This window comes from Falco peregrinus, chromosome W (assembly GCF_023634155.1).
Source record: "Falco peregrinus isolate bFalPer1 chromosome W, bFalPer1.pri, whole genome shotgun sequence".
Taxonomy (NCBI): domain Eukaryota; kingdom Metazoa; phylum Chordata; class Aves; order Falconiformes; family Falconidae; genus Falco; species Falco peregrinus.
This window is the reverse complement of record NC_073743.1, coordinates 24,592,098-24,860,957: the sequence shown is the minus strand read 5'-3', so window position 1 is coordinate 24,860,957 and position 268,860 is coordinate 24,592,098. Positions and strand designations below refer to the sequence as shown.

At 43.9% G+C, this 268,860-nt stretch overlaps 2 protein-coding genes across 2 annotated transcripts; one reads left to right on the top strand and one right to left on the bottom strand.

Annotated features, from left to right (window-relative positions):
• The first annotated feature begins 82,523 nt into the window (after positions 1-82,523).
• On the top strand, positions 82,524-187,559 carry LOC129783134 (zinc finger protein 462-like). The gene is given in 14 exon segments (XM_055792882.1): positions 82,524-82,811; positions 128,723-128,974; positions 129,465-134,026; positions 134,028-134,930; positions 136,415-136,579; positions 138,031-138,134; positions 141,355-141,473; positions 153,441-153,632; positions 160,523-160,781; positions 163,018-163,154; positions 170,077-170,300; positions 174,370-174,496; positions 184,125-184,239; positions 185,391-187,559. Coding segments are annotated over 13 exon segments (7,332 nt in total). The 5' UTR covers positions 82,524-82,811; positions 128,723-128,754; the 3' UTR covers positions 185,596-187,559.
• A 764-nt stretch (positions 187,560-188,323) lies between these two features.
• On the bottom strand, positions 188,324-206,026 carry LOC129783135 (zinc finger protein 462-like). Its single transcript, XM_055792883.1, has 4 exons — positions 205,426-206,026; positions 203,053-203,189; positions 195,909-196,132; positions 188,324-191,839 (listed from the first exon to the last, which is right to left on the bottom strand). The coding sequence occupies exons 2-4, from the start codon at positions 203,174-203,176 to the stop codon at positions 191,708-191,710; spliced, it is 480 nt and encodes a 159-aa protein (XP_055648858.1). The 5' UTR covers positions 203,177-203,189; positions 205,426-206,026; the 3' UTR covers positions 188,324-191,707.
• Between the last annotated feature and the right edge of the window lie 62,834 nt (positions 206,027-268,860).

The window sequence follows — 268,860 nt, the reverse complement described above, 5'->3', positions numbered from 1 at the left end:
CTGCCTGCCTGGGCGAGTACACGTCTCCAAACTGTGGCAGCTGCACGCCTGCCTGACTGCCTTCCTGGGTGAGTGCACCTCTCCAAACCGTGGCGGCTGCTCACCTGCCTGCCAGGGTGAGTGCACCTCTTTAAAGCATGGCGGCTGCTCGTCTGCCTGCCTGCCTGCCTGCCTGGGCGAGTACACATCTCCAAACCATCGCGGCTGCTGGCCTGCCTTCCTGCCTGCCTATGTGGGCGAGTACACATCTCCAAACCGTCCTGCCTGCTCACCTGCCTGCCTGCCTGCCTCGGCAAGTACACCTCTGAAACCGTGGCAGCTGCTCGCCTGCCTGCCTGCCTGCCTAGGCAAGTATACGTCTCCAAACCGTTTCGGCTGCTCGCCTGCCTGCCTGCCTGCCTGGGCGAGTATACGTCTCCAAACCGTGGCGCCTGCTCAAATGCCTGCCTGCCTGCCTGCCTGGGCGAGTACACATCTCCAAACTGTCCTGCCTGCTCGCCTGCCTTCCTGCCTGCCTGCCTGCCTGGGCGAGTACACCTCCAAACCATTGCGGCTGCTCGCCTGCCTGCCTTCCTGCCTGCCTGACTGGGTGAGCACACGTCTCCAAAGCGTGGCGGATGCTCGCCTGCCTGCCTGCCTGGGCGAGTACAGGTCTCCAAACCGTGGTGCCTGCTCGCCTGCCTGCCTGCCTGCCTAGGCTAGTACAGGTCTCCAAACGGTCTCACCTTTTCGCCTTCCAGCCTGTCTACCTGGGTGAGTACAACTTTCCAAAGCGTGGCGGCTCGTCGCCTTCCTGCCTGCCTACCTGCCTGCCTGCCTGAGTGAGTATACGTCTCTAAACCTTGGCAGCTATTCACCTGCCTGCATAGGCGAGTACACATCTCCAAACCATCCTGCCTGCTCGCCTGCCTGCCTGCCTGCCTGCCTGGGTGATTACACGTCTCCAAAGGATGGCAGCTTCTCTCCTGCCTGCCTGGGCAAGTACACGTCTCCAAACCGTGGCAGCTGCTCGCCTGCCTGCCTGCCTGCCTGGGCGAGTACACGTCTCCAAACCGTCGCAGATGCTCGCCTGCCTGCCTGCCTGCCTAGGCGAGTACACGTCTCTAAACCGTGGCGGGTGCTCGCCTCCCTGCCTTCATGCCTAGGCAAGTACACCTCTGCAAGCCGTGGTGGCTGCTCGCCTGCCTGCCTGCCTGCCTGCCTGGGCAAGTACACGTCTCCAAACCGTGGCAGCTGCTCGCCTGCCTGCCTGCCTGCCTGCGCAGGTACAGATCTCCAAACCATCCTGCCTGCTCACCTGCCTGCCTGCTTGACTGGGCGAGTACACTTCTCCAAACCGTGGCGGCTGCTCGCCTGCCTGCCTGCCTGCCTGCCTGGGTGAGTACACGTCTCCAAACAGTCGCACCTTTTCACCTGCCTTCCTGTCTACCTGGGCGAGTACACCTTTCCGAAGCGTGGCAGCTCCTCGCCTGCCTGCCTGCCTACCTGCCTGCCGGCCTGGGCGAGTACACATCTCCAAACCGTCGCGGCTGCTCGCCTGCCTGCCTGCCTGCCTGCCTAGGCGAGTACATGTCTCCAAACGGTCGCACCTTTTCTCCTGCCTGCCTGCCTGCCTGGGCGAGCACACATCTCCAAACCGTGGCAGCGACTCGCCCACCTGCCTGCCTTCCTAGGCAAGTACACCTCTGCAAACCTTGGCGGCTGCTCGCCTACCTGCCCGCCTGCCTGGGCGAGTACACATCTCCAAACCATCCTGCCTGCTCGCCTTCCTACCTGCCTACCTGGGCAAATACACATCTCCAAACCATCACGGCTGCTCGCCTGCCTGCCTGACTGCCTTCCTGGGTGAGTACAAGTCTCCAAAGCGTGGCAACTGCTCGCCTGCCTGCCTGCCTGGGCGAGTACACCTCTCCAAAGCGTGGCGGCTTCTCGCCTCCCTGCCTGCCTGGGTGAGTACAAGTCTCCAAAGCGTGGCAACTGCTCGCCTGCCTCCCTGCCTGCATGCCTGGGCGAGTACACGTGTCCAAAGTGTGGCGGCTGCTCGCCTTCCTGCCTGCCTAGGCGAGTACACGTTGCCAAACCGTCGCAGATGCTTGCCTGCCTGCCTGCCTGCCTGGGCGAGTACACCTCTCTAAACTGTTGCGGCTGCTCGCCTGCCTGCCAGCCTACCTGCCTGGGTGAGTACACGTCTCCATAGCATGGCGGCTGCTCGCCTGCCTGCCTGCCTGTCTCCCTGGGCGAGTACACCTCTGCAAACCGTGGTGGCTGCTCGCCTGCCTGCCTGCCTGCCTGGGTGAGTACAACTCACCAAACCGTCGTGGCTGCTCACGTGCCTGCCTGCCTGCCTGCCTGGGCGAGTACACCTCTCCAAACCATCGCAGCTGCTCCCCTGCCTGCCTTCCTGCCTGCCTAGGCGAGTACACGTCTCCAAACCGTGGCGGCTCCTCGCCTGCCTGCCTGCCTGCCTAGGCAAGTACACCTCTGCAAACCGTGGCAGCTGCTCGCCTGCCTGCCTGCCTGTCTGCCTGCCTGGGCGAGTCTATGTCTTTAAACCGTGGCGGCTGCTCGCCTGCCTGCCTGCATGCCTAGGCAAGTACACCTCTGCAAATCTTGGCTGCTGCTCGCCTGCCTACCTCCTTGCCTAGGCAAGTACACATCTCCAAACCATGGCAGCTGCTCGCCTTCCTGCCTGCCTGCCTGCCTGGGCGAGTACACGTCTCAAAAGTGTTGCGGCTGCTCGCCTGCTTGCTTGCCTGGGCGAGTACACGTCTCAAAACCATTGCAGCTGCTCGCCTGCCTACCGGCCTGCCTGACTGGGCAAATACACATCTCCAAACCGTCCTACCTGCTCGCCTGCCTGCCTGCCTGCCTGAGCGAGTCCACGTTCCCAAACCGTGGCAGCTGCTCGCCTGCCTGCCTGCCTGCCTGCCTGCCTGGGTGAGTACACCTCTGTAAACCGTGGTGGCTGCTCACCTTCCTGCCTTCCTGCCCAGTCGAGTACACGTCTCCAAACCGTGGTGGCTGCTCGCCTGCCTGCCTGCCTGGCTAGGCGAGTACACGTCTCCAAATGGTCGTACATTTTAGCCGGCCGGCCTGCCTACCAGGGTGCGTAAACCTCTCCAAAGCGTGGCGGATGCTCACCTGCCTGCCTGCCTACCTGCCTGCTTAGGCTAGTACACCTCTGCAAACCATTGCGGTTTCCCGCCTGCCTGCTTCCTGCCTGCCTGCCTGGGCGAGTACACGTCTTCAAATCCGTGGCAGCTGCTCGCCTGCCTGCCTGCCTGCCTGGGCGTGTACACGTCTTTAAAGCATGGCGGCTGCTCGTCTGCCTGCCTGCCTGCCTGCCTGCCTGCCTGCCTGGGAGAGTACACATCTCCAAACCGTCCTGCCTGCTCGACTGCCTGCCTGCCTGCCTGGGCGAGTACACCTCTCCAAACAGTCGTGTCTGATCGCAAGCCTTCGTCCCTGACTGCCTGGGTGAGTACACCTCTCCAAAGCGTGGCGGCTGCTCGTCTGCCTGCCTGACTTCCTGCCTAGGCGAGTACACCTTTTCAAACCGTGGCGGATACTCGCCTGCCTGCCTGGGTGAGTACACATCTCCAAACCGTGGGAGACTGCTCGCCTGCCTCCTGCCTGCCTGGGCGAGTACACCTTTTCAAACCGTGGCGGCTGCTCGACTGCTTTCCTGCCTGCCTGGGTGAGTACACCTTTTCAAACTGTGGCGGCTGCTCGACTGCCTGCCTGCCTGCCTGGGTGAGTACACATCTCCAAACCGTGGCGGCTGCTCGCCTGCCTGCCTGTCTGCCTGGGCGAGTACACCTTTTCAAACCGTGGCGGCTGCTCGCCTGCCTGCCTACCTGCCTGGGCGAGTACACGTTTCCAAACCGTGGCGGCTGCTCACCTGCCTGCCCGCCTGGGCGAGTACACGTTTCCAAACCGTGGCGGCTGCTCGCCTGCCTGCCTTCCTGCCTGCCTGGGCGAGTACACGTCTCCAAACTGTGGCGGCTGTTCACCTGCCTACCTGGGCGAGTACAAGCCTCCAAAGCATGGCAGATGCTCGCCTGCCTGCCTGCCTGCCTGCCTGGGTGAGTACAGGTCTCCAAACCATGGCAGCTGCTTGCCTGCCTGCCTGCCTACCTGGGCGAGTACACCTCTCCAAAGCGTGGCAGATGCTCGCCTGCCTGCCTGCCTGACTGGGCTTGTACATGTCTCCAAACAATAGCGGCTGCTCACCTGCCTGCCTGTTTGCCTGGGCGAGTACACATCTCCAAACCGTCCTGCCTGCTCGCCTGCCTGCCTGCCTGCCTGGGCGAGTACAGCTCTCCATACCATCGCGACTGCTCGCCTGCCTGCCTGCCTGCCTTTCTGGGTGAGTACATGTCTCCAAAGCGTGACGGCTGCTTGCCTGCCTGCTTGCCTGCCTGCCTGGTATAGTAAATCTCTCCAAATAATAGCGGCTGCTATCCTTCCTGCCTGACTGCCTGGGTGAGTACACGTCTCCAAACCGTGGTGGTTGCTTGCCTGCCTCCCTGCTTCTTGCCTGGATGAGCACACGTTTCCAAACCGTGGTGGCTGCTCGCCTGCCTGCCTACATGCCTTGGCGATTACACGTCTCCAAACCATGGCTGCTGCTCGCCTGCCTTCCTGCCTGCCTGCCTGCCTGGGCTAGTACATGTCTCCAAAACGTGGTGGCTGCTCGCCTGCCTTCCTGCCTGCCTGGGCGAGTACACGTCTCCTAACCGTTGCGGCTGCTCGCCTGCCTGCCTGCCTGCCTGGGCGAGTACACGTCTCCAAAGCGTGGCGGCTGCTCGCCTGCCTCCCTAGGAAAGTATATTTCTGCAAACAGTGGCGGCTGCTCTCCTGCCTGCCTGCCTGCCTGGGAGAGTACACCTCTCCGAACCGTGGCGGCTGCTCGCCTTCCTGCCTGCCTTCCTGTCTGCCTGCCTGGGCGAGTACAAGTCTCCAAAGCATGGCAGATGCTTGCCTGCCTGCCTGCCTGGTCTTGTACATCTCTCCAAACAATAGCAGCTGCTTGCCTGCCTGCCTGTTTGCCTGGGTGAGTACACGTCTACAAACCATCGCGGCTGCTCACCTGCCTGCCTGCCTGCCTGCCTGGGCAAGTACACATCTCCAAACCGTCCTGCCTGCTCGCCTGCCTGCCTGCCTGCCTTTCTGGGTGAGTACAATTCTCCAAACCATCGCGGCTGCTCGCCTGCCTGCCTGCCTGCCTGCCTGGGCGAGTACACATCTCCAAACCGTCCTGCCTGCTCGCCTGCCTGCCTGCCTGCCTGCCTGGGTGAGTACACGTCTCCAAACCGTGGCGGCTGCTTGCCTGCCTGCCTGTTTGCCTGGGTGAGTACACGTCTACAAACCATCGCGGCTGCTCACCTGCCTGCCTGCCTGCCTGCCTGGGCAAGTACACATCTCCAAACCGTCCTGCCTGCTCGCCTGCCTGCCTGCCTGCCTTTCTGGGTGAGTACAACTCTCCAAACCATCGTGGCTGCTCACCTGCCTGCCTTCCTGCCTGCCTGGGTGAGTACACGTCTCCAAACCGTTGCGTCTGCTCGCCTGCCTACTGGCCTGCCCAGTCGAGTACACGTCTCCGAACGGTCGCACCTTTTTGCCTGCATGCCTGCCTACCTGGGCGAGTACACCTCTCCAAAGCGTGGCGGCTGCTTGCCTGTCTGCCTGGTATAGTAAATCTCTCCAAACAATAGAGGCTGCTATCCTTCCTGCCTGCCTGCCTGGGCGAGTACACGTCTCCAAACCATGGCGGTTGCTTGCCTGCCTCCCTGCTTCTTGCCTGAACGAGCACACGTCTCAAAACCGTGGCAGCTGCTCGCCTGCCTGCCTGCCTGGGTGAGTACACGTTTCAAAACCATGGCTGCTGCTCGCCTGCCTTCCTGCCTGCCTGCCTGCCTGGGCTAGTACACGTCTCCAAAACGTGGTGGCTGCTCGCCTGCCTGCCTGCTTCCTGGGCGAGTACTCGTCTCCAAAGCGTGGCGGCTGCTCGCCTGCCTCCCTAGGAAAGTACATTTCTGCAAACAGTGGCGGCTGCTCGCCTGCCTGCCTGCCTGCCTGCCTGGGCGAGTACACGTCTCCAAACCGTGTCGGCTGCTCGCCTGCCTGCCTGCCTGCCATCCTGCCTTCCTGGGCGAGTACAATACTCCTAACCGTCGCGCTGCTCGCCTGCCTGCCTGCCTGCCTGGGCGAGTACAGGTCTCCAAACCGTGGCGTCTGCTCGCCTGCCTGCCTGCCTGCCTGCCTTCCTAACTGCCTGCCTGCCTGCCTGCCTGGGCGAGTACACCTCTCTCAAATGTGGCGGCTGCTTGCTTGCCTGCCTGCCTGCCTAGGCGACTACATCTCTCCAAAGCGGGGTGGCTGTTAGCCTGCCTGCCTGCCTGCCTGGGCGAGAACACGTCTCCAAACCGTGGCGGCTGCTCGCCTGCCTGCCTTCCTGCCTGCGTTCCTGGGCGAGTACACCTCTGCAAACTGTCGCGGCTGCTCACCTGCCTGCCTGCCTGCCTGCCTGCCTGGACGAGTACACGTCTTCAAAGCGTGGCGGCTGCTCGCCTGCCTGCGTTCCTGCCTGCCTGCCTGGGCGAGTACACGTCTCCAAACCTTGGCAGCTGTTCTCCTGCCTGCCTGCCTGCCTAGGCGAGTACAAGTCTCCAAACCGTGGCGGCGGCTCACCTTCCTGCTTGCCTACCTGGGCGAGTACACCTCTCCAAAGCTTGGCGGCTGCTTGCCTGCCTGTCTGCCTGCCTGCCTGGTCTAGTACATCTCTCCAAACAATGGCAGCTCCTTGCCTGCCTGCCTGCCTTCCGGCCTGCCTGGGCGATTGCACATCTCCAAACCATCCCGGCTGCTTGCCTACCTGCCTACCTCCCTGGGTGCGTACACCTCTCTAAGCGTGGCAGCTGCTCGCCTATCTGCCTGCCTGTCTGGGCAAGTACAAGTTTCCAAAGCGTGGCGGCTGCTCGCCTGCCTGCCTGCCTTCCTGGGCGAGTACACATCTCCAAAGCGTGGCGCCTGCTCACATGCCTGCCTGCCTGCCTGCCTGTCTGCCTTGGCGAGTACACATTTCCAAACGGTCGCACCTGCTCGCCTGCCTGCCTGCCTGCCTGCCTGCCTGGGCGAGTACACGTCTCCTAACCGTTGCGGTTGCTCGCCTGCCTGCCTGCCTGCCTGGGCGAGTACACGTCTCCAATCCTTCGCAGCTATTCGCCTGACTGCCTGGGTGAGTACACATCTCCAAACCGTGGCGTCTGCTCGCCTGCCTGCCTGCCTGCCTGCCTGCTTGGGCGAGTACACTTCTGCAAACCATTGCGGCTTCTCTCCTGCCTGCTTCCTGCCTGCCTGCCTGGGCGAGTACACCTCTCCAAAGCGTGGCGGCTGCTCGCCTGCCTGCCTGCCTGCCTGCCTGCCTGCCTGCCTGCGCGAGTACACCTCTCCCAAACATGGCGGCTGCTCGCTTGCCTGCCTGCCTGCCTGCCTGCCTGCCTGCCTGGGCAAGTACAGGTCTCCAAACCGTCCCGGCGGCTCGCCCTTGTGCCTGCCTGGACATCAAGCACATAGGGACAGGTTGTTGCTGTCTGGCCCTCAAGGTTTTGAGCACCCTTTCTGCTGGCCTGAGATTCCCAAGCATTGTCACACTGCGCTTTCCCTCCGAGCAGGTTGTATGTCTATTTATTTCATTTTCTTGTAGCTTACTATGTTTTAATCAACTCTGTAGTCTATCTTTTTACCTTTCTGTGTGTTCTTTTTATATAATACTATCGAGGGTGATCAGCATATGATCACTGCCTCCATTATATTAATAGGGATAGTGGTTTGCTTGCAGGCATTGATTTATGGTGTTAAAGTAATCATATTAATTGCACTGTGAGTCCTTGTGTTGGTCTGCACCGCCCAGGCCCACAACTGGTGAAGTGGATTCCCCACTCTAAGTAGCAGGCAGGAAGTCTCTCAGGTCATGACAGATTGGGGGTGTTTCGGGGAAGGATTTTAGGAACAGACATGGGGGGACTGAGGAAGGTTTTTAGGGATGGACTGGAGGTTTGGGGGAAAGGACTTTGGGAATGGATGGACGAGAAGCAAGGGGAAGGATTTTAAGTAAGGATGAGGGGCAGGAGGAAACATTTTAGGGCTGGACACAGGGCAGTGGGAAGAAGGATTTTCAGGACGACCTAGGGGTTTTGAGTGGAAGGACTTTATGGATGTAATGTCAGAGACAGAAAGGATTTTAGGAATGGACAGGGGACAGGCCAAGGAGATGGATGCTAGTGGGGAAAGCCCATCACTGAGGTGCTTGTATGATGGGGCAGTTTTGCAGAACATGGGTGGCAGCTGTGCGTGGGGACATAGGCCCTTTGTCAAGGGAGGGAGGGTCAGCTTCTGGGCTACAAAGAAACATCTGAATTACTGCCAGGAGAAAATGATGTTGGGGCAGCATGGTCCTTGGACAGTTCTAGGGTGGGCACAGACCCCTGGGCTTCTGGGAGTGGCTGCCCAGAGGGTACCCATAGGACCTGGTGGTGGGACACTGTGAGACTCTTTGCAGAAGAGAAAGGATTTTAGGGGTGGACAGGGGACAAGGGAAGGATTTTTATGGGACTGGCACCGGGTGTAGGGGGGGAAGATTTTGGGAAAGACACAGGGGAGTCAATGAAGGTTTTTAGTGACAGAGTGGGGATTTGGGGGGAAGGAATTTAGAGACAGACTATGGGCAAAGGGAAGGATTTTAGGGGAGGAGACAGGAGGTGGGAGGAGGTTTGGGGGGGTAGGAGCAAAGATTTTAGGGATGGACTGGGGGTTGAGGGGAATGACTATGGGCAAGGGAAAGGATTTTAGAGACAGACTGGGTGCAAGGGAAGGATTTTAGGCATGGACTGCAGAGAAGGGGAAGGATTTTAGGAGCAGACTAGCCGGGTTGGGGGGAAGGAATTTAGGGAAGGACCAGGGGGATGGGGTGAAGGGTTCTATAGACAGACTGGGGAGGCGGGGGTAAAGAATTTAGGGACAGACCGAGGGGACAGGGAGAAAGATTTTAGGGACGGATGGGGGTGGGGGGGTGGGGGGGTTGGTCAGAAGGAATTTAGGGATAGAGCAGGAGGAAGGGGACAGATTTTAGGACAGATTTATGTTTGGGGGGAAGGATTTTAGGGATGAACAGGGGGGTTGAGGAAGGTTTTTAGGGACACACGAGGGGTGGGGGACAAGAGTTTAGAGACAGATGAGGGGCAAGTGAAATCATTATAGGGATGACCGGGAGAGCAGGGGGAAGGATTCTAGGGGCTAACATGGGAGGGCAGGGGGAAAGAATTTAGGAACAGAAAGGGGGGGGGTGATGGAGGGGGAAGGTTTTAGGGATGGACTGGGGATGGGAGCAAAGATTTTATGGACAGGCTGGAGGGGTTGGGGAGAAGGACTGTGGGCAAGTGAAATGATTATAAGGACAGACACGGGGGGGGTTGAGGAAAGTAGGAATGCAGCGGGGGTCTGGTGGAAGGGATTTTAGGGATGGGCCTCGGGGCAAGGGGAAGGATTTTAGGGACTGACTGGTGGCTTTGGAAACATTAAGGATGCACCAAGGGCAAGGGGAAGTATTTTAGGAAAGAACAGGGGCATTTGAGGGGAAGGATTTTAGGGACGGACTGTAGTAGGGGGAGGATTTTAGGTAATGAAAGGGGGGGGGGAGGGTCAAGGAAGGTTTTTAAGGATGGACAAGGCAGGCAGGGGGAATGATTTTAGGGATGGCCCAGGGACAAGGGGAAGGATTTAAGGGATGGATTGGGATGGGAGCAAAGATTTTAGGGATGGGCTGGGGGGGTTGGGGGAAGGACTATGGGCAAGGGGAAGGATTTTAAGCACGGAGAAGGGGGAGCAAGGGAAACGATTTTCAGGATGAACTATGGGGTTTAGGGGGAAGGAAGTTTGGGACAGATGGGCAGAGTCTGGGGGAAGGATTTTCGGGACGGACTGGGGGCTTGCGGGGAAGGACTATGGGGATGGCATGTGGGCAAGAGGTAGAATTCTAGGGACGGACCAAGGGGGCAGGGAGAAAGATTGTAGGCACAGACTGGAGAGTTTTAGGGATGAAGCCTGGGGTCTGGGGTGAAGGCAGTTCGGGACAGATGGGTGGAGTCTGGGGAAACAATTTTATGGCTAGACTGGGGGGTTGTGGGGGAAAGATTTGAGCATGGACTGGGGAAGTTGGTGGGAAGGACTTTAGGGACGGAGCAGGGGTTTTGGAGGGAAGGACTATAGGGAAGGAGCGTGGGAAAAAAGGAAAAAAAAAGGATTTTCAGGATTACTGGGAGACTGAGGGGAAAGGACTTGGGGATGGACCCCCAGGGTCAAGGAATGTTTTTAGGTTTGGATTGGGGGTGCGGAGCAAAGATTAGTGGCACAGACAGGGGCATTGGGGGGAAGGATTTTAGGGACAGACTGGAGGCTTTGGATTGAAGGAGTTTAGGGGAGGGAACAGGAAAAAGGCGAAGGGCTTTAGGGATGGACAGTGGTCAAGGTGAAGGATATTAGTGATGGAAGATTAGAGCGGGGGGCAGGCTTTTGGGGATGGAGTGGTGAGGCAGGGGGAAAGAATTTAGGGACAGCCTGGGAACAAGGGGAAGGATTTTTGAGATGGACTGGGAACAGGAGCAAAGATTTTAGGGGTGGAGTGGCGGTGTTGGGATAAGAACCAAGGGCAAACGGAAGGATTTTCGGGATGGACCGGGGGGCAAGGGGAAGGATTTTCAGGACTGACTGGGGGATTTCATTGGAAGGACTATAGGGGTGGACCAAGGGAGCAGGAGGGACAGGTTTTAGGGATGGAATGGAGGCTTTGGAAAAATTACTTTAGGGATGGAGCAGGGGAGCAGGCGAATGATTTTAGGAACGGACTGAGGACAAGGGGAAGGATTATAAGGCTGGGCTGGGGGTGGGAGCAAAGATTTTAGGGGGGGTCCTGGGGGGGCTGAGAGAAGGGACCTTGCAGATGGACTAGGGGCCTGGGGGAAGAATTTCAGGGACAGAGTGTCAGGTTTGCAGGGAAGGACTACAAGTACATACCATAGGCAAAGGAAAAGATTCTAAAGATGGACATTGGGGGGGAGGAGAAAGAATTTGGGATGGTCCAGGTGGAAGGGGGAAGAATTTTAGGGATGAAACTGGTGGCAGGGGGAAAGATTTGCTCGACCAACTGGGCGGTGCCTTGCCTTGCCTTGCCTTGCCTTGCCCTGCCCTGCCCTGCCCTGCCTTTCCCTGCCTTGCCTTGCCTTGCCCTGCCCTGCCCTGCCCTGCTTTGCCTTGCTTTGCCTTGCCTTGCCTTGCCTTGCCTCTGGAGGAAGGAGAAACAGTATGGATAGTAGATTCTGACTGACTGTAAAGCCTTGTTGCAGCCTGATAGCTTGCTTGTGTTGCGACAGCTGCCTGCTTTCTGTGGTGAGAAGTCACTCCTCACTTTTGTACTCTCACGGAGCCCAAAAGCACGTTGGAGCTGTCCAGGCACTGCTCCCCTGGAGAAGGTTCCAGGAAGGAATTCTCTCAGTGGCTATCACTGTCCCCTACTAACCATGTTAGTAACAGAACCAAACCTTGGCCTCCCTTTTTTCTGAGCCAAGAATAGGTCAACTCACTCTTTCCTTTCTTACAAAGCCCCGTTTGCGCATTGGGATAGTCTAGGCACTGTTCCCCTGGAGAATGTACCAGGAAGGAATTCTCTTGCTGGTTCTCACCCTGCCCTAGCAGCCATGTGAGGGATAGCACAAAAGTTCTGCTACCTGCTTTCTGTGGTGAGGAAAAGTCACCCCTCACTTTTGCACTCTCATGGAGCCCGAAAGCACATTGGAACTGTCCAGGCACTGCCCCCCCTGGAGAAGGTGTCAGAAAGGAACTCTCTTGCTGTTTCTCACCCTGCCCTGGTAGCCATGTGATTTGAAGAAAAGTTCTGCTTTCTGATGCAAGAAAATAGACACCTCCTTTTTGTACTCTAAAGGAGCCCAAACGCTCAATGCGACTGTCCAGGCACTGCTCCCCTGGAGAAGGTGCCAGGAATGAATTCTCTCACTGGATCTCACTGTCCCCTAGTAGCCATGTTGCTAACACAGCCAAACCTTGGGCTCCCTGTTTTCTGAGCCAGGAATAGGTTGACTCACTTTCCCGCTCTTACAGAGCCCAGTTGGCACATTGGGAAAGACCAGGCACTGCTCCCATACAGAATGTGCCATGAAGGAATTCTCTCTCTGGTTCTCACCCTGCCCTGGTATCCATGTGAAGGACACCACAAAAGTTCTGCTGCCTGTTTTCTGTGGTGAGAAGAGTGACCCCTTGCTTTAGCACTCAAAAGGGGCCCAAATGCTCAATGCAAACGTCAAGGCACTGCTCCCCTGGAGAATGTGCCGGGAAGGAATTCTCTCGCTGGACTTCACTGTCCCCTAATAACCATGTTATTAACAGAATGAAACCTTGGGCTCCCTGTTTTCTGAGCCAAGAATAGGTCAACTCACTTTTTCCTTTCTTACAGAGCCTAGTTGGCACATTGGGAAAGTCCAGGTCTGCTCCCCTGGAGAAGGTTCCTGGAAGGAATTCTCTTGCTGCTTCTCACCCTGCCCTGGTAGCTTCTTTATGTTGTGGTCTCTATTCTCCTGCATCTCTATATTTTGCCTAGTTTCTGCCTGCGTGTGTTTCCTGTTCCAACCATGGACTTCAAAGCACTTCAAATCATGTTAATTTATATGAACCTCCTCATTCGCTTCACTCCTGCTTATCAGTACTTTGTGGTACTTCATGTTATAGCATTGACATAAAAGCAATTCTTAACCTTAATGATATTCAAGCAACTATTATGCCCCTCTCTCTGCTAGTGACCCAAAGACTAAATCCACGATATCTCCCTCCAGCTCACCTGCTGCAAGAAATCTAGCTGCTCAAGCAAATGAAAGTAGTAACAGTTCTCTGCCCCAAGATGGTTGCTGCGGCTTGGGGAGTGATTCCAGGAAATGAGATTGCAGTAGGATATAACTGAGGTTGAGGAAAACACACAGTGGGCAGAAGGGTAGTCAATGGGAGAGAAACAGACAGTGGGTCTAGTCCCTTTGGTGGTCAAAAATAGTTGGGGTTAAAAAAATAAGATATATCTGATTATAAAAACATTTAGATTAGCAAGATCTACAGCTGTTTGCAGATAAACATATACCCTCTCTTCCTCTACCACCTTAGTATATCCAACTCCTCTAGAAAGTTTCAGACACTGGAAGCGACTCTATAGAGATATTAGAATCATAGAATGGTTTGGGTTGGAAGAGATCTTTAAAGGTCATCTAGTCTAACCCTCTGCAATGAGCAGGGACATCTTCAACCAGATCAGGTTGCTCAGAGCCCTGCCCAACCTGACCTTGAACACTTCCAGGGATGGGGCTTCTGCCACCTCTCTAAGCAACTTGCTCCAGTGTTTCACCACCCTCATTGTAAAAAATTTCTTCCTTATATCTAGTCTGAAGCTACCCTCCTTTAGTTTGAAAACCATTATCCCTTGTCCTACCACTACAGGCCCTACAAAAAAGTTTGTCCCCATGTTTCTTATAAGCCCCCTTTAAGTATTGAAAGGCCACAATAAGGTCTCCTTGGGGCCTTCTCTTATCCAGGCTGAAGAACCCCAACTCTCTCAGCCTTTCTTCATAGGAGAGGTGCTCCAGCCCTCTGAGCATTTTTCTGGCCCTCCTCGGGACCCACTCCAACAGGTCCATGTCTTTCCTGTACTGAGGACTCCAGAGTTGGACTCTAGGTGGGGTCTCACCAGAGCAGATTGGCAGAATCGCCTCCCTCGACCTGCTGGCCACGCTTCTTTTTATGCAGCCCAGGGTACGGTTGGCTTCCAGTGCTGTGAGCGCACAATGTCCACTCATGTCCAGCTTTTCATCTACCAACACCCCCAAGTCCTTCCCCGCAGGGATGCTCTCCATCTCTTCATTCCCCAGTCTGTATCAATTCCAGGGGTTGCCCCAAGCCACGTGCAGGACCTTGCATTCTGCCTTGTTGAACCTGATGAGGTTCACATGAGCTCACTTCCCTAGCTTGTCCAGATCCCTCTGGATGGCATCCCGTCCTTCAGGTGTGTCAACCGCACCACTCAGCTTGGTGTGGTCTGGAAATTTGCTGAGGGTGCACTTGATCCCACTATGTTGTTGATGAAGATGTTAAACAGTGCTGGTCCCATTACAGACCCCTGAGGGACACCACTCATCACTGATCTCCATGCAGACATTGAGCTGTTGAACACTACTCTCTGGATGCAACCATCCAGCCAATTCCTTTTCCAAGAGATAGGATATACAATTATGAATCTACTTGTGAACAAATATTTTGTTCTCTTCCCTTTGTACTGTAATTTAGGTGTGGTGGGTTGACCTTGGCAGGCCCACCTAGCCGCTCTCTCGTTCCCCCTCCTTAACAGGACAGGGACAGAAAATAAGATGAAAAAGCCCATAGGTTGGGATAAAGACAGGGAGATCACTTAGGAATTACCGTCATGGGAAAAACAGACTCAGCTTGGGGAAAATTATTTTATTGGTGATGAAAATGGAATTGGATGGTGAGAAACAGACAAACTAAAACACCTTCATTCTACCTCCTCCCCTGCCCCCAGCGGTGCAGGAGGAATGGGGAATGAGGAGGGCTGCAGTCAGTTCGTAGCAGTTGCTCTCTGCTGCTGCTTCCTCCTTGCACTTTTCCCCTGCTCTTGTGTGAGTTGTCTCCATGGGCTGTGGTTCCTGTCAGGAGAATCTGTTCGTGTGTGGACTTTCCACAGGCCACAGTTCTTTCAGGGAATATCCACCTGCTCCGCAATAGTCTTTTCCATGGGTGTGGATACCTGCTCCTCCCCCTCATTCTTTTACCTTAGTGATTGTAGGATTGTTTCTCACACTTTTTTCCCCTCACTTCCCCCACTGCTGTACTATGTTTTTCCCTTTCTTAAATATGTTTTCACAGAGGTGCCACTAGCTTTCCTGATTTGCTCAGCTGTGGTCTGCAGCGGGTCTGTTGCAGAGCTGGCTGGAACCAGCAGTGTCTGGCATGGGGCAGCCCCTGCCGCCTTCTCACAGAGGCCACCCCTCTGTAAGAACTATTCTCACAACACTTTCTTTAAATCTGAACTAGTTTTGGCAAACATAAAAGCACAAACTTTTTTGTTCCTCATACTTGGAGCCTTCCTACCAAAGAATATTCCAATGTGAATTAGGAAATGTATACCTTCCACACTATATTGATTTTGGCATATCTTCTGGTAGTAGTAAATACCTTTAAGTGAAATGGTAAAATATTATATTTTAATGTTGAAGTTGGTTCTAATTGTTGTTCTGCTACATTTTTCTTTCTTGAGCATTGTTGTGGTGCAGGAATTCAAAACTTAACCTTACCACTCTTAACCAGTGTGCTGTATAGTATTGGAAGAGCTCTGATTTTTGGCAAAATCATTACAATAGGTCAAGTCGAGAATTTATACTATTCCCTGAGGAAGTATTTCCTCATTCACCTGGTTAACTTGATTTAAACTTTTAGGAAACCTGTATTTCAGTCCAGTAACCATCCTTTTCTACTATTTATGTAGAACTTATCCTTAATACAGATGACTAAATGATGAAAAGTGCTGAAAGGTTATGGAGAGAGCTGAGCATACTATTTAAGTGATCACTAAATCACCCCTTAGAGGTATACGTGTGTGGTTCCCATTACAGCTGAGAATAACTGTAGTCTTTGGCCCCTCTTCTCTTTTAGGCACCATTGACATCTATGTCCTTATGTAGGGAATCAGTCTGACTAGTTGGACATCTGAGAGATAGTGATTTTTTTCATGATAGAGGAATTTTAAATTTTTCTCCATGAGCCATCTCACTGCTTGATTGCCAAAGTACCAGTACCAATGCAAAGGCAGATGAAGGACTTGAGGGTGGAAGGGGAGAAGGGTGTAATGGAGATGCTCACTTAGTTGGTTTAAGCTGCAGCCTCTTGCTCAGGAAGTGCCTAAACCACAGATTGTTGAAGGCTGGAAGACAGAATAGCCTGGGAAAGACACACAGGCATATAAGGAATAGTATAAAATCATCAGCATCTATTTTTTATTACTGCTATAAAGAGGATATTGAGCTGGATTAGGCCTCAGTCAGATGTGATATACTTTTTTCCTGCTTTGAAATTGCAACTTTAGACTTTGTAGAATCTAATGTGCTGCTAGCTAAGGGTGTTTCTATAGAGTTCGTTTTTCAGCTGGATTACAGAATTGCTTGGTTTCTCCTTTGAAGCTGAGCACAAAAGGCTCCCTGGGAGCACTACCAGTATCATAGAATCATAGAATGATTTAGCTTGGAAAAGACATTTAAGATCGAGTCCACCCTTAAACATAACACTGCCAAGTCCACCATTAAGCCATGTCCCTAAGTGCCACATCTACACAGCTTTTAAATACCTCCAGGGATGGTGACTCAACCACTTCCCTGGGCAGCCTGTTCCAATGCTTGGCAACCTTTTTGATGAAGAATATTTTCCTAATATTCAACCTCCCCTGGTGCAATTTGAGGCCATTTCCTCTCATCCTATTGCTTGTTACTTCAGAGAAGAGACTAACACCCACCTCACTACAACCTCCTTTCAGGTATTTGTAGAGAGCAATAAGGTCCCGCCTGAGTTTCCTTTCCTCCAGACTAAACAATCCCACTTCCCTCAGCTGCTCCTCATAAGACTTGTTCTCTAAACACTTCACCAGCTTCATTGCCCTTCTTTGGGTGCTCCAGCACCTCAATGTCTGTCTTGTAGCGAGAGGTCCAAACCTGAACACAGTATTTGAAGTGTGGCCTCACCGGTGCCAAGTACAGGGGGACAATGACTTGCCTAGTCCTGCTGGCCACACTATTTCTGATACAAGCCAGGATGCTATTGGCCTTCTTGGCCACCTGGGCACACTGCTGGCACATATTCAGCCATCTCTTGACCAACATCCCCAGCTTTCCAGCCACTCTTCCCCAAGCCTGTAGCGTTGTGTGGGGTTGCTGTGACCCAAGTGCAGGACCCGGCACTTCTCCTTGTTGAACCTCATACAATTGGCCTTGTCCCATCAATCCAGCCTTTCCAGATCCCTCTGCAGAGCCTTCCTACCCTCAAACAGATCAACACTTCCCGCCAACTTGGTGTCATCTGCAAACTTACTGAGGGTGCACTTGATCCCCTCTTCCAGATCATTGATAAAGATATTAAACAGAACTGGCCCCAATACTGAGCCCTGGGGAATCCCACCTGTGACCAGTTGCCAGCCAGATGTAAGTCCATTCACCACCACTCCTTGGACACGGCTGTCCAGCCAGCTTTTTACCCAGCAAAGAGTACGCCCATCTAAGCCATGAGCAGCCAGTTTCTCCAGGAGGGTGCTGTGGGAGACGGTGTCAAAGGCTTTAGTAAAGTCCAGGTAGACAACATCCACAGTGTTTTCCTCATCCACTAAACAGGTTACCTTGTCAGCAAAGGAGATCAGGTCAGTCAAGCAGGACCTGCCTTTCATAAACCCATGCTGGCTGGGCCCGATCAGAAGGTGAAACAGCATGGAAAGTAGAATCTGACCGACTGTAAAGCCTTGTTGCAGCCTGATAGCTTGCTTGTGTTGCAACAATTGGTGCTCTGTGAGTGAGGCTAACTGACTTGGACTCAGACTGCAACAACTGGTGCCCAAAGTAGCTGAGGCAAGTGGGAGAACCTGTGACCCATAACAGACACCGTGAGAGGTGAGTTGTTGACAACTAATTGATAAGGGTGTATTGCAATATTTGTTGTCCATCTTAACTCAAATTGCAACTTTTGGCACCCAATGTGGATGGGGACTAATCGATATGGGTGCGCAGATTTCAGAAGAAGAAAATTCTATGTTAACAATGCTTATAGATATATTTGAAAAAAGAAGCCTAAAATATAACAAGAAGGCAATAAGAACTTTGCTAGGATGTTGTAAAGTAAATGATGTGCTAGTTACGCTGAAAAATGTCTCCAGTGTTCAGACACAGCAAAATGCTGGAAAATTACTTTTTGAGGCTGCCTTGAGGGGGAAATAAAATTGCCACAGCCTCGTTAATGATGTGGAGATTAGTCTTAGACTTACTAGAACAATTAAAAGTGGACAAGGAGACAAATTCTATATTTGCAATGCTTATGGATATATTTGAAAAAAGAGGTTGTAAAGTATGATAAAACGGCAATAAGAATTCTGCTAGTGTGGTGTAAAAAGTATGATTTGCTAGTTACAACGAAAAAGGTTTTCAGCATTCAGACATGGCAGAGTGTTGGAAAGTTACTTTTTGAGGCTGCCTCGAGGGGAGACAAAATTACCACAGCCTCGTTAACGATGTGGAGATTGATCATAGATTTGCTAGAACAATCAGAAGTGGACAGAGAGACAAACCCTATATTAACAATGCTAACAGACATATTTGAAAGTAGAGGCATAAAATATGATGAGACGGCAATAAGAACTCTGCTGGGGTGGTGTAAAAGGAGTGATTTGCCAGTTATGGTGAAAAACGTCTCCAGCATTCAGATATGGAAAAGCGCTGGAATGTTACTTTTTGGGGCTGCCACAAAGAAGGGACAAAATTGATACAGCATCATTGACAACGTGGAGATTGGTCCTAGATTCAATAGAACAATTAAAAGCAGACAGGGAGACAAAGGCTGCAGTTGAAGCAGCCACATCCCCATTTGCAGGGATGATGCCCGATAAGGTACCTTCGGTGCCGCCAGATTCTCCGCCATTGCCTGATTCACGGGGTGAGCAGGAGGAGCGGAGCGGCGCCGGGTTGAGCGGGCGGAGTCTGTTCCCTTCTGGGTGACAGGGGAATCTGGTCATTGTCCCGTTGCCTGTCTGTGATCCCGAGCCACCTGTGATAGATTTATTGGAGGAGACCTCAGGTCATGTTCAACAACCAGCCCAAGTTACAGCATCGGGACCAGATCCTGCCAAATTCTGGAAAAAGATGCAGGAGCAAGCACTCGCGGAAGGGGATATCGGTGCCACAACTGCCGTGGGGGGTGGCTTCAGCTTCTTGCAGCCCATGATCTGGTGCCTGATGTCACACAGGAAGATATAGAGGCTGTCAAAAGTGACTTCAAAACAAGTCTTAGAAAGTTCATTTTAGCACCCCAGATGGGACATCACTGCTAACGATCAGTGGCTTGGGGAATTGTGGACCCTCCAGCCAGCACTGAGAAGCTTTCTTGAGGAGACTCCCTGATTCCCGAGCCAATGGTCTTGGAGCCAAGAGTATTGGTAAGGTTTAAAGCATTCTTTTCTGGTTTGGTTTTTTATGGGGGTTTTTTTGTTTGTTTTGGTTTTTTGTTTTTTGGTTGGGGGTTTTTTTTGGTTCTGCCTGCCTGTAAAACAGTGGCGAAAGCCCTGCAACGTTGGGCTAAGGGGTACCCCAGGGGTTGGACCCCTCCTGGTTGAATCACATGGCAAAAGCCAGAGATTCCTGGTCTGGTTTGAGGACTTTCAGGTGATTTTTCTGGTTTTAAACTTTTGGCTCTGTTATTCTGACTAAAGATTGTGTCAAAGAATTTGGTAACATCGGGATGGGCTCGTCTCAAGGGAATATTATGAAGACTGTAGACTACAACATTAGGAAGAAATTGGCGGGCCCCCAGGAGGGCCAGTAGATTGAGGAAGAAATTGGTTGGCCCCCAGGAGGGCCAGTAGATTGAGGAACATTAAGTATTGTCATCGATGGCGGCCTCTTTGTAAACTGGGTGATGGGGAGAAATGGCCCATTAATGGACCTTTAAATGATAATACTTTGTTGCAATTAATGATGTTTTGAAGACAGGAAGGAAAGCAGGATAAGATGATGTATGTTTGAAGAATCAATGTGCATTTTGCAAAAGGGAAGGATGTTGGCAGGGAATATGGACAGGGAGAGTTGAAGTCAACTGAAAGAGGAGAGGTTTGACGTGTCAGGTGCAGAGGGCCTGTAGGACTAGATCCTTAGTCAAAGGCTTCATCCTGGAAGCTGATTTCTTCAGCAGTCTATTGGCATGAGCTTGTGCAAGGTTGGGTTACATTTCTTGAGTAATATTTTTGGGAGGACTGTCCACTCTAGAGTCTGAGTTTTGCTGAGGGCCAGTGAGATGGAGATTCTTGAGCCATTTTATCCATTATTTTAAAATGCTTTCGCTTGCCATCAGGGTAATCTTCCGTGGTGTTTAAATGCTGCCTAGGAAAGTTTCGTGACATATGACTCTATCTGCTGTGTGGACACAGCCTCAATGGGGACATCTCTACATGCATGGACAGACTGGCAAGATTCCTTGTGTGTACAAACCCTTCACTGCTTGTCTTTCAAAGGGCCATCTCTACATGCATACTTGATGAAGCACTGAAGGTGATAATCTTGATATTTAGCTTGTCACTGGCAATTAGCGCTAACATGCAATCCATCAATCTGCAAATGAGACACTAAGAGCCTCGGATGATACTGCGTTGGTAATACTTGATTTCACAATCCTATAATTTCTTTGTTTTCTATGTTCAGCACCTAGAGCACAATAGGATGGCTGCAGATTAAAGATCTTGAGTTACAGAAACTTAATCTAAGCTGATGTACAAACTTGGTGCTGGGAAGGCAGTTTCCCTATAGAAGGAGTCTTTTTCTGCAAATCAAATACTAAGGATTATTTTATCTGTTAGAGGGAGCTTGATTTTATTTCTCAACAAAAAAATGTACGTGCTTGCCTTTCTTGTCATGTGTGTAATTCAGCAAGAATGTAGGGTAAGCATCAAAATAAAGACCAGTCATGGTAGCTGGTTTGTTCTTGCCCGGTTCAAGAGGAGCATAACTCCCTGCACAACAGTTTCCTGAATAATGAACTGAAATTTCCGAAGGTACATATTGAGGTAGTGTAAGAGTCGGTCTAAAGAGAACAATATTGTCTCAACATTGCCAACAGAGACCTGAAGATGGAATGTGGTCCTCATGGACACCAAGACACAAAGACCCTGGGAAAGAGAAATGCACGGTACGAGGAGTACTATGCCGCTCCCTGAAACCTGGGACTGAAAGGAACAGCTACACCCTGGGAAGGAGAACTGCACGGTACGAGGAGTACTATGTACCCGGAGAAGATAGGGCTCGAGATAATTGGGCAAACTCGCAGAATGTAGTGGACCAAGCGATGTCCTTACAGGCTGAAGCTAAGGTTAGATCAGGTAAGGGCAAATCTATAGTCTGTGCAATTTTAGGAGCCAGCCTGGTCGCAGCAATTGAAGATTGCCTTAGAAAATGTAGCAATGAAAACAAAATTATAGAATCCTGTTGGAAGAAGGGATCGCCGGAGTCAAGAAGACGCTCAATATGAGTTATGAATCTTGCTCCACTTTATTAGTTTTTAACACTACTTATATAGAATCAATACACATGCATATTCGTGAAGCAGAAATATGATTGGTTATTAGTCTCTAAGCGCGCGGGGTTCTCACACCCCTAATTATCATGACTAAAATAAGCATTCTATCCATGTAGCTAATTGTGTTGCTATGCTTCCGCCTTGTAGTTTGTTACTCCATATATTCCCATACCGCTCCCTATCTTTCTTGGCCCTGCACCTGCTTTCCCAGCAGCTGTAGCTTGTTACAGCCACAGCCTGTTGGCACAACATAATTACTTGGTCTCAGGATTCAAGAATAGCTCAAGGCTACCTTCCTTGTTATCTTCAGCACAGCAACTTCAGCACAATTCTAATTACAGGACTATTCAAATACCAGGCCTGGATTGTGCAGATCTTCAGAGATTCCAAAGCCACGCTTCTGCAGCCATTCTTCTACAATTCCCCCTTTTTTCTTTTGCACAAGCCAGGCCTGATTGGTTACGTTAAAAACTACTCTCTTTAAACAAGAAAAAGCACAGCTAAAAACTAAAAGCATTACAACAATGATTATAACAAAGCGTATTCCTTCCATCAATAATGTCTTTAACCAACCTGTTATCCCCAGTCCTCTCAACCATTCATCAAAGGGATTATCATCAACAAGAATATGCTTCATGTTTCCCTGCAGTTGTGACAACTTCTTGTGGATAGATATGGAATGATCGGAAAGGTTCACACAACACATCCCTTCAAAATCCTCACAACCGTGTCCATGTGCTAGTAACAAAAAATCTACTGCAGCTCTATTTTGTAATGTAGCATGCCTAACACTATCTACGTCAAGCGATAACGAACTTAAAATCTGCAATGTAAGATTAAATTGTTTCTCTCCCCAACACGCTAACCTTTGTATATTCTTAGTGTTTAATGCAGTCATTGCTCCTGGCATAAATATGGAGGCTAAGACATTTGCTGTTACAGACTGTAGATTGACTCGGTCATTACATGTTTCATCAAAGGTGCGCAGTGCCCTCCGTGATCTATGAGACTGTGGAGTCATTTTCAATAAGTCTTTCATATGTGGAGCAAACAAAGTCAAACACCCTATAATAGCATGGTCCACTGACAGGATGTATCGGTATTCCTGGCCACGTTCTGTCCCCACATATCAAAAAGACTCCCGATGGCAACTGATAGCCCCCTGATACATATACATGGAAACTCCCAGATTTCAATTCACCCCAAATAGGTGAACCGGTTAGATTTTGAAACCCTGTATAAAACCCCCGTTCACCTTGATGTGTTAGCCATAACTGCCACGGTTCACCAAACCAAATTACTCTAGTGCTATTCTCACGGGTTGAAGTGGTGGTGACATGTGGGTACAGTCTGCCATACCAGTTGCAGTTACATTAACATATTCAACAGGTACAATGCTACCCAATAGGTCTAACTCCTGCAAAGGTAAATGATGTGGCTGATTTAAATTCTCAATAACTGTCTTCTGCCATGCTGCATCATGCATAGAAGGCCAAACATATTGCCCATTCGGACTCATACATGTACCATTCTGATTGGAAGTCAGATCCACTGTTTTAACATTCCAAAAACCATTCAAAATCTGTTTCATTCTCTTGCAGGGGAATACCAATTAAACAAGTTCTAAAGGGGATGTCAGCTTGTTGCAGACTCAAACAAATGTCTGTTACCCCCGTGATATTTGCCCATGTCACCCATATGTTTGTTCTAGGCAGGATGTCAAAAATACTTTGGCCAATGGGTAAAAAATTCATCAGGACCGTAAACCAAGTCCACCACTTAAACATGTTTAGTCCTACAATTTCCACTTTTTTTCTTTTTTCACCCTTTTTTTTTTTTTTACATTCCACCCCACAAATCTGTGCTTCCACAGATTCTGATGATGTATACTGTCTGCATGGTATTACACTAGTTGTATGCTTTCTCTTGCTTCATGCCCAGTTACTAATCAAACACATACATTCTTTACACCATTTACATTTAAGCTTTGGCTTACAGAACCGTTTTACCCCACATAGCATACATTGGCACAATACCCGCGGGTTACATCCCTTACAACATAGACAGTTTATTCCATCTGCTCGCTCTGAGTCTTCTTTTCTGTCTTCTGATCTTGACATACAGGTTGCACAAACTTGCTAGGGACCCATATAGGTCCTTTATCTGTGGAGATACAAAAATAACCTCTACCGATAAATAACACCGGATTAGGTCCTTCCCATATGCCTGAAGCCATATTTTTATACAGAACATTCAAAACAGGAACTGTAGTTGTTTGGTTCCCTTGCGCTGTTTGGTGATGTATAACAACAGGTGGTCCCTCTCTACCCTCCCTAAGGGAGAGATAGTTTAAGGTAAACAACACCTCAGTCAACTGTTTAGTTACATCTATGTCCTGCAATACTTTCTGTCTCTGAAGATAATCCTTCAGGGTATGGTTTGCCCTTTCAACAAGTGCTTGGCCGTTGGGGTGTGAGGAATCCCTTTAACGTGTTTAATTCCCCAAGTTGTCACAAACCTAGCAACTCGTTGACTACTATACGCTGGACCATTGCCTGTCTTTATTTCTACAGGTACTCCCATGACAGCCAAAAAAGACATTAAGTGTCTCTCCACATGTAATGCCTTTTCACCGGTTTGTACAGTGTCCCATATAACATGAGAATAGGTGTCAATTGTGACATTAGGGACAGGAGCGAACAATACCCTTTGCATCTGCTACGGGTATTTGATACTGTCGATGTAAAGACTGCATTCTGATGAAACATCTCGTGGCTGTTACGAGCTTCTTCAAACTTATTTGTTGGAGGAGTTATTGCCAGAGAGCTGACTGCTGCATCAGCTCTAGCATTACCTTTGCCAACCCAATGGTCCACTGATGCCTTCTAATATGCATAATACAAAATTCATGTTTTCTCTGTCGAAGAATACTACGCAGTTGTATAAACATTTCACCAAGATGTTGGTTCTTTGTGTCTCTCAGCAAGGCATCTTCAATGCGCTGTACTACACCAACTACGTACAATGAGTCTGATACTATGTTTACAGGTGTATTGTTCCAGCTTCCCAATGCCCAACACACTGCTTTCAGATCTAAGGTTTGAAGGTTGTCCCCTGGTTCACCGGTGATCACTTGTTTCTGCCACTGATTATCGGATTGCCAAACACACGCAGCCTTCTTCATCTTTCGTACTGCATCTGTAAACACCGTTGGCCCTTCAACTGGTCTTTTTGAGCATAACGGTCTCACAATCCACTGATAATGTTCTAACATCTTCCAGAGAGGTCCTTTTGGCCGGTTGTTGTGTACAACACCTGTATAGCCCATCAAGGCTTCCTGTATGGCTGTTGAATGTCTCAGGAGCCACTCATAATCATCACCACGGACTGGAATACTGATATCTGCCGGTTCAGTCCCATCAATTTCAACAATCCTGTCTCTTCCTTTTCTCACCAAGGCCTCTACTGCTTCAGGATGACTTAAAATATGATGTCTGGGTTGCGATGGCAAAAACAACCACTCTGAAATGATCGCCGTATTTTCCCCCTTTTTCTTTTGCCATTGCAAAATAAGGGCAAAATGTGAAGTGGCAACATTACAAACCAACACCAGCTAGTCTGAATCTTGCGCGACACAACTTCTAGGGCAGCCCGCTGTTCTGGTGAACAAGTTCGAGGACTGTTGGCTTTGATGCCATGCAACCAGGATCGGAACGGTTGCAAATCATCGTTAGTGAGTCTATTTGTGTGTCATCAGGCTATAAGGGAATCGTGAAAAAAACAGTCTTTCAAGTCTATCACAACAATTTGCCAAATCTGAGGGATCATCATAAAAGGTGGAAGAGCAGGTTGCAACACTCCCATCGCTAAAATATGATCATTAACCTTCCATAGATCATGTCCCAGTTATGTGCATCACGATTATTAATCAGTACTGGACAAGCTAACAAGCTGGTCACCTGCCAATCACCCTCCAAAATAGCATCACGAATAACACCAGACCAACGCTGTAGAATTGGATCTTTTCTCGAGTTCAGCATCGGTGGGGTAGTTGGGCTAACTGGAGGAATTACAGGTATTGAAGTAATAGGCAGGTTCATTTTAACTCGCTTTACCAGGTTTCTTAATTTATCTATTACCTCCCGTAAGGATTTCTCTGTAATGTTATCACAAAGTTTCTCCCCGCCTTCTTCCTCAAATTCGTCAGATGATGTTTCAGGACGAGGAGGGTACGACGTCGGACGGCGCTTTTGCCCGCCCTGACGTGATTGGTGCAGCAGGACTCGCTGCCCCGCCCTCCTGGGGAGGCTCAGCCGCCTCTTCCGGGTTCGGCTCAGTTACCGCAGGCTTCCGAGGAGTAACTTTCGGTTTGTCCGCTGTCTTATCTAAAAGCTCCTGCACTGTTGAACACGCAGGGGCGGACATACCCTTCCTAGGACGAGTATGCCCAACTCCGAAAAGTGTAGCCAAGAGAGAAGGCTTAGGTGAATCACCCTTCTGCTCCACCGGCTTTTCTACCACATCTCTCCCCAACGCTTCTATGGCTGCTGCCGCTACTTTTTTTTTTTTTTTTTTTTCGCTTTCATAGTTTCCAGAGTGTTAACTATCGACAGGCACATCGCTCCTAACGCTTTAGCTTCTTTTCCTTCTTTGCCTCCCTCGGTCGTAGTATCCCAGAGGCAATTTCCCACTTCATTCCGCAATACTAAACAGTAACGCGGGCTCGGGGATCTTATTCTTTTTTCGTGCCCAGCGAACTAAGGTCTCCACTTCTGTCTCTTTAACGCCCTCCCCTCTCTTAAGGAGAATGCCAGTTAACAGTTTAATTGCCGCGTCTAATTCCATCGCGGTCTTCTCAGAGCTTCCCCCTCTCACAGAAAGGATATCAGCGGAGAAGCCCCGCCGCACTCGTTGCGGTCTTCCGTAGTGCCCCCCGCCCCCCCCCCTCCTCTCACAGAGAGGAATTTACCGTAGAGTCCTGCCGCGATTTACTCTACGCGGTCTTACCACCGGCGGGGGTGCGATCTGCAGCTCTACACCGAACTCTGGACTCCGCTTTTCGCCAGCAGCTGGGGGGATCCGTGGCGGTGGGTGGGCGGGCGAGCGGGGGGAGCCGCGGGGCATTGCACGGCACGGCACGCTGGCGGGGCGCGGGGAACTGTGCTGGTGTAAGAAGCAATCTGGCTAGCAAAGTACAGTCACTGTGACGTACGGAATTAAACTCTATAACTCGAAAGTTATAAAGTAGGTATGTTTATTGCGCGCAGATGCACGGGGGATCGTTCCTCCACAAGCGTGCATGCCCGAAGTGACGAACCATCTCACATTTATACAATAAAACAAATGAATATTCAATTAACGCCTATACATATTCGTTACCTAAACCCGCTTACTCTCGCTTCGTATGTTAATTAGCTTATCAGTCCTTTGCCTGGAATGTGGTGGTCTTGCAGGTTTGTAGGTGATTCATGTCCTTGTGACCATCTGACCTTCTCCAGCAAGAAGACTTAGCACTCCCTCCCTCTAGATAACATTGGAATGTCTCTCATCCTTTTCTCATCCTTTTTATAAATAGCCCCTTTGTTAGAGGAAGAAGGGCAGGCGTCTCCTCAAAGCTGTGTGGCTATGTGACCAGACACCACACCCATGACCAGTCACCATACCCACATTCCTTGAGCAGACCTATACAATCACAATCGATGTCCATTGTCCCCATTTCACACTATTTCTCCATATCAAAGGTACTCCCCAGGTGGGAACAAATAAACATGGAAGATCATAAACTTATCACTAAGGCGTTAGGTGGTTTACAGGACGATGTCGCCCTGGCTCTAAGTTGTATCCAAGCCCAAATGTGGATGCAATCAATAGCTGCATCCATAATAAGAGAAGGAGAGGAAGGCATATTTCCTACGGTAATTCGAAAGTCTAAACTGGCCTCAGGCGCTTCCATTGGCATTATTATGAATCAGGGTACAGCCAAAGAGTGGAACCTCAGTCAGTCCTTATGAATTATTACATGGAAAAACATATGAGTCTCCAGAACCAAATCTAAACATACATGTAAAAGGAAAACAAGATGTGTATAACTATTTGCTTTCTCTAAGGAAAACTTTGGCTGCAATTCGGAGTGCAGTAATTTGGAATAGACCTTTATTCCAGGAAAATTCAGTGCATGATTTCCAACCGGGAGACTATGTTTATGTGAAGTTCACCATACTCCACCATGACTGAAGTTTTCTTTCTACCTCCGTAGCATTGTCCCAAAAGATCTTTCGAATTACCGTAGGAAATATGCCTTCCTCTCCTTCTCTTATTATGGATGCAGCTATTGATTGCATCCACATTTGGGCTTGGATACAACTTAGAGCCAGGGCGACATCGTCCTGTAAACCACCTAACGCCTTAGTGATAAGTTTATGATCTTCCATGTTTATTTGTTCCCACCTGGGGAGTACCTTTGATATGGAGAAATAGTGTGAAATGGGGACAATGGACATCGATTGTGATTGTATAGGTCTGCTCAAGGAATGTGGGTATGGTGACTGGTCATGGGTGTGGTGTCTGGTCACATAGCCACACAGCTTTGAGGAGACGCCTGCCCTTCTTCCTCTAACAAAGGGGCTATTTATAAAAAGGATGAGAAAAGGATGAGAGACATTCCAATGTTATCTAGAGGGAGGGAGTGCTAAGTCTTCTTGCTGGAGAAGGTCAGATGGTCACAAGGACATGAATCACCTACAAACCTGCAAGACCACCACATTCCAGGCAAAGGGCTGATAAGCTAATTAACATACGAAGCGAGAGTAAGCGGGTTTAGGTAACGAATATGTATAGGCGTTAATTGAATATTCATTTGTTTTATTGTATAAATGTGAGATGGTTCGTCACTTCGGGCATGCACGCTTGTGGAGGAACGATCCCCCGTGCATCTGCGCGCAATAAACATACCTACTTTATAACTTTCGAGTTATAGAGTTTAATTCCGTACGTCACAGTGACTGTACTTTGCTAGCCAGATTGCTTCTTACACCAGCACAGTTCCCCGCGCCCCGCCAGCGTGCCGTGCCGTGCAATGCCCCGCGGCTCCCCCCGCTCGCCCGCCCACCCACCGCCACGGATCCCCCCAGCTGCTGGCGAAAAGCGGAGTCCAGAGTTCGGTGTAGAGCTGCAGATCGCACCCCCGCCGGTGGTAAGACCGCGTAGAGTAAATCGCGGCAGGACTCTACGGTAAATTCCTCTCTGTGAGAGGAGGGGGGGGGCGGGGGGCACTACGGAAGACCGCAACGAGTGCGGCGGGGCTTCTCCGCTGATATCCTTTCTGTGAGAGGGGGAAGCTCTGAGAAGACCGCGATGGAATTAGACGCGGCAATTAAACTGTTAACTGGCATTCTCCTTAAGAGAGGGGAGGGCGTTAAAGAGACAGAAGTGGAGACCTTAGTTCGCTGGGCACGAAAAAAGAATAAGATCCCCGAGCCCGCGTTACTGTTTAGTATTGCGGAATGAAGTGGGAAATTGCCTCTGGGATACTACGACCGAGGGAGGCAAAGAAGGAAAAGAAGCTAAAGCGTTAGGAGCGATGTGCCTGTCGATAGTTAACACTCTGGAAACTATGAAAGCGAAAAAAAAAAAAAAAAAAAGTAGCGGCGGCAGCCATAGAAGCGTTGGGGAGAGATGTGGTAGAAAAGCCGGTGGAGCAGAAGGGTGATTCACCTAAGCCTTCTCTCTTGGCTACACTTTTCGGAGTTGGGCATACTCGTCCTAGGAAGGGTATGTCCGCCCCTGCGTGTTCAACAGTGCAGGAGCTTTTAGATAAGACAGCGGACAAACCGAAAGTTACTCCTCGGAAGCCTGCGGTAACTGAGCCGAACCCGGAAGAGGCGGCTGAGCCTCCCCAGGAGGGCGGGGCAGCGAGTCCTGCTGCACCAATCACGTCAGGGCGGGCAAAAGCGCCGTCCGACGTCGTACCCTCCTCGTCCTGAAACATCATCTGACGAATTTGAGGAAGAAGGCGGGGAGAAACTTTGTGATAACATTACAGAGAAATCCTTACGGGAGGTAATAGATAAATTAAGAAACCTGGTAAAGCGAGTTAAAATGAACCTGCCTATTACTTCAATACCTGTAATTCCTCCAGTTAGCCCAACTACCCCACCGATGCTGAACTCGAGAAAAGATCCAATTCTACAGCGTTGGTCTGGTGTTATTCGTGATGCTATTTTGGAGGGTGATTGGCAGGTGACCAGCTTGTTAGCTTGTCCAGTACTGATTAATAATCGTGATGCACATAACTGGGACATGATCTATGGAAGGTTAATGATCATATTTTAGCGATGGGAGTGTTGCAACCTGCTCTTCCACCTTTTATGATGATCCCTCAGATTTGGCAAATTGTTGTGATAGACTTGAAAGACTGTTTTTTTCACGATTCCCTTATAGCCTGATGACACACAAATAGACTCACTAACGATGATTTGCAACCGTTCCGATCCTGGTTGCATGGCATCAAAGCCAACAGTCCTCGAACTTGTTCACCAGAACAGCGGGCTGCCCTAGAAGTTGTGTCGCGCAAGATTCAGACTAGCTGGTGTTGGTTTGTAATGTTGCCACTTCACATTTTGCCCTTATTTTGCAATGGCAAAAGAAAAAGGGGGAAAATACGGCGATCATTTCAGAGTGGTTGTTTTTGCCATCGCAACCCAGACATCATATTTTAAGTCATCCTGAAGCAGTAGCGGCCTTGGTGAGAAAAGGAAGAGACAGTTATAACTTTCGAGTTATAGAGTTTAATTCCGTACGTCACCTTCGATATCAAACATTGGTGTGCCCCTAATGCTAATAATGAAGATTTTAGTGGTTGTTTTAGCTTTGATAGATCGGCCGTGGTGGTGGCTAGTTTATTCATTATCACCTCTGAGTATATGGAATTTAATACTCCAAGTCCTGTTCCCAACATTCCAGTTACATCTCTCACTATTCTGTTTCGATAAATATTTCCCCTTTTTCTTAACCAAGTTGTCCATCCCTCATAAGAGGTTCGTTAGAAGGGGATCAAGATGGCTTAACATCAGAAACATTGACTTGTATCTGTAACTCTATTCTTTTAAGAGACCGTTCTTAGTTAAACAACATTTGTTGCTGACCTGTATTTCTGATTACATATGGTCCAATTGTATAAATTTTTGGATTTGGTTTAGTTAATTTTAGATCAAGCGTTAATGGGATTGTTGTAACTGTGGTGGTGGTAGGAACAGTGGTTAGCATGATTGTTATTTTAATCTTATAAGTCAGAGCTGTTCTTGGGGATTCCTTTCCTAGGCATATCATAAAGATGGGCTTGGTTAAGGTAAAATTGTGCCAACATTCCCGTGAATTAAAGCACATGGTTGTATTTAGAAGGGTAAATTCCTTATCTACCTTTCTGACATTAATCAGGGTGCCTCCCGAAATCTTGGTGTTATCCTTTTCATTATATGTTTGACACCCTACTTTTATCCTATGTCCTAATTTTCCCCATAATCGGTCGACTTTGTCCACATCCTCCCGGTCCCACTGATTCCTTTGGTATACCTCATTTTCAGAAAAAAACACCATATCTAGATTTGTCTTTGAGTCCACCTTTCCCATTATACCAGTGTGTTTTTTCTGGGCATGATTCCAAGGCCAGTTATCAGGCTCTTGGTTGTAAGCAAGAGAGAGGGTACAAAAAACCACAAATGGTCTAAACCCACTATTTATCATTTTAAGAATCTAAACGTTCCTCATATATACATATAAAATCTGTTTTGATCAAAATATCTTTGTTTGAGTTGGGGCTTACCGATAACAAGTCGGGCAAGACTGGCCACTGGCTCAGTCCCAGACTCTTTTGTTCTATATTGTTTGTTGTGGTGCCCTTCCCATATGGTGGATCCACAACCACTCAGGTTCACTTACTTGTCACCCACATTGTTCCCATTTGTCCGAGTAAATTTGAGTTTCAGTTCTTTTTAACATATACATAGTCCCCTGGTTGTATATCGTGAATGGGTCCATCCAGACCCCTACTACGTGTTCCCATCACATGCTTCTCAATTCTTATTAATTGTTTGTTTAGTGCCACCATATAGGAAGTCATTGTTTCTTCACCAATCTGTGAAGACGTCCCCTTTTGCACCCCATAGGGTCGTCCATATAAAATTTCAAATGGGCTAAGCCCTTCTTTTGCTCTTGGTCTAGTTCATATTCGTGTAAGAGCTAATGGCAAAGACTGGGGCCAAGTTAGATTTGTTTCTTGACCTAACTTGACAATCTGTTGTTTGATTAGATGATTCATCTTTTCCACCTGGCCACTCGATTGTGGTTGGTATGGGGTATGTAATTGCCAATCTATTCCTAGATGGTGGCTGATCTGTTGTACTATTCTGGACACAAAATGTGGTCCTCTATTCGAGGACATTACCGCTGGGACTCCAAACCTAGGTATTATTTCTTGGAGTAGTATTTTGGTCACTTCCCGGGCTTTAGCAGTTCTGCACGGGAAGGCTTCTGGCCAACCTGAAAAGGTATCTGTTAGCACCAATAAATATCGATACCCCCCTTTTCTAGGAAGTTCCGAGAAATTGATCTGCCAATGTTGCCCCGGAACATTTCCTCTCCCTATTTTTCCCAACTTTGGCCCCTTGGTAATCTTAGGATTAGTCTGGAGACAAAGGTCACATTGTTGGGTTACTTGTCTAATAGTAGTATACAAATTTTGTGCTATTATGTTTTTAGTGAGATCCTTATATAGAGCTTCTGCCCCCCAGTGCCTTTTTCTATGTTCTTCCCAGACTACTGACCATACCATGTAGGAAGGAATCACTATTCTCCCATGTGAGATTATAGCCCACCCTTCCTTATTATATGATCCCTCTAGGTCAGAAATCAGTTTGCGATCTTCTTTTGTATAGTCTGGTTTACCTTCTAGAGATATTTGTCCATCGGGTATTAGCGCACCCTCTACCTTGATTGCTTTTCTGGCTGCCTGTTTTGCTTCCCTGTCCGCCAGTTCATTTCCTCTTTCCAATTCTGGCCTCACTTTCTGGTGTGCCTTAATGTGCATAATTGCCACCCTTTCAGGAAGCTGGACTGCATTTAGGAGTTTCAAAATTTCTTCCGCATGTTTGATGATTTTTCCTTGGGAGTTTAACAGTCCCCTTTCTTTCCATATTGCTCCATGATCATGTACCACTCCAAAGGCATATTTAGAATCAGTCCAAATATTTATAGGTTTTCCCCGAGCTTTCTCCAGAGCTCGAGTAAGGGCTATGATTTCAGCCTTTTGTACCGAAGTGTCAGCTGGTAGCGGCCCCGATTCTATAACTTCTTCAGAGGTTGTAACAGCATATCCGGAATGTCACTTTCCGTTCAGCATATAGCTGTTCCCATCCGTGAACCAATGTTCAGCTCCATTAATAGGAACATCCTTGAGATCTGTCCGACTAGAATAAGTGGCTTCGATTGTTTCTAGACAGTCATGATCAACTGATATTCCCATTAAGAAATGAGGCCGGATTGACGATGTTTGTAGTCACGATCTCAACATCATCTTGTTCTACCATTATGTCTTGGTATTTCAGGAATCTCTGTGGGGAGAGCCAATGCCCCCCTTTTGTTTCAAGGACTGCAGACACTGTGTGGGATACCAAGACAGTCATTTTCTGGCCCAGGGTAAACTTCTGGGCCTCCTGGATGTTTAGGATGACGGCTGCTACTGCTCTCAGGCAACCAGGCCATCCTTTTGCAGTGGCATCCAGCTGTTTAGAGAAGTATGCCACTGCCCGTCTGTATGGTCCCAAATCTTGTGCCAATATTCCTAATGCCATTCCCTGTTTCTCATGGGAAAATAGGAAAAATGGCTTGCTCACATCAGGAAGTCCTAGTGCTGGTGCCGACATCAAGGCTTTCTTCAGTTCATGGAAAGCTCTGTCTGATTCAGCATCCCACTGAAGATCCTTCTGATTAGCTGCTATCAGGGAATATAATGGTTTAACAAGCAAGCCATAATCACATATCCAAAGCCGGCACCATCCTGTCATTCCCAGAAATGTCTGTAGTTCCTTTACAGTTCGTGGTCGGGGGGGTTGGCATATGGCTTCTTTTCGGGCCTTCCCTAGGACCCGTTGTCTGGCACTGATCTCGTACCCTAGGTATGTGACCTGTTGTAACACCACCTGTGCCTTCTTCTTAGAAACCTGATATCCTTGTAGTCCCAGAAAGTTCAACAGACTCACAGTCCAAATAATACAAGATTCTTCGGTTCTGGTTGCAATAAGAAGATCGTCTACATATTGTAACACTTTCCCTTCTCCTGACAGTGGTTCCCATAGCTCCAAATCCTTTGCTAGTTGGTTTCCAAAAATTGTGGGGCTATTTTTAAACCCCTGCAGCAACACCATCCATGTGAGCTGGGTCTTTCGACTGCTTTTGGGATTTTCCCATTCAAAAGCAAAAATTCTTTGGCTGGCTTCGTGGAGAGGGAGGCAAAAGAAGGCATCTTTTAAATCTAAAACTGTGAACCAAGCTAGGTCAGGTGTCAGGGTGGTTAGTAAGGTATAGGGGTTAGCTACTACAGGATACAGATCCTCTGTTATTTTGTTAATGGCCCTTAAGTCTTGAACTATCCTATAGGACCTATCAGGTTTTTTAACTGGGAGGATAGGTGTGTTAAATTCTGACTCACATTCTTTTAGTAGTTTCAGTTTTATGAATCGCTCTATGTTTGGACAAATTCCCTCCCTATCTTCCCTTTTCAGTGGGTATTGTTTAATTCTTACCGCACTCTGCCCTTCCTTTAGTTTTACTATTACGGGTGATGCATTCTTGGCGCGTCCAGGTATGTCAATTGCCCATACTCCGGGATATACCTGATCAATAATTCTGGTATCAATTTCCCTTTTTATAGGAGTACTGGCCAAAGATAGGCTCATAACCTGTATGTATTGATGACCATTTACCTCCAGAGTAACTTCCCCTTTTTTAAATTTGATTGTTGCCTCTAATTGTTCTAATAAGTCCCTACCAAGAAGGGCCTTTGGGGAATTTGGCATATATAGGAATTTATGGATCCCTATCTGTTTTCCCAACTTATATTTTAAAGGTTTACAAAAATAAGCCTTTTCAGTTTGGCCAGTTGCACCTTTTACTGAAACATAATCATTTCCCAAAGGCATTAAAGCTTGGTTCAAAACCGAATAGGTAGCTCCTGTGTCTATTAAAAATTCCACCTCCTCCTGTTTTTCTCCTAATTTTATTTTTACTAATGGGTCGGCTAGTCAATTTTCTTCTTCTATGTGAGCTATTGCTTTCCCTTGATCATTGCGCCTTTTAGTGTTTTCTTGATGTCGGCGTTCAGGGCATTTGTTTTTCCAGTGTCCTGTCCTTTTGCATATTGCACGTTGATTCCTACCCAGGGGTGTCAGCCCACGCCTTGATTTAACTTTAGATTTCCGATTCTCATTCTCTCTTACTACTGCTAATATTTTCTTTTGGTCCTGCTTGTAACCTTCTTCTCGATTACTAAATATTCTCCATGCTTCCTCTACTCATTTTTCCAAGTCTCTATTCTCAGGAGGTCTCAATTTTTGCAACTTGCGCCTAATATCCCCCTGTGATTGTCCCAAAAAGAGGGATATTAGTTGCTGTGCGCCTACCTCCGAATTTGGGTCCAGAGACGTGTGCCGGTGCATCGCATCTCTTATTCTGTCTAAGAATTCTGAAGGTGTTTCAGAGGGACCCTGTCTAACCTCGTATAACGCTGCCCAATTTATTGTTCTAGGAATCGCTTTCTCCATTCCTCTGAATATCCATTCCTGGTATGCCTGTAATCTTTCCATTTCAGCGGCGCGGTTTGGGTCCCATTCCGGGTCCAACAAAGGAAACCATTCTCTATAATTATCTCCCTTTATATTATAGTGTTCCTTTGCGAGATCCCCCGCTGTTTTTATGACTAGTTGCTTTTCAGTTTCAGTCAAACAATCTAATAATAATTGTACATCACTCCAGTCAGGATTGTGCTGTTTTATTAGAAATTTAAAATTTTGTGCTGTCTTTATCGGATCATTACGGTATTCTCAGGCAACCTCTTTCCATTCTCTCAGATCAGCGCCCGTGAATGGAACTTTTATTTTCATTGTTCCTCCGTCCGGATTTACGGCTTCTCGGAGGGGTGCCTATAAGACAGACTTCTGTCTGGTGCGTGAAGACACTGGACTATTTGGAGCCGTAATGGCGGGTTTTGTGTTTCCTTGTGTGGCAGCGGGTGTTTGGCTTTCTTTAGAAATAACTTGTGGGATTTCTTCTTCTTGTTCGCCTGGGGGTGGACTGGGAGCCCCAGCCAAACCTTGTCTCTCCACTCTATAAGGTGGATTGAATAAATCATTTAATTCGGGCTCTTGTTCTCCATTTAATTCGATACACCTTTGTCCAATACTACATGCTGAGCAACATCTTTTCAACCTTCCTTTATGCTCCCTCCTATCCTCTCTTTCTAGTGCTAGTACCATAGGATCCCGAGGGGGTACTAATCCACAGTCCTTTTGCCACTCAGGTTTGTCCTGGAGGACGAAGAACATGTCTGCATATGATACTTCGTCCCATTTTCCCTCTCTCTCAGAAACAACATTAATTGCAGGAGAGTGTTATAATCTAACGTTCCTCCCTCCTGAGGCCATTTCGCATCACTCCCCAATTTATACAAAGGCCACCACTGATTATAATATTTAACCAATTTCCTTCTATTTTCGGTACCACCCTGTCCTACGATATCCCTCCAATGTTTTAATATACAACCCAAGGGCGATTTTTCACAGGGCTTATTTCTTCCATTTCCCATTTCGCATGATAATGCCTCTCAAACTGCCAGCATTTCACCCCAGATTTTCCCCAAATTGGGGTGGAGGTTGTTTTTCTGGGCTTTTATTGCTTTTCCACAACCTAAAAATTGGTGATTTTTCTTTTGTGCATCAAAATGGGTTTTTTTTTTGCTTTCTGGCTGCACAAATCCAGGTGGATTTTGCTTTCCCGGGAACCCCAATTTTTTTTTCTCCCCATCACAGACCCAGAATCAGGGGGGGTGGAGTATTTTTGTACCATGGCAGCAGGTCCTGCTCTGTGTGTGTGGCCCCACAAGGAAAAGCCCCTGTTCGAGGGATTTGGCCCCAAATGGGCACAGGAAAAGGGGAAAGAAGGAGAAGGGGGAGGGGAAGCTTCTGAAACCACTTTTACATCTTTCAGAGAGAGATATTGGGGGGGAGTGGGGTTGTTTTTAAATCCTTCCCATAAACAGCAGTTCATTGCATTTTTAAAACCTTCTATAGCATAGACATTTACACTTATGTATCTATTTACACATATATATTTAGGAAATATATATTTCATATATATTACCTATTTCCACTTATACTATACAATATCTACTTAGACATATACCTATTTACCTATGTATCTATTTAATCTTATTTACACTATTTAGACTGTCTATTTACATTTATATCTATTTAGACTTATATTAACACATATTGAAGAGAATATTTATTTAGACTAGACATCTGGTTAGACTTAGATTTTTACACTTACATCTATTTACACATAGATCTAGTTAGACTTAGAAGTCTATTTACACTTATATATCATCTCCATTTAGATTACATCTACTTAGACTTATGATGTAACACGTTGCGTTATGAATCTGATGAGTGGCGGGGGGGGGAAGACCCCCCCATTGAGTCATGAGTCATGAGGTTCAGAAAGGATCCCCTTGCTTTCTAAACTCCTTCTCAGAGAGGATTCTAGGTGCAGCTAGATCTAATCCTAGTCTCAGAATTGGTCAGTGGTTTTAGGTCTAAAGGACTGTATGTACAGCCATTCATCAGAGTCAATGTTTGTCTGTCCCGAGCCCAGTTTAAGGACTTTCACTGAAACAGTTTCACAAAGCTGAAAAAAACAGATTTATTAAGGCAACAGGTATAACACATTCAGAATTGCCATTGATAAATGCACTTACTGCAACAATTGAATTTTGAGTTAGGTGTTCAGCATTTTTGTTAACACTACTGTCCCAGGTAACAACCAGCATAGGCAGAGGTACAAGTCTTACCAAAGACGTGTCCCTGCTTGGGAAGGAGAGAGCTCCAGGCCTGATGACTCACCCAGTGGTTGAAGTTCTTATCCTCCAAATAGAGGATTCTAAATGCCAGATTTATACATATGGCAAAGTGAGACTAAGTCAAATATTGTATGCTGATTGGCCCTTAGAGATCAGTAGGGCCCAATGGTTCAGCATGGGGCAGAGGATTTGGTACAGATGTATGGGTGGTCTTCCTGGCCTTTACTGAAGCAACACCAGGCTGTGAGGCCCCTGCCACACCCCAGAGTGTCACTAAGTCCTGGATTGTTAGACCACATGCATTATCTGTTTTGTGAGATAAGCATGTTGCTCAAGTCAAACCCCCAAAGCCACTTTGAGTAGAATACAGCCATCAGGACCAGATGAATTCATTCACTATCACTGCAATCAATCGGTGGTTCATTGTTACGGAAATAAAGGTCAGGATTGGGGGGGGGAGTACACCTCCACAGTGACCAAAACAGTGTTGATAACATTAGGGGTGGTTTAGTTTTTGCTGAACAGTGCTTTATACAGCATCAAGGCCTTCTCTGTTTCTCACACTGCCCCACCAGCGGGTAGGCTGGGGGTGCGCAAGAAGTTGGGAAGGGACACAGCCAGGGCAGCTGAACCCAACTGACCAAAGGGATATTCCATGCTGTATAATGTCATGCTCAGCAATAAAAGCTGCAGGGAAGCACGAGGAAGGGAGGACATTTGGAGTTGTGATGTTTGTAATCCAAAAGTAACTGTTACGTGTGATAAAGCTTTGCTTTCCTGGGGATGGCTAAACATCTGCCTGCCAATGGGAAGAATTACATTTATTGCTTTACCTATTAAACTGTCTTTATCTCAACCTACAAGTCACTTTTACCCTTCTGATTCTCTCTCCCATCCTACTGAGAGGAAGTGAACAAGCAGTTGTGTGGGGTTTAGCTGCCTACTGGGGTTAACCTACAACAAATATTTTAACATTATAATGTTTTACAGAAGGTCACTATTACTTTATAAAAGGGAAATTGAGGCACAGAGAGATGAAGTTATATGACTCAGGTAACGTAGCAGCCAATAAGTAGAGCCAGTAAGAGATTTTAAATATCCCAGTAGTCCAGTGCTCTATCTACTTACTGGTTACGCTGCTTCTGAGAACAAATATAAAAATATGAAAACAGGGCATATGCAACACTATGTTGCAATCTGTATTTAAACAGGAGTACGTGAAAAAGTAACTATTAAATTGCATTATATAATCACTAGACAGGGAAGCCTTCTTCCAAGCATTCTGTTTTTCCATTACTACAAAGGGTTCAAAATAGTCCACAAGGAGTATAAGGACAATGCTGATTTAAGATAAGCCCATAAGTGTTGGGGAAATTGGGCTGAATGGGAATATATATACATGTACAATGTGGAGCTCTCTAGCAGCTGGGCTCAGACACTCAGTCTGCCCAACAGCTTCCCCCCGGATCCCTGGTCTCCCTAGTTGCTGGTACCTGGACATACAAGCCCCTGAGGCCCACAGCCCCACTCCAGTTGCTTGTACAGGCTGTCTCTCACAGACACCAACCCCCACCACATCACACACACGGGGCTGGACAGAACTCCCTTACACCCTCCAATATCTAAGCCCCCATGGTCTCATCCTTAGAGACCCTAAGACCCTACAGTCTCTCCAAGAGCTGACCAGCATTCCCCTGGTCTCTCTGGCAGCCAGCATCTCCTATGATCTCATCCTTGAAGACATACAAACACACCCCAACTGGCTCCCTGGCTTATTTCTCCAGCCTGTAAGGACTGCATTCCTGAGTAAGGGAATTTTACTGTCAGTAATAGAATTGGGACCATGGGTTATAGGGCATGCGTGTCTGTGATGCCAGCAATCCGAGTGAGTGTGTGCTTATTGTTGACGTGTGTGTGTGTGTGTATTCGCTGGAGAACATCAAGCTGGACAAGCAAGTAGGCTTGGGATCCGGGCTTCAAAACAACCATAAGTCTGGGCTGGATACTGGAAAGAGATACTGGATACTGGGTCTGAGAGCCAGCTACTGGAGACACCAGTGGGTCCAAGCCAAATACTGAAGGGACTGTGGGGTCTGGCAGTCAGCTATTGGTAAGGCCATAACTCTGGACCACCTAGCCATTACTGTCTGGCTCCACATTGTACATAGGTATATATTTTCCACTAACGGGCTTTCATCCTAATCAGCCAGAGAGAGGAACAGGATGAGGCCCTTAGTACTTTCTGTATTTATGTGAGTGCTGTGATTTCTGTGTTGGTCACTGTCAGTGCCCATGTATATATGTATTGTGGATAACTGGCTAGCTGAAAAAGGTCTCATAGACATAGTCCAGCTGGCTGGACAAAAATGCACATCGCTCTCAGCTTATCTGAAGTAAAGCAAAAGTTACACAATAACAGGAAGATTGCAGTGGGAAAAGAATGTTGCAGGTGGGAACAGATAACTACAGAAGAGAAACTAGGGGCGGGCTTGGTATTTAGGCAACTAACCAATAATGAGCTTAACTTTTGTAATATGTATGAGCTAATTATAACAAGGCATAAAAGGTGACTGTAAGGGACAATAAACGAAGTCTGCTGATCACTCATATTGAGTGACTGTGTCTTCCCTCCGTCGCGACAAATGGCGCCCGAACAGGGACCCTAGAGAGGGCTGAACCTGCGAGCCACGGTTCGACGGAGATTCGGGTACCGGTCCTGAAAGCAGCGCAGGAGGCGGAAGGGCACAGTCCCCGCGCCCGGGAGCACCTACAGAGGGTCCCGCCGGCCACGCGTCGCCGGAGTCTCGCAAAGGCTGCAACAGCGCTGACGAAGGTATGGAGGGACAAGCGACGTACGATTCGCTCATATGCTTTTTAGAAAAGCGGAGCGTTCAGGACATAGATTGTAAAAAGGAATTACTCGGGTTATTAGCGTATGGGATAGCATCCGGGTCCCCCGCGGCAGCGGCGAGCGGCGGCGCGCAGCCCGGCAGGCCCCTTCCCGGCCGCGGTTTCTCTCCGAGGCGGCACCCCCCCACACCCCCCCCCTCCGATCGGCGCCATGGCGATGCAAGCGGCCAAGCGAGCTGACATCTGGCTGCCCCCAGAGGTCAATCGGGTCCTTTATATTCGGAACCTGCCGTATAAAATCACAGCGGAGGAAATGTATGATATTTTTGGGAAATACGGACCTATTCGACACATCAGAGTTGGAGACACTCCTGAAACAAGAGGAACAGCTTAAGCTTCTCAAGGAAAAATACGGAATTGATTACAAACCCACCAAAAAAAGTGCTTCAGATGTCCCCTACAAGAAATGGGTTTCTGCCTTGAACTAGCAAACATCTCTGTGCTTAAAGAGAAGCCTTTTTGCCTTGATGGAGATAATTTATTCTGTATTCTGTATTTATGCTGTATTCTGAATGTGGAAATTGGTTGGGGCTAGGAGGCTGTCTTAAAGGCATTTTGCAAACGGGATTATTATTTTTGATCATTATTGTAATAATAGTTTCTTGATCAAAACCAGCCAAAATTATTTGTAAGCATTAGGCATATCTGAAGAGAATGCCTTTATTTGAATCAGCAGTTAAGGTGTAGTTTAGTCTGATGCTGTGGTTTTATCTGCTTCTGGTGAATTTTTGAAGTGATGAAATCAGAGATACAAGGTATACTAAGAGTTATGAGGTAATAAGGTAATAATCTAAGTAAGGGTGCTGTCTTTTATATCTACAAGTGCAACATGCTTTTATGTAGCAGAGAGAAACTTTAACAATAATGTTGCTTGAGCGAGATGTGCATGTGACAACTTGGGAAAAGGGATATCACAACTGGAGTGCAACAGTGTTTCTACGTCTGGCAGAGTGAAATCTTTCAAGACCTGAGTTTAGACAGTCTAAAATAAATTGTTAGTATTCAGAAAACCCATCTTAAGCCTCTTTTGCTTACATAGTGTTATGGAAGTCAACTGCTATTGTAGAGAATTAATGATTTTTTAATACATATTAACAAATACTACTATTTTAACTTGAGGCAGTTGAGTGAGAAATACTCACGTGTAGCATTTGAGGGAATGTCAGCATAAATCGCACTTACAGTAAGACTGCATTTTTAATTACAGTACTCGTTAAGATTCGATGATGCCATAAGGCTAAGGCCTTTTATCACAGATTGGTTCTGAACTAAAAGGTGTGTGCACATGTAGATATGCACATTTGTGTTATTTTCCTTAATTGGCTACAAAGTAATATAATTAGGTTGGGGACTAGATCTTGGGAATTTGTCTATTATACTTCTGTTTTTAAGGAACGTGCATAACACACAGCACCCATGTAGGCTTGGCTTGTGGCACAGTTGTCAAATTTAGCATAGACATTCAGACAGATAAGCAACGTACTCTTCTTGTGTGTATCACCTACAAGCCATTATGGCTTAGTGTGTAAATCTGTATGTAACTATTAAAAATCCCCTTATGAATGTATATAGCTTAGAACTAATTTTTTCCCTTTGTTAATTCTTTGATATCAATGAGGTATTCTTTAGAAAATGTATGGACTGGTTGGTTGCATAAGGGCAGTTGTTATTTGGACAGAAAATTGTTAATGGTCAGGGATTTTCCACTAAAATATTTGCAAATATTCCTAGTCAAACATCAGTTTGGTTTCTTTTTGGGTTTTGAGCTTGCATTAGTCCATGTTCAGAACTTTAAAATTACCTTTGAATTTTTTAAACTTTTTATATCACTGGAACAGAAAGAGCATCTAAATTAAAGCTTCAAGCTAACTTTATTTTTCAAGTATTTCAGGAATTATACTTCTGAACTGAGATTTTATAAGTTGGCTGTGTATTTTCCTGTGTTAAAACGCTGTTATTGAAAATGGTCAACCAGGCCTATGTCGCCCAAAATAAAAATGGGGGAATTGTGGATAACTGGCTAGCTGAAAAAGGTCTCATAGACATAGTCCAGCTGGCTGGACAAAAATGCACATCGCTCTCAGCTTATCTGAAGTAAAGCAAAAGTTACACAATAACAGGAAGATTGCAGTGGGAAAAGAATGTTGCAGGTGGGAACAGATAACTACAGAAGAGAAACTAGGGGCGGGCTTGGTATTTAGGCAACTAACCAATAATGAGCTTAACTTTTGTAATATGTATGAGCTAATTATAACAAGGCATAAAAGGTGACTGTAAGGGACAATAAACGAAGTCTGCTGATCACTCATATTGAGTGACTGTGTCTTCCCTCCGTCGCGACAATGTACTGTGTTTATGTTTGCCTATTAGGAATACATGCTCAGCTTTGCTATTGGCTGAACTTGGGTGGGATGTGTCACAATGCAGCACATAATGCATCAACATGATGTATGTAAGAGACGTTTCTATAACCTGATTTATTAAGAAAACCCCACACTTTTTCAGAAAATCAAACTGTCAGCCCAAACTAGCATTAAGAGAGAGAACTGAAATGGGGCCTGATGCTTATCTGCATGGAAAATAATCACAGAATCAAAGAATTACAGAATCGTTGATGTTGGAAGGAACCTCTTGAGACCTCTAGTCACACACCCCTGCTCAAGCAGGGTCCCCTAGATCAGGTTACCTAGGATCATGTTAAATTGGGTTCTTGATGTCTCCATGGATGGAGTTTCCACAACTTCTCTGGGAAACTTTTTCCAGTGCTCATTCACCTTCACAGTAAGAAAATGGTTTCCTTCTGTTCAGCTGCAGTTTCATGTTTTTTAATTTGCGTTCATTACCTCTAGTCCCATCACTGGGCACTATTAAGAAGAGTCTGGCTCCCTCTGCATTCCTTCCCATTGTTATCCCAAATCTGGGTTCTTTACCCAGTGTGCAAGAGCCAATCCGCACACAGAGTAGAGAGATTTGTTTATTGCTGTCTGTGCAGAGATGGGTGCTAGGTGGTAAATCCACAAAGCTGGCACACCTCATAACACATAGCAGAACTTTTTATACACTTTGAACAATTGTTTACAATTACGTTTAGTCACACTTAATTCTCATTGGTAATGTAAGAACAAGGTTCGTCTCCATTTAAAGGTACAGTGTTCTGTTTTTTCACCACATGTGTTCTGTGGGGAGGGGGCTTTGTTAGTAGGGGGCTTTCTTTGCTCGAGGGTGGATCTTTTAGTATGCTAATTAGGAGAATTCACACATAGTACCAGTAATTTTCTGTTTAGTCTCATTATCAATTCGGTTCTCCTTGAGCTTATCTTGTTGTGCTCCAGCTTGACATACTTATGGTGTCTATTCCTTCTCCCAAGGCCATGTTTTGTTAACTATTTGCAAGGGTTTAACTAACATCCTCTGGTTTTCAAATTCTTTCTTGTTTTTCACTATAGATATTTACTTTTTTGGTTTTCCTTCTCTTTTTTAAAGTAAATAATTCTTATATCACCATCGAGTATTTATACACATTGATAAGATCTCCCCCTGAACCTTCTCTTCTGGAGGCTAAACAGTCCCAGTTCTCTGAGCATCTCCTTATATGAGAGATGCTCCAGCCCTTTAAGCATCTTTGTGGCCCTTTGCTGGATGTGCTAAAGTAAGCCCATATCTTTCCTGTACTGGGGAGCCCAGAACTGGACACAGTACTCCATCCAGATGTGGCCTAACCAGTGCTGGGTACAGAGGAAGACTTGTCTCCCTTAACCTGTTAGCAATGCTCTTCCTAATGCAGCCCAGGATTCTGTTGACCTTCTTTGCTGTGAGGGTGGTGTTGCTATCACAGTCATGTTGTTGCCCACCAGGACCCCCAGGTCCTCCCCTGCACAGCTGCTTCCAGTCATTCAGCCCCCAAGATATGTTGGTGCCTGGGGTTATTCCTCTCCAGGTGCCAGACTTTGCACCTCCCTTTGCTGAACTTCATGAGGTTTCTCCCTGATTATTTCTTGAGCCTGTCAAGCATACTCTGAATGGCAGCACAACCCTCTGCTATATCAGCCACTCCCAGTTTTGTATCATCTCCAAACTTGCTGAGGGTGCACACTGTCCAGTCATGAACAAGTCTTCAACTAACTACCTATTTCTGCTTATGGAGCTAGTTCCATGCCCTGTTCCTCTCTGAGGCTCCTCCCAGGCAGCTCTGGAGTGCTTAGGCCTCCCCTGGAAACAGCTGAATTTTACAGGTAGCAGCCCTAGTCTCCTCCAAGGAAACTACCCTAGGAGGTTTGCATATGTTGGAGGCAGGTCTATGCCCTGTAGCTCTCTGGAATTCCTCCCAGGTAGCTCTGAAGTGGTTTAGCCTTCCCCAGAGAAAGCTGAAGTCTCAGGTATCAGTCCCAGACTCCTCCTAAGTAGTTACTGGAAAAATTTTCTTCATGTTGGAGGCTGGTCCATGCCCAGTAGCTCTCTGGGGTTTCCTTCCAAGCAGCTCTGGAATGTTTTGGCCTCCCCTGGAGACAGCTGAATTTCACAGGTAGCAGCTGCAGTGTACTCCAAGGTAGCAAACCAAGGTGGGTATTTTTCATGCTGGAGGCAGTACCATGCCCAGTAACTCTCTTGGACTCCTCCTAGGCAGCTACAGAATGTTTTGGTCTATGCTGGAGACAAGTAAATTTTGCAGGTAGCAGCCCCAGTGTACTCCAAGGAAGCCACCCAAGGCATTTTGTGTATGTTGGAGGCAGGTCTATGCCCTGTAGCTCTCTGGAATTCCTCCCAGGCATCTCCAGGAGCATTTTGGTTTCTTCTGGAGACAGGTGAATTACCAGGTAGCAGCCCTAGACTCTTCTAAGGAAGCTACCTGAAAACCATTATGTATGTTGAGGGGAGGTCCATGCCTAGTATCTCCCCAGGAAACCTCTGAGGCATCTCCAAGAGTGTTTTGGTGTCTTCTGGAGGAAGCCGAATTTCGCAGGTAGCACCCCCAGACTCTTCTAATGCAGCTACCCTAGGAGCTTTGTCCATGTTGGAGGCAGGTCCATTCCCAGTATCGCTCTGGGATTCCTTCCAAGCAGCTATGGAGTTTTTTGGCATTCCCCAGAGATAGCTGAAGTCTCAGGTGGTGGCAGCCCCAGACTCCTCCTAGGTAGTTGAAGAGTTTTCTTTTTGTTGGAGGCAGGTCCATGCCTGGTAGCACCCTAGGACTCCTCCCAGGCATATTCAAGAGTGTTTTGGCTTTCTCTGGAGGCAGCTGAAGTCCTGGGGAGCAGCCCCAGTCTACTCTTAGGTAGTTTAAGAGTTTTCTTATTGTCCTTAGTGTTCTTATTGTAATCTTCTTGCTCATGTTCCACTTGGTGAACTCTTGGCAAACTGCAAGATGACAGGAAGAAGATGTAGCCAATTCAGCTGGGAAAGAGCCCTTCTGAGAAGCACACCCCATCATGCCAACTCCATCACATGGTAAGGGTAATAGATACATAATAGACTGAGCCCCAAGCTGTTGCAACCATATTCTGGGCACTTTCACAAGTGGCAGTGAAGAGTCCACAGTCCCCCAAAACAAGAGGGAAACCACAGCCAAGTTACCTGAAATGCAACTTCAGACAGCTAAACCACTGAAGACTGAATTAACAGCCCTTTGGTTTTAGCTACCTTCAAGTTAAGTGTCCGGTTTCAAGCTGGGTGTCCAGCTTTCACCTGTCACTGACCCTGAGGTATCACAGAGTCCTCAAACATCAAGAAGAGCAACAGGGCTTAACTGGGCTGTGAAGCCTGGGCTGCTTCGATCCCATCCAGGGGATGCCTGCATCCCAGGCAAAGTCTGCCAGTCTCAGTAACTCCAAGCTGCCTGCACATCCTCTCCACCACCCAAGGGTCTTCTCCCCTCTGGCAATTGGCAGGGTGCTGACACTCTTATGGCTCATCAGGCATCAGCTTCTCTGCAAGTCCCTCATGCACTCAAGGTGTGAGCACCACCACTTCCTGCCAGCCAGATAGCAATGTCTGCACAGAACAGCTGTGACTGGTGTATAATTGGGGTAGCATCTGTCCCTGGGGCTCAGCTTGAACTACAACTGGCAGCAGAGACTCTGGACCATCTCTGCAACTTGCCAGTGCCTTCAACACCTGAAATCAAGTGTCACTGCAGCAAGGCTTTGATCAATCCCTTCCTGCTGTATAGGCTACAGCTTGTCCATACATGTAACTAAAACCTCAGCTTCTCAACTCTTATGGTTAAGAGTGATATATACCCACCATGTGCTGCTTTCTCCAATTCCTTCAGGATTTTCTTTAGGACATCTGATGACCTCTGGGAAGATTTTCTTATTACAGCTTTATACTTTGCTCTTTGAGGACCTTAACAGAAAGTATTAAGTTAAATTTCTCATGAATAAAATATTGAAAATTAGGTTTTAGTCTGTGAAGTCAGTCAAGACAGACTACTCACCCCTGGGATGCCAGGTGAGCTCCAGCACAGGATCCAGCCAAGAAGCTGGAAAAGCTCTTTTTATGGCCACATCTGCAACCAAATACCCATGAGAAGTTTCCATCATATATTGTGATACACATGGTCCTAAATGAATAGCAGAACATATAAGGGGAATCATGTAAGGACATGGCACATACATGCAGGCCTATATACTCACACCTGCAAGAGATGCCTCGCTTACATTTGGGCTTTGAGCTGGCAGCTCTCCCTTTGTGAGGGAAGACCCAGGGAACTACAGACCTGTTAATCTAATCTCAGTTCCTTGAAAAATTGTGGAGAAGATTATGCTGGGTACTATTGAAAGGCATTTAAAGGACAATGCAATCATCAGGCACAATCAACATGGGTTCACAAAGAGAAAGTCCTGTATAACTAATTTGCTATCCTTCCGTGATAAGGTCACCCACCTAGTGGATGAAGGGAAGGCAGTGGATGTAGTTTTTCTGGATTTTAGTAAGGCTTTTGATACTGTCCCTCACAGCATCCTTCTGGACAAGTTGTCCAACTGTGGGATAAGCAGGTTCATGGTGCACTAGGTGAAGAACTGGCTGAAGGGCAGGGCTCAAAGTGCTGTAGTGAATGGGGCTACACCTGGCTGGCAACCAGTCACCAGCAGTGTTCCTCAGGGTTAAATTCTAGGGCCAGTCCTGTTCAATATATTTATCAACAATCTGGATGCAGGAGTTGAATGCACCATTAGCAAGTTTGCTGATGATACCAAGTTGGGAGGTGCTGTTGACTCTCTTGAGGGACAGAAGGCTTTGCAGAGGGATCTAGATAGACTGGGGCATTAGGCCATGATTAATGGGATGAAATTTGACAAGTCAGAATGCTGAATCCTGCACCTGGGATGGAGTAATGCTGGGCACAAGTATAGAATTGGGAGAAGAGTGGCTGGAGAACAGCCCTGCAGAAAGGGATCTGGGGGTGCTGGTTGGCAGCAGTCTGAGTCAGCAGTGTGCCCTGGCAGCCAAGAGGCCAAACTGCATTCTAGGGTGCATTAAGCACAGCATAATCAGCCAGTCAAAAGAGGTGATTATCCCACTGTTTTCAGCATTGCTGCAGCCTCACCTTGAGTACTGTGTGCAGTTCTGGGCCCCAGAATTTAAGAAGTGCGTTGAATGTGTCCAGAGGAGGGCAACAAAGCTGGTGACAGGGCTGGAAGGCATGTCCTGTGAGGAGCTGCTAAGGAATCTGGGCTTGTATAGTTTGGAGAAAAGGAGGCTGAGGAGAGACCTGATTGCTCTCTACAGCTTCCTGAGGAGAGGAAGTGAAGAGGGAGGTGCTGATCTCTTCTCCCTGGTATCCAGTGATAGGACGCATGGAACAATTCAAAGGGGAGGTTTAGACTGGACATTAGGAAGCATTTCCTTGCCAAGAGGATGGTCAAACCCTAGAACAGGCTTCCTAGAGAGGTGGTTGATGCCCCAAGCCTGTCTAGTGTTTAAGAGGCATATGGATAATGCCCTTAATATACTTTATCTTTTGGTCAGCCCTGAATTGGGTGGGTAGTTGGATTGTCTCTTCCAACTGAAATAATTTATTCTCTTCTAAAAAGCCATGACATACTTATGCAATCTCCCTGCAGATCATGGTTGCATCCAGAGAGCAGTGGTCAACGGCACGTCTGGATGGAGATCAGTGACAAGTGGTGCCCCTCAGGGATCTGTATTGGGACCAGTACTGTTTAATATCTTCATCAACAACACAGTGGGATCGAGTGAACCCTCAGCAAATTTTCAGATGATGCCAAGCTGAGTGGTGAGGTTCATATACCTGAATGACAGGGTGCCATCCAGAGGGATCTGGACAAACTCAAGAACTGGGCCCATGGGAACCTCATGAAGTTCAACAAGGCCAAGTGCAAGGTCCTGTACCTGGGTCGGGGCAACCCGCGGTATCAATACAGGCTGGGGGATGAAGGGATTGAGAGAAGCCCTGTGGAGAAGGACTTAGGGATACTGTGGGAAAATCACCTTGAGGGGGGGAATTAGAGAAAAATTGGGTCCTAATAGAAGCGTAGTATTACAGAAAGCTTTTTAGGGTAAAATACAGTTGCCACTCTCAGGAAAGTTGGCATGCACGGAATCTACTCCATCATGGTTCCCTAGGCAACACAACCTGCTATCCTAGAGGAGCAGTGGAGGGTGGAGTGGAGTGGAGACACTGCAACTAGGCTCTGCTGTACTCCCTGCAGGATTGGGAATGTGATGGTACCATACAGCCGATAAGCTGCATAGTGGCTGTAAAATATATGAGATGTCCATTGCTGGGCCAACAACTGTGGCGAAGACCAAGCAAGAGCCTCATTATCTGCAAGAGAAGATCGGGAACTAGGCCCCCTCAGCACTTCAAAGCCTTCTGACAAGGACATGCTAACTGCTAAAAGAAAACAAACTGCTGAGGAGATAAAACTCAAGGATGCTAGGGTAAAATAATTGTGGTAGTGGGAGATCATGACCTCCTACTCAAATGGCCCCCCCAAAGAGAGTGAATCCCCCACTGGGGGAGCATGCACAGTAAATTTAAAATAAATCGTATCTTTCAATGAAAGCAAGAGAACTTTACACCAATCATAATAAAGGAATGTATGACTAGAGTCACTCAAGCTCCACCTGAGAGTAAAGAGAAGTATAAAAAGTGAATGAATGAGGGGACAAGTGGGGAAGACAACACCAAGAACAAGTTAAGGGAAGACACCACCGAGACTGACTCCTGGGATCGGCCAACGGGCTGAGCCTTTCTTCTCCCCCCCTTGGGATGCCTTGGGTGAGACTTAAACTAAATGCTTCTTCGGGAGAGTTAGAAATATCTCTAGAGAGTTACTTTTTAATGTTTGTAGCCAGGCTTTATTGCTTGTAACTTTTCCATGCATTTTATACTTTATAACATTTTATTTGCATGTGGCTTTTTGCAGTCACTATCACTGGCAATCAAAAAAAACCTGTATATCTGTTGCACAAATAAAACTGCACTGTTAAGTAGCTAGTCGTCACAGTTTCTCATTGAACATGACCAAACCCTGGACTGTGGCCGTGCTAGTTCATGAGTACGACTGGATTGGCAGTGCAGACTGCTATCAGTGTATCCAGACCCGTGGTAGTTTATATATACATATTAAATGTGACTGGACTGATAGTGGTAAATTCCATCCCCTTTAATGCAACAGATACTGATGGATGAAAAATTAGACATGAGCCAGCAATGTGTACTTACAGCCCAGAAGGCCAACCGCATCCTGGGCTGCATCAAATGAAGCATGGCCAGCAAGTTGAGGGAGGGGATTCTGCCCCTCCACTCTGGTGAGACCCCACCAGAGTACTGCATCCAGCTCTGGGGTCCTCAGAACAGGAAAGACATGGACCTGTTGGAGAGGGTCCAGAGGAGGGCCAGAAAAATGATCAGATGGATGGAACATCTCTCCTATGAAGAAAGGCAGAAAGTTGGAGTTGTTCAGCCTGGAGAAGTGAAGGCTCCAGGAAGACTTTATTGTGGCATTTCAATACATAAAGGGGGCTTATAAGAAAGACAGAGAGAGAGTTTTTAATAGGGCCTGTAGCAATAGGACAAGGAGTGATGTTTTTAAACTAAAAGTGGTCAGATTCAGACTAGATATAAGGAAGACTTATTACGAGGGTGGTGAGATGCTGGAACAGGTTGCCCAGAGAAGTTGTAGATGCCCCATTCCTGGAAACATTCAAGGTCAGGTTTGATGGGGCTCTGAGCAACCTGATCTAGTTGAAGATGTCCCTGCTCATTGCAGGAGGGTCAGACTAAATGACCTTTAAAGGTCCTTTCCAACCTAAACCATTCTATGACTCTATGATCAGCCCCAGAACCCAGCCAGGAAGCTGGATAACCAGCACTTACAGCCACTTCTGTAAGCCAACAGAACAGAGCAGCTCCTGTGAAATATTTCACAATACATCTTCAGATCTGAACAGCAGTGAATGCAATTCAAGTACAGGATTGCGTCATGGCATTCATCTTTCCCTTCCACTCAGGAGCATCATGCAGACTAGGTACCTGGACTATGCTGGTCCAAAACAAACCATGCATGGAGCTGTCAGGAGATAGGAGTCCCTGGACCTCATACCAGCTCTAAACTCAACTCCAACAAGCCTGCTGGCATTGCAGCAGGCACTGAAGCAGCACAGAGTCAGAGTGGCTGGCAAAGATAGCTTTGCAAGACAGAGTGCCTCAGGGCACATCACTGAGCCCAACCCATTCCCTCGCTGAGCATCAGCCAAGAAAATATTAAATTTCATATGAACAGAATATTAAAACCTAAATGCTCACTCATTCAAGTGATATACCTGTGGTATCGCCCTGAGGCTCATGGACAAGATCAAGCCAAGAAGTTGGATACTCATTGCCTATAGGCACAGCTGTAATCAAGCACGTTTCCATTACATGTTGTGATCTACTTCTTTCCCAGTGACCTGCAGTGACTGGGGGAGGGGCCAGGTAACAACATGGGACCCAGACGTGGGTGGACATTTCCAAAGCTGCAGAGGGGCCTGGGTGACCTATTGGCTGGCACCTGGAAGCTCACAAAATACTATTTCCAGGCCATGTGCAACACCCCTCATGGACCAGATGGACAAACATACATCCCCTGGGGATTTCTTACTGGGAGATCTCCACTATACACAGAGGAAAGCCACACTAAACCACTGGAGGAAAAAAAAAAAGATCATTGATAAATCTAGTGGAGAAGAGCCCACTGGCCAGTGAGAGGCTGCACCCGTGCTATCCGGTCTGTTCCCCAAGACTGTCAGCTGTGCATTCGGGACCTGGGCTCGTCGGAGAGCTAGAGCAGAAATGCTCCTGTTTTCCCTAACGGACATCTCCCGAGGATGGATGTCTCCGAGGCTGAAAGCCAAGACCCAGCCGGGGAGCAGCAGAGTCACGGCCCCAGGCACGACTGCAACCAGCCTGGGGGAGAAGCCCTTCCACGGGCTATTGCCTAACCCCTGCGGGGTCACTTCGACCCTGGCCCCGATGCGCTTGTGGAGGGAGGAGGCTGCACCGGGGCAGCGCGGCACAGGGCCGAATCCTAGGAATGGTTTCTCATCCTGCAGTGCCACTCCCAGCCCAACCATTCGCCCAGAAAACACCGCCGCGGCGGCCGCATCGCTCAGCACCTCCCGATGAAGCTTCTGTCTCCCGCTTGCCCGCGGAGCTCGCCTGCCCCGGCCCTGCCCCGCCCCGCTGCTTGCCCGGCCCCAGCCCCCCTATGCCTCGGCCCCGCTGCTGCCTCACCCGCCTACCTCCTCTCCATGCTCGACACGAAGCAGACTCGGGCTCGCAGGGCCACCAGGAGGTGGAGGCGGATGAGGGCCACAGCTCCCAGCTGCTACGGCACAGCACAGCACAGCAGGGCTCAGTAACCTCACGGCCTGGCCTCCCCAAAGCGACCGACACCGCGGCCACGCCTCCGGGGTGCTGCCACGCCCCCAAGCACTCCCCCGGGCACGCCTCTCCCCAGCGTGTCACCTCGAGAGAGCAAGACTGAGACCACCCCATCCCGCCCCCCTCGCGTAGCGGAGGCGCCTTTCCCCCAGGGTCCTGTGCCCTTCGCCTCGCGGGTCCTGTCAGGGTGTCGCAGCCGGCTCTCAGCGCCAGGGCGGGCAGCTGGCATGGCTGGGAGCAGCATTCTGCTATACCGGTTCTGTGTTTCCTGGTGAGGAATGCTGGTCCTGCACCCCGGGGCTTCTCTTCGGAGCTCCTGTGGCGCAGGAGTGCCGTGGCGGTGCGCTGTCTGCCAGGGACTTACACAGGGTGTGGAGTGGTTGTTGATCTCTAGCTATGCATTCCATCCCCATTATCTTATTGTTGTCAACGTGAAATTATTAACTTCTAGTCATATTAGTCGTATATCTGTAACTTTGTATTAATGACTGTGCCCTTGAAGAAGAACTACAAGCCTGGTAAGGGGGAATATCCTGCCCCAGGAGGTGCCAACAGCCTGTTCATTGCAACAAAGACAAGTTGTCAGCAGAATGAGACTGTAACTGGGGGAAAGGTAAAGGCTGAAGGGGGAGATTGCCACCACCGACTCAATTCAGGACTAAGACTCACACACTCCCACACCTCCCACGGACATGTGTAGTAAATTAAAAATACAATGTAACTTTAAATCGAAGTGAGAGATTTATAGACCAATAGAAAACTACCGTGCATAGCTAATTACCAAGAGTATCTTTTAGGTAGAGTTTGGAAAATGTATAACTGGACTGTAAACATGATTCTTGATCTTCTCAGTTTTGGGCTTGCTTTGTGGAATACCACCTAGCCCCCAGCTTTGTGCAAATCTGTAATAAAGAAATACCTCAACTCTGTGTGTCGATTGGCTCTTGCACACTGGGTGAATGATTCCACTTTTTGGACAACACTGTGACACCCACCTAGTCAGAGTGCTGTGCCTCCAGGGTCATGGGCACGTGCACCAGCAGCACTCCCTCTATTGGGGCCCTTGGGTCATGTGCTGCCCTGGACAGCTCACCCAGCTCTCCACCTGCTGTGCCATATATGAGTCATTCACTTCCCTGAAGTCCAGGCCATGAGATTTTTTTTTTTTTACCTATTCAGTTATTTCATATATGAAATAGAGATTATATTATACAACCATCTCTTAAAACCACATTCAGAAGCATATAAAAAGGTTTTATGCTACCACCATGTCAGGACTGTTAAAGTAGTATTTAAAATTACCTAGTAGTGTCTTCAGCATATGTGGAAATTTACATTTGTCTGTTAGTCACCTCTTCAGCTTGAGGCATATCACTATTATCAGTGATTTCTCAGGACAACCTCTTGCTCAGAGAAGGTAGTTGCTACTTTGGTCTTCAGTGGTTTAAGGAAAACCTTGAGAGTGTAGACTTCTGGTTTTAGGCAGTAGTTTCCTAATTCATCATTTTTCATTGTCTCTTCATATTTAGAAACCCAAATCAACAAGCCACACAAAGATGAATATTTTACAAGAGATCATGCAATAGTTCACTTTTCTGTGAATCACATTTTAAAGAGGGTCTTTCTGTGTCATCAAGTATTACAATATGCACCTCATAAAATTTCTGATAAGTATCTGTCTTCTGCACCGAGTTTTCACAGAAAGTATCCAGCTAGCCATTCAGTGACTGGAGAAAAGGGTTAGCCTCTGTGTTTGCCACCAAGAAGAATCTTGAGCTCCGCCATTGGCTGCAACCCAGTAGACGTTGAGCGGTGGGAACATATGCCATGCCAGACCTTGATGTGAGGAATGGCCCCCTCTGTTATAAGAGGGTCATCCAAGGAAGGAAGAACATAATAAGACCCGTTGGGGCACTGACTCATAGTATAAATATTTAGACTGACAAAATTGTAGGGAGAACATGAATCAAACTGGGACAATTGGAAAAGGAAATTATCCAGGGCAACAGTGACAAACTGATTTCTCAGAACTCCCAAGAAAAGGGGGGTTTCGATACCTGCTGGTCATGATGGATGCCTTTTCAGGGTGGCCAGAAGCATTCCCTTGCCGAACCAATAAAGCTAAAGAAGTAACCAAAGTACTATTACAAGAAATAGTACTGAAATTTGGGGTTCCAGCAGTAATCTCATTAGATCGGGGGCAACACTTCATTGCAAAAGTCGTTCAGCAAGTTATTGAGTTTTTGGGAATAGATTGGCAGTTACACCCCCCATATAATCCACAAACGAGTGGTCAAGTGGAAAATAAACCATCTAATTAAGCTGCAAATTGTAAAACCAAGACAGGAGGCTGGTTTATCTTGGCTGCAATCATTGCCTCTGACATGCCTGAAAATTAGGAACAAGGCCAGAACTAAGGAAGGGCTAAGTTCTTTTGAGATATTGTATAGGAGACCTTATATTATACAAGCAGGAGTGTCAGCTGATGTCGGGAATGTAGTACTTACTGATTATGTAATAAGTATGCAAAAATAGCTTCGAGACATAGGAAAACTAGTTTTAGAAACTAGAGCTCGAGGTCTTGATGGACCTGTGCATAACATTGAGCCAGGAGATTATGTATATGTCAGATCTCTTTCAGGTTCACCTCTGGAAAAAAAGTGGGAAGGTCCTTTCCAAGTACTGCTTTCATCCCATACAGCAGTCAGAATTAAGGAACAAGAATCCTGGATCCATCACACCAGAGTGAAGAAGGCCCCTAAGTCACAATGGAAATCAACACCTACCAGACCTCTGCGGCTTTGGATCCAAAAAAACAACTGTTGATCATTTTTATATTAACAATGTTCTGTATAGTATGATCTCATTCTTAGGACCAGAATCTGTTTGTACAATTAACCCGTAATGTAATGAATGCTTTGAATTTGACAGATTGCTGGGTATGTTCAGCATTTCCCAGAGGTAGTACAGAATTTCCGTTATATGGTGTAATGATATCACAGGCAAATTGGAGCTGGCCATTTAATCATAAAGGATTTGGTTGTTATGAATTTCCAGATAGTACGGCAGGAGCCTGATATGAAGTACAGAAATTAGAGAATTCTACAATAATTAGATGGAATGATGCGAATGCTCCACAGATGCGATGGTGCAGTTTAAACTACACTGCTCTGAACTGGAGTGTGTGTGGCCTGCCAATTCTAACACCAACTAATACAAAAGGAAAATATAGCATTACCTCGGAATGTAGAAAAGTGCATCTAGATATGCTCATTAATCAGACCTATAGCTGCTTACCTAAAGGATTATGGTGGTTATGTGGAGATGGCTGGGCCAAACAATGACAATGTGAATGTGGGGTAGGATATCTAGTTCCCCAAGACAGAATATTTATTCATTCACATTCTCCACCAGGTGTTTTGAGATCTTAATGGAAATTGGTTAAATGAGGAACTAATAACCCCCTGATGACCAAAAAAAAACCCCAGGATTCCATAGTTTTGCCAGATGGCTTCTTCCTTCATTAGGGGTAAGTGAGTTAGAAAAAGCAATAGTAAATATTTCTGCCACGATAGAACAAATGGAAAAACTCACCATGACGGAAGAGGTTAAGGAAATTTTAGTAGATCTAATTGCTTGATGATTACCTAGATTGTTGTTGATAAATAATGATTTGTTTTACTAACTATTGTGTAAATTAACTGAAGCAAGGAGTCTACAGTTCCTCCTGAAAGACAGTTCGTGATGAGAACTAGCTAAAACCAACTCTATAGTTTGGACAAAGACCAAGGAACAACTGAGTCTGCATGAAGAGAGAAGGTAAAAAGTTCAGAGTGAGGGAGACTACCAAGCCTTCATCCCCACAACCCCCACAACCACCACCAAGAGGCACTACGCAAGCACAGTTGGGAGGGACTTATGGAAATGACTTCTTGGAACTAATTTTAATATGAAGCAGGGCTAGGTTCTGAATATGTATAGGAGTATTTGGAAATCTTATGTATATGCATCATTTGATTGTATAAATTGAGGCAAGTTGTTGCCTCAGATGCACAAGGCTTTAATGGGACTACCCTCCCTGCTGCCCAGAGCTGAATAAACATACCTACTTTACAATCTGATAAGATTGCGGAGTCTAATTCCGCAAGTCAACCATAGATACTATACAGGGAATCCAACAAGAAATTTCTTCATTAAGAAATGTAGTACTTCAAAATTGAATGGGTCTGAACATACTTTTAGCAAAAGAAAGAGGATTGTGTATGGTTATTAATCAAACTTGCTGTGTCTATGTTAAGCAAGAAAAATGAATTGAAACAGACAAAATGAATTGAAACAGACTTGCAACAAATTTGGATAAAAACCAAAATATTACATCAAGTGTCCCTAGATGATACTTCCTTTGGATGTTCTGACTTCTGGGAAAAGCTTACTTCCTGGTTACCTAACTTTGCTTGGTTAACACAACTCTTTATGATCTGTATTATGCTAATTGCATTTTTTATTGATCTGCTGCATGAAAAAAGCACTAATTAAGACAAAAAGTAGAAAATGGCAAATACTTTACTAAAACGTTCCAAGGAAATGGCATTATTTAGCAAAAGAATTTGCAAAAGGGAAAAAGAAAAGGGGGGAATTGATATAGATTAAAACCAGCCCAGTGGGCATGTATTAGTTTGACATGTTTAGAGTGGGCAATAAGGAAGGGCTAATCGTTAGCTAGCAGATGTTTTACACTTGAACAAAAGGTTAGATAATGGATAACATGTAAAGAACTCTAGTAGATAACAGAAACTAAACAACAATAGACTGCTAATGTATGCAAAGATAAGCAGGAACTTTAGGTAACTGCCCAAGACAGTGAAAAGTATATATTAAAAAGGTGCTAGAGGGAGCAGATTATGATAATGAGTTTTTGGAAACCTTATGTATATGCATGACTTTCTATAATAAATATCCGTCAGGTTGTTGAAATAGTGTGCAAGTTAGGAGGAACAATCCCCCTTGCATCTGGTGCTGCAATAAACATACCTGCTTTATAACACTCCTCCAGTTGTAGAGTTCGATTCTGCATGTCAAGTACCATTTCTCATTACAAGAAAATTGATATTTTTCGGGATGAACAATATTGCTACTACTTTTTACTTCCTCTTGCTACTATTAGCATGTAATAATACATTATTAATTCTTAAATACAATCTAAATCAAGATATGGTTTTGCAGAATCCTTTGTACAGTTCATCAAACTTCAGTAAATTTTAATTTATAGTCCCCGATTTTTTCAGTGGTCCACTGTTTTTTTATAGGTGATTTCTTCACCTGGATATAATGTATCTAGGAGTCAACTCCTAATTTTGCTGCTGTGTGAGTAGTCAGTAAAACAGTATATGGTCCTGTCCATTTTTCTTTTAGTAGTTTGTGATAAACACGGTCATGATTCATGTCAAAAATAGAATATAGTGTGATAAGTGTAATTGTTGTACCCTGTGTAAATCTGGGACCTGTATCACAGTTGTGGTGAGTGGGTGCGTGTGGTTCTCCTTTGAGACAATGTGATGGCTTCCCCTTCCCCTGAGGCAATCGCTGCTTGGAAAAGCCTGCCAAAGGAGATAAGGAAAGCACGCCAGGGTGTTGGGAGAGGGGTCTGCTGGAGTCAAGAAATTACTCAATATGAGTTATGCATCTTGCTCATCTTTATTAGCTTCTAACACTTCTTATATAGACTCGATACACAAGCATGTTCCCAAAGCAAAAATATAATTGGTTATTAGCCCCTAAGCGCGCGCTGCTCTCACACCACTAATTATCATGATTAGAACAAGCATCCTATCCATGCACTATTTGCGTTAGCTATGTTTTAGCCTTGCGGTTTGCTACTCCCTTTATTACCATTCCGCTCCCTATCTCCCTTGGCCATGAACCTGTCTTCCCTAACAGCTGCAGCTTGTTACAGCCACGGCCTGTTAGTACAACAAAGTTACTTGGTCTCAGGATTCAAGAATAGAACAAGGCTACTTTCTTGTTAACTTCAGCACAACAACTTCAGCACAATTCTAATTCCAGGCTTATTCTAATCCCAGGCCTGGATTGTGCAGATCTTTAGGGATTCTGTGGCCACGCTTCTGCAACCATTCTTCTACAATTCCCCCTTTTTTCTTTTGCACAAGCCAGGCCTGACTGGTTATGTTAAAAACTACTCTCTTTAAACAAGAAAAAGCACAGCTAAAAACTAAAAGCATTACAACAATGATTATAACAAAGCGTATTCCTTCCAACAATAACGTCTTTAACCAACCTGTTTTCCCCAATCCTCTCAACCATTCATCAAAGGGATTATCATCAGCAAGAATATGCTTCATGTTTCCCTGCAGTTGTGACAACTTCTTGTGCATAGATATGGAATAATCAGAAAGGTTCATACAACACATCCCTTCAAAATCATCAAAACCATGTCCATGTGCTAATAACAAAAAATCTATTGCAGCTCTATTTTGTAATGTAGCATGCCTAACACTATCTACATCAAGCAATAATGAACTTAAAATCTGTGATGTAAGATTAAATTGTTTCTCTCCCCAACACGCTAACCTTCATATATTCTTAGCATTTAATGCTGTCATTGCTCCCAGCATAAATATGGAGGCTAAGACATTTGCTGTTACAGACTGTAGATTGACTCAATCATTACATGTTTCATCAAAGGTGCGCAGTGCCCTCCGTGATCTATGAGACTGTGGAGTCATTTTCAATAAGTCTTTCATACGTGGAGCAAAGTCAAACGCCCTAAATAGCATGGTCCACTGACAGGATGTATAGGTATTCCTGGCCACGTTCTGTCCCCACATATAAAAAAGACTCCCGGTGGCAACTGATAACCCAGTTTTCAATTTACCCCAAATAGGTGAACCAGTTACATTTTGAAACCCTGTATAAAACCCCCGTTCACCTTGATGTGTTAGCCATAACTGCCACGGTTCACCAAACCAAATTACTCCAGTGCCATTCACGGGTTGAAGTGGTGATGACATGTGGGTACAGTCTGCCATACCAGTTGCAGTTACATTAACATATTCAACAGGTACAATGCTACCCAATAGGTCTGATTCCTGCAAAGGTAAATGATGTGGCTGATTTAAATTCTCAATAACTGTCTTCTGCCACGCTGCATTACGCATAGAAGACCAAACATATTGCCCATTCGGACTCAGACATGTTTCCCTTTCATTGGAAGTCAGATCCACTGTTTTAACATTCCAAAAACCATCAAAATCTGTTTCATTCTCCCGCAAGGGAATACCAATTAAACAAGTTCTAAAGGGGTTGTCTGCTTGTTGCAGACTCAAACAAAAGTCTGTTACCCCCGTGATATTTGCCCATGTCACCCATATGTTTGTTCTAGGCAGGATGTCAAAAATACTTTGGCTAATGGGTAAAAAATTCATCAAGACCGTAAACCAAGTCCACCACACAAACATGTTTACTCCTACAATTTCCACCCATTTTTTTTTTTCTTTTTTCTCCACATTCCACCCCACAAATCTGTGCCTTCACAGATTCTGATGATGTATGCTATCTCCAATCAGCATGGTATTACACTAGTCGTATGCTTTCTCTTGCTTCATGCCTGGTTACTAATGAAACACATACATTCTTTACACCATTTACATTTCAGCTTTGGCTTACAGAACCGTTTTACCCCACATAGCATACATTGGCACAATACCCGTGGGTTACATCCCTTACAACATAGACAGTTCATTCCGTCTGCTCGCTCTGAGTCTTCTCTTCCGTCTTCTGATCTTGACATACAGGTCGCACAAACTTGCTAGGGACTCATATAGGTCCTTTATCAGTGGAGATACAAAAATAACTTCTACCGATAAATAACACCGGATTAGGTCCTTCCCATATGCCTGAAGCCATATTTTTATACAGAACATTCAAAACAGGAACTGTAGTGGTTTGGTTCCCTCGTGCTGTTTGGTGATGTATAACAACAGGTGGTCCCTCTCTACCCTCTGTAAGGGAGAGATAGTTTAAGGTAAACAACACCTCAGTCAACCATTTAGTTACATCTATGTCCTGCGATACTTTCTGTCTCTGAAGATAATTCTTCAGGGTACGGTTTGCCCTTTCAACAACTGCTTGCCCCGTTGGGGAGTGAGGAATCCCTTTAACGTGTTTAATTCCCCAAGTTGTCATAAACCTAGCGACTCATTGACTACTATACGCTGGACCATTGTCTGTCTGTATTTCTACAGGTACTCCCATGACAGCCAAACAAGACATTAAGTGTCTCTCTCCACATGTAATGCCTTTTCACTGGTTTGTGCAGTGGCCCATATAAAATGAGAATAGGTGTCAATTGTGACATGCCCATACTTAAGCTTCCCAAAGTCAGGTACATGTGTTACATCCATTTGCCAAACCTGAAGTGCCTTCAGACCTTTTGGGTTAGTACCCACCCCTAAACCAGGTCCATGATGACTACATTAGGGACAGGAGCGGACAATACCCTTTGCATCTGCTACGGGTATTTGATACTGTCGATGTAAAGACTGCATTCTGATGAAACATCTCGTGGCTGTTACGAGCTTCTTCAAACTTATTTGTTGGCGAAGTTATTGCCAGAGAGCTGACTGCTGCATCAGCTCTAGCATTACCTTCGCCCAAACCAATGGTCCACTGATGACTTCTAATATGCATAATGCAAAATTCATGTTTTCTCTGTCGAAGAGTACTACGCAGTTGTATAAACATTTCACCAAGATGTTGGTTCTTTGTCTCTCTCAACAAGGCATCTTCAATGCGCTGTACTACACCAACTACATACAATGAGTCTGATACTATGTTTACAGGTGTATTGTTCCAGCTTCCCAATGCCCAACACACTGCTTTCAGTTCTAAGGTTTGAAGGTTGTCCCCTGGTTCACCGGTGATCACTTGTTTCTGCCACTGATTATCGGATTGCCAAACACACGCAGCCTTCTTCATCTTTCGTACTGCATCTGTAAACACCGTTGGCCCTTCAACTGGTCTTTTTGAGCATAACGGTCTCACAATCCACTGATAATGTTCTAACATCTTCCAGAGAGGTCCTTTTGGCCGGTTGTTGTGTACAACACCTGTATAGCCCATCAAGGCTTCCTGTATGGCTGTTGAATGTCTCAGGAGCCACTCATAATCATCACCACGGACTGGAATACTGATATCTGCCGGTTCAGTCCCATCAATTTCAACAATCCTGTCTCTTCCTTTTCTCACCAAGGCCTCTACTGCTTCAGGGTGACTTAAAATACGATGTCTGGGTTGCGATGGCAAAAACAACCACTCTAAAACGATCGCCGTATTTTCCCCCTTTTTCTTTTGCCATTGCAAAATAAGGGCAAAATGTGAAGTGGCAACAATACAAACCTAAAAAGATAACAGATGACTCACCATTCAGCGACCATACCAGCCTGTCTGAATCTTGCAGGACACAACTTCTAGGGCAGCCCGCTGTTCTGGTGAACAAGTTCAAGGACTGTTGGCTTTGGTGCCATGCAACCAGGATCGGAATGGTTGCAAATCATCGTTAGTGAGTCTATTTGTGTGTCATCAGGCTATAAGGGAATCGTGAAAAAAACAGTCTTTCAAGTCTATCACAACGATTTGCCAAATCTGAGGGATCATCATAAAAGGTGGAAGAGCAGGTTGCAACACTCCCATCGCTAAAATATGATCATTAACCTTCCATAGATCATGTCCCAGTTATGTGCATCACGATTATTAATCAGTACTGGACAAGCTAACAAGCTGGTCACCTGCCAATCACCCTCCAAAATAGCATCACGAATAACACCAGACCAACGCTGTAGAATTGGATCTTTTCTCGAGTTCAGCATCGGTGGGGTAGTTGGGCTAACTGGAGGAATTACAGGTATTGAAGTAATAGGCAGGTTCATTTTAACTCGCTTTACCAGGTTTCTTAATTTATCTATTATCTCCTGTAAGGATTTCTCTGTATTGTTATCACAAAGTTTCTCCCCGCCTTCTTCCTCCAATTCGTCAGATGATGTTTCAGGATGAGGAGGGTACGACAGCCATTCTTCTACACCAGGGAAAGCCCACTGCCGAAGGAGACAAAGGCCTTTAAATTTGAAAAAGCGTGCCAATGGAGAGCCAATAGGAGGAGAAGGTGTACCCTAATGACCCAATCGGGAAAGAGCGGGGGCGAACATCCGGCGAGAAGAGATTGGTCAAGATCCAGGCATAAAAGATGTTGCTTTTAGGACTCAGGTGTGTGTGTGGTGGAACTAATTGAGTTCTCCGCGCACCCAGCACTGTTTTTGCTTATTGTTTCTCAACCTGAATTGATTGAACCCAAAATACAACTGTTTTAATTGTTATCGTTTATAACAAGTTCATCTTTTCAACTTTTGAGGTAAACCAAATCTCTCTCCTGGTTGAAACTGATGTACTGGTGAATCCAAAGGCAAAGAACATCTTTGACTTAATTATCTATGTAGGTAAAATAAGGTTCATGACAGAGAGATTAAATATCTCAACATTTCTTCACCTTTCCTCTCTTGTGATTAGCCTTTTAATTGGATTTGAATTCGTGTATAAAATTTCAAATGGGCTTACCCCTTACTTTGTTCTAGGGGCAATCCTAATTCTCATTAGGGCCACAGGTAATACCTCAATCCATTTCATATGAGTTTCCTAGCACAATTTTATTATTTGTCTCTTAAATGTTTAATTCATCATTTCTATTTTCCCACTAGATTATGGTCTCCAAGGGCTGTGCAAACCCCATTTAAACTGGGGGAATATGGGCACTCCTTGGACTATCTCTGTGGCAAAATGGGTGCATTATCAGAGGAAAATCCTTCTGGAATCCAAATCTAGGAATTATTTCCTTTAATATTACCTTAACAACTTCTCTCACCTGATTGGTATGGCAAGGGAAAGCTTCCAGCCATCCTGAAAAGGTATCTACTGAAACCAAGCAAATATACTGATTGCACCTCTGTAACTCAGAAAAATCTATTTGCCAGTGTTCCACAGGAGCAATTCCTCTCTTCACATCTCCTGTCAGTGGTTTCTTTTGGATTTTAGGATTATTCATACAACACATCTGGCATTTCTTTACAGTGATGTCCGCAAGGGTCTGCATTTTTGGTCCTACTGTATATATTTTGATGCTATCTACTAAGGCTTCAGTTCCCAAATAGGTTTCATTATGCATTTTCTGCATGAGTTTTTTCATCATTCTCAGACATTAATACTTAATGATCAGGTGTCACCCACCATCCTTCAGAATTTTTGGAACATTTTAGTATTTCGGCCAATTTATCTTCCTTTTCTGTACATTTTGGTAACTCCAAACTCATTTTTCTTTTGAGTATTTGTGCTCCTAGTATTGACCCTTTTATTGCTGCCCTTCTTGCTGCTGGTTCTGCTCGTTGATTTCCCAATATTAGGTTCTCGTTCTGGCAGGGGCAATAGGGTGGCAGGGTTTAGGGAGGTTACTGTTTTAAGACTGGTGTCATCTTGTTCCGGCAAAATGGCTTGGTATCTTGCTAGTTGACTAGGAGAGATCCAGTGATGTCCTTTCTGTTCTAGAATGGCTGTTACTGCATAAGGCACTAGGACAGTTACTGGTTGTCCCAAAGTTGATTTTCAGGCTTCTACAATTAACAATGCTGTGGCAGCTACAGCTTGCAGGCAAGCAGGCCAGCCTTTACCATCTTCATTTAATTGTTTAGAAAAGTAAGCAACTGACCACTTCCAATCACCAAGTGTCTGAGTTAACATCCCCAATGCCACTTGTTGTCTTTCATGTACATAGAGCTGAAAAGGGTTATTCATATTAGGTAAGCCTAAAGCTGGAGCTTCCATCAATTCTCTTTTTATTTCAACAATTGTAAACAATTGTTCAAAGTGTATAAAAAGTTTTACCATGTGTGAAGAGGTGTGCTAGTTTTGTGGATTACCACCTACCACCCATCTCTGCACAGACATGCAATAAACAAATCTCTCTACTGTGTGTGTGGATTGGCTCTTGCACACAGTGTGAAGAACCTGGATTTGGGATAATACCTTGACAAATAAACAGATATTATTCCCTCATTCCATCACACACAACCTCTCCATTGTTCATAAGAATAGGCAATGACTTGGGCTCCATCTGTCAATGTGATTGCTCAGGACAGGAGAAGGGGTGTGTTGGATTGTTGGGAGCCAAGACTCGCTTTGTGTTGGGTCACCACCACATTTACCTGGCTCCTCGTGAGGCTCATTCTCTGTTGGTTCAAGGGGTTCCTGCTGTAGCACTTCCTATAATATACAAGTCAAAGAAGGGATTATTTTTCCCTGAGGTTGAGACTTCTTCAGGCATACACCAGATCTCCCCATCCTTCTGCATTACCCACCAAGTGCACCCAGGTCCTTGAGCAAAGACAGTTCCAAGAGTGAGCTTGCCTTTTCCCAAGGGAGGAGCAACCCTCACTGCCTTTCCCAGCCACTTATCTACGTGCAGAACAGGGACATTATCTCCTCCCACATTATAGAGGGGCTTTGTGGCTTTGTTTGGGCAGAACCAGGGCGTTTAGCAGATCCCCTGGTCTTAGCCAGTGTGACAAATTCATGCCTGTTTGAACAAACTGAATTTTGGTTCAGGCAGATGCTCAGCAAGTCGGCCTAACCAAAGTTAATCCTATTGTGTGAGGCTATCAATGAGAATCCAGCACCAAAACCAAATAACCAGTTTGGCTGGACATTGGGCTGATAAGTGTCTAAAACTGCATGAAAACAGCAGAAAATCTGACTATGAATCAACCACTTTATGCTATAAATATGTGCAGCCATCAGGGTCCATTCAGCTCTCTCTCTGTAGCAGGTGGCTACATGGTGATCTCCCCTTGAGTAGGGATACTTCTCAAGGTTACCCCTCCAGGCTGAGAGATCCTTTACCTGACACCAGGCATCGATGGATTGGTGACATTATTTGCATGCATGTAACATTTAAGATACATATAGTAAGCTTACGTGACAATCTTTGTATCCCATACTAACTTTGTGTAGCAATTAGCAGAGTATTGACCACTGTGGCAATGTATTTGGAAGAAAAAGGACATGTGGACTATCAAAAGTTGCTCTTGCTTTAGCAGCTTGACATGATTAAAAGCTTTATCTGCTCAGCAAGGCCACAAGGTTGTGTGAGAAAGACACCTGGAACAAAGAAAACAGGATCTTTGGCAGTTAAGCAGGCAGAAAAACAGGAGCTGAGCTGGGAACTGATGACCGCAAGGATGTCAACAAATTTAAAGATGAGACTAACTGCTTGTATGCTTTTAACCAATTAGTATCTGTATAGCAGCGTGTGAACAGTGTATGTAACCAATAGAATTGTGACGTGTGTATGAATATGAAAATTGTATATAAGCTTGCAGAAACTTAAGTAAAGCAGCTTCAACTAGGATCATATTGATATGTCATTGAGTCCATGATTTTTGCTCTTGCAGACCACCAATCCATCTGTACTTGTTAAATATTTTACATACCTAAACTTACTGATTAGAACTCAATAAACCAACTACTAGATCAGATCTTTCTGAGTAATCTATGATTCTTCTCCTGCAACAGCCAGCCAAGTGGCTTCTGCTAAATTTATATTCCAGTGCTTTTATTCCTCAGTGACCAATGATTTCAGCATAGTCTTTAACAGTCCATTGTATCGTTCAGTCTTTCCAGAGACTTGTGGGTAACAGGGAATATGATACACCCAATCAATGCTGTGTTCCTTGGCCCAGGAGTCTACTTTGGAAATGAGTCCCCTTGTCTGACTTGATTCTTTCTGGGGTACTGTATTACCATAGAACTTGCCTTTCAAGGCCCAAAATGGTGTTCTGGGCAGTGGCATGGTTTGTTGGGCATGTTTCTAGGCATCCAGTAGTTGCTTCCACCGTTTTAAGCATATAGCACTGTCTTGGTTTCGGCTGGGATAGACTTAATTTTCTTCTGGGTGGCTAGTGACGTGCAGAATCAAACTATACAACTCAAGGAGAGTTATAAAGCAGGTATGTTTATTGCGGCACCAGGTGCAAGGGGGATCACTCCTCCTAACTTGCACACTTAGTTTTACTCACAATACATATTTATACAGTGAAGTTCGTTAGTTCTGACCAAAGTCTACACGTACTAACTAATTATTGGTTAGTTGCTTTCTTGCTTCAATTTAAAGTTACATTTCATTTTAAATTCACTACACATGTTCCCCGAGCAGAGGATCCACCCTCTTGGGGGGGGGGGGGGGGAGGGCATTTGAGTAGGAGGTCGGATCTCCCACTACCATAATTATTTTATCCTAGTATCCTTGAGTCTTATCATTTCAGTAGTTTGTTTTCTTTTAGCAGTTAGCAAGTCCTTGTCAGAAGGCTCCTTATTTACATTCTTCTTGAGCTCTTCTACATCTGTACTAACTGTCACTTTTTGAAGTGCTGAGTGGGCCGAGCTCCAGACCTTATCTCTCAGACAGTGAGGCTCCTGCTTGCCTGTTGGGTGGTTCCTGTTATCTATGCAACTCCTGCCTGCAGCAGAGTTTTAGGTTTCTCACTGTATTTTCTCCCATCACTACTGCAGTGCTGTGTTCCAGATTTGGTGTGGGAACAGTGCTGATAACATGCTGAAGTTTTTGGTTGTCGCTGAGTAGTGTTTGTACTGGGTTTGGGGGGTATTCCAAACCATGGGACATCATGCTCGGTATATAAACTGGGGGCGGTGGTGTTGGCTGGGACCTGCCAATTGTTGCTCGGGGACTGGCTGGGCATTGGTCAGCGGGTGGTGAGCAGTTGTATTGTGTGTCACTAGGTTTCTTTTCTCCCTTCCCTTTGGATTTCATTCCTCTCACCCTTCTCCCTCCTTTTCATTATAACTGTTATTGTGATTATTATTGTTGTTCTTTTGTTTTCATTTTATCTCAGTTATTAAACTGTTCTTATCAACCCTCTTTCTAATTCTCCTCCCCACCCCTCTGGGTGAGGGGGGAATAAGCAAGTGGCTGTGTGTCATTTATTTACCTGCTGGGGTTAAATCACAACAAGCATTTGCCTTGGCAGGTTTATGGCAATGGTCCAATACAGTCAATCTTCCAGGCCTGGCCATATTGATATCCCAGCCACCGCCCTCTATTCCAGTGATTTGAAGAATCACTTCACCAATATACAAGCAAGCAGAGGTTATCTTTATTTGGCAGCGCTGGGTGCATGGGGGGATCGCTCCACCAAAGTCATGCACCCCATGGGAACCTTTCAGCCCCCTCTTTATACAAGTCACTCATGTCTATTCATTAACTTTCCGGGAACTCATTAACATATCTCGAACCTGGACAATTAGCACATTCCCATTCAAGGACCTAGTGTATCTTCAAGTTAACAATATTAACATATCTTGTGCCTGGACAATTAGCACACTCCCTATGTCACCCATTTAAGGATTTAGTACATCCTCAAGTTAACAATAAGGGTCTCCTCAGATAAACATGAGCACACTGTTCTTTAAATAAATCATATATGGCCCATTATTCATTCCCCCCTTTTCTAATAGCTATTGTAAATTCTTTTACAACTATAAAAAATCACTATTCCCTATGATCATTCTTTGACAGTACCAAAAAAAACATTGAAGTAATACACATATTAGTATTCCTAAAACTATTACAATGAGTATTATAACAAAAGCATGCTTTAACCATTCCAGATTAGGTAACCAAAAAGTTAATTTGTCCCATATAGCCTTAAAATTCCATGATAAATAATCTTTGGTAATTTCATGTAAAATCTGAAACTTGTTCCATATCTTCTGGATATCTGTTTCAATTTGATTACTTTGTGTTGACTGCTGACTGCCGACAGATGTTGGTGTTGTGGGTTCCTTGCTGACAATTTTGGCACCACACTTGATGTTGTCGACATCGGTCATGGGTATGTCCTGGCTTCCCGCATCTATAACAGAGGAAGTCTCGGCGTGTGGTGGTCGCTGGCTTCGGGGGCGTGGTAGCCCCAGGGGGGCGCAGAGGCGCAAGCGCTGCAAAAGCCTGACTTTGGGCTTGCACTAAATCTCTCCCTACTGCTTGGATTGCTTCCACTAGCAAGGCTTGCTGACCTACTGGCACCTGACTCATTCGCTCTAGCATTGTTTCTACAGAAGAATCTAAGGGCAGGGTTACTAAAATGCCTTTGGTGTAACTGTTACTATTCTCCAAAATACATTGGCGCAATAACGGCCCTTTCATAAAGGTAGGCATATCAGCTAAGTTGATAGCATCAGTTACTCAGTCAACAAAGGATGCAAAAGACTCATCTCTCCCCTGTTTAACAGATAAATACGATGGTGAGGGTGGCGAAGTTTTTACTCTCTGCAGGGCTTCTCGGGCCAGTCTCATGGACTCGGCTGCTACCTCAGGGGTAAAGTGCAGTTGAGCGTTGACGCTTTGAAATGGCCCTGTGCCCATTAGCTGCTCAACGGTGACTCCTAATAGGGGATCACCCTGCTGCCTTGGACTATGTGCAGATACTTCACACAGCCGCTGCCAATGGGCTTGCCACAACAATTGCTGGGATTGTTTCAAAATGAGACGCATTACATTTTTAATATCTTCGGGGCACAATATATCACTGCTCCAAATATAATTTAACATTTGTCTGGTGGGCTCACTGTGGAGGCCTGACTCATTCACTGTACTACGTAACTGACTCAATATTTTCCAATCAAAGCCTCCCAGGTTCCCTGTCTTTGGTTAGCGGCATTGATCTGATACGTTACAGGGAAAGCTTGTGGGGGGTTGACTTGCTCAGCAATATCAAATATTCCCTGAGCAGCCGCTTCCTGTGCTATTTTTTGCCAATTAATGCGCGTAGAACGCACCAGTTTGTTTACTGTATTTTTTTTTTTATTATTATTTTTTTTTTTTAGAATTTTGTATTGACTGCCCACTGCTATTTTCTTCCTCAGCAGCACTTTCATCAGATGTGTCTCCGCCCTCTGGCCCCCCCGAGGCTACTGCGCCGGAGGGGGGGGGGGCGGAGGACACGAGGCTAAGGCGCCGGAGTGGGGGGTGGAGGACACGAAGGGTCTGGAGGTGGTGCAGTGGGCTCTATAGGTGGTGCAGAGGGCACTGTTTGTGATAAAGGGGGTATTGGAATGTGATTTTCACATGGCATAATTATTCCTGCATTAGGATCTGCGCTTGCAAGTCGGCTTGTTACTGCTGCAGCAAGGCGCTTTTCTGCTTGATATCTTTTTATACAATTAGTTACTTCACGCCATGATTTCATTAATTTTTTTGCTGCCTTATCGTTATCTATAACTAAGTCCCACAAGCAGTCTCCAAACGCATGCCACTCCTCTACTTCAAACATTTTTTCGGGGTCTGTAAAAAACCCTTTCGCTTTTCCCATAGTAATTAATCCGGCCAGATCTTTTAAAGGGCCTACTCCCCGCTTTTCTAAAAAGCATCTTAATAATTCAAAGGCTACCTCTCTTTCCATGATGCGCGCACTCTGTAGTCTCGCCACCCTTCTTGTCCGGCGAGGTTGGATTTCCGCAACCTCCCTATTGTCTGGTCCGGAGCAGCGATTTCACTAGGTAGCCTCCTTCTCGGCTGGCAGACCCCGCCTTATTGCCGAAGGTCCAAGCGGGGAGACAGCAAACAATGTCTTCGGAGCCAGTTCCCCACTTCCCGGATGCTGCAACCGGGGCCTCAACGAGCACGCTGTCCACCGAAGGAGGAGTGGGGGTCCTCTCTTCACGGGAACATAATGAAGGCATCAATCCCTGTTCGGGCGCCACTTGTTGACGGCGAGGGAAGTCAAGCGGGCAAACTCAATATGAGTGATAAAGCAAGCTTCAATTTATTACGGCGCGATAATGTCTTATATACAGTTCCAGTTAATTATGCCTACTAGTCATCTGCTGATTGGTTAAGCTCTAAAGGGTTACATTTTCATACGTCCTCCTACTTGCGGTTTCTGCGGTTAGCTAGCTACATATATTTTTTTTTTCTCTCTTGTCTACGCGAATTCCTCAAAGTTATTTACAACATTAGGCACAAGGTCAGTGTGTTTTTCTCAACTTCCTTATCAGCATGCCTCAGCATAGCTGCAAGGCCTGCTTCAGCTAACTTACGCTAACTTTGTTTCACAAAGATCTTTAAGGGAGTCATGGCCATGATCACACAGCCATTCTGCAACAACTTTGGTCTACGTATACACCCAGTAATCATTCCATCCATCAGATTGGGAACAAGTGTTTTGCCCTGGGTTTCCAGGACATGCTCCCCCTGTCTTGCTTCGAGCTTTCCAACAACAGTTATTATCACTTTTCATAAATATTGTGGTGGTTAGGTTTAATATTTGTAAATTAAATCTGGGACCCAACTCATATGTTTTATCATCAAATAGGCAATATCCTCCACCATTGCCTGGCTTTTTCAAAAAGTCTGGCCAGGTAGGCCATTTGTCATCGAGATAATTCCAGTTTTGAGAGGCCACCCCATACAGGGGTGTTACCAGGCCTCCTTTAGGAAGAGAGGTACATATCCAGCATTCCTTAGCTTTCGTAGCATTAACAATCATTTACAATGTTTGAAGACATCCTGGTGGCCAGCAGCTCCCACAACTGTAACAAATGCTTTTCTTACTAAAGATTAACACCAAATAAGTTGCTTTTGTATTCACTAAAAATTCCACCTCATTTTTCCTAGTCCCTAGTTCACCAGAACCCCTTGCTGGTTCTTTAGCTTAGGGCAACCTCACTTCCAGTGTCCACTTTCCCTACAATATGCACAGTGATCCGATCCCATAGGAGAGGGGTTCACTCTTTCACTTCTGCCTGACATTCCTCCTCTGTCTCTGCCTCCTCTCCTCTACTGATGTACAGAATTAGACTCTATAACTCGAAAGTTATAAAGTAGGTATGTTTATTGCGCGCAGATGCACGGGGGATCGCTCCTCCACAAGCGTGCATGCCCGAAGTGACGAACCATCTCACATTTATACAATAAAACAAATGAATATTCAATTAACGCCTATACATATTCGTTACCTAAACCCGCTTACTCTCGCTTCGTATGTTAATTAGCTTATCAGTCCTTTGCCTGGAATGTGGTGGTCTTGCAGGTTTGTAGGTGATTCATGTCCTTGTGACCATCTGATCTTTGCCAGCAAGAAGACTTAGCACTCCCTCCCTCTAGATAACATTGGAATGTCTCTCATCCTTTTCTCATCCTTTTTATAAATAGCCCCTTTGTTAGAGGAAGAAGGGCAGGCGTCTCCTCAAAGCTGTGTGGCTATGTGACCAGACACCACACCCATGACCAGTCACCATACCCACATTCCTTGAGCAGACATATACAATCACAATCGATGTCCATTGTCCCCATTTCACACTATTTCTCCATATCACTACCAGTTTAGCCTCTACCCAGCTCTTCTTCTCTTACCTTCTGTACACGTTCCCTGTTCCTTCTATCAACATTTCTACATCACAATTATCTAGTAACAATCAACTCGAACCTTTATCTAGTCCTATTAGGTCATCCTGATAAGTTTTTCACTACCAACTTTCAAACATCTACATTTCCCCATCAAAGATTCACCTTTATTCTCCTCAGACCCATTGCCTGCCCTAAAGGGGCCCTTACTGGTCCTGTTGTACTGCAAATGCTGCAGCACTTGGGGTAACATTTTCAGGTCCTTCTGCTCAATTGTTAGCAACAGCAACCCCCTCCTCCTCACCAGCAGAAGGACTGGAGCAGGAGATGCTCTTCCTGCTCTGCAGGTTACACAAGCCTGCCTCTGCAACAGCACTTCTGCTGTAATTCCTTCTTACCCTGAATGCAAATCTGCTACTTGTTGCTTTAAGCCTGTGTTCTTACATATCATGCCTTTGCAGGCAAACAGCAAACACCCTGCCATGCATCCAGCATGACTCAGCCGCACCTTCGAGGGAGTACGGGGGTTTGTACAAACTCACCCCGATACTTTAACACTTTCACAGGGTCTTTGATTCTCCACCCCCCCACCCCACCCCCATTCCTTTTCCATTGCTAATATTAAAGGATCTTGTGGAGCTAGGTTAATACCACACTCCTTTTACCACTCTGGGTGATTTCTCAGAGTGAAAAACATATCTGCACACATCACTTCATCCCATTTTTCCTCTCGCCTCAAGAATAACATTAACTGTAATAAAACATTATAATTCAGTGACCCATTTAAGGGCCATTTCTCTCCGACCCCTAACTTATACAGGGGCCACCACGGATTGCAGTACCTAACCAAAGTCCTCTTATTCACATTTCCTCCAGGTTGCCCTCCTATTTCCTTCCAGTGACTTAGAACACATCCCAACGGAATCTTGCTTACTATTCCACCACTTTGTTTTCCCCCCATATTATCTCAATCGCTATCCCAGCCACAGACCACTCTAATTTCACTTACAGCTCTCTCTCTCTTATCCCAAGGCGTCCAAACCTTACAGTTAGGGCATTCAATTTCTTGTCCCCACCATACATACAATAATTCTTTACACTGATTTGAAGAATCAGTCAGCAATATACAGGCGAGCAGAGGTTATCTTTATTCGGCAGCGCTGGGTGCATGGGGGATCGCTCCACCAAAGTCATGCACACCGAGGGGACTTTTCAGTCCCCCCTTTATACAGGCTACTCATACCTATTCATTAGTTTTCCAAGAAATTGTTTACATATTCATTACAATTCTGAGAATTCATTTTCATATCTCGTGCCTGCGCAATGTCCTTGAGGAGTTGTCTCTGTGCAGACTCTATTCCTTAGCGGTCATGTTTAAAGCCTCCATCTTCGCCACGTTTCATGTACAACAGGAATCTAAGACAAAATGTCCCTTCTAAAGATAACCAACCCAAGGACTTAGCAGTCTGTACATCCGTCATGTGGCAATAAGGGTCCTTGGGCATTTCCCGACTTTTAACTAAACATAGGTGCGTCATCCTTTACATAAGTGGTACAGCATTCACTATTCAACACCATATACACTTTAAAACATATAGAGGTTCACATTCACCCCTCAAATGTTCAAGACAATAACCACATACCAACATTTATAATATACTTAATACAGAAATGTTCTCACATTTCCAGCATAAAATGAATATAACAATTATTATTAGTAACCCTATAATTATTAATCCTGTATATACAGATTGACTTCAAATTATCAAACGGTTTGTTCTTCTTTTTTTCTTTTTTTTTTTTTTTTTTTAGTCTCCCGACCAAAACAGAATCAGAGTTCAAATATTACCTTAATATCAGAACGAGTACCAGAACAGAATCAGAGTTCCAATATTACCTTAATATCAGAACGAGTACCAGAACAGAATCAGATGTATACCTGCGGTGCTAGCTACCCGGCATATGCCACCCTGCCTAAGCATACAATGATCTTATGGGTTACGGACAGCTTTACAGATGGACCGGTCCCAGAACAGAAATATCTGAAACAGTACTGTTCAAAACATAGCAGAAAATAATATTTGAATAAAGACAGTACCTTTGCTCCACAAGATGGAGTCCTTGTCTGCTCCTGCGGTGATCCAGATGAGACAGGAGCCCTTCTGGGAAAATCCCCGGGGGTACCCTAGGGAGTCCCCGCTCTCCAAGCCTAGTAGAGGAGGTCCCATCTGGGTCGCCAAATTGATTTAAAGAATCAGTCACCAATATTTGAGCGAGCGGAGGTTATCTTTATTTGGCAGCGCTGGGTGCATGGGGGATCGCTCCACCAAAGTCATGCACACCGAGGGGACTTTTCAGTCCCCCCTTTATACAAGCTACCCATACCTATTCATTAGTTTTCCAAGAAATCGTTTACATATTCATTACAATTCTGAGAATTCATTTTCATATTTCGTGCCTGCGCAATGTCCTTGAGGAGTTGTCTCTGCGCAGACTCTATTCCTTAGTGGCCATGTTTAAAGTCTTCATCTTCGCCACGTTGCATGTACAACAGGAATCTAAGACAAAATGTCCCTTCTAAAGATAACCAACTCAAGGACTTAGCAGTCTGTACATCTGTCATGTTAACAATAAGGGTTCTTGGACATTTCCTGACTTTTAGCTAAACATAGGTGCGTCATCCTTTTAGATAAGAGGTACAGCATTCACTATTCAATATGCTGCTAGTATCTCTCTTCTGGTCAGGGTGTGGTGGGCCTTGGATCCTCTATACACTCGGTTCCAAAACCCTAGAGGTCAACCTTAAGTCTCTCCAGGTACTTTTTGCCAGAGGCTGCAGATGAGGCCATGCTCCCTAGATGCAGTGTGATGCACATTTCTTACATCTTGTCCTGTCAGGACTGGTTCAAGGGCTACCACACAAGCTATCGCCTGTCTAATCTGTTTAAAGGCTTGGAGCTGCTCAGGGCCCCACAAAAAATAGTTCTTTCAGGACCCTCAATAGAGAGGGCTCACAAGCTGACTGTAACCTGGAATATGCATTCTCCAGGAACCCACAACTCCTAGGAAGGCTTGGGTTTCTTTTTTGTTAGCTGGTGGGGACATAGTTGTTATATTATTGATCACATCCATTGGGATGTGATGACACACTTTTTGCCATTTTATTCCTAAAAACTAGGTCTGTTTAGGTCCTCTGACCTTGCTTTGTTTTACAGCAAAACCAGCTTTCAGAAGTGTCTGGATTATTCTTTTACCCTTTCTCAAACACTTCCTCTGTTGTGTCACCCCACACAATGATGTCATCATCAATATATTGCAGGCGTTCTGAAGCTTCACCTTGTTCCGGTGCAGTCTGGATCAGTCCATGACAAATGGTAGGACTGTGCTTCTACCCTGGGGTGGTCAATTCCAGGTGTATTGGACACCCCTCCACATGAAAGCAGACTGTGGCCTGCATTTTGCTGCCAAAGGAATCAAGAACACATTGGCAACATTAATTGTAGCATACCACTTGGCTGACTTGGACTCCAATTCATATTGGACCTCTAGTATGTCCAGTACAGCAGCACTCAGTGATGGTGTGACTTTGTTCAGGCCACAATAGTCTACTGTTAGCCTCTATCTTCCGTCAAGACTTTTCCACTGATCATATGGGGATTATTAAACAGTGAGTAAGTCTTGCTGATCACTCCTTGGCTCTCCAGACAATCTATCAGCTCATGGATAGGAACCAGGGAGTCTCAGTGTGATACTGCTGTCAGTGTACCATCATGGTAGCAATCAGCGCCTGCCATTCTTTAACTCACAGCAACCCCACAACAGAGGGATCCTCCAAGAGACTGGGAAAGGTATATAGCCCTTTAATCTTCTTTGTGTCCACACCAAAGTCCATCAATACCATTTTGGGTCTCTGAGAGACTGTATCCTGAAGTAGTCTATGCTGAAGATAAACAAGGCCTCCAGGCCAGTCATAGTAGGATACTTCTGCCACTTGTCTGATATTAGGCTCACCTTGGCCTCCAACACAGACAACTGCTGGGACCCCCATGTCACTTCAGAAATCCAGATGGGTTCCACCTCTTTGTGCCTTGATGGCATTAGGGTACACTGTGCACTGGGTGTCCACCAAACCTTACACTCCTGTGGGTCTGATGTGGCAGGCCATTGGATCCACACAGTCCAGTAAATTTGGTCATCCCTTTCCTCTGCCTGGCTTAAGATAGGGACCCTCTCTTCCTTGTTGGAGTCAGACCAGAAGTCTCTTCACCAAAATCAAGATGAGAGGTGTTCTTAGCCCTTCTTATAAGTCTAGGAGATTGCTGGTTGCCTTCTGTCATCTCAATAACAACTGAAGTGACAGTCTTCTTGGATGGCCCCTCTTAACAGCTGTCTTCCCCCACAAGTCACATGCATAGGCTTCTAGCTTCAAGGTAGGCTCACCATCCCACTTCCCCATATCCTTCTCCTAGTCACGCAGGGAGAACCAGAGGGTGGAATGCAGCATGTACCTGTGACTCCCTTTCCCTCCAGCAGGGGAAGGCAAACTCTGTGGGGTGCTCCTACAGCCTAGAGGGTGGCCCACACAGAATAGAAAAAAGATTCTTTTCAAATGCTGGAGCTGGCAGGACAGTCTCTCCACAGTTGGTATCTTGATGCCTGGCCAGTCCATCATCACCAGGATGGCATATAACACCAGTGCATTTCGCACAAACCTCCCTCCACATGTCCCATGTACACTGGATGCCATTTGGATCTTTGGAGACCTGGTTGTCACCCAGGTCACTGTAGATGATCTCCACCACTGCTAATTCTCTCAGATATTGGACACCTTCCTAAGTGGTGGTCTACTTTCCTCAGTCATTTACAAGATCATGCTTGAGGGTGTAAGAAACTATGCACTAGGGTATTGTTTATTAAGATTTATGTTAAGCCCAATGTAAAGATTAGGCAACAAAAGATAAGATAACCGCCAGGTGTCCAGGATGCCACTTGTGAAAGATAAGGTAACCGCCAGGTGTCCAGGATGCCGCTTGTGCATATGAATGAAGGGTCAACACCTCCACTACTTCATGAACACGAAAGTAAAAAAAGTATAAAAACGGACTGTTTGAACTGCTCAGTACGGCAGTTGGCGAAGCGCAGACTCCCCTGCCGTCCAGCGCTGTCTTTGCTCGTATTCTACTTGCTGTAATTAATAAAAATTTTAATTGGATTATGATCCATTGTGGTCTCAATTTATAACAAGGGTATACCTCACCTTTACACTCAACAGGAGCCACTGCTAAAGGCTGCATATTGTCACCTCTTATCTAATTTCTTTGTCAATCCCCCAGTCCCTAGCTAAGGATTCTGGCTGCTGGGCTTCCTTACACTCTAATTCCTGACAGTCAGCCCGAGTATCCCAGCATCGGGAGCAAACAGGAAGCAATTTGCTCACCTGGCTGGTGGTCATAATCTTTGCACAGATCTCAAAGTTCACTCAGGATTAGGAACCAGGTGGTTTCCACCTCTTGAATGACTTCTGTCACATCCTCCAGTGACACACTTCTAGTTTATCCAAACATGTGACAACTGCAGAATTAGCTTTCTCAACGGAGAGGGAAACACATTTAACAATTGTGGCCTATAAATATTTGCTAATCAACTGACCTCAAAGACTGATACAAATTCTCAACGTATTTTCCTTAACTGTTCGTAGTCCACTAAAAGTGTAATTTTAATCGATCTATTAAATGTTTAGTGTATTTCATTATGCTTTTATTGTTATCCCATGTTGCAACGGAGGGAAGACACAGTCACTCAATATGAGTGATCAGCAGACTTCATTTATTGTGCCTTACAGCCATCTTTTATACCTTATTATAATTAGCTCATACATATTACAAAAGTTAAGCTCATTATTGGTTAGTTGCCTAAATATCAAGCCCGCCCCTAGTTTCTCTTCTGTAGTTATCTGTTCCCACCTGCAACATTCTTTTCCCACCGCGATCTTCCTGTTATTGTGTAACAAGGACAGCCAAAGACAGTGTATTTTTGCTTTACTTCAGATAAGCTGAGAGGGATGTGCATTTTTGTCCAGCCAGCTGTACTATGTTTATGTGAACTTTTTCAGCTAGCCAGTTATCCACAATCCCAAATCTGGGTTCTTCACCCAATGTGCAGGAGCCAATCCGCACACAGAGTAGAGAGATTTGTTTATTGCTGTCTGTGCAGAGATGGGTGCTAGGTGGTAAATCCACAAAGCTGGCACACCTCATAACACATAGCAGAACTTTTTATACACTTTGAACAATTGTTTACAATTACGTTTAGTCACACTTAATTCTCATTGGTAATGTAAGAACAAGGTTCGTCTCCATTTAAAGGTACAGTGTTCTGTTTTTTCACCACGTGTTCTGTGGGGAGGGGGCTTTGTTAGTAGGGGGCTTTCTTTGCTCGAGGGTGGATCTTTTAGTATGCTAATTAGGAGAATTCCACACATAGTACCAGTAATTTTCTGTTTAGTCTCATTATCAATTCGGTTCTCCTTGAGCTTATCTTGTTGTGCTCCAGCTTGACATATTTATAGTGTCTATTCCTTCTCCCAAGGCCATGTTTTATTAACTGTTTGCAAGGGTTTAACTAACATCCTCTGGTTTTCAAATTCTTTGTTTTTCACTATAGATATTTACTTTTTTCCCCCCTCTCTTTTTCTTTTTTAAAGAAAATTCTTATATCAGTGCTAATCAGAGCCTCTCAAGAAATAGTTTTGGCTGAGAGGAAAAACAATAAAATTAAAAAAAAAATTAACATCTTGAGCTTCCTGTTGTGTACTGCTCATCTCCCTTCTTTTGGCAGAAAACTGCTATGTAGTTCATTGAGCAATTCCTATTAGCTTCAGGGTCTCCAAGAACAGGACTTTGGTGTCAGACAGCATCTCCACAACAGAGTTGCCTAGAAATCAGTGCATACTAACAAAGAGCTGCCCTGGAAGCAAAATGTTTTGGCCTAGGTAGACATTACCACTAAATTTCCTAGATCAGAGTAGATGTACCCTGTTCATGAGGTTGGAACCTGTTCCTGAAGCATCTTCCTATTTACTTCCATTCCCTGGGCATATCATCCATCTGCCCAGCTAAAGTGGGTGTGCGGGTTGAGTTGTTTACTTTTTTACCCAGACCAACACTTCCTAAAGTGTTGCAAGGTGGTAGACATTGATCTCTACTGGAAAGATGAACAAAGAAGCTGGACCAAGCCTGAAGTCCCATCCTGTCCCCCAGGGCACAGATGTGACAAGACAAAGAGGCCAGGAGCAAAGTTGACATTTACCACAGCTTCTGTCCAGGCTTCCATACTCCCTGCAACTAGCAGGGCTGCCTGGCTGAGGCGATAACAGTGCCTTTTGTTTACACACTGATGTCCTATTGAGTCACCAGAGATTGAAATGAGAGCAGTATGAAAGGTGGAAACTATCTTAATTCCTACTGGAAGTCCTCTAATGGACTGTTAACTTGCAAGGCTAATTCAGGATCACAGGGTTGTCAGCACAGTTAACCTCTTTATTGCTGATAAATGGAGCATGAACTTTGTCACCTTTTGGCACTTCTGCTCAGCAGGCAGGCTGTGTGCTCTGGCACACTGGCATTATTATTGCATTGGGATTATTCTTAGCTGTAGGGCTGCTTCCTCTATTTGGCCATAGACTTGTGAGTTCAGCAGCTAAAACTGGTGGGACTCCAAGCTGCAGTCCAGGGAAACCCCTGCATTTCCTCTGCAGTTGCTTAATCTGGGAGTAGTGGCTCTCTTGTAACTATTAATATCTGCAAGAATTTAGGTGAACAGAACAAGTATTAGTGATATGGAGAAATAGTGTGAAATGGGGATAATGGACATCGATTGTGATTTTATGTGTCTGCTCAAGGAATGTGGGTATGGTGACTAGTCATGGGTGCGGTGTCTGGTCACATAGGCACACAGCTCTGAGGAGTCAACTACAGTTTTGAGGAGACGCCTGCCCCTCCTCCTCTAACAAAGGGGAGACGGGGAGACGCCTGCCCCTCTTCCTCTAACAAAGGGGAGACGCCTGCCCTTCTTTCTCTAACAAAGGGGCTATTTAAAAGAGAATGAGAAAAGATGAGAGACATTCAAATGCTATCTAGAGGGAGGGAGTGCTAAGTCTCCTTGCTGGAGAAGATTGGATGGTCACAAGGACATGAATCACCTGAAGAAGATCAGATGGTCACAAGAACATGAATCACCTACAAACCTGCAAGACCACCACATTCCAGGCAACAGACTGATAAGCTAATTAACATACGAAGCGGGGTTTAGGTAACGAATATGTATAGGCGTTAATTGAATATTCATTTGTTTCATTGTATAAATGTGAGATGGTTCGTCACTTCGGATATGCACGCTTGTGGAGGAGCGATCCTCCGTGCATCTGCGCGCAATAAACATACCTACTTTATAACTTTCGAGTTATAGAGTCTAATTCCGCACGTCATTAGAAATACAGGTTTCCATATAAAAATCAGTGCCATGGCTCATGACTTTGCTCCTGTAAAGTTCTTTTAACTTTTCTTTCTTTTTTTTCCCCCTGTGACTGCTCTTTGGTAGAGCATGGGCTAACAGTCTTCAGAACTAGCATGAGATGGAAGAAACTCCCCAGAAAGGAGTTATGGATTAATTTACTCACCCATGTTGAAAAAATTTCCTCCCAATATCCATGAAGAAGTACTTGGTTTTTGGAAAACTCTTTGCAAAACTTGAACATGTGTTAAAGGAGAGCTAATGGGCAGATCACAACTGCCTTTGATTCCCTGGAACCAGTGGGAGGAAGGGGATAGAGTGTTGAAACTTTTCCAGACTGCCTCCATGAAGACCTTTTTTCCTAGGCTTGATGACAGGTTCTCACAAGAGCCTTCATTTTGAAATGGGATTATTTCCCTGGCGGATAGCTTGATAGAAGTCGGGTGTTTGGGGTTTGTGGTTGTGGGGTTTTGTTTGTTTTATAATTTAAAATGTAATATTAAAAGACAAAGAAGCAAATTATCTGCCTTCGTGCTGATGGTACATCAAAGAGTACAAAGCCCAGGCATGCTCTTACTGTGAAGAGGATGATTTATAGAAAATTGCAGGCAGAACACATCCATGTTCTGGCAGCTGTAATGACAATCCCTCCTTAAATTCACTAAATCCAACAGTGCTCCTTCTGCCCAGAAATTATTCTTCCTCCTATTTCTTACAACCCTTCATTGAAGGGAGTGGGGAAAGATGGAAAAAGAAGGAGGAGTAAGAATTTGCTCCTGTTTAGCAATGAACTTGTACGGCTCAAAGAAAGATTTAATGTGAGAGACCCTGTTTGTGTGCTTTGTACTTGCTACAATTTGGTCTGTAACTGAGCTGGGATAGTTTTAATGTACCTGATCTCTTCTGTGGCAAATAAAATCTTGGCTCCTTTAAGATTATCTCAGCTTCAACACTCCAATAAAACTTCCTCAGACCAGAGGAGAGATCTTCCCCCTTACTGTGTGGTTCTACTCTCTCTTCTATCTATATAAATTGCAGTGCTTGAGGGCTCAAGAAATCCCAGCAGTGTTCCAATACTAGTCATGCCCTTTGTGCTCAAATTGTTGAGTCACTCCCATACATTTTTTTGGTGAGTATGTATATAACCCCTAATCCCTCCCACCCGCATGCATATGCTCTCCAGTGCTAGATGTAAAACTGGAAAGAATTTGATGGTGCTGTAGGAAGAAGTGTGTGTGTGTGTGAAGATGTGCACAAGAGGTACCTCAGGACAATGATTATTATTAATGCAAGCAACACTAAATAAAAATTCAGACTAAGGCAGCTTTGTCTTTGCTTTTTTACCTCCATCACAATGACAGCATTTCATTATGAACCTTTATTGTTACTTTCCATGGTTTTAAATGATCAGTCACAAAAGCGCAGAAATTTGGGGTTGGAAGGTTTGCTGTTTTAAATAGGATTGCTTATTTTATTTTGCAGCCAAAACATTTCACAAATCTAGGAAATATTTTTGGTGCTTGGTAGTATTCTTCTACATGCTTATGAGGAATAAAAAAAAAGAGATGACCCTGTCTTTATTTCTGGGAGAAGACTTCAAAATACATGCCAGAAATGGACAATGTGAGTTTCTTTACATGAAATGTAAGTTGGAAGGGGAATTTAAAACTGGCCACATGGTAGATCTGGTTTTATGTTTTGCAACCTCCAGTACCTGTTATGCCTCCACCCCATTTTATAGGGTAAAAAAAACTTGCTTAGGGAAGCCATTTTTTGCTATGGCTGGAAGAGAGCTATTACCTAGCATAGTGCTCCTCCCGAGCAGCTCCCCCAGCACTGCAGGAGCTGCTGCGCCCCTGTGCAGGAAGGTTTGAGAATGCAACAGCTGGGAAGGGAAAGCTCTTCAGACCTTTCCCCCTTCTTCTCCTCCTTCCTGACCTGTGAGTGACTCAGTGCCCCAAACCTTAACTTTTTGTTACTATTTTTCTCCCTTTAATCTCCTTCATTTTCGACATCTCCCATCTTCTCTTACATCTGTCTGCTCTGCCTCATAGATCTCTTCCTTGTTTTCCTACTTTCTTCCCTCCTCTCCCATTTCCTTCCTCCTTTTTATTCTTGCTCTTTCCTCTTCTGTGTTCTTTCTTTTTCCTCCTCTTTCCCTACACGTTGTTGTTAGAAAAGATTCTTGCATCCCCTGGTGCTCTTGCATTTTCTGTGATAGGAGATTGTTTTTTTTCTCTTCCCCTAGTAGATCATTATTCAGAAACACAGAATGTGAGACACGGATATCTCAGGTCATCCGCAGCAAACCAGTGAAAGAAGGGGGGGGGGGGGGAGGGGAATCAGGGAAAAGATGGCGATCCTCTATTGCCTGCCCAGGAGCACGAATCTCACAAAGCAACTTCCACAGCAATAACAAGAGCTAGACAGAGAGAAAGAGGTGGCAGTGGCGTCGGGACGCTCCTGTAAGTTCTTGCAAATAAAACTCATCTCTCGTTTGGCATGAGAGATTCTCTCATTCGTGTGTGCATGCCGTTTTTTTCCACCATGTTTCTGTGAAATCCATTCATTCGGCCAGAGAAGGAAAAGGGGGTGGGGTGGGGGGAAGAAGCAAGGAAAAAGAAAAAAAAAAAAAAAAAAGCGGCGTGTTTTGTTTGAGAGAGGTCTCTTGCATGAAGGAGGAGGTGCTGGTAGTGGGAGGAGGAAAGCGGTTAATTAATTTTTGTTCTTACATTAAAGTGGGATATGGAGACATAAGTGAGATACGAGCAGAGCTTTTGGGGTGGGGGGTATTTGCGCGCGCGCGCTGTCTGGATGGTGCTCTGTGTGTGTGTGAACTTGGATCGGAGATGGGATAGCCACAGAGGCGAGAAAAGCTCCGTGCTAGCACGACTCAGGCAATCGGGTGACCTTTCTGTTTTTATCCTCGTACCCCCCTTCTCTTCCCCTCTTGCAAAGCTGGTTCCTCACACAGATATTTATTTCCCCCCGACATTGGGATGTGAGGGCTTCTGGTTCTGTCTTTGTGTGTGTGTGTGGCCGGGGGGGGCAGGGGCAGTGGTTTCTTTGAAGGACATTGTTTGGAGGAGGATGATAGCGTTCAGCTGGAGAGCTGAAGCCATTACACACGCTTTTGCTCCTTTTTCGAGAGGGAGATGAGAAGGGAAGAAAGGAAGAAGCCCACTTCTTGTTCGGTCCCCCGATGTCTCTAAGTCAGATAAGGAAGGAGTTTTCTCCTGCGCCTTTCTCCATCACCCGGAGCAGCTTTTCCTCTCTTTTCCCCTCTTTCAATTTCTTTATCTCCCTGTCCTCCGTTTGTAAGCTGTTTGCTTTGGTTTCAGTTTAGACTCCACAACACAAAGCTTCTCTCTTATGCATGCATGCGTTCTACGGTCTTTTTATGTCTTTTGAAGTTAACTTCCCCCCCTTAACATTGTGGTTTCTGTCCTACGCACAGATCATCCTGGAGTTTCCTATAGATGTGATCTGTTAAGATTCCTCACTTCCCCGGCCGCCGCCAAGGGGTGGGGGAGCTTTGCATTCGTTTTCTAGTGTTTGGGAAACAGAAAGATCTTCAAGTTTGAGTTGCTTTCTACTGCTATTTTTGTGTGACTCTGTGTGTGTATGTGTGTCCCATGAAACTGCTTGCTTGCATGTATAAGAGGAAGTGACTAATTTGGCAGAGAGCTGTGATCTGAGTCAGGTAAGCCATGTCATGTTCTCTAGCTCCACTAGAAAATGGAGGAGAGCAAGCGGGCTTCCAGTAGACAAAGCTGAGATGGGAAGTGCTCCTAACGTTATGGATCTCTCAGTTTTTTAATTTTTATTTTTTTTAAGCTTTGCTAGCAATCTCTCCACAGCACAGCCCCCCCTTCCCCCATTTATTCAGTTTTTCAATATGCAGGACTGTGATGGGTATTCTTTCTGGTTTCATGCTATCAGGAAATGAGAACTGGAGGAAATTGCCTGGATTGTCCTTCACATAGAGGAAAAAACTTTTATTTTGTTGTTTTTAACTTACGTTTCGTGTTGAGGTTACTTTTCTATATATTTTGCTTTGGTTAAAGTTATTAGGATTTAAGGGTTTGATCAGTTAGGTAAAGAAATAGCGTGTGTTTGTGTAATACACATAAAATTTGGAGAAAAGTATTTGTAGCCTGAGGCTGCTCAGGTTCTTCCAGAGAACATTGTGCAATCTCATACCTTCTGTGTGGTGACAATGGCCTGAGTTTTGGCATTTTATCTTCTGATGCTCAAAAGCCTTCTTTATCTTGATGTACTTTAATATGGAACATTCTCCTTCACTCGCTAGGCTGCATATTTATAATACTGGAAAGCTTTCAGGAAGCTTCTCAGTACCATAAAATGTATAATTCCTTGCAGTGTGTGTGGTGGCAACTTTCATGGTGCCAACTTTTTTGGGTATCTTACAATATGCTTATATGTTTTTTGAAAAAACATAACAGGGATGTTGCTGGAAGCTTTTGTGTCATGGAAGTTGAACAGGCAGTCTTTTTTTTTTAACCTACCTTTTCATCTGATATAGTTTAGGGTGGTCTTATGGGTGGCCTTTTTTCCCCCCAATATCATAATTTTGCACATCGTTTGCATAGTAGATACAGTTCCTCAAAATTTCAAATTAAATGCTTTAGTGTGAGCACCTTAAAGTGCAACTCCATAGGGAAAGTATAAGATGGAATACTCAGAAGAGCTCAAGAGGAAATGTGAAATATGGATGGATGTATGGCAGAAATGACAGGATGAGAGAGACCAGTGAATGAATACAAGTAACCATGCTTCTATGCATGCACCAGGAATAGAAAGATGGTAGTGGTTAGTGATGAACTTTAGAATTCCAGCTGCTGCAAGGTTAAAATTAATGCTCGTTTTAGTTTATCTAGCAAGAAACCGTTCCGTATATAATGTAATGTACTTTGAAAATATATTGCTTTATCAGTTATGTATTTATTTAGTTCTGGTTGCAGATGTGCCACCCAAATTACTGAGACACTGTAGTTATCTCCATATTTTTTAAATAAAGTCCTTTGTGAGGTGGGCTGTGGAATGTATAATTTCACCTACATTTAATGTTATACTGTGACTGAGTGAAGAGGGGAAAAATTAACTTTTTTCCTGATGTGATGGTGATGGATGCAATTTGCCAACCTTAGTATGGACCTAAATCAGCACCTAGTGAGGGAAACTAAAAGTTTCTCACTGAACTGTGTTGGTTTAGGTCAAATTCTAAATGCCCATCCTCTCTGTTATGTATAGAGTATTCTTAGATATGTATTTTGTATTGTGAATTGCCTCATATTTTGAGAGATCAACTCAGTACTAGTGCTATAACGTGATGTACAGATGCATTGCACTTGAACATGAAATGTTATCCAAGAGCAAATGAGATTTAAGATTAAGGTCTTTATGGGAGGGCCTATATATTCCTCGCACCTGGTGACAGACACTCTAGTAAACCAAAGGTCATCACAACTGATATAATGTTTGAGTTGTGGTCAATGTGGTTTCATTTCCATGATGGTACTCTTCATTGTTCTCTAAAGAGATTTAAGTCTCATAATTTCTGCTAATGATGTTTCTTGCAGTAATTGTACCCAGACTGAAATTGAAGTTTACCTTGCTGCCAGAAGACTGGCTAAGAAACCTTTTTTTTTTTTTTTTTTTTTTAATTTACACACCAGTGAGCTAAAGGAACATTGGAAAAATTGTACTGAAAAATGCTAGTCACCGTTAACTCATGAATCTTGCAATTGGACATTAATTTTTTGGTTCAAACCAATGGTTTGTAATAGCTTTAGATTTGTGGGCATTCAGAAACTTTCCACAGTGCTAGCCCTTCTAGAAACTTTGCATTCATAATTTATTCTATAGTATATTAACTTGAAATTCTTGATTACCTTTTTTAGGCCCATTAGAAATAGTCCACAGATCACCACTTAAAAAAAGAGTACTTTAAACATTTGATTTCCTTATATGTTACTATTAGACTCGTAATTAATTGTATTGTTGAGAAATGTCAGATTTAACAGGTTGCATTTAACATTTATTTCTTTCATCAATTTGAAGTTATATTTTGATATGTGAGGGAAAGTAAAAAATGTTGTGTATGGGTGATTAAGATATGAAGAATATGAGTACATAATTGGGTGATGGATGGGAAGTAGAGCTACAGAGCTACTGCAAGCAGAAGTGTTGGGGTGGTTGTTTTTTTTAAATTATTATTAGTTATCACTAAAGACAGAATCAAATTTAATAGTGTTGTGGCCTTTGACTTAAAGGAAGATTGATGGAAGCCATGAGTGGATTGTAAGATAGCTAGTTAAGAAACATTGGATGGGAACTGTAACATCTGTCAGATGTCTGAACATATATGTAGAATACGTTTGGTTGTAAGGAATGGACAAGTTGAATTTTTAGGCTTACAAAGGAAATTGGGAGCACTCCAATTTTATTATAGTATAAGCTACAGTTTGAAGAAGGTTACTTAACTCCCAGATATTTCTTAAAGTTTAGAACACCCAGGAACAAGTATAAAAACTCTATTCCTCTGATGGTTTTTGGTTTACAAATAAAACCTGTAGAATTACAATATTATTTGACACTCTTCTAATTTGCAGTAACACTTTCTCTGTGTGTTCTGGCAGATAACTTCTCAAATAAGCAAAACGGTGCTTTGTAGTATGAAACTGGGGGGAGGGGAAGGACTTAAATCTGTAAAACTGGTGAATAACTGTAATGTTCATTAGCAAGCTTTGTGCTATTATGAAACCATCACTAACCAAATGTGCAGGCAAAAAATATGGATGTATAATTTAAAAAACCCAATGCACTGAAATATTGAAAAGAATACCTTGAAATATTGTAGAGGAAGGAGATCCTCTTTTGACAGTTCAGGAACAGTCTACAAAGAACATTAAGTTGTAAAATGTTTTTGTGTCTTAGCTATTTTGTTGTTTTAGATGTTGTTTTGTACTTACAGTGCATCATAGTAAGAAGTCATATAAACGTTTAAATGGAAGATTCTCTCTATTGGACTGAAATAGTCCATTTTGTAAACTTGTTCTGGATAAAAGCTATTCTGCTAGCGACAGAACTGAATGGTTTGCTTAACACTTTGTTGTGGGTTAGCCTTGGCTAAGGGCCAGACACCCACCCAACTGCTCACTTGCTCCCCCTCCTTAGTGGGACAGGAGAAGAATAGGATGAGAAGGCTTGTGGGTCAAGAAATAGACAAGGAGATTGCTTACCAATTACAGTCATGGGCAAAACCGAATCAATTTTGGGAAAATTATTTTAAGTTATTGCCAATTAAAATAATTTGGGTAGTGAGAAACAAAAAGATACACCTTTCCTTCCCCCCTTTCCCATGTCTACCTTCATTTCTTCACTCCAGACTCCTTTACTCCCCACCAGCAGCACAAGGGTTAGGGTCAGTACATAACATTTCCTCTCTGCTGTTCCTTCCCTTTCGTACTTTGCTCCTGCTCCAGTGTGGGCTCTCCCACAGGCTGCAGTCCTTCAGGAAAAAAGTCTGCTCCAGTGTGGGTTCTCCATATGCTGCAGTTCCTTCACGAAGTATCCATCTGTTCTGGCATGGATCCTCCATGGGCTGCAGTGAATATCTGCTCTAGTGCCATGGAGATGACGACGACTCCTCACACAGAGGTGCTACAAATTCTTTATTCAGGGTGGTGTGATGATGCTGGCAGATGCAGTTGACATTATGAGTTGAATGTCAGCTTAGTACTCCTCCGAACTTGTTGACTGTTGAAAAGAAAATGTTCCAGAACACCTAGGAGAACAGGAAAAGAGAGAAAATAGCATGGTTTGTATGCCAGTACTGAAAGGAGAAAAGGGGGAGGAAGTGAGATGATTATTGTAAGTTGAGCTATCTTGTTAGTTGTAGTGAAAATGCTTTAATAGAAGTTTCTGAATGAGAGGATTTGATTTATAAGAATAATTCAGTCTTCATTTATGTCCTGAGCTTTGGAAGTATTATTCTGCCTGTTAAGCTTGTGTTTGAGAAGCTGAATACATGAGTAAGTAAAGAGTCAAGTGAGATTATTTTGGATTTTGTACTGTTTTGTTGTTTGCTTTTTTTTAACTTTAGAAGCAGTAGCAAGGACTCCAAGTCTGCTACTCATGTCTTTAGTTTTATGAAGCTATCCCAGATGTCACAGTACAAACTCAACTCGGAAGGGGTTTGAAAGAGGGTGTTTGAGATGGAGAAAGGATTCTCTGTTTCCAGTTTAATCTATTTGAAACACTCAGGCTTATATGTGATTTTAAATTTTTCTGTGTTTAGCAAGAGTGCTTTATTGTTTGTGTAGTAGTTTGTTCAACTTGAGATGGTAGTGTCTAATTATTGCAGTACTTTTTAAAATATTCTTGCCTAATTGCTTATTGAAGAAACTTTAAGTAATGTTTTGGAAAAAAAATCCTCCCACCATGGGCGGTTGTATTTGCTCTGTAGTAGTTTTTGAGATGTGATGGTTAACTGAACATCAATCCTAGATACAGCAATAAAAGCCATGCTTTCTGTTTCACTTTGATCTAGAAACCTCTTTGTTTTTGAGTAGTCTTCATGATGTAATCACAGGCAGTTGGTTTCTAGAATAAATATATTAAGAGATTGACTGGGGCTAAAAGTTTATTCAGTGAAGAGGTGGGAAAGGTCTTTCAAGGAAGACAAACAGTTTGGGTCAGCATTAGTAGAAATAGAAAATAGGCCAAACTCTTCAGCAAAAAGATGACTAGGATAAGGCATGGCATAGTTAGATATGGCAGAAACCTGCTGTTAATAGTGATTGCATGGGATAGAAAGGCAGGTGAATGATTTTGCAAGAGAAAACAAAGCAGATATTACAAAGAATGATAAAGACAGATTTCAATATGCTCCTGATAATATGAAAGAGAAGATTTTGTATTGAAAGGTACTGAAAATGGAATCAGGTGTTAACTATTTCCATGGTCTTGTGGACAATAAGGGCTTCATTGCCCTGGTTCAATGAGCAAAGTCTTTACTGATGATAATAATTCTTAGGGTTCAAATAGTTTTGCTTTGGGATGATACCAGTAATCATGGGAAGAAAGCATCATAGGATAGTAGTGCTTGCTGGGAAGTAGATGCTGGAACACAATCAGTTGCCATGATTAAAGATGTGTCTTTGGGCCTCCTGTGATAAGTAACAACTGTTTCTTCTGCAAATTGCTCCCTGATCTCTGTTGGCAAAAGAAAGGAGGATGGAGGAAGGAGATAGTGAAATGTATATTACAGCAGCAAGTATGTGTTCTTTTCTGTAGCTTATTTATTAAAAAAAGGAAAATGCTAAGGGAAGGCTGTATGTGCTTGTAGATTCAGGTCAAGAGTGAGTAGTTTGACATGCAGGGTGGTGTATTTACCTTTTAATTACTTAAAAGATGGTTGGTCTGCTGAACATTTTAATTTAATGTTAAGCTGGGAAAAGAATCATTAGTAACAGGCTCACTGCAGTCAGATGACATTTGCAGATGCCATTTCAGTTGTCTGGTGATGAAGCTAAAGAAAAAGCAAGTATTTTTTTTCTTTTCTGTATTCTTCCTCTTGTTAATTTAATTCCATATTTTCTGACTTGCACTAGGCAGAAGTTCTAGAGTGACTGGTATGGTCAATTAACTCAGTGGTTGGCTAACAGTTTATTCCTCCTTTATTTGAACAAAGTGGATGTTCCAGTCCAGGCTAAACTTGTGAGACTGCTTAGAGTGATGATCTTGTGGTCTATGCTGTAAATCAGCTATGGATATTTCTCTATCGTTTCCAAAGATGACTTGTGTTGTGTTGGGCAGATTGCTTCTGTCCAGAACTTAGTGACATCTGAATATTTACTTATTTGAACTTAAATTTGAATTATTCAGGTCCTTTCAGATTCAGCTGGAATTGTGGCCATGTGAATCTTCATAATTGGGTTTTAAGGGTCTCTGACAAATTACCTAAGAGACTAACACCCTGGAGGGGGGATACAAGATTTTCCATTTGCTATGCTTCCAAGGAATCATGTTAAAACTGTTGATGTCATAACTGGAAAATGTCATTCAAGACAAAGCTTTAAGTCAGAAGTTGCTTGGTGTAGGATGTTGGTCAAACATTGGAAGAGGTTGCCCAGAAAGGTCGTGGAGTCTTCACCTTTAGAAATATTAAAAACCTGACTGGACATGGCCCTGAGAAACCTGCTTTAGCTGACCCTGCTTTGAGTAGAGGGGTTGAACTAGATGATCTCCACAGGTTGCTTCCAACCTCAACCATTCTATGGTTCTGTGACAGGTAGATTGACCAAACCTCGCATATGGTGTTTTCTTGCAAATCGATATGAAATGCTGGTTGTCCTCCATCATTCTTCAGTGCTTCCACAAGTTCACCAATATCACTTCAGTGGTTTATGTTAGTATAATTTAATTGCTGGTATTCTGGTTGTATCTGTATTTATTTTAAGAATTCATGTCTACTTAGGTTTGTTAATGTACTGTAAGATCAGATAAGCTGCAAAGATCTCAAGGGGGTGAACAATCTGTTTTTAATGTGTTTGAAGGATAGACGATGTTACCATGTAGTGATTTTTTTCTGTCTCGTGGCAGTGAAGTCCAGTCATATGATGAGGTAGTAACTTAGGGTGTGAACGTTTTCTCAGAGTAGGGTTTGTTTTTTAAGATGGATGGAGGTAAAATGTCATGCTGTCTATTTCTATACTTGCTACCTTGACATGCAGCAGAGTAAACCTCTTTACAGGTGAAATAAGCAGCCTGCTTATGGTCTGACAGCAATGCCTGCTGATCTGTTCACTTCCAAATTGGAGAGAAATTAATGTCCAAGTGATGTTTCTAATAATGGTTAAATTAAAAAAAAAAAGTATTTTTTTTTTCTTGAAATTGCCTAAGGGATGCTAAGAGGTTGATTTGTGACCTCTTTTCATGTCAGAAGTTAGCCACGTGGGTGTTGTGGTTTAGGTCAGAACAGACTAAATGCATGTATTAATTTCTACTCAGCAATTGGATCCGTGTGAAGGAGTTTGGATATTTATTGCCTCTGTGAAAGAATGATTAATAATGCAAATAACCACTTTTCTGTAGCTCTGAAGTGTTATCTCTGTTTCCCCTTTCCTTGCTAACAGGAGTGGCAATTGTCAGTAGGTGGAAAGAGCAGGGTGCTGAGCATGTCAGTTATGGCTGTATGAGCTTGGTTCCAAGTGTCACTGGAGGGCCTCCAGAGTCAGGCATCCCAGAAGGTAGAGATGTGCTGCTTCCCTTCAGGTTGAGGTAGATGAGTTTCATGAGGTGGACAGCATCTTCCAGTTAATCTGATTTTTTTTATTGGTTGGTGTGCCACTCTGAGCTGTTGCTTGTTGATTGGTGTAACAAGTCATTGGGCAGATATTATTGTATAAGCTTAACTTTACTATTTCTGCCAATTATGCTTTTTTCTTTTCATAACTTATCTAATTATGCTTAATTACATCTCTAACAACTAGAGAGAAACATACCAAAGGTCAAACTGAGCCTCTGACATTGGCTTAATTACTTGAGTGATGTCAGCTCAGTAGGCCAACACAGCAGAGGGAACTGAATAGTAGTAGTGCTCTAATGCTTGTTTGAACATGTTTGAGAACCCAGCTCTGCAGAGATTGGGAACTTTAGGATGAGGAAACCTTGTTTAATAAATGTGTGGTTGCAACAAACTGAACAGTGAATCCAGTACTGCTTTGGAGACACTGCAGGGTAGTGGTAGCCATGAGGAGCAGAGTTTTATTATGATTAGATTTTATATGAATTGACTTCCTATTTTCTTTTGCAGTGAAACTGCAACCTCTACAGGACTCTTATGCTTCTGGGATTTTGTTTTGTGTGCAAGTGCATATGCTTTATTAAATTCTTACTACCACTGTTCGGATCATAAACAAAGACTTTTTATTAGGTCAGATCTGAGCTACTATTGTATACTCTTGTTACCATAGTACATCTGTCAGATAATAACGATAGGGGCCGAAGCCTTTATCCTGCAAGAAGTTATTTCTGTGAATAGTCCCTGTGATTTAATTGTGAGTTTTACTGCAATCAATCATGTGAGTAAACATTCAGAGGATCAGGTTCTTAGCTACATGGATTGACTATCTTGAAGTTTTCAGTGAGGCATTTGGAAATAATCTTATGTATTGAGGTGTTATTTGTTTTTAACAAGTAACACTTGTAAGTAGTTTGTGGCTGTGTGAGGGCATGGTTGTAGTTCATTTGTAAAGAGACAATGGGTGCTAATGCACTAGGTAATTCTTTCACTTCCAAACCCAAATCTTTTGCTCTCCAAATATGGAGGAATAAGTGTTCAGTCATGTGGAAGTCCTGAGCTTCAGATGAAGTTTCATTGTAGAGCCTTATGGCTTTAGCATAGAGATAGTTTGCTCAAAAGCTGTAATAATTTAAGAATCTTGCACTGCATTTATGAAAGAAAGAATAGTATGAAATTCCACAAGTAATACTGCATAAACTTTATAATTATGTAATTACTAAGAAACCATATAAACGTTGCAGTTGCATCTGCTTTCTTCTTAGCAGGAATGTCCTATTACTTGAATATTTTTTTTTCTATTTGATTAAAGCTAAATTAACCATGGCACCAGTTTTTATGAGCCAAATACTGGAGTGTCTAAATTTGCAGAGGAAGAGTTCATAAATAAACTTCCTAGGTCTCTCTCTCCCAACTCTTTAAGTCTTAAAAATCCAGTGATTGGTCTTCTGTCAACTTGGTGGTACATAGTGGTGGCAGCGGGTGGGGTTGCTTTTCCCCCCAAGTTCAGGGATATCTTCCTATACTTTAAGCTTGGGAAGCTCTAGTATACTAGAACTTACTCTGTGGCAGGCATGCCAGAGCTGGACTTCCTAACCAGAACTGTTGCAATTTGTTGCCTATTTGGCAGGATTTTAAAAGAATAATATTGTAGCTCCCCTTGAATGAATCCTCATCTTAAATGCTATTCTTTGATAGCTCTGCAAAAGTATGACTGTCTTCATATGCTCCTAAGAGCTTGTCGTGGTTTAATCCCGGCTGGCAACCAAGCACCATGCAGCTCACTCCCCCTCACTCAGAGGGATGGGGAGGAGAATCGGAAAAGGAATGTAAAACTCAAGGGTTTGAGATAAGAACAATTTAATAATTTAAACAGAATTAAAAGGTAAGAACAACAATAATAACAATAATAATAATAACAAAAAGGAAAGGCAGAGAATAAAGGGTAAAGCAAAAGCTGCGTACGCAAGAAAAGCAAAACAAGGAATTCATTTACTACTTCCCACGGGCAGGCAGGTGTTCAGCCATCTCCAGGAAAGCAGGGCTCCATCATGCATAACAGTTATTTGGGAAGACAAATGCCATAATGCCACATGTCACCCCCTTCCTTCTTCTTCCCCCAGTTTATATACTCAACGTGATGTCATATGGTATGGAATACCTCTTTGGCTAGCTTGGGTCACCTGTCCTGGCTGTGTCCCCTCTCAGTGTCCTGTGCCCCTCCAGCCCTCTGACTGGCAGGGCCCAAGGAACTGAAAAGTCCTTGATTCAGTATAAACAACACCCAGCAACAACTAAAAACATCAGTGTCCTATCAACATTGTTCTCACATCATAGCCAAACCACAGCACTGTACTAACTACTAAGAAGAAATTTAACTCTATCCCAGCTGAAACCAGGACAGTATTCCATACCATTTATGTCATGCCACAGTTTACGATACCACCTCATTAACCACCATCACCCTTCCCATCCTTTGACATAATACACTGACATCACTCCCCTAGTCTATGCACCACCCCTGTAAAAATGTCTATAAAATGTCCACAAAATGTCCATTGAGTTCATTTAGTCCATGAAAATGATCTCTTATGGTGGTCACTCAGTAGAAGAGAGGTTGTGTGTTGTATGGGGTTATTGGGCATCAAAGCCAGCTCAGGTTGGGTCACTGCTGCACTTGCACTGCTTCTTGCAAGGCTTGTCCTCCAATGGTTCAGGTGGTTGCTGCTATAGTCTTTCCTATAACATGAAACTCAAATCATGGGTTACAAGAATTTTAAAGGTATATCCATTACAGTCTCCACCCCTGGACCCTTTGGACCAGTCTGTAGGGTTTAACATTGCAATGAACTCCACCCCTTGCCCCTGCTCCGGCTTGGATTTACCCACAGACTGCAGTCCCTTAGGGTTGTACCTGCTCCAAGTGGAGTGTCGGCTACAAGCCACAGTCTCTCCAGAGGTATACCTGCTGCGGTATAGACTCATCCACTGATACAGTCACTTTGAGGTGCACCTGTTCCCACATGGCCTCTTCCATGGGCCATGACCATATAGACCTGCTCCTACGTGGCCTTACCCACAGCCACAGTCCCTTCAGAAGTAAATCATCTCCAGCCTGGCCTTATCCCTGGCTGCCTCCAGGGCTGTACCTGCTCTGTAGTGGGCTTATCCATGGCCACACGCTTTGAGGTGCTCCAGCATGACCTCACGCACAGCCACTGATGCTTCAAGGTGTACCTTCTCCAGCATGGACTTGTCCTTGGGCCACAATTCCTTCAGAGGCATACCTGCTGCAGCACAGACATAACTATAGCCAAAACACAGCACTGTACTAGCTACTAAGAAAATTAACTCTATCCCAGCTGAAACCAGGACACAGGGAGAGTACTCAGCAGTTACAGTCACGGGTGAAACAGAGTAATCTTGGAGAAATGAATTTAATTTATTGCTAATTAATAATGGAGGAGGATAATGAGATATAAAAGCAAATCTTAAAAACACCTTCCCTCCACCCCTCCCTTCTTCCTGGGCTCAACTGTACTCCAGGTTTCTCTACCTCCTCCCCCATGTGGGGGACAGGGAATGGGGCTTGCAGTCGGTTCATTATATGTTTCTGCCACTTCTTCCTCCTCACGTTTTTCTTCTGTTCCAGTGTGGGGTCCCACCTACAGGAGATAGTTCACAAACTTCTCCAATGTGGGCCCTTCCCACAGGCTGCAGTTCTTCATGAACTGCTCCAGCATGGCTTCCTTCCATAGGGTGCAGTCCTTCAGGAAGAGACTGCTCCAGCATGGGTCCCCCATGGGGTCACAGGTCCTGCCAGCAAACCTGCTCCAGCCTGGGCTCCTCTCCATGGGGCTACAGGTCCTGCCCCAGAAGCCTGCTCCAGTGCAATCTGCCTATGGGGTCACAGCCTCCTTCGGGCATCCACCTCCTCTGGCATGGGGCCCTCCACTGGCTGTAGGAGGATATCTGCTTCACTGTGGACCTCCATGGGCTGCAAGGGGACCACTTGCTTCACTATGGGTTGCAGGGGAATCTCTGCTCCAGTGCTTGGAGCACCTCCTCCCTCTCCTTCTTCCCTGACCTTGATGTCTGCGGAGTTGTTTCTCACATATTCTCACTCCTCTCTCCCTGCTGCTGTTGCACAGCAGATTTCCCCCCTTCTTAAATATGTTATCCCAGAGGTGCTACCACCGTTGTTGATTGTCTCAGCTTTGGGCAGTGGCAAGTCCATCTTGGAGTCAGCTGGAACTAGCTCTGTACAACATGGGGGCAGCTTCTGGCATCTTTTCACAGAGCCCACCCCCCACCCCCAGGCCAGTAGGCTGGGAATGGGCAAGAGGCCAGGAGGGGACACAGCCAGGATAGCTGACCCAAACTGACCAAAGAGATATACCATACCATATTGTACTCTGCAATAGAAGCTAAGAGAAAGGGGGGACATGATGACAATGTTGGCTATTAAAGCATTTGTTTTCCAAAGCAACTGCTATGTGTACTTGAGGCTCTGCTTCCCAGCAAGTGGCTGGACATCACCTGCTGATGGGAAGTAGAGAATAACATCTTTTTTCCTTTGCTACTGTCTGTGGCCTTTGCTTTTCTTTATTAAACTGCCTTTATCTCAAGCCATGAGTTTGTTTTTCATCTTATCATCCCCCTCCCCTCCCCTGCAGTGAATGAAGAGATGGAACATAGCTTGATGCAAGCAAGATGTCAATTTATTGTACAGAAACATGAGTTCATATATATTTTCAGAAGCTGCACATTTTAAACAGATTGGTTCTTTTGATCTAAGCATCTCATACTAGGCAATCCCTGATTGGTGGTTAACTACCATCAATTAACAGCAAGGTGTTATCTTTCCTTGGCATCATCTGTCCCCCCACTCCCCTATGCTCTGTATCATGTTAATTGTTGTCTAGACAAGCTCGAGCACATTCCCCTCAGCTAACTGATTGCCACACATGGTCCTAGTTTCCAGCCCACTCCTGCACTCCCCCTCCCCAAGTGGAGTGATAGAGTAGCTTGGTGAGCACCTGGCAGCTAGTCAAGGTCAACCTACCACAATGCCTAATAGTTTAGACTATTAACATTAGGTTAGACATGGACAGCTGTCTAGCTGTAGACAGTGAACATTGGGAAAGATGATCTTTACACCACCACTCCCCATATCCCATTTCAGGTCAGGGATAACTTGTCTCAAAGAATAGATGGTGGAAATGCCTTAATATTTGTGGAGTGAGAGGTCTAAGTAGGCAATTGAGCTTCACCAAAAACATACTAAATGCCATCTACTACTCTAGTGAGCAAGGTTTTCCTACCCAGAGAAATTGGCTGGATGGCTGTGTCCAAAGTTACAGTCAATGGCTCGATGCCCAAGTGGAAACCAGTGGTGAGTGGTATCCCTCAGGGATTTGTACTGGGACCAGCACTATTTAATATCCTCATCAATGGCATAGTGGTATTGAGTGCACACTCAGCAAGTTTGCAGATGATACCAAGCTGAGTGGTGCAGCTGATATGCTAGAGGGAAGGGATGCCATCCAGAGGGACTTTGACAGGCTTGAGAAATGGGCACATGAACTTTTTTAAGTTCAACAAGGCCAAATGCAAGGTCCTGCACCATGGTCAGGGCAATTGCCAGTATCATTACTGACTGGGAGATGAATGGATGGAGAGCAGCCCTGCAGAGAAGGAGTTGGGGCTATTGGTGGATGAGAAATTGGACATGAGCTGGCACTGTGCATTTGCAGGCCAGAAAGCCAAGTGTGGCTAGTGGATCGAGAGAGGCGATTCTCCCCCTCTACTCCGCTCTTGTGAAACCCCACCTGGAGTACTGCATCCAGCTCTGGGGCCCACAGTACAAGGAAAAACATGGACCAGTTCGAATGGGTCTAAAGGAGGGCTGTGAAAATGATCAGAGGGATGGAACATCTCTCCTATGAAGAAAGGCTGAGAGAGTTGGGATGGTTCTGTCACAGCACTCTCCAAACTAGCCGGCTGCGAAAAGGTCTTTTACTATCTTAACAGCATACTCTTCATACCAGTCCCTCTGCTGCCTTCTCCTAGTCTCTCCTCATCCAGAGGATATGTTCTTTCTCCTCTTGCTTCTTCATCAGCTGCTCTCTCTTCATTGGCTCTCAACCACTTAAGGTGCAGGTGTGGCTGGTTCTGTTATCTACATCAGCCAACCCAATTGTATATTAGCAATGCTAATTAGCCCAGCTTCATTCCACTACACTTCCCCTTTTTTAAAAAAGTGTTTAACAATCATTACAACCTTTTTACAAATAATTTTTTCATACAGTCCTGTAACTCCTCTACAAATTTTTAACATTTCATATCTCATGTTTTTACCAACCATCACAAACTTTTTACAAAAACTTTTCATACAGTTCAGACAACTTTGTCCCTGAACTCATATTCCTTCTTCACCTTTATCTTGGGCTTTTCATCTTCTGCAGGTTGATCACCTTTCTTCTTATCTACTTTCTTAGCATCTGGGATTTTGATTTCTTCAGAGGGCAGTTCTGATGAACTTATAGTGCCTTGTCCTTTCACTTCTTGGATCATACTGGACAGTAACCCAAGTGAGCTTTCAGCAGCAGCAGATCTGCAATACAGCACTAACATCATTCTGTGTCCTGAAAAACTTAACATCTTTGTGGTTGCCCATTTCTTCTTCAACTGGAGACACCTTCAACAAGCACATAGACACAGACAGGAATACCACTAGGCCAAGCAGCAGCAGCGGGAGACGCTCACAGCACCACACTGCTCCCGTACCTTCCCCCAGCACAGCCATCATCACTGTCTAGCCAGACCCACTCTGGACCCACCGCTGCTGCAGGCTGCTGCCACATCTGGCCACGTACTCTGCCACTTTTGCCCATTACCCTCAGTCTTTTAACTCCATAGCAGTCAGGCTTCCCCCTCTTTGATCCCAACTGCTCACCTTTACCAGTGTCCGATCTGGATCCTCAGGTTCTTCCCACCTATCTCAACATGATCTGGATCGCAGGCTATCCCTGCCTGCCTCTGCTACATTAGGTCACTGCCATTACTGTTTCAAACATGCCCTGGCACAGCTAATCACCACTGTCACTGCTTATAACACTCAGTCTCATAATCTGAGGGTCCCCACATAGGACACCAATTGTCACAGCACTCTCCAAACTATCAAGCTGCAACAAGGTCTTTTTACCACCTCATACCAGCATACTCTTCATACAGTCCCTCTGCTGTCTTCTCCTAGTCTCTTCTCATCCAGGGCATGTGTTCTCTCTCCTCTTGCTTCTTCATCTCTCCTACTTCTTCCTCAGCTACTCTCTCTTCATTGGCTCTCAACCACTTAACAGAACCAGCCACACCTACACCTTATCTACATCGGCCAACTTGCCGCCCCTGAAGCCAACCCACAGTTGTAAATTATCAATGCTAATTAGCCCAGCTTCATTCTACCATAGGTTCAGCCTCGAGAAGAGTCCAGGTAGACCTTATAGCAGCTTTTCAGTACTTAAAGGGGGCTTATAAGAAAGGTGGAGACTTTTTACCAAGGCCTGTAGTGACAGGATAAAGTGCAATGGTTTTAAACTTGAAAGAGGGTAGATTTAGATTGGACATAAAGAAATTTCTGAAACAGCTTGCCCAGAGAAGTTGTAGATTCCTCATCATTGGATGTGTTCAAGGTTGAGTTGGATGGGGCTTTGAGCAACCTGATCTAGTGAAAGATGTCCCTGCCCAAGACAAGGGGGTTGAGCTGGATGACTTCTAAAGGTCTCTTCCGACCCAAACCATTCTATAATTCTATATCAAAGTTGAACGAAATTAGGCTAACTGCAGGCTTATGGTATCTGTTTTATGAAATCTGATTATTTCTCTACCTCCCCATGTAGGCTCAAACCTATAGAAATGATTTGTGTTTTGGTCTCAAAGTAGAATCTATTAACATGGTTAGTGAAAGCTGCCTTCTGCATGGATTTATGTGCTTTTTTGTTTTCTCAGTTTCATTATGGAAATAAGAAATAGAACAGGGTATTGGTAGTCTTAGCAGCACTACTGTAGCCTTTCAGATTGTTGTTTCCAAGGACAGTAATCCCCCAAATAGAAGAGACTTCAGGTTTCCTCAGGAGTCTGCAATCAAACACTTTGGTTATCCTGAACTTCAGTCTTGCTTTGACAGCTAGGAACTTGTGGTGGGTTTACCCTGGCTGGATGCCAGGTGCCCATGAAAGGTGGTCTATCACTCCCCTCCTCAGCTGGACAGGGGGGAGAAAATATAATGAAAGTCTCATGGATCGAGATAAGGACAGGGTGAGTACTCAGCAATTACCATCACGGGCAAAACAGTCTTGACTTGGAGAAGTTAATTTATTGCCAATCAAATCAGAGTTAGGGTAATGAGAAAAAAACCCCAGAATCTTAAAACACCTTCCCCCCACCCCTCCCTTCTTCCCAAGTAGAACTGAGTAGTTCTGTTCTGAACTAGAGATTTTGATCCTTCAGTTATAGGTAATTGTTGCATTAAAAACTCAAGTAGAATTCAACAACATGTCAATTTCCTGGAGAGACCAAACTCTTTAAAAAAAAAAAAAGTATATGCATATTAAAAAAATCACTTCTATTATCAGAACATTTTACAGATATCTAAAAGACCTGTCAGTTCTAATGTGTTTCGCTTTTCTGTCAGACATCTCTCAAAGTCTGATACTTTTGTCTGTTATGAAAGATATGTAGGAAATGTAGGGACTGTTTTATCTGCTGTTCCTACTAATCAAGGGCTTTGAATGTGAGTTGGTTGGGTCTTCAGATCATCTCTGTTTTTTCAGTTTTGGTGTGTTTTTTTTGATGTGGGCTTTTTTGTTTTTTTTTTTTTTTTAGCAGCTGTTGTGCAATCAAGTCTGTTACTGAGACAAATGATACATTAGCATGGTTCTGGAGTTCATGCTGTAGTAAAAGCTTCACTTAGTGTGTTTGCATATGTATGTGCATGTGAATGCGTATCTATATTTTCCTTTTTATAAAGCAATTACCTCAGTAGGAGGAAAGAGGGTTATGATTCTTGAATTGACGAAATATTTTTGGTTTTTAACTCATAGTTTCAATTTTGGGAAATTGTTTTCAGGATTTGGAATGTTGTATTGCAGTAGTCTAATTGGAGGAGTTGGAAATAGGAGAACAAAGGAATTCAGGAATGAAGAAAGGGGAAGAGGTCTGAGTTTTCTTTGTCTGTCTTGGTTTGAATGAGTGATTATTTTAATTCATGAGTAATGCTTGGATCAATGGCTGTCTTCCATTGTGAAATGCAGAATAAGGTTAAGGTAAGGAAGTAAAAACTACTTTTCAACCTGTTGTCTCCCTGCTTCTCTCCAATACTTCTTATAAAATCCCTACTTCCAGAGAGAAGTTGTAAAGGAATCTCTTGTTTTTAATGTTTCCTTCTAGTATGCAAGTCTACAAACATCTCCATGTGCTCAGCTGAAAAGGAAACTCTTTCCTTTTTTTGACAGCAAAGCTTCATTGCCAAAATGTTCTTGTGCTGCAGATGGCTACAGGTATATGATACAAGCTAGTCTGTCAGCTTTGGAACACATTTGAAAGGCAGGTTCTTCAAAGAGGGTTAACTTAGCATCAGTACTATGATTAACAGGTCTGGTTCTGCCTCCTTCAGTTTCTGAGACCTTCTGAGATCCATTGCAGATTCTACTTTGAGGTAAGGAACAACTTTTTCCTATTTTAATCCTCCACTTGACAATAAAAGGCTCTAATAAATACTGTGCCACTTTACCCCAGCCTGAGGATCTGACTTTAACTAGCAGAGCTCCATTATATTTCCAGAAATAAAAATTGGAGAAATCTTTCAAAGCATATCAGTTACCAAGACTTGTAATAATTTTGCAGCTAATAAGGTAGAGGAGCAAGAGGATGGAATGATACTCATGGCTTAATCTTTTGGTGACCTCATATTTTTGAGGGGAAGAAATGTTTAGGAGATAATTTTGTTCTTGATCTGCTTGGTGGCGTTGGCTTGTGTGGCTTTCTTTTTCCTCTGGATACTCTACCATTTTGCAACCTTCAGGAGTGGAGCTTTGCAACAGGAGCTTAAGTTTAAAAATAAAATATCAGGCTGCCTTTCTGAAGATCCAGACATAGCATACATGCACAGATGTGATATCTTGACTGAACACAGTTATACCCATTACTGAGTTCAGAGCAATGGACAATGAAAAATGAAGAGTCTTGTTCTTCAAAACAAAAGAGGAAGAAATGTAATGCTTCTGCACCACTGGATACCAGTTTGTAAAGAGTGTGAGACCTCTCAGCAAGAGCTGAAAAAGCAGTAAAGCCACATGATTGTCAGGCATTCTTCATGCTGTTTTCTGCAGCTCCTGATGTAGGTGCTGTAATCAAGATAACATCCACTACTCTCCCTTCCTCCACCAAGCCAATCATTTTATAATAGAAGGCAATCAGGTAGGCCGGCATGACTGTTCCCAATTACCTTGTTTGTCCTGTCCTCTATATGCAAGGGCATAGCTTCCAGGAGAATTTGCTTCATAAGTTTCCCAGAATATGTAGGGTATTCCTATGAATTTAAAAAAAAAGAAAGAAGAAAAGTACCACAACCTCACCAACACAAAAACAAAACTAAAAAAACCCCAAAAGCCAACTCCTAAAGAACAAAAGGGTGGGGAGCAGTTTGGGTACAATGGTTTTGAGAGAAAAGCCTCCCAGACCCTACAATGTTTTGCATTTGTTACTAGTTGTCAGTCCTTGGTAAGAAAACTCTTTCCCCCATCCCCATTATAAAACTCCCTTTTAAAATTGTCTATCCCTTTTCCATCTTCCCCATCCCCCATGGGCTCTAATTCTAGGCTCTGCAGACATTTGGTTGAGTTGGCCTAAATTCTTTAGCAGAAGTCCTGGATTCTGTACAACACACTGAAAATGGCAACTGCATTAAAAAAAACCAAGCCAAAACCCACAAAGAACAAAAGTTGTTACCTTGTGTGTAGTGTATGATTTAACTACCTGCTGCTAAACTGTAAACTTCTAGTATGCTACAGAAGCTTCTATTTGTAATTGTTGCAATAATTTAATGTTGGGATTTTAGAGATCCAGGCACAAAAAGGTTAAGTGGTGTAACAGGGAGGGGCTGGAATCTGGAAGCCCACATTCAGTTTCTGGCTCTGCCAGGGACCAACTGTGTGATCTGGAGCCAGTCCAGTTCACCAGTCTGTGCTTCTGTCTAATTAGTTGAAGTAAGACTCTTCATGGTAAAGATGCTCACTTAGCTTGTTTTTCACACAGAGCCTAACACCAAGTGTGTGTTCAACCTATATCACTCAAATAAGTGGGTATCAACTGCACAGAATATAAATGGATATTAGATGTGCTACTTAGAATATATAATTCTGCCTTTTTGTTTCTCACGTACTACCAAGAGATTAGGTGAGTCTTCAGATTATGTTCAATAATTCGAAGCTGGCTGAAAGCCAGCTTTTGTCTTTTGTCTCTGTGACATAGTAATTTATGTTGTTTTACTGTTTTTTAAATGGTTTATTTGTAGTACATGAGTGGAATCCTGAGTTGCATCATATTGTCTTGTTTCCCTTTGGTATTCCATAAATAATTCCCTCTTCCTTACTGTCCTGGTTTTGGCTGGGATAGAGTTAATTTTCTTCTTAGTAGCTGGTACAGTGCTGTGTTTTGGATTTGGTTGAGAACAATATTGATAACACACTTATGTTTTTAGTTGTTGCTAAGTAATGTTTATACTAAGTCAAGGACTTTTCAGTTTTTCAGGCCCTGCCTGCAAGAAGGCTGGAGGGGCATGGGAAATGGGGAGGGCACACAGCCAGGACAGCTGACCTGGACTAGCCATGGAACAGTCATGCTGAGTATATAAACTGGGGGAAGTTGTCCAGGGCCTGCTGATCACTGCTCAGGGACTGGTAAGCAATTATATTGTGCATCACTTGTTTTTTTTTCCCCTACCCCTTTGGATTTTCTTCCTCTCCCATTCTCTCTCCTTTTCATTACATTTGTTGTTGTTATTTTATTTTATTTCAATTATTAAATTGTTCTTATCTCAAGCCTTGAGTTTTACCTTTTCCCGATTCTTTTCCCCATCCCTCTGTGGTGGGTGGGGAGTGAGCAGTGAGGAGTGGCTGCATGGTACTTAGTTGCCAGCTGGGATTAAACCAGGACACTGCCTTTCTCCTTCCTTCTGTCACCTGTGGGCTCCCTTTCTGCCTCTCTCCCTCCCTCTTGGCATGCTCTCACACGTTCTTGCTCTCCTGTTCTGTCTGCCTGCCCCCCCTTCTGTCAATCCAAATAAAGCCATGACTAACATGGCAGTGGAGATTGAGAACTACTGCTTAGTTTGCTTTCCAAGTATTGATGAACCTCTCTGGTGGTGGCAAACAGTATTGACAGCAAAGAGTTTATGTCCAGCAGCACTGTATCTTCTACTACATGTTTGGAGTTGCAGTAAAATAAGGAACCAAAGCTTAAGATGGCTTTTTCTTGACATTTTATATAGTGCCTCTCTTTAGACTTCACTACATTGCTTCTTCATAAATATATATAAAATCAAAATCCTGGTCAAGTTTAGGGCTTTCCTGCCTTTGGACCCTTTGACTTTTCTTGAATGTATCTAAATACCTTGATGTATTTTTGGGGCACTTTTTTTCCATCTTTTGAGAAGTTCCCATTGTCAAGTAAGGATATTCATGTGCTTTCCAAAAAGTCCTTCTTCCTGGGACTCATTCTTTCAGCCTCTCTTCTTAGGCCTGGAAAAATGAAAATCTCTTCATGTGTTTACCTTCCTTTAAGACTAAGCACTCTCTGGGGAACTGCATTGGATTATTTACTCTTTCCGCCTTAAAAATATCAAGGTTTTGGGGTTAGTCTCTAGATTACACATTTCCTAAGATTAAGGAAACTTAATCCAAGGTCTTTCTTTGAAGTTCCCTGTCCCATGATTTTATTTTTTCATAATGATGTGCCTTTCTCCTTCAGATAATTTAAATAAAACATATGAGGGCAAGGTTTGAAGTTGGTCATGGCCTGAGGTAGCTAAAATCGTTAATGATCCATTTATAAATTACAGTAAGCCATTTCTTTAATTCATAGGGTTAAGTAGAAAGTAAGAACAATATATTCTGAATTGGAGGGGGAGGGTACTTCTCTTTTGATACACTAGATCTTGACCCTCCTTGTGACAAGAAAGGTAATTTTCCTCATATGTTTGATTATTTCTACATATTACCAGGAATAAAGTTTTTGTGAAACTGCCATTAATTTTCTTTCCCAACTTTTACCCATGTTTTGAGAATGAAACCAATGTAGTCCCGGTATTCTCAAAGTGAAAGTAAGCCTAAAGCAGTAGAAAGCCATTTCTTAATTTTAAATTTATTTTTGCTTACTACTTTGGTTCAAATGCTTGAAATTTTGAGGTATTCATAATGGCAGGAAAAATAAAATTTATGCAATGAATTTGTAAAAAGGGGAAAATAGCCACAATATATTTCTAGTGTCTACATGTAGGAAGTGTAGCTTTTTTAAAGACACAATTGGATATTATTTCTGTCCCCCTAGTTATGGGCCTCATTTCATTTACATGAAGAAAGTTTTAGTTGTCTTCTTCCCCCCCCCCCCTTGTGATCCATTTCCTGTTTGGTATTTCTCAGGAGGAAAAAAAAAGAAATTGTATCTTGGTGATTAACCCTCAAAGAGCTTGTTTAAGGCAAGAAGTAATGAACTGGGACAGAACACCACCATTAGAAACTTTAACATCTTGCCGCTATTGATATAACTCAGCTTTAATAAAAGATCTCGCCTTAATTTGAATGTTGGAATAGGGGAAAGAGCAGCAGCCACAAGTTTAGTATGTTAACTATTTGAGATGAGATGCAAGGTTAACGGAGGGTTTGTTTGTTTCCTGCATTAAAATAAATAAATAAAAAACCCCATGCTGCTTTTATAGACAGGACTTTTTCTTGAAGTGCATTGTGTCCATTTAGTTTCTGCTAGATATGAGTATTTATGTATTGCATAAATGATGACAGTTGAGCCAATATACTTGCCTTATTTTAAATATTTTATATTTAGGCTTGTCAAAACCTACAGAAAATAGTGTTTCTTGAAAAGAAGCAAGTGGGAGGAGACAGAAATTGAGGGGGAGGAGAAAGAAGCAAGGTTCTTATTTCTTCCCAATGTATTGTATTTCATTGTGTGTATATATGAAATTAAAATATGGGACTAAGTAAAGTGTTTTGGACAACATATAAATGTTAGTGACAAAGTACTGTTCCTTCCATTCAGGGATGTCATTGTTCAGCAAAGTTGTGACCAGTACATTGCTATCATTGTCCCAAATGGACAGAAGCCTTGCATTTATGCAGGAGGAGAGGATCTTTTGGTAGCGAGAAGATATTTTTTGCAATCTAATGACAATCACTGGTGTGAGATAACTGTTAAAGGCAATTTGTCAAATGCTGCAGAAGTGTATATTCTCATTCCTGGGGCAAAGATGCTGGCTGCTGTTCCACCAGGGAGTCAGTGGGCAAATAATAGAATGATTTGAGTTGGAAGGGACTTTTAAAGATCATCTAGTCCAACCACCCTGCCATGGACAGGGACATTTTTCACTCTTCTTCCTTGCCTGTCCCTTCTGAAGAGTTTATAGCCATCCATTGCAGCACTGCAGTTGTGTGAGTCATCCCACCATGTTTCCGTGATGACAACTATGTCATTGTTTTCCTGCTGCACCAATGGCTTCCAGTTCCTCCTGTTTGTTGTCCATGCTTTGGGCATTTGCATAGATGCACTTCAGTTGTGCTATCGATCTTGCCTCCAACACTGGCATGCCACCTCCAGGCTCATGTCTAGCAAGCCTGGTTTTAATCCTCTTCCCCATTTGAATCAAGTTTAGAGCTCTCTTAATGAACCCTGCTAACTCATGACCTAGAATCCTTTTCCCCCCTTTGGGACAGGTGAACCCCATCTGTTGCCAGCAAGCCTGGTGCCATGTAAACTGACCCATGATCAAAAAAATCAAAGTTCAGCAGGTGACACCAGGCCTGAAGCCAGGTATTGATCTTTGTGATCTTCCGGTTACATGCACCATCATTCCCTGCGACTGGCACGATAGACAAAAACACTACTTGAGCTACTGATCTCTCAAGCAGTCACCCCAAGGTCCTTGAGGTCTCTCTTGATTGCTCTCAGGCTTCTTGTTGTTTAGACTTCATTGCTGCCCACCTGGAAAACCAGTATTGGATAATAATCAGAGGGCCGTACTAGACAAGAGAGTTTTCTACTAACATCCCTTACCCAGGCCCCAGGGAGGCAGCAGACTTCCCTATGGGTTGAGTCCAGTCAAAATATCGGGCCCTCTGTTCCTCTCAGAGTGGAGTCACCATTGACAACCACCTTTTTTTCTTAGCAGATGCAGTCATGATGTGTGGACTTCATTGACTCACCCTAGGCAACCCCTCCAACCTGGACGGGACTTTGTCCACATCATCATTTTCCTGGCCCTCAGGTTCCAGAGCGTCATACCTATTGTATAGGGGTACCTGGTGTCATGGTTTAACCTAAGCCAGCGACTAAGCACCACGCAGCTGCTCACTCCCTCCTCCTTCCAGTGGGATGGGGGGGGGAGAATCAGAAGGGTAAAAGTGAGAAAACTTGTGACGGTTGAGATAAAGACGGTTTAATAGGAAAATAAAAGCTGCGTGCGCAAGAAAAGCAAAACAAGGAATTCATTCACCACTTCCCATGGGCAGGCAGGTGTTCAGCCATCTCCAGGAAAGCAGGGCTCCACCTCACATAACGGTTACTTGGGAAGACAATCACCATCACTCCAAACGTCCCCCCCTTCCTTCTTCTTCCCAAAGCTTTTATTGCTGAGCACAACATCGTATGGTCTGGAATATCCCTTTGGTCAGTTGTGGGGTCAGCTGTCCTGCCTGTGTCCCCTCCTGACTTCTTGTGCACCCCAGCCTACTCACTGGTGGGGCAGCATGAGAAGCAGAAAAGGCCTTGACGCTGTGTAAGTGTGGCTGAGCAATAGCTAAAACATCTCTGTATTAATAACACTGTTTTCAGCAGAAATCCAAAACATAGCCCCATACAAGCTACTATGAAGAAAATTAATCCTGTCCCAGCCAAAACTAGTTCAGAGAGACTAAAGTCCAGGTAGACAATATCAACTGCCGACTACACCAAGGAAGAAGGAGGAAGACAGGGACATTTATCTACCAGTCCAGTCCCTTCATCATAGAAGGTTATCAAGTTGGTCAAGCATAACTTCCCCTTAGTGAATCCATGCTGGCTACTCCAGATCACCTTCTTGCCCTTGATGTGCCTGGAAATGATTTTCAGGATTAACTGCTCCATCACCTTCCCAGGGATCGAGGTGAGGCTGATTATGCTGTAGTTCCTTGTATCCTTCTTGCCCTACCTGAAGACAGGAGTGACATTTGCTTTCCTCCAGTCTAAGGGCACTTCTCCCTATCACCATGATTGATTAAATACTGTCTGGAGTGGCCTTGCATTGCCATCAGCCAGCCCCCTCAGCACTCATGAGTGCACCCTATCAGGGCCCATGGATTTATGTATGTCCAGTTTGCTTAAGTATTCTCTGACCTGATCCTCTTCCACCAAGCGTACATCAACCTTTCTCTACGTTTTCCCCTGGTCTCTGGGACCTGGAATTCCTGAAGGTTGGTCTTGCTAGTAAAGCCTGAGGCAAAGAAAGCATTCAGTACCTCAGTTTTTTCCATGTACTGTGTCACCAGGTCCCCTGTCTCATTCAGTAAGGGGCCCACATTTTCCCTAGCCTTCCTTTTGTCACCTGTGTTCTTAGAGAAGCCCTTCTTGTTGTCTTTGACATCCCTGGCCAGATTCAATTAGATTTGAATTTTAGCTTTCCTAACTTTGTCCCTGGATGCTCAGATAGCATTTCTGTATTCCTCCCCTGTTACCCATTCTTGCTTCTACCCTCTGTATGCTTCCTTATTGTGTTTTGAGTTTGACCAGGAGCTCCTTCTTCATCCAAACAGGCCTCCTGGCATTTTTGCCTGACTTCTTACTCCTTGGGGTGGAGCTCTCTTGAGCTTGGAGGAGGTGATCCTTGAATATTAAGCAGCTTTCGTGGACCCCTCTTCCTTCCAGGGCCTTATGCCACTGGTATCTTCCAAGCAGAACCTTGAAGAGGCCTAAGTCTGCTCTCCTTAAGTCCAGGTCCGTGAGCTTACTTTTCACCCTCCTCCCTGCCCTCAGGATCCTGAACTCCACCATCTCATGGTCACTGCAGACAAGGCTGCCTTTGACCTTCACATCCCCAGCAAGCCCCTCCTTGTTGGCGAGTATGAGGTCCAGCAGAACACCTTTCCTCATTGGCTCCTCTGTCACTTGGAGGAGGTAGTTATCATCAATGCATTCCAGGAACCTTCTGGATTGCTTATGCCCTGCTGTGTTATCCCTCCAGCAGATAATGAGGTGGTGGAAGTCCCCCATGAGGACCAGGGCCTGTGAATGTGAGGCTGCTCCTAGCTGTCTGCAGAAGGCCTCATCCACTTGTTCTTCCTGGTCAGGGGACCTGTAGAAGACCCCTCACTATGTGCTAGGGAGGTAATTTGATCTACATTTCAGTGGAGGTGTAGGGGATGGAGATCCACTCAGCAACACAGATACAAGGGTTGCTGATCTGTTAGAAATCACAGAAGTGCCTTAGAATGGTCATGTAGAAATTAGGGCTCCTCCCCCCAAAGGGTGGCAGGATCAATAGCACAACTGAAGTGCATCTATGCCAATGTCCAAAGCATGGGCAACAAACAGGAGGAACTGGAAGCCATTGGTGCAGCAGGAAAACAATGACATAGTTGTCATCATGGAAACATGGTGGGATGACTCACACAACTGCAGTGCTGCAATGGATGGCTATAAACTCTTCAGAAGGGACAGGCAAGGAAGGAGAGGCGGTGGGATAGCTCTCTCTGTCAAGGAGTGTTCTGACTGCCTAGAGCTTAATGATGGTAACGAGAAGGTTGAATGTCTATGGGTAAGGATCAGGGGAAAGGCCAACAAGGCAGACATCCTGGTGGGAGTCTATTATAGACAACCCAACCAGGATGAAGAGACAGATGAAATATTTTACAAGCAGCTGGGAGAAGTCTCACAATTGCTAGCCCATGTTCTCATGGGGTCTTCAACTTACTGGATGTCTGCTGGAAATACAATACAGCAGAGAGGAAACAGTCTAAAAGGTTCATGGAGTGTGTGGAAGATGACTTCCTGACACAGCTGGTGAGTGAGCCAACCAGGGGAGATGCCTCGCTGGACCTGCTCTTTACAAACAGAGAAGGACTTGTGGGTGATGTGGTAATCAGAGGCCATCTTGGGAATAGCAATCACGAGATGATAAGAGTTTTCAATTTTTGGAGAAGTAAGGAGGGAGATCAGCAGAACCATTACCTTAGACTTCCGGAGGGCAGACTTTGGCCTGTTTAGGGGCCTGCTTGGCAGAGTGCCTTCGGAGTCAGTCCTGAAGGGCATAGGAGCCCAGGAAGGCAGGACATTCTTTAAGAATGAAGTCTTAAAAGTGCAGGAGCAGGCCGTCCCAATGTGCTGAATGATGAGCCGGTGGGGAAGAAGACTGGCCTGGCTGAACAGAGAGCTTTGGCTGGAACTCAGGGGAAAAAAAAGACAATTTATGGCCTTTGGGGGAAGGGGCAGGTGACTCAGGAGGAGTACAAAGATGTTGTGAGGTTATGCTGGGAGAAAACTAGAAGGGCCAAAGCTCAGCTAGAACTTAACCTGGCTACTGCCATACAAGACAATTAAAAATGTTTCTATAAATACATTAGCAAAAAAAGGAGGGCTAAGGAGAATCTCGATCCTTTATGGAATGTGAGGGGAAACAAAGTGACAGAGGCTGAGGAAAAGGCTGAGGTACTTAATGCCGCCTTTGCCTCAGTCTTTAAAAGTAAGACCAGTTGTTCTCTGGGTATCCAGCCCCCTGAGCTGGAAGAGAGAGGTGAGAAGCAGAATGAAGCCCCCATAGTAAAGGAAGAAATAGTTAGTGACCTGATGCTCCACTTAGACATGTACAAGTCTATGGGGCCAGATGGGATCCAGACAATGGTGCTGAGTGAGCTGGTGGAAGAGCTTGCCAAGCCACTCTCCATCATTTATCACCACTCCTGGCTAACCAGGGAGGTCCCAGAAGACTGGAGCTTAGTCAACATGATGTCCATCCACAAGAAGTGCTAGAAGGAGGATCCAGGGAACTACAGGCCTGTGAGTCTGACCTTGGTGCCCGGGAAGGTTATGGAGCCCATCATCTTGAGTGCCATCAATGCGGCACGTACAGGACAACCAGGTGATCAGGCCCAGTCAGCAAGGGTTTATGAGAGGCAGGTCCTCTTGACTAACCTGATCTCCTTCTATGACAAGGCAACCCACTTAGCGGATGAGGGAAAGGCTGTGGATGTTGTTTACCTGGACTTTAGTAAAGCCTTTGAGACTGTCTCCCACAGCATTCTCCTGGAGAAACCGTCTGTTCATGGCTTGGACGGGTGTACTCTGCGCTGGGTAAAAAGCTGGCTGGGCAGCCAAGCCCAAAGCATGGTGGTGAATGGAGTTACATCCAGCTGGTGGCCGGTCACATGTGATATTCCCCAGGGCTCAGTAGTGGGGCCAGTTCTGTTTCATATCTTTATCAACGATCTGGATGAAGGAATTGAGTGCACCCTCAGTAAGTTTGCAGATGACGCAAAGATGGGGGGGGGGGGGGGGGGGAGTGTTGATCTCCTTGAGGGTAGGAAGGCTCTACAGAGGGATCTGGACAGGCTGGATCGATGGGCCGAGGCCAACTGTATGAGGTTCAACAAGGCTAAGCGCCGGGTCCTGCACTTGCTTGGGTCATAACACCTCCATGCAACGCTACAGGCTTGGGGAACAGCGGCTGGAAAGCTGCCTGGCGGAAAAGGACCTGAGGGTGCTGGTTGACAGCCGGCTGAATATGAGCCAGCAGTGTGCCCAGTGGCCAAGAAGGCCAATAGCATCCTGGGCTTGTATCAGAAACAGTGTGGCCAGCAGGACTAGGGAAGTGATCGTCCCTCTGTACTCGGCACTGGTGAGGCTGCACCTCAAATACTGTGTTCAGGTTTGGGCCCCTCACTGCAAGACAGACATTGAGGTGCTGGAGCGTGTCCAAAGAAGGGCAACGAAGCTGGTGAAGGGTCTGGAGCACAAGTCCTATGAGGAGTGTCTGAGGGCGTTGGGGGTTGTTTAGTCTGGAGAAAAGGAGGCTCAGGGGAGACCTTATGCTCTCTACAACTGCCCAAAAGGAGGTTATAGCAAGGTGAGTGTTGGTCTCTTTTCCCCAGTTGCAAGCAATAGGACAAGAGGAAACAGCCTCAAATTGTGCCAGGGGATGTTTAGATTGGATATTAGGAAAAATGTCTTCACTTAAAGTGTTGTCAAGCATTGGAACAGGCTGCCCATGGAAGTGGTTGAATCACCATCCCTGGAGATATTTAACAGACATGTAGCTGCGGTGCTTGGGGACATGGTTTAGTGATGGACTTGGCAGTGTTAGGTTTATGGTTGGGCTCAATAATCTTAATGGTATTTTCCAACGTAAATGATTGTATGATTGTATAAATTGTCACCCTTACCTGTCTTCTCTTTAGTCCTAATCCATAAACTCTCAGTTGGCTCCTCATCCATCCCTAGTAGAGTTCCATGCATTCCAGCTGCTCTGTCACACAAAGGGCAGCTCCCCCTGCTGTCTTCCCAGCCTTTCCATTGTAAAGAGCCTGTATCCCTCCATTGCAGCACTCCAGTCATGGGAGCCATCCTACCATGTCTCCATGATTCCAACAAAATCATAGTCCTGCAACTGCACATGATCTCCAACTTCCACATACTGCATGCATTAGTGTATAGGGACTTCAGAGGCATGTTGACTTCTTAGAAAAGGTTTAGGTCAGTTCTCTATAATGGTGCCTTGTAGTGACTCCTTCATTTACATGCAATTGCTGGAGGTAAGCCCCCTTTTGCTGATTTTGTGTTACATTCCTGTTATATCACCAGGCCCTTTGCTTGTGGACCTTGTCCATTGCTTTCTCACAGGGCTGCTGGTTACTCTCCTTCACCTGTCATTCTTAGTTTAAAGTCTTCCTTATGAGGTCAGCCTTTTTCTTAACAAAAATATCCTTTCCCTGCTTAATGAGGTAGATCCCATCTCTCCCAAGCGGACACTGATCTGCAAACAGGGTCCCATGGACATAGAACACCAAACCATGTTGCCAACACCAGTTCTGCAGCCAGTTATTGACATGCATTATGAATGCCTCCCCCCTCACACCCTTGCCCCTGAGCAGCAGGATTGTGGAGAACACCAGGCCCCCCTATGCCTTTAATTATCGTCCCCAGAGCTCTGTAGTCACTTCTGATACTCTCTAGGTTGCCCCTAGCATTATCATTGGTGCCCACAGGGAAGAACAGGAGGGGATAGTAGTCAGAGGGCCAGATGAGCTTTGTCTCTCCACAGTGTCCTGGATCCAGGCCCCACAACAGGCAGCAAACCTCTCTAGGTGATAGTTCTGATATTAACATCTTATTTGAAAATATGCCACCATTCTCAGTTCTGTATGCCACATGGACAAAAAGGAGGGGAGAGGAAAAAAAAACAAAGGCAGGCACATGTATTTCAGTTTCTTTTGATAGTGTAGCTTGAACTAACAGTTTCTGTCTTTGATTCTCCTTTGACCAGTATCTGAATGTTACAGAAAAATGTGCAAATATTAAAGTAGAATTCCTTACAAAATGCTTCATCCCGACTTCAACGTGGTGCTTGGTAAAAACATGGAATTGAAGGCTATTCAGCTGTACCTAATATTTGTTGCTCTTAGGTGCTATAAGATTAACCTTTTCTGATTCTGCGCTACTCTTGTCGGAGAGATTGTTGTGACATTAAAGTTAGAACTCATTAGAAAGGTTCTTTTTTATAATCAGTAGCTATTGCTGGTCTCAACTCTATTTTATTTTGTAGCAGAAGGGTTAGAGATTTTTCTGAAGTTATCCTCGAGGTTGCTGGCTGTTGTCTCGACAGTGTCAGAATATTAAAGAATGCTAACTGTACACTATGATGGTTGTTTTTTAACTCTTATTTTGCCAGGCTGATGCGGTTACGTTTATCCTTTTAAAAACGTAAATTTCTTTTTTTTCCCTCTCTCCTCCTGGTTCTTATTTTGTAAATTGGCTTAAAGTTTCCCTAAAGACACACATAAAGGTTTTTGTGTTGTTTCTGAAGGGGCTGAAGTTTAAAGAGAGATTCCCTCCCTCTTCTACATAATGGAGCTTCAGGGAACCTCTTTTAAAAGGCATGGTTACAGCCTTTGCGTTGAATGGGTATCTGCTGCTGGGGTTTGCTGATGCAGACAGGCTGGCTGGTGATAAACAAAGGTCATTAGACCTTGGAATCTGGCAGGGGAGTGGAGTGTCTTCTGTGGGAAGAGAGATGACTCCCAAGGGACCTTGGGATGAGGACAGGGTAGTCTGGAGGGGGACCTTCTTTCTGCTTCCCGGTCCTCCTGCTGGGAGGTTAATGTGTTTTGATTAAGTCCGTAGAACTGTGTAAGACTGTGTTGCTGGAATTAATAAACACATTTATCATTCATGAGTGAAAAGAACTTTTGGAGATCTTTGCAAATCAGGAATTTCGGGGAGAAAAGGTGCTGTTTTGACAGCACATGAGAACACATACTATTCGTGTGTGTGTGTGTGTGAGGTAAATCATACAACAGAGAGAGAGTCCTGTTCTGAGATGATGGTTGTTATAAATTCCGAGTAAATTTTTAGTTTTATATGGTTTATTTATGGGGTTAATAAAAAGCAAGTAATCAGCACTGGGTGCACAGGGAGTCAGGGCTCCTCTAACACGCACAGGGCACTGGTTTTTGTTCCTAAGCTAATGCATATTCATCACTACTTCTAAGAAAGGCAGGGTTATTACAATTAGTTTCTGGAATTCGACCCCTTCCACTGGCCCATGCGTACCAGTTCTCGGTGGTCCCTCTGGGGGTCGTTTGGGCTGAAGGCTCGCAGTCTTCCTCCCAGGCTTTGTCCTCCAGTCGTCCTTCAGTTTCCTTTTCTTCCTTATTTGGTAATCTCTTGGCTGGATGTCAGAGACTTCTGTAGCATCCCATGCGATAGTTAACAGTCATTTTGAAACTCCTTTGTTCTCCTGTCCCCTAGATCCAGGTCCCAATGTTTACCTTTTAAACCCTCTATTGACACAAATTGCTGGACCATTTCTTACAATGGTGGTTTGGTTTGGTTTTGGCTTGGGGTTTTTTTGTATCATCCAAGGGGAAAAAAAAAATTTGTATACCCAAAATCAATCAGAGATAACTGAGGCCATGTTGTGCACAGGCAAGAAGCTATGAGCTACTGAGTGCAGTTGTCTGAGCTAAAATGGCTGCTTCCAAAGCTCAGAGGAGTAGGGCAGCTTTTAGTGAATCTTAAAGCTTCAGTGGTGCAGGGGCTCATACCTCCTGAAAGTGTAATAAACACATTCAGCAGAGCTATGGCTTGTTTGGTTGAGATGAGAAGACTAAGCTCGGGGAATAGATAGCAAAAAATGGATGATCTGCTTTTCTGTGAAGTACTCTAAATGCAAAGTCATTTGCTCCATGGGAAAAAAAAATATTTTCAAGTCTAATGGACTGTGCTAAAGGAGATATGGAGTGGGGCTTCACTCATTACTGTAATTTGGTCTCAGAACAGATAGTAACCTCTTCCACAGTGTTTGATATGGGGCTTGCAAATAAAAGCTCAAGTATCTTAATCATTGCATCTTTGCTAGCTGAAAAGAAGCTCTTTTTTTTGTTTGTTTGATTGGCTTTTTTTGTTGTTGTTGGAGGTGATGGGGGACACATTGCAGTGAGCACAGTAATGTAGATTAAACATGGGAGTGTCTGTGTGCTCACTGTCCAGAAATAGACTTGCCAGAAGTTTGTTTTATGTTATAAACAATAACAATTAAAACAATTTTATTTTGGGTTCAATCAATTTAGGTTGAGAAACAATAAGCAAAAACAGCGCTGGGTGCCTGGAGAACTCAATTAGTTCCACCACATGCACACCTGAGTCCTAAAAGCAGCGTCTTTTATGCCCAGATCTTGACCAATCTCTTCTCGCCGGATGTTCGTCCTGCTCTTTAACCATTGGGTCGTTAGGGTACACCTTCTCCTCCTATTGGCTCTCCTTTGGCGCACTTGTTTGAATCTCAGGGTCTTTGTCTCCTTCGGCAGCGGGCTTTCCCTGGCATGCTTTCCTTGTCTCCTTTGGCAGGCTTTTCTAAGCAGTGATTGCCTCAGAGGAAGCGGGAGCTTTTACATTGTCTCAAAGGAGAATCACACGTGCCCATTCATTACAATTGTGATACAGGTTTTAGATTTAGACAGGGTACAACAATTACACTTATCGCACTACATTCTATTTTTGACATGAATCATGACTGCGTTTATTACATTTTAGCAGGCTATAAGACAAAGCATTATTTTATGCAGTGTCCTCTCTTTGTGCCCTAGTGGTTTTGGGTTTTATACTGGGCATAAATGGCTGGGTTTTGGTAGCAAGGGGCTGCGTTGTGGGAGGAGGCTGTGAACAGCCAGTTCTAAAACAAATCTAAAGAACCCGTTGTGAGCCAGACTTTCAAAGGATCAGAGTATGGTGCCTCTGCTTGAACATATTTAAGAAAGGGTGGTTGCCAATAGGGGAAGGAGGTGCTCCACATGGGAGCAGTGACACCCTTGAAAGGGACTGCAGCCCATGGTGGAACCAACACTAGAGCAGAGCAGTAAGAAGCAAGGAGCAGTGGAGGTAGATGAGTAAGAAACAAGGAGGGGTAGAAAGAAACCATTATGTGCTGACCTCAATCTCCTGTGCTGCCTGTCACCTTGCTGAAGGAATTGTAACTGATTGGGTGTAATGTGTGGCAAAACCAAGGGGAGTTGAGAACTAAGGGAGTGGTGGTGGATAAGTGTCTGGCTTATAGTTGACCCTGGGGAAGAGGGAGGAAAGGTGTTTCCCTAATTGTTTGTTTCAGTTTTCTTTCTTCCTCAATATCCAAATCAGTAATTAAAAGTTCATGTTAGTTGACAATAACTAAATTAAGTAAAATTCCCTGAGTCGAGATTGGTTTGCCTGCGACGAGTTTTCATCTTGCTTTAGAAGTAGTTTTACATTCTACAGTAAATAGATGGAATTTTCACAGTAAAATGTTTTTGTCTGCTGTTGTGTCTTGGACCTCTGGAACTCCTACGTTATCTTGGCCCCATGCGATGTGTGGGAAACTTAATAAATTAGTTATTACTTTAAAATAATAGGTTTCTTTTGTTCCCAATTGCTGTACAGGGCAAGAGGCTCTCAGCCTTTTGCATTTCTTGTATTTTGTGTCCCCTCTTGTTTATGGCAGTACATAAGCTAAGAGTCTAGTGATAAATTGCAAGTGATAGGACAAGAGGAAACAGCCTCAAATTGTGCCAAGGGATGTTTAGATTGGATATTAGGAAAAATGTCTTCACTGAAAATGTTGTCAAGCATTGGAACAGGCTGCCCATGGAAGTGGTTGAATCACCATCCCTGGAGATATTTAACAGACATGTAGCTGCAGTGCTTAGAGATGTGGTTTAGTGGTGGGCTTGGCAGTGTTAGGTTTATGGTTGGAGTCGATAATCTTTTCCAACCTAAATGATTGTATGATTCCATGAAAATATTCCAACAGCAGCCCTGATAGTACTGACATGACTTCTTACAATGCATATTCAACAAAACTTTTAAATTAATCGTTTAAATGTGAATTATATTCTAGGGGCTTATAATCTTTCTATTGTGATTACTCTCATTTATCTTTTTTGGAGTGTAAAAACAGTCAGGACATAACACACTTTTCTGTTACATCTTGTTTGCATCATCCTAGCAATGTAAAGTATCCTTAGTATAAATCAGAATTAGGTTCAAATTTAGTTTTTAAGTGTGCACCTGTTAGAACTTCTTTACACAGTATGGTTCCCTAAGCTTGCTCTTCAACATTATGTTGCATCAATCTGAATCTTGTTCTGTTCTGTATCCTCCCCTTTACCCCAGTTTAGTTTAATGTCAGAATGTTATATTTCAGGTCAGTGATGTGTGGCATAAAATGAACAAATGTATATAGTCTTGTCAGACTTTGTATGACACTCCTCTTTTTTACCTTTCGACTCTCCGAGCTGTTGCAACTCATGACTATATGCTTTCCCACCACTTTATGTGATGGTAATTTTGATCGATTGAATTTCAACAGTGATTATGCTCTGAAATCTCATAGACTACTATTAAATCTCCCCATGCTTAGCATTTTCTCATTTATTTTAAAAATTATTATTTGTAAAATCCTACTTGCTTTTGGATGTATTTTGTGGGGTTTGTGTGGTCCTTCATCTTGATTTGTCTTCACAAGCATATTTTTATCTAAAGAGGAAACCTTTTGTCTCCTGCTTTTTTCCCCTATATGTTTCTCCAACATTCTTTGTTGTGAATATCTCTTTATGTGAACCCATGCATACTAAATTAAATAGCATTCCAGATATTTTCCTTTCAGTGTCTTTAGGGCGGCTTCTCACCAATCTATAATGTGCTGGGTTTCTATTTGATATTGCATTCCCATTTTACCCCAAGAGTTTTTAAATACTCATTGAGATTTAGTGCGCTCACTCAATGTTTGCTCTGAACTCAGGAGTTAAACATCTCCTTGATGTATTTCTTTTGTCATATAGATGCTGATCTATCTAACACTGTAGTTGATATTCTATTATGGATTTACCAGGAAAGTGTGATGTATTTAATTTTATCTGCTGAGCTCCCTGTGGTCATTGAGATATTTCTTTATTAGTACTTTGCAGATATAATATGCTTACTTATCAGCGCACTCAAACCAGCAAGTCGATTGCTTTTCTTAAGTAATATTTTCCCCTCCATCCCCAACTCTGATTTTGCAAGTATTTAAATACTTGTATAATATTTGTCTAGTTATGAGAGGGTTTTAAATACTTTTTTCCCCTCTAATTTTCTGACTGCTTCTCTGTTTCTAATACTTAAACATTTACATGTGTTGTTCTGATTTGCTCTTATTGCTTGTTTTAGGTGGGCTGTTTTTAGTGTTTAGCTGTTGTGTCCATGTCCATTGATGGCTCTTAAAGTATCTACAAATAGATAGAGCATAATTTGACTTCCAAATAAGTTTTCTGTAACTGGATGAGAACCTTAATTTAAAATAATTTTTTCTTTCTGAAAGTACCACGGTTTCTCTTCTGTTAGGACTCTGGCACACATTTCATAGTTTCTATGTAGCATATAAAACTTGAATGTTCATTTCCCTTCAGCAGGGGGATTTTTTTAATATATTTTTCCCTTGTGTATGAACCTATGGTATCCAGGCATGTATGAAACCAATGTTTTCTGCATTCCGTTGTAGTGGAGACCATGAGTTCCTTTCATATATGTAGGCTCTTTTGAAAGAGATGATGACTTTCAGCAGAGTTGACAGACGGTTTGTGTAAGTTATTGTGCCTATACTCTGGATAAATTTTTCAGAATGGCAAAATTACTTTTTAGGCACTTCTGGAAATATTGTCTCTCTCTTCCCCTTTCCGAGTCACTAAGACTTCCTTTGGCTTTCCAGTAAGCATACCAGCAAACTGCAGTAATTCATTGTTGCAGTTCGAGACCAAATTGACGGTGTGGAGACTAAATCGGCTCAGATACTAAAGCACTTTTAGTTGTAGTTATAATTAATGTTAACAAGTGATACAGCTTCCCTGTTCCATGGGAGGGACAACATAGTCCAGTAGAGAAGCTGGGTGGGTCAGCATAATGATTTCTAACATGACCTCCCTGTCCCACAGGGGAGACAGCATGATCCTGCATGAACCCAGTGGGAAGTTGGATGGGTCAGTGTAGCAGATCCAGCTGCACAATATGCAGTCTGACTGCAGGTCTGGGGGTCCCCACTCTTTGCTCTCAGGTGCTCCTAAGGCCTCTTGTGGGGTCTCTGTCAGGTCTCTCCCCGAGCAACAGCACACTATGTCAGTTATAAGATTGGGTAGAGAATGCCCAATTCTGATTGGCTAAAATTCCTGAAGTTCCTAACAATTGGCTGTTGCCTCACTGGTGCTCACTGTCTGCCCATCTGGAAGGGCAATGGTGCACATGTGGACAGTCATTTCTATTGCTTTCTGTTCAGAGAGCTACTTTCCCTTTTGGGTACGGGAACACTATTGTATTGAGATGCTGAAATCTTTTAGGTCCATAGTGCAGGCAGGACTTTAACATCTTGCTAATCTTGTTACTCTTTCTGTACAGGTAATCTCTAAGTAAGTTTTATAGTAAAAATTTCAGTAATGAGATTTGCAGCTTCCCTGTTGTTATTCTGTGTTTTTCTGCTTCAGTTATGGCTAAACTTGCCTCTTGACATATCTGTGGGTACCCTTTCTTTTACTTCAGACTGTGCCATGGTATTAGCTTGCTCAATACATTTTTGAAGTGGCCCACTAAGTTCCTCATGTTCATTCTATGTAAAATTCTTTATAAAAACAGATCTCAGTGGTATTCCTTTTCTTTGGCAATCAGCATCAAGTATTCCATTTGTTCCTCCTTGTGACAGGTTGTGGTGGGTTAACCTTGGCTGGATGCCAGGTGCCAATGAAGCTGCTTTCTCAGTCCTCCTCAGCAGGGCAGGGGGAGAAAATATGATGAAAAAGCTCATAGGTTGCGATAAGGACAGGGAAATCCCTCACCAATTACTCTCACGGGCAAAACAGACTCAATTTGGGGAAGATGGATTTAATTTATTGCCAGTTACAAATAGAGTAGGATAGTGAGAAACAAAAGACAAAACTAAAAACACTTTCCCCCCATCTCTCCCTTCTTCCCAGGCTCAGCTTCACTCCTTCATTCCTGACTCTTCTTACCTCCTTCCCCCACCCCTGAGTGTTGCAGGAGGACAGGGAATGGGGACTGCCATCAGTTCATAACGCTTTGTCTCTGGTGCTCCTTCCTCATCATGATGTTCCCCTGCTCTAGTGTGGTGTCCCTCCCACAGGGTACAGTCCTTCAGGAACAGACTGCTCCAGCATACCCCCCCTCTTCCCCCCCTTTCTCCCTCCCCCCCCCCCCCCCCCCCCCCCCCCCGGGCCACAGTTCCTGCTAGAAAACCTGATCCTGTGTGAGCTTCTCCATGGGCTACATCTTCCTTTAGGGAATATCCACTTGCTGCAGTATGGAGACCTCCATGGGCTGCAGTGAGGATAGCTGCTCTGGCGTGGTCCTCCATGGGCTGCAGGAGGAAAACCTGCTTCACCATGGTCTTCTTCACAGGCTGCAGGGGTATCTCTGCTCTGGCACCTGGAGCACCTCCTCCCCCTCCTTCTTCACTGACTTTGGTGTCTGCAGGGCTGTTTCCTATTTTTCTCACTCCTAACTCTCAAGGCTGCTGCACAGTGGGTTTTTACCCTTTCTTAAATATGTGATCACAGAGGCACCATCAATGCCATTGATTGTCTCAGGTTTGGGCAGCTTTGGGTCCATTTTGGAGCCAGCTGGAACTAGCTCTGTTGGACATGGGGGCAGCTCCTGGTGTCTTCTCACAGAAGCCACCCCTGCAGCACCCCTATGCTACCAAAATTTTGCCACATAAACCCAATACACCTGGCTAAAAATAAATTCTCTTATGTTCCCATACCAAATTTTTGATGGCAATTTGAGCCAAGTGGTTGGCCTGCTTATTTTGTTTCTCTTCTTGAGTTACCTTTGAATTTGGGATATGCGAGTTAATATGATGTATTAAAATAGGTCTTTGTTTCAGCTGTTGCATTGCTTTCCATTCTGCTGCTGCCCAAATTGGTTTTCCTTGCCACTACAAGTTAGCAGAATACAACCCCAATGCCCTCAGACACTCCTCATAGGACTTGTGCTCCAGACCCTTCACCAGCTTCGTTGCCCTTCTTTGGACACGCTCCAGCACCTCAATGTCTGTCTTGCAGTGAGGGGCCCAAACCTGAACACAGTATTTGAGGTGCAGCCTCACCAGTGCCGAGTACAGAGGGACGATCACTTCCCTAGTCCTGCTGGCCACACTGTTTCTGATACAAGCCCAGGATGCTATTGGCCTTCTTGGCCACTGGGCACACTGCTGGCTCATATTCAGCCGGCTGTCAACCAGCACCCTCAGGTCCTTTTCCGCCAGGCAGCTTTCCAGCCGCTGTTCCCCAAGCCTGTAGCGTTGCATGGAGGTGTTATGACCCAAGCAAGTGCAGGACCCGGCGCTTAGCCTTGTTGAACCTCATACAGTTGGCCTCGGCCCATCGATCCAGCCTGTCCAGATCCCTCTGTAGAGCCTTCCTACCCTCAAGGAGATCAACACTCCCCCCCCCCCCCCCCCCCCCCCCCATCTTTGCGTCATCTGCAAACTTACTGAGGGTGCACTCAATTCCTTCATCCAGATCGTTGATAAAGATATGAAACAGAACTGGCCCCACTACTGAGCCCTGGGGAATATCACATGTGACCGGCCACCAGCTGGATGTAACTCCATTCACCACCATGCTTTGGGCTTGGCTGCCCAGCCAGCTTTTTACCCAGCGCAGAGTACACCCGTCCAAGCCATGAACAGACGGTTTCTCCAGGAGAATGCTGTGGGAGACAGTCTCAAAGGCTTTACTAAAGTCCAGGTAAACAACATCCACAGCCTTTCCCTCATCCGCTAAGTGGGTTGCCTTGTCATAGAAGGAGATCAGGTTAGTCAAGAGGACCTGCCTCTCATAAACCCTTGCTGACTGGGCCTGATCACCTGGTTGTCCTGTACGTGCCGCATTGATGGCACTCAAGATGATGGGCTCCATAACCTTCCCGGGCACCAAGGTCAGACTCACAGGCCTGTAGTTCCCTGGTTACTCCTTCCGAAAACTGAAAACAGAATACAAGCATAAGTTACACTTAGCAAAACATAGCAATTGCAGTACACAGTTCAATCACAATACCAATGTGATTCCCATTACCGATCTCTATAATGTGACCACCCCCATGATTGTCAGGAAGGAAAATGTGGGTTGAAGCCAGCTCAAGCCTGTTGTTCTCTTTGACATTCTTTTGCTAGTTATTTTTTATATTTTATGATGGGATCAGCCACCCCCCCACGCCCACCCCCAGTCTGGCTAACTACAGGAGACATTCACACCCTTTTAATGAACACAACCAGTTGATTCACTCAACTGACATAGATGTTTATCTAAAACAAAGGCCACCCTCCTGTCCCCTTTATATTGAGATAAAATCAACTTCTTTGCATTAGTCTCTGAGCTTCATGGGCATGTCACCCTTGCCCATCTCCGCTGAGCCTTCTTCCATTGTAGAGGTTTATTGGTCAGTCACACGCACAGGAGCATGTTCTCAAGGCCATTACCTCTGCAAACTGATTGGAGTGTCCAGTCACTTTGTGTGATGCAGCTTCTCCTGTAGAGGGGTTCCAGGAAGTGGCTTGTCATCTCCTGTTTCCTGCTGTGATGTTACAGGATCTGCCAGTAAATGGACTCCGTTTATTTTTTACACTTAATTCATCATATGCTGGGGCATCAACTGTCCAAGGAGTTTAGTGTTCCTTCTACTGTTGATATGCTGGCCACTGACTAACAAGCTGAACTAATCCTGATCTGGAGCATGAACCAGTATGTGCCTACTGGGTAAGAGCCAGGACCCATTTTTGCCACATAGCAGTGGTTGCTCTTCCGCCAGTGGATTTTGAATCCTTAAACATAAAATTCAGGACCAGCAGTCTGGGGCATAACCACAGTGCCTGCTCTGTGCCTAATACTTCAGTGGCACACAGAACACCTCCATATGGAGCCAGGACTTCTTATTCTGGAGGGATATAATTATTTTCTACCCCTTTGTAACTCTGGCTCCAGAATCCCAATGGCCACCTTCCCATCTTGATGGGCTCATTGCCACAAGCTCCATATGATGCTGTTTTTTTTCCTGCACTAGTATATAACAAATGTTTTACATCACTACTTTCCCAGATAAGTCCTAATGCCATGGCATGGGCTATTTCCTGGTTGAGCTGCTCAAAAGCTTGCTGTTGTTCCTCTGCCTGTTCAAACTGATTCTTTCCAGGTTACTTGGTATACAGATTTGGTCAGTTGGCTATAACCAGGGATGTGCATATGTCAAAACTCAGGGTATTTTGCATGAGGGCAGTGTGTGCTAGGGCATAATACTGTTGAGGTATCCAGATAGTCCAATAGATTCAGTTATCTCCCATTTTCTGCCAGGCCAGTGGTGAGGCCCCTATAATACGGTAAGTTCAGTTCAGGCACCCAAACAGTATATGGGCTGGAGGTGAGAGGAGGAGGAGGAGCTAATGGTTTAACTGAACATTGCCTTGCACTTGCAATTCCTTGACTCACAGTGCTAGATACCTAATGGGTTTTTTTCACCCCACTCAGCCATATTCTCCCCCTTTTCCTTCAGGACCATCCATAAGTCCTAGTGTGTAGGGTAGGAGCATGGAGAATTCCCATATTTTCCTGATGTTTTTTCCGAGGTCAACCAGACCACTGGTCTTTAGACATTACCAACGATGCTCTTCCTAGTACAGTACATATAGGTCACTCATTGATCAACAGGGCACCGAGCTGTCAGGTGATACCAAAAGGGCGTTAATAACTGTCTAACCATCAGAGCTATTGGGCCATGGCATCAGTGGCCACAGCCTTACTGGGGTTCCTCCTCCCCTTTGCCTGTGAACACATTCCATCAACCCAAGCAACTGCAGTTGATCACCTCCCTCTTCCCAGTCCCTCCATGGGGATATCTTATTTTTGAGAGCAGCAAGATCAGACCATTTCTTAACATATCCCTCTGTCAGCTGATCCCCAACCCCACCCCCATTACATAGGGCATAGGACACAAACCCCCAAGAGCTTTGCTCTGCTGAGCCATCAGCTATATCCCTCCTCCTCTGGTTTCTCAGTACCTCCATAGCCACTGCAAGGCAGTTTTCCCGAGTGTGTTGGCTGTAAGTTTCCCACACAGCCTTAATCTTGCTCTGAGTAAAGAACCTGTTGTGTGATCATGTTCTGGGGAACAATGCCCCTGTTTGCACAGGTCTACTTAATTACAGTAACTAGGGGCTGCCTGATAGGCTTCTGTTATTAATTCATCATTAGAGTCCCAAATATCATCATCCCAGGTTTAAGGATCCCAGTCCAGTCAACGTGTGCTTACTGACTGTTCCTGTAGTGGCTCGGTGCATTAGTCTTTAATCTGGCTAATTAGCACCACTATGTACTAAAGTCTGATTAAGGCTCTCCCTTTCGCACTGAGCATTTGCTACTGCTTCCTTTAGCAAACCGTTCCTCTGGGAGAGAATGGCAGCTTGATTTGCAACTTCTCTTGCAAATATTTTTGGAGCTCCACTTGAAGCCTACCTACAACGTGTGCTGGCATACCTTCACAGAAAGCAGCACATCTCTCTCCTAGTGTTTTATATGTATCCTCTTCTCTCTGCAAGGCCCAGGCTAATTTTCTTGGAGTCTGTACTGGGAGGTGGTCCAGGTTCCAGGCAACTAGAACATGGACATGAAGCAAGCACCATCCCATCTCCTCCCAATCATCTTCCCATACCAGTACCATTTTCTTGGGTCCCTTTGGACCCTTCTTTTCCCAGCTATTCAGTATTCACACTCACCCCCAAACACATAATGGGCCCACCACTCACACCACAGTACACCACCACAAATTCCCAATAGCAGAATCAAGGCTCCTTCTGGAGACTCAAAATCATTCCAATTATTCCAGATCCAGCCCATGACAGTTCCCGGTGTTGCCCACATTCTCTGCTAATTACCGTTGTGGGAAAAACAGTTTAAAGTTGGGAAATTTCACTTGTGTTAATTTATTGCCAACCAGCCCAAACCTCCCATCATTGATTTGGGCGTTGAGAAAAAAAGATGACACTTAGACAAACGCATAAACACCTATCCTCTCTCCTCTCCAGTCTCATCTTCCCTTATTTTCACAAGTTACACTCAGTCTGTCAAAATTCCTCTAATAAGGAATTGGGTGGTGTAGAAGGTTGAGGTGATATGTGTAACGGTTTCTGCCTTGTGTGCCTGCTCCAGCATGGGTTGCCCACAGGCTGCATTCCCTTCAGAGGTGTATGTACCACACACACACACACAAAGTACCTCTCCAGCCACCACTGGCTGCCTGTGTATTTCTTAAATATGTTTGAGCAGGAGTGCTGTGTACTTCTTTTATGGGATAACATTTTGGGTTTTTTCTTTCCCACAGTTTGCCTCATGGCAGGCTGGAAGCAGCTGAGAGTGACACAGGGCCTTAAGATTTGAACGGGTAGAACTCATTGTGAGCAAACCTGCTGTAGAAGTAATGAGAAGAAAGAGAATAAATATATTGTGATCCAGTCTCTGCTCATGCAACTGAGCTAGAAGAAACAAAAAAAAACCCTGGACTGTTTTACCAGAAGCTTTCATGTCTCTGCTGTATACCTGATGATGAAGCTGGGGAGCCTGGAGTCATTTTCCTCCTTAAGTTTTGGTTTTGTTTGGTACTTTTTGTTGTTGCTGTTGGCCTGTTTTTCATTTCTAAAGCATATATAGCTATCTCTATGCCAGTGAGGAAAGAAAGCAACCATTTTACTCTCTTGAAAACAGATGAAGTCCAGACACTGAGTGCTGTACAGGCCTGTTTGCCTTTTGTTTCTCTTTACTAATTGGTTAATTTCCAACAAGTATGTGTTTTAGAGAATTCATACATATGCAGCCTCAGGGAATTATACTTTGGAAATGAAGTACCTGTTAAAACATGAGGTGGCTAGTATACTTTGTATTCTGACTTTTTTTTTTTAATCATCTTTTGTTTTCCTTTTCAAAAACATTAAGAAAAGAGCCTTTTGTTATCTTTTCAGGAATGTCACACTGAAATTCATCTGTGCTTTGTCTGCTTTCATTTGTACCATTCATGGGCAGTTGTGGATTAGATAGGACAAAGTAGCTGAATTCCTAACTTCCACATTCAAATCAAAGTATTGGGAAACTTCCAAGACTCACCTCCTTTTTTTTTTTTTTTTTTAAATAAAGTATTCTAGTTTTCAGTTTGTGTGATGAAACATATCTAGTCTGTGTTTTTTTAAATATCATTAAAATGGTGTGACAGCCTTGTGTTGGGTTGTATAAGGGCAAGGGAAATATTGTATCCATTTCCTTTTTCTTTCTGTCTTTAATAAGTTACTCTCATATATTTATCGCTCCCCAGATCAGATTTTAAAAGTCTAAGCTCAACTGACCACCTTTTACATTGTAGAATACAAATCGGGTTAGATGAAGAAATGGTAATCCACTTATTTCTTCAGAAGACTGTCTGCTGGAGCAGGCCTGGAACCTTTTTAAATTTCATTGACCCACCTGGAATGACAACCCTCCCTCTTTCTTTATAGACTCTTCATACTCGGAACCTCCTGATGTTCAGCAACAGTTGAACCATTACCAGTCTGCAGCTCTAGTGGCTACCTGATAGTCTTCTCTTATTAATTCAATATTAGAGTTCCAAATATCATCATCTCAGCTTTAAGGATCCCAGTCCACTCAATGTGTACTTAGTCACTCTTCCTCTAGTGTCTTGGTGCATTAGTCTTTAATCTGGCTAGAAGTAGTTTTACATTCTACTGTAAATAGTTGGAATTTTCACAGGAAAATGTTTTTGTCTGCTGTTACTTCTTTTACCTCTGGTACTCCTAGGTTATCTTGGCCTCATGCAATGTGTGGGAAACTTAATAAATGAGTTATTACTTTAAAATAAGAGGTTTCTTTTGTTCCCAATTGCTGTACAGGGCAAGAGGCTCTCAGCATTTCTCAAGCGTTTCTTGTATTTTGTGTCCTCTCTTTTTTATGGCAATAAATAAGCTAAGGGGGGTCTAGTGATTAATTCCTCTCCAGTGTTCTACGATGTGGGATTAATTGGTCACATACTGAACTCGATCTTACCAGATTTTGTTACTTTGTGCATTACAGTATACAGAGGTTTGAGATTAATCAATGAAGTCTTGAAGTGTTTAGGGAAGATTGCTGTTTCTTATGTTTTCATTGTACTTTTGTAGTATTCCTGTTCTTTTTACTGTCCATCCCTTCCTCAAACTCCTATTCCACCAAGGATACATCCCCAATCACAGACCATAATGTAACTCTTAGTTATTACAATGAATGGAGATGTTCTTGGTGTTTGGTGGAATTAATTCCAATGCACAGCGTTCTGTTCTGGATACAGATATTTAGATCTCACTTTCCAATTATGCTTATGTTTTCTATTGAAGTCAGGAATTATAGCATTTTGAAAAGACTGACAAGTGTTTCAGTTTTAAGGGTTTTTTTAATTGCTGGTAATGAAACTGGCAGGACTTTCTCAGCTTCCAAGAAGGTTAGAGTGGGTCTTATATAAGCAGAAACCATTGTCATCTGTTTGTAAGTTTCAGTGCATGATGAATGTTTGGGAGTAATTGTGGTGGTTCTTCTAGCATATAGCTGCTGTCTCTGAATGAGGCAAACTTCCTACCAGCTCTCTCCTGAGTAATGGAAAAGCCTAGAGGACAAAGTCCATTGAAAGAGTAGTTATTTGTCAGAAGGTTGAGTGTAGCATTGATAACAGCAACCTGCTAGTTACTTAGATAGGGCTTTCTTTGAATCAAAATGGCCTTGATGTCTCTTAAATGTTGAGTTTTAGGCTGCAGTAATTATGGAATTTCTGGAAATCATTAAGTCATGTGATAGGAAGCTTGGTGTTAGTATATTTTCAGAATTCACTGAATGGCATTTCTGTAAAAACAACAACAAAAAACAACTCCTAAAAACAACCACACAGGGAAAACAAACCCCTGTCACTTTCCTTCTCCTTTCATTGTTTTTCTTGCAGAATTTTCTAATGCAAAAGATCATTCCTGAACCATGGAGGTGCTGCAGTGTGATGGCTGTGATTTCCGAGCTCCATCCTATGAAGACCTAAAAGCTCACATTCAGGATGTTCATACTGCTTTTCTGCAGCCAACAGATGTTTCTGAGGAAAATCCTAGCCAACCAAAGTCTGGCTCCATGAGTGCTAGCAACCAGACTGAGATTGAATTTTCTTCTGTAAAGGATGAATTTACAATTGCAGATAAAATAGCAGGTAAACTTCAACCCTAAGCCCCTATCTCACATGTGACTTATTTCAGTGCATTTTAATTGGTATGTTTCAGTGTGATTTTTAAAAACTGTTATCTTTATCACTATGGTAGTGAATTGGATGATGTTTACTTATAGCCATATTTTTTGTGTAAATGCAAACGTGTGGATTCATCATCTTGCTATTTTTCACATGCTTTGTCATATTGCTTCTTTTTCTTGCTTTACACCACCGTGAGCTTTAGAAGAGTTTTGAACTTTATTAGTGTACCTTTTTATTTCAAGAAGCTTATTTTGGAAATTGTCTATCCCAAATTATGTGCCATCTGTTAGTTTTCTGAATGTTCTCATATGCACAGGTCTAATCATAAATAAGTGAGGGAATCCTGGTGTGATTAACATGTTCAAGATGTGTGTGTGTTCATATGCATACATGGAGGGTAAACTGTCTAATTTTACTTATTTATATATTTACTTTTTAATTCTTATTTTAGGGCAAAATGCAACAACTCAGATGGAGACTGGAAGTTATTATAGCCAGAGCCAAAGTTTTTGTGGTCAACATATGGCTCCAAATCCTAAACCAACCAACAAGTTTTTCCAGTGCAAATTCTGTGTGCGTTATTTCCGATCTAAAAACCTCCTCATGGAGCACACTCGCAAGGTTCATGGAGCACAAGTTGGGGGGAGCTCAGTAGGGTCACACACTGCTGGATCTTTAAATTACAACATCATGATGCACGAGGGGTTTGGCAAAGTTTTCTCTTGCCAGTTCTGCACCTACAAATCACCAAGGCGCGCAAGGATTATTAAGCACCAGAAAATGTATCACAAAAACAGTCTGAAGGAGAGTTTAACTCCTACTGCTACCTCTGCTGTATCTGAATTGACATCTGCATCTGTGCCAGTGCAGGAGCCTTGCAAGGAATTACCTGCGGAGGTGGTAGAACGGAGCATTTTGGAGTCCATGGTCAAGCCTCTAACAAAGTCCAGAGGCAACTTTTGCTGTGAATGGTGCAGTTACCAGACACCTCGAAGGGAGCGCTGGTGTGACCATATGATGAAGAAGCACCGCAGCATGGTAAAAATACTGTCAAGTTTGAGGCAGGAACAAGACAGAACCAATGCGTCTGATGTGCAGAGTAAGTGTGTCCAGAATGCCTCCCCAAACTCTAATTATATCTCTGTGAATATGACAGGACGTGATATGTTGAATGCTGATGTCTCAAACTTCAGAAGCTCTATGGGCAATTCCCTTATCAGGCCCAACTCTTCTATATCCTCTAAGTTTTTCTCTGTGTCTTATCCTCAAATGAAGTCTAAATTACCTCACAACTCGGGCATAGTTAATTTGTCTGACAGATCCCACTATGGAGTTGCTGACATGACAAATTCTTCTGCTGAATTGGAAACAAACAGTATGCTAAATGACTGCAGCTCAGACGAAGAGTTAAATGAAGTCAACAGTGAGAATGGCTTGAACTCTGTGGACCACCAGACTTCAGGAATATCTGCAGAGCAACTGATGGGATCTGATGGCAACAAGCTGTTGGAAACAAAAGGGATTCCCTTTAGAAGATACATGAACAGGTTCCAATGTCCTTTTTGCCCTTTCCTCACAATGCACCGTCGAAGCATCTCCCGTCACATTGAGAATATCCACCTGTCTGGGAAGACAACTGTATACAAATGCAATGAATGCCCTTTCACCTGTAAGAGTTCGTTAAAGCTTGGAGCTCATAGGCAATGTCATGCAAGTACAACATCAGACTGGGACACTCTGAATTCTCAGAGTGAAAACATTGTCTCCACTTTGAATGACAACACAGTTTCTTATGAAAGTGGAAATATAAATGCAAGGAAGTCAGCTGGGATGATGGAAACAGTGCAGCAGCAACAGCAGCAGTTGCCTCAACCCCATTCACAGCATCCTTATAAGTGCACAATGTGTAACTATTCTACCACTACTTTGAAAGGCCTCAGAGTTCATCAGCAGCACAAGCACTCATTTTGTGACAACTTACCAAAATATGATGGACAGTCATTCAATGTGCCACAAGAGAGCGAGGTAGATGCTCTCACCTCTGTTAGCACAGTGAAGAAAAGCCAGACCTCAATTCTTGGTCTCTCGTCTAAAAATAACTTTATTGCTAAAGTCACTCGGAAGGTGTCAAATGACTGTCCTTTGGATCTCTCACCAGTGAAGAAAAGAACTAGAATTGATGAAATAGCAAGCAACTTGCAGAGCAAAATAAACAAAAACAAACAGCAAGAAGATGCTGTGATTAATGTAGAGGATGATGAGGAAGAGGAGGAAGATGAGGTGGAGATAGAAGTGGAATTAGACAGAGAAGAAGAACAAACAGAGCCACTGGTGGAGGTTTCTAGTTCTTATGCACCCCAGCAAATGTGGGGGAGAGAGACTAATGATTCCCAGAAGGATGCAAAATTTAAAAACATGCATCATGATTATATTTCCACCAATGGAGCAGAGATTGAGCTCACTTTATCTGAAGATGAAGAAGATTATTTTTCTTCCATTAACATGAAAGATCAACAGAGTCCTAATGCCTCCATTCTGGGAAGCCAGCCAAGTATGTATGGACCTGATCAGAACAACGAAAATGTGGAGATTAATGACTCTGGCAGGCTTTACTATTGTAAACACTGTGATTTTAGCAACAAATCTGCCAGGAGTGTTAGCACCCACTACCAACGGATGCACCCCTACATAAAATTCAGCTTTAGGTATATCTTGGATCCCAATGATCACAGTGCAGTATACAGATGCCTTGAGTGTTATATTGACTATACGAACTTTGAAGACCTGCAGCAACACTATGGAGAGCATCATCCTGAAGCTATGAATGTATTGAACTCCGATCACTCTGATCTGATCTACCGCTGTCGCTTCTGTTCTTACACTAGCCCTAATGTTAGAAGCCTGATGCCGCATTACCAAAGAATGCATCCAACAGTGAAAATTAACAATGCAATGATATTTTCAAGCTATCTTGTTGAGCAGCAAGAGGGGTTAAACACAGAGTCTCAGACACTGAGAGAGATCTTGAATTCTGCTCCAAAAACTATGGCAACCCCCACCCCTGTGGCTCATGGGACTACTGTGCCAGCAAGTTTTAACAAAAGTGCCACAAAGAGTTTTAGTCCTGAATGTGAAAATCAGAAGGCACCTTCGGTCAGTTCTGTGGTTGTTTATGACTGTGATGTGTGCTCATTTGCAAGCCCTAACATGCATTCAGTTCTGGTGCATTACCAGAAAAAACACCCTGAACAAAAAGCATCATATTTCAGAATTCAGAAGACCATGCATATAGCTTCTGTTGACAGGGGCTCTGCCCTGGCTCAAATGTCTTTTGAGATGGGGGTGTCTGTCTCCTCAAAACTATCTAACTTGGCTTCTCAACCTCCACCTCCCCCATCACTGCCCCCAGACCTTGCTTCTGAACTCTACTATTGCAAACACTGTTCATACAGCAACCGTTCAGTTGTGGGAGTGCTTGTCCACTACCAGAAAAGGCATCCGGAAATAAAAGTCACTGCCAAGTACATCAGGCAGGCACCCCCTACTGCAGCAATGATGAAGGCTGGTGAGCTGCCACCTGGGATTCAGAAACTGCCAGTGTCAGTGCAGCAGTTGAGGCGGGGCAGTTCTGAGAGCTGTGTGAATTCCCCTGAGAATGAAATGTTCTTGTGCCAGCACTGTGATTATGGGAACCGGACTGTGAAAGGTGTGCTCATTCATTATCAAAAGAAGCATCGTGATTTCAAAGCCAATGCAGATGTGATTAGGCAGCATACAGCCACCATTAGAAGCCTTTGTGATCGTAACCAGAAGAAATCATCTGGCAGCCTGCCTGCTCACACCTCCAACACTGAACAGGACAAGATAAAGCTGAGAGCCCTCAAATGCAGGCAATGTAGCTACACATCACCTTACTTCTATGCGTTGAGGAAGCATATTAAGAAAGACCACCCAAATCTGAAGGCCACAGTCACGGCCATTCTGAGATGGTCATTTTTGGATGGCTTGATAGAAGCTGGCTATCACTGTGAATGGTGCATTTATTCACATACAGAACCAAGTGGTTTGCTTGTGCATTACCAAAGGAGACATCCTGAACATTATGTTGACTATACATATATGGCAACTAAACTCTGGGCAGGTCCGGATCCTTCCCCTCCTACCCCAGTGATGCCATCAGAGGCAAAAACCTATAAATGCAGAGACTGCATTTTTGAAACATCTTCCATTTGGGATATTACTAATCACTACCAGGCTTTTCACCCTTGGGCTATGAATGGGGATGAATCTGTATTGTTAGATATCATTAAGGAGAAAGATGCTGCTGAGAAAATTGGCACACAGCTTAATGAAGTTAGGGCCAGGATTAATTCTGAAAACAAGGTAACATCACAGATGGACCAGGATGTGGAGGATCCCAGCCTTTCCCAGGAAAAAACTATTATTCAACTGGCTTCTGCAAACCCTGCCATCTCTTCCATTCCATATCAGTGTACAGTTTGCCAGTCTGAGTACAATAACTTGCATGGCCTCCTGACACATTATGGCAAAAAGCATCCTGGCATGAAAGTAAAAGCTGCTGACTTTGCACAGGACATAGACATTAACCCAGGGGCTGTGTACAAGTGCAGACATTGCCCATACATTAACACACGCATTCATGGTGTCCTCACACATTACCAGAAACGGCACCCATCAGTAAAGGTCACTGCTGAAGACTTTGTGCATGATGTGGAACAGTCGAATGACATCACCCAGAATGACATAGAAGAAATGAGTAGGATTTTCAAGCAAGGCTATGGTGCATACCGGTGCAAACTATGCCCTTACACCCATGGCACACTGGAGAAGCTCAAAATTCACTATGAGAAATACCATAATCAGCCTGAATTTGATGTTTTTGCTCAGTCATCACCAAAGCTGTCTGCCTCAGTGGAGCCAGACATGGTAACTGAAATCAAGGTCTCCCCAGAAATTGCTGCTGATAGCGTTGGAGAAGTCTCTGTCTCGGTACCCTCATTTCTCCAGTTCTCACTTAGTGTCTCACACAGTTTTCCGGTGTCAGCTCTGCAAATACTTCTGTTCTACCCGGAAGGGGATAGCCAGGCACTACCGCATCAAACATAATAATGTTCGAGCACAGCCAGAAGGCAAGAACAACCTCTTCAAGTGTGCTTTGTGTTCCTACACCAACCCTATCCGCAAAGGGCTTGCAGCACACTACCAGAAAAGGCATGACATTGATGCTTACTACACTCATTGTTTAGCAGCTTCCAGGACAGTAAGTGATAAACCCAATAAAGTGATCATTCCATCTCCTCCCAAAGATGATACTCCTCAGTTAAGTGAGGAGCTGAGGAGGGCTGTGGAAAAGAAGAAATGCTCGCTTTGTTCCTTTCAATCTTTTAGCAAAAAAGGTATTGTATCCCACTACATGAAGCGTCACCCTGGTGTTTTCCCTAAGAAGCAGCATGCGAGCAAGCTGGGGGGTTACTTCACTGCTGTGTATGCTGATGAACATGAAAAGTCAACTCCAGCTGAGGAAAGGAATGACTTTGAAAAGACTGAGGTGGAGAGCGAGGCTCAGGAAACTGAGTGGCTTCCCTTCAGATGCATAAAATGTTTCAAGCTGTCCTTCAGCACAGCAGAGCTGCTATGCATGCATTACACTGATCACCACAGCAAGGATTTGAAGAGAGACTTTACCATACTGGGAAGTGGCACCCCCTCTCATAATGCTGTCTATCAGTGCAAGCACTGTGATACTAAATTGCATAGCACAGCAGAGCTAACCTCACACTTGAATAGTCACAATGAAGAATTCCAGAAGCGTGCCAAACGTCAGGAGAGGAGGAAACAGCTTTTGAGCAAGCAGAAATATGCAGATGATGCTTTTACAGATTTCAAACAAGAGAGGGTAAGGATCTGTGTATCTGGTTTCCTTCTCTGCTTCCTCTCCCCAGGGAGTAAAACAAACCAAAAGCTGTTCTTCTATACCCCAAGAGGCTCCTTATTACTAATACCCACTTGCATGTTCTCTTTGACAGCCAAATGAGTGCAGGTTAATGACTCAGCGTGTCAATGGTCCCTATAGTCAGTTACACATTCTGCTTTAATTTCCTTCATTCTCCACCTATTCCTAGGCTCCATGGGAAGCTCTGCTCCTTCCAACTGTTTCCTTCAGGATTTTCCCTATCTTTCTTCCTTTCTCTCACCCTTATAGATGGCTGACAGTTATTTATTCTTCTGTTGCAAGGCTGCTGTTTGCTTCCTCATAGATTCTTTAGCAAATGTCCCATTCTACTGTTCATCAGTGTACCTTGAAATAACATACCAATTTCCTTCTCAAGCTTACCAATTTCAGTATGTTTTCTGATAAAGAACCTGATGTTTATGTGCATCTATCCAATAACTTCAAGTTTTGGGCAAGTGTTCCTGTGAACAGAAGACCAAATTCTACTACTCTTTTCTGTACCCTTCTCCTCATCTGAAGTAACTCTACTTGCTGTAAAAAAGTATACAATTGGGTGGGTGGGAACCGTGAAAGAGCATGACTTGGTCTCATAAGTTAAAAATGAATGGTTTTATAGGGGTCTACTGTTATGCAGAAATTCAAGGTTTTTCCTGTGTACATTCTGTCCACCTATTTTGAGGGCTTCTATTAAGAAGTCAGTGCAAATAGAGGTCGAAGTTTTGCACAATAGCATGTTTTAGTGGGTTGACCTTGGCTAGACGCCAGGTACCCACCAAGCCACTCTATCACTCCCCTCCTCAGCAGGATGGAGGGGAAGAAAATAAGATGGAAAAAAACTTGTGGGTCAAGATAAAGGCAGTTTTAAAAAAGCAAAAGCTGCATGGGGAAGCAAAGGAAAACAAAAGTTTTATTCTCTACTTCCCATCAGCAGGTGATGTCCAACCACTTCCTGGGAAGCAGTGGTTGCTCTGGAAGACAAATGTCATAACAACGAATCCTCCCCTTCTCTTAGTGTTTATTTCTGAGTAGATGTCATATGGTATGGAATATCCCATTGGTCACTTTGGGTCAGCTTTCCTGGCTATGTTCCCTCCCAAGATCTTACCCACGCCCAGCCTACTGGCCTTTGGTGGTGGTGGTGAAGGTTGGAGAGGCAGCCTTGATGCTGTGGGAGCATTTCTCAGCAGTAGTCAAAACGCTGGTGTGTTATCACCACCTTTCTAGCTACCAATACAAGCACAGCACTGTGAGGGCTGCTATGGGGAAAATTAACTTCATCTCAACCAGACCCAATACACATGTACACTAAATGCAATTTCCCTTAAGGTGCAAAATCTGGTCTGGATATATTCCTAAAAGTGAGATATCAGAAGCATGTTTCACATATTATGTTAGTATAACTGATTAATACTCATGTGCTTCAATAGGCTTTTGGACACTTGGAAGATGCTTCAAAACTTGAGGAGAGGAAAGTAGTTGGCTACAAATGTAAATTTTGTGTGGAAGTTCATCCAACGCTTCGAGCCATCTGTAATCATCTCCGTAAGCATGTCCAGTATGGAAATGTTTCTTCTGTGTCAGCTACAGTAAAGGTGAGAATTCTGTGAACTGACAACATTTTTTGTTTGCTATTAAGGTCTAACTGAAAGCCTGTAGAGGGGTCCCAAGGAGTCAAATGGGTTTTGGATTGGGTATTCTGAACAGTTAAGCATGACATTCTAATCTAATTCTTCAGGTTTCTGCAGCACATTTTGTTTACTTTAAGATGTTTTACCTTTCTTCTGTTCTTCGTCTGGGGCACAAAAACTATTTAATTCTAATTTCTTATCTGCCATGTAGGAACTGATATCATGGATGACTGAAAGGCTTGATTTATGAGCAGGAGCTTCTCCCTCAGCTGTTCTGGACTACTTTTCTGCTTTCTTAGACCCCTAATGTATGGAGTGGTTTTTTTTTTCCTCCAACCCATATGCAAAAGTGAAATTATAGTGCTGCAAACACATATTCAAATAGCCAGCTGAGCCAGAGGTCCAATTCAAGTGGTTAATTGTAAATGTGCTGCTCTTTCCTCCCTATTCAAGTGGAGACCACCTAGAATGTCTCTGAGGATAGGCTGTGCTCCACAGACAGCTTTACAGGCTATCAGCAGGGGGAGTTCAGGTGCAATAAGGTTGCAAAACTGGTTATGCAGTTTTCCTCCTTTTCTTGCTGCAATGAGTACTCAGCAAAATATTATTCTGAAGTCCTCAGAATGTTAACTAAAGCATGCATATTTCATGACATCAACTGTGTGCTGTGTAAAGTATCTGAGTACTTCACAGTCTAAATTATTCTACCTAAGAGCTTTCATTCTCCTTCCACTGAACTTTCTTTAGCTTATCCAATACTACTGACAGAATAGGATGCTTATCTTCTATCAATGTCAAAACACAGCACTGCACTAGCTAGGAAGAAATATTAACTCTATCCCAGCAGAAATCAGGACAGGGTTCAATACCATCTTTTGAGCAAGTAGATACTAAACAGCAGGGAACAAAAACTAAAATACAAGACCCTAAAACCATCATATAAATAGACTTTTCATTTTCTTATTTGTGTTATGCAATTTCAGTCTATGAACAGTTTTAATGTTGCTGCAGAATGCATGCTGTGCTAGTTAACACTTAGGAAATGGACCAAGAGATGGGTTTTTTGTTTTTTTAATGTATATACATATATATATATAATTAAAGACTAGGCTCTCTTTATACAAAAAGTCATTATTGTAGTATGGTAGGGATACCCTTAGAAACTGAATGCATTGGGATATATAGGAGAGATTGAGGGGCAGAAGGGAGAGAGAATTGATGGCTTTGGGGGGGTATGTGTTTTTTAGCAGGAAGCTGAAGATTCTTCAAGCACAACTTTGGAGGGGTTTGAGGGAGCCAAAGACCCTGGCACTGTGGAATTTACAGAAGCTGAATCTGGAGCATCCTTGGAAGATGAAACCAGGCCTGGGGGCTACCACTGCAGCCAGTGTGACCGGGTTTTGATGTCTATGCAGGGTCTGCGATCTCATGAGAGGAGTCACTTGGCTCTGGCCATGTTTACCCGGGAAGACAAGTACAGCTGCCAGTATTGCTCCTTTGTCTCTGCTTTCAGGCACAAGTAAGTTACGGTTTGTTTTCAACGGCACAGACTACTAGCATGACTTTTTTATGTTGGTTGACATTGAAGGAGAGTGCATTCAATTTTATTTCAAGCCATGTTTTTATCTTTCTCAGCATTTAGGTATTTTCTATGCCCCCAAACATTTTGCCATCGTCGACTGTAAAAAGTCCCATTTTTATATCTTCTTGAATACAAATTCTCTTTTTGTTGTGTGTAGGGGAAATGCACACCAAGCAAAAAGATGCCCACCACTTATGCAGTCTTGTTAAATGCATGAAATTAAAAAAGCCATAAAGAGGAAAAAGTATTTTTCACTAGCCTTCCATGTAACTACCTTATTTTTAAATAGTACTGTGACTTCGTTTCTAGTGTTGAACAGCTATCACAAGCCAATCTTAAAGTTAAGAGTTTTTTTCTTTTCTTATTTGTGTTATGAAATTTCAGTCTATGAACATAATCTTCAAATCAGTGTGGTATTCTTGAAATGGGTTGAGGAAATCACCCCTTATCTGATGTGACCCATGAAAAATGCATGGTCATAATAAATAATCAAATTCCTCATGACATTTCTTTGCCTACAAATAGGAAGCTTTAGAATTCTTTTATCATATTTATTCATGGCTTGCCACAAAGAAATACGGTTTATTGTTGTGGGTTTTTTTACTGGCATCCTAGACTGACAAACATATGTACATTTTTTCTGTAGCTTCTGGGGGAAGAACTGTCATGTCCCCCCATCCTGTGTCTGTCCCTCTTCACTCCAGGGAGATCCAGGTGGTTGTTTAACATAGGCATTGATAGCATTGTCAGTGACACCCTTAAATTGGGTGAAGTTGTTACTGTTCTGCAATTAAAAGTAGGTGGGAAAGAAAGCATGATATAAGAAATATTTATAAACCCTGGTGTTAGAAAAGCAGCATTTCTGTCAGTATCACAGCATGGTTCCTATGTGGATAAGCAGCAGGGGATAATAGTCCAAGGGTTGGGCAGGCCTTAGCAGTCTGTCATTAACATCCTGGATCTGAGCTGGCAAGCAGCAAACCTCCCTGTACAGCAGATTAGGTTGGTATCTCCCCTGCAGAAGGGAGTCTCCCACTACTATCACTCACCACTTCCCCCCTGGTGCTGTCACATTGTTCAGGTACAGCCAACTCTGATGCTTCATTGGACAGAGCTCCCAGCTCCTCATCTGCAATCAGATGCAGAACTATAGAACCTATTCTGTAGTTGCAGATCTGCTGGTGAAGCAGGTGCCTTCCTCCCAATGCCAGATATCACAAGCTTCCAGCCTTTGCCATCTTGGTAGTCTCTATTTCCCAATCTGATAAACAGACACTGGCTGCCCCTTTCTTCAGTACAATTGGGAGTTTGGACTCTTGTCTCTGCAGGATCTCTGAGGAAGATCCTGTTAATTTTTTTCTCATCTCTGATGCTGTGCGGTTGTCTGATCTCCTGCAGCTTCTTTAACCTGATAACACGCCCTCCTGTAGGCAAGGAGGACAGTTTTCCTCTGCCCCATCCTCAGTGAGAAGCCTTAGACATTCCCTGTAGCCCCAGACATAGAATAAATTAGAATAGAACAGAACAGAACAGTTGGAAGGGACCTGCAGTGATCATCTAATCCAACTGCCTGACCAATTCAGGGCTGACCAAAAGTTAAACCATATTATTAAGGGCATTGTCCATATGTCTTTTAAACACTGACAGGCATGGGGCATCGACCCATCTCTCTAGGAAGGGTGTTCCAGTGTTTGACCAGCCTCTCAATAAAGAAATGCTTCCTACTGTCAAGTCTGAACCTCCCCTGGTGCAGCTTTGAACCATTCCCACATGTCCTGTCACTGGATCCCAGGGAGAAGAGCTCAGCACCTCCCCCTCCACTTCCCCTCCTCAGGAAGCTGCAGAGAACAATGAGGTCACCCCTCAGCTTCCTTTTCTCCAAACTAGACAAACCAAGAGTCCTCAGCTGCTCTTCATAGGACATGCCTTCCAGCCCTGTCACCAACTTTGTTGCCCTCCTCTGGATGCATTCAAGTGCCTTAACATCCTTCCTTAAATTGTGGGGTCCAGAACTGCACGCAGTGCTCAAGGTGAGGCTGCAGCAATGCTGAAAACAGTGGGATAATCCCCTCTCTTAACCAGCTGGTAAAGCTGTGTTTGATGCACCCCCAGAATGCAGTTTGGCCTCTTGGCTGCCAGGGCACACTGCTGACTCAGACTGCTGCCAACCAGCACCCCCAGATCCCTTTCTGCAGGGCTGTTCTCCAGCCACTCTTCTCCCAATTCTATACTTGTGCCCAGCATTACTCCATCCCAGGTGCAGGATTCAGCATTCTGACTTGTCAAATTTCATCCCATTAATCATGGCCTAATGCCCCAGTCTATCTAGATCCCTCTGCAAAGCCTTCTGTCCCTCAAGAGAGTCAACAGCACCTCCCAACTTGGTATCATCAGCAAACTTGCTAATGGTGCATTCAACTCCTGCATCCAGATTGTTGATAAATATATTGAACAGGACTGGCCCCTAGAATTTAACCCTGAGGAACACTGCTGGTGACTGGTTGCCAGCCAGGTGTAGCCCCATTCACTACAGCACTTTGAGCCCTGCCCTTCAGCCAGTTCTTCACCTAGTGCACCATGAACCTGCTTATCCCACAGTTGGACAACTTGTCCAGAAGGATGCTGTGAGGGACAGTATCAAAAGCCTTACTAAAATCCAGAAAAACTACATCCACTGCCTTCCCTTCATCCACTAGGTGGGTGACCTTATCACGGAAGGATAGCAAATTAGTTATACAGGACTTTCTCTTTGTGAACCCATGTTGATTGTGCCTGATGATTGCATTGTCCTTTAAATGCCTTTCAATAGTACCCAGCATAATCTTCTCCACAATTTTTCAAGGAACTGAGATTAGATTAACAGGTCCATAGTTTCCTGGGTCTTCCTGCACACCCTTCTTGTAGATTGGAATAACATTGGCTAGCATTCTGTGTGATAAAATTGGTGATAAATCTCTTTCTTACTCAGATCAGATTCTGCCTTGTTCTATAAGCAGACCTGTTGGATATAAAGAACCAGCATGAGAAGGATAGCTGAGCCTGGCTTGCTCTTATTTAAAATTTATTTTTGTTACTTGTTTTTTGGCTTGCATCTGAAGGAATAGCTAAAATGATTTACTATTTTGTTTCCTTTTTTTTTTGTCTGTCTTTTGGTCAGTCTGGATCGCCATATGCAGACTCATCATGGGCACCATAAGCCATTCCGTTGCAAGCTCTGTCCATTCAAGTCCTCTTACAATAGCCGCTTGAAAACCCATATACTCAAAGCTCATGCTGGTAAGTCAACCCTTCCTTGCTTGTGCTGTCCCTTGTCCTCTCTCAATCTCTTTTTCTTGCTGTCAGGCACATGTACTTTCTCTTGTGTGCTCCCTCTTGCTCAATCTCACACACAGTCATGCTTGTTCTCTCTCTCTGTCCCTTGTGGGCAGTTACACGTGCTCTCCGCACTCTCTTGCATGATCACAAGCTCTTGTGCGGTTGGGTGCTCTCCCTCTCTCACGTGTGGTCACATGCCCCCCTCTCATTTTTGTGTGTCCCCTCTCAATCAACCTTGTGCATGGTTGCACTTGTTCTCCTGTTTTTCCTCTCTCCCTCACATGCAGTCATGCTCGCTCTCCCTCTCTATCTAGATGGTCATCTCCCTCTCTCATGTGTGGTTATGTCTGGTCTCTGTCATGTGTTATCCTCTCTTGCTCACTCTCATGATTGTGTTTGCTCTCCCTCTTCATGTGCGGCTGTGCTCTCATGAGCTGCTTCTTGCTTGCTTCCTCTCATTCTGAGTCACGTGCTCCCTGTTGCTGAAACTTGTGCGTGGTGTGCTCACTCTCCCTCTCTATGTTGTGCATTGCTGTTCCTCTCTTGGGTGTGATGGCACATGCTCTCCCTCACTCGGTCAAATATTCTTTATAAAAGACTGTGGCGCTCTCTCTCTCAGACCATTGCATGCTCTCCCTCACCCAACAGTGATGTTTGCTTTCCCTCTCTGGGTCACGTTCTCTCTGTATCTCATGTGTGGCTGTGTATGCTCCCTTCCCCTCTCTCTGTCACAGACTTGTTCTCCCTCTCTATTGCTCCCTTCTGTGCTCTATTGTGCTTGGTCACCTGGCTCTACATTTCTCTCCAAGTCTGGCTAGGTTTCTCTTTCTTGTGGTTTCTTCCTCTCACGTGCTCCTTCTAGCGGTCATGTGTTTGCTGTTGCTAGCTTTCCCTTCCTCTCTTGGTGAAGGTCTCGTGCTCTCTTTCTCGGTCATGCACTCTGTTTCTTGCAGCACATGCTCTCTATCAGTCACATCTTCTTCCTCTCTCTGTCTCTGTCATGGTCATGCACTCTTTCTGTCTTTGGAACACAGTGTCTCAGTCTGTGTTGGTCTTTCTTCCTGTTGCTCTAGTCTGGAACTCTGTTGTGTGCACTGGCTCATTTTGTCTTGTGTCATGCTTTCTTGTTTTTGCTCTCATGCTTGCCCACTCTGGGTCACATACACTCTTGCTCATTCTTTGGGTTGTGCACTCTTGCATGCACACACTCTTCCTCTAGTTGCATCTTTGCTCCCCTCCACCCTGGGGCATGTGTGTGTGTGTGCTCTCTCTCCCTGGGTCATGCACACATGCATGCTCTCTCCCTGCATTGCATGCTTCTGTCTCGCTGCACTTTGTTCTCCCTGGGCTGCACACTCGTGCTCTCTCTCTGGGTCTTGCATGCTCTCTCTGGGCTGTACTCTCTTGGTAATTCATGTACTCTCTGGACTGTACATTTGCTCTGTGGGCTGCATGTTCTCACATACCCTCTCTGGGTCTTGTGCTCTCTCTGCCTTGTGTGATCCTCTCAATCTGTGTTGGACATGCTCTCTCTGGGGTGTACACTCTTGGTTGTACACTCCGCATTGTGCACTCCTTTGGGCCCTGCTACATTTGGGCACCCACTCTGTCTCCTGGGGTTGTGTGTGTATTCTTGCATGATCTCTCAGGGTTATGTACTTGATCTGTGGGCCATGTGAGTTTTCTCTGGAATGGGCACATGCACTTGCTTTTGGTTGTGCATGTGCATTCTCACTCTGGGTCACATGTGCTCTCTCCCCTGATCACACGCACATGCTCTTGCACGTTCTCGGTTTAGGCTGTGATCTCTCTCTTGCTCTGGGTTGTGCGTGCTCATGCTTGCTATCTCTGAGTGGCAGGCACCTGCTTGGTCTATCTGGATCATGTGTGTGCTCATTTTGTCATGCATGCTTTTCTCAGTGTCACACTCTGGGGTGTGCGTCCTCTTTCACTCTCTGGGGCATTCATTCTTGTCTTTCTCTAGGTCACATAGAATCATAGAATAGTTTGGGTTGGAAGAGACTTTTATAGGTCATCTAGTCCAAACCCCCTGCAATGAGCAAGGACATCTTCAACTAGATCAGGTTGCTCAGAGCCCTGTCCAACCTTGAATGTTTTCAGCGATTTCCATCCACAACTTCTCTGGGCAACCTGTTTCAGTGTCTCACCACCCTCACAGTAAAGAATTTCTTCCTAATATCTAATCTAAATCTACTGTCTTTCAGTTTAAAACCCTTGCACCTTGTCCTGTCGCTACAGGCCTTGGTAACAAGTCTGTCCCCATCTTTCTTATAAACCCCTTTTAAATATTGAAAGACCACAATAAGGTCTACCTAGACCCTTCTCCAGGCTAAACCACCTCAACTCTCTCAGCCTTTCTTCATAGGAGAGATGTTCCATCCCTCTGATCATTTTCACAGCCTTCCTCTGGACCCATTCTAACTGGTCCATGTCTTTCTTGTACTGTGGGCCTCAGAGCTGGATGCAGTACTCCAGGTGGGGTTTCACAAGAGCGGAGTAGAGGGGGGAGAATCACCTCTCTCGACCCGCTAGCCACACTTGGCTTTCTGGTCTGCAAGCGCAAGTCATTGATGAAGATATTACAGACCCCTGAGGGACACCACTCATCACTGATCTCCATGCAGACATTGAGCTGTTGACCACTAACCTCTGGATGCAACCATGCAGCCAACCAATTCCTCACCCACTGTGAGTCCATTCATTAAATCCATATCTCTCCAATTTAGAGAGAAGGATGTTGTGGGGGATCGTGTCAAAGGCCTTACAGAAGTCCAGATAGATGACATCCATAGCTCTTCTCTTGTCCACTGATGTTTTCACTCCATCATAGAAGGCCACTAGGTTGGTCAGGCAATACTTGGCCTTGGTGAAGCCATGTTGGCTGTCTTGAATCCCCTACCTACCCTCCATGTGCCTTAACATAGGTTCTAGGACAATCTGTTCCATGGTATTCTCAGGCACAGAGGTGAGGCTGACAGGTCGGTAGTTCCCAGGATCCTCCTTTCTACCCTTTTAAAAATGGGTGCAATCTTTCCCTTTTTCCAGGAACCAGGGACTTCACCTGACTGCCACGACTTTTTTTAATATCATGGAGAGTGGATTGGCAACTACATCAGCCAGTTCCCTCTGGACTCTGGGATGCATCTCATTGGGTCCCATGGACTTTTGTATGTTCAGGTTCCTCAGTTAGTCTCAAACCGGATCTTCTCTTATAGTTGGAGGGACTTTGCTCCCCTGGGACCTGCCTTGAGGTCCATCCACTCGAGAGGTGTGGGAAGAGAGGTTGCCAGTGAAGATGGAGGCAAAAATGTTGTTGAGTACTTTAGCCTTCTCCTCATCCATTGTTACCAGTTTGCTAGTTGTGTTCATCAGGGCGCTATGCTTTCTTTGACCTTCCTTTTCTGGCTGACATACCTATAGAAGCCCTTCTTATTATTCTTTGCATCCCTTGCCCAGTTCAGCTCCATCCATGCCTTGGCCCCATCCCTACACATCTGGGCAGCATCCCTATACTCTTCCCAGGATATCTGTCCCTGCTTCCGCTGCCTGTGCATTTCCTTCTTGCCCTTTAGTTTGACCAGCAGGTCTAGACTCACCCATGCTAGTCTCTTGCCTTCCTTTCCTGATTTCTTATACCTGGGAACTGAGAGCTCTTGCACTCTATGGAAAGCATCCTTAAAGATCTGCCAGCTCTGTTCTGCTCCCTTGTCCCTGAGGGCAGTTTCCCAGGGGGTCCTATTGACTAACTTCTTGAACAGCTGGAAGTTTACTTTCCTAAAATTCAGTGCCCTGACTTTTAGCCTGTCCCATATCCCTCAGGACTGCAAACTCCACCAGTGCATGATCACTGCAGCCCAGGCTGCCTCCAATCTTGACATCACTTGCATTGGTGACCATCAGGTCCAGTAACGTATCCCCTCTGGTAGGGCTGTCTATTACCTGGCTTAAGAAGTTATCCTCAATGTGCTCCATGAGTCTCCTGGATTGCCTACAGCTTACCATGCTGCTTTTCCATCAGATGTTGGGGTGGTTGAAGTCCCCCAGCAGGACAAGAGCCTGCGAGCATGATGCCTCCTCTAGCTGGAGTAAGAAGGCTTTGTCAATAGGCTCCCCTTAATTGAGCAGCCTGTAGTAAACACCGACCAAAGGTTCCCTTTGTTGCCTCGATCTCTAATTCTTACCCATAAGTTTTCAACCTGCTTGTAGCTATTCTTCAGAGAGAGCTCTTCACAGTCTATCCATTTCTTGATGTAGAGGGCAACTCCTCCATCCCTCCTTCCTCGCCTGTCCCTTCTGAACAGCCTGTAGCCATTGATAGCCACACTCCAGTCATGGGATTCGTCCCACCAGGTTTCAGTAATGGCAACTAGATCATAGCTTTCTAGCAGCACAGTAGTTTCCAACTCCTCCTGTTTGTTGCCTGTGCTGTGTGCATTGGTATAGAGCAGGGGTCCTCAAACTTTTTAAGCAGGGGGCTGGCATGCGGATGAAGTGGCAGGCAGTCATCTGCGGCTGCTTGGTTTCCCCCCCCAACCCCCAGCGGGGGGGGGTGGGGGTGTGTGTGTTCTGTAAATACCGGGGGCCGGATTGAGGACCCTGGGGGGCCGTATCCGGCCCGCGGGCCGTAGTTTGAGGACCCCTGCCCTAGCTTATCTCTGTAAGACTTCAAGTGTGCTGCAGTGTACCCAGCACATCTCAGAGCAACAGGCTGAGGGCCTTTGCTAGCACCCCCATCCCTCTAAACTTGGCGTGTTGTCCAACAGCTTGTCATGGGCAAGCCTGATATTATAATTATATATTATTATGCTTGAGCTCTCCCTCAAGAGAGTGCACTCTTGCTCTCTGGGTCAAATGCTCTCTCTGAGTCATAAGCTTTGGGTTGCATGCAGTCACTCTTGCTCTCTGGGTCACATTCACATTCTTTGGGACCTGTGCAATCTCTTGCTTTTTGGGTCATGTACGTGCTTTCTCTCTCTCTCTGGGTCACACACATTGCTCACTCTGTCCTCTGGGTTATGCTCTCTTTCTCTGGGTTATGGTTCTATTTGTATCTTTGGTTTAAGTGTGCTTTCTGTCTCTGCCTCCCTCTTCCATCTCTGAGTTATTCTCTCTCTGTGTCATGCACTCTCCCTATAGGCCAGTGTCTCTGCCCCCCTTTTTCTCTCTCAGGGCAACATATTCTCTCTGATTTTCTCTTTCTGGGTCACACCCACACACCCTGTGCACACCCTGAGCACCCTCTTTCTCTTTCTGGGTTTCTTTCCCTCTGGTTTTCTTTTCTGGGTCGTGTTTGTTCATTCCCTCTGAATTGAGAGTTGCTGACTATTGGTTGCTGCCACCTCCTTTGGGCTGTCTTCTCTCTTTCTCTGGGCCAACCTCTCTTGCTTTATCTGGGCTAGCCTCTCTCTTTCTCTCTTGTTGGGTCACTCACCCCACACCCATGCTGCTGCCGCCCCCCCCCCCCCCCCCCATTGCTCTCTTTCTCTCTGTCTTTGGACAAACTATCTGTTTCTCTGTGTCTCTCCCTCCCGCTGGGTTACATGTGCTCTGTCTCATGTCTTCCCTCTCTCTGGGCTCACACCCCCTCTCATGCCCTCTCTCTCTCTGGGTCATGTGTGTCACACCCCACCCCCACCCCCTTTCTCCTTGGGTCAACCTTTATCTGTATTTCCCTCTTGGTTGTGGCCCCCCCCCATCTCTCTCTCTGGGTTGACACCTATTGCGCCTTCTCTCTCCCTCTGGGTCGCCAGCTCTCTCCCACTTTGGTCCCCAACCCCCTTTTTGGCTCATCTTCTACACACCCACCCCACCCACTGCCAATCTGTCCATCTCTATCACATTCTTGGCCATTATCTTTCCTTCTCTCCCTCTCTGTGGGTTGCCCTGTCTCTATGGCTTGCTGCCCCTCCCCTTCCTCTTGCTCACTCTCTCTGGGCCACTCTGTCCTCTCTTTTCTCTGGGTTGATATCTCACACACAGTTTGGATGTCTCTCTCTCTTTTGACACCCCTCTGGGGTGTACCATGCTGTCTCTCTGGATTGCCTTCTCTCACACCCGCTCTCTTCCCCCCACTCCAGACCTCATCCTCTCTTACTCACCCCCTCTCCCCTTCTCTCTCCACCTCTCTTTCTGCCTCTTTGCCACCTGTGTTCTCCCTTTCTCTGCCTCTTTCTGGGTCACACTCTCTCTGTGGGTTACCCTCTCTCTTTGCACTCTCTCTTTGCATTGCTGCCACCTCATTTGGGCTGCCTTCTCACTCTTTCTCTCTGGGTCAACCTCTTTCATGTTCTCTGGGTTCACCTGTCACACCCACTCTCTCAGTGAGTTATGCTCAGTATTTCTCTCTCTGGACCACGCTCTCTGGGTCAGGTGTTCTCTCTTTTTCTCTGTGGATTGTGCTCTCTCTGTCTTTGGGTTGCCCTCTTGATTGCTCCCTATGGGTCACCCACCCTCAGTGGGTAATCCTCTCCCTCCCTCCCTCCCTCCCTCAGTCTGCCCCCCCCCCCCCCCCCCCCCTTTCTCTTTAGTTTGACCTCTATCTGTCTTTCTCTCTTGGTTGCCTGCCTTTCTCTATATCTCTGGGTTGCCCTCTCCCTCTTTCTGGGCTGCTCTCTTTCATTCTGGATCATCCTCCCTGTCCTCCCCCTTTCTCTTTGGGTTAATCTGTCTCTTTTTCTCCTCAGGTCAAACCTTTATCTGTATTTACCTCTTGTATTTACCCCCCAAACTTCTCCCTCCCCCCTCCCTCTGGGTATCTCTCTCTTTCTCAGTTGACGTCTATCATGGCCACTCTCCCTCCCTCTGGGTTGCCACCTCTCCCTCTGGGTTGCCACCTCTCCCTCTGGGTTGCCACCTCTCCCTCCCTTTGGTTCCCCACCCCCTTTTTGGCTTGTCTTCTCTCTCCCCCCCATCCTTCATGCCCCCCACCCCCCCCTGCTTAGCTGACCTCTCTCTCACTTTCTCTCTCTTTCTCTCCCTCTGTGTGGGTTACCCTCTCTCTGTGGGTTGCTGTACCTCTCTTTTGGGTCATCGTTCTTTGAGTCATCCTCTTGCTCTTTCTGGGTTGACTTCTCTGGCATGCTCTTTGTGTCCCCTCTCTCTCTTGTATAAACTCTTTCTCTGGGTCTCATTCTGGGTCCACCCACCCCTCTCTCCCTCTCTCTCTCTGCTCTCTCTCTGGGTTGACCTCTGCCTGTCTTTCTCTTTTGGTTGCCTCTTCCCCCCCCTCCCCCCCCCCCCCCCCGGACATCTCTCTCTCTCCCTTCCCCTCCCTCTTCTGTCTTCCTTGCTCTCTCTCTCTGGGCCACCACACCACCACCCCTGCGTCATGCACACCCTCCCTCCCTTTTGTCCACATTCACCCCTCTGTCTCTCTCATATGTATTCTTGTCTGACCTCTCCCTCTCTCTCTGGCCTGCAAGCTCTCTCTTCCTATGGACACCACCCCACCCCCCACCGCGGTTTGCTCGCTCTTTTTCTGGGTTGAGCTGCGCTTCTCTCTCTTTCTGGGTCATGCAAACTCATTCTCTGTTTGAGTTGCCCCCTATGTATGAGTGGTCACTTGCTCTGGGCAGTGGTCTTTTCCCCCTCTTTTGCTCTGGATCACTTTTTCTCTCTGGGCTATGCTTGCTCTCTTGCTGGGCCATCCTCACCATCTCTCTCTCTGGGTCAAGCTCTCTTTCTCCTCTTTCTGAGTACTGTGCATTCTCCCTCCAATTCTCTCTCTCTCTCTGGGTCACACTCTCTCTCAGTCACACTAGTGCACTCTAAGTCACACACACGCTCTCCTCCCCTCACATGTTCTTTATGGTCCATTCTCTCTCTCTCTGTCACACACACTCTCTGGGTCATGCACCCCCCCCCCCCCTCCTCTGTGTCATGCTGTCTCCCCCCCCTCTAGGTCATGCTCTCTCCCCCCTCCCCCCATGTTCTCTCTGTCTCTGTGGGTGATGCTCTTGGTCACATTCTCTGTCATCACTTTCTTGGTCTTTCTGGGTCAGACACTGTCTCTTTCTCTTGGTTGCACTTGCTCTCTCTGGGTCTCTGTCTCTGTATCACACTCACTTCATATCTTTCTTTGGGTTGCACTCTATCTGGTTCACACTGCCTCTCTCTCTGGGCCACATTCATGTTCTCTCTGGGTCACGCTTGCTCTCTGTCTCTCTTGACCACACCCACTTTCTCTGTCTGTGTCGTGCTTTCTCTCTCAGGGTCATGCACTCTCTCTTTGGGTTACAGGCTTTCTCTGCCTCTTTGGATCACATGCTCTTTCTGTCTCCTTCTCTGGGTGTCTTTTTCTCTGGCTTGTTCATGCTCTGTTTCTCTGGATCACGTGTGGTCTTTCTGGGTTGGTCACATGCTCTTTCATGGTTTCTTTGCCATGCATGCTCTTTTAGAGTATGTGCTATCTGTGTCACACATATACTTCTCTGAGTTCAAAACAGTCTCCCTCTTTGTAGTGTGCTCTCTTTCTCTGGGACTCTTTTTCCTGTTTTGTTTCCAGTAAGTTCTTTAGCAATATATCCTATTGAATAATAGCCTTGTGGATTTTTTTCACCAGTCTTCCAGTAATATAGTATTTCTATGACTTTCATTTGTTAAAGGTGTTTTTCCTCACTCTCTCTCATAGATATTTTGTTATTTATTCTTAGAGATGTGCATAATGCCCATACATTTTTTTTGAAGTGCCTTGGTGGTTGTAAAATTCCACGTGCCTCCTCATGTCCATTATCTTTTGGGGAGTGGTCAAACTCCATTTATTATAAAACGCATTCTTACATAATAGCTAGAACTGTTAAGGGATGTTACGATCAGCTGCCTCCTCCAGCAGTTCCAGCCCAGGACTTCCTTCTGCCTGGCCACTGGGACCAGTGGCTAGTCCAGGTTGAAATTTGCTAGTGAATACACACCCACCTGGTGCACGCTCAGTTTGAGGAAGCCTGGCACCAGGCACATGGGCTGTGATCCATGGTCCTGCTCCAGCCACTGGCACAGAGCCTCTCACTCTCCTCACTCATACCAGTCCCTCCCAGTAGCTGGTTGTCAAGACACACACCATTCCCACCCCAGTGGCTGGAGGTTAAAGACCCCCACTCGTGCCAGTATAGTCCAGGGGCACCTACACTCCCAGTCTGACTCCAGTAGCTGGCACCAGATTCCATTCACACAGGTCTCACCGGTAGCTGGCACTTAGTCCTTGCAGCACACATGCGCACAGGACAGAGTGAGATTATGCAGAGATATTTAAGAAAAGATTTAATAAGAAGATGTAAGAAGAAAGGACAGACTGTGGTGATCAGGTGCAGGGCTCAGTCAGGCAAGCGTACCAACTGGCCCTGTTTTACATGCAACTGGTCCCTTTTATACTCCTTTCTGTCTACCACTCTTTTTGTTCCTTCCTGCTTCCCCTTTCCCTTGCATGTCACCTCATGAGTTTGTATACTTCTATAGATTCCTGCACCCCTCCCAGTCCAGTATCCAGGATATCCCCCTGGGTTTGCAGTCTTATCAGTTGCAAAGTCCAGGATGATCTTCCTGGAAGTGGAGCCTGTGGTTTCTTGGTAGCCCATCAGTAAGTGTGACTAGTGAGGTTTGTTTCTTGTCATTGTCTCCATGTTTTTTTCTGTCAGGTTTGTTTCTGTATATTTTTGTTTCTGGTTTCCCCCTTTTTCCCTTGGTTTCCCAACTGACAAGATAACCTTGCTGGAATAAACATTCTCACACTCATAGTGTGACTAACCAGGTTTGGTTCTCATCACAGACTCCCTTATCATTTTTCAGCCAGGTTTGTGTCTATGGATGTTCTTGTTTATGTCTTCCTCCTTTTCTTATTATCCTTTTTTGTGTTTAAAAAGGTCCTTGACCAGATACCCTTAAAGGAACAGTAACTTTCCTTCCACATACCTTTACAAAGCCATTTGGTTCTTGTAAGCATCTAGCATTTGTTCTCATTCAGTATGTACTGCTTCCTTTGGCATAGAACAGAACTGTGTGTAGTATCTCTGAATGTGCTGTAATTTGTTTTCACTTTGAATCAGACTGTAACCTAGAGTTTTTGCCCAGAGTCTAAATCATCTGGGACACGATGCTTTGGATACATTTCAGGTGTTGAGACAGTCCCATAGAAAAATTGTGAAAATACACTTATTTATATATTTCAAAATAATAATTATGAGATTCAAAACTAACAGTAGAAAATTTCCTAACTTTTCTGTGGAATCACACTAATGAAAACTATAGTTTTGCCTCTGAAACCAAACACATTTTCACATGGTACTGTCCACCTGAACTGTTATTGATAAATAGGGAATACAGTTACTAGCTGTCTTCTAATTTCTTAATTTGTAGTAGTCTTCAATTTTATTTAATTTCTTATTGTGATTTTATGTTAAAAGTCAACTGATGCCTGCCAGGAATCGTTTATATTTAGCAAATATTAGGGGTTTATATCTTTTTGTCTTTAGTTCATCCTTTCACGTTAATCAGTCCATCATGCATGCTTTATGAAAACTGTTTTCTTTATCTTTGTAAACCAACAATACCTCTGTGGCAATAATATTCAGGTGCAGAATGTAATTTGAAAAGAAACCATGTGTGGCATTTTGTTTCAACATTTCAGACTGATCTTTTTCAGGTACACCAATGTGTATTTCTAAGAGTCTATGGTTTGTCTCTGTGATTAGCATAGTTTTGTGGGGGGTGTGTGTGTGGTATTTTCATATAGAACGAGTGCTAATCTCTTTATGTGCTTGTATGACTGGCTGTGATACTTCTTTTTCTCTTGTTCTTTTTTTTGTTCACTTATTTCTGATGTTTGAAACCATTCTGTTCTAGAACCTTGTTTGTTAAATTTGTTGAGAAATGGAAAACATTTTTCTGTCTCTTTCCTAACCAGAGCTCTTATCCTTCCATTAATGTTCATGAATATTTCACTCTTGTATTAATTTTGTCATTTTATGTACAACTTGCATGTAGTCAGTGTGGCCCTTTTACCCGGAAGCAACACTTCCAGAATAATTACTTGCCACACATATCACATCACTTAGGTTGGACATTTCAATTTTTCTTTCAGGTGCCTCCATACTTAACACAGAACGAATCTTGTCTTGGGAATTTATTTCCTATTGTATTCTGTCTTTATGACTTGGAATGTATTTGGAACCAAATTCTCTACTGCTCATTATTTCTCTTCTTTCACTTCTTTTAATATTTTTCCATAGTATACTTTCCCATAGCCCTATAAATATGTACTGCTTTTGGTATTGCCATGTCCACTTCTTGTAGTAAACCAACTTTGACTTGGTTACTACTTCTATGGAGCTCATTCCTGCCTGGAGGCAAGTTTCATATAAGGAAAATGGGATCCTCCTCAAATTAAGTGCAGGAGGCGGCAGTGGGTGATTTGTTTGTTGTTTTTTTTTTTTTTTAAATTTTGGGTGGTTTTTTTTCAAGAACCTTAGTTAACATTTTATAGTCTTTTTCTAGTTTCTTTAGTAATGATTCTGGATGTGTTGCATGGAAAAACACAGAGGACTTCACCCTTGCTTTCCTCCCAAAGAAATTTGGAAATGCTCTAGTCTGGTAGCTCTTTTTGAATCCAAGATTCTATTTTCTTATACTGTACAACACAGACATGCTAAGAGTCTGGTCTTTGTTTTCTTGCATCAGCCATTTAACAAGGTTCTAGAGTTGTCAGAAAAAAAAAACTTTGGTCCCAAAGTGGGTGTCTGTACCTGCAGAGTCCAGACTGTTTCAACAGGGAGATGTATATAGTTTTTTCTCTTTGGAATAAGTCTCACACTGAAGGAAACGGTAGGAATTTTCCTGCTGAGTTCAGCAGGAAAAGAATGGGGATCCCATTTTGTTTCTTTTGTGAGCTGATGACTTGCCTGTATTTCACTCATCCAGGTGAACATGCCTACAAATGTTCTTCCTGCACATTTTCCACCATGACAATCGGCCAGCTGAAAGATCATTCCTTGAGAGTGCATGGGAAAGCACTGACACTACCAAGACCCCGTGTTGTCAGCCTCTCACCTTCACTTGGCTACCATACCTCCAAGAAACACATCTCTGCTGAAGCGGTGGAGGACACTAATGGTACGAGGTGCCTTAGAGCAAAAATTTGTCTAAAATATTACTTAATATATTTATTTAAAAAAAATTTAAGGCAGCAATTAAGAAAAATCCAAAGTTCCATGAAAAGCAAGCATAAAGGTGGTGTTCTAGTATTTGACCTGCAGTTGAATCTCACCAGTTTATTCTTTACTAACTTATACTGCCAATGGTTGGCCTTCGGAATAAGTCAAGCTAACTTTACTTTTCAGCAAAGATTTACAACATGGGAAAATTTCAGTGGCAGAGATCCCATTAAGTCAGTGGGAAAGAGACCATCTAATTCCATTTGCATTTCTAAAAACACCCCTTTATCTTGTTAGCAGAGCAGTTTAGTGAAGCCACTGAGTGTTGCAGGAGGACAGGGAATGGGGACTGCCATCAGTTCATAACGCTTTGTCTCTGGTGCTCCTTCCTCATCATGATGTTCCCCTGCTCTAGTGTGGTGTCCCTCCCACAGGGTACAGTCCTTCAGGAACAGACTGCTCCAGCATACCCCCCCTCTTCCCCCCCTTTCTCCCTCCCCCCCCCCCCCCCCCCCCCCCCCGGGCCACAGTTCCTGCTAGAAAACCTGATCCTGTGTGAGCTTCTCCATGGGCTACATCTTCCTTTAGGGAATATCCACTTGCTGCAGTATGGAGACCTCCATGGGCTGCAGTGAGGATAGCTGCTCTGGCGTGGTCCTCCATGGGCTGCAGGAGGAAAACCTGCTTCACCATGGTCTTCTTCACAGGCTGCAGGGGTATCTCTGCTCTGGCACCTGGAGCACCTCCTCCCCCTCCTTCTTCACTGACTTTGGTGTCTGCAGGGCTGTTTCCTATTTTTCTCACTCCTAACTCTCAAGGCTGCTGCACAGTGGGTTTTTACCCTTTCTTAAATATGTGATCACAGAGGCACCATCAATGCCATTGATTGTCTCAGGTTTGGGCAGCTTTGGGTCCATTTTGGAGCCAGCTGGAACTAGCTCTGTTGGACATGGGGGCAGCTCCTGGTGTCTTCTCACAGAAGCCACCCCTGCAGCACCCCTATGCTACCAAAATTTTGCCACATAAACCCAATACACCTGGCTAAAAATAAATTCTCTTATGTTCCCATACCAAATTTTTGATGGCAATTTGAGCCAAGTGGTTGGCCTGCTTATTTTGTTTCTCTTCTTGAGTTACCTTTGAATTTGGGATATGCGAGTTAATATGATGTATTAAAATAGGTCTTTGTTTCAGCTGTTGCATTGCTTTCCATTCTGCTGCTGCCCAAATTGGTTTTCCTTGCCACTACAAGTTAGCAGAATACAACCCCAATGCCCTCAGACACTCCTCATAGGACTTGTGCTCCAGACCCTTCACCAGCTTCGTTGCCCTTCTTTGGACACGCTCCAGCACCTCAATGTCTGTCTTGCAGTGAGGGGCCCAAACCTGAACACAGTATTTGAGGTGCAGCCTCACCAGTGCCGAGTACAGAGGGACGATCACTTCCCTAGTCCTGCTGGCCACACTGTTTCTGATACAAGCCCAGGATGCTATTGGCCTTCTTGGCCACTGGGCACACTGCTGGCTCATATTCAGCCGGCTGTCAACCAGCACCCTCAGGTCCTTTTCCGCCAGGCAGCTTTCCAGCCGCTGTTCCCCAAGCCTGTAGCGTTGCATGGAGGTGTTATGACCCAAGCAAGTGCAGGACCCGGCGCTTAGCCTTGTTGAACCTCATACAGTTGGCCTCGGCCCATCGATCCAGCCTGTCCAGATCCCTCTGTAGAGCCTTCCTACCCTCAAGGAGATCAACACTCCCCCCCCCCCCCCCCCCCCCCCCCCCCCCATCTTTGCGTCATCTGCAAACTTACTGAGGGTGCACTCAATTCCTTCATCCAGATCGTTGATAAAGATATGAAACAGAACTGGCCCCACTACTGAGCCCTGGGGAATATCACATGTGACCGGCCACCAGCTGGATGTAACTCCATTCACCACCATGCTTTGGGCTTGGCTGCCCAGCCAGCTTTTTACCCAGCGCAGAGTACACCCGTCCAAGCCATGAACAGACGGTTTCTCCAGGAGAATGCTGTGGGAGACAGTCTCAAAGGCTTTACTAAAGTCCAGGTAAACAACATCCACAGCCTTTCCCTCATCCGCTAAGTGGGTTGCCTTGTCATAGAAGGAGATCAGGTTAGTCAAGAGGACCTGCCTCTCATAAACCCTTGCTGACTGGGCCTGATCACCTGGTTGTCCTGTACGTGCCGCATTGATGGCACTCAAGATGATGGGCTCCATAACCTTCCCGGGCACCAAGGTCAGACTCACAGGCCTGTAGTTCCCTGGTTACTCCTTCCGAAAACTGAAAACAGAATACAAGCATAAGTTACACTTAGCAAAACATAGCAATTGCAGTACACAGTTCAATCACAATACCAATGTGATTCCCATTACCGATCTCTATAATGTGACCACCCCCCATGATTGTCAGGAAGGAAAATGTGGGTTGAAGCCAGCTCAAGCCTGTTGTTCTCTTTGACATTCTTTTGCTAGTTATTTTTTATATTTTATGATGGGATCAGCCACCCCCCCACGCCCACCCCCAGTCTGGCTAACTACAGGAGACATTCACACCCTTTTAATGAACACAACCAGTTGATTCACTCAACTGACATAGATGTTTATCTAAAACAAAGGCCACCCTCCTGTCCCCTTTATATTGAGATAAAATCAACTTCTTTGCATTAGTCTCTGAGCTTCATGGGCATGTCACCCTTGCCCATCTCCGCTGAGCCTTCTTCCATTGTAGAGGTTTATTGGTCAGTCACACGCACAGGAGCATGTTCTCAAGGCCATTACCTCTGCAAACTGATTGGAGTGTCCAGTCACTTTGTGTGATGCAGCTTCTCCTGTAGAGGGGTTCCAGGAAGTGGCTTGTCATCTCCTGTTTCCTGCTGTGATGTTACAGGATCTGCCAGTAAATGGACTCCGTTTATTTTTTACACTTAATTCATCATATGCTGGGGCATCAACTGTCCAAGGAGTTTAGTGTTCCTTCTACTGTTGATATGCTGGCCACTGACTAACAAGCTGAACTAATCCTGATCTGGAGCATGAACCAGTATGTGCCTACTGGGTAAGAGCCAGGACCCATTTTTGCCACATAGCAGTGGTTGCTCTTCCGCCAGTGGATTTTGAATCCTTAAACATAAAATTCAGGACCAGCAGTCTGGGGCATAACCACAGTGCCTGCTCTGTGCCTAATACTTCAGTGGCACACAGAACACCTCCATATGGAGCCAGGACTTCTTATTCTGGAGGGATATAATTATTTTCTACCCCTTTGTAACTCTGGCTCCAGAATCCCAATGGCCACCTTCCCATCTTGATGGGCTCATTGCCACAAGCTCCATATGATGCTGTTTTTTTTCCTGCACTAGTATATAACAAATGTTTTACATCACTACTTTCCCAGATAAGTCCTAATGCCATGGCATGGGCTATTTCCTGGTTGAGCTGCTCAAAAGCTTGCTGTTGTTCCTCTGCCTGTTCAAACTGATTCTTTCCAGGTTACTTGGTATACAGATTTGGTCAGTTGGCTATAACCAGGGATGTGCATATGTCAAAACTCAGGGTATTTTGCATGAGGGCAGTGTGTGCTAGGGCATAATACTGTTGAGGTATCCAGATAGTCCAATAGATTCAGTTATCTCCCATTTTCTGCCAGGCCAGTGGTGAGGCCCCTATAATACGGTAAGTTCAGTTCAGGCACCCAAACAGTATATGGGCTGGAGGTGAGAGGAGGAGGAGGAGCTAATGGTTTAACTGAACATTGCCTTGCACTTGCAATTCCTTGACTCACAGTGCTAGATACCTAATGGGTTTTTTTCACCCCACTCAGCCATATTCTCCCCCTTTTCCTTCAGGACCATCCATAAGTCCTAGTGTGTAGGGTAGGAGCATGGAGAATTCCCATATTTTCCTGATGTTTTTTCCGAGGTCAACCAGACCACTGGTCTTTAGACATTACCAACGATGCTCTTCCTAGTACAGTACATATAGGTCACTCATTGATCAACAGGGCACCGAGCTGTCAGGTGATACCAAAAGGGCGTTAATAACTGTCTAACCATCAGAGCTATTGGGCCATGGCATCAGTGGCCACAGCCTTACTGGGGTTCCTCCTCCCCTTTGCCTGTGAACACATTCCATCAACCCAAGCAACTGCAGTTGATCACCTCCCTCTTCCCAGTCCCTCCATGGGGATATCTTATTTTTGAGAGCAGCAAGATCAGACCATTTCTTAACATATCCCTCTGTCAGCTGATCCCCAACCCCACCCCCATTACATAGGGCATAGGACACAAACCCCCAAGAGCTTTGCTCTGCTGAGCCATCAGCTATATCCCTCCTCCTCTGGTTTCTCAGTACCTCCATAGCCACTGCAAGGCAGTTTTCCCGAGTGTGTTGGCTGTAAGTTTCCCACACAGCCTTAATCTTGCTCTGAGTAAAGAACCTGTTGTGTGATCATGTTCTGGGGAACAATGCCCCTGTTTGCACAGGTCTACTTAATTACAGTAACTAGGGGCTGCCTGATAGGCTTCTGTTATTAATTCATCATTAGAGTCCCAAATATCATCATCCCAGGTTTAAGGATCCCAGTCCAGTCAACGTGTGCTTACTGACTGTTCCTGTAGTGGCTCGGTGCATTAGTCTTTAATCTGGCTAATTAGCACCACTATGTACTAAAGTCTGATTAAGGCTCTCCCTTTCGCACTGAGCATTTGCTACTGCTTCCTTTAGCAAACCGTTCCTCTGGGAGAGAATGGCAGCTTGATTTGCAACTTCTCTTGCAAATATTTTTGGAGCTCCACTTGAAGCCTACCTACAACGTGTGCTGGCATACCTTCACAGAAAGCAGCACATCTCTCTCCTAGTGTTTTATATGTATCCTCTTCTCTCTGCAAGGCCCAGGCTAATTTTCTTGGAGTCTGTACTGGGAGGTGGTCCAGGTTCCAGGCAACTAGAACATGGACATGAAGCAAGCACCATCCCATCTCCTCCCAATCATCTTCCCATACCAGTACCATTTTCTTGGGTCCCTTTGGACCCTTCTTTTCCCAGCTATTCAGTATTCACACTCACCCCCAAACACATAATGGGCCCACCACTCACACCACAGTACACCACCACAAATTCCCAATAGCAGAATCAAGGCTCCTTCTGGAGACTCAAAATCATTCCAATTATTCCAGATCCAGCCCATGACAGTTCCCGGTGTTGCCCACATTCTCTGCTAATTACCGTTGTGGGAAAAACAGTTTAAAGTTGGGAAATTTCACTTGTGTTAATTTATTGCCAACCAGCCCAAACCTCCCATCATTGATTTGGGCGTTGAGAAAAAAAGATGACACTTAGACAAACGCATAAACACCTATCCTCTCTCCTCTCCAGTCTCATCTTCCCTTATTTTCACAAGTTACACTCAGTCTGTCAAAATTCCTCTAATAAGGAATTGGGTGGTGTAGAAGGTTGAGGTGATATGTGTAACGGTTTCTGCCTTGTGTGCCTGCTCCAGCATGGGTTGCCCACAGGCTGCATTCCCTTCAGAGGTGTATGTACCACACACACACACACAAAGTACCTCTCCAGCCACCACTGGCTGCCTGTGTATTTCTTAAATATGTTTGAGCAGGAGTGCTGTGTACTTCTTTTATGGGATAACATTTTGGGTTTTTTCTTTCCCACAGTTTGCCTCATGGCAGGCTGGAAGCAGCTGAGAGTGACACAGGGCCTTAAGATTTGAACGGGTAGAACTCATTGTGAGCAAACCTGCTGTAGAAGTAATGAGAAGAAAGAGAATAAATATATTGTGATCCAGTCTCTGCTCATGCAACTGAGCTAGAAGAAACAAAAAAAAACCCTGGACTGTTTTACCAGAAGCTTTCATGTCTCTGCTGTATACCTGATGATGAAGCTGGGGAGCCTGGAGTCATTTTCCTCCTTAAGTTTTGGTTTTGTTTGGTACTTTTTGTTGTTGCTGTTGGCCTGTTTTTCATTTCTAAAGCATATATAGCTATCTCTATGCCAGTGAGGAAAGAAAGCAACCATTTTACTCTCTTGAAAACAGATGAAGTCCAGACACTGAGTGCTGTACAGGCCTGTTTGCCTTTTGTTTCTCTTTACTAATTGGTTAATTTCCAACAAGTATGTGTTTTAGAGAATTCATACATATGCAGCCTCAGGGAATTATACTTTGGAAATGAAGTACCTGTTAAAACATGAGGTGGCTAGTATACTTTGTATTCTGACTTTTTTTTTTTAATCATCTTTTGTTTTCCTTTTCAAAAACATTAAGAAAAGAGCCTTTTGTTATCTTTTCAGGAATGTCACACTGAAATTCATCTGTGCTTTGTCTGCTTTCATTTGTACCATTCATGGGCAGTTGTGGATTAGATAGGACAAAGTAGCTGAATTCCTAACTTCCACATTCAAATCAAAGTATTGGGAAACTTCCAAGACTCACCTCCTTTTTTTTTTTTTTTTTTAAATAAAGTATTCTAGTTTTCAGTTTGTGTGATGAAACATATCTAGTCTGTGTTTTTTTAAATATCATTAAAATGGTGTGACAGCCTTGTGTTGGGTTGTATAAGGGCAAGGGAAATATTGTATCCATTTCCTTTTTCTTTCTGTCTTTAATAAGTTACTCTCATATATTTATCGCTCCCCAGATCAGATTTTAAAAGTCTAAGCTCAACTGACCACCTTTTACATTGTAGAATACAAATCGGGTTAGATGAAGAAATGGTAATCCACTTATTTCTTCAGAAGACTGTCTGCTGGAGCAGGCCTGGAACCTTTTTAAATTTCATTGACCCACCTGGAATGACAACCCTCCCTCTTTCTTTATAGACTCTTCATACTCGGAACCTCCTGATGTTCAGCAACAGTTGAACCATTACCAGTCTGCAGCTCTGGCCAGGAACAATATCAGCCGAATCCCACCTTCTGGGAGTGCTGCAGGAGTGGAAAAAACAGAAGCTATCCTTAACTGTGAATTTTGTGACTTCTCCTCGGGTTACATACAGAGCATTCGACGTCACTACCGTGACAAGCATGGAGGGAAGAAACTCTTCAAGTGCAAAGATTGTTCCTTTTATACAGGCTTTAAGTAAGTGTTGTGCAAAACAAACAAACTGAACTTCTAATGGTATATTTTTAGCGCTTCAAAAGACTTCTGAAATCTTTGTGTGAACTGGCTGTACCTAAGAGACACATGACCAGTGGTGACCAGGGAGAGGAACATAGGAAATGCCATACCAGATCACAGCAGCAGCCGTGTTAATTATTTTTCTTCATTCCTATAACAGCCTGTACCATCTGCTGAAGGGACAAGCATGAGAAACACTTGCAGTAGGCTGTACTCACTACAGTAAATAGTACAAAGAGTGGCGTTTTTTTCCTCCTCACAATTTGTAATTAGATGCTGGTCCTCACTATCAAGTATGAGGAGTTTTCTCTCAAAAAAATAAGGCATGTTTTTGGAACAGTTAGTATGAAGCATGGGGCAGTCAAATATTCTAGGTAGGTTATAGAATTTCTATTCCCTCTATGAAGAAAGCTCTCATAATACCTACCCCCCACAGTTTATCTGGCTGAGATATAAAGCATGCTCCAAAGTGCCTGATAGTATATAGAAACATTTCAGCAAATCCAATTAAACGTTGCATAATTTAAAGTTTCAGGTGTATGTTTAAGCCATGTTCCCTAAGGAAAAAAAGGTTTATGCAGTTGTGCTGTTTCTCAGTTTCCTTCGGATATTTTGAACCCTCAGTCATAGCCCCCTTAGCTGACATTCAAGGTCTCAAAGCTATTATGTCCTTAGGAGATTTGTGAAAACAGGTAGCGTGGTTGGATAAAGGAGACAGGCTCTGTTGAAGAGTTATGCTCAACCTTTCCTATTAGAATCATAAAATCACAGAATATCCTGAGTTGGAAGGGACCCATGAGGATCATCGAGTCCAACTCCTGTATGCTGGACGTTAGACATGAGAGACCTCATACAAGAGCAGCCTCAAGTTATACATTCATAAGGGATCAGGTTTTGTTGCTTCAGCTCCTTGCTAGTTATACGACACAACTTGCTGTTTAATTCCAATTACTATTACTATCGCTACTGCAGATTATTATTTGTTTAAGCATTTCCAACTCTTGATAGGTCCAATGTATCTTTTCACATTTTCCTATTGCCATTTTCTCCTACCAGGATTAAAAAAAAAATGCCTTAAATCAAGCTGTAATTACATATGTTCATAGTTACATAAAGAGAGTTGTGTTCTTTATTGTGGAGTCTCAAACTTTCTGGGATTAAGTCTTTCCTCTTTAAATGTACAACATACACACATGAGCTCTTATTAAAAAAACCAACTTACAGTCACCACAGAGAATTAAAACACACAAAAGCATCCACTGAAGTTGGTAAAAAACTCACCTATTGGCTTCAATGACCATTGGATCAGGCCCAAAGCCAGTTGTGTTAGTAATCTGTTTTGCATTCAAGCCAACAGACTTTGAGAACTTTCAAAGGGGCTTTAAATTCTGTAATTTAATGCAGCCAGCAGCTTTGCTCTTGCAAGCTTTAGCACCACCTCAGGAAAAAAAATTACCTAATTCCCCCAAGTTTACAAACACCTCTCATTTTAGTATTTGACCTTATAGCTTGATAGGTGCATAGTTAATTTCCTCTGCGTGTATGTCTCTCATATCTTTTAAGTATGCAGCTAATGGTATGAGATTTGTTGTGCAAAAGTACTCTTCATTTGTACTCTTCGTTCTCAGTCTTGAGTTTTCAGGTCCTCATAATTGAGGCATCCAAACTAATCAGCTTGGTGTCAAATTTACTGTAGGTGCAAGTCTATTTCATATTGACTCTGAACATTTCAGCTGTTGTGGGGCTAGTCTTATAAAGAGAGAGACTGTTGAGGATTTTTTTTTTCCCCCCATGAGAAATAAGATTTTTTTCACCCTTCAAAGTCTAGGACAGTTGAAAGGATTTTACCCAACTTGCTAAAATGTCTCTCTTTGCCAAAGTCAAGCAAGTAACAAGCACAAAAGTTGGAAATACTTTTGCCATCTTAACTATAGCAATGTGACTATAGAGCAATCACTGCAAAAGAGTATCTTGTGCAGAATGTGTGTTCGGTTATTGGGGATATGAGCCTGCAAATGCTTATGCTCATGTAATATCCATGTGAGTAGTCCTGCTGAAATGCCATGTGGTTTTATAAAGCGAAGGCTGAGTGGTATCTGTACCATTTTATACAACGCTTCTGTAATAGAGCTGTGACACTTCAGCATTCCATACACACCTCTTCTGACTGCTTCCATGTCTCCCTCCCATTTCACAGATCTGCTTTTACTATGCACGTGGAAGCTGGACATTTGGCAGTTCCTGAGGAAGGACCCAAAGACCTTCGTTGTCCTCTTTGCCTATATCACACCAAATACAAACGTAACATGATTGATCATATAGTTCTGCACAGAGGTAAAGATGTTCCTGTATATATCTATATCTGACAAAGAGAATGCTGAACAGAACACCACTCTTTCAGATTGATCCATTAAGTTTGTTCTCTGTATGTCAGCTCAGATATGTTGACTAGATCAGGCCTAAGTACATCTTACTTTTCTGTGAAATAAAAAGTTTACCAATGTAGAAGTGGGACAGATTTAAAATTCTTTTTAAGCTTTTCCTCTAGAAGAGGTCAACAGTCGTCAAGTACCTATTTAGCAAGAGTTAGACTAAGTTACAACTCGGATCTAGGCCAAGGTTGTTTGCTATGTATGTGTTTTAAAGTGCTTGCTGTCATAAACACTGTGGTAGGAAGGTTTCAGTTAACTCTAGAGGCTTAAAAATAACCCTTGACTGCTTGCTTGAAATTTCTCTCTTCATAACATCTTCCTCACACATTTTTAAGAACAAGACAAAAATTAAAATGTTTATTTCTCTCCCCCACCCCCCCACCCCCCCTTTTTTTTCTCTTCTTTTCTTTTAATCCAGATAAAAGCAGGATTAGGGATTCCTATTCTATTAACTACAGGCAAGCTCAGAAGAGACATATTTTGTGGCACTCCGGGCTGAGATTCCTGCTGTTGTGGATTAACCCCAGTGGGCAGCTAAGTCCCATGTAGCCGCTCGCTCACTCCCCCTTCCAGTGGGATGGGGGGGAGAATCAGAAGGGTAAAAGTGAGAAAACTTGTGACGGTTGAGATAAAGACGGTTTAATAGGAAAATAAAAGCTGCGTGCGCAAGAAAAGCAAAACAAGGAATTCATTCACCACTTCCCATGGGCAGGCAGGTGTTCAGCCATCCCCAGGAAAGCAGGGCTCCATCTCGCATAACGGTTACTTGGGAAGACAATCACCATCACTCCAAACGTCCCCCCCTTCCTTCTTCTTCCCAAAGCTTTTATTGCTGAGCACAACATCGTATGGTCTGGAATATCCCTTTGGTCAGTTGTGGGGTCAGCTGTCCTGCCTGTGTCCCCTCCTGACTTCTTGTGCACCCCAGCCTACTCGCTGGTGAGGAAAGGCCTTGACGCTGTGTAAGCACTGCTCAGCAATAGCTAAAACATCTCTGTATTAATAACACCGTTTTCAGCGGAAATCCAAAACATAGCCCCATACAAGCTACTATGAAGAAAATTAATCCTGTCTCAGCCAGACTCAGTACATCTGCCCACAGCTATCACACTTGATGCTTGTAGGTCTGTCAGCAGCCAAAGTTCAAACCTGTTTGTTGGGATAGTACTCTACCAGCCTGCAGGCTGGGCTGAGTTTTTGAGCACTGTATTGCTGGTGAGCAAGCATGTTTCACATGTCATCTTTTTCTTGGAGAGCTTCTGGTATTGCAACCACTGTCATAATCCCTTGTAGCAAAACACTTTTCAATGGCAGCGAAGTAAACATATATCATTCAAACTTCTTTCTGCTGTATATGCTATTTTGAAGGGGCATTTGAGAAAAAGGCTAAGGGCTGCTCAAAGACCCAAAAGGCATATAACAAAGCTGTCTTAGTAAGTTTAAGGGTTCAAAGAGGTGCTTTTACTTAGGTGCAAGCTTGTCCTTGAAGGTATCATAGTGTTGTATTTTGCCCAGCTTCAGGGCATGCTGCAGGATTACTCCTCTGGAGAAAAGGGGGGGGGGGGGGGGGGGAGGAGGGGGAGGAGGGAGAGCAGGGAACAGAAACCCTGGGGCTCCAAATACTGGCTTAGGCCATATTGTGAGATCGTGTTTTCTGGTATGTGGTTGTGCCCAAGATCAAGCGGAGAAGTTCTGACAGTTTAAATGCAAATAAACAGAGAGGAAGATCTTGCTGGGCCTAGTTAGGCAAGCTTCCAGCAAAAGTAGACAATGCTATGAATGTCGAGATGCAACGGTGGAGTAGCACTTCATGGGTTCAAGCAGTTGTGCTGGTTTTACAGAGCTGTTTCTGACCAAATGCTAGGAAGCAGGGGTGGTTACCCGCGAATATGTGACACCGGATCTGTTCTTTTGTATAGCTGTGGCTTCAGTTGCACAAAGCACCCTTGAGCCCTTGTGCTGCTGAAGCAAAACTGTAATAGGAGGGTATGTGATTATACACTCACTAAAGTGTTGGGGGAGGTAAAACAGATCAAAGGCTTTAAAGCAAATGAAAATTTAGCCTTTAAAGTTTTATAGGCCCCTGAGGGAAGGGCAAGGATTTTTCTCAGGCATGTAGCACCCTGACTGTAAAGAAATTAAGGTCCGTCCTTAAAATTTTTCATTCTGGTGTATATATCCAGATTAAAACCTATTGTTGTGTCTAATTGTGGCAGCTAAAGCAGAGGATTTTGATGGGGTTTAATGTGCACAGAAAGAAGGTGCTGCTGTGCAGACAGGACTGAAGGATGTTGCACAGTCTCAGATAGCCTTCCTTACTTGTAGCCATTTGGATTGATAAAACAAGGACAGTCTCAAGCTGTGGTCTAAGCACACTTGTTCTCCAGGTAAAGGAAGCAGTATAAAGTCAGAAGACTGAAGGCTTTGATCCATTTTATCTTCTCTCCTATGCAAAAATCCCTATCCCTCCAGCAAAGTGAGAAAACACTTCTAGATCTCTAACTTACATTATAGCTTTCAAAATGGTGGCATCTCAAGTCCCTGATTTGGCAGCATGCAGTTGAAATGAAGACTATTTGCCTCTTAGTGAATAGCTACAGAAGTTGATTCTTACCAAGCTACAACATTTAAGTGTTATGGCCAGCAGGATGTTGCCAGTTTGCCACTGACAGCCTTCTGTCATGTGTCACCTACTCTGCTCAGTCAGTTCCTCAGAGTGATTTAACTTTGATTCATAGAATCATAGAAAAGTCTACATTGGAAGGGACTTCTGGAGATCATCTGGTCCAACCATCTGTTGGAAGCAGGACCTTAGATTAGGTTATCCAGGGCCCTGTCAAGCCAAGTCTTGAATATTTCCAGCAAGGGAGATTCCACTTCTTCTCTGGATAACCTATTCCAATGTCTAATTGTTTTCATGGTGAAGAATTTTCTTATATCCAGATGGAATTGCCCCTGAAGCAACTTGTGCCCATTGCCTTTTGTCCTGTCACCACACAGCCTTATGAAGGGAGTACCTCCATCTTCTCTATAACTACCTTTTAGGGATTGGTTTGCCTTCATTGTTACCAGGGCACACTGCTGTCTCATATTCAGCTTGCTGCCCATCAGGATCCCCAAGTACTTTACAGCAGAGTTCCACCCCAGCCAGTTAGACCCCAACCTGTACTGCTGCTTGGGATTATTCTGTTCCAGGTGCAGGACTTGACATTTATCTTTGTTAAACCTCAATCAATTCTTGTTGGCCCAGTCTTCCAGCCAGTCGAGGTCTCTGTAAGGTTGCTCTTCCTTCTGGTGTATCTACCTCTCCCCCCAGTTTAGTGTCATCTGCAAGCTTGGTGAGGGTGTATTCAATACTGTCATACAGATCATTTATAAAGATATTGAATAGTACCAGACCCAGAATCAACCTCTGAGGAACTCCACTCATGACTAGCTGCCAGTTTGACTTTTCTTACCTCAAAAGGTGGTAGTTAATGGCTCAGTTTATCCAGTTTTCTACCCAGCTTGTGATACATCTTTCCAGTCCAAATCTTGCCAGCTTGTCAACAAGGATGTTGTTGGAGACCATGTCAAAGACCATGCTAAAAATCAAGGTAGATGATGTCCACAGTTCTCCTCTCATCCACTGAGCAAATTATTTCATCATAGAAGGCAGTCTGGTTGGTCAAGCACAATTCATCCTTTGTGGGCTGAAGCAGGGAGTAAGTATGGAAATTACAAACTCAGTAGCTACTTTACAGGCAAACAATGAGAAGAGATTTGGCTCTTGAGTTCCTCTTGGCCTTCATAACAGGCAAATCTTGTGAGCTCTTGAAAGTTCCATAACGGAGAGTGAACTCCTGCTACGTGCCCAGCAGAGCTGTTGGCCTTTCATTTAGTCCAAGCAGTGCAATTAGTTTTTATTATCCTTGCCAGCAAATTTTCCCATCATGAAATGCCCTGATATTTTTCCAGCACTGAACACAACCCACCAAGATCAATAGTTAGGGTTTCTTGTTTATAACCCTCAAGGCATTTGTTTTTTAGTATTTATTTTACTATTTTTTCTTGGTATAAATAATTGTTTTGTCCTTCCATTTCATAGAATTGTCATCTGTTTCTCTGGAATAGTAAACTTTCATATATAAGGGCTTTAGAGTGTTAATGCTTTTTTTTTTTTTTTTTTTTTTTTCCTATGTTGTGAGGAAAACATATGCCTGCTTTGGCTTTACATACTATAAATATTTAGCGCATCATTCATTGCTTTTCTATTTAATCTCAGATCTGTATTACAAGTAGCCCAAATGTTTCAATCTAAGGCAGTGATTAAATTTCTTCAGAGATGATGCTGGAGGTGGGGGTGGGGCAGAGGTCCCCTTAGTCCTTTTGCTAAACTGTTCCATGGCATGTCATCTTTTTACAGCGCATACATGGTAGCCTTTGTGGGCACTGCTGAACTTTAATGAAATTTGTGTACAGAAGCCAAAGCTAAGTTTCACAGTTTCTGGATAGAACTCACCTATTTGTTGCAATTTTGCCAGTTGCTCAGATACAGTAAGTGTATAAATGAGTAGCCAAATATAGAAAATGGGGGTGGGGGTGTGATGAGAGACAGCTATTAAAGTGGTCAGAGATTATTAGAGCATCACCTTGCTAAATATGATGTTTTAAATTCAAATCACTTTGCAATTTTTAAGTTAATTGTTTGGATTAAGCTCACTGACATGAATACATGCACATTTAAGTTTACAGTCATTACTGTCATGGAGCAGCAAGTGCCAGCTGCTCCCAGGGAGTAGAGGAGGATAACATGGACAGTAGGGGTGGAGCCTTGCTGGCCAGGGCCCAGCCCCACAGTACCTGAGCAAGGCAAGCAGGACAGACCCAGAGATGATGGCCAGGTTCTACCAAGAGCCCAGATCATCAGGCAAATTTGCAGCGATGATACAGATCCAAGATCAAACCAGGAAGTTAAACCACAGGTCAGAACCAGATCCAGTGATTGCCAAGCAGGTCCATGGTGATAAGGCAAGTCCAAGATCAGGCTGGGAAGTCAGTCTATGTTGTGTTGCCTGTGATTTGGCAGATGTGTGGGTGGGTGATTGTCAGTGAGATGATGGGTTTTACTGATATGAATTAGGATGATGCATTGCTCCAAAGTGGTGGATAAAACCTTTTATACCATCCCCTGCTTTAGTGTTTTTTAAAAACATGTGTTATGTGCTAGAGAAAAATCTCATTTTCAGATGCTTTAGTGTTTCTTTTTTAAAAACTTTTAGTTGGAACTTTTTTTCACTTTTAAAAGCAGGTTACCTTATTTCAGTGAATTCAGTTGCACAGAGCTGTAAATACCTTTTAAAATATTCTTGTTATGTGTCCAAAATGACAGCTTTAACTCCTGTTATGTCTTAGAGCATGTGCACCCCCATCCCTTTTCCCACTTGATCCTGAATGGACACAACTTAGCATTTTTTTGCAACTTCTTTAGCTGGAGAGGACCCACACGTTTTCAGAGTCTCACTCAGATATAGCTTTGGGGAAAACTTCCACTTTTTAAAGTGCACAAAGAGAAAGTTCTGAGGTAGGAAAACTTCCTTGTTCAAAAAAAGGGGAGGACAGGGAGGAGAAGAAACTGAGGAGGGTGGAATATTTAGATGGGCTGTGGAAAATTAGACTCATGAGCAGTGGGGGTTATGCATTGGCCATAAACAAGTGGATGAATTATGTAGCTCTTGCCTCCCTATAGAAATTATGAGAGAGGTGTCAATGGACACAAGTCCCCTACCCTTCATGTTTACCCTCTAAGAATCAGGCCTGGGAATATTTTTGTTTGAAGATATCGTTAATGAGGAAGATCAAACTCTTCCTTTAATCTGCAGTCCATAAGGAAGAATAGTACTACATTTCAGTGTTCTACTTCAAAAGGACAGTTGAGTAACAAAAGCTGTAGTGAAGATCTTCTGGTGACCCTCTGCTGAAAGGTCAAATTTGGGATTTCCCCTTGCATGCACAGCTCAGAGAACCACAGTGGATGAATGTTACACACATCAGGATTCCGGCTCTATAGAAAGACTGAAATTAATTGTGCTGCCCTATTAAAAGTGTGTGTTTTGTATGAGAGGAAGGAAGTAGAGAGTTTAATAACTCAGTGAGAGCATTTTCAATACATGCTTGTAGCATAATCAGAATCGTGGGAAGCATGAAATTAAGTATGTGTGGATTTTGAATCTTAACTATTAAAAAGCTGAGGGTGTATTGAAAATTTCTGCCCCTGGCTGATTGCTGCACAACCAACTTCAGGAGAAGACACTGCTGTACGCAACCTCTCACTCCCACTTTGAGTAGCATTAAATGTGATGGTGAGAATACCAGCTCTGATCATCAGAAGCTGGGAGGGCGATGTATTTGGAATCACCCTACATGCTCCCTGTTTATTACAGTTCTAGCACCTTTTACTGGCTTGTGTCATGTATTGAGCCAGAATGGAGCTTGGTCTGACTGATTTATGTCTGTTTTTATATTCCTGGGCTCTGCTACTCTGTCTCACAAATTTGCCCCAACGCTCTTATCTGCCCCAAATCTCTTCTTCCCATCCTGTTCACCAATGAGTGGTTACGTTTGCAAGGACACCTGCATTTGTAGTCATGTAGGATTAACTCTCTCTGTATAGAAAGGGAATTTTCTTGTATTTCTTTGTTGGTCCAGTTTTAGCTCGGCAGATGGATTGCATACACAAATAGCAGACCCTGTTTCTTGCGTGGCTGGTATGTTACAAGCTGTTGACACATTGCCTGATGGTTTTTATTTCTTAAAACTTAATAAACATTCCCCTCTCCCCACAGAAGAGCGGGTTGTTCCCATTGAAGTTTGCCGTTCCAAACTGTCAAAATACTTGCAGGGAGTTGTTTTCCGCTGTGATAAGTGTACCTTTACCTGCTCCAGTGATGAGAGTTTGCAGCAACACATAGAGAAACACAATGAACTTAAACCTTACAAATGTCAACTCTGCTACTATGAGACCAAACACACAGAGGAGCTGGGCACTCATCTTCGAGATGAGCACAAGGTAACATCCAAAGGGATTTAATTTGTAACAATCTACTTCTTGCAAATGCTATATCTACTTTATTTGCATGTCCACTCTGAATAGCCAACTTGCATTTTTTTTCCAAAATTTGGAGAAGGCGCCTGTGCTGGGCTTCAGTTTCTCTCAAGTTCTGAATTCTTTTAGAAATTCAAGATTGTGGGTTTCTAAAGCTGTTGAGATTGACCAGAATTCACTGACTATTGAATGTAGAGTATGATTATCTGGAAAAAAGCATTTGTATATTGTGAGCTATTTTTTTAAGTTAAGAAACAACATTAAGGCTATGTGATTCAGACACTCACAGGAGCTTCCAAAGTGTAAGCTTGATCTGGCAACTTAGGCAAAGTGACATGCCATGCATATTTTAAAAACACAAGTCAGTACATTCCAGTTTACGTTTAACGAGGGAAAGATAGAACTTACTGCTTAAGTTAAGGCTGCTTTGGTGTTTGTGTGGAACCTTCTGAGTACAGACCTGATCCATACTTGGAGAAGTCAAGCTTTCCACAGGCTTTCTGTCTGCTTTGGATTTCTGTGGTTCTTAGCTGTGTTGCTGTGAGAGTAGCAAAATTCTAGAACTGAGGCATGTTTATAGAGTGGGGTTTTTTGTTAGTTTGTGGAGACAGAACTCATTGAATCCAGGTATCAGGACCTGAGCTGCCTGACTGTCACTAAAAACTTGTTCACACTTTGTTGACTGAACAACATTTTGCCCCCCCTCCTCCCCCCCAAAATAAAAAAAATATGACAAAATGAGTGTCAAGAGCACCAGCAAAACTGAATGCGTTTTTTAAATGAACACTGTGAACTTATGTTGGCTTGGTATCCTTGTCTTCCTTTATTGATCCTTATTGCTACTTGAGAATCTTTCTACAGTTTAACTGGTATCTGAAATGTTGCACATCTCCCAGTGACCACAGCAAGGGTCCTAGGAGATCCAAGAAGCACTATTCCCCACCCCTCTGACTGAGTGCATCAGGCTGGGAAGATTTTCCCTCTACTTGAGTGTAGTAGGTTTGCATGGCAAGGTTTCAGTAGCGGGGGGACTACAGGGGTGGCTTCTGTGAGAAGATGCCAAAAAGCTTCCCTCATGTCCAATGGAGCCAATGCCAGCCAGCTCCAAGACGGACCTGCCGCTGGCCATGGCCAAGCTAATCAGCAATGGTGGTAGCGCCACTGTGATAGCATATTAAGAAGGTGGTGGTGGTGGTGGGAATTCTGCACCAGCAGGAGAGAGGAGTGAGACTATGTGAGAGCAACAACTCTGCAGACACCAAGGTCAGGGAAGAAGGAGGGGGAGGAGGTGCTCCAGGTGCTGGAGCAGAGATTCCCTTGCAGCCTGTGGTGAAGACCATGGTGAGGCAGGCTGTGCCCCTGCAGCCCATGGAGGTCCATGGTGGAGCAGATATCCACCTGCAGCCTGTGGAGGGCCCCAGGCCAGAGCAGGGGGATGCCTGAAGGAGGCTGTGACTCCGCGGAGAACCTGCGCTGGAGCAGGCTCTTGGCAGGACCTGTGGAGAGAGGAGCCCAGGCTGGAGCAGCTTTGCTGGCAGGACTTGTGACCCCACGGGGGACCCACCCTGGAGCAGTCCATTCCTGAAGGGCTACACCCCCTGGAAGGGACCCATGCTGGAGCAGCGTGTGATGAACTGCAGCCCACGGGAAGGACTCACGTTGGAGAAGTTCATGGAGAACTGTCTCCCGTGGGAGGGACCCCATGCTGGAGAAGGGGAAGAGTGTGAGGAGGAAGGAGCAGCAGAGACGTGTGATGAACTGACTGTAACCCCCATTCCCCTGTGCCGCTCGGGGGGAGGAGGTAGAGAAATTGGGAATTGAGTTAAGCCCGGGAAGTAGGGAGGGGTGGGGGGAAGGTGGGGGTTTTTTCTGATTTGAATGGTAATAAATTCAACTTAATTCCCCCAAGTTGAGTCTGTTTTGCCTGTGATGGTAATTGCTGAGTGATCTCCCTGTCCTTATCTCGACCCATGAGCCTTTCATTATATTTTCTCTCCCCTATCTGGTTGAGGAGGGGAGTGATAGAGCGGCTTTGGTGGGTACCTGGCATTCAGCCAGGGTCAAACCACCACATTGGGTCTTCCTTCTCTCCAATAAAAAACCTGAAGTGACTACTCCCAGTAGTAACGATAATTTTCTCCCTGTCTTTCTTTAATATTTTCTAAATATTATCTGGCTAATTTGTGCCCACTCTCTGGGCTTAGGTGCACGATTGGCTTACTGCATCATAAAGAGTTTCTGTGCATGAGCTGAGTCACAGTAAGTGCCATGCATGTGGCTGCCTTTGCTTAAATCTGAATATGTAACTTGTTAAGTCAGAGCACCTCAACACAGCTGTCACTTCTAGGAACATGATACTAACACACTGCTGTATTTAGGGTAGCTTCCTATTTGCTGATATGCTACTGTGTGGTGGGTTGATCTTGGCTGGCAGGGAGAAGCCCACCCAGTCACTCTCTCAACTCCCCCTCCTCAAACAGGACAGGAAGAAGGCGTTGTGGATTAACCCCAGTGGGCAGCTAAACTCCACGCAGCTGCTCGCTCACTCCCCCTTCCAGTGGGATGGGGGGGAGAATCAGAAGGGTAAAAGTGAGAAAACTCGTGGGTTGAGATAAAGGTGGCTTAATAGGAAAAGCAAAAGCCGCGCGCGCAAGCAAAGCAAAACAAGGAATTTATTCACCACTTCCCATGGGCAGGCAGGTGTTCAGCCATCTCCAGGAAAGCAGGGCTCCACCTCACATAACGGTTACTTGGGAAGACAATCGCCATCACTCCAAACGTCCCCCCCTTCCTTCTTCTTCCCAAAGCTTTTATTGCTGAGCACAACATCGTATGGTCTGGAATATCCCTTTGGTCAGTTGTGGGGCCAGCTGTCCTGCCTGTGTCCCCTCCTGACTTCTTGTGCACCCCAGCCTACTCGCTGGTGGGGCAGCATGAGAAGCAGAAAAGGCCTTGACGCTGTGTAAGCACTGCTCAGCAATAGCTAAAACATCTCTGTATTAATAACACTGTTTTCAGCAGAAATCCAAAACATAGCCCCATACAAGCTACTATGAAGAAAATTAATCCTGTCCCAGCCAAAACCAGTACGGGGAGAAAATATGATGAAAAAGCTCAGAAAAAGGTCAAGATAAAGACAGGGAGATCACTTACCAATTACTGTTGGGGCAAAACAGACTTGACTTGGGAAAAATTAAGTTAATTTATAGACAATTAAAATAGAGTTGGATGGTGACAAACAAAGACAAAAACCCCTTAAACACACACACACACCCCACCCCACCCCACCCCCGTGGCTATTTTTCCCAAGCTCAGTTTCACTCCTTCCTTCCCAACTCCTCTGCCTTCTCCCCCCACCCTAAATGGCACAGAATGGCACAGGGGATATGGGGAATGGAGGTTGCAGTCATTTCGTAACAGTTCCTCTCTGCCGTTCCTTCCTCCTCACACTTTTCCTCAGCTCCAGTGTAGGGTCCCTACCGCAGGGCGCACAATCCTTCACAAACTGCTCGAGCATGGGTCCTTTCCAGAGGTTGCAGTTCCTGTCAGGAGAACCTGCTTCTGCATGGACTCTCCATGGGCCGCAGTTCCTTCGGGGAATATCCACCTGCTCCGGTGTGGTCTTCTCCACGAGCTGCAGGAGAATCTATGCTCTTGTGCCTAGAGCACCTCCTCCCATTCCTTCTTCTCTGGCCTTGGTGTCTGCAGGGTTGCTTCTCACACTTTTTTTTCCTTATGCCTCACACTGCCATGCAGTGTTTTACCCTTTCTTAAGTATGTTATCATAGAGGCACCTCAAAATGAGGGAAGCTTCTCAAATAACATCATTTTGAGAAGCAAAATGGAGAAATTTAGTATAAAAAAGGAAAGAAGAATCATTAACAGTGAATGTAATTGTGTTTGAGAGGAAACGAGTATTAATTTGACTAGGTGCCTGATAAATTTCCCATTTCAGCCTATAGGTTTGTTGGTGGGTTGTTTTTTTCAGTAGTTGATGGTGGCGGTTATTGTTGACAAAACCATTTCTTTTAAGGTGAGTCGTAATTTTGAGCTGGTTGGACGGGTTAATTTGGATCAGCTGGAACAAATGAAGGGGAAAACAGAGAGCTCCAGCAGCGATGAGGAAGAAAAAGAGTTAAGCCACAAGACTGAAGGCAGAGGTTAGTATAGTTGCTTTCTCTTTTATGCTGGATACTGTAATGGACACTGCCAGTTTTATCAAGCAAGACCAACTGTTGACTCAACAGCAGATTCCTTAAGTCATGGAAGCTTGTCAGTATGGGCAAAATGGAGCTTTTGTCAAGACACATTCCTCAAGGAATTTTGTGTTTCTAATGCTTATGACAAGATTTCTGTTTAAGAAAACCAAATCATGCTCCAAAAAAAAATGTTATGAGAAAATACTGGTAACATCTGTGACTGTGCAGATAACATCTATGAGGGCTTAGAAAAATACTAAGTAAGTGGAGTATTTTAGTGGGCTGTCAGATTATTCTGTGTTGGTAACCCATGTTCAGCTTTGCTGCTCCACATTATAGCCATGAGGGATATAGTTCAGTGGCCAAGTTTATTCTGGGGCTATTGTCTGCCCAGTGCTTACAAAGCATTCCTTCCCTCCTCTTTGTGGGAGCTGACCCTTTTGCCATCACTTTGGTTGGCAACTCTGAAGCCAGGGTAGTCCCATTCCTTACCTCCAAATCACCGTTCCAACTGTGTACTTTACATTTGTGCCTAAATTCACATCTATGAATAATCCCACTGGGTTCAGTTAAGTCTTATTCATGTGTTTATTGTTCAGATGGTTAGCTGAGTAGGGATAAAGAAAGGTAGTTCTTGGTGAATTGGACTCTGAGGGTTGTTGTGTGTTTTTGTGTTTGTTTGGGGTTTTTTTTGCCTTTAATATTAAAATAATTTTAGTGCAAATATCTGGTCCTGACTGGAATACTCCATGTTTTCTCACAGTCATCTGCCCTATAGTGCATGACTTCATCAATGGAATGCAGTATGTTTGCAATTCTTGTTCAACAGTAAAAGGAGCTTGATTTGAACTAATAACTGCAGTGAGCCTCGTCATGCCTAATCATCAGGTTCCAGGGGTCATCCAACCTCCTGATGCTGACTGCAGGCTGCCAAGTTTCTATGTACTTATAACTAAAAGCAAGCTGCCATGTTTACCTTTTTCCTTCTGAAATTTCAGTTTTCAATTGAAAACTCATTTCAAGTTCATTCAAGAGTTATTCACAAAAGAAAACATGTCTCCCTAGGTATTCTCAAACCTGTAAAAGGTAAAGATTGCTAGATTCACAAGCAGTTTACAAAACATGAAGGGGCCATTAACACTTCACTTTGTGACTGGTGATATCTTTATTTAATGAGGAAGAGAGTTAGATAGGAAACAACTTTTATTGAAAAACATCCTCCACGAGATCTTTGTTAGCAGCCCTAAAGGAAATCAGGAGAGGAGCAGGAGGGATGTTGATTTCACACATGTTCCAAAGTTTGACATTATTAGCGCTGCACCCTCATGCAGAAGTTTGTTCAAGTGTCTGTTCAGCGGGGGATGTGACCCTAAGAGCTTCAGAGCTGAAAGAATGAGTCTAATGCTTTGACTAAAGGACCAGCTTCCTCTAATTTGCAGCTGTAGCAGACATTAATGTTTTGTGTAGACCAACAGCTAGAAATGGATGAAGAGTCATGCTGTCTTTGTGAGGCTTGCATCAGCACTACACACAAGCGCAGGTGCTGAAATGACCCTGGAAACCATGGTATCCAGACAGAGAAAAAGAAGGTACTATCAGCTGAGCCTCATAAATCCCTATAAACTCTACTATGGGAGAAAAAAAATAAAACTAAGATCATCATTTAAATTGGCTTCAGGATACTTGAGATTCTTGACACTTATTATGAAAATGTAAGAATACCACCTTCTAGGTTGGAGATTAAAATTTGCAGGGAGAAACAGACATAACTGTGCTTTGTGTGATCAGTAATTAAGCTAGGTATAATGTTTTAGCAATTTTTATTTGATTTTATTTTTTCACCTGCAGTCTTCTGTAATATCTGTGATTGGCTGAAAAATCTGTATTTGACTGTTCAAATGAGTGGTCTAAAAATCATGCTTATTTCCCAAATTGTATTTCACCGCTGTTCTTTCCCAGCTTCCCTTTAGAAGTGACAGTTGTTAATTTTTCTCCTTTTCAGGTAATATCAGTTCTAATTTTTAATATTTTTTTTACTAGAGCAGATAAAAATACAGAAAGTCCTTATGCCATCTACAAAAGTCCAAGTTCTACTGACTTTATCTTTTGCAAAATGGTATCTTGCACCTGGTCTTCAAGTGTCCAACTGACACAGGTGCTGAAGACATGGCTACGTGGCTTGGGTGCAGTGTCACATGTTAGCATCATCTTCTAATTGATATTCAGAAGCTGCTTCCAATTCAAAAATATGGACTTCAAGAGAGCATACTTCAGCTTATTAAGGAAGTTGGTAGGTGGAATTGTTTGGGAGTCAGCACTGAAGGTCACGTGAGTCAGTGTTGAAGGGCAAAGGAGCTCAAGCAAGCTGGGAGATATTTTAGAATAACCTCCTCCAAAGCATGAGAATGGTCCATCCCAATACTCAGCAAAATGAGTAGATATATCAGGAGATGAGCTTGACTACACAAGGGACACATGACTGAGCTGCAGTGCAAAAAGAATGTATACAGGATGTGGAAGCGAGGACAGGCTATAAACGAGGGTTATAAAAGCATTGCCTAGGCACGAAGGGATGATGTTAGGAAACCCAAAGTCCAACTCGAGTTGAAGCTGGCAAGTTATAAAAAGGGCAACAAGAATTGCTTCTACCACCAGGTCACCAATAAAAGACCATACAAGGAAAATGTGGACCCACTCCTGATTGGGGCAGGTGATTTAGTGACAGGGGGTGCAGATAATACTGAAGTACTCAATGCCCTCTTTGCCTTGGTCTTCCGCCACAAGTCCTCCCAGGCCCCTGTGCCTAGAGACAGGATTCAAGAAGTAGAGGAACTACCAATAGTGGTGAAAGACCATTTCAGGAATCTCTTGAATGCAACCCATACAAGTCCATGGGACAAGTTGCATCTCAGGGCGCTAAGAAAATCGGCTGATATTCTTACAAGCCCACTCCCTATCATCTTTGAAAGGTTGTGGAGATCAGGGAAGATCCCTGGTGACTAGAGAAAGGCAAATGTTGCACCCATCTTCATAAAGGGCAGGAAAGGGGATCTGGGGAAGCTATAGGCCAGACAGCCTCACTTTGGGCCCTGGGGAAAAAAAAATCACAGAGCAAGTGTCGCGACGGAGGGAAGACACAGTCACTCAATATGTGTGATCAGCAGACTTCGTTTATTGTCCCTTACAGTCACCTTTTATGCCTTCTTATAATTAGCTCATACATATTACAAAAGTTAAGCTCATTATTGGTTAGTTGCCTAAATACCAAGCCCGCCCCTAGTTTCTCTTCTGTAGTTATCTGTTCCCACCTGCAACATTCTTTTCCCACCGAAATCTTCCTGTTATTGTGTAACAAGGACAGCCAAAGACAGTGTATTTTGCTTTACTTCAGATAAGCTGAGAGCGATGTGCATTTTTGTCCAGCCAGCTGGACTATGTCTATGCAACCCTTTTCAGCTAGTCAGTTATCCACAATTCCCCTGTTTTTATTTTGGGCGACATAGGCTTGGTTGACCATTTTCAATAACAGCGTTTTAACACAGGAAAATACACAGCCAACTTATAAAATCTCGGTTCAGAAGTATAATTCCTTAAATACTTGAAAAATAAAGTTAGCTTGAAGCTTTAATTTAGATGCTCTTTCTGTTCCAGTGATATAAAAAGTTTAAAAAATTCAAAGGTAATTTTAAAGTTCTGAACATGGACTAATGCAAGCTCAAAACCCAAAAAGAAACCAAACTGATGTTTGACTAGGAATATTTGTAAATATTTAAGTGGAAAATCCCTGACCATTAACAATTTTCTGTCCAAATAACAACTGCCCTTATGCAACCAACCAGTCCATACATTTTCTGAAGAATACCTCATTGATATCAAAGAATTAACAAAGGGGAAAAATTAGTTCTAAGCTATATACATTCATAAGGGGATTTTTCAATAGTTACATACAGATTTACACACTAAGCCATAATGGCTTGTAGGTGATACACACAAGAAGAGTACGTTGCTTATCTGTCTGAATGTCTATGCTAAATTTGACAACTATGCCACAAGCCAAGCCTACATGGGTGCTGTATGTTATGCGCGTTCCTTAACAAACAATAGTATAATAGACAAATTCCCAAGATCTAGTCCCCAACCTAATTATATTATTTTGTAGCCAATTAAGGAAAATAACACAAATGTGCATATCTACATGTGCACACACCTTTTAGTTCAGAACCGGTCTGTGATAAAAGGCCTTAGCCTTATGGCATCATCGAATCTTAACGAGTACAGTAATTAAAAATGCAGTCTTACTGTAAGTGCGATTTATGCTGACATTCCCTCAAATGCTACACGTGAGTATTTCTCACTCAACTGCCTCAAGTTAAAATAGTAGCATTTTTTAATATGTATTAAAAAATCATTAATTCTCTACAATAGCAGTTGACTTCCATAACACTATGTAAGCAAAAGAGGCTTAAGATGGGTTTTCTGAATACTAACAATTTATTTTAGACTGTCTAAACTCAGGTCTTGAAAGATTACACTCTGCCAGACGTAGAAACACTGTTGCACTCCAGTTGTGATATCCCTTTTCCCAAGTTGTCACATGCACATCTCGCTCAAGCAACAGTATTGTTAAAGTTTCTCTCTGCTACATAAAAGCATGTTGCACTTGTAGATATAAAAGACAGCACCCTTACTTAGATTATTACCTTATTACCTCATAACTCTTAGTATACCTTGTATCTCTGATTTCATCACTTCAAAAATTCACCAGAAGCAGATAAAACCACAGCCTCAGACTAAACTACACCTTAACTGCTGATTCAAATAAAAGCATTCTCTTCAGATATGCCTAATGCTTACAAATAATGTTGGCTGGTTTTGATCAAAAAACTATTATTACAATAATGATCAAAAATAATAATCCCGTTTGCAAAATGCCTTTAAGCCAGCCTCCTAGTCCCAACCAATTTCCACATTCAGAATACAGCATAAATACAGAATACAGCATAAATTATCTCCATCAAGGCAAAAAGGCTTCTCTTTAAGCACAGAGATGTTTGCTAGGTCAAGGCAGAAACCCATTTCTTGTAGGGAACATCTGAAGCACCTTTTTTTTTTTTGGTGGGTTTGTAATCAATTCCGTATTTTTCCTTGAGAAGCTTAAGCTGTTCCTCTTGTTTCAGGAGTGTCTCCAACTCTGATGTGTCGAATAGGTCCGTATTTCCCAAAAATATCATACATTTCCTCCGCTGTGATTTTATACGGCAGGTTCCGAATATAAAGGACCCGATTGACCTCTGGGGGCAGCCAGATGTCAGCTCGCTTGGCCGCTTGCATCGCCATGGCGCCGATCGGAGGGGGGGGGGTGCCGCCTTGGAGAGAAACCGCGGCCAGGAAGGGGCCTGCCGGGCCGGGCTGCGCTGCCGCTCGCCGCTGCCGCAGGGGTCCCGGACGCTATGCCATACGCTAATAACCCGAGTAATTCCTTTTTACAATCTATGTCCCGAACGCTCCACTTTTCTAAAAAGCATATGAGCGAATCGTACGTCGCTTGTCTCCCCATACCTTCGTCAGCGCTGTTGCAGCCTTTGCAAGACTTCGGCGACGCGTGGCCGGCGGGACCCTCTGTAGGTGCTCCCGGGCGCGGGGACTGTGCCCTTCCGCCTCCTGCGCTGCTTTCAGGACCAGTACCCGAATCTCTGTCGAACTGTGGCTCGCAGGTTCAGCCCTCTCTAGGGTCCCTGTTCGGGCGCCATTTGTCGCGACGGAGGGAAGACACAGTCACTCAATATGAGTGATCAGCAGACTTCGTTTATTGTCCCTTACAGTCACCTTTTATGCCTTCTTATAATTAGCTCATACATATTACAAAAGTTAAGCTCATTATTGGTTAGTGTCCTAAATACCAAGCCCGCCCCTAGTTTCTCTTCTGTAGTTATCTGTTCCCACCTGCAACATTCTTTTCCCACCGCAATCTTCCTGTTATTGTGTAACAAGGACAGCCAAAGACAGTGTATTTTGCATTACTTCAGATAAGCTGAGAGCGATGTGCATTTTTGTCCAGCCAGCTGGACTATGTCTATGTGACCCTTTTCCGCTAGCCAGTTATCCACAAGCAAGTCCTCTAGGAAGCTGTTCTTGATCACATGAAGGAAAAGGTGAATCAGAATAGTCATCCATACTTGACCAACCCAATGTAATTTTATTGTGGAAGGTATAGGTCTATGCATGAGAGAGCAATGGATGTTGTATACCTTGACTTTAGGAAGGCTTTTTATATTGTCTCCCATAACATCTTTGTATCCATGTTGGGATGTTATGGTCCAGGTGGATGGGCTAACTGGATGAAAAATTGAGTGGATGATCAGGCTTAAAGGTGTATTGTCTAACAGGTCATACTCTACCTGGAGGAATATCCCTTTGGTCAGCTGGGGTCAGCTGTCCCAGCTGTGTCCCCTCCCAACTTCTTGCGCACCCCCAGCCTGCTTATTGGTGGGGCAGTCCAAGAAGCAGAGAAGACCTTAATGCTGTGTAAGCACTGCTCAGCAATAACTAAAACATCCCTGTGTTATCAACACTGTTTTGGTTACAGATCCAAAATACAGCACCATACGAGCTACTATGAAGAAAACTTTATTCCAGCCAAAACCAGTTCAAAAAGGAAAGGAAAGATTGGTTTCTGGTAAAGGACAAAAGAAAATATTTGGACCTAGAAAAAGAAGATGAGCATGGAAATGGATATTCTTCTGAGATACTCTAGGGAAAGAGTAGCTGTTCTTGCGAGAAGTTGTATCCCAGATGGACTGTTTGTGTCTATTGACCTTTATATCTCACTTTTAAAAGAAACTTGAATCTTTTTCTCTGTTTTTTTTTCTTCAGTACATGAAAATAAAGTGTGCATGTGTGCTTGTGTGTGTAATGTGGGAAAATGAAATGCAAGTCAGGTGTGTATGCAATACGTTACCTCTCTTTTGTAGACCCCAGGTAAGTGCACAGCCTGATTGCTCTTTCTGGGAGGCAATCTGAATTCACAGTCCAAGAAACCAAACTAATCAGGGACTCATGGGGAATATAATATATTCATATAATATATTCAGAAGGGACAGCAGTATTATTAGGGTAGTGCTTGTTAATGTGAATTATAAATTCTCCCAGTTCATTTGAGCAAAATAGGCTCTATTATGTCTGCACAGTCCTAGAATAAATTTCGTATTGTCTACTGTACTCTGGTTTTGTGTAGAGGAATGAAGGCAGTAGGTTGATTAACATTGATAATATGCAGCTGTGGCCTTGCTTCGAAGGCAGTGGGTTGATTGACATGGATGATGAGCAGCTGTAGCTTGTTCTTGCTAAGTGGTTAAATAGCTCTAAGGAGGGTGGAAGAGGGAGGGTGTATGGTGGGGGAGCTTGGAGAAGGAAGAACTTAGATGGGGCAGTGTTGTCTGGCCTTTGGAAGACAGAAAAAAAATGGTGTGGACAGTAGAATCTGATTAATGGTAAAGCTTTGTTACAGCTTGCTAGTTCAGTTTGTGCTGCAACAGTTTTGTTCTTTTACTGAAGAGGAGCTGTTGGCTCTGAAAATCTATTCTCTGTAGGTGTTGGATTAGTCATGGTATAGGGGTAATGTGTTTTGGTGTTATTTTATAAATTTGGACTGTGTATATGATATTAACTGTAGGAGTCAGATCTAGATGTAAATGGAGCCCATTGTACCCACTTTCTTTCTGTTGTTCATATCAGAAGGGAGCCTTGCTTTGTTGTTGTTTAACCATGTAGTAAATCACTGATACCAAGAAATATGAAATAAGCTTTTTTTCTTCTAGATGGAAGGTATTATATCTTTATATATGGCTATACCTAACATAGAGAAGAAAAGTGAGCACATGGGTGGTTCTGAGTTTATAGGCTGATCTCTAATGGAGTAAACTTGAGAGTGAAGAAACCAAGTGAGCAGATATAAGAACTGAAATGAAGTAAAATCCCTTTTCTTTCATGATGTAATTTGGGAGGAGTAAGAAAGACATTCTGTTGACTTCTTAATTAAGGTAATTCCTGCTATGAAATTAATGCTCTGAGTATATGCTGTCTCCTTTCTAGTGAAAAGAATGAAGTGAGATGGTCCATGGAATTATTTTTAAAGGCTTATGTGCTGATATTTATTAGAAAATGTTTCTTCTTTTGTTAAAACTGGCTCTTTTGACATTGAGATTGGCTTTCAGAAATGCTGTTCCCTTAGCTGTCAGTAACTTTGGATGTAAAGCTAAGTGCTTGACATCTCTGCAAATGAGGCTGTAAATGTTTTGTATAAATTAGGATCAGATGAAACACCTGTGCAGTTAAGATACCATCCTTTCAGTGATACTCTCTTATTCATAAGACTTCATGTTGAAGGGATGACAATCTCTTATGAGTTTCAGATGCCAAGTATACCCAGTGTTCATTTCCTAAGATTTGCACCACTGATTTCAAAATCATATATTGACTCAGTGTTCCCTTTTGGTTTTGCTTTCAAGCTATTTCCACACTAAACTCTCAGTGCTGGTTTTAATGTAAAACCCTGCAATCTCTCTACTTGTTCAAATACAGGGAGCAATAAAACATCTCTGCAAATATAACAGACTTAAGATGAGGGATGGGATTTTTCAGATGCAGCATGTTGTGACTTTTCAGAATGGCTCTGTAGCTTCTTGGAATCTTGGTCACTTCAGAGAACCTGAGTTCACTTTTAGGTACCTACATGAACAACAAAGGTTTTGTATTAATACCTGAGTGGGAAGCACTCTGTTATTTTGAAAGTCCCACACCCCCATTTCCATATTATAGTTAATTGACCTTTTCTCATAGTGGTGGCTATAGAATTTTCACACCTTGCATTTTTCAGTAGTAAAATGAGCTCCTTCAGTTCTAGAGCCCCCAACATAAGGAGGACATGGACCTGTTGGAGGGAGTCCAGAGAAGGATAATGAACATGATCAGAGGGCTGGAGCACCTCCTCTATGAAGACAGACTGAGAGAGTTGGGGTTATTCAGCCTAGAGAAGAGAAGGCTCCAGGGACACCTTATAGTGGCTTTTCAGTATCTAAAGGGGGCTTATAAGAAAGATGGGGATAGACATTTTAGCAGGGTCTGTAGTGATAGGACAAGGGGTAATGGTTTTAAACTAAAAGAAGGTAGATTCAGACTAGATATAAGGAAGAAATTATTTACTGTGAGCGTGGTGAGGTACTGGAACAGGTTGCCTGGAGAAGTTGTGGATGCCCTATCCCTGGAAGTATTGAAGGCCAGGCTGGATGGGGCTTTGAGCAACATGGTCTAGTGGATGATGCCCCTGCCCATAGCGGGGGGGGAGGGGGGTTGGAACTAGATTATCCACCCTTCCATCCAAAACCATTCTATGACTTTTTTATTTTTTTTAGGATAGGGAGGACAAATTTCAGAAACACCTACTTAGCACAAGATTTTCCTTTTAATGCTTTGGGATATTTTTTTTTTCTTCCTGAAGGGCAGCAGGGAAGATCAGAGTATAATTATAATCATAAGGGTCCCTTCTTGCCCTGATGCTCATGAATGTGCAGATAATTTTGTTCTCTCCCAGAGTCCATGATGTATCCTGACAGTGGAGCTCCAGAGAAGCGCTTTCCATGTGAGTTCTGTGGCCGATCATTTACAGAGGGCTCTGAGTGGGAACGACATATCCTGAGGCATGGCATGTAAGTTGGTTTGTAGACTCCTTTGCATAGCAGCGAAATATAACAGCTGATCTTTGTGCATCTCCCCATCCATTCCCCCCCTCCCCCCCCCAAAAAAAACACCCCACAAAACAACCTGTAATGAAAGCAAACACAGGGATATGACAAATTATTCTAACAAGGGAAGAATTCTGTCTAACAAACATTGTTGGATGCAATTATCAGATGTATTTACTCAGCTAAGATGTTTCTGTCTTTCCTGTTTGACCTAGGAACCCAGAAATCCAAGATAGCTGTTTTTAAACCTTTACCTGAATATCTCTGTATGTCCAAACATGATTCCAGTTTCAGGTCTAGATCAGACCTCAAACTGAAGGAAACTTATCTACAGATGGCCAAGGGTTTCTGGAATACAGATCATCCCAGAAATTGCCTCTGGGAGTTAAAATCTAGTGTTATCAAATCCAAATTAGTTACATAAATGTTCTTTATGATCCTAAAGCTTAAACTTCATTTTGAGGTGAATACCAGTTGGTTGGTCTAAAATTAACATTACTTGAGTCTTATTGATGTTTTCTTGCCAGAAGAGCAACATGGAAATGACAGCAAATTATATGGAATCTGGGTTTCTTTTGGCTTTTTCTTTTCCTTATTATTTCTCTTTAGCATGCTTGCAACTAAACTTGAGGTTCCAGTGCAAAGAATTATGTACAGAGAAGTGTTAAGGGCTTCAAGTGAAGGAAAACCTCAATAAGTGTTCTCTTTCCCCAAAAAGCATACAGTGAAGTTAATAGTAAAGATCTTTTCTCATGCTCATAAATCAGTCTACTGTGAAATAATAGGCATCTCTGGAACATTAATTTTCCTTCTCTTGACAAAGATCTGTTCAATAGAACGGATGTCTCTGCTGACTAGAGTTTCTTCCAAGAGGAGATCTCAGCCAGGATTACTGGCATGTGAAAGACATTTGAATGTAATATTGTAGCTAGGCTGTGGAGGGATAAAGGGTAGGAGAAAGTATTATTTCTCGTCTGTTTAAAACTTGCAACATTTGAAGTACTTCTATTTAATAAGATTTATTGGTGTTAACTGCTTGGGAGAAGTACTCTTCCTTGTATCCAAAGCATGTTTGGATTGTAAAGATTTCCATTTTCTGCTGCTTGGATTTTCAGGGCTCTGAATGTAAGTAAGGAAGGGACCAGAGAGGACAGCAAACTGAAGGAGAACACAGAAAAGACTGTTAATACACTGACAATAGAAGAAAAGGAAAGCACTGAGAAAATGGTGGTGGACTTGTCCCACAACAGTGAAACTACAGTCAGTGTTGTAGCTGCTGACAAACATCTCCAAGAGACCTCAGAGGCCAATAATGAATAAATTTGGTGTTATTTTAATCAACTTACTTGAACAGTGGTGAATTGGAAGGGATGGGCAGGTGGGGTGGGCAGAAGGAAGAAATAAAGCTGCTTTTAGGAATGAATGATCTATTTTCAAAGCACTGGTACCTATGTGAGTGTGTGTATATTATTTACATGATGGAATAAGTGGTTCCATTACATCACTGCATCTCTTCTTCTGGATCTTGACAATGGGAAATTACATTCATATTGGACTAATGAAACAACTCCCTGTGTCTCTACATTACACAATGTGCTTTGCAGTGGAGACTTGCATTGTTTGGAAACAGAAGTGTAATGAGCATGGTTGGGGATGGTGGTGTAACATTTCAACACAAAAATTTTTGTGTGTTTTTCTAGTTTCAATACATGATTACTTTCCAGACTGAACACAACTTTGTTTATCTAAAAAAAAAAAGATAAACTGCTTTGCTTAAAACAGCCACCTGTTTCCTAATACCTCAAAATTAACAAAGGGACATCTCTGCATTTATTAGTACTGCCTGTTGTCATTATGCTTAAAGTTGAGAGACTGCTGGGCAAGGTGGTGAAAGGAGGAAGCAACAAAGTTTTAAAGGAAAACAAATTGTGCTTAAAATCCCACTGTGGATTTAATTTCTTAAAATACTGTGATTTTTTTTAATAATAAATAAAAAGTCTTTAATTTCTAGATAATGGTTTGTGAATTGTCATCCTTTATTCCAGGTAAGCTGTTCATTAGTATTCACCTATAACTTCAGTATTTGATAGATCTAATGTGACTCTGTGGTTTTGTTTGCCATATGTTTATTTCCTATCAGCTTTAACTATTGCAAAAATGGCACAATTAACTTTCTCATGCAAAATGAGTGGTGGTAACTTTCCAAAGGGGAAGGGGACAGGGAAAAGAATTCCCATTAATATAAAACTTGTTATTTCTGTTTAGTGTTTTAAAAAATTGTATTTTTTTAACTCAAGAACCAAGCTAACAGAACAGCTATGCTGCTTATGGGCCAAACATATTGGTCCTCATAATTATTATATCAATATTTAAATGAGCATCTAGTCATCTCTCACCAGTACTTTCTGTCAAGATTGGTATCGTTGTCTCTTCCCACCCCCCACTCTGTGGGGTGGGTGTGCTTTTTTTTGTCTTGGTATAGTGGGAGGGAATGATGTCAGTGCTTGCATCTTTTCATGAGCAGAAGTAAAATAGTTACATACTACATTGAGTCTGGAGAGTTGATGGGAGTTGCTAATTTTTCCCCCTACTCCTTAGCTTTTTAGCATGAGGGGAGCAGTATAGAATGAATAAGAATCTACATATCTTGTGGCTGATCCTGCACTTTGGAAATCCTACTCAACTCAACAGCAATCTTCCTTGAATAAGGAATACAGGATCTGGTGCTCATGGTATGTAGAACTTATTTCCAATAAGTAGGAAATACTTGACTAAAAACTAGTTCTAGAAATGCATGTGTCTTTGTCTTGGGGTTACTTTTGTTTGTTGGGGAGGGATGAAGAAGCTGCTGAGGAAATATTGCTCTAGACAGCTTCAAATAAAATTGATGGCAAAAATTGCATTATTTGAATTAGTGCTACTTGAAGCATGGTATTTTGCTTTTAAAGATCTAGCAGTTGTGGGTTTGCAGGATTTTTTTAGCTTTGTTTGGGAAGGGTTGCTTTTTTTTTTGGAGGAGGGAGGGAGCATCATGTAGAAAACACAATGGAGGGAAAAGTGTAAATTTTGTGCCTGTATTTGTTTTTTAATTGGCCTCATTTCAAATGACTTTAAAAAGTTTCATACCTGGATTGAGTGTTTGTAATAGTTACCAAAAATGAAAAAAAGAAACAATTGACATGCTTTTATCACTATTTTTCAAATAACATGTAAATACTGTAATCGATTAGATTTTGTTTTGCAAACCTATTAATAAAAATACAGGACCATTATCCTTTTAACAAGCCTAGAAATGTTTTTTTCCTTCTCCTAAAAATGTGTACCTGATATATTGTGGACACATTTTAGATGCATTATGTTGACTGTAATGGTATAGAATTGAAAATAACATTTTTTCATTGTTTTATTTATACAAAAGATTTTTTCAGAGTTTGGCAGAAGGAAATAAATGGCAAAATGCTAACCCATTGTCTTCAGCACTTGGTATTTCCTGACTTTTAAATAACTAATTTTTCATGGGGAGCTGGATGCAGTCTAACAAGTGCTGAGTAGAGGGAGATAATCACTTCCCTGAGTCTACTGGCTACACTCCTTGATACAGACCAGAATACTGTTAGCCATAATCACTGCCAGGGCATACTGCTAACCCATGTTTGGCTTGCTGTTTTTCAGGTCTCTTCAGCAGAGCTGCTCCCCAGCCAGTCACTCAGTCCCTAGCCTGTATCACTGCAAGGGGCTCTTCCCAGGTGCAGGACTTAGCAGTTGTCCTTGTTAAAATTGATGAGGTGGTTGTTAGTCCATTCCTCCAGTCTGCCTAGATCCCTCTAAAAGGCAGCTTTACCCTTGGGCATATCAACTGCAGCCCCTGAGTTTGGTGTCATCCACAAATTTGATGAGGTGCATTCTGTCGCCTCAACTAGATCAACATTAGGGTCATTACACAGACAAGGTCCTAGGATAGACCCCTGCAGTAGTCCTGCAGGGCTTCCAGGTAGAGTATGACCTGTTAGACAATACACCTTTAAGCCTGATCATCCACTCAATTTTTCATCCAGTTAGCCCATCCACCTGGACCATAACATCCCAACATAGATACAAAGATGTTATGGGAGACAATATAAAAAGCCTTCCTAAAGTCAAGGTATACAACATCCATTGCTCTCTCATGCATAGACCTATACCTTCCACAATAAAATTACATTGGGTTGGTCAAGTATGGATGACTATTCTGATTCACCTTTTCCTTCATGTGATCAAGAACAGCTTCCTAGAGGACTTGCTCTGTGATTTATTTTTTTTTTTTCCCCAGGGCCCAAAGTGAGGCTGTCTGGCCTATAGCTTCCCCAGATCCCCTTTCCTGCCCTTTATGAAGATGGGTGCAACATTTGCCTTTCTCTAGTCACCAGGGATCTTCCCTGATCTCCACAACCTTTCAAAGATGATAGGGAGTGGGCTTGTAAGAATATCAGCCGATTTTCTTAGCGCCCTGAGATGCAACTTGTCCCATGGACTTGTATGGGTTGCATTCAAGAGATTCCTGAAATGGTCTTTCACCACTATTGGTAGTTCCTCTACTTCTTGAATCCTGTCTCTAGGCACAGGGGCCTGGGAGGACTTGTGGCGGAAGACCAAGGCAAAGAGGGCATTGAGTACTTCAGTATTATCTGCACCCCCTGTCACTAAATCACCTGCCCCAATCAGGAGTGGGTCCACATTTTCCTTGTATGGTCTTTTATTGGTGACCTGGTGGTAGAAGCAATTCTTGTTGCCCTTTTTATAACTTGCCAGCTTCAACTCGAGTTGGACTTTGGGTTTCCTAACATCATCCCTTCGTGCCTAGGCAATGCTTTTATAACCCTCGTTTATAGCCTGTCCTCGCTTCCACATCCTGTATACATTCTTTTTGCACTGCAGCTCAGTCATGTGTCCCTTGTGTAGTCAAGCTCATCTCCTGATATATCTACTCATTTTGCTGAGTATTGGGATGGACCATTCTCATGCTTTGGAGGAGGTTATTCTAAAATATCTCCCAGCTTGCTTGAGCTCCTTTGCCCTTCAACACTGACTCACGTGACCTTCAGTGCTGACTCCCAAACAATTCCACCTACCAACTTCCTTAATAAGCTGAAGTATGCTCTCTTGAAGTCCATATTTTTGAATTGGAAGCAGCTTCTGAATATCAATTAGAAGATGATGCTAACATGTGACACTGCACCCAAGCCACGTAGCCATGTCTTCAGCACCTGTGTCAGTTGGACACTTGAAGACCAGGTGCAAGATACCATTTTGCAAAAGATAAAGTCAGTAGAACTTGGACTTTTGTAGATGGCATAAGGACTTTCTGTATTTTTATCTGCTCTAGTAAAAAAAATATTAAAAATTAGAACTGATATTACCTGAAAAGGAGAAAAATTAACAACTGTCACTTCTAAAGGGAAGCTGGGAAAGAACAGCGGTGAAATACAATTTGGGAAATAAGCATGATTTTTAGACCACTCATTTGAACAGTCAAATACAGATTTTTCAGCCAATCACAGATATTACAGAAGACTGCAGGTGAAAAAATAAAATCAAATAAAAATTGCTAAAACATTATACCTAGCTTAATTACTGATCACACAAAGCACAGTTATGTCTGTTTCTCCCTGCAAATTTTAATCTCCAACCTAGAAGGTGGTATTCTTACATTTTCATAATAAGTGTCAAGAATCTCAAGTATCCTGAAGCCAATTTAAATGATGATCTTAGTTTTATTTTTTTTCTCCCATAGTAGAGTTTATAGGGATTTATGAGGCTCAGCTGATAGTACCTTCTTTTTCTCTGTCTGGATACCATGGTTTCCAGGGTCATTTCAGCACCTGCGCTTGTGTGTAGTGCTGATGCAAGCCTCACAAAGACAGCATGACTCTTCATCCATTTCTAGCTGTTGGTCTACACAAAACATTAATGTCTGCTACAGCTGCAAATTAGAGGAAGCTGGTCCTTTAGTCAAAGCATTAGACTCATTCTTTCAGCTCTGAAGCTCTTAGGGTCACATCCCCCGCTGAACAGACACTTGAACAAACTTCTGCATGAGGGTGCAGCGCTAATAATGTCAAACTTTGGAACATGTGTGAAATCAACATCCCTCCTGCTCCTCTCCTGATTTCCTTTAGGGCTGCTAACAAAGATCTCGTGGAGGATGTTTTTCAATAAAAGTTGTTTCCTATCTAACTCTCTTCCTCATTAAATAAAGATATCACCAGTCACAAAGTGAAGTGTTAATGGCCCCTTCATGTTTTGTAAACTGCTTGTGAATCTAGCAATCTTTACCTTTTACAGGTTTGAGAATACCTAGGGAGACATGTTTTCTTTTGTGAATAACTCTTGAATGAACTTGAAATGAGTTTTCAATTGAAAACTGAAATTTCAGAAGGAAAAAGGTAAACATGGCAGCTTGCTTTTAGTTATAAGTACATAGAAACTTGGCAGCCTGCAGTCAGCATCAGGAGGTTGGATGACCCCTGGAACCTGATGATTAGGCATGACGAGGCTCACTGCAGTTATTAGTTCAAATCAAGCTCCTTTTACTGTTGAACAAGAATTGCAAACATACTGCATTCCATTGATGAAGTCATGCACTATAGGGCAGATGACTGTGAGAAAACATGGAGTATTCCAGTCAGGACCAGATATTTGCACTAAAATTATTTTAATATTAAAGGCAAAAAAAACCCCAAACAAACACAAAAACACACAACAACCCTCAGAGTCCAATTCACCAAGAACTACCTTTCTTTATCCCTACTCAGCTAACCATCTGAACAATAAACACATGAATAAGACTTAACTGAACCCAGTGGGATTATTCATAGATGTGAATTTAGGCACAAATGTAAAGTACACAGTTGGAACGGTGATTTGGAGGTAAGGAATGGGACTACCCTGGCTTCAGAGTTGCCAACCAAAGTGATGGCAAAAGGGTCAGCTCCCACAAAGAGGAGGGAAGGAATGCTTTGTAAGCACTGGGCAGACAATAGCCCCAGAATAAACTTGGCCACTGAACTATATCCCTCATGGCTATAATGTGGAGCAGCAAAGCTGAACATGGGTTACCAACACAGAATAATCTGACAGCCCACTAAAATACTCCACTTACTTAGTATTTTTCTAAGCCCTCATAGATGTTATCTGCACAGTCACAGATGTTACCAGTATTTTCTCATAACATTTTTTTTTGGAGCATGATTTGGTTTTCTTAAACAGAAATCTTGTCATAAGCATTAGAAACACAAAATTCCTTGAGGAATGTGTCTTGACAAAAGCTCCATTTTGCCCATACTGACAAGCTTCCATGACTTAAGGAATCTGCTGTTGAGTCAACAGTTGGTCTTGCTTGATAAAACTGGCAGTGTCCATTACAGTATCCAGCATAAAAGAGAAAGCAACTATACTAACCTCTGCCTTCAGTCTTGTGGCTTAACTCTTTTTCTTCCTCATCGCTGCTGGAGCTCTCTGTTTTCCCCTTCATTTGTTCCAGCTGATCCAAATTAACCCGTCCAACCAGCTCAAAATTACGACTCACCTTAAAAGAAATGGTTTTGTCAACAATAACCGCCACCATCAACTACTGAAAAAAACAACCCACCAACAAACCTATAGGCTGAAATGGGAAATTTATCAGGCACCTAGTCAAATTAATACTCGTTTCCTCTCAAACACAATTACATTCACTGTTAATGATTCTTCTTTCCTTTTTTATACTAAATTTCTCCATTTTGCTTCTCAAAATGATGTTATTTGAGAAGCTTCCCTCATTTTGAGGTGCCTCTATGATAACATACTTAAGAAAGGGTAAAACACTGCATGGCAGTGTGAGGCATAAGGAAAAAAAAGTGTGAGAAGCAACCCTGCAGACACCAAGGCCAGAGAAGAAGGAATGGGAGGAGGTGCTCTAGGCACAAGAGCATAGATTCTCCTGCAGCTCGTGGAGAAGACCACACCGGAGCAGGTGGATATTCCCCGAAGGAACTGCGGCCCATGGAGAGTCCATGCAGAAGCAGGTTCTCCTGACAGGAACTGCAACCTCTGGAAAGGACCCATGCTCGAGCAGTTTGTGAAGGATTGTGCGCCCTGCGGTAGGGACCCTACACTGGAGCTGAGGAAAAGTGTGAGGAGGAAGGAACGGCAGAGAGGAACTGTTACGAAATGACTGCAACCTCCATTCCCCATATCCCCTGTGCCATTCTGTGCCATTTAGGGTGGGGGGAGAAGGCAGAGGAGTTGGGAAGGAAGGAGTGAAACTGAGCTTGGGAAAAATAGCCACGGGGGTGGGGTGGGGTGGGGTGTGTGTGTGTGTTTAAGGGGTTTTTGTCTTTGTTTGTCACCATCCAACTCTATTTTAATTGTCTATAAATTAACTTAATTTTTCCCAAGTCAAGTCTGTTTTGCCCCAACAGTAATTGGTAAGTGATCTCCCTGTCTTTATCTTGACCTTTTTCTGAGCTTTTTCATCATATTTTCTCCCCGTACTGGTTTTGGCTGGGACAGGATTAATTTTCTTCATAGTAGCTTGTATAGGGCTATGTTTTGGATTTCTGCTGAAAACAGTGTTATTAATACAGAGATGTTTTAGCTATTGCTGAGCAGTGCTTACACAGCGTCAAGGCCTTTTCTGCTTCTCATGCTGCCCCACCAGCGAGTAGGCTGGGGTGCACAAGAAGTCAGGAGGGGACACAGGCAGGACAGCTGGCCCCACAACTGACCAAAGGGATATTCCAGACCATACGATGTTGTGCTCAGCAATAAAAGCTTTGGGAAGAAGAAGGAAGGGGGGGACGTTTGGAGTGATGGCGATTGTCTTCCCAAGTAACCGTTATGTGAGGTGGAGCCCTGCTTTCCTGGAGATGGCTGAACACCTGCCTGCCCATGGGAAGTGGTGAATAAATTCCTTGTTTTGCTTTGCTTGCGCGCGCGGCTTTTGCTTTTCCTATTAAGCCACCTTTATCTCAACCCACGAGTTTTCTCACTTTTACCCTTCTGATTCTCCCCCCCATCCCACTGGAAGGGGGAGTGAGCGAGCAGCTGCGTGGAGTTTAGCTGCCCACTGGGGTTAATCCACAACGCCTTCTTCCTGTCCTGTTTGAGGAGGGGGAGTTGAGAGAGTGACTGGGTGGGCTTCTCCCTGCCAGCCAAGATCAACCCACCACACAGTAGCATATCAGCAAATAGGAAGCTACCCTAAATACAGCAGTGTGTTAGTATCATGTTCCTAGAAGTGACAGCTGTGTTGAGGTGCTCTGACTTAACAAGTTACATATTCAGATTTAAGCAAAGGCAGCCACATGCATGGCACTTACTGTGACTCAGCTCATGCACAGAAACTCTTTATGATGCAGTAAGCCAATCGTGCACCTAAGCCCAGAGAGTGGGCACAAATTAGCCAGATAATATTTAGAAAATATTAAAGAAAGACAGGGAGAAAATTATCGTTACTACTGGGAGTAGTCACTTCAGGTTTTTTATTGGAGAGAAGGAAGACCCAATGTGGTGGTTTGACCCTGGCTGAATGCCAGGTACCCACCAAAGCCGCTCTATCACTCCCCTCCTCAACCAGATAGGGGAGAGAAAATATAATGAAAGGCTCATGGGTCGAGATAAGGACAGGGAGATCACTCAGCAATTACCATCACAGGCAAAACAGACTCAACTTGGGGGAATTAAGTTGAATTTATTACCATTCAAATCAGAAAAAACCCCCACCTTCCCCCCACCCCTCCCTACTTCCCGGGCTTAACTCAATTCCCAATTTCTCTACCTCCTCCCCCCGAGCGGCACAGGGGAATGGGGGTTACAGTCAGTTCATCACACGTCTCTGCTGCTCCTTCCTCCTCACACTCTTCCCCTTCTCCAGCATGGGGTCCCTCCCACGGGAGACAGTTCTCCATGAACTTCTCCAACGTGAGTCCTTCCCGTGGGCTGCAGTTCATCACACGCTGCTCCAGCATGGGTCCCTTCCAGGGGGTGTAGCCCTTCAGGAATGGACTGCTCCAGGGTGGGTCCCCCGTGGGGTCACAAGTCCTGCCAGCAAAGCTGCTCCAGCCTGGGCTCCTCTCTCCACAGGTCCTGCCAAGAGCCTGCTCCAGCGCAGGTTCTCCGCGGAGTCACAGCCTCCTTCAGGCATCCCCCTGCTCTGGCCTGGGGCCCTCCACAGGCTGCAGGTGGATATCTGCTCCACCATGGACCTCCATGGGCTGCAGGGGCACAGCCTGCCTCACCATGGTCTTCACCACAGGCTGCAAGGGAATCTCTGCTCCAGCACCTGGAGCACCTCCTCCCCCTCCTTCTTCCCTGACCTTGGTGTCTGCAGAGTTGTTGCTCTCACATAGTCTCACTCCTCTCTCCTGCTGGTGCAGAATTCCCACCACCACCACCACCTTCTTAATATGCTATCACAGTGGCGCTACCACCATTGCTGATTAGCTTGGCCATGGCCAGCGGCAGGTCCGTCTTGGAGCTGGCTGGCATTGGCTCCATTGGACATGAGGGAAGCTTTTTGGCATCTTCTCACAGAAGCCACCCCTGTAGTCCCCCCGCTACTGAAACCTTGCCATGCAAACCTACTACACTCAAGTAGAGGGAAAATCTTCCCAGCCTGATGCACTCAGTCAGAGGGGTGGGGAATAGTGCTTCTTGGATCTCCTAGGACCCTTGCTGTGGTCACTGGGAGATGTGCAACATTTCAGATACCAGTTAAACTGTAGAAAGATTCTCAAGTAGCAATAAGGATCAATAAAGGAAGACAAGGATACCAAGCCAACATAAGTTCACAGTGTTCATTTAAAAAACGCATTCAGTTTTGCTGGTGCTCTTGACACTCATTTTGTCATATTTTTTTTATTTTGGGGGGGAGGAGGGGGGGCAAAATGTTGTTCAGTCAACAAAGTGTGAACAAGTTTTTAGTGACAGTCAGGCAGCTCAGGTCCTGATACCTGGATTCAATGAGTTCTGTCTCCACAAACTAACAAAAAACCCCACTCTATAAACATGCCTCAGTTCTAGAATTTTGCTACTCTCACAGCAACACAGCTAAGAACCACAGAAATCCAAAGCAGACAGAAAGCCTGTGGAAAGCTTGACTTCTCCAAGTATGGATCAGGTCTGTACTCAGAAGGTTCCACACAAACACCAAAGCAGCCTTAACTTAAGCAGTAAGTTCTATCTTTCCCTCGTTAAACGTAAACTGGAATGTACTGACTTGTGTTTTTAAAATATGCATGGCATGTCACTTTGCCTAAGTTGCCAGATCAAGCTTACACTTTGGAAGCTCCTGTGAGTGTCTGAATCACATAGCCTTAATGTTGTTTCTTAACTTAAAAAAATAGCTCACAATATACAAATGCTTTTTTCCAGATAATCATACTCTACATTCAATAGTCAGTGAATTCTGGTCAATCTCAACAGCTTTAGAAACCCACAATCTTGAATTTCTAAAAGAATTCAGAACTTGAGAGAAACTGAAGCCCAGCACAGGCGCCTTCTCCAAATTTTGGAAAAAAAATGCAAGTTGGCTATTCAGAGTGGACATGCAAATAAAGTAGATATAGCATTTGCAAGAAGTAGATTGTTACAAATTAAATCCCTTTGGATGTTACCTTGTGCTCATCTCGAAGATGAGTGCCCAGCTCCTCTGTGTGTTTGGTCTCATAGTAGCAGAGTTGACATTTGTAAGGTTTAAGTTCATTGTGTTTCTCTATGTGTTGCTGCAAACTCTCATCACTGGAGCAGGTAAAGGTACACTTATCACAGCGGAAAACAACTCCCTGCAAGTATTTTGACAGTTTGGAACGGCAAACTTCAATGGGAACAACCCGCTCTTCTGTGGGGAGAGGGGAATGTTTATTAAGTTTTAAGAAATAAAAACCATCAGGCAATGTGTCAACAGCTTGTAACATACCAGCCACGCAAGAAACAGGGTCTGCTATTTGTGTATGCAATCCATCTGCCGAGCTAAAACTGGACCAACAAAGAAATACAAGAAAATTCCCTTTCTATACAGAGAGAGTTAATCCTACATGACTACAAATGCAGGTGTCCTTGCAAACGTAACCACTCATTGGTGAACAGGATGGGAAGAAGAGATTTGGGGCAGATAAGAGCGTTGGGGCAAATTTGTGAGACAGAGTAGCAGAGCCCAGGAATATAAAAACAGACATAAATCAGTCAGACCAAGCTCCATTCTGGCTCAATACATGACACAAGCCAGTAAAAGGTGCTAGAACTGTAATAAACAGGGAGCATGTAGGGTGATTCCAAATACATCGCCCTCCCAGCTTCTGATGATCAGAGCTGGTATTCTCACCATCACATTTAATGCTACTCAAAGTGGGAGTGAGAGGTTGCGTACAGCAGTGTCTTCTCCTGAAGTTGGTTGTGCAGCAATCAGCCAGGGGCAGAAATTTTCAATACACCCTCAGCTTTTTAATAGTTAAGATTCAAAATCCACACATACTTAATTTCATGCTTCCCACGATTCTGATTATGCTACAAGCATGTATTGAAAATGCTCTCACTGAGTTATTAAACTCTCTACTTCCTTCCTCTCATACAAAACACACACTTTTAATAGGGCAGCACAATTAATTTCAGTCTTTCTATAGAGCCGGAATCCTGATGTGTGTAACATTCATCCACTGTGGTTCTCTGAGCTGTGCATGCAAGGGGAAATCCCAAATTTGACCTTTCAGCAGAGGGTCACCAGAAGATCTTCACTACAGCTTTTGTTACTCAACTGTCCTTTTGAAGTAGAACACTGAAATGTAGTACTATTCTTCCTTATGGACTGCAGATTAAAGGAAGAGTTTGATCTTCCTCATTAACGATATCTTCAAACAAAAATATTCCCAGGCCTGATTCTTAGAGGGTAAACATGAAGGGTAGGGGACTTGTGTCCATTGACACCTCTCTCATAATTTCTATAGGGAGGCAAGAGCTACATAATTCATCCACTTGTTTATGGCCAATGCATAACCCCCACTGCTCATGAGTCTAATTTTCCACAGCCCATCTAAATATTCCACCCTCCTCAGTTTCTTCTCCTCCCTGTCCTCCCCTTTTTTTGAACAAGGAAGTTTTCCTACCTCAGAACTTTCTCTTTGTGCACTTTAAAAAGTGGAAGTTTTCCCCAAAGCTATATCTGAGTGAGACTCTGAAAACGTGTGGGTCCTCTCCAGCTAAAGAAGTTGCAAAAAAATGCTAAGTTGTGTCCATTCAGGATCAAGTGGGAAAAGGGATGGGGGTGCACATGCTCTAAGACATAACAGGAGTTAAAGCTGTCATTTTGGACACATAACAAGAATATTTTAAAAGGTATTTACAGCTCTGTGCAACTGAATTCACTGAAATAAGGTAACCTGCTTTTAAAAGTGAAAAAAAGTTCCAACTAAAAGTTTTTAAAAAAGAAACACTAAAGCATCTGAAAATGAGATTTTTCTCTAGCACATAACACATGTTTTTAAAAAACACTAAAGCAGGGGATGGTATAAAAGGTTTTATCCACCACTTTGGAGCAATGCATCATCCTAATTCATATCAGTAAAACCCATCATCTCACTGACAATCACCCACCCACACATCTGCCAAATCACAGGCAACACAACATAGACTGACTTCCCAGCCTGATCTTGGACTTGCCTTATCACCATGGACCTGCTTGGCAATCACTGGATCTGGTTCTGACCTGTGGTTTAACTTCCTGGTTTGATCTTGGATCTGTATCATCGCTGCAAATTTGCCTGATGATCTGGGCTCTTGGTAGAACCTGGCCATCATCTCTGGGTCTGTCCTGCTTGCCTTGCTCAGGTACTGTGGGGCTGGGCCCTGGCCAGCAAGGCTCCACCCCTACTGTCCATGTTATCCTCCTCTACTCCCTGGGAGCAGCTGGCACTTGCTGCTCCATGACAGTAATGACTGTAAACTTAAATGTGCATGTATTCATGTCAGTGAGCTTAATCCAAACAATTAACTTAAAAATTGCAAAGTGATTTGAATTTAAAACATCATATTTAGCAAGGTGATGCTCTAATAATCTCTGACCACTTTAATAGCTGTCTCTCATCACACCCCCACCCCCATTTTCTATATTTGGCTACTCATTTATACACTTACTGTATCTGAGCAACTGGCAAAATTGCAACAAATAGGTGAGTTCTATCCAGAAACTGTGAAACTTAGCTTTGGCTTCTGTACACAAATTTCATTAAAGTTCAGCAGTGCCCACAAAGGCTACCATGTATGCGCTGTAAAAAGATGACATGCCATGGAACAGTTTAGCAAAAGGACTAAGGGGACCTCTGCCCCACCCCCACCTCCAGCATCATCTCTGAAGAAATTTAATCACTGCCTTAGATTGAAACATTTGGGCTACTTGTAATACAGATCTGAGATTAAATAGAAAAGCAATGAATGATGCGCTAAATATTTATAGTATGTAAAGCCAAAGCAGGCATATGTTTTCCTCACAACATAGGAAAAAAAAAAAAAAAAAAAAAAAGCATTAACACTCTAAAGCCCTTATATATGAAAGTTTACTATTCCAGAGAAACAGATGACAATTCTATGAAATGGAAGGACAAAACAATTATTTATACCAAGAAAAAATAGTAAAATAAATACTAAAAAACAAATGCCTTGAGGGTTATAAACAAGAAACCCTAACTATTGATCTTGGTGGGTTGTGTTCAGTGCTGGAAAAATATCAGGGCATTTCATGATGGGAAAATTTGCTGGCAAGGATAATAAAAACTAATTGCACTGCTTGGACTAAATGAAAGGCCAACAGCTCTGCTGGGCACGTAGCAGGAGTTCACTCTCCGTTATGGAACTTTCAAGAGCTCACAAGATTTGCCTGTTATGAAGGCCAAGAGGAACTCAAGAGCCAAATCTCTTCTCATTGTTTGCCTGTAAAGTAGCTACTGAGTTTGTAATTTCCATACTTACTCCCTGCTTCAGCCCACAAAGGATGAATTGTGCTTGACCAACCAGACTGCCTTCTATGATGAAATAATTTGCTCAGTGGATGAGAGGAGAACTGTGGACATCATCTACCTTGATTTTTAGCATGGTCTTTGACATGGTCTCCAACAACATCCTTGTTGACAAGCTGGCAAGATTTGGACTGGAAAGATGTATCACAAGCTGGGTAGAAAACTGGATAAACTGAGCCATTAACTACCACCTTTTGAGGTAAGAAAAGTCAAACTGGCAGCTAGTCATGAGTGGAGTTCCTCAGAGGTTGATTCTGGGTCTGGTACTATTCAATATCTTTATAAATGATCTGTATGACAGTATTGAATACACCCTCACCAAGCTTGCAGATGACACTAAACTGGGGGGAGAGGTAGATACACCAGAAGGAAGAGCAACCTTACAGAGACCTCGACTGGCTGGAAGACTGGGCCAACAAGAATTGATTGAGGTTTAACAAAGATAAATGTCAAGTCCTGCACCTGGAACAGAATAATCCCAAGCAGCAGTACAGGTTGGGGTCTAACTGGCTGGGGTGGAACTCTGCTGTAAAGTACTTGGGGATCCTGATGGGCAGCAAGCTGAATATGAGACAGCAGTGTGCCCTGGTAACAATGAAGGCAAACCAATCCCTAAAAGGTAGTTATAGAGAAGATGGAGGTACTCCCTTCATAAGGCTGTGTGGTGACAGGACAAAAGGCAATGGGCACAAGTTGCTTCAGGGGCAATTCCATCTGGATATAAGAAAATTCTTCACCATGAAAACAATTAGACATTGGAATAGGTTATCCAGAGAAGAAGTGGAATCTCCCTTGCTGGAAATATTCAAGACTTGGCTTGACAGGGCCCTGGATAACCTAATCTAAGGTCCTGCTTCCAACAGATGGTTGGACCAGATGATCTCCAGAAGTCCCTTCCAATGTAGACTTTTCTATGATTCTATGAATCAAAGTTAAATCACTCTGAGGAACTGACTGAGCAGAGTAGGTGACACATGACAGAAGGCTGTCAGTGGCAAACTGGCAACATCCTGCTGGCCATAACACTTAAATGTTGTAGCTTGGTAAGAATCAACTTCTGTAGCTATTCACTAAGAGGCAAATAGTCTTCATTTCAACTGCATGCTGCCAAATCAGGGACTTGAGATGCCACCATTTTGAAAGCTATAATGTAAGTTAGAGATCTAGAAGTGTTTTCTCACTTTGCTGGAGGGATAGGGATTTTTGCATAGGAGAGAAGATAAAATGGATCAAAGCCTTCAGTCTTCTGACTTTATACTGCTTCCTTTACCTGGAGAACAAGTGTGCTTAGACCACAGCTTGAGACTGTCCTTGTTTTATCAATCCAAATGGCTACAAGTAAGGAAGGCTATCTGAGACTGTGCAACATCCTTCAGTCCTGTCTGCACAGCAGCACCTTCTTTCTGTGCACATTAAACCCCATCAAAATCCTCTGCTTTAGCTGCCACAATTAGACACAACAATAGGTTTTAATCTGGATATATACACCAGAATGAAAAATTTTAAGGACGGACCTTAATTTCTTTACAGTCAGGGTGCTACATGCCTGAGAAAAATCCTTGCCCTTCCCTCAGGGGCCTATAAAACTTTAAAGGCTAAATTTTCATTTGCTTTAAAGCCTTTGATCTGTTTTACCTCCCCCAACACTTTAGTGAGTGTATAATCACATACCCTCCTATTACAGTTTTGCTTCAGCAGCACAAGGGCTCAAGGGTGCTTTGTGCAACTGAAGCCACAGCTATACAAAAGAACAGATCCGGTGTCACATATTCGCGGGTAACCACCCCTGCTTCCTAGCATTTGGTCAGAAACAGCTCTGTAAAACCAGCACAACTGCTTGAACCCATGAAGTGCTACTCCACCGTTGCATCTCGACATTCATAGCATTGTCTACTTTTGCTGGAAGCTTGCCTAACTAGGCCCAGCAAGATCTTCCTCTCTGTTTATTTGCATTTAAACTGTCAGAACTTCTCCGCTTGATCTTGGGCACAACCACATACCAGAAAACACGATCTCACAATATGGCCTAAGCCAGTATTTGGAGCCCCGGGGTTTCTGTTCCCTGCTCTCCCTCCTCCCCCTCCTCCCCCCCCCCCCCCCCCCTTTTCTCCAGAGGAGTAATCCTGCAGCATGCCCTGAAGCTGGGCAAAATACAACACTATGATACCTTCAAGGACAAGCTTGCACCTAAGTAAAAGCACCTCTTTGAACCCTTAAACTTACTAAGACAGCTTTGTTATATGCCTTTTGGGTCTTTGAGCAGCCCTTAGCCTTTTTCTCAAATGCCCCTTCAAAATAGCATATACAGCAGAAAGAAGTTTGAATGATATATGTTTACTTCGCTGCCATTGAAAAGTGTTTTGCTACAAGGGATTATGACAGTGGTTGCAATACCAGAAGCTCTCCAAGAAAAAGATGACATGTGAAACATGCTTGCTCACCAGCAATACAGTGCTCAAAAACTCAGCCCAGCCTGCAGGCTGGTAGAGTACTATCCCAACAAACAGGTTTGAACTTTGGCTGCTGACAGACCTACAAGCATCAAGTGTGATAGCTGTGGGCAGATGTACTGAGTCTGGCTGAGACAGGATTAATTTTCTTCATAGTAGCTTGTATGGGGCTATGTTTTGGATTTCCGCTGAAAACGGTGTTATTAATACAGAGATGTTTTAGCTATTGCTGAGCAGTGCTTACACAGCGTCAAGGCCTTTCCTCACCAGCGAGTAGGCTGGGGTGCACAAGAAGTCAGGAGGGGACACAGGCAGGACAGCTGACCCCACAACTGACCAAAGGGATATTCCAGACCATACGATGTTGTGCTCAGCAATAAAAGCTTTGGGAAGAAGAAGGAAGGGGGGGACGTTTGGAGTGATGGTGATTGTCTTCCCAAGTAACCGTTATGCGAGATGGAGCCCTGCTTTCCTGGGGATGGCTGAACACCTGCCTGCCCATGGGAAGTGGTGAATGAATTCCTTGTTTTGCTTTTCTTGCGCACGCAGCTTTTATTTTCCTATTAAACCGTCTTTATCTCAACCGTCACAAGTTTTCTCACTTTTACCCTTCTGATTCTCCCCCCCATCCCACTGGAAGGGGGAGTGAGCGAGCGGCTACATGGGACTTAGCTGCCCACTGGGGTTAATCCACAACAGCAGGAATCTCAGCCCGGAGTGCCACAAAATATGTCTCTTCTGAGCTTGCCTGTAGTTAATAGAATAGGAATCCCTAATCCTGCTTTTATCTGGATTAAAAGAAAAGAAGAGAAAAAAAAGGGGGGGTGGGGGGGTGGGGGAGAGAAATAAACATTTTAATTTTTGTCTTGTTCTTAAAAATGTGTGAGGAAGATGTTATGAAGAGAGAAATTTCAAGCAAGCAGTCAAGGGTTATTTTTAAGCCTCTAGAGTTAACTGAAACCTTCCTACCACAGTGTTTATGACAGCAAGCACTTTAAAACACATACATAGCAAACAACCTTGGCCTAGATCCGAGTTGTAACTTAGTCTAACTCTTGCTAAATAGGTACTTGACGACTGTTGACCTCTTCTAGAGGAAAAGCTTAAAAAGAATTTTAAATCTGTCCCACTTCTACATTGGTAAACTTTTTATTTCACAGAAAAGTAAGATGTACTTAGGCCTGATCTAGTCAACATATCTGAGCTGACATACAGAGAACAAACTTAATGGATCAATCTGAAAGAGTGGTGTTCTGTTCAGCATTCTCTTTGTCAGATATAGATATATACAGGAACATCTTTACCTCTGTGCAGAACTATATGATCAATCATGTTACGTTTGTATTTGGTGTGATATAGGCAAAGAGGACAACGAAGGTCTTTGGGTCCTTCCTCAGGAACTGCCAAATGTCCAGCTTCCACGTGCATAGTAAAAGCAGATCTGTGAAATGGGAGGGAGACATGGAAGCAGTCAGAAGAGGTGTGTATGGAATGCTGAAGTGTCACAGCTCTATTACAGAAGCGTTGTATAAAATGGTACAGATACCACTCAGCCTTCGCTTTATAAAACCACATGGCATTTCAGCAGGACTACTCACATGGATATTACATGAGCATAAGCATTTGCAGGCTCATATCCCCAATAACCGAACACACATTCTGCACAAGATACTCTTTTGCAGTGATTGCTCTATAGTCACATTGCTATAGTTAAGATGGCAAAAGTATTTCCAACTTTTGTGCTTGTTACTTGCTTGACTTTGGCAAAGAGAGACATTTTAGCAAGTTGGGTAAAATCCTTTCAACTGTCCTAGACTTTGAAGGGTGAAAAAAATCTTATTTCTCATGGGGGGAAAAAAAAAATCCTCAACAGTCTCTCTCTTTATAAGACTAGCCCCACAACAGCTGAAATGTTCAGAGTCAATATGAAATAGACTTGCACCTACAGTAAATTTGACACCAAGCTGATTAGTTTGGATGCCTCAATTATGAGGACCTGAAAACTCAAGACTGAGAACGAAGAGTACAAATGAAGAGTACTTTTGCACAACAAATCTCATACCATTAGCTGCATACTTAAAAGATATGAGAGACATACACGCAGAGGAAATTAACTATGCACCTATCAAGCTATAAGGTCAAATACTAAAATGAGAGGTGTTTGTAAACTTGGGGGAATTAGGTAATTTTTTTTCCTGAGGTGGTGCTAAAGCTTGCAAGAGCAAAGCTGCTGGCTGCATTAAATTACAGAATTTAAAGCCCCTTTGAAAGTTCTCAAAGTCTGTTGGCTTGAATGCAAAACAGATTACTAACACAACTGGCTTTGGGCCTGATCCAATGGTCATTGAAGCCAATAGGTGAGTTTTTTACCAACTTCAGTGGATGCTTTTGTGTGTTTTAATTCTCTGTGGTGACTGTAAGTTGGTTTTTTTAATAAGAGCTCATGTGTGTATGTTGTACATTTAAAGAGGAAAGACTTAATCCCAGAAAGTTTGAGACTCCACAATAAAGAACACAACTCTCTTTATGTAACTATGAACATATGTAATTACAGCTTGATTTAAGGCATTTTTTTTTTAATCCTGGTAGGAGAAAATGGCAATAGGAAAATGTGAAAAGATACATTGGACCTATCAAGAGTTGGAAATGCTTAAACAAATAATAATCTGCAGTAGCGATAGTAATAGTAATTGGAATTAAACAGCAAGTTGTGTCGTATAACTAGCAAGGAGCTGAAGCAACAAAACCTGATCCCTTATGAATGTATAACTTGAGGCTGCTCTTGTATGAGGTCTCTCATGTCTAACGTCCAGCATACAGGAGTTGGACTCGATGATCCTCATGGGTCCCTTCCAACTCAGGATATTCTGTGATTTTATGATTCTAATAGGAAAGGTTGAGCATAACTCTTCAACAGAGCCTGTCTCCTTTATCCAACCACGCTACCTGTTTTCACAAATCTCCTAAGGACATAATAGCTTTGAGACCTTGAATGTCAGCTAAGGGGGCTATGACTGAGGGTTCAAAATATCCGAAGGAAACTGAGAAACAGCACAACTGCATAAACCTTTTTTTCCTTAGGGAACATGGCTTAAACATACACCTGAAACTTTAAATTATGCAACGTTTAATTGGATTTGCTGAAATGTTTCTATATACTATCAGGCACTTTGGAGCATGCTTTATATCTCAGCCAGATAAACTGTGGGGGGTAGGTATTATGAGAGCTTTCTTCATAGAGGGAATAGAAATTCTATAACCTACCTAGAATATTTGACTGCCCCATGCTTCATACTAACTGTTCCAAAAACATGCCTTATTTTTTTGAGAGAAAACTCCTCATACTTGATAGTGAGGACCAGCATCTAATTACAAATTGTGAGGAGGAAAAAAACGCCACTCTTTGTACTATTTACTGTAGTGAGTACAGCCTACTGCAAGTGTTTCTCATGCTTGTCCCTTCAGCAGATGGTACAGGCTGTTATAGGAATGAAGAAAAATAATTAACACGGCTGCTGCTGTGATCTGGTATGGCATTTCCTATGTTCCTCTCCCTGGTCACCACTGGTCATGTGTCTCTTAGGTACAGCCAGTTCACACAAAGATTTCAGAAGTCTTTTGAAGCGCTAAAAATATACCATTAGAAGTTCAGTTTGTTTGTTTTGCACAACACTTACTTAAAGCCTGTATAAAAGGAACAATCTTTGCACTTGAAGAGTTTCTTCCCTCCATGCTTGTCACGGTAGTGACGTCGAATGCTCTGTATGTAACCCGAGGAGAAGTCACAAAATTCACAGTTAAGGATAGCTTCTGTTTTTTCCACTCCTGCAGCACTCCCAGAAGGTGGGATTCGGCTGATATTGTTCCTGGCCAGAGCTGCAGACTGGTAATGGTTCAACTGTTGCTGAACATCAGGAGGTTCCGAGTATGAAGAGTCTATAAAGAAAGAGGGAGGGTTGTCATTCCAGGTGGGTCAATGAAATTTAAAAAGGTTCCAGGCCTGCTCCAGCAGACAGTCTTCTGAAGAAATAAGTGGATTACCATTTCTTCATCTAACCCGATTTGTATTCTACAATGTAAAAGGTGGTCAGTTGAGCTTAGACTTTTAAAATCTGATCTGGGGAGCGATAAATATATGAGAGTAACTTATTAAAGACAGAAAGAAAAAGGAAATGGATACAATATTTCCCTTGCCCTTATACAACCCAACACAAGGCTGTCACACCATTTTAATGATATTTAAAAAAACACAGACTAGATATGTTTCATCACACAAACTGAAAACTAGAATACTTTATTTAAAAAAAAAAAAAAAAAAGGAGGTGAGTCTTGGAAGTTTCCCAATACTTTGATTTGAATGTGGAAGTTAGGAATTCAGCTACTTTGTCCTATCTAATCCACAACTGCCCATGAATGGTACAAATGAAAGCAGACAAAGCACAGATGAATTTCAGTGTGACATTCCTGAAAAGATAACAAAAGGCTCTTTTCTTAATGTTTTTGAAAAGGAAAACAAAAGATGATTAAAAAAAAAAGTCAGAATACAAAGTATACTAGCCACCTCATGTTTTAACAGGTACTTCATTTCCAAAGTATAATTCCCTGAGGCTGCATATGTATGAATTCTCTAAAACACATACTTGTTGGAAATTAACCAATTAGTAAAGAGAAACAAAAGGCAAACAGGCCTGTACAGCACTCAGTGTCTGGACTTCATCTGTTTTCAAGAGAGTAAAATGGTTGCTTTCTTTCCTCACTGGCATAGAGATAGCTATATATGCTTTAGAAATGAAAAACAGGCCAACAGCAACAACAAAAAGTACCAAACAAAACCAAAACTTAAGGAGGAAAATGACTCCAGGCTCCCCAGCTTCATCATCAGGTATACAGCAGAGACATGAAAGCTTCTGGTAAAACAGTCCAGGGTTTTTTTTTGTTTCTTCTAGCTCAGTTGCATGAGCAGAGACTGGATCACAATATATTTATTCTCTTTCTTCTCATTACTTCTACAGCAGGTTTGCTCACAATGAGTTCTACCCGTTCAAATCTTAAGGCCCTGTGTCACTCTCAGCTGCTTCCAGCCTGCCATGAGGCAAACTGTGGGAAAGAAAAAACCCAAAATGTTATCCCATAAAAGAAGTACACAGCACTCCTGCTCAAACATATTTAAGAAATACACAGGCAGCCAGTGGTGGCTGGAGAGGTACTTTGTGTGTGTGTGTGTGGTACATACACCTCTGAAGGGAATGCAGCCTGTGGGCAACCCATGCTGGAGCAGGCACACAAGGCAGAAACCGTTACACATATCACCTCAACCTTCTACACCACCCAATTCCTTATTAGAGGAATTTTGACAGACTGAGTGTAACTTGTGAAAATAAGGGAAGATGAGACTGGAGAGGAGAGAGGATAGGTGTTTATGCGTTTGTCTAAGTGTCATCTTTTTTTCTCAACGCCCAAATCAATGATGGGAGGTTTGGGCTGGTTGGCAATAAATTAACACAAGTGAAATTTCCCAACTTTAAACTGTTTTTCCCACAACGGTAATTAGCAGAGAATGTGGGCAACACCGGGAACTGTCATGGGCTGGATCTGGAATAATTGGAATGATTTTGAGTCTCCAGAAGGAGCCTTGATTCTGCTATTGGGAATTTGTGGTGGTGTACTGTGGTGTGAGTGGTGGGCCCATTATGTGTTTGGGGGTGAGTGTGAATACTGAATAGCTGGGAAAAGAAGGGTCCAAAGGGACCCAAGAAAATGGTACTGGTATGGGAAGATGATTGGGAGGAGATGGGATGGTGCTTGCTTCATGTCCATGTTCTAGTTGCCTGGAACCTGGACCACCTCCCAGTATAGACTCCAAGAAAATTAGCCTGGGCCTTGCAGAGAGAAGAGGATACATATAAAACACTAGGAGAGAGATGTGCTGCTTTCTGTGAAGGTATGCCAGCACACGTTGTAGGTAGGCTTCAAGTGGAGCTCCAAAAATATTTGCAAGAGAAGTTGCAAATCAAGCTGCCATTCTCTCCCAGAGGAACGGTTTGCTAAAGGAAGCAGTAGCAAATGCTCAGTGCGAAAGGGAGAGCCTTAATCAGACTTTAGTACATAGTGGTGCTAATTAGCCAGATTAAAGACTAATGCACCGAGCCACTACAGGAACAGTCAGTAAGCACACGTTGACTGGACTGGGATCCTTAAACCTGGGATGATGATATTTGGGACTCTAATGATGAATTAATAACAGAAGCCTATCAGGCAGCCCCTAGTTACTGTAATTAAGTAGACCTGTGCAAACAGGGGCATTGTTCCCCAGAACATGATCACACAACAGGTTCTTTACTCAGAGCAAGATTAAGGCTGTGTGGGAAACTTACAGCCAACACACTCGGGAAAACTGCCTTGCAGTGGCTATGGAGGTACTGAGAAACCAGAGGAGGAGGGATATAGCTGATGGCTCAGCAGAGCAAAGCTCTTGGGGGTTTGTGTCCTATGCCCTATGTAATGGGGGTGGGGTTGGGGATCAGCTGACAGAGGGATATGTTAAGAAATGGTCTGATCTTGCTGCTCTCAAAAATAAGATATCCCCATGGAGGGACTGGGAAGAGGGAGGTGATCAACTGCAGTTGCTTGGGTTGATGGAATGTGTTCACAGGCAAAGGGGAGGAGGAACCCCAGTAAGGCTGTGGCCACTGATGCCATGGCCCAATAGCTCTGATGGTTAGACAGTTATTAACGCCCTTTTGGTATCACCTGACAGCTCGGTGCCCTGTTGATCAATGAGTGACCTATATGTACTGTACTAGGAAGAGCATCGTTGGTAATGTCTAAAGACCAGTGGTCTGGTTGACCTCGGAAAAAACATCAGGAAAATATGGGAATTCTCCATGCTCCTACCCTACACACTAGGACTTATGGATGGTCCTGAAGGAAAAGGGGGAGAATATGGCTGAGTGGGGTGAAAAAAACCCATTAGGTATCTAGCACTGTGAGTCAAGGAATTGCAAGTGCAAGGCAATGTTCAGTTAAACCATTAGCTCCTCCTCCTCCTCTCACCTCCAGCCCATATACTGTTTGGGTGCCTGAACTGAACTTACCGTATTATAGGGGCCTCACCACTGGCCTGGCAGAAAATGGGAGATAACTGAATCTATTGGACTATCTGGATACCTCAACAGTATTATGCCCTAGCACACACTGCCCTCATGCAAAATACCCTGAGTTTTGACATATGCACATCCCTGGTTATAGCCAACTGACCAAATCTGTATACCAAGTAACCTGGAAAGAATCAGTTTGAACAGGCAGAGGAACAACAGCAAGCTTTTGAGCAGCTCAACCAGGAAATAGCCCATGCCATGGCATTAGGACTTATCTGGGAAAGTAGTGATGTAAAACATTTGTTATATACTAGTGCAGGAAAAAAAACAGCATCATATGGAGCTTGTGGCAATGAGCCCATCAAGATGGGAAGGTGGCCATTGGGATTCTGGAGCCAGAGTTAGAAAGGGGTAGAAAATAATTATATCCCTCCAGAATAAGAAGTCCTGGCTCCATATGGAGGTGTTCTGTGTGCCACTGAAGTATTAGGCACAGAGCAGGCACTGTGGTTATGCCCCAGACTGCTGGTCCTGAATTTTATGTTTAAGGATTCAAAATCCACTGGCGGAAGAGCAACCACTGCTATGTGGCAAAAATGGGTCCTGGCTCTTACCCAGTAGGCACATACTGGTTCATGCTCCAGATCAGGATTAGTTCAGCTTGTTAGTCAGTGGCCAGCATATCAACAGTAGAAGGAACACTAAACTCCTTGGACAGTTGATGCCCCAGCATATGATGAATTAAGTGTAAAAAATAAACGGAGTCCATTTACTGGCAGATCCTGTAACATCACAGCAGGAAACAGGAGATGACAAGCCACTTCCTGGAACCCCTCTACAGGAGAAGCTGCATCACACAAAGTGACTGGACACTCCAATCAGTTTGCAGAGGTAATGGCCTTGAGAACATGCTCCTGTGCGTGTGACTGACCAATAAACCTCTACAATGGAAGAAGGCTCAGCGGAGATGGGCAAGGGTGACATGCCCATGAAGCTCAGAGACTAATGCAAAGAAGTTGATTTTATCTCAATATAAAGGGGACAGGAGGGTGGCCTTTGTTTTAGATAAACATCTATGTCAGTTGAGTGAATCAACTGGTTGTGTTCATTAAAAGGGTGTGAATGTCTCCTGTAGTTAGCCAGACTGGGGGTGGGCGTGGGGGGGTGGCTGATCCCATCATAAAATATAAAAAATAACTAGCAAAAGAATGTCAAAGAGAACAACAGGCTTGAGCTGGCTTCAACCCACATTTTCCTTCCTGACAATCATGGGGGTGGTCACATTATAGAGATCGGTAATGGGAATCACATTGGTATTGTGATTGAACTGTGTACTGCAATTGCTATGTTTTGCTAAGTGTAACTTATGCTTGTATTCTGTTTTCAGTTTTCGGAAGGAGTAACCAGGGAACTACAGGCCTGTGAGTCTGACCTTGGTGCCCGGGAAGGTTATGGAGCCCATCATCTTGAGTGCCATCAATGCGGCACGTACAGGACAACCAGGTGATCAGGCCCAGTCAGCAAGGGTTTATGAGAGGCAGGTCCTCTTGACTAACCTGATCTCCTTCTATGACAAGGCAACCCACTTAGCGGATGAGGGAAAGGCTGTGGATGTTGTTTACCTGGACTTTAGTAAAGCCTTTGAGACTGTCTCCCACAGCATTCTCCTGGAGAAACCGTCTGTTCATGGCTTGGACGGGTGTACTCTGCGCTGGGTAAAAAGCTGGCTGGGCAGCCAAGCCCAAAGCATGGTGGTGAATGGAGTTACATCCAGCTGGTGGCCGGTCACATGTGATATTCCCCAGGGCTCAGTAGTGGGGCCAGTTCTGTTTCATATCTTTATCAACGATCTGGATGAAGGAATTGAGTGCACCCTCAGTAAGTTTGCAGATGACGCAAAGATGGGGGGGGGGGGGGGGGGGGGGGGGGAGTGTTGATCTCCTTGAGGGTAGGAAGGCTCTACAGAGGGATCTGGACAGGCTGGATCGATGGGCCGAGGCCAACTGTATGAGGTTCAACAAGGCTAAGCGCCGGGTCCTGCACTTGCTTGGGTCATAACACCTCCATGCAACGCTACAGGCTTGGGGAACAGCGGCTGGAAAGCTGCCTGGCGGAAAAGGACCTGAGGGTGCTGGTTGACAGCCGGCTGAATATGAGCCAGCAGTGTGCCCAGTGGCCAAGAAGGCCAATAGCATCCTGGGCTTGTATCAGAAACAGTGTGGCCAGCAGGACTAGGGAAGTGATCGTCCCTCTGTACTCGGCACTGGTGAGGCTGCACCTCAAATACTGTGTTCAGGTTTGGGCCCCTCACTGCAAGACAGACATTGAGGTGCTGGAGCGTGTCCAAAGAAGGGCAACGAAGCTGGTGAAGGGTCTGGAGCACAAGTCCTATGAGGAGTGTCTGAGGGCATTGGGGTTGTATTCTGCTAACTTGTAGTGGCAAGGAAAACCAATTTGGGCAGCAGCAGAATGGAAAGCAATGCAACAGCTGAAACAAAGACCTATTTTAATACATCATATTAACTCGCATATCCCAAATTCAAAGGTAACTCAAGAAGAGAAACAAAATAAGCAGGCCAACCACTTGGCTCAAATTGCCATCAAAAATTTGGTATGGGAACATAAGAGAATTTATTTTTAGCCAGGTGTATTGGGTTTATGTGGCAAAATTTTGGTAGCATAGGGGTGCTGCAGGGGTGGCTTCTGTGAGAAGACACCAGGAGCTGCCCCCATGTCCAACAGAGCTAGTTCCAGCTGGCTCCAAAATGGACCCAAAGCTGCCCAAACCTGAGACAATCAATGGCATTGATGGTGCCTCTGTGATCACATATTTAAGAAAGGGTAAAAACCCACTGTGCAGCAGCCTTGAGAGTTAGGAGTGAGAAAAATAGGAAACAGCCCTGCAGACACCAAAGTCAGTGAAGAAGGAGGGGGAGGAGGTGCTCCAGGTGCCAGAGCAGAGATACCCCTGCAGCCTGTGAAGAAGACCATGGTGAAGCAGGTTTTCCTCCTGCAGCCCATGGAGGACCACGCCAGAGCAGCTATCCTCACTGCAGCCCATGGAGGTCTCCATACTGCAGCAAGTGGATATTCCCTAAAGGAAGATGTAGCCCATGGAGAAGCTCACACAGGATCAGGTTTTCTAGCAGGAACTGTGGCCCGGGGGGGGGGGGGGGGGGGGGGGGAGGGAGAAAGGGGGGGAAGAGGGGGGGTATGCTGGAGCAGTCTGTTCCTGAAGGACTGTACCCTGTGGGAGGGACACCACACTAGAGCAGGGGAACATCATGATGAGGAAGGAGCACCAGAGACAAAGCGTTATGAACTGATGGCAGTCCCCATTCCCTGTCCTCCTGCAACACTCAGGGGTGGGGGAAGGAGGTAAGAAGAGTCAGGAATGAAGGAGTGAAGCTGAGCCTGGGAAGAAGGGAGAGATGGGGGGAAAGTGTTTTTAGTTTTGTCTTTTGTTTCTCACTATCCTACTCTATTTGTAACTGGCAATAAATTAAATCCATCTTCCCCAAATTGAGTCTGTTTTGCCCGTGAGAGTAATTGGTGAGGGATTTCCCTGTCCTTATCGCAACCTATGAGCTTTTTCATCATATTTTCTCCCCCTGCCCTGCTGAGGAGGACTGAGAAAGCAGCTTCATTGGCACCTGGCATCCAGCCAAGGTTAACCCACCACAACCTGTCACAAGGAGGAACAAATGGAATACTTGATGCTGATTGCCAAAGAAAAGGAATACCACTGAGATCTGTTTTTATAAAGAATTTTACATAGAATGAACATGAGGAACTTAGTGGGCCACTTCAAAAATGTATTGAGCAAGCTAATACCATGGCACAGTCTGAAGTAAAAGAAAGGGTACCCACAGATATGTCAAGAGGCAAGTTTAGCCATAACTGAAGCAGAAAAACACAGAATAACAACAGGGAAGCTGCAAATCTCATTACTGAAATTTTTACTATAAAACTTACTTAGAGATTACCTGTACAGAAAGAGTAACAAGATTAGCAAGATGTTAAAGTCCTGCCTGCACTATGGACCTAAAAGATTTCAGCATCTCAATACAATAGTGTTCCCGTACCCAAAAGGGAAAGTAGCTCTCTGAACAGAAAGCAATAGAAATGACTGTCCACATGTGCACCATTGCCCTTCCAGATGGGCAGACAGTGAGCACCAGTGAGGCAACAGCCAATTGTTAGGAACTTCAGGAATTTTAGCCAATCAGAATTGGGCATTCTCTACCCAATCTTATAACTGACATAGTGTGCTGTTGCTCGGGGAGAGACCTGACAGAGACCCCACAAGAGGCCTTAGGAGCACCTGAGAGCAAAGAGTGGGGACCCCCAGACCTGCAGTCAGACTGCATATTGTGCAGCTGGATCTGCTACACTGACCCATCCAACTTCCCACTGGGTTCATGCAGGATCATGCTGTCTCCCCTGTGGGACAGGGAGGTCATGTTAGAAATCATTATGCTGACCCACCCAGCTTCTCTACTGGACTATGTTGTCCCTCCCATGGAACAGGGAAGCTGTATCACTTGTTAACATTAATTATAACTACAACTAAAAGTGCTTTAGTATCTGAGCCGATTTAGTCTCCACACCGTCAATTTGGTCTCGAACTGCAACAATGAATTACTGCAGTTTGCTGGTATGCTTACTGGAAAGCCAAAGGAAGTCTTAGTGACTCGGAAAGGGGAAGAGAGAGACAATATTTCCAGAAGTGCCTAAAAAGTAATTTTGCCATTCTGAAAAATTTATCCAGAGTATAGGCACAATAACTTACACAAACCGTCTGTCAACTCTGCTGAAAGTCATCATCTCTTTCAAAAGAGCCTACATATATGAAAGGAACTCATGGTCTCCACTACAACGGAATGCAGAAAACATTGGTTTCATACATGCCTGGATACCATAGGTTCATACACAAGGGAAAAATATATTAAAAAAATCCCCCTGCTGAAGGGAAATGAACATTCAAGTTTTATATGCTACATAGAAACTATGAAATGTGTGCCAGAGTCCTAACAGAAGAGAAACCGTGGTACTTTCAGAAAGAAAAAATTATTTTAAATTAAGGTTCTCATCCAGTTACAGAAAACTTATTTGGAAGTCAAATTATGCTCTATCTATTTGTAGATACCTTTAAGAGCCATCAATGGACATGGACACAACAGCTAAACATAAAAACAGCCCACCTAAAACAAGCAATAAGAGCAAATCAGAACAACACATGTAAATGTTTAAGTATTAGAAACAGAGAAGCAGTCAGAAAATTAGAGGGGAAAAAAGTATTTAAAACCCTCTCATAACTAGACAAATATTATAACAAGTATTTAAATACTTGCAAAATCAGAGTTGGGGATAACAAAGAGAGGAATAAAGCCCAAGAAAAACATGTGGTGCACAATACAATTGCTCACCACCCGCTGACTGATGCCCAGCCAGTCCATGAGCAGCAATTTGTGGCCCCCAGCCAATGCCTCCTAGTTTATATACTGAGCATGATGTTCTGTGGTATGGAATGTCCCTTTGGCTAGCTCAGGTCAGCTGTCCTGGTTCTGCTCCCTCCTGGCTTCTTGTGCACCTTCTCTCTGGCAGAGCATATCAGACTGAAAAGTCATTGACTTAGGGTAAACACTACTTAGTGACAACTACAACATCAATGTCTTACCAGCTACTAGGAAGAAAATTAATTCTATCCCAGCTGAAACCAGGACAGATGTTTTCAAGACTAGACTGGATAAAATCCCTGAGCAACCTGTTTTGACCTCAACTGCCTCTGCTTTGAGCAGGAGGTCGGACTAGAGTCCTCCTGAGGTATCTTCTAACCTGAACGATTCTGTGATAACAGCAAAAACTGACAAGACATGAAGTAGCTCCTAACTTCAGAAAAGGTATGCATTTGCTTGCACATGTTTGTACCTATGTGCATGTTCCTCAAACTTTTTTTCCATACTGTCATCCATTGTCTTCCCTTGCTGCTTGCGTACGCGTCTTTCCTTCTTATTCCCTTTCCACTTCCCTCTAGTCCCCGAAGATCGTCCATTGCCTGCTGTTCCTTTCCCCTCGTCTTCATACACAGAACCTGTGCGCGCGTTCTTTCTCCGTCTTCCCCTCCTCCCTTCTTTCAGAGGCAGTGAATGTGACTCCGGGCCCAGGAGTGAGCAGCCGCCGTGGGAGCTTCTCTGTCTTTATTCTTTTTCTTTCTCTCAGTCCTGGAACTTGTGGGAACAATGAGTGCAAAGGGTGCTTTGCTACCACCATGCAGATCACACTGATGAAGTGTGCTTTGCTACCGCCATGCAGATCATGCTGAAAATGCTGCAACAGACTTTCAAGATTGACATAGACCCTAAAGAGATGGTGCAGGCCCCAGGGTGGGGGAGCTCTCTTGCACTCTGTTCTTTTAACTTGCATCAGTTCACTCCTGCTGCAGGCGCTGCACATTCCTTTCTTGGAAAAGGGGTTTGTGTGGGGTGTGTGGGACAGGCGAACGCTCTACTCCATAACTATTAGGGGTTGGCAGGCAGGGGCAAGAAGTGAAGGGGGGGGGGGGGGCAGTGTGTGTGTCCAGTTCTCCATAGCCCCTCTCAGTACTGCCCTTTTTCATTTGATTGGAGTAAGTCTGCATGGCAAATAGAGGACAGCACGAACTGTACCTTTTTCTTTGGAGGAAGTTGGCAAAGAGAACTGTATGGTGTTATAACCTTTTTTTCTCAGTATCATGTCTGAGTGCTTATGGGTGGGTAATGGGCATAAATTATAACATTTGTTGGTTTGTATAAGGAGTACTGGAAGTGGGTCATGGCCTTTTGGAGAGCAGGTATAGAGGAGGGAAGGAAGCAGAGGAAGTTGTAGGGTTCTTTCTGCCAGAAGTATGCATTGAAGAGGAGTTCGTGGTTGTTTGCTCTTAGATGTTCTTGTGCTTTCCTACTGGATGAGGTTAGTGTGTACAGAGAGCAGGATACCTATGTCTGAGGAAGAAGGATGACTGTAGGAAGGCTTCTTGTTTACCCTACAATGCGGACTATAATGATTACTCTGTCCCTGTGGGGTGAGCAGGTGCATTTGAGATTCTGCTAGACACTTTTGGGGAGTGAATTGGTGGCTCCTGCTCAGCAGGTGTTTGGCTATATGTTATGATTTCTAATAGAATCAGTTTCTCTCCTTGGTAAGTTACCGTGACTATGCAATTCTGTAAGGAGAGAGCGTGTCCTGGTTTCAGCTGAGATAGAGTTAATTTTCTTCCTAGTAGCTGGTGCAGTGCTGTGTTTTGGATTTAGGATGAGAATAATGTTGATAACACAATGATGTTTTAGTTGTTGCTGAGCAGTGTTTACCCTAAGTCAAGGACTTTTCAGCTTCTAATGCTGCCCTGCCAGTGAGCAGGCTGGGTACAAGAAGTTGGGAGGGGACTCAGCCAGGACAGCTGATCCTAACTGGCCAAAGGGATATTCCAGACCATATGACATAATGTTCAGCATATAAACTAGGGGGAAAGCTGGCCAGGTGCCACTGCTCAGGAACTGTCTGGGCATTGGTCAGTTGGTGGTAAGCAACTGTTTTTCATTTGCATCACTTGTTTTTCTTGGGTTTTCTCTCTATTTTGTTATTTTCCATTTCATTAGAAATTATCATTATTATTATAATTATATTTCAGGTATTAAGCTGTTCTCATTTCAACCCACGAGTTTTCTTACTTTTACCCTTCCAATTCTCTCCTTCATCCCACTGTGGGGAGTGAGTTAGCAGCTGCGTGGAGCTTAGTTGCTGGTTGGGGTTAAACCACGATAGGGGGAGATAATTTATTTGTGGATAGGAGTTTCTGTGCTGGTGCTTGGAGTTTTTTGAAAAGTCTTTAGGCAAGTACAGTCATACTGAGATGGGAAGAAGGGCCTTCAGTGTGTTTTCAAGGTTGGAAAGTTTCTTATGACTCCCCCTGAGGAATATGGATACTTGTCTCTTACAGTAAGATCTGAGCATTACTGCTGTCTTCCTTTAAGAAATTTGGTGAGTGTGGCTTTTGGGGGTGTGTTTGAAACAGTCTATTATATTACATCTGGGCAGTGAAGCTATGAAAGGCTTTAACTTTTCCTACTGATGTTCTGAAGATTGATTAATTTCCTCCATCTCAAAAGCATAATAAGGGAGAACAGTTAAAATCAGGTTACAGAGTTTCTTGAACCTGGACAGAATAACTGAGGGAGATTGTGAATGTCTAATTGAAATATGTGTTAAAGTCCTTTGGGGATTTAAAACCCCAGTATTTACTTCTGAGAAAGTTGTGTGGTTTTTTTCTTCTGCTCTCATATTTAGTAAGGTCCTGGGAAATATGAGCAAGGACAGGACTGAAGGAATGTTCACCAATCAAACAAGCATTCTAGTTTGAGACCACACAATGTATTAGCTAGAAGCTAGACTATGGGGAAAATAGAAAAGCATTCTGCAAAGTATAAATAGAATTTCTACAGTTGTTCAATAACTGAACAAAGAATATTCCCCAGTAAATTCAGGGCTCGGCTTGGAATCATAATGACAGTAGGGAATACAGGTAGGATCCAGGAGTGTTTTATGTTAGTGTACATGATGAAGTGTTGATCTTACCAATTCTAATTCTGTGGGGGTAAAATGTGTCTTTAAATTTCCTTGAGGTACTAATTAGAAAATTAAGGATGAACTTTTTTTAAAAAAAAATATGGAAAATACTGAAGTAGTACAACTGAATAAAAGGAAAGAATGTTTTTGGGTCCTCTTTTAAAAACTGAAATGGCCCTTGTTAACTGTTTCAAAACTATTTGCTTGAATGTTCCCTTTTAGTCTGATTTTGAAAAAAGGGTTTTTATAGCTTAGTGCCCTCAGTTAAATTTGTGACTTCTGTTGAATATGTTAGCTTCTGTTTGTTCAGGAAATGTTTTATTTAATTATTGTACTGTACTTGTGTACTTCACTGCTAGACAAGACTTGTTTATGAGCTCTGCCTTGTACTGTAACATGGTCAAATCTGATTTAGTTGAGATAGGCCTGGGAAACTTGTTGATATAAAATTGGCTTCCGTTTCTAACATTTTCTTTCCCTATTCTTACTATAAATTTAATTTAAACATACTTGATGTTGTAGTGCAAAGTAATATCTTGCTGATCCAGCGGTTCAGGCTCATTGCTCAAAACTCTTATTGGTGATAAGGAAAATATTGAAGTATATTGCTTCATATTTAAGTGTATATTCCACTCAGAATATAATAAACAGCCATAATTCTTGTCATGGCTTTTACACAAGTAACTGTTCTCTTCTGGATTATCAAGTGGCTGGAATTTTAATTCAGAACCTTAATGTTAGTGTGACTTCAGTTTTTGTTTACTTTTGTTTTAAAGTATTGGTTTAATGAGCATTTCCACTTAATAGTAGACTTGAAGCATGAACTGTTCTGTTTGTGAAAGTGCTAAATGAAGATTGTAGCGTTGCAGATTGTCTTAAAGTTTTGCTGAATCTTTCTATATTTTGTGTTTATTTGAGAAACAGTTAACTATAGGAACACCTTGATTTTAAAGAGTTAACCTCCATGTTAGCATTATGTTAGCACTTATTAACCAATGATGTATTGGTTGCTGTGCTGCTTGTTATCCGAGACTGTGTTACTTGAAGTCCCTATTCTATAGACCATAATAAATTTAGTCTTTACCCTCTAGACCATAACCAGAGCACCTAGGTTCTATTGTGTATAGGATGAGTTATTGGACAAGTTGGCAAAGTAAATATATTGTCTTGGCAACAAAACTTACTTTTAAGGTGTCACAAAGTGAACTACCTTCATTATAATACTAAAAAACACGCCCACAAATCAAGAAGACCCTTGCCCAGGTGAAGACCCTTCCTCTGGGCAAGCGCAGTAATAGAAGATGACACAGCAGATATTATAATTATATGCAAATTACTGACCAATCATTGTAACTGGTAGTGTACAACCTTGTAATTTTTGTGTATAAATATAATGGTGAAATCTGCATAGTTGTGCTTGATTTGTGGGGATTCTACTGAGCACCCAGTGCTGCAATAAAGGAGTGCCTGCTTCTTAATGCTACATGGTGTTAAGAGTTTTTATTCCCAATTTCAGTGACAGTAGAATACCTGAACTGTTATAAAATGTGGTTTAAGAGAATACTAGCTAGAGGCCCCATTATTTGAGAATCAAGGCTCATTAACTATGTGTCATGGTTTAACCCCTAGCAACCAAGCACCACACAGCCACTTGCTCACTCCCCCCCACCCAGAGGGATGGGAAGGAGGATCGGAAAGGAATGTAAAACTCAAGGGTTGAGATAAGAACAATTTAATAGGTAAAGCAAAAGCCACGCACACAAGCAAAGCAAGGAATTCATTCACTACTTTCCATCAGCAGGCAGGTGTTCAGCCATCTCCAGGAAAGCAGGGCTCCATCATGCATAACGGTTACTCAGGAAAACAAATGCCATAATACCAAACATCCCCACCTTCATCCTCCTTCCCCCAGTTTATATACTCAGCATGACATCACATGGTATGGAATACCTCTTTGTCTAGTTTGAGTCACCTGTCCTGGCTGTATCCCCCTCCCAATTTCCCGTGCCCCTCCAGCCCTCTGGCTGGCAGGGCCCAAGGAACTGAAAAGTCCTTCATTTAGTATAAACATTACCCAGCAACAACTAAGAACATCGGTGTCCTATCAACATTGTTCTCACATCACAGCCAAAACACAGCACTGTACTAACTACTACGAAGAAGATTAACTCCATCACAGCTGAAGCCAGGACACTATGGAATGGAGAAAATGTGTCCTGGTTTCTAAATTTTAGAGGAAACTTATGAAAGAAACGTGTAGGAATCGACATTGTACTCATGCTCTGTATGGGAGATGTAGTTACTGTTAGGGAATAGGGTCAAATCTGGCAGCCCGATAGAGTCAAGGCTGCCACAGCTCCATGCCCCCAGGTCCAACCAGTAACAAGGAGTATGTATTATGTATTCCCAGCACACACACATACACCCCCACACACCTGGAAAATAATATAGCAAGAAACCTAAAACTCTGTTGCAAGCCCTAAAACTGCCGCAGGCAGGAATTGCATAGATAACAGGAGCCATCAAATGGCAAGCAGGAGCCCCATTGTCTGCAAAAGGCGGTTTGAAGCTCAGCCCACTCAACATTCCAAGGAGGGGGTTGTTAACACAGATGCAGATGAGCTCAATAAGAATGTAGATAAGGAGCCTTCTGACAAGGACGTGCTAACTCTGAAAAGAAACAAATTGTTGAAGAGATAAGACTCAAGGATACTAGAAATAGGAGCTAAAGAAGGATAAAGGTAATTGTGATAGTGGGAGATCACGACCTCCTACTCAAATGCCCGCCCCCCCCCCAAGGAGGCAGATCCCCCGCTTGGGGAGCATGTATAGTGAATTGAAACGGAGCTGTATCTTTAAATAGAAGCGGGAAAGAAACTGACCAATAACGAGTTAGGAGGTGTAGAGTTTGGGCGGAACTAACCAACTTAATTGTATGAATGTGCACTGTGAGTTGAACTAGGTGTGTAAGTTTGGAGGAGAGATCCTTCTTGCACCTAGTGCTGTAATAAACACACTGCTTTTTAACTCTGAGTTGTAGAGTGTGATTCTGTGTGTCACCCCCCCAATACACAACACATACCCAGCCAGCCACACAGATAACAGACAGAAACACTCAGCACTTGCACTAACAGTACAAATGGCCTCATCTTATTCCCCTTTCTGGCTGATCAGGATGATGGCCTGCTAGTGGGAATATATATGTGTGTGTGTGTAAAAATATATTATAATTTTATTTCTTTTATAATAGTATGTTTTTATATAAATAAAACCACGTGTGTGTACAATTTAGATCTCTCCAGTAGCTGGCCCCAGGATCCCAGTCTCCCCAGTTGCTAGAACTTGGACATACGAGCCTTTGAGGCCACAGCCCCACTCCAGTTGCTGGTAGACCTCCTCACATAAACAGAGCTGGCTAGGACTCCTCTGGTCCCCTAGTAGCAAATCCCCCTGTGATCTCACCCTTAGAGATACACCTGGCTCCCAGGTTCCTTCAAGTACTTGCTGACAAGTCTGGCTTGATCTTTTCTAGTGCTCACATACTTACACACCCATACTTGCTGCAGGTGCTGGCATTATGGACACACAGGCCCCTGTGACCTGAGGTTCTACTCCAGCTGCTGGTATTCAATTTACTCACTCTGGTCTCTCCAGTTACTGGCACCACAGACACACGAGCCTTCTGACCATGGTCTTATTATCCTGGTGTGCAAGAGCCAATCCATGCACTGAGTTGAGATATATGTTTATTGCATGTCTGCAGAGATGGGTACTAGGTGCTAAATCCACAAGGCTAGCACACCTCTTAACACACAGTAAAACACTTTATACACTTTGAACAATTGCTTATAATTACGTTTAGTCACACTTAATTCTTATTGGTTCTTACAAGCCTCGTCTCCATTTAAAGGTACAGTATTCTTTTTTTTTCACTGTGCATGTTCTGCAGGGAGGGGGCTTTGTTAGTAGGGGGCTTTCTTTGCTCAAGGGTGGATCTTTTAGTATGATAATTAGGATAGTTCACACATAGTTCCAGTAATTTTCTGCTTGGTCTCATTATCTATTTGGTTCTCCTTGAGCTTATCTTGTTATGCCCCAGCTTGACCTATTTATGGTGTCTATCCCTTCTCCCAAGGCCATGTTACACCAACTTTCTGTAACATCCAATGTCTTTCAGACTCTCTCCTGTTCTTCACTATAGATATTTATATATTTTGTCTAAATGTCAAGTTAAATAACAGACTGGCCTTCTATTAATCACATATCTGCAAGCTGGTTGAGTACACACCCACCAATTATGAGAAGGGTTTTTTTCAAATTTGGCTAGTAAAATTCCATCTTCTCTGATGTCAATCAGTTGTTCTTGAAAACTAATCAGAAGGTGTTAGATTTTTATGTTTTTAACAAATGGGTTCAAAAGCTGCTGAAACTCTTCATTTGGAAGATTTTTAAACAGGTTAGAAAATTCAATTTCCAAGTTCAAGTGTGCAGATATGATAGTTTTTATAGGTGATGCACATTGTTTTTGGCATCAAAATAATGTAAGAATGGAAACATTTCCAAACAACCTTTTTCAAAATGGTCTTTGCATAGCACAAGTTTCTTTTGAAAAACAGTTATTTTCTCAGTCATTGTGATTGTGTAGGCTTTTTTTTCTTTTAAAAAATATCTGCTGAGTAGCATGCTACTGACAGCCACCTGTCATCACAGAAAAGGTCAGCAAATTTGGAACACCTGTCTGACAACTCTTTTAAGCACTTTGCCAGGAGATAACCAGTGAACTTCTGCATGCTACAAAAGATTTTCATGGTCAATCTCCATCTCATTACAAAGTATTGTAAAGGTTCTGTTATTTAAAGGTCTTGTTTTTATAAAAACAACCACATCAATGACATCCTGTAGCACTTTGTGCACTTCTGGCTCCAATTTCTTTGCTGCAATAGCTTGCCTATGAATGATGCAGTGAATGAATTCCACACTATTTCTGTAACCGTACCCCAGAATCCTTTTTTTATTCCAGCCAAAGTAGCTGCTCCATCAGTGGTTGCACTTGCAGAATTTTTCCATAACACATTATTTTATTAAAGAAGTAATTTACTGTTGAGAATATATCTTCTCTGGTACATCTTTCCTTTAGTGGCTCACAAAAAAAGTAGTAGTTTGTGTATTTTATTATTGAAACAGAATCTAGCAAGTACCGTAAGCTTAGACATGTTAGAAACATCTGTCCTTTTATCCAACTGTATAGCCAACCTCCCACAATGTGTAATTTGTTCTAATACTTGTTTCTCCAAATCTTCCATTAGTTTAGTTAAAACTAGATAATATAATTCATAAGTCCACTTAACCGGGCACAGGTAAACTGTAATACATTGCAGCATGCTGAAAACAAAGACGAGTGAGGGCGCCACTGTCAGCCCCTCTGCATTGTGGAACACCTGCTCTTCCCTTAGGATACCTTACTTACTGTATGTGATACGGGACTGTCTGACATACAGACGGATGGAGTGAGGGCGCCAGTGTCAAACTGTATATTAGTAAAGCTTAATTTGGTTTTTTTTTAAGATAAAAAAAAGTATAAATGAAAGTTCTAATATTTTCTTCCTGCTCCTCAACAGATCATCTTGCACACCCCACTTTGGAGACCCCTGATCTATGAAACAGTGTGTGCATTAAGCTGTACGTTAGAAAAAAAAATACACCCTGAAACTGATGCAGACTTATGTAGCTACATTTCTTGACTGCAGTGGCAGTGTTGACATTTCTCATTGTGGGCTTCTAAGCCTAGTGCTGCTGGGAATGCCATTTTGGAACTGCAATTACCATTACATAGGCATGAAATATGCTTTAAAAAAGCTGTAATCTCAGCAAATATTCTGAAATTCCTTATCAAGTTTATGAATTGAAAATAAGTATGTTATTTCAGTTTCACTGAACATTTTGATTGTCCAGAGAGGTACAAGGAATATGCAGGGTGTCCATAGTCCTCTGACAATTTCTAGTTAATGTAATATGGGTTCTCAAATTTCACTGTTCTGCCACAGTGTTTAAACGCCTAGGAAATGCTTGCTTATTTAAGACAATTGTCAATAGGAAACTTAGTTATGGAAATGTGAAACAACTTCTAAATGATCTAGTGCATCCTTGTTTTATTGTTAAATGTCTACTGGGACTTTTTGAATGTATACATAATATCTTTCTGGTGTTGGAGAATGCTGCATTTTAGGTTGAGAAATTTAATTTAGGTACTAACCTAAGCTGAACTAAATGACTGGAGAGTGGGTTCCAGACAAAAGGAATTGTGTAAATGGAGCGGGGTCCAATGAAGCTGTAATAAGGAAAAAATGAGTGGCACATGTTTGGGTTTTGTAGGAAAAAAAAAAAAAAAGGGGAGGAAATGGTACAGCTTTTAGGGATATTTTTTGAGAAGAAACTGCTGTAACAGAGAGCACATATATCTTGATGTGTAGGGGATGTAAGCACCATTTCAATGGGGAGATAAAAGCGCATAGAATCCAGTAAAATTCAATAGAGATGTGTTTCTTAGGGATGGAGTTATTAATATGTGTCATGGTTTAACCCTGGCTGGCAACCAAGTACCACGCAGCCGCTTGCTGACTCCCCCTCACCCGGAGGGATGGGGAAGAGAATCGGAAAGGAATATAAAAATCAAGGGTTGAGATAAGAACAATTTAATAGGTAAAGCAAAAGCTGTGCATGCAAGCAAAGCAAAGCAAGGAACTCATTCACCACTCCCCATGGGCAGGCAGGTGTTCGGCCATCCCCAGGGAAGCAGGGCTCCATCATGTGTAACGGTTACTTGGGAAGACAAATGCTGTAACTCGAAACATCCTCCCTTCCTTCTTCTTCCCCCAGCTTTATATGCTGAACATGATGTCATATGGTCTGGAATATCCCTTTGGTCAGTTGGGGTCAGCTGTCCCGGCTCTGTCCCCTGCCAACTTCTTGTGCCCCCCAGCCTACTCACTGGTGAGATAGGGCAAGAAACAGAAAAGTCCTCGACTCTGTATAAGCACTGCTCAGCAATAGCTAAAACATCCCTGTGTTATCCACACTGTTTTCATCACAAATCCAAAACATAGCCCCATACAAGTTACTATGAAGAAAATTAACTCCATCCTAGCCAAAAGCAGTACACTTTGCCACATAAATCCAATACAACCATGAAGATAAATATATGGACTGTGTGTGATAACAGATTGGTCTGTACATGACTGTGCCTTATTTAAAGCTTAATTTACAGTTATAATCAGTACCCAAAAAAATCTGTCCTTTGTACAGACAATAGAACCTTTGTCATTGAGGGTGGGGGTGGGTGGGGAGTAAATGGTATTTAAGGATTGCTGTGATCTAAACCAGAGTATATTACCTTTTACAACCTCATTTCTGCCCTCCTGCATACAAGTACATAATTTACTAGTAAGTGCTTTGTATGCAATTTCACTATATTTCTAAAGTATCTCCAATATTTTTAAATTAATACTTGTACAGCTACATAAAGTTATTGGTCTTCAAGAAGCATCTGCTGATGTCTTTTCCCATCAAGGAAAATTGTTTCTTTGGTCACTGTTGCTCACAGGGTAGTTGCTTATTTAAGTGGGTGCAGCGAAAGAAATTATGTTCCGCTTTACAGGATCATAGAATTGTTGAGGTTGGAAGGGACCTGTGGAGACTGTCTAGTTCACCCCCACCCCTTCCAGAGGCAGGGTCATCTAGAGCAGGATGCCCAGGACTGTGTCCAGTTGGGTTTTGACCATCTTCAAGGATGGAAACTCCACAACCTCTCTGGGCATCTTGTTCCAGTGCTTGATCACCCTCACAGTAAAAAAGTTTTTTCTTATGTTTAAATGGAATTTCCTTGTTTCAGTTTGTACCCACTGCCACTTGTCCTGTCACTGGATACCACTGAAAAGAGCCTGTCTCTATTTCTTCAGATCCTCCCTTCAGATATTTATATACATTGATGAGATTCCTCCCTGAGCTTTCTCTTCTCCAGGCTGAAGAGTCCCAGCTGTTTCAGCCTTTCCTCATAGGAGAGATGCTCCAGTGCCTTCATCATCTGTGTCCCTGCATGTCTCTCTTGTACTGTGGAGCCCAGAACTGGTCTCACCAATGCTGAGTAGAAGGGAAGTATCACCTCCCTTGTTCTACTGCCTAATGCAGCCCAGGATGCTGTTGGCTACCTTTGCAGCCAGGGCATGTTGCTGGCTGATGTACAACTTGGTGTCTGCCAGGACCCCCAGGTCCTTCTCTGCAAATCTGCTTTACAGTCGGTCAGCCCCCAGCATATACTGGTGCACGGGGTTGTTCCTCCTCAGGTGCAGGACTTTGCACTTCCTTTTGTTGAACTTCATGAATTTCCCATCAGCCCATTTCTCCAGCTTGTCAAGGTCCCTCTGGATGGCAACATACCTGTCTCGTATCAATACTCCTCCCAATTTTGGATCATCAGCAAACTTGCTGAGGGTGCATTCTGTCACATCATTCAGTTCATTAATGAAGAGGTTAAATGGGATCAGACTCCATCTGGATGTTCTGCTACTGATCACAACCCTTTGAGGTCAGCAGTTCAGCTTCTAATTCGCCTCACTGTCCAGTGCTCTAGTCCATACTTCATCAGTTTGTCCATGAGGATGTTGTTGGAGACAGTGTTGAAAGTCTTGCTGAAGTCAAGATGAACATTATCCACTGTTCTCCCCTCATCCACCAAGCCAGTCATCTCACTGTATCAGGCTGCTGTACTGGATTTAGGTGGTAATGTTTTGGTAGCAAAGGGGTGGGGGCTGGAGGGGTGGCCTCTGTGAGAAGAGGCCAGGGGCTGCCATATGCCAGAAATAGCCGGTTCCAGCTGGCTCTGTAATGGCTCCACCACTAGTCAAAGCTGAGCAAATCAGTGAAGCTGGTGGCACTTGAATGAAAACATTTTAGAAAGGGTAAAATGCTGCACAGATGGGGGCAGGGAGTGTGAGAAACAATCCTGCAAACACCAAGGTTGGAGAAGGAGAGGGAGGATGTTCTCCAGGTGCTGGAGCAGATATTCCTCTGCAGCCTGTGCAAGTTTTGGGAGATCACAGTGGACCAGGAATTCCCTGCATCCTGTGGAGGGGACCACGGAGGAACAGGTGGATATTTCCTGAAGGAACTGTGACCTATAAAGGCCCCATGCTAAAGCAGATTTATCCTGAATGACTGCAGCCTAGGGAGAAGACCCATTCTGAAGCAGGGGAAAAGTGTGAGGAAGAAAGAGTGTCAGAGAAGAACTGCTATGAACTGACCACAACCCCCCTATACCTCCTGCACCACTTGCAGGGGGTGGGGAGAGGTAGAACAGTCAGGAATGGAGGAGTGAAATTGAGCCTGGAGAAAAAAAAGGGTGGGGTGGGGGGAAGGTGTTTTAGTTTTTGTCTTTGTTTCTCAACATCCAAATCTATTTTAATTGGCAATAAAATTAATTTTCTGGAAGTCAAGTCTGTTTTGCCTGTGACTAATTGGTAAGTGAACTCCCTGTCCTTATCTCAATCCATGAGCTTTTCCATCTTATTTTCTCCCCCTGTCCTGTTGAGGAAGAGGAGTGACATAGCGACTGGGTGGGGGTGTGGCAGGCAGCCATGGTCAACCCACCACAGCTATTACGATGATTTCTGCTTCATAAATCCTTGCTGACTACTTCAAATTGTCTTCTTATCCTCTATTCATTTAAAAAAGGTTTCCAGGATGATTTGATCCATCACCTTCCTAGGGACTAAGGTAATGCTGATCAGTCTTTAGTTTCCTAGACCCTCCTTCTTGAAGATAGGAGTGACACTTTCTTCCAGTCCTCAGGAATGTTCCCCAATCTCCATGATTAATCAAAGATTATCAAGAGTGGCCTTGCAATGACATCAGTCAGCTCCCTCAGCACTCATGGGTGCATCTCTTCATGTCCCATGAACTTGTGTATGTCCAGTTTGTTTAAATATTCCCTAACCCAATATTCCTCTACCAAGGGTAAGTTTTCATTGCTTCAGACTTCTCCTCTAGTCTCAGGGGCCTGGGATTCCCCAGGGCAAATCTTCCTAGTAAAGACCAAATCACTGACTATTCTCAACCTTTTCCATGTCCTTTGTCACTAGGATCCCTGCCCCCAGCAGCGGGTCCACATTTTCCCTAGTCTTCCTTTTGCTCCTGATGTGCTTTTGTCATGGTTTATGTCAGGACAGACCAAATGCATACATTAATTACTGCGCAATAATTGGATCTGTGTGAAGGAGTTTGGATATTTATTGCCTCTGTGAAAGTATGATTAATAACACAAAGAACACTTCAGAGCTACAGAAAAGTGATTACTCTACTTTGCCTTTCCTTGCTGACTGGAGTGGCAGTTGTCAGTAGCCAGGAGAAGGGTGCTGAGTGTGCTGGTTCTGGTTGCACGAGCTTGGTCCCAGGTATCCCTGGAGATCCTCTGCAGTCAGGCATCTCCAAAGGTAAAGTGCTGCTCCCCTTCAGGCTGAGGTGGATGAGTTTTATGAGGTGGATAGCATCTTCCAGATTGTCTGATTTTTATTGGTTGGTGGACCACTCTGAGCTGTCACTCAATTGGTATAGTGAGTTGTTGGGCAAATATTCTTGTATAAGTTTAATCTTCCTATTTCTGCCAATTATGCATTTTTATCACAACACCTGTCTAATTGTGCTTTATCTAACAAAAGTTATATCTCTAACAACTAAAAAGCAATATACCAAAGGTCAAACTGTAGGCCTATGACATTGGACTAATTACTTGAACGATATCAGCTCAGTAGGAAAAGACAACTTGTAGAAGCAATTCTTATTGCCTTCACATCCGTCACCAGATTCAAATCCATATAGGATTTAGCTTTTATAACTGCAACCATGCACTCTTGGACAGTGTCTCTATGTTCCTCCTGAGTCACCTATCCATACTTCTACTTCTTTTACACTTCTTTTTTATGCCTGAATTTAGTCAGGAGCTCCTTGTTCATTCATTTAGTCATCCTTCCAACTTTTCTTGATTTACTGCTCATTGGTATGAACCAATCTTGACCTTGGAGGAGGTGATCCTTGAAAATGATCCAGCTCTCCTGGATCCCTTTTCTCTCCAGGGCTGTATCCCATGGGATTCTTCCAAGCAGATTCCTGAAGAGGACAAAGTCTGTTCTGAAGTCCAGGGTTATGTTCCTGCTTTATGCCTTGCTCCCTTCTCTGGGTGGAGGAGGGTAAAATACAGCAAGTCTCTTCAACTATAAGGATCAGCCAAGAAGCCTTCCAGGCTCTCCTGTTTTTTTTGTTTGTCACTGCAGGGAACAACAAATGAACATGGAGAAGAGGGGACAGTTGGCTGCTATAGACACATTGGGTAAGAGTGTCGTCTAAAATGTTAAGATTGACTCATTACAGTTCTCCCTGTCTCTGTGATTTCATCTGTGTTTCAATCTGAGGCATAACTTGATAAGGGAATTGGAGCTGAAATGCACATTTGTGTGTGGTGGTGTGGTGTCTCCCCCCAATCTCAACTTCTGATAGTGGGCATCTGAACTGGTTTCAGCTGGGATGGAGTTAATTATCTTCTTAGGAGCTAGTACGGTGCTGTGTTTTGACTTTGATGTGAGTGAGACACTTCAGTTCCTCAGGCCCTGATAGCAAAAAGGCTGGAGGGGCACAAGGAATTGGGAGGGGACACAGCCAGGTCAGCTGACCCAAACTAGCCAAAGAGGTATTCCATACCATGGGACGTCATGGCTGGTATATATACCTGGGGGGTTGGCCGGGGTGGGCAGATTGTTGCTCAGGGACTTGCTGGGCATCTGTCAGTGGGTGGTGAGCAGTTGCATTGTGAACCACGTGTTCCTTTCTTCCTTTCCTTCTGGATGTCATTCTTTTCCTTCCTCTTTTCATGATAACTGTTAATGTCATCATTGTTATTATTGTTCTTTCATTTTTATTCTATTTCAATTATTAAATTGTTCTTATCTCAACCCTCGAGTTTTACATTCCTTTCCGATTCTCCTCCCCATCCCTCTGGGTGATGGGGGAGTGAGCGAGCGTCTGCGTGGTACTTAAATACCAGCTGGGGTTAAACCACGACAGCATCTAAAATACCCTTGTTTTACCCCTCAAGCTTCTATGTTGATGCTCAATATTAGAACTATTTAGAAAAAAGTATCTTGTTTCTGTTTATATTTTAAACTACTATTTGCTTTTACTCTGTCTGAAGCAGTTCTCCTTTGGGGAATATTCTTCAAGTGAAAAGTCTCCTTAACAATACTGAAAGATTTTGGTCAGGCTAGTAAAATTTATTTTGCAAGAGTCATTGCTTACAGAACACAAGCTTTCTCCATTAATACTCCATTAGAAACTAAAAGGGGTCCTCCTAAGAACAATCCAAAGCCAATCTATCTGGCTGCTGTTCTTGAAATATGCACAGTTTAGTGTTTTCTACTGCTCAGAGCTCTACTTTCATTACAGAAATCTATTCATCTGTTCAGGTTAATACAGAACTTCATATGCGCAGCCTGTTCATACACTATTTAGTTTCAGAAAGCTACCTCTAATGTCTTCATGTTTGTTTAAGCAAACAGTGTTGAGAGAACTTTCTGAAGTGTGGAATAGAACTGACTATCTTTGAAGTAAAAAATCTGTTGTCTTGGTCTCTGGCCAATGCATAATGATAATTATTGCACTGATAAGCTTAGCCTAAATAGGTGAACCTAATTTTGGAGAAGAAACTACAAAGGTCAGGTTGATTGCTTAGGAAGTAAATTTAAGAGACAAATTTATGCTTGTACCTCACAAATTCTATAATTATTTACTAGATTGTGCTACCTCCATCTTTGTATACAGACTTAGGTAGAACCAAATGTGTTTCCTTAGCAATGAAGATACTATAAAGCACATATGAAATAAAGTGTTTGTTTTTGTACTGAGTCTGCTTGGAATGGAAACAACTTCCTTCATAGCAGCCCATACAGTGCTGCCTTTTAGATTTGTTAACAACACACCAATGTTTTAGCTATTGCATAACAGTGCTTGCACAGCATCAAAGCCACCTGAGGAGATGAAGACATGGACTCCTGAATCCAACCAGAAGACCTTTTATTAGTCCAAAACCCACGTTTATATATCCTTGTTCGCTGTTCACACGCACCATACTAAAATATCATTGGTTAATCAATACTGTTCACACACTTCTTGGCTACATATAATTGGTTAATTACTAAGCTACAAACACACTGAACTTATTGCATTTTTTTTTTCTCTCTTCCTTCTTATCTCTGTGAGTTTCATGTTCTCAGCCAGCCGTTGATGTGGCATGTGGCATCATGCATCTGCTCCAGTCTTGCTTCATATCCCATTTTTCTTCCAGGTGTTCAGCCAACCTGATCTTACTTTCTTTCTTCTTTAGCCTTCAAGGTCCTTTACAGGCATGGTGGCCTCCAGCACTTGCCATAAAGCTCTCTACAGCCACCTTTGATTCCCACTCTGATGCCCATCCCCCATCCCACACCCCAGCCACTTGCTCACTCCCCCCCCCCCCCCCGAGAGATGGGAAGGAGGATTGGAAAGGAATGTAAAACTCAAGGGTTAATATAAGAACAATTTAATAGGTAAAGCAAAAGCTGCACATGCAGGCAAAGCAAAGCAAAGAATTCATTCACCACTTCCCATGGGCAGGCAGGTGTGTCCCCTCCCAATTTCCCGTGCCCCTCCAGCCCTCTTGCTGGCAGGGCACAAGGAACTGAAAAGTCCTTGACTTAGTATAAACATCACCCAGCAACAACTAAAAACATCAATGTTCTATCAACATTGCTCTCACATCATAGCCAAATCACAGCACTGTACTAGCTACTAAGAAGAAAGTTAACTCTATCCCAGCTGAAACCAGGACAGTATCCACCCCTCATTCCATACCATTTACGTCATGCCACACTTTCCAATACCACCTCATTAACCACCATCACCCTTCCCATCCTTTGATATAATACACAGATATCATCCCCCTAGTCTATGCACCACCCCTGTAAAAATGTCTATAAAATGTCCACAAAATGTCCTTTGAGTTCATTTAGTCCATGAACACGATCTCTTATGGTGGTCACTCAGGAGAAGAGAGGTTGTGTGTTGTATGGGGTTATTTGGCATCAAAGCCAGCTCAGGTTGGGTCACTGCTGCACTTGCACTGCTTCTTGCAAGGCTTGTCCTCCAATGGTTCAGGTGGTTGCTACTATACTTATTCCTATAACATGAAACTCAAACCATGGGTTACAACAATTTAAAGGTATATCCATTACAATATCTACCTATGGAAAGTTTGGACCACCCCACAGGGTTTAACATTGCAATGAACTCTTCCCCTTGCCCCTGCTCCAGCTTGGACTTATCCACAGACTGCAACCTGCTCCAAGTGGAGCGTCAGCTATGAGCCACAGTCTCTCCAGGTATACCTGCTGCGGCATAGACTCATCCACAGACACAGTCACTTCGAGGTGTGTGGATAACTGGCTAGCTGAAAAGGGTCACATAGACATAGTCCAGCTGGCTGGACAAAAATGCACATCGCTCTCAGCTTATCTGAAGTAAAGCAAAATACACTGTCTTTGGCTGTCCTTGTTACACAGTAACAGGAAGATTTTGGTGGGAAAAGAATGTTGCAGGTGGGAACAGATAACTACAGAAGAGAAACTAGGGGCGGGCTTGGTATTTAGGCAACTAACCAATAATGAGCTTAACTTTTGTAATATGTATGAGCTAATTATAAGAAGGCATAAAAGGTGACTGTAAGAGACAATAAACAAAGTCTGCTGATCACTCATATTGAGTGACTGTGTCTTCCCTCCGTCGCGACAAATGGCGCCCGAACAGGGACCCTAGAGAGGGCTGAACCTGCGAGCCACGGTTCGACGGAGATTCGGGTACCGGTCCTGAAAGCAGCGCAGGAGGCGGAAGGGCACAGTCCCCGCGCCCGGGAGCACCTACAGAGGGTCCCGCCGGCCACGCGTCGCCGAAGTCTCGCAAAGGCTGCAACAGCGCTGACGAAGGTATGGGGAGACAAGCGACGTACGATTCGCTCATATGCTTTTTAGAAAAGCGGAGCGTTCGGGACATAGATTGTAAAAAGGAATTACCCGGGTTATTAGCGTATGGGATAGCATCCGGGTCCCCCGCGGCAGCGGCGAGCGGCGGCGCAGCCCGGCAGGCCCCTTCCCGGCCGCGGTTTCTCTCCAAGGCGGCACCCCCCGCCTCCGATCGGCGCCACGGCGATGCAAGCGGCCAAGCGAGCTGACATCTGGCTGCCCCCAGAGGTCAATCGGATCCTTTATATTCGGAACCTGCCGTATAAAATCACAGCGGAGGAAATGTATGATATTTTTGGGAAATACGGACCTATTCGACAAATCAGAGTTGGAAACTCTCCTGAAACAAGAGGAACAGCTTAAGCTTCTCAAGGAAAAATACGGACTTGATTACAACCCACCAAAAACAAACAAACAAACAAACAAACAAAAAAAAAAGTGCTTCAGATGTCCCCTACAAGAAATGGGTTTCTGCCTTGAACTATCAAACATCTCTGTGCTTAAAGAGAAGCCTTTTTGCCTTGATGGAGATAATTTATGCTGTATTCTGTATTTATGCTGTATTCTGAATGTGGAAATTGGTTGGGACTAGGAGGCTGTCTTAAAGGCATTTTGCAAACGGGATTATTTTTTTTGATCATTATTGTAATAATAGTTTTTTGATCAAAACCAGCCAACATTATTTGTAAGCATTAGGCATATCTGAAGAGAATGCCTTTATTTGAATCAGCAGTTAAGGTGTAGTTTAGTCTGATGCTGTGGTTTTATCTGCTTCTGGTGAATTTTTGAAGTGATGAAATCAGAGATACAAGGTATACTAAGAGTTATGAGGTAATAAGGTAATAATCTAAGTAAGGGTGCTGTCTTTTATATCTACAAGTGCAATATGCTTTTACGTAGCAGAGAGAAACTTTAACAATACTGTTGCTTGAGCGAGATGCGCATGTGACAACTTGGGAAAAGGGATATCACAACTGGAGTGCAACAGTGTTTCTACGTCTGGCAGAGTGAAATCTTTCAAGCCCTGAGTTTAGACAGTCTAAAATAAATTGTTAGTATTCAGAAAACCCATCTTAAGCCTCTTTTGCTTACATAGTGTTATGGAAGTCAACTGCTATTGTAGAGAATTAATGATTTTTTAATACATATTAACAGATACTACTATTTTACCTTGAGGCAGTTGAGTGAGAAATACTCACGTGTAGCATTTGAGGGAATGTCAGCATAAATCACACTTACAGTAAGACTGCATTTTTAATTACTGTACTCGTTAAGATTCGATGATGCCATAAGGCTAAGGCCTTTTATCACAGATCGGTTCTGAACTAAAAGGTGTGTGCACATGTAGATATGCACATTTGCGTTATTTTCCTTAATTGGCTACAAAATAATATAATTAGGTTGGGGACTAGATCTTGGGAATTTGTCTATTATACTTCTGTTTGTTAAGGAACGTGCATAACACACAGCACCCATGTAGGCTTGGCTTGTGGCACAGTTGTCAAATTTAGCATAGACATTCAGACAGATAAGCAACGTACTCTTCTTGTGTGTATCACCTACAAGCCATTATGGCTTAGTGTGTAAATCTGTATGTAACTATTGAAAAATCCCCTTATGAATGTATATAGCTTAGAACTAATTTTTCCCCTTTGCTAATTCTTTGATATCAATGAGGTATTCTTCAGAAAATGTATGGACTGGTTGGTTGCATAAGGGCAGTTGTTATTTGGACAGAAAATTGTTAATGGTCAGGGATTTTCCACTAAAATATTTGCAAATATTCCTAGTCAAACATCAGTTTGGTTTCTTTTTGGGTTTTGAGCTTGCATTAGTCCATGTTCAGAACTTTAAAATTACCTTTGAATTTTTTAAACTTTTATATCACTGGAACAGAAAGAGCATCTAAATTAAAGCTTCAAGCTAACTTTATTTTTCAAGTATTTCAGGAATTATACTTCTGAACTGAGATTTTATAAGTTGGCTGTGTATTTTCCTGTGTTAAAACGCTGTTATTGAAAATGGTCAACCAAGCCTGTGTCGCCCAAAATAAAAACGGGGGAATTGTGGATAACTGGCTAGCTGAAAAGGGTCACATAGACATAGTCCAGCTGGCTGGACAAAAATGCACATCGCTCTCAGCTTATCTGAAGTAAAGCAAAATACACTGTCTTTGGCTGTCCTTGTTACACAGTAACAGGAAGATTTTGGTGGGAAAAGAATGTTGCAGGTGGGAACAGATAACTACAGAAGAGAAACTAGGGGCGGGCTTGGTATTTAGGCAACTAACCAATAATGAGCTTAACTTTTGTAATATGTATGAGCTAATTATAAGAAGGCATAAAAGGTGACTGTAAGAGACAATAAACAAAGTCTGCTGATCACTCATATTGAGTGACTGTGTCTTCCCTCCGTCGCGACAAATGGCGCCCGAACAGGGACCCTAGAGAGGGCTGAACCTGCGAGCCACGGTTCGACGGAGATTCGGGTACCGGTCCTGAAAGCAGCGCAGGAGGCGGAAGGGCACAGTCCCCGCGCCCGGGAGCACCTACAGAGGGTCCCGCCGGCCACGCGTCGCCGAAGTCTCGCAAAGGCTGCAACAGCGCTGACGAAGGTATGGGGAGACAAGCGACGTACGATTCGCTCATATGCTTTTTAGAAAAGCGGAGCGTTCGGGACATAGATTGTAAAAAGGCATTACCCGGGTTATTAGCGTATGGGATAGCATCCGGGTCCCCCGCGGCAGCGGCGAGCGGCGGCGCAGCCCGGCAGGCCCCTTCCCGGCCGCGGTTTCTCTCCAAGGCGGCACCCCCCGCCTCCGATCGGCGCCACGGCGATGCAAGCGGCCAAGCGAGCTGACATCTGGCTGCCCCCAGAGGTCAATCGGATCCTTTATATTCGGAACCTGCCGTATAAAATCACAGCGGAGGAAATGTATGATATTTTTGGGAAATACGGACCTATTCGACAAATCAGAGTTGGAAACTCTCCTGAAACAAGAGGAACAGCTTAAGCTTCTCAAGGAAAAATACGGACTTGATTACAACCCACCAAAAACAAACAAACAAACAAACAAACAAAAAAAAAAGTGCTTCAGATGTCACCTACAAGAAATGGGTTTCTGCCTTGAACTATCAAACATCTCTGTGCTTAAAGAGAAGCCTTTTTGCCTTGATGGAGATAATTTATGCTGTATTCTGTATTTATGCTGTATTCTGAATGTGGAAATTGGTTGGGACTAGGAGGCTGTCTTAAAGGCATTTTGCAAACGGGATTATTTTTTTTGATCATTATTGTAATAATAGTTTTTTGATCAAAACCAGCCAACATTATTTGTAAGCATTAGGCATATCTGAAGAGAATGCCTTTATTTGAATCAGCAGTTAAGGTGTAGTTTAGTCTGATGCTGTGGTTTTATCTGCTTCTGGTGAATTTTTGAAGTGATGAAATCAGAGATACAAGGTATACTAAGAGTTATGAGGTAATAAGGTAATAATCTAAGTAAGGGTGCTGTCTTTTATATCTACAAGTGCAATATGCTTTTACGTAGCAGAGAGAAACTTTAACAATACTGTTGCTTGAGCGAGATGCGCATGTGACAACTTGGGAAAAGGGATATCACAACTGGAGTGCAACAGTGTTTCTACGTCTGGCAGAGTGAAATCTTTCAAGCCCTGAGTTTAGACAGTCTAAAATAAATTGTTAGTATTCAGAAAACCCATCTTAAGCCTCTTTTGCTTACATAGTGTTATGGAAGTCAACTGCTATTGTAGAGAATTAATGATTTTTTAATACATATTAACAGATACTACTATTTTACCTTGAGGCAGTTGAGTGAGAAATACTCACGTGTAGCATTTGAGGGAATGTCAGCATAAATCACACTTACAGTAAGACTGCATTTTTAATTACTGTACTCGTTAAGATTCGATGATGCCATAAGGCTAAGGCCTTTTATCACAGATCGGTTCTGAACTAAAAGGTGTGTGCACATGTAGATATGCACATTTGCGTTATTTTCCTTAATTGGCTACAAAATAATATAATTAGGTTGGGGACTAGATCTTGGGAATTTGTCTATTATACTTCTGTTTGTTAAGGAACGTGCATAACACACAGCACCCATGTAGGCTTGGCTTGTGGCACAGTTGTCAAATTTAGCATAGACATTCAGACAGATAAGCAACGTACTCTTCTTGTGTGTATCACCTACAAGCCATTATGGCTTAGTGTGTAAATCTGTATGTAACTATTGAAAAATCCCCTTATGAATGTATATAGCTTAGAACTAATTTTTCCCCTTTGCTAATTCTTTGATATCAATGAGGTATTCTTCAGAAAATGTATGGACTGGTTGGTTGCATAAGGGCAGTTGTTATTTGGACAGAAAATTGTTAATGGTCAGGGATTTTCCACTAAAATATTTGCAAATATTCCTAGTCAAACATCAGTTTGGTTTCTTTTTGGGTTTTGAGCTTGCATTAGTCCATGTTCAGAACTTTAAAATTACCTTTGAATTTTTTAAACTTTTATATCACTGGAACAGAAAGAGCATCTAAATTAAAGCTTCAAGCTAACTTTATTTTTCAAGTATTTCAGGAATTATACTTCTGAACTGAGATTTTATAAGTTGGCTGTGTATTTTCCTGTGTTAAAACGCTGTTATTGAAAATGGTCAACCAAGCCTGTGTCGCCCAAAATAAAAACGGGGGAATTGTGGATAACTGGCTAGCTGAAAAGGGTCACATAGACATAGTCCAGCTGGCTGGACAAAAATGCACATCGCTCTCAGCTTATCTGAAGTAAAGCAAAATACACTGTCTTTGGCTGTCCTTGTTACACAGTAACAGGAAGATTTTGGTGGGAAAAGAATGTTGCAGGTGGGAACAGAAAACTACAGAAGAGAAACTAGGGGCGGGCTTGGTATTTAGGCAACTAACCAATAATGAGCTTAACTTTTGTAATATGTATGAGCTAATTATAAGAAGGCATAAAAGGTGACTGTAAGAGACAATAAACAAAGTCTGCTGATCACTCATATTGAGTGACTGTGTCTTCCCTCCGTCGCGACAAATGGCGCCCGAACAGGGACCCTAGAGAGGGCTGAACCTGCGAGCCACGGTTCGACGGAGATTCGGGTACCGGTCCTGAAAGCAGCGCAGGAGGCGGAAGGGCACAGTCCCCGCGCCCGGGAGCACCTACAGAGGGTCCCGCCGGCCACGCGTCGCCGAAGTCTCGCAAAGGCTGCAACAGCGCTGACGAAGGTATGGGGAGACAAGCGACGTACGATTCGCTCATATGCTTTTTAGAAAAGCGGAGCGTTCGGGACATAGATTGTAAAAAGGCATTACCCGGGTTATTAGCGTATGGGATAGCATCCGGGTCCCCCGCGGCAGCGGCGAGCGGCGGCGCAGCCCGGCAGGCCCCTTCCCGGCCGCGGTTTCTCTCCAAGGCGGCACCCCCCGCCTCCGATCGGCGCCACGGCGATGCAAGCGGCCAAGCGAGCTGACATCTGGCTGCCCCCAGAGGTCAATCGGATCCTTTATATTCGGAACCTGCCGTATAAAATCACAGCGGAGGAAATGTATGATATTTTTGGGAAATACGGACCTATTCGACAAATCAGAGTTGGAAACTCTCCTGAAACAAGAGGAACAGCTTAAGCTTCTCAAGGAAAAATACGGACTTGATTACAAACCCACCAAAAACAAACAAACAAACAAACAAACAAACAAACAAGTGCTTCAGATGTCACCTACAAGAAATGGGTTTCTGCCTTGAACTATCAAACATCTCTGTGCTTAAAGAGAAGCCTTTTTGCCTTGATGGAGATAATTTATGCTGTATTCTGTATTTATGCTGTATTCTGAATGTGGAAATTGGTTGGGACTAGGAGGCTGTCTTAAAGGCATTTTGCAAACGGGATTATTTTTTTTGATCATTATTGTAATAATAGTTTTTTGATCAAAACCAGCCAACATTATTTGTAAGCATTAGGCATATCTGAAGAGAATGCCTTTATTTGAATCAGCAGTTAAGGTGTAGTTTAGTCTGATGCTGTGGTTTTATCTGCTTCTGGTGAATTTTTGAAGTGATGAAATCAGAGATACAAGGTATACTAAGAGTTATGAGGTAATAAGGTAATAATCTAAGTAAGGGTGCTGTCTTTTATATCTACAAGTGCAATATGCTTTTACGTAGCAGAGAGAAACTTTAACAATACTGTTGCTTGAGCGAGATGCGCATGTGACAACTTGGGAAAAGGGATATCACAACTGGAGTGCAACAGTGTTTCTACGTCTGGCAGAGTGAAATCTTTCAAGCCCTGAGTTTAGACAGTCTAAAATAAATTGTTAGTATTCAGAAAACCCATCTTAGGCCTCTTTTGCTTACATAGTGTTATGGAAGTCAACTGCTATTGTAGAGAATTAATGATTTTTTAATACATATTAACAGATACTACTATTTTACCTTGAGGCAGTTGAGTGAGAAATACTCACGTGTAGCATTTGAGGGAATGTCAGCATAAATCACACTTACAGTAAGACTGCATTTTTAATTACTGTACTCGTTAAGATTCGATGATGCCATAAGGCTAAGGCCTTTTATCACAGATCGGTTCTGAACTAAAAGGTGTGTGCACATGTAGATATGCACATTTGCGTTATTTTCCTTAATTGGCTACAAAATAATATAATTAGGTTGGGGACTAGATCTTGGGAATTTGTCTATTATACTTCTGTTTGTTAAGGAACGTGCATAACACACAGCACCCATGTAGGCTTGGCTTGTGGCACAGTTGTCAAATTTAGCATAGACATTCAGACAGATAAGCAACGTACTCTTCTTGTGTGTATCACCTACAAGCCATTATGGCTTAGTGTGTAAATCTGTATGTAACTATTGAAAAATCCCCTTATGAATGTATATAGCTTAGAACTAATTTTTCCCCTTTGCTAATTCTTTGATATCAATGAGGTATTCTTCAGAAAATGTATGGACTGGTTGGTTGCATAAGGGCAGTTGTTATTTGGACAGAAAATTGTTAATGGTCAGGGATTTTCCACTAAAATATTTGCAAATATTCCTAGTCAAACATCAGTTTGGTTTCTTTTTGGGTTTTGAGCTTGCATTAGTCCATGTTCAGAACTTTAAAATTACCTTTGAATTTTTTAAACTTTTATATCACTGGAACAGAAAGAGCATCTAAATTAAAGCTTCAAGCTAACTTTATTTTTCAAGTATTTCAGGAATTATACTTCTGAACTGAGATTTTATAAGTTGGCTGTGTATTTTCCTGTGTTAAAACGCTGTTATTGAAAATGGTCAACCAAGCCTGTGTCGCCCAAAATAAAAACGGGGGAATTGTGGATAACTGGCTAGCTGAAAAGGGTCACATAGACATAGTCCAGCTGGCTGGACAAAAATGCACATCGCTCTCAGCTTATCTGAAGTAATGCAAAATACACTGTCTTTGGCTGTCCTTGTTACACAGTAACAGGAAGATTTTGGTGGGAAAAGAATGTTGCAGGTGGGAACAGAAAACTACAGAAGAGAAACTAGGGGCGGGCTTGGTATTTAGGCAACTAACCAATAATGAGCTTAACTTTTGTAATATGTATGAGCTAATTATAAGAAGGCATAAAAGGTGACTGTAAGGGACAATAAACGAAGTCTGCTGATCACTCATATTGAGTGACTGTGTCTTCCCTCCGTCGCAACAGAGGTGCACCTGTTCCAACATGGCCTTATCCATGGGTCATGACCATAGACCTGCTCCAGCGTGGCCTTACCCTCAGCCACAGTCCCTTCAGAAGTAAATCAGCTCCATCATGGCCTTATCCCTAACCACAATATGTTCAGGGCTATACCTGCTCTGTCATGGGCTTATCCATGACTACATACTTTGAGGTGCTCCAGCATGACCTCATGCACAGCCACTGATGCTTCAATGTGTACCTACTGCAGCACGGACCTATCCACAGCCACAGATGCTTCGAGGTGTACCTTCTCCAACATGAACCTGTCCTTGGGTCACAATCCCTTCAGAGGCATACCTGCTGCAGCATAGACATAACCATGGCCACAGACGCTCTGAGATATACCTGCTCTCAGGGGTTTAGATAAGAACAATTTAATAGGTAAAGCAAAAGCTGCGCACGCAAGCAAAGCAAAGCAAGGAATTAATTCACTACTTCCCATCGGCAGGCAGGTGTTCGTCCATCCCCAGGAAAGCAGGGCTCTATCACGCATAACGGTTACTTGAGAAAACAAATGCCATAATGCCAAATGCCCCCCCAACTTACTTCTTCTTCCCCCAGTTTATATACTCAGCATGACATCCCATGGTATGGAATACCTCTTTGGCTAGCTTGGGTCACCTGTCCTGGCTGTGTCCCCTCCCAATTCCCTGTGCCCCTCCAGCCCTCTTCGCTGGTAGGGCCCAAGGAACTGAAAAGTCCTTGATTTAGTATAAACATCACCCAGCAACAACTAAAAACATCAGTGTCCTATCAACATTGTTCTCATATCATAGCCAAAACACAGCGCTGTACTAAGTACCAAGAAGAAAATTAACTCTATCCCAGCTGAAACCAGGACAATAGGCTAGGTGTGGGCAAGAGTCTGGGAGGGGACACAGCTGGGACAGATGATCTGAATTGAGCAAAGAGATGTTCCATACAATATAATAGAGATGTTCCATACAATATAATGTCATGCTCAGCAATAACAATAAAACTGTGGAATGGGGAGAGTTTTTCCAACGTAGCCATTGCTCAGAAGCTTGGCTGGGCATGAGTCTGCTTGTGGGAGGAGGTAAGTGATTGCCTTTGCATTACTTGGCTTTTTTCCCCTTTATTAAACTTATAAAACTATCTTTAACTTGACCCATGAGTTTTTCTTGCTTTTGCCCTTCCAGTTCTCTTCCCCCATCCCACTGCAAGGGAGTGAGGGAGCAGCTGGATGGGGGAAGCATTGTTGGAATATTACTAAACATGAAGGTTGATTAAGGATAGTAAAGCCTGTTGTACTGGTCAGTAGGTTACTTCTGGATGGTTTATTACCATCTAACTGCACTGTCCTGAGCTAATTATGAACACTACCTGTATGGCAGTAAATACAATGTAAAATTTTCCCAACTTTGTATTAATGTTAATATGCAATATTTTACAGTAAAGAACTTGATTTTTAGTACTAAAGCATGTTTTGCTGATTGACTGGATACCAAGAAAAAATTAATTCCAAGTCAAATGCAAGAATAAATGCAGTTTATTATATTACAATATAATAAAGGAAAACAGCATGCAATATGATAAAAGGAAACAGTACTAGTTATTATGCACAATATGATAAAAGAGCAATAGGAGCAAACCATCAAATTATTACTGCAAAGCATTACAGAGACTAAGAAAAAGATACATCACCAATTACCACCTTAACATCATCCACTTTGGCTGGGAAGCCCTGTTGCAGCCAGCACCAGGAGTCTCTCAGTAACTGGGAAATTTCCTATGTGGTGCGTCCACCCGTAGGTGAGACTTCTGGATCAGTCCCAGAGCTTGCCTGCCTTTATACTCAGTGAAAGACAAAAATAGTTTACACACCTAGCGTATGCAAACTTTTAAGTTTAGGCTAAGTGCAGGCGTGCACTATCTCATGATTCGTAAGATTCACACATGCCAGGGACGTTGGCCAGATGCCCGAGCATGGTGGAGTTACCCTCATGACACAGCTGCACACAATATCGATTGTCTGGATGGCCCTGCTCACATATTGCTTGTTCAGGGGAAGATGGGGAAGTTCAGTGTGTGCCTCAAGGGGATTTGATTTTGAGTGAAAACAGCCAATGAATTGAATTGTGTGATGTTAGTTGTTACATAATATTATATATTGTCACTTCTATACAACTATTAATACTGAGCATCTTGTGGCACCAATCTCTACCACTTTGGATTTGAAGATGTGAACCTGACTCCTCTTCAACTACCACACCAATGAAGAATGACTTTGGTGAAACCAGATCAGTGCAGCTGTAATAGAATCAGAACTGGCTTCAAAATGCAACAATTCAAAACCTCGTACCATCTACCCTGCCTAGAAAGACTGTTATAAAAAATGGAGCCCAACATCATGGACTAAATGAACTCAACGGACTTTAGAGGGATGGTCCATAGACTAAGGGAATGATATCTGTGTATTTATATTAAAGGACAGGAGAGGTGATAATGTATTGGAAAAGGTAGCATGATGTAATTGGTATGTAATAAGGGGTGGATACTGTCCTGGTTTTGGCTGGGATGGAGTTAATTTTCTTCTTAGTAGCTAGTGCAGTGCTGTGGTTTGGCTATGATGTGAGGACAATGTTGATAGGACACTGATGTTTTTAGTTGTTGCTGGGTAATGTTTATACTAAGTCAAGGACTTTTTTGGTTTCTCAGGCCTTGCTGGTGGGAGGGCTGGAGTGGCACAGGAAATTGGGAAGGGGACACAGCCAGGACAGCTGACCTGAACCAGCCAAAGAGGTATTCCATACAATTGGATGTCATGCTTGGTATATAAACTGGGTGGGGAAGGCCAGGGCCAGCCGATCGTTGTTCAGGGACTGTCTAGGCATTGATCAGCAGGTGGTGAGCAATTGCATTGTGCATCATTTGTTTTCTTTCCTCCCTTCCCTTTGGATTTCATTCCTCTTCCCCTCTCCCTCCTTTTCATTATAACTGCTATTGTTATTATTGTTGTTGTTCTTTCATTTTTTATTTTATTTCAACTATTAAGTTGTTCTTATCTCAACCCTCAAGTTTTACATTCCTTTCCGATTCTCCTCCCCATCCCTCTGGGTGAGGGGGGAGTGAGCAAGCAGCTGCATGGTGCTTAATCGCCAGCCAGGGTTAAACCATGACAGTTCTTTACTGTCCAATGTGGGGCATGAAGGGTTGAGATAACGACAGGTCCAACCAGACTGTGTTAGAACAAAATTGTTGTCAGTATTCTTTGTATTGAATTAGTAGTCATTGGCCACAATGCTGAATTCTCTGCTTTTGATGTTGCTGCCTGTGGTCTCAGGGTTTCATTGTTTAATTTACTTACCGTATGTGTTCCCTGTTGTGCTGTTTGTTCTCCTTGGGACCTGTGCTAAAGTTATCATAGTGTTGAACTATATAGTGCTGGTTTATGATATGATGGACTTGCTGGTTGTAAAACTAATTTTGTCTGTGTACTCAGTGTTGTTTTTGCCCCTGTGTGTCTGGTGGTCCCTGAGTGGGAATGCCAACAACTTCTGGTTTGGCTATGTTTTTCTGGAGAGTCAGCCCATGGGTGGGGTCCACACCTCCCTCCTCTCCCCAGGGCTAATTATTGAAACATTTAGAGTTTTTGGAAATTCTGAATATCTTTGGTCTGCTGGAAGCACCATAGCACAGGTCCTGACCCTATTGCTAGGAATACTGAATGTGGTTTTCATCTCCTGGACCTGGTGGAGATTTATTTTAACTACTCTACCCTCCATGGCAGAAACAACAGCTACTCCAGCCCCTGTGGTGGGCACTGCAGCTAGCTCAGCCCCTGCAATGAGTGATGCAGAAGGCCAACCTGTGTCCGTGGCCCCTATACAGAAGAAGAAAAAAAGAAATGGAAAGCAGCTCGTTTGGGAAAGGAGGATAAAAGAGCAGGTCCATTACAGGAACAAGATGAAGAAGAAAAACAAGAGGTAACCTCTCAATCCCCATCTCTGAATGAACCGTGGGATATGAGGAAAGATTATGCCCGTCAATCAGGTGAACACATTATCACCTGATTGCTTCTATGCTGGGATAATGGGGCTAATAGTATAGAATTGGGGGGTAGGGACGCAGAGCAGCTGGGATCACTTTTTAAAGCAGGCATTGACAATGCAATTGGAAAAGGAACGTGAGCCCTCAGCCTCTGGAAGCGACTCCTGTCAAGCGTGAAGGAAAGATATCCCTACAAGGAGGATATCACATGTTACCCAGGCAAGTGGACTGCAATAGAGAAAGTTATCTGGTATTTGAGGGAATTAGCCGTGAAAGAGTTTATTTATTATGACCAGGACAAGCCACAGTCATCCATGGATCCCGCTGAAGTTCCATGCACATGACCCATGTAGTGGAAATTGGTACAGAGTGGACCATCAGCATATGCCAACTCATTGGCACTAATGAGTTGGAAAGACAATTCACCACCAATGGTGGATGAAGTGGCTCACCAACTCCAGGAAGACGAAGACAATCTCTCTTCCTCCCTCATCTTGGCTGTGGAGAAATTGGTCCAGGAAATCGATGAGGATAGATCCTACTCTCCTCCTATATGGACCTGCATCTCAGCTATCAACCGTAGACACCCTTCTGTTTGGGAGGGAGAATATAGGAGATATGCACCACGGGGCACCCTGTGGTTTTACCTGCAGGACCATGAAGAGGACATGAGGAGGTGGGATGGAAAACCTACCTCAAACTTGGCGGTATGGGTGAGTGAATTGCAAGAAAAACCAATCACAAATAAGGAGTTTTCCAGGAAGGTTGCTGCTCCAGTGTCCAGAAGACAGTTTTCCAGACAGAGTGATAAGGCTGACTTTACTCTTGATCCTGTGAAAAGGAATTCTAACCCATTCTGACAAGACATAAGTGAGCAGAACCACTCCATGCTACATCTGCTTCACACCACTTGCTGTCCTGGTGGGGAATCCTATGACCAGGATTAGGGGAACCCTGCCTCCAGCCAGGTGGAGGCCAGGGATAACCAGGTTTATTGGACTGTGTGGAACTGATGGCCTTGGACACAGGACCCACAGGAATATAAAGCTCTAGTAGATACAGGTGCACAGTGTAATGCCATCAAGCTATGAAGGGACAGAACCCATTAGTGTTTCTGGAGTGACAGGGGGATCCCAACAGATAAATGTATTGGAGGCTGAAATAAGCTTGACTGGGAATGAGTGGCAAAAACATCCCTTTGTGACTGGCCCAGAGGCTCCATGTATCCTTGGCACAGACAATCTTAGGGGAGGGTATTTCAAGGATCTGAAAGGGTATCAGTGGGCTTTTGGTATAGCTGCTCTGGAAACAGGAAATTAAGCAGCTGTCTGCTTTGCCTGGCCTTTCAGAAGATCCATTTGTGGTAGGGTTACTGAAAGTTGAGGAAAAATAGGTGCCAGTTCCTACTACAATGGTGCACCAGTGGCAATATCACACTGTCCTGGTTTCAGTTGGGATAGAGTTAATTTTCTTCTTAGTAGTTAGTACAGTGCTGTATTTTGGCTATGATGTGAGAACAGTGTTGATAACACACTGATGTTTTTAGTTGTTGCTGGGTAATGTTTATACTAAATCAAGGACTTTTCAGTTCCTTGGGCCCTGCCAGTGAGAGGGCTGGAGGGGCACAGGAAATTGGTAGGGGACACAGCCAGGACAGGTGACCCAAGCTAGCCAAAGAGGTATTCCATACCATATGATGTCATGCTGAGTATATAAATTGGGGGAAGAAGAAGGAAGGGGACGACGACATTTGGCATTATGGCATTTGTCTTCCCGAATAACCGTTATGCGTGATGGAGCCCTGCTTTCCTGGGGATGGCTGAACACCTGCCTGCCTGCCGATGGAAAGTAGTGAATGAATTCCTTGCTTTGCTTTGCTTGCATGTGTGTCTTTTGCTTTACCTATTAAATTGTTCTTATCTCAAACCTTGAGTTTTACATTCCTTTCCAATTCTCTTCTCCATCCCTCCAGGTGAGGTGGAGTGAGTGAGCGGCTGCGTGGTACTTGATTGCCGGCCGGGGTTAAACCACAACACACACCAACCAAGACTCCCTGATTCCCATCCAGGAGCTGATTCAACAACTAGAGAGCCAAGGAGTGATCAGCAGAACCCGTTCACCCTTTAATAGCCCCATATGGCCAGTGTGAAAGTCTAATGGAGAATGGAGACTACCAGTGGACTATTGTGGCCTGAATGAAGTCACGCTGCCATTGAGTGCTGCTGTGCCATGTGGCGATTGAGGCACGGACTTTGCAAGGATGGTGAAGCAAAGACCTTTATTGTTAGCTAGTTACAGCTTTTATAAGTTTATACTCTGCACACAGGAGCAACAGGAGCTTTGGGGGCAGAAGAGGTGTGGATGGCGTTGCCATCATTGACAGTGTGTTGAGAAGAGTCGTGCTTTCAGTGGAATTTACAGCCTCCTCTGGTTTAGCACTGTCAGTAGAATTAGTCGACACTTGGCGGAGAGTAGCCAGAATTTGCCACCAAGATGCTAAATGCATTCCCGACACGGAGTCCCCCTCTGCGGCAGCATCATACAATCATCTGCTGACTGCTTGCCAGGCAGGAATTTGCAAAGTGCCATCAGGTGGAAAGTCCAGCACTTTGTCACGGATCCATTCTAACAGAGTCACTAGCTGTGGGCCTGTCACAGCTCGTTGCTGAGCTGCAAGCAGCCATTGCAATACGTCTAGGCTTCACTGTTGATTTTGGGATAACTTCCCTCCCATTGTTCCCGACTGCTCACCTGTATTGTAGGTGATGCGTGCACAAAGTTTCCACGGATCCTGGTTCAGTCAGACTATGCCACTGGTTCGGGGCTCCGTGAGCCTCCTACTTAAGCCCCACATTGTCAAAGAAGTTGTCGTAGAATCTCCCTTTGATGCTGCATCAAATAGTATCTTTCCTGCTTCTTCCCAAAGCTGGGTGTGAAATGCTATTGTGGTATCCGCAGCATGTCCCTGCTTGCGCAGACAGACAAGCAAAAGTTTCACAGCTGCTTCGTCATACCTCACCCCTTTAATCTCCAGTATTTTCATCATTATGTCACATATTGATTTTTCTTCACTTGACATATGCAAACCCATAACGTCCCCAGCTGGTCATCTGTAGAGGTGATGAGGTCCAGACCGAACAGCTCTCTGTACTGCTGCTTTCTTGAGTTCAGCTGGGTGTTGCCACCAACTGCTCTATGGTCCGTGGCTTATTGACCACCACATCAGGGTCACCATTTGTGGTGATTGAGGCACGGACTTTGCAAAGATGGTGAAACAGACCTTTATTGTTAGTTAGTTACAGCTTTTATAAGTTTATACTCTGCACATGTGCTGCTAAAAGCTTTATTATTGGTCAAACTCTACTGTCCACGCACCCAGCTGCTGTTCACTATAGGCTGCTCTCTGCTGTTCACACTGTTTCCTTATCTTCTAGAGGTGAGATCACATTCCTCTTTTGTCTCTGTTTCATCCAGTTTTCTTCTCATATTCCCTCAAAGTTATTTACTTCTTTGCTGCAGGATCACATCTGCACATCGTCAACGCAAGGTCACATCTGCACATTATCAGTCAAACAAACCACTGTCTCTATACTCTATAGTACCAGACATGCTAGAACTTCAATATGAACTGGAATCAAAAGCAGCCAAGTGGTATGCCACTATTGATATTGCAAATGCATTTTTCTCAGTCCCTTTGGCTGTGGAGTGCAGGCCACAGTTTGCCTTCACTTGGAGGAGCATCCAATACACCTGGAATCGACTTCCCCAGGAGTGGAAACACAGCCCTACCATCTGCCATGGACTGATCCAGGCTGCACTGGAACAAGATGGAGTTCCAGAACACCTGCAATCTATTGATGACATCATCATATGGGGCAATACAGCAGAAGAAATTTTCAAGAAAGGGGAGAAAATCATCCAAATCCTTCTGCAAGCTGGTTTTGCCATAAAACAAAGTAAAGTCAAGGGACCCGCACAGGAGATCCAGTTTTGGGGAATAAAATGGCAAGATGGACGTTGTCATCTCCCAATGAGTGTGATCAACAAAATAACAGCTATGTCTCCAGCAACTAATAAGAAAGAAACTCAGGCTTTCTTAGGTGTCATTGGGTTTTGGAGAATGCACATTCCAAACTACAGTATGATTGTAAGCCCTCTTTATCAAGTGACCTGGAAAAAGAATGATTTCAAATGGGGTCCTGATCAACAACAAGCCTTTGAACAAATTAAACGAGAGATAGTTCAAGCAGTAGGTCTTGGGCCAGTTCGGACTGGGCAATATGTAAAGAATGTGCTCTACACTGCATCCGGGGAGAATGGCCCTACCTGGAGCCTCTGGCAGAAAGCTCCAGGGGAGACTCGAGGTCGACCCTTGGGCTTTTTGAGTCAGGGATATAAAGGATCTGAGGCCCGCTATACTCCAACTGAAAAAAGAAGAGATATTGGCAGCTTATGAAGGGGTTCGAGCTGCTTTGGAAGTGATTGGTACTGAAGCGCAGCTCCTGGCACCCTGGTTACCAGTGCTGGGCTGGATGTTTAAAGGGAGGGTTTCTTCTTCACATCACGCAACTGATGCTATGTGGAGTAAGTGGATTGCACTGATTACACAATGAGCTCAGATAGGAAATCCCAATCATCCAGGAAGTTTGGAAATTATTATCGATTGGCCAGAAGGTGAAGATTTTGGGATGTCAACAGAGGAAGAGGTGACATGTGCTGAAGAAGCCCCTTTGTATAATGAACTGCAAGAACATGAGAAGCAATATGCCTTGTTTACTGATGGGTCCTGTCGTATTGTAGGAAAGCATCAGAGGTGGAAGGTGGCTGTATGGAGTCCCCTATGACAAGTCACAGAAACTGCTGAAGGAGAAGGTGAATCTAGCCAGTTTGCAGAAGTGAAAGCTATCCAGCTGGCCTTAGATGTTGCTAAATGAGAAAAGTGGCCAATAATTTACCTCTGTACTGACTCATGGATGGTAGCAAATGCCTTGTGGGGGTTGTTACAGCAATGGAAGCAAAGTAATTGGCAACACAGAGGTAAACACATCTGGGCTGCTGCATTATGGCAAGATATTGCTGCTCAGTTGGAGAACCTGGTTGTAAAGGTATGTCATGTAGATGCTCATGTAACAAAGTGTCAGGCAACTGAGGAACATTTAAACAACCAGCAGGTAGATCAAGCAGCCAAGATTGAAGTGGCTGAGGTAGATTTTGATTGGCAACATAAAGGTGAATTATTTATAGCTCAGTTGGCCCATGATACTTCAGGCCATCAAGGAAGAGATGCAACATATAGATGGGCCCAAAATTGAGGGATAGACTTGACCATGGACACTGTTGCACAGGTAATCCATGAATGTGAAACATGCGCTGCAATTAATCAAGCCAAGTGGTTAAAGCCTCTTTAGCATGGACAACAATGGCTAAAATATAAATATGGGGAGGTGTGCAAAAATTACTTGGGGGGGAAGAATTAGAGAAAACTGGGCCCTAATAGAAGGACAGTATTACAGAAAGCTTTTTTAAGGTAAAATACAGCTATTGCCTTCAGAATGGTTGGCATGCATGGAATTTACATCACCACAGTTCCCTAAGCAACACACCCTGCCATCTCAGCACAGGAGTAATGGAGGGTGGAGCGGAATGGAGACATCACGGCCATGCTCTGTCATGCTCCCTGCAGGAATGGGAACTTGATAGCACCACACAGCTGATAAGCTGCATACCAGTTGTCACATGAAGAATCTATGAGATGTCCACTGCTGAGCCAACCATTGTAGCAAAATTAATTGCCTCAGATGAAATAATCTCATTGCAATACTAACGCACACCTCCATCTCAAAGTTACCTGCCCCCAAGATACTACTACACCTCACTGGGCATGTGATACTAGTTAGTAACAACAATATATATGACTAGAGTCACTCAAGCTCCACTTTAATGTGATAGAAATGGACTAATACTGGACTGAAACAAGTCCAAAGGGGGGGAATTGTTTTCTTAACTCCTGGATTGCCACACGCTGATTTAGTGTTAAAGCTAGGTCAAGCTGACTCACTCTCTAAAGTTGTTATGAATGAAGAGACTTCTAATTAAGGGAGGTAGCCTTGGGAAGGATGAGAAACAACGAACAGATAGTGATAAGAACACCATTATCTAAGTTATGCAGAAAGAAGCCTTCAAATAAGGAAAGTTTTGGCCACAGAAGGAGACAATCTGATAAGGTGTTGGAATCCATTCACATCAACAGAAAATTAGTTGAAAAAGGTAATTGTGGTAGTGGGAGATCGCGACCTCCAATTCAAACAGCACCCCTGAAAGAGGGCAAAACCCCGCTTGAGGAACATGCATAGTTAGTTGAGATCTTCAGTAGTGCTATCTGATGATGCGTACTAATTTGCATTAGAAGCAAGAGGCTTATAACTAATCCTGTGTATGATGAATGAATATGCAATGTACTATGAAGTATAAAAAGTGGACAGATGAGGGGAGAAGTTAAGGAAGACTCCATCGTAACTTCTGGGATCAGTCAATGGACTGAACCTGTCTTCTCCCCCATAAGGACACCTGTTGGGTAAGAACTTTGACTTATGCACGCTAAATGAGTAACTCATGCTAGCTGTTATTAGTGATTATAGTTTGGTAGTGTATCACTTCAAGCTAGTTTTTGCAGACAGTCCCTATCACCGGCAATCACGAATCTTAACTTGTCACAATTTTATATTAATAAAGGGTGTTTGTCTTATGCTTGCTAAATAACTAACTCATGCTAGCTGTTATTAGTGATTGTAATTTGGTTGTGTATCATTTCAAGCTTGTTTTTGCAGACAGTCCCTATCACTGGCAATCACGAATCTTAACTTGTCACAATTTTATATTATTAAAGAGTGTTATTCTGTAAGCTGTTAGTGTTAGTTTATTGTAAGTGCTAACAGTTGCCAGAAGCAGGTAACATAAACAAAGTGAGAAGACCCGCTGAGGGGCCCCTCTTATGGTGTTGGCATGCTTCCCTGAGCAAGTTGGTTGAATTGCCCTCTGATCCAGCAGGACTGTTCAGTGAAGGGTCCCTATAATGGGATGCTGACAGACTGGTAAAGACCAAGGGTCTTGGCTTTCCTGGGGGGCTGATAGACAGAGTAAACACTAGGGGTTGGCAAAATCTCCCTCCCCTCTTTCACATGACATGCGTCTCAGCAGATTGACTATATCACACTCCCACAGACCTGCCAACACAAGTACCATGTGCTTCCAGTACTGTAAGCAACCACTGAATATTGGGAAACATACCCTGTGCCTCATGCTACACCCCAAAATACAATCCTGGACCTTGAAAGACAAGTCTTCTGTCAATATGGTGTTTTGCTGATTGACTGGATACCAAGAAAAAATTAATTCCAAGTCAAATGCAAGAATAAATGCAGTTTATTATATTACAATATAATAAAGGAAAACAGCATGCAATATGATAAAAGGAAACAGTACTAGTTATTATGCACAATATGATAAAAGAGCAATAGGAGCAAACCATCAAATTATTACTGCAAAGCATTACAGAGACTAAGAAAAAGATACATCACCAATTACCACCTTAACATCATCCACTTTGGCTGGGAAGCCCTGTTGCAGCCAGCACCAGGAGTCTCTCAGTAACTGGGAAATTTCCTATGTGGTGCGTCCACCCGTAGGTGAGACTTCTGGATCAGTCCCAGAGCTTGCCTGCCTTTATACTCAGTGAAAGACAAAAATAGTTTACACACCTAGCGTATGCAAACTTTTAAGTTTAGGCTAAGTGCAGGTGTGCACTATCTCATGATTCGTAAGATTCACACATGCCAGGGACGTTGGCCAGATGCCCGAGCATGGTGGAGTTACCCTCATGACACAGCTGCACACAATATCGATTGTCTGGATGGCCCTGCTCACATACTGCTTGTTCAGGGGGCTCAGGACAAATGCCACCTCCCTGAGCTCCCTGTCCAAGTTAAGCAATCCCTAATTAAAGACAAAGACTTTTTCATAAGTAGTAATCAATTTAATAAAATTTCACCACACATAGCACCCCAGAAAGAATTGAATCAGACAGTGGAACTAACTTCCAAAACAATCTCATAGACACTTATGCCAAAGAGCATGGCATTGAGTGGATATATCACAATAGATATGCGATGAAATAAACCGCTACAGAATGTACAGTTTGGCACCTGCATATCTAATTTTGAGGCTATCTGTTGAAACTTGTGTCAAGTGAAAAACATAGATGCACTAGTTAATTGCATTCACCAAAATGTAAACCTGTGTATTAGTTGGCCAGTTTGGGGTTGTACTAGAACAGGGATTTCCAGTAGGGCAAAAGATTAGTAATCTTACTGTCCTGCATGCATGCTAACTACCCATCTTCAAGATGAATGATTCTCCACTGGAACAGGTAGAGACAGTACCATTAAGATACAGAAGCTCAAAAGTGAAATAAAGCCTTCTGGCTAGCTTAGCCTTGCAAAACAGACTGAGAAGACGGATATAGTGGTACTAACATAGTTTCGTGGTTTAACCCTGGCTGGCGATTAAGCACCATGCAGCTGCTTGCTCACTCCCCCCTCACCCAGAGGGATGGGGAGGAGAATCGGAAAGGAATGTAAAACTTGAGGGTTGAGATAAGAACAACTTAATAGTTGAAATAAAATAAAAAATGAAAGAACAACAACAATAATAACAATAGCAGTTATGAAAAGGAGGGAGAGGGGAAGAGGAATGAAATCCAAAGGGAAGGGAGGAAAGAAAACAAATGATGCACAATGCAATTGCTCACCACCTGCTGATCAATGCCTAGACAGTCCCTGAACAACGATCGGCTGGCCCTGGCCTTCCCCACCCAGTTTATATACCAAGCATGACATCCCATTGTACGGAATACCTCTTTGGCTGGTTCAGGTCAGCTGTCCTGGCTGTGTCCCCTTCCCAATTTCCTGTGCCACTCCAGCCCTCCCACCAGCAAGGCCTGAGAAACCAAAAAGTCCTTGACTTAGTATAAACATTACCCAGCAACAACTAAAAACATCAGTGTCCTATCAACATTGTCCTCACATCATAGCCAAACCACAGCACTGCACTAGCTACTAAGAAGAAAATTAACTCCATCCCAGCCAAAACCAGGACAAAATCATAGAATAATTTAGGTTGGAAAAGACCTTTGAGATAAAAGTCCAACCATTAACCCAGGACTGCCAAGTCCATCACTAGACCATGTTCCTAAGCACCACATCTATGTCTTAAATACCTCCAGGGATGGTGATTCAACCACTTCCATGGGCAGCCTGTTCCAATGCTTGGCAACACTTTCAGTGAAGACATTTTTCCTAATATCCAATCTAAACATCCCCTGGCACAATTTGAGGCTGTTTCCTCTTGTCCTATTGCTTGCAACTGGGGAAAAGAGACCAACACTCACCTTGCTACAACCTCCTTTCAGGTAGTTGTAGAGAGAGAGCAATAAGGTCTCCCCTGAGCCTCCTTTTCTCCAGACTAAACAACCCCAGTTCCCTCAGACACTCCTCATAGGACTTGTGCTCCAGACCCTTCACCAGCTTCATTGCCCTTCTTTGGACACGCTCCAGCACCTCAATGTCTTTCCTGTAGTGAGGGGCCCAAACCTGAACACAGTATTTGAGGTGCAGCCTCACCAGTGCCGAGTACAGAGGGACGATCACTTCCCTAGTCCTGCTGGCCACACTGTTTCTGATACAAGCCCAGGATGCTATTGGCCTTCTTGGCCACTGGGCACACTGCTGGCTCATATTCAGCTGGCTGTTGACCAGCACCCCCAGATCATTTTTTTGTCAGGCAGCTTTCCAGCCACTCTTCCCCAAGTCTGTAGCATTGCATGGGGATGTTGTGACCCAAGTGTAGGATCCAGCACTTAACATTTTTGAATCTCATACAGTTGGCCTTGGCCCCATCGATCCACACTGTCTAGGTCCCTCATTACATCCTTCCTACCCTCAAGGAGATCAACACTCCCACTCAACATGGGTTTTTTTTCAAACTTACTGAGGGTGCACTTGATCCTCTCATCCAGATCGTTGATAAAGATATTAAACAGATCTGGTTCCATTGCTGAGCCCTGGGAACACCACTTGTGACCATCCGCCAACTGGATTTAACTTTGTTCACCACCAGTCTTTGGGCCCAGCCATCCAGCCAGTTTTTTTACCCAGCATAGAGTACACCTGTCTGAGCCATGAGCAGCCAGCTTCTCCAGGAGAATGCTGTGGGAAAACAGTGTCAAAGGCTTTACTAAAGTTCAGGTAAACAACATCCACAGCCTTTCCCTCATCCAGTAAGCCAGTCACCTTGTCATAGAAGGACCTGCCTTACATAAACCCTTGCTGATGACCTAGTTGTCCTGTACGTGCTGCATGATGGCACTCAGGATGATCTGCTCCATGACCTTCCCCAGCACTAAGGTCAGACTGACAGGCCTGTAGTTTACCAGATCCTCCTTCTGGTCCTTCTTGTAGATGGACACCACACTGGCTAACCTCCAGTCTACTAGGACCACCCCAGTTATCCAGGACTGCTGATAAATGCTGGAAAGTGGCTTGGTGAGCTCTTCCACCAGCTCACTCAGTACCCTCAGGTGGATCCCATCCGGCCCCAGAGACTTTTTTTGTGTCTGAGTGGTGTAGCAGGTCACTAACTGTTTTCTCTTGGATTATGGAGGCTTCATTCTACTCCCTGTCCCTGCCTTCCAGCTCAGGGGGCTGGAACAATTTGGTTTACTATTAAAAACTGACGCAAAGGCATTAGTACCTCAGCCTTTTCCTCAGCCTTTGTTACTATGTTTCCCCCTGCTTGCAATAAAGGGTGAAGATTATCCTTCATCCTCCTTTTGTTGCTAATGTATTTATAGAAACATTTTTAATTGTCTTTTATGGCAGTAGCCAGGTTAAGTTCTAGCTGGGCTTTGGCCCTTCTAATTTTCTCCCTGCATGGCCTCATGACATCCTTGTAGTCCTCCTGAGTTGCCTGCCCCTTCTTCCAAAGGTGGTAAACTCTCCTTTTTTCCCTGAGTTCCAGCCAAAGCTCTCTGTTCAGCCAGGCTGGTCTTCCCTGCCAGCTCATCTTTTGGTACATGGGGACAGCCTGCTCCTGCACCTTTAATATTTCCTTCTTGAAGAATGTCCAGCCTTCCTGGACTCCTTTGCCCTTCAGGACTGCCTCCCTAGGGACTCTGTCAACCAGGCCCCTAAACAGGCCAAAGCCTGCCCTCCAGAAGTCCAAGGAAGCAGTTCTGCTGACATACCCCCCCCTTACTTCTTCGAGAATTGAAAACTATTCTTTCATAATAGCTGAGCTCAAGATGGCCTCCAACTATCACATCACCCACCAGTCCTTCTCTGTTCACAAACAACAGGTCCAGCGGAGCACCTTCCTTAGTTGGCTCCCTCACCAGATGCATCAGGAAGTTATTTTCCACACATGCCAGGAACTTCCTAGAGTGTTGTTCCAGTCTAGGACAACCCGAGCTGGGGAGATTCGGTGTTACACCTGGAGTGAGATGAAGACACAAACGAGGTCAAATGCCACCAATGAGGAAAGTTTATTTGAGCAGTGTTGATAAGAAAAGAGTGATAGGAAAAGGAATAAAGGATAGAAAAGAAGGAAACCTAGCAAGCAGTTGGGATGGAGTTGGAGGAGACAGTCACCACCATGGATCCAGCAGCGTCCCATTGGTCCATAATTTCCTTGTCCATCAGTGGTGGGGGTCTCTGGATCACGCGCACTGTTCAATGGTGCAGTCTTTTATCAGGTACTTGGGAAGCCCATTTCCCTGACAACAGCACATACTGCACGTCCGCGCATGCTCCCCATCTCGGATGCTGGTTCCAAGGGGCACACGCGATGGCTGCATGGTCCTTTGTCATGGACTGTGCATGCCTCAGCAGGCTGAGGTGGTCAGTTGTGTCTGGACATGTCTCCCAAAACAACATAGCTGTTTCTTGACCCTGGCCAATGTCTGTTTTCAGGTGGCTGTTTGCTCCTTGTCTGGTCCACAACAGCCGAGTTCCTGCCAGGTAGCTTTGCACCAAGCTCAGCAGGGATGCAAACAAGCTTTGAGACACTCGGCTCACAATATGGTCTCCTACAGCTGTTTCCTCTCTGCTGTGTTGTATTTCCAGAAGTCATCTGGTAAGTTGAAGTCCCCCATGAGAACAAGGGCCAGCGATCGTGAGACTTCTCCCAGCTGCTTATAGAATCTTTCATCTGTCTTCATCCTGGTTTTGTGGTCTGTAACAAACTCCCACCATGATATCTGCCTTGTTGGCCTTTCCCCTGATTCTTACTCATAAACACTTGACCCTTTCATCACCATCATCAAGCTCTAGGCAGTGAAAACACTCCCTCACATACAGGGCTACCCCACTGCCTCTCCTTCCTTGCCCATCCCTTCTGAAGAGTTTGTAGCTATCCACTGCAGCACTGCAGTTGTGTGTCATCCCACTAGGTTTCTGTGATGGCCACTATATCATAGTTTTCCTACTGCACAACAGCTTCCAGCTCCTCCTGTTTTTTGCCCATGCTGCAAGCATTGGTGTAGATGCACTTCAGTTTGGCTATTGATCCTGTCACCTTTTTTTGGGGGGAAGCCTTAATTCCTATGTGACTGTTCTCAGGTGCTTGTGTGGTTTCTAACTCATCAACAACTCTTGTGTCTTTGCTGCTGTGTGGATCTCCAATCCCTACCTCCCTCTGAGATGTCTAAGGTATTATGTGCATTAGTACAAAGACAATGAATCTCTGAGTACAGAAAGGGATCAGCAGGCCCTGGAGAGTATGTGGAAAAGGACAGCAAGGACAGTGCAACTGCCCTTAGCTGTGCAAGAGAGGAGAGGGCTGACCTTGTGCACTGAGTTCTCACCATGATGTCAATAGGTATTGGGCCAAAGCCAAAATATAAAGGGAGAAAAGGGATAGGAACATGTCACAGAATAAAAGGGAAAAGAGCTGAAAAAGCCCAATGTTGCCCTCAAGTCTGTTGGCAGTATAATCTGAAATTGTTTGCAATCAGCAAGAGGGTAGGGGCTACCTGCTACCTGAAGCAAGATGCAGTCTGAGCTGGGCACACAGGCTGTTCAACAGATGAAGGCAATCAAATGTAGACATGAGATTCACAGAAGAGAAGAAACCTAATAAGATGTCCTCTAATCAGGTCAATGGGAGGGGAAGGGCATAATTCAGAGCTGGATACTTCGCACCACTCATGCTTGATTTTGAGGTGGAGGCCCCACATATGTTCAGTCCTATAGCAGCTGCCAGATGAAAGGGAAGAGAGAATGGCTCCCTTGATTTTGCTGTACTCACAACCCAGCAGCCAGAACCCTCCAGGAATAAGAATGAGGAAGATACAGAGTGGGAATTCCTCAGAATTTCTTATATTGCTCTGTGAAATGGGTTAATGAAAAGTATTAGCAGAGACAAAACATGTCACTGTGGAAAAATGTAGAACTATTTTAGTACTAACATCCTATAGAGGAGAATCATTACTCAAGAGAATGATCCTTTTTATTTTTTCCAAAAAAAGGATATGCAAATGTTTAGTTAGTCATTTTAAATTATCACTTGTCTCTAAGGAGGTGAAAGTGGGTACCGTGCAACAATTAAAATAATCAGACACAAATCAAACTTATGAACTGGCCCTATTTCCAGTTCATAAATCCCTGGCTTGCTTCCCTTTTATGCAGAGTCAAGCATATTATAATTCATATCCTATGCTATAAATCTCACTAGGCCACAAGAGGAAGCAGCTTTCAGAGGTGCAGGCAGCCAGGGAAAGAGGAAAACCCCCTCCAATTAACAAAAATAACCACACAGGAGATCTTCATTCTTCAAAAATAACAAAGAAAGAGTGACACTCTCCAAGCTAGATGGGTGGTATATTTCAAATTTTGTAGCACGTAACCAGAAGGTTCAGCCTTCATGCTGAAGTGGATAGCAGGTAGATATTTATTTCCTCTTCATAAATGACTCAATTCACCAGATATTCCTGTGCTAATTTCCAAACCTTTTCCAAGGCTAACCTTAACACTTTCATTCAAGTGGAAGGCAAAAGTCACAGCTTTAACACTTCAAACTGGGTAAGTGAAGGGTCAGCTCCTCTGAAAATGGACTCCTTCAAAGAACATTGGCGGGTCAAGCCAATGCTGTAAAAACTAATCAACAGACAATGTTTCATACCACATTTCCAAGCCACCTGCTTTATTTCAGCACCTTCTATAGCACCTGTGCTTCAAGGCTGGTTTTCCTCCTTGTTTTTAAAAAAAAAAACAGGTACAACTCCCCTCACTGGCATTCTCTAACCTTGTGTAGAGGTGTGCCCCCCCCCCCCCGACCTTTGTTTCCATGACAGTGCTCAAGTGATAACCACCAGTAGCAGTCATGATGGCTGTATCCAACTCAAGACTCAAAGTAAATTCGGGGGACACAGATAACCACATGATAGCCAAGGGCTAATTTGAACAATGCACCCACCTAACCACAGTGCTGGTCAAGGTCTGACTCAAGCCAAGTTTATAAAAACTAACTTCTGTAGTCAGTATGCAAATATGACTATGAGTCAATTATCTTGCTCCATAAATACTGGACAGCCAAGGGCCCATTGAGCTCTCCTGCATGGCAGCGGGCTGCACGCCAGGATCTCCCCTTGAGTAGGGACGCCTCTCAAGGTTACTCCTTGAGGTTCAGATATTCCTTGCCACAACAGATTCTCAGTAAGTGATTAGTAGCATGCTAAACTTTGAAAATCTTAGCTAAGCGGTATGAAGGACTGATTGTACACATATAATCCTTTAGATATAAACCATTGACCAAGTCTGAGACTAAGTCTGGATCTAGCCACACCTAAACTCCCCTCTGAGAAGGAGTCTAGAATGCAAGGGGGTCCTTTCTGAACCTCATGACTCAACGGGAGGGTCTCCCTGACAGTTTTGTCTGACCCTGTCCTATGTGCAGTAAATAATCAAGTGTACCTTGCCATCAGATGTTGTTAAACCACTGTCGCATTTCCTATCAAACTTTGTTAAATGGCTGTTTCATACCCATAAACATATTGCTACTTCTCTCTTACAAGTGCGTCACTCCATCTGCGACACCTTGGTGAAGGAGTCTGTTCACTTAAGCAGACTGCTGTGAATTGAAGCCTATTGCAATGGATTTTACTTCTCACAGGAGCCATTAACACAGAATGCTGTATTTTCTGCATCAGATGAACCTGCATGCCCAAACAGACCACTGGCCCCCTCACTCTGATGTACAATTACACACTGAAGTAACATTTCTGGGTCAGACAGATAAAGGCACTGTGTTGTGTGACATCTTGAGGGTCACATACTCATCTGGTAGAAGGAGATATTGGTCTGCCCCCCCCTCATATTTTTGCTGGTGCAGAGACTTCTAACGGGATGGAGTTACAACAATATATTTTTTTTAAATCACTGCTTAGTCCTCATTCAGTTCATAACATGATTTCAGTGGGAATTTCCCTTCTTTCTGGACTGAAAATGGCAGCTTTCTTTAGAACAAGTCAGAATATCATCAGCAACATTTTTTCTCCTTGAATACTCACAAATCACAGCGAAGACTCTAGAGGACATTTGTCTTTTAAAATGTCACATCAGGGTATCTGTGAACAGTGTGATCACATCAGACTGGTGTCCCTTACTGCCACATGGTTGTAAGACTGATTTTGCATTAGACACATGCACCTGTATGTCAGTGTGCAGAGGGCTAGTACTTTTGCCCATACTCCCTGACTCCCTTGGAAAAAGACACCCAAGTGGTAGAATAGCCAGTGTACACTGGCATCCCATCACTATACTCAGGGCAGACCTAACTGCCACACCTGAAAGAAACCTGAAACCCTGGGCAGTACGGATGCAGCCAATGTGCACTGATTCACCTGAAGTATTCAAGTTCACATCAGGTATTAAACCTAATGGCAGTGTCCAAAGACTCAGTTATAATTTCCTGGAGTCCCTGTGATCAATTTATGGAATCAGGGAAACAAGGGGAGTGACAACAAAGATGTAACACTGAAGTTTATGCTCACTTTGGTATCTTTGTTCTCAAAGCAGGCCTTCTCACTTCCTCCATGCGCTATGGGAACCGTTTGGCATCTGAGACAGACACTTTTCTGGTGTGAAATGCTAGGGAAAACAACACCTAAGGTATTCAGGTGCATGACTCCCAGCTACATCCAGCTGGGCTTCTCAGCTACAGCTCCTCTTTTGGAAGCAGGCAGCTAGGCTTCATTGCTATGGTATTTCAAGGAGGAAGGTCTTTCCCTATGCTTTGTTGCATGCAAAACCAGACTTAACTCAATGGTCCTGAGAGCAAGACCTTACCTGAAGACAGAGATTAGATTTCAAATTCCCTTTTGGCTTGATTCAAAGCAAGGACTTGGATTCAGATCTCCCATCCCCCAGGCTATCCCAAAATGAGCCTTTCTTCTCTTTAAGTTATATAAATCTCTTTGTATAAATAATTGTGTTCATTGGGCCAGACAGGCGAAGAGGGTCCCCCATGGAGAGTCGGCCAAGTCACGACAATCACACCAATATGGCTATATGCTGTACTCACTTTATTAAACAGACAGGTCATATTTATAACTTAAACCGACCGCTCACATGACTCTACACACAGGTGATTGGATAAAAGTTTCTGGTTACGCGGGCATCCGTGTCACTGATTGGTGGGCATGCTGCAGGCGCCTGATCAGAGAGTGCTGATGAGAGTGTGTTGATTTCGAAGTTGCCTGGACTTGCTCTGCACCTGGCTTCTTGTTTGTGCATAGCTTGTTTTCTTTCTCACACTGCTTGTTCCCAGGACAATTTAAAGTTGCTCTGCAGCTTCAACTAACAGGCCTGGGTTGTCCAACCCGGACAATGGTAACATATGTCCTCGGTCCTTTAAAAATCCCTCTACATATCCCTCTTTTTCTTTTTGGACAATCCATTTCTGTTTCACAATAGATGTTAAACCTTTCTTCACACAAGAAAATAAACAGCTAAAACCTAAAAACATTACAACAATGATTATAACAAATTGTATTCCTTCCATCAATAACGTCTTTAACCAACCTGTTATCCCCAATCCTCTCAACCATTCATCGAAGGGATTATCATCAGCAAGAATATGTTTCATGTTTCCCTGCAGTTGTGACAACTTCTTGTGCATCAATATGGAACGATCGGAAAGGTTCATACAACACATCCCTTCAAAATCCTCAGAACCGTGTCCATGTGCTAGTAACAAAAAATCTATTGCAGCTCTATTTTGTAACGTAGCATGCCTAACACTACCTACATCAAGCAATAAAGAACTTAAAATCTGTGACGTAAGATTAAATTGTTTCTCTCCCCAGCACGCTAAACCTTCGTATATTCTTAGCATTTAATGCTGCCCATTTGGACTCATACATGTACCATTCTGATTGGAAGTCAGATGCACTGCTTTAACATTCCAAAAACCATCAACATTTGTTTCATTCTCTTGCAGAGGAATACCAATTAAACAAGTTCTAAAGGGGTTGTCTGCCTGTTGCAGACTTAAACAAAAGTCTGTTATTCCTGTGATATTTGCCCATGTCACCCATATGTTTGTCCCAGGCAAGATGTCAAAAATACTTTGGCCAATGGGTAAAAAATTCATCAAGACAATAAACCAAGTCCACCACTCAAACATGTTTACTCCTACAATTTCCACAATTATTTTTTTTTCCATTCCACCCCACAAATCTGTGCTTTCACAGATTCTGACGATGTATGCTGTCTCCAATCAGCATGGTATTACACTAGCCATATGTTTTCTCTTGCTTCATGCCTGGTTACTAATCAAACAAATACACTCTTTACACCATTTACATTTAAGCTTTGGCTTACAGAACCATTGTACCCCACATAGCATACATTGGCACAATACCCGCGGGTTACATCCCTTACAACATAGACAGTTTACTCTGTCTGCTCGCTCTGAGTCTTCTCTTCCGTCTTCTGATCTTGACATACAGGTCGCACAAACTTGCTAGGGACCCATATAGGTCCTTTGTCTGTGGAGATACAAAAATAACCTCTACCGATAAATAACACTGGATTAGGTCCTTCCCATACGCCTGAAGCCATATTTTTATACAAAACATTCAAACCATGAACTGTAGTGGTTTGGTTCCCTCGCGCTGTTTGGTGATGTATAACAACAGGTGGTCCCTCTCTACCCTCCGTAAGGGAGAGATAGTTCAAGGTAAACAACACCTCAGTCAACCGTTTAGTTACGTCTATGTCCTGCGATACTTTCTGTCTCTGAAGATAATCCTTCAGGGTACGGTTTGCCCTTTCAGCAAGTGCTTGCCCCGTTGGGGAGTGAGGAATCCCTTTAACGTGTTTAATTCCCCAAGTTGTCATAAACCTAGCAACTCGTTGACTATTATAAGCCGGACCATTGTCTGTCTGTATTTCTACAGGTACTCCCATGACAGCAAAACAAGACATTAAGTGTCTCTCCTCATGTAATGCCTTTTCACCGGTTTGTGCAGTGGCCCATATAAAATGAGAATAGGTGTCAATTGTGACATGCACATACTTAAGCTTCCCAAAGTCAGGTACATGTGTTACATCCATTTGTCAAACCTGAAGTGCCTTCAGACCTTTTGGGTTAGTGCCCACCCCTAAACCAGGTCCTTGATGACTACATTGAGGACAGGAGTGGACAATACCCTTTGCATCTGCTACGGGTATTTGATACTGTCGATGTAAAGACTTTGCATTCTGATGAAACATCTCGTGGCTGTTACGAGCTTCTTCAAACTTATTTGTTGGCGAAGTTATTGCCAGACAGCTGACTGCTTCATCAGCTCTAGTATTACCTTCTCCCAACCCAATGGTCCACTGATGCCTTCTAATATGCATAATACAAAATTCATGTTTTCTCTGTCGAAGAGTACTACGCAGTTGTATAAACATTTCACCAAGATGTTGGTTCTTTGTGTCTCTCAACAAGGCATCTTCAATGTGCTGTACTACACCAACTATGTACAATGAGTCTGATGCTATGTTTACAGGTGTGTCGTTCCAGCTTCCCAAAGCCCAACACACTGCTTTCAGTTCTAAAGTTTGAAGGTTGTCCCCTGGTTCACTGGTGATCACATGTTTCTGCCACTGATTATCAGATTGCCAAACACACTCAGCCCTCTTCATCTTTCATCCTGCATCTGTGAACACCATTGGCCCTTCAACTGGTCTTTTTGAGCATAACGGTCTTGCAATCCACTGATAATGTTCTAACATCTTCCAGAGAGGTCCTTTTGGCCGGTTGTTGTGTACAACACCTGTATAACCCATCAAGGCTTCCTGTATGGCTGTTGAATGTCTCAGGAGCCACTCATAATCATCATCACGGACTCAAATACTGATATCTGCTGGTTCAGTCCCATCAATTTCAACAATCCTGTCTCTTCCTTTTCTCACCAAGGCCGCTACTGCTTCAGGATGACTTAAAATATGATGTCTGGGTTGCAATGGCAAAAACAACCACTCTAAAATGATTGCCGTATTTTCCCCCTTTTTCTTTTGCCATTGCAAAATAAGGGCAAAAGGTGAAGTGGCAACATTACAAACCAAAAAAGATAATGGATGATTCACCATTCGGTGACCACACCAGCCCATCTGAATCTTGCGGGACGCAACTTCTAGGGCAGCCCGCTGTTCTGGAGAACAAGTTCGAGGACTGTTGGCTTCGGTGCCATGCAACCAGGACCAGAACGGTTGCAAATCATCATTAGTGAGGCCAACTATGTTATGAACCCACTGTAGGTCTCCTAAAAGCCTTTGAGCATCATGCAGATCAGTTAATTGTGTAGTAAGAGTTACCTTCTGGGGTTGGATTTGAGCATCCGAGACGAGCCATCCGAAATGTTTCCATGGGGCTGAATGTTGAACCTTTTCAGGCGCCACAATCAAACCACATGATAGAAGGTGGTCAACAAGCCATTTCATTTGATCATCTGAAATCCTTTGTTCAGCGGCTAATAAAATATTGTTCATATAATGATAGAACAGGACATGGGGCCAACGTTGTCATACCAGAACAAGTGCCCAATCAACAAAAGTCTGACACATCGTAGGAGAGTTCTTCATTCCTTGTGGTAAGACAACCCATTCATACTGTTTGACCGGAGCAGCACAGTTTATTGATGGCAGAGTGAATGCAAATCTTTGCGTGTTGTCAGGATGTAAGGGAATCGTAAAGAAACAGTCAAGTCTATCACAACAATTTGCCAAATCTGAGGGATCATCATAAAAGGTGGAAGACCAGGTTGCAACACTCCCATCGCTAAAATATGATCATTAACCTTCCATAAATCATGTCCCAGTTATGTGCACCAAGATTATTAACCACTACTGGACAAGCTAATGAGCTGGTCACCTACCAGTCACCTTCCAAAATAGCATCACGAACAATACCGGACCAACGCTGTAGAATTGGATCTTTTCTCGAGTTCAGCATCGGAGGGGTAGTTGGGCTAACTGGAGGAACTACAGGGATTGAAGTAGTAGGCAGGTTCATTGCAACTCTCTTTTACAGGTTTCTTAATTTATCTATTACCTCCTGTAAGGATTTCTCTGTATTGTTATCACAAAGTTTCTCCCTGCCTTCCTCCTCAAATTCGTCCAATGATATTTCAGGAAGAGGAGGATACCTCATTAGATGGTGCTTTTGCCCCCCCTGATTTGACCTTTGAGCTCTAGCCACCCTCCTTTTTGGTCTTGCTCCACCCACAGCTCCAATTGGTGCAGCAGGACTCGCTGCTCCTCCTTCCTGGCAAGGCTCGACAGCCTCGTCCGGTTTTGGCTCAGTTACAACAGACCCCCAAGGAGTAACTTCCGGTTTTTCTTCTGTCTTATCTAAAAACTCCAGCACTGTTGAACACGCAGGGGCGGACATACCCTTCCTAGTACGAGTATGCCCAACTCCGAAAAATGTAGCCAAGAGAGAAGGCTTAGGTGAATCATCCTTCTGCTCTATTGGCTTTTCTACCACATCTCCTCCCAACGCTTCTATAGCTACTGCTGCTACTTTTTTTTCTGCCTTCATAGTTTCCAAAGTGTTAATTATAGACTGCCATATAGCTCCTAACACTTTAGCTTCTTTTCCTTCTTTACCTCCCTCGATCATAGCATCCCAGAGGCAATTTCCCACTTCATTCTATAATACTAAACAATAATGTGGGCTTGGGATCTTATTTTTTTTTCGTGACCAGCGAAATAAAGCCTCCACTTGTTTCTTTAGTGCTCTCCCCTCTCTTAAAGAGGATACTAGTTAAGAGCTTAATTGCCGTGTCTAATTCCATCGCGGTCTTCCTGAGTGCTCTCCCCTCTCTCAGAAAGGATATCAGTGGAGAGCCCTGCCGTGTTTTATTCATTGTGGTCTTACCTCCGGCGGGGGTGCGATCTGCAGCTCTACACCGAACTCTGGACTCCGCTTTTCACCTTCCAGGTTCCACCCGCCTCCAACCTCCAGCTCCCTAATCAGACAACTTCCCTTTGGGTCCGATGCACGGAGACTTCCGCATTTAAGCTAACAGCATTTAAGCTAAACCGCATTTAAGCAAACCTCATTTAAGCGACTAAATGGGTCTCTGTTCGGGTGCCAGACGAAGAGGGTCCCCCGTGGAGAGTCGGCCAAGTCACGACAATCACACCAATATGGCTATATGCCGTACTCACTTTATTAAACAAACAGGCCATATTTATAACTTAAACTGACCGCTCACACGACTCTACACACAGGTGATTGGATAAAAGTTTCTGGTCACACGGGCATCCATGTCGCTGATTGGTGGGCATGCTGCAGGCACCTGATCAGAGAGTGCTGATGAGAGTGTGTTGATTTCGAAGTTGCCTGGACTTGCTCTGCACCTGGCTTCTTGTTTGTGCACAGCTTGTTTTCTTTCTCACACTGCTTGTTCCCAGGACAATTTAAAGTTGCTCTGCAGCTTCAACTAACAGGCCTGGGTTGTTCAACCTGGACAATGGTAACATATGTCCTCGGTCCTTTAAAAATCCCTCTACAGACAGGGGAATGGGAAATTGCAAACGATTCTCCAGCCTGCTGGTTTGTATGCTCATCTGGGATGTGGGCAAGTCAGGTCCAAACCACTGCAGCAACGACTAGTTAATTATTCATACAAAACAGAACAGCTTCTACGGGAGAGAGGGAATGCAATTATCCAACAGATTGGCAGTGGAGCTACTCTCCTGGAATGTGGGAGACCTGATTTCCATCCGCACTCCAAATCAGGGAGAAGAAAGTTTTGATAATGGTGTGTTACTTTTCAGGCTAGCACTAACAATTTGGCTGTTGGGTGGAGTGCATGCACACACAGATACTTCTAATAAACTCCAAATTCTACTCCCCTTGGTATAACTGCTCTCCTACTATGAAAAATCATGTATCAAAGGTCAAGACTTCTTTGCTGTATAAAAATAGGTTGTACATCAAACAAATAAACTAGATTACCTTTACTGTAGTGTGAAAAAAAGTGCAAGGACATTTTCTGAATGTAATTCATCTCTCACTAATAAAAATTCAGTGAGATGATTTCTTCTCCAGAAATTTTAGTTGACTGTAAAGGAGCCTAGATGACCAGTTTGGATGCAAATCTATGTTTGAGATGTATCTAAAGTCATATCAGAGGATGTCACTGAAATCAGGAATCAAACTTCTTAACACCAATGTAGTATTAAGAAGCAGGCACTCCTTTATTAGCAGCGCAGGGTGCTCAGTGGAATCTCCACAAATCAAGCACAACTATGCAAATTCCACCATTACATTTATACACAAAAATTACAAGGTCATACACTACCAGTTACAATGATTGGTTAGTAATTTGCATATAATTATAATATCTGCTGTGTCATCCTCTTCTGTTACTACACTTGCGCAGAGGAAGGGTCTTCACCTGGGCAAGGGTCTTCTTGATTTGTGGGCGTGTTTTTTAGTATTATAATGAAGGTAGTTCACTTTGTGACACCTTAAAAGTAAGTTTTGTTGCCAAGTTGGATGGCTAAATATCTGCCTTGCCAAGTTGTCCAATAACTCATCCTATACACAATAGAACCTAGGTGCTCTGGTTATGGTCTAGAGAGTAAGGACTAAGGTTTTTATGGTCTAGAGAAAAAGGACTTCAAGTAACACAGTCTCAAATGACAAGTAGCACAGCAACTCATACATCATTGGATAATAAGTGCTAACATAATGCTAACATGGAGGTTAACTCTTTAAAATCAAAATGTTCCTATAGCTGTTTCTCAAACAAACACAAAATATAGAAAGATTCAGCAAAACTTTAAGACAGTCTGCAACAAGGAGACTCAATCAGATTTCCATGATGCACCTCACATTGTGGTGCAGCCAGTCATGCAGCAATGGGAGTGCCCTGACACACAGCACTAAGCAGCAGCAGGTCCTCCCCTGGGGCTATGAGAGCCCTGGACCCCAATGAGTGGCACATGTTCTCCTTGAAGTGCTCTCTCCATTAACCATCTAAAATTGCTCCTTTCTTTTTGCTCACTCCCTTCAGATTTTTTTGCTTTTTGACCATGCTTGTAATACACATTGCAATAGCTGCTGCTTTTTCTAGGGTTTACACCTAGAACTATTGTCAGCCTGCAAAGAAATGATATAACTGAGCATTACATGGTTTGTTTTTGTTTTTAATCAGCTTATACATTCCAAATACTGGGAGATCCTAATTTATATGGCAATGCCAGTTAGTGGAAGAGCATAGTCCCTCCTTGGTGCTTGCACTAAAAATGTCAGTAGAATCAATGAGTGGTAGTGTGCACATCCACCCATTATGCTTGTGGCAGCTCTCTCAGTGAGACTAGTTTCAGCGCCCTCCAGATGGGGAAGCCACAAGTGAGTAGAACTAAATTTTTTTTCTAGGTTGCTTTCCAATTAAACAAGTAATAAAGATGCATGATTCTTTAGTCTGCATTATGTCTTTAAATGCAGTAATAGAATGTCATTGTCATCTCATAGCAGATGGGGCAGGGGTTTCTCCTCACTGTAAAGTTTCCTAGGCATAGCACGCTAGGGAGAACATTTTGGCAGGAAAGCTCTTGTACAGTAATGTCATCCAAATGTAGAGGTATTGCAGAATGGGAACCAGGGGAAATGCTTGAGTCTCACCAGCAGTAATATGGGTGTAGGACCTGGGTCAGAGAACACATTGGGCTTTGGGTTGTTCTCTTACCTGACCTTCGAGAGACAGTGTAGATGTAGCTGAAGGGACTAAAGCCAAGGAGTGGAGACATCCTTTGACATCCAAAATGACACTTTGGAGGTACTCAAATCCAAGAAAATAATCTAGAAAACTGACACTTCAGTAGCTGCAAAGCTTGTTTGGACTTTGAGTAATTGAATAGCAGCTTATCCGTCCTAAAAATGTCAAGTTGCCAGCATCGGATCTCATAGTTCTGGCTATACAGTGGCTATGC

Coding starts and splice junctions, on each gene's coding strand:
- LOC129783135 (XM_055792883.1), bottom strand. CDS start 203,176: ATGCACGTGGAAGCTGGACATTTGGCAGTTCCTGAGGAAGGACCCAAA. Junction 196,133..203,052: donor TCATATAGTTCTGCACAGAG/GTAAAGATGTTC, acceptor CTCTCCCCACAG/AAGAGCGGGTTGTTCCCATT. Junction 191,840..195,908: donor ATCTTCGAGATGAGCACAAG/GTAACATCCAAA, acceptor ATTTCTTTTAAG/GTGAGTCGTAATTTTGAGCT.